Here is a 227,654-nt window from a genome sequence, read left to right on the forward strand (position 1 = left end):
GTGCCCCACATACAAGTGCAAACTACAGGTATCAAAAATGCAAAGCTCATTAAGAAGCTTTGCTTCTAAATAGAAGTGCCTCCAACCTGGCTGACGCCGTCCAAAGAAAGAAGCCTGCATCTGTCCTTTACAAGCAAGGTTGCCTGTGACCTCATGCATGTGTTAGGAGGTCTGTGATATTCAGATCTGACAGAGTTTTGATAAGGAAACAGTCTGTTTACCAAGAGGCACACCCTCTTGTGTGCTGGGTCTGAGGAGCACGTCTTTAGCACAGAAGCGCGTGTTTTTGTCTCAACACCAATGAGGACTCGTTTGTCCTGACAGATGACGCTTCGAGACAGGAAATGCCATCACTCTCAGAGAAGGCACCTTGAGAACAAACAGGCTCTTTGCTCCAGCTGTGAGCCACCCATGGACTTAAAAGGGCGAGACGGATAAAACTGAACAAAACTTTGGCTTCTCTGGATTAAAGTCCTGCAAATTTTCCAAGAAATATTTACCGGTATCCCATTTAATTAATTCCACATCAGTCACAGAGACAGTGTCTTGTTTTTGGCGGTAGGCAAAAACTAGAGAAGCTCTGGTAATAAAAAAATAAAATTAATTTTGTAGAGATTTAATCTTGCATTAATTGTTTGATAAAGTGGTTACTTTCTGTTGTGAAACTGTTTTAAATGGTAAGAAGGGACAGATTTTCTTAATTCACAAAGAAGAAAAATCTTTATTAATTTCTGGATTTCAACATTTTTTCAATTTTTGAAATCAGACTAACCGAGGTTCATGGAAGACGCATGTCATGGTGATCAGCGCTTGGTTTTGTGAGTTATTCACCCCAAAGTGGTGACGGATGTTTGCACGTTAACAGTGTTGCCGACTGTCATGAAGACACAAGGGTGACTCTGGCTGAGCCATGACTGCAGCGACCACCAGTTTGAATGGCATCACCCTGTGGATGCAGCAGATGTCCTGACACCCAGTCTCCCCTGAGTAAACTGCCAAGAGCCTGTTCCCAGTGACAGATCGCCCTCCCAGCCCACTGGTCCCATCAGGCCTATCGCAGTCTCATCAGTTCGGCAGCTGCATTCCCACGTCACACGCAGGCCGTGGCGTTTTTCTAGGCAGCAGACCCGCTGCGGCCGGCGCCACTCAGGGCTGCACCCGGAACCTGCTTCCTTCCACCTGAGTCAGACTCCGTCGTGGCTCTCCCCAGCACTCCGTGCTCCCTGTCAGCTGCTGCCTGTCAGGGTACTTGGCGGTGGGTGCAGCATACGTTACTGGCAATAGTCACAACACTGCACCCCATTCTTGGGCAATGGCGCTATCAAATTCCCCAAAGAATACCTGCACTTGTAAAGAACCTTGCTACCTAGGAAACTATCAAGGTATGTATTTTTATAGTTTAAGGGTATCTTCAAAAATTACTATAGTTGGGTCTTGCTATCCTTTTAAAAAATTCAGCCTGAATAATCTCTTGCTTTATTTAGTATGGACTGTGGATACATTCAGTGGAAGTACTGGAATAATTGGATTTAACCTCACCATCTTCCCTTTGTTCCCTTTTGTCTCCAGTGTCCTTTGCTCTTTCACTCCCCGTCCCCGCCTCCCTTTGCATCAGTATTTGTCCGGCGCTTTCTCCGTTGTTCCTTCTGCTCTGCTAGCTCTTCTGTCATCACCGTTATAGTATTACTCTAGTGATTAAGCATCCATGACTTGGTGGATTTTACCTTAAGTCAGAACTTGAAAACTTCCCATAGAATAGAACGCCTTACCGCAATTCAACTCTATTCGTCCCCCGCCTTTTACTGTTGTTATACATTGATTCTACCCCTCACGAAACCACCAGCATGACTTTCCTTTAAGTGGCAACTGTTTTCTCACATCTCTCCACCTCGCTGCTCGCGGTGCCGTCTGCAGCTTGGCGCACTATCCGGTGCCGTCTGCAGCCAGGGATGGGGGCGCCCTGCCAACCAACATAGGCATTAAATCTCATTTTGAAAAATTTCACACCGCTTGTCTTGTGCATTCCATTTCTGACCCATCTTTCTCTCTTCTCCCCTCTGCCCATACTAAATCAGGCGGCGTGACTGGGCTGGGCGTCTCGAGGGGAGTATTTTGATCCAGAGCTAATGAGAGAGCCCTCTTACACGGTGTGGTTTGTTACAGCGTAGCATTGATTAGAAGACAGTTCTGTACAGGAAGGAAGATCATTGAAAAGTGCCATGTCTTTTCCAAGCTTCAATCCAACGCGTATTAAGGCTGTTGGGAAGAATACTGCTACAAAGCAATATGTTTAAACACACAATCTCATTGTTCAATTCCTTCAGAGACACTCACAGACATTTTTATTGCCTGATTCTGGTATAACAAATATAATATGCCTTTAAGTGGACCAGCAGCCTGTACATAGTATCATGTACTGTGTTTGACTTCACAGCTGTGAAAAAGCGAGATTTTTGGACTTAGGAGAAGGATTACATCATGCCCACGAGGCGCTTGTGGCTCACCTGGTGGAACCCCATGGAAAGTCACAGTTATTAGGGGACACTGTGGAAGAAGACACAGGAAGGAGCGTAGTCCATGGGACATTGTGCCTCCCAGATGCCCTCAGAGGGACCTGGAAGCCCATTTCAAGTCCCCAGGAAGCCTGCACGCCCACCTCACAGACATCACAGGTTAAACCCGGAGGCTGGGGTGCACTGCCCAGGGAGCTGCCCCCGATCTTTGTTCCCTTTTCTTTCTCTCCCTCCCCTCACATCTCTGGGTTTCTGACAGTGTCACTTGACAGGACTCTCGAAGACCCCCAAGCTGATGACTTGAACTGTGGCCTGTGCAGGCTTTTGGAAAAGATGAATGTTAATTCCACGAAGGAGGAAGTCTGTGCTCTTTTCAAACTCATTATAAACGGATGGCTTTTGGAGGGGGACCAAGGAGAGAGCATGACTGAAAAAAATCAAAAAGACTTTCAATGTAATTGGCTGGGTTTTCACTATGTTTATTGATCAGCGGGAAAAGATTGCGTATGCCTTGGAGAAATGTACTAGCAATAAGCATTTTAAAATGTAGAAAAGGGAGGGAGGGGAATGAAAAAAGAGGAGGAGAATGAAAAGAAATCAAGTTAAAATGCATTTGACAGAATAGCTACATGCATAATATATATTCTTAAAAATACACACCGTAACACAGAAAATGCCAAATACACAGAAATGGGGACTTTAGGCAAGCACTTTAAAAAAGATCAGAAGAATTTCATTCGCAAGAGGCTTATTTCAGATTACAAAATGTCTAAAACTCAAAGCAGCAAGACTACTTAGAGATATTCTCCTAGACAATAAATAATGCAATTAAGAAGAATGGGGGGCTTTCCTCAGCTTTATGCAGAATGTGGAGTTAAACCGATCACAAAATATTTGTTTCATTCAGTTTTTTATTCTAAATATCAGCAGAAGTTTAACATAAAGCACCACCTAATGCAGTCCTTGCACGTCCCATAAAGGCTGCAGAAATAAGCTAGAACCCGGTGTGCCCTTGGGTTCAGAGGCCTGCAGCAGGTGAGGAGGAAGTGTTGGGCTCCCCAATGTTGGGCGCCCCGTGGCTATGGGCTGTTGGCACCACCAGGTGGCAGCATCGGGCAATCCTCAGGAAAAGGCTCAGGCTGCCTTTTAATTTCTCTGCGACAGACTTTCTGTTCAGCCATTTTCTCCATCCATAGAAAGCGTGAATGAGAAATTGCATGCCGTTTAAAGCAACCAGATCGCGTGTAAGAAGATCAGCAACTCACCTGGTGTAACTACTTTGCCAACCACAAGTTCCGTGGCGTGTTAAGCAGAGATATTAATCAAAGTGTCAGTAGTACCTGTATGTGCGAACGGGTATCTACAATATAGTGCATGTTGCTGGTGCTCTAAGAAGGAACTGCTTAAGACATTCTCACCTCCTTAAAGTCTACCGAGGAGCTTCCTTCCTCGTTGCAAGAGTGTTTCTTCTGCTACTTCACGGGGGAAAACGACGCCCTCTGACGATTTCTGTCCTGGTTTTACTGTAAACTTAGCCCTTGCCTTGTTTTATGTGGTTATTTTGGGGTATCTCCACACTCTGGCAGAATTAGCATTCCATTGAGGGCTAGAAGAAGCTCTTGCCTACTGTGTGTGCACGGTAAAAATCAGCAGCTCTGTGAGTGAATGAACATGTGATCATCCTAAGGAAATTACTTTAAAAGCAAGTGACCATTCTTAAGCCAGACTGAGGGTTTTGAAGAAGGCATGCTGGAGAATGCACATTATTAGATTTCTTGAGAGACAGATAGTATGAATCTTCAAATAACGACTAAGGATTTTGCCTTTCCCCTTTTCCACTTTTCCCCAACACCTACCTGTGGGGAGAGGAGAGCAAGAGAGAGCAGGAGTTTCCACCTTCGTCCTGACTATGAAAGGTGAATTCACTGAGACCTACCGGCGCCCTTAGCCTGTGCTTGACAACGAAATATTAGTCAAAGTCTGCTGACACATAGGTGATAGTTCGGGGAAAAGAAGGGCACCGAGGGACCCGGGGAATTCCGATGCTCACAAAGGCCCCGAAGATCAGGGACGCAGCGGCTTCCTGTTACAAACTGGCTGCAGTTCAGGGGTGTTTATCCTTCGGTTCGTGGAGTGAGATGGTTCTTTCCATCCCAGTTCTAAAAGAAAGTCTCCCCTTCTCTCTGAGAAGCGGTAGCTACGCACCGAGACTGTAAATCCTATTCACTCAGCAAATACTATTCAGCCCAACTCTCTGGGGCACTGAGCCAGGGTCTTCGAGGCGGGGCGGGGGTGGGTACAAAGATGTGTTCAAAACAGTCCCTGTTCTGAGCTGAAAATAAATCATCTAACTCAATTCCATGCCCCAGTCTTCATGCTCCCAAACACATTAGTACTCGAAGCTCGCGTGTAGCACAGTCCGGCAGAGGACGTTAAATCATCTTGGAAAATTTTTTGGCTAGTCCATTAAACATACAGAGAAACCAGACCTTACCAGCTGACTTCTGGAGACAGTGTGATTGAAGATTTTAGAAGAGCGGGCGCTCTGAGCCCCACACTAGGCTGAGATTATGTAACCATTTTCACTATTTTTGCTAGGCGGCTGCTGCTTGCCTGCTGGTCTGTTCTAACTCCCACAACATCTTAACCAAAAGTGATTTGTTAAGCAATTTGGGCCACAGGAAAAGTGAATTCTTGGGTATGTCTACACTCCTATCACTGTTACTGTCGAGATGCTGCAGGGTGGCCCCCGGCCCCCAATATTTCAGAGGGACAGGTAGGATTTATGTCTCCTTTCATTTCAAATCTATGAAACGGAAGCATTTCCCACTGTCAACTATTTTGTCCCTTACTCCCGTCACTGGCTAGCACATCACTGAAGGGACCGTGCAGGAGGTCAGGTATGTCCACTCCCACCTGGAAGCATTTCCTCCCTGGGCTGGTACCAGGCCTGGGGCAGAGGGAACAGACGGGGGAGGGTTCTGCACAGGCGGCTGAGGAGCCGCACGCCACACCGAGCTCACTCAGTGGACACCTCGTTCCTAATCTGCATTTGAGATTTAGTGGAAAATGTCTCGTTTCCTTATCTGAATGCTGAATCGAATCACCTCCCACACTTTCATCCTCATCAGGGAGTAACTCTCCGTGGACCACACACACATGCGCACAACTAAAAAACAAAACAAAACAAAAAAAACCCTCTCAGACTCCCAAGAGCTTGTACATGAAACCCTGAATGAGATTTTTCAGCTTGCATTCTCTATGCATATTTCCTAATGGGATAATGACAAATTGTTGGATAAGGCTCATTTGTGCTAACATTATAAGCCTTTTCTGTGTGTGTGTACCCATTATATACTAAAATAGAGATGAAAGACTGGTAAAAATAACCAAAAGAAAAGATTTGAAAAAATAACCAGCTAGTTACTGAGCAGGGAAAACAGCCACTTACCTGGTCCATGTGCTTCAACTGCTCTCAGACAATCAGGAGAACCAGTGTTTGTAGGAAGAACTGGTAACTTGCATTGGTAGGAAAATAGCTTTGAGATGCATAGCGAATATGATTTCTTAAAGTTGGTTATCCACTGAGGTTTAAGCTATTTTTTAATTTATAAACAAATGATGTAATTATGAGACCACTGAGTACACACGTGTTTGTAATCAAAGACATGGAAGTTTTGTAATGCCTTTGTGATGTTTTTGTAATCAAAACACAGGATACTATTTACCAAAAATAAAAACAAAGGCATACTTGTTGGTATAGAATTAAATGCAGAAGTAATCACTCACCATTGGTTGCCATCATTTACAAACTCCTTCAGAGAACATTATTTTGAAAGTATTGCATAATGAAGAAATTCTTTCCTTCCAAGACTGATATTCTATTTGGAATGTAAAAAATTGCCACTTTAAATTTGACCCACTTTCAAACACTGATCTTACAAAGACAATCACAATAGAAGGCTGTTTTGCTTTTTAGTGGAAGATAATCAATTATAAACACATGGATTTCCCTTTTGGCCATGAACAAGATGGGAAAACGGTAAATTGCTAAAATGATCATTTGGGCAGATGTCTGTGAAAATATTGGGTTAGCCAAAATTTTCTTTGTTTTTCCTCATAAGATGGCTCTTTAGCACTTAGTTGTCTTTAACTTTGTTCGAAACAATTTTGTGAGATTGTATTTTGACAGCTGTCATATCAGCATGCATTTAAAAAAACATCAAATTGGTGAGTTTTTGTGTAGCCATTTTAGTATTGAAGACAGAAGAAAAACATAACATTTTTGGCATATGTATTGTGCTTTATTATTTCAAGAAAGGTAAATACTCAACTGAAATGCAAACAAAGATTTGTGCAGTGTGTGGAGAAGGTGCTGTGACTGATCAAATGTGTCAGAAGTGGTTTGTGAAGTTCTGTGCTGGAGATTCCTCGCTGGACGATGCTCCACAGTCCGGTAGACCAGCTGAAATCGATAGCAATCAAATTGAGACTTTGAATGACTACGATCAATGCTCTACCATATGGGAGACAGCGGCCATACTCCAAATGTCCAAATCAATAACGTTATTGGTGAAAATGAAAAACGTGTCTTTTATTTTATGGAAAAAACTAGACGGACTTTGGCCAGCCCAATAGTTATACTAAGAAACGGATGTGTTCAGTTTAACATATTTGGTGATGTTGTGCTTTTATTTTCCCCGGAGGGTTTCTGGTTCCCTGGGGAACATGCAGCCCCAGGCCCTGCAGAAGTCACAGAAGCAAAGACAAGACTGGGATGCCCCCACCTCTGCCTACCTCCCTCCACTCGACTGAATCCCAATGATAGAAAGCCTGAGACACAGGCTAGTGAATAAATTGCTGTAGATTCTCGGGCAACTCACTTCACACCTGAGTCTTTAAAAAAAATTATAAATGACGCATGTGAAAACGACCTCTACAGGGCTTTTCACCGCAGTGACTGTGTGGGCGCGATGGCTGTGTAAGACGTGTAATGGCACAGCAATCCCCCACCTGTCCCTGGTTGCACACAGGCTGTCGTTGACAGAGCAGGTACTGTCTTCCTCCAATTTTAGTGTTACAGGGGAGGAAACGGACAAAAGGGAGTCACCCTCCTGGAGCCCCACACGGGCAGAAGCAAAACCTGAAGCAGAGAGACGTTGAAAGCCTGCCTTTTCTTTTCTCAACATTAATTTTATTTAACCTGATTTTTAATTGAGGTATAATCATCACGTGTAATGTACATAAAAGGATGTCCATAGCTTTAAGGGTAGTTCGTTAGCTTTTGCAAATGCTTGCAGTTCGGTGACCAGTGTTGGACACGGAGCCCTTGCCCCGGCTCAGGAAGCTTCCTCCGCAGTGGGGGAGGCGGTGGGGCCGGGTGGGGGAGGTGGTGTCAGTGCAAAGCCTGCCAGAGAGGAGTCTTCAGCAATGACCAGAGTGAGCGAGCAGAGGGTAGCATCTCGGGGCAGCCTGAGCCCTCCCCTGCCCTCCCGAAGTCTCCCAGGAGACTGGAGCCTACCTATACTCAGTCTAGGTGAACCTCCTCTGCTCACTGCCCAGGGAAATGCCTCGTCGATGCTGTTTCAAGCCACTAGATTTGGGGTCAATGCGAGGATACCAGGCTGTTTGTAGGATTTGCACCTTCCTAACAGCTTTACATGATGAATATATTCCTCACATACAAAACGCTCTGAAATTTAGAGAACTGAAGTAAATTGCTCTAATTTCTCTTCCCAGTACAGCAGTTTCACTTTTTTTTAATAGTGGAGATTTTAACTTAAAGAGTTGGAATATCACTTTTTGGGGGGCGACCTCACACACTCACAGAGGCCATCCGGATGGGTCGTGGTAAAATTTGAACAAGTGATTCAGCACCTAAAACCCAATATTTACCCATGGTCTTCTATTATCCCCTCAGGAAGCTGACATGCCATTGCTTTCCTTGACGTTGCTGTCCCCCACAGACGCCAAGAATGATGTGGAAACTTCTAAGCTCCAATCCCTCTGAGGGTGGGATTCCTTGTTTCCAGAGCCACACCTCCCACTTTATCAGCAGCACTCCGCAATCCTAACCTGCAGCTTTCCCCGAGGACCTCACATGGTTTATTCTCCTCCCTAGCGCTTCGCATCTCAAAACCACCTGATATTGTTTATTTTATTCGTATCTGTCTCCCTGCATTAGGATGTAAACCAGAAAAGGGAAAAGATTGTTCATGTTTTGCTGACTGCTAGAAGGATAACCAGCTGGAGTGGAGTCTCAATAAATAGTCAGTGAAAAATGAAGGAGTGCTGGAGAACTGAGCATTGGCTTCAGCGACCTCGGGGACATTTGTCACCCTGACAAGGCTAGTTTCCAGGGAGCGCTGAGTACCAGAGACCCGTTGCCAGGAGTTGAGGGTAGCCAGGTAAGGTGGTAATTGGAGGTGACCACACGTCTCTCTCAAAGGGATGCATTGTAAAGGAGACAGAGAAACAATCTGGGCGTGTAGGGGTGAGGAGTCACGAGCAGGTGATTGGTTCTTGTTGTTTGCTGGCTTTGGGATGGAAGCGCATGAACTACTAGAGAGGGAAGCACTGGGGATCGGGAGAGATTACAGAGGAGGCACATTTGCTGGAGTGAGTCCTGCCCTCGAGGGGGGTCAGGAGAGATGGCTCTGGAACACACCAAGCATGTTTGCCTAGAAACATCCATACGGCAAAGGGGGAACCAGAGATTGACGGACTTAGAAGAGTTATGCCCGATCACGGAGACAACTTTGGGTCTTGTTTCTCATTTCTCCCCCAGCTGGGAAGCAGTTTCTAACTCGGAGCGGAGAGAAAGTGCTGGCTCTTTGATAAGAGAAAGCTAAGCCGCAGTCACCCTCAGGGTAACCCGCAGTCGTTCCTCAAGAGCTCTGGGGCAGGAGGCAGTGAGCTGTGGCCTCAGGCTAAGTCTGGGCCCCCAGGGCTTCTGCAGACCCAGCCCGACTGGAACACAGCTACACCCCTGTATGTGTTTCTCTCAGCCGCTGCTCTTGCACCCAGTGCAGAGGCAGAAGTTGCCACGGAGACCTGATGGCCCAAAAAACTAAAATATTCACTATGCAGTCTTTTACAGAAAAAGTTGGCAACCCCTCCCTGCTCCAGAAGAATGAAGTGGATTTCCTGAGTGCTCACCCACACGGAGGTTGGCTGGTCAGCTGGGCATGAGCTTTTCTCCAGCCATGTTTAGTCATGAGGGTCTACAACTGGACCGAGCGATGGACTAAGCCAGGCCTGGCATCTTACCACGAGACTTTAAGGATGCTAGAGGCTCACGGGTGCTGAGAATTTGCTGAGGGAGGGAGGACCAGGTGCACCACGCAGTGTGAGCTGGTTTCTGGGAGGCCCGAGGACACACAGGTGTGGAGGGCTGTGGGGTCTGGACCCAGGCCAAGCTGCACGGCCCCAATGGAGTGCGTGGGCTGGGAGGTAGCACATGCAAGTTGGAAATGGAGTGAACACAACTGAGCTTAGTCACGGTTTGCAGTTCCTGGAAAAAGGGAGGGTGAGAGATCACGTGGCCGAAGGGGAGCAGGAGGTGACACCATGGGAGGGGAGAAGACACATGGTGACTCACCAGCTTGTTCAGGGTGTCACACGAACCCCTGAGGTCCCCACTTGGCTGAGCACACACCTCCTTTCATTGGCTACCCGTAAGCCTTAAGTTTACACTCATAGAATTCAGCAGGCACTCTAGTCATGGAACTTAAGAAGGTGCTGGTGATTCTTAGATATGAAGTAATGGAACTTAAGAGATCTTAATTGTGTGGACTTGGGTAAATATATTTAAATGTGATTTTTATGTCATTATCATTAGTTGCAGTGTCCTCTCCGATCCACTAGGTGTCCCACTCTCTGGCGTGATCATGCTGTTTGGCAAGGAAAATCATTTCAAACCCAGGAGGTGCCCTCCAGGAAAATCGTCTCATCTTGCTCAGCTTCATTCGCGGAGCGAGAGCACGCAGTCCCCACTGAAGAGGCTGCACTTCTCTCCAGGACCCGATTCCGGTCGTTCTCCGACCCAAAGCGCTAAGAGAGACGGTGGGCGTGGGAGCCGCCCTGAACTCTGTACTCGGAGGGAAAAAGCAAATGTGGCCCCTGACCTCTGAGGCTGGGCTCTGCATCTTCCTAGGGGCCTGCAGGGTTGGGGGCGGCAGCGGCTCAGGTCCTGTCAGGGGAGGGCAAGTCGTGCGGAAGAAGGCAGTGACTGCCCGTTGGGTTTTGCTCTGTTCTGGTTTTGCTTTGTGGATTATTCCTTGGTCTAATCCTTGGTGTTTGTGTGTTGGATGTTCTCTTTAAACCCCCCTGAAAAATATATATTTTCCAGTTGCATTACTCCTTGCTTTCTTCTGCTAACCCAGTAACAGCAGAATAGATGGGTCTCTTTCCTGTGTTTTATTCCCCGTCTTTTGCTGGTTTCATTTTGTTTGGTATTTACATTCTACAGGGGGTTCCACAGGTTAGAAATATGATGGTCACAGTAAATTTTATTTCATTTTAATATTACTTCACATATTAAGTTTTAAATGGATTTAATAATTCAATGGATTTCATTTTCTAAGTGCTCTTCTTTAAGCAAGATGGAGTTTAATGCAAAAGAGCCAAGAATGAACCAAAGGGCGAACTTCACTTTCGGGAGGAGAAACCCCATCCTGGGCTTACTCAAGCCAACAGGACGACAGTGACCCCTGAGTCCGCAGCATTTCCCACAAAATTGCCTCCCATGACCTTGAACCATCTGCCCCCTGAAAGCCTTGCAGGAAACTGTGATAGTTTAATTCAGATTTTGTCATCATGTCCAGCATTTCCGGCCAGCAGGTGACTAGTGGGAAATGCACAGCAGTGGGCTAAAGCAGTTTACAGTTGTGAATGGGAGCAACTGGGTCTGTTCTTGTGTTACTTATTAATTATGGCATCACTTATTCATACTATAACTGTAAACTGTCTGTTACCCACCCTTGCATTTCAAAATGATACGTCTCTATTTTGTCTAAGAGACAAAAATAAAAACTGAAAGTCAAGTGTACTTGATGTTTGAGTGAAAAAATCAGAAGCTGCTCTTTCTAAGTTTTAACATGAGGTAACCTGATCACACCCAAGTCAGAACAGGCCGACACATTTTAGCAACTTAAGTGAGTAAGTGCCTAATCTAAATTGGTGAAATTCCCAAATTACCACATAGGTCACTGAAGACCAGTACAGATCCTCAGGTCTCATTAAAATTAAGATCCTCATCGAAACTCTTCTACTGTTTTTAAATTGACATCATTTCTAGTTTGGCCAGAATAAATTACACCTGAAACAAACAAAAATGCTTAGAAAATATATATAATTTTTCATATTATGGGTCTCACCTTGATATTTTGAAGTTGAACTGAGAAATCATTTTTTCCTCTGAATTTCATTAGTCTCTTTTTGTTTCTGTTAGTTTACGAAGCACTACAGGAAACACGAAACAACCCAAATTAGGCAAGAAGGCTACAACTTGGGACTGTGATCCTTGGGTCAGTGAAACGACCTCTGAAACCTTTAATGCTCCGCCCTCTTCCCGCCCCCTCCCATTCACTCCCGTTCTGTGTAGTCAGGAAGAGAAGGCTCACTGAGTTTGGAGTGTTCTGCCAGCTCCCCGGACACAATGAACATCGAAGGAAACAGGGCCGCCTGTCGCATTTGAAAAGCCGGCACACACACACAGGGAAGAGGAGTCAACAAAGCAGGAAGGAAACGGAAGGACACCGCAGAAACGAATCCTAAGTACACAAAGTACACAGGTGTATTTATTACAGTTTGCAAGCACTTGGTTCTACATTTCAAAAACGCCACCATCGAGCTGTTGGCACATTTATGTACAAAACAGATTAATTGTAATGCCTGCTACAAAGCACTCTTTGTGAAAATACAAACTCTAATACCAGGGGGGAAAAAAAGGCAAAAGCATCAACATCATTACGTAAGTTTGAAAGACAGTTTTAAAAATCATCACAAACTGTTAAGACACAGAACTGAAACACTATCATATACAATTTAAAGAAGTCCATTAATACTTTTGCTGAATGTCTGTAATACTGCATATATCAGAAAATGTTGAACCAGTAAGGTAATCTAAAAAAAGAGAAGCGGAACCCCAAATTAATTAAATAATGCTACGGATGCATTTGCATGCCACAGAGAACCCCAGTAATACCCCTATGTACTACAAGAACTCGTAAAATGATGGGTGATGCGTGACCGGCCATTGTACAAAGATTGTTTCACTCAATAAAGTTCATTAGAAACGCACTTACCGAGAAAAGGTTTCACAATGGTCAAATCAGTGCACAGTTCTATCTAGTTTCTATACACTGATCAAAATGTCTTGCCAGGAGGCAGCATTTTCAAAGACACTTTACAGCATTCTTGTAGCATTAGAAATAATCAAGAGTCAAGGTTAAAACAAACACCAAATTTGGTCCAGTAATACTGATTGCAGTTTTTTTTTATTCTTTTGATATAGGTACTTCTTATAAATGAATATGAATGAACATTTGGTTAAAATGACTTACTGGAAATAAAAGCACAAATACGCCACTACACCTCGGAAGGTTACACTGTGTAGTGGCCTCTAACCATACTTTAAAAAACACTACAGGTAAACCAACATAGATTGGAAGGCTGCAAGCAACGCTATTAGAGTAATGGAAGCCTTTTCAAATATATCATACACATTTGAGGGATAGCTTACAGAGGTGCAATCCCATGAACCTTTTTAAAGTAGGTAAAACGACTTTGGAGGGGTGAGTGTGCTTATTTTTCATACACCGCCTTCATGAAGGTAATTTGTTCCACGTTAGCCTGTTAAAGTTCCAATCCAGCCACTGCTTAAGTCACAGAGAGATCCTTCTCCAACGGTCCACACTGGTTATTGCCATGAAAATGGTCTCTAGACTGCACTGTAAAAGGTACGCCTGGCGTCACAACCTTAAAACGGCGGCAGGCCATGCATTAGCATCACGGATTCTACATGCTCACAACATAAACTTGAAGAACCAGAGGGCAATTCCTCTTCGGTACATCAGGAAAAAATACAGTGTTAACAAAGATAAGAAGCACTTTTTTTTTTGACCTACTCTTACAAATTTAGAAATTGCACCTTAGATTAATGAAGACATTAACCAGGGCCTAGAGTGACGTGGCCCTGGTCCTCAGACAAGATCTCCGTGTTTCAAGAAGGGTCAGCAGAACATCATCTCTATAGTTCAGAGTGTACAGTGGTCCCTTTGAAGGTTACCTGTAGTTAAACTAGTTACCGAAATTAAAACTGAAAAGTATAAAAGGCTATTTTATTTCAAAACATAAGAAATAATGCAAAAGGTATCCTGTATAACACAAGGGAAGTGGGTAAGAATCAACTAAATCTCTGCATTGGATGGCGCCAGTATCCTCGATCTTAGGAATCATGAAATGAGTTTGAGAAAATTTAAAAAGAAAAAAGGCTGGATAGGAGCTTGTGGTGGAAGAGGTCTGATTACACCAGTTGCACAAATTCGGAAATGAAGTGCTCAACAACAAGAGGTGGGTTCGGGTGATTCCTAAGTCACCCTCCGTGTGGTTGATGAGAAGCACTCCGTTTTCGTTTCAGAAGGTCGGGTGGTTGGGCGGCCCTGGGTTGAACACCAATGCGTCGGGACGGGGCAGGCCGGGGAGGCGACGTTTATGTGTAGGCGTTGAGCCGCTCTTTGGAGCGGGTGGAGTGGATGTCATGCAGCTCTTGCTCCTCCTTGGACTTGATGTCCTCGTACTTCTGCATCCGGCAGGCGTCCTTCACGTAGGCCCAGTTGGCGGACAGAACCATAAGGTAGTGAACCTAGTCAGAGACAACGATAGTTTATACGGGAGGGTGTTTGGTGTCTTCACCGAGCCTCCTAGCAAAGCAGGAGTGTCCCCATTGCACACCTACCTGTACCAGGTATGTTCACTGATTAAACGGAACCGAAGGTCTGTGGTGATAGGGATGATACAAATGCAACCCACTCCTTGCTCACTCCTCCAACTATGAAATGCCATCTTGGCTTTCTTTTTTCACGATTTCTTATTCTTTCCCATTCTGAAGCTTCCAAGGCTAATTTTTAATCTTTACATGATGTTTCCTGTCCATTCTGCCCTCCTCTGCCCAAACCATAAGACTATACCTTTCAGGTCCCTGTGTCTATGTGTTCTAACCCATGGTCGGAAACAGTCTCACATGCGGCTTGAGTTGAGCCCAGTTGAATTAAGCAGAGAACACACTGCCTCCTGTGCCACGGAGTGGTCACAGAAACCCCCAAATCAACCCGTGGATTTCATTTTCCAGTGAATTTCCATCCAGTGAATGTCGCAGTTCCCCTTAGATGCAAACCACACGAGAGCGGGTATGGCGTCCTGTGGATTTTTCGCACTCACAGGTATTCACAACAGCGAGCAGAGTGCCAGGCTTAAAAAGGAAGCTTGGGGTTCATCTGGGGTCATGGAATCACTCAAGTCGTCACTCCTGAGTGACTCGGGCTGGCTGCAATGAGGGCCACTTGGGTGTTTTCTCGCTTACTCTTCCTCTAGGTCTGCAGGAGACGGTGAGCACTTTTCTCAGTGAGGAATTTCGGTGGATAAATAGGAAAGGGAAACCAAGTTGTTAATGTTTTACTTTCTCTAAGTTTTGATGGGAGGGCAGAATTTTTACCTCTAATTCAGTAATATAGAACACTGAACTGTTGATCAGTCAAGAGTACACTAAAAGGCAGGAGGTAGGTTTGTTCTAGAAAGTGCAGATGGACACGAAGAGTGCAAAGTCGATCCTGAGCGGTGGCTACAGAGGTGGATTAAGGCCATTAACAGACCGTAGCAAAAAGTACAACAACTTTGACACAACAGCGTGAGACAAGAGGCATACCAGCAAGAATGAGCTATTTTCGGAATGTTCCATTTCCTCAGAAATTTTGCATATTGGTTAACAAAGAGTATAAGCTACATTCGAGTGGCACCTGTGGGTTATACTCTTGTTCTCCACGGCCTTCTCTGAGTGAAGCAGAGCGGGTGTTACGCCTGTAACCAAGTTCACGTGGTACTGGTGCTGTGAGAATGTCAAGTGCAGCCGGGAGTGCTTAGTAACTAGTGGGCACTCGATGTATTTGCCACATGAACAAATGCTGTGTTTTCAGATGTTCAAAGATTTTCCTTTTAAAGCCTGGGGCAATGTGGCCCCTGAGACATTAAATATCGTATGGATGCCTTCAGACTTGAACTTCAGCGACCCTGTAGCTCAGACACTAGTGCTTCCCACTGGATCCTCAGATGTCTCATCTGGCCTGAGGGGACACAAGCTGCCAGGCCCCTTCCAGCCCTTCAGCAGGCAAACATGACCACGGGCACCAGGTGCAAGGCCAAGGTGATGAAAGCGGTCAGCAGATGGAACTTCCTAACATGGCTGACAGGTAATGCAGCGAAGCCCATGTTAATCTCAGTGCACATTCTAATAACCCTGCCTTGGGGGTGAGGACAGGTAGTATGTTGCGAGAACTGAGTGCATCTGTGTACACAAAGCATTTGACCGTGCCTTCAATGCTTCCAAGCAATGCTGGCTGGTAGCAGAGTCCCTCTGGGACCAGCATTAGTACCAGGAGCAGCAACGGTATTGTATCACTCCTGTCTCCTAGGAACCAAACTACTGCCAGGGCTAATACATTGCAAAAACGGATGCAAATTAGTATGCAGATGTTACACATTTCTGAAGGAATCTATGCTTTGCATATATTTAGATATCCAGAAGTAGGCTTTGTATTTAAAAAAATCTTCTAACCTCTTGCTGTTTGAAAGAGAATTTGTTTATACCGTAATGTCTAAAGCTATACGAAGTATAGATTCCTTCAGACATACATAGCATCTACATTTTTATAATCTTAAGATGTTTTGGTGTTAGAAACATTTCAGAGCAGGCATTGTTAAGGACATTTAAATATCATGATAGGTTTAGACAGGTGCTGCTCCCCGACGTGTGCCCTCAGGCAGGCACATTTATGCAGAGTTTGACCTGCACCTAGATCTTGCAAAGGCAGACGAAGCTTTATTATACACCTTTTTGCAAGATGCACTCTACCAACCTCTCACACACGGTGAACAGTGCCTGAGTGTGCACCTCCCCACAGGTTGTCCATCACCCAGGGATGACCACGAGCGAGAAGGTGCTTCCTCTCGTCTCACAGCCAGGCAGGGCAGTGGGCACCGTGCAGGCTGGAAACATCACTATCCAGGTCATGTATTAACTTCGAGTTGTGGTCAAGGTTATAAGGTCTTGGCTTACTGCTTTCCTGTGGTCCCTCCAATCAATCAGCCTACATGATCTTAATAAGCATCTCCTATTCTGAAATGAAATTCCTATCAGAAGTTTCTACACTAACTCTAAATTAATATAATACAACATTAAGAACATATCTGAAATCCCACTTTAGCACTGACTTACTGGGGTTTGTTAGCTATTTAAAAAATCATTTTTAATAAAACAGCATCAGATCTTAATACAAAAGCCAGCATGAAGTCACTAAAAATAACTGGTCTGAAATGGCTCATTAGCATGTTAGCATTATCCCGTCATTCCTATTTTTAGTCTTTGACAAGAGGTAAAATGCTCTTATTTTTAAAACTGTGCTCTCTAGACAATGGGCTGGCACGGCAGGAAAAGACTCTAATGAATCCAAATCAGTTCCTCATTTCTGCAGCTTGACCTGGCTGTAAGGGTGGTGAGGTTCCTAGGAGACATCTAGATTTCTAAGCTACTTGTATTCTAGGACACAAAATAAACACTGCAGGCCCTGACCGTGGAAGGGATGACTGCTGCTCGGAGCGTTTGCTGGCTGTGGGTAGTCGGCATCCCAGAGAACAGTCTGGAATCTGTGGAGAATTACAGAGGAGGAGAAGGATCCGGTGCATAGTAGGTCCTCCAAACTTGCTAAAAGCCAGACTCTAAGGGCTCATTAATATTTCCTAAGAAAATTAGGGATCAGAGACATGACATAAAACTACTGAGATTTAGTTTAAGGAAATGAATCCTTTTTTCATAAGTGATTCGGTGGCTTTTTATGTTCTTATTTAAGGAGGAGAAGATGCTAATGTAAGTTAAGGAACCGATGATGTTACTTAGAAGGTCGCATGGACAGGCTCACATGAGACTGAACTCAGGTGCTACAGAGATTATTTTTCTATCGACAATAATCTAATGTCTACATGCTAACGAATTTACTCATTTTTGTTACTGTTACCATTATCATTGAGAGTTGTAACCCTTAAAATGATCACCGAATATCGTCTCTGTTGTAATGATAATACTTCTTCAGGTTAAGCCTCAGCTTTCAGTCTTTATTTACCCAGTGTTCCCCACCCACCTTTTTTTGTTTTCCCCACTAGTAAAATAACTGATTCATTCATCTGGACATCTGACATGATGGCCTTTGCAAGCAAACGCCTCTGTAGTTCAAATCCAGAGCCCAAGCCCAGGGGCTTCGAGGTCTTACCATGGCAATGACTGCTGCCCCCGCTCCAGCCAGCGCCACGATGAACAAGTGGAAGGTCATGTTCAGCTGTGGAGGAAACCACAGAAGCAACACGTGTGTCAAGGTTTGAGACAGCAGAGAGCTCGGGCCTGCGGCTTCTTAAGAATAAGAGCTTGTGCATCTTTAATAGAAGTGAGCCTGTGATAAGCCACTTACTCCGCAAGCATTGCTACAATATCTTTCCTCCGGCAGACCATTTAAATCTTTGCAACAGCATCCTGTTAACATGATTTCATTAGAAAGATGAAGTCATGATTAATAACGATGGCTTTCAGTAATACAACAAATAAGGCTAAGGTACCACTTTTTCAATAAAGCTATAACTTTCAACTTTTGTTAAAATGATAGTTTCTAGAAAAAAGTTAAAAGATTATAATTTTTATTGGCACAGGCAGAGCATCTCATTCATGTTTATTTTCTAGTCCCCCTGCATAGCATCACTGCCAAAAAATTGCTTTTGAACGAAAAAGGGGGAAATTGAAATGTAGACTGATCTATTCTTCCAACAACAGACCGAAGCTAACAGTCTGACAAAATTCAAGGCTGTAAAAACACTCACCTCAGTGGACTCGCACATCCTCAGGAAGTTCTCGGAGACGGTGCAAATTTTCCTCTCCTCTCCAATTGTCACAATCCCTGAAATGTGTGGAAAATGCATGTTCTCAAGAGGCAGCCAGAGGAAATGGAACTTGAGCAGATAAAACCTAAGCAAGTTCCACTGTATGTCACATTGCAATAGAAAGAGTCTTCCTCAGCCTCGTTGCTAGGTAACAGTCACGCGCAGCACCCCAAGTGGTGAAGCCAGCCTCTCTGGCTCTCCAGTGATGTACAACATGTTCCGTCTGAGCTCGCTCCGGCGCCCAGCACCAGGGCCTCGGCTGCCTGCAGCCAGTCACGGGTTTGGTCCAGCCACAGAGGACATGGGCATGACAGTCGCTCTGACAGCGAAGTCCCAAACCGTTCTGATGCTGGACCTCAATTCATCCTGTGGGCACACAGCTGCTGCTAGTCTATAAAAGCCTAGTGCCCAGAGGAGAAGTTTTCCTCTGCTAGTATTGAAACCCGGGCCATTAGTAGGGGCAAATACAAAGCTGCAACGGCACTCAATTCACCCGCGGTCCAGTTGGTTTGTGGGCCAGCCACATCAGCGTCGCTGGGGGCGATTGTCAAAGACACGGATTTCTGGACTCCAACAGAGAACTGTGGAGTCAGAACCTGTGGCTGCTTGCCAGGACCTCTCTGCCTTTATCACAAGCACTTGGGGGACCCGGTGCCGCAGACCTCATTTTAGAGACGTGACCAAGTTCACCCCAAAGTGGATCTTGTGTTTTATCTTAAAGTGGAGCTCATACATTAGCGCTGCAGCCACGGGCACATCTCAGTTATGTGTTTAATGTCCTTGCAGCTGGCTAAACAGAAGCCATATATTTCTGGCTTTGCAAGAACTGGATGTGCCTGAAATATGAATAACCTCGCAGAAAATAATGCCGAATGTGTGCATACAGGGACTATTATTTGTCCATTTCCATGAAGGAAGTTGTAAGCCAGAGTTGGTGGCAGACAAAATGAACAGATATTCTGATACTGGTGTGTCTGAGCCACGCTGGACGAAGAGTTGTCTTGGGCCACACATTAAATACACAAACATTCAGGAACACTGATGAGCAAAATAAAAAAATAAAAAAGGTTTTAAGTAAATTTACGATCTTGCATCGGGCCGCATTCCTAGCCATCCTGGGCCTGTGGCCCGTGGGCCGCGGGTTGGACACCCCTGGAAAGTTACTCGGGGAAACCGCTGTGAGGCGCTGTTTCACAGCCAGAGATCCGCCTACCGAACTGACGCAGGTCCAGGCAGAGGTTGGCGCCCTCCACGAGCGTGGTGTTGCGGCAGATGGTCCACAGGTTGAAGTACATGTACACGGGCAGGGCGGTGAAGGCCGTCACCCCCAGCCAGGCCAGCATGAACAGGTACGTCAGCATGATGAACTGCGGCCGGGAAAAAGGCGAGAGAGAGAGAACACGTGTGTGGGCTGCTGGGAAAGAAGAGCTTTTTGTTTACGGCGGAGGAGGGATCTCGGCGCTGTTGTTGTAACACTGGTAGGGACTGCGGCGCTGAAGTTGGGACTGATGGTGTGTTCTGTGTGTTGCACGCATGTCCGTGTGTGCCCGCGAATCTGAATCGGCACCCGGAGGTTCGCAATATGTGCCCTCTCTGCGTCCTGTGATCTGGAGTTCGCAGCTCTGAGGGTATGGATTGTTTTGAAAGTTGCATGTTCTTCTGGGACATTCCCTGATAACTGTGTGATATCTACACGACCAGAGTCAGAACACAGAGTGACCGGCACATGTGAACATAAGTATAAACATGAAGTTGGATTTTTAACCCTTTGAGCACAGCGCGTGACCTAATGCAGCAATAAGACCGCAGGTGAAAATGCCCGAAACATCGCCCCCGCACACCAGAAGCTAACGTCCTGCAGACGTTTGGCTGCTCTCCGAGTGTCAGAGGCGCAGTTCTGCGACTTCTGAAGCCAAGCAGTGGAGTGTTCGGGCCCCACCGGGACCCCTCTGGTGGTCACATTTGCAGAAGGACAACGCGACGTAAAACACACTCAGTGAATCAGCTTCAAGCTCACACTGAGCTCTGTTAATTCCTCTGGTCCTGAGTGATTGCCAGACTTTGCTCCATGGTTACGGTAAAACCTCAAACAAGTGAAACGTATTTAATAACTCGGAATATATAGTAAAAGTAACACTTTCAGCAAGTGGTGACTGTGCCAACAGCATCATGGGGGAGCGAATGCACCTACGTTAAAGCAGTGCTGTGGTTACGGTAGAGGTGACCCAGACTGAGGTAGTAGGGAATTTCCATAACAAACAGGAAAAGAGCCGGGATAAAGCTAAGGAGACGTGAGGTCAACCTTGCCACCTACAAATTGCTAAATGTCACTGTACTTCAGAAATCCAGAACGTAATTAATACTTTCTACTGTTTCATCTCTTCCCAAAGCTGACTTCCTGCTGGCCCGCACTATGAAATGCCGGCAAGGTCCTTAAATGATGAGCTGGCAGGTGTACTCACACCTTCTACATCCCAGGTGAAACAAAGCCTGGCCTACAAACACTAGCAAATAGAACTTTTTGAGTATTAAGCTGTTTAAATTGGTGAAGGAACTGGAGTGAGTATCCTTCCATGGCTCCTTATTCTTCTCTTCTGACCTCACACATGGAAGGATGCATGGTAGGATGTCAGCCACAGAGAATGAGGAATGTTCCCTCCTATTTTCCTCATCAAAAGAATAAAAATGTTCCATGTGGAAATCTAGACAACATCTGGCCTTGGAACACATTGGGCTGCCTACGGTAAACATTTCACATTTTGCTCCACTCCACCAGAGACAAAGGAGAGTATTTCTTGAGTGCTCTTTATTCTTTCTCCTTTCTGGGGATGGAAGGAAGCAAGTCCACAGCTGAAGCTACTGTGCAGGGTGGCCTTGCCCACCCAGCCAGCCCAGGGGACAAGGGTCTACTAAGCTGCAAAGTATCAGTAATCATGCTACAAGTCTCAGTGCCTGCCCACTTCTGACATCACTGATCTGGATGACGCCATGCAAGTTGGTTTCCATTCTCGGCTGTTTGATTCTGATCTGCAGGGGGGCAGAGTCTGATGAACGGATTTATTGCATCGAGCGTGGACATGCTGCCGCTTACTTACTGTGTGCCTGACCTAAATGTCACATCTGTTTCGCAAGAAAGGGGCCTGACAGCACACTGACTGCCAGCCCAGGCTTCGAACTGGGTGGAGTCTGGGCTGCTCTTTCTGCTTCTGCATGTGCCCCTGGGAAAGGGGGACACTGATAACCCTGTCCCCCCAAGACCAGGGTGGGGCCAGGATGACGTCCTTCCTGAGCGACATTCAGGGCACACCCTGGCACACTGGAAGTGCAGGCAGAGCCTCAGCCTACCCAGCAGGCTGTGATCACTACCATTGCTGCCACCGAAGTAGATGGTTTGCCTGGAGGACAGGACTCCGCAGAGTAAGAAATTAGGTTTCGCTCCGCATTTGGAGAAAATAAAAAGAAGGAGAGAAGTCTTTGCATTGGGGAAAGGCATTCAGATGAGCCTCCCAATCAAGGAGAAAGTCACATTTTACAACAGAAAAATAACAACAACAAAAAAGAATTAATCCAAAACCTTTAACTTAATGTCCTCCAGATCTGTAATTTGATATTGCTAATCCTACAGACTTGGGTATTGCAACAAATATTGCCCCCCTCAAAAAGTGAGTCTTTCAAGAAATTATTCCAGAGATGACTATAAATATACAAATAAATACCCATAACAGGTTCTCATCAACTGACCCCAGCAGCACAAGAGACTTTGTAACAAGCTGGTGAAAAAAAAATGTTTGGTGGTTAAAATGTATTTTTTTTAACTTTTCTGCAAGGCTGAAATGAATGACATCATTCCTCATGAGAAACATCTTATTCAAGAGGTACAGGCTGTGCTTAAATGCATACTCTTACATAACATTGGAAAAGTGAGAAAATGTGTTGGTCAAGGATGAAAGCGGCGAAGTTGCATTAGAGGGGGGCTATTATCATACAAATGCAGAAGCACATTCAACCATATTACTCTTTGCTTTGAGACTCCTGTGCTTTTAATAGATATGCATGCACACAGTGCCTGCATTAGCTCTGGAGTGCGACCAGTTGACTCATCATTAACCATCAGACCGATAAGGGCTTAAAACCTAAATTAGTATAATAGTATCATTCTTATCTTACATATCTCTATTAAACAGATATTAGATGATACAATTCTCCCAAAATTTAAGGTAAAATACAGGCATGCGTGTAGGGAGAAGAGACACATGTATGGTATTGTCTATAAATTGCAGATGGATTTTTCTGTTATTGGAAACCCCAAAGCCCTTTGGAAAAAAATCGTAAGTCAGTCGACTGTTTTGTTGCATGGGATTTGAGAATTTGAAACTAGACATTCATATGGAATAATCTTAATTTGGGAAATAATGCTAAGAGTTAAGATCGCAATCACAAGAGGGAATGGTACTGTGTTTAAAAAATACTTCCGTTCCTGGCAGGTGAAGACAAACACCTGTGCGCCCCTGAAACAGACCCACACGTAACACTGAACGTTCACGCACAACATACCCAGGCGCTGACGCATCGGCCGCAGGCAGTGATCTTGAAGTCCCCGTAGAGGTCCCGGATGGCGCCGGTGGTGAAGAAGCCCTCCACCATGAGCAGGATGCCGTAGACGAAGAAGGCCGCCGCCAGGCCGTAGATGACGTACTTGAAGATGTCGATCCTGGGGAGAGAAGAGTGTGGTTTATTTTCATCCAGCTCAGTGGCTGGACTGCAGCGCCGGGTCCTCCGGAGTTCCTAGTTCCTTTGGGATGAGAGCTGCGGAGTATTTACATTCAGAATGCAGGTCGCACGGAGGCACGTTTTTGCTCCATAGGCCTAACGTCTCTACATACATTTTACCCTCCCACTTCCAGTATCTGCTGACAAAGGTTTGTCCTGTCTGTAAATTTTTCTTCCCTTCCCACTCCCCTTTCCCAAGCTGTCTTGGACAAGCGGTGAGTCCCATTGCTAAGGAGTTGACTTCAATCCATTGGATAAGCAGCATACTCAACACGAGATTTCTCTGATTATGACAAAATATGAAGTATAAAGATTTCTGTATGTATCACTGAGTTTTTAAAACACTAAAAGAGGAAGAAAGCTTTATGGTTAGTGATACGTTCATTTTTAAGGAAATCACAACTTGTAGTTTTTCTTATTGTGAAAAGTCAACTGTCATCGTGTTTTATGTCGCTCTTACTGTAAACCATCATACCATTTTCTGCTGATGATATCAGTAATAAAAATTATAGCTTTACAGAGAAGTGGTAATTTTGATGAATAAGCGTTTTAGGGAGAATCACTGTGAGAAATTATACAGCACTGGGCATGAGCCGAGGCGTAGCGTCATTCCATAGAGGGATGAGTAGGTGCCCTTTCTTTCCTCACAACTGAGTGCCCCTGTAGGTGAGAGACTCATGGATTGTCTACCGATTACAGATGGATTTTTCTGTTATTCTAAATGTCATATGGGAACCCCAAAATCCTCTTGAAAAAAAATTATAGAATTTGCCACTTGGATGTCTTCTTTGAGAAATGTCTACTTAAGTCCTTTGCCCATTGGTAGGTCAGGTTATTCATTGATTTGTTTATTTACTTTTGCTATTGAGCTATGGGAGTCCCTTGGATGTTTTGGGCATTAATCCCTTATTGGCTACATGGTGCGCGAACACTTTCTCCCACGCTGTGGGCTGCCTTCTCACTCTGTTTCTTTCCCTGCTGCATGGAAGCCTGTAAGTTTCATGTAGGTCTACGTGTCTGTTCTTGCTTTTGCTGCCTGTACGCTTGGTGCCATATCTAAGAAAGCACCACCAATACCAATATTATCAGTAGTCTTTCCAATATTATTGGAAGTCTTTCTCCTCCGTTTTCTTCTAGGAATTTTATAGTTTCTGGCCTTACATATGAATGGTGTAAGATGAGGGTCCAAATTAATTAATGACCAAGTGAATATCCATTTCCCCCCAAATCATTTCTAAAGATACTACCCTTTCCCCATGGTGTAGTCTTGATACCCTGTTGAAAATGATTTCACTGTATTGTACAAGCAAGGGCTCACTTCTGAGTTCTCTATTTTGCTCCATTTGTCTGTCTGTCTGTCTTTATGTCAGTACTGTAACGCTTTGATTACTGCGGCTTTTTAATGTGTTAAAACTAGAAAGTGTAAGGTCTCTAACATTGTTCCTCTTTCTCAAGATTATTTTGACTATTTGGGTTCCATATGAATTTTAGGATGGCTTTTACCACTTTCATTTAGAAAAAAATCACTGGAATTTTGATGAGGATTATGTTTAATCTGTAAACTGCTCTGGGTAGTATGTAAATTCTGACAATATAATCTCTTCCAACCCATGAACACGAGCTGCTGGTTTATTTATTTGTTGCTTCTTTAATTTATTTCAGCGATGTTTCATAGTTTTCAGCATACAAATCATTCACCTTCTCATTTAAGTTTATTCCTCAGTATTTTATTATTTTTATTTTTATTATAAATGGAATGGCATTTATGTAAATTCAGACTTGTTAAATTTGTTAAGCAAGTTCTCTATCTTGCTGTTTCAAGTGCCCCTGAGAGGAATGTACACTCTTCTGCAGTTGGATGGAATGTTCTAGCATGCCTGTCAGGCTCACTTGTAAAACAGTGTTGTCCAAGGCCCCCAGCCCCTAATTAATCTTCTGTCTGGATCTTCCAACAGAGCACCTACCATTTCTATTACAGAAAGTGGCTACTGTTTCTCCCTCCAAGTCTGACAGTTTGTGTTGCGAATTTGGTGCTCTGTTGTTGAGTGCATATATGATTGTTAAATAGTCCTAGTGAGTCAACCCATTTGTCATTATATAAAGTTCTTCATTGTCTCTTTTGACAGTTTTGACTTAAAGTACATTTTGTTTAATATCAGTATGGCCACCCTTGCTCTCTTTTGCTTATCATTTGCATGCAATCTTTTTTCATCCTTTTACTACATTTACCTTTAAATCTAAAGAGATTATCTTACAGACCACAGGTACAGAATCTTGTTTAGATAACCTTTCAGTCACTTTGCATCTTTTGATTGGGGAGTTTAATCCACTTACCTTTAAAGTTATTACTGACCACAAAGAACTTGCTATTACTGCTTAGTTCTCTATTTGTCTTGTAGCTTTTTTTGTCTCACTGTCTCTTGATGTCTTCCTTTCTATTTCACTGATTTTTTTTTTAACAGTGACATGCCTTTCTCAATTTCTTTTATATATCTTCTATAGATATTTTCTCTGTGGTTACCATGGGGCTTAGACAGAACATCTTATAGGTAATCAATTTTGAGAGGATAACTTCAATCATATACAAACACTCTAAAAGTTTACTCAACCACACCCTTTATGTTATCAGTGTTACAAATTAAATTTTATATTATGTATCCATTAACATATTTCTGCAGCTACAGTATTTTTATACGTTTGTCTTTTAACTTCTATGCCAGAATTAAAGGTAATTTATGTGACAGTATGACAGTATTTTGTATTTGTTTATATTTACCTTTACCAGTGAGCTTTATACTTTCCTGGGCTTTTGTGTTGCTATTTAAAGTGTTTTTATTCCAACTTGAAGGGTTCCCTTTAAGCATTTCTTGTATGGCAAGTCTAGTGGTGATAAACTTCCTCAGCCCTTTTTTTAAATCCTGGGAAGTTATTTCTCCTTCATATGCGACAGGCATATTTGGCAGATACAGTGTCCTTGGTTGGCAGTCCCTTTCTCCCGGTGACTTACAGCACCTCACTCCCTTCTGGCATATGCAAGGTTTTCCAAAGAAATCAACCGATAGCCTCATAGAGTTTCCCTTCTAGGTAAAGAGTTGCTTGCTCTCGTTTCTTTCAGAATTCTGTTTTTCACATTTGATAATTTGATTATATGTCTCAATGTGGGTTTCTTTAAATTTATCCTAATTAGAGTCCACTGAGGTTCTTAAATCTTGAGGCCTATATCTTTGTACAGATTTGGGAAGTCTTCCTTCATTGTTTCTTTAAATCGGCTTTCCGCCCCTGTCTTCTTCTGGTCTCCCACAATGAGTGTTTGGGGTCAACTGGAAGGTGCCCTGTAAGTCTCTATGGCTTTCTTTACTCCCTTTCACTCCCTTGGTTTCTCGGACTGAATGATTTCAAATGACATGTCTATGAGTTTGCCGATTCTTCATTCAGCTTCCTTCAACCTGCTTTTGAACCCCTCTAGAAAAATTTTTAGGTCAGTTATTTAACCCCCAAGTTTCTGTTTGGCTCTTTCTTATATTTTCAATCTCTTTGCTGATATTCTCATTTTGTTCATGCATTGTTTCCTTGAGTTCATAAGGCATCTTTATGATGGTTATTTTGAATTCTATGTCACATGACTCATGTAACTCCATTTCTTTGAGATTGTTTTCTAGAGATTAATTTTATTCCTTTTAGGGGAAATGTTTTTCTTAAGGAATCTTATAATTTAGTGTCATGGGTCCGTGCATTTAGGAAAACAGCAACCTCTCCCAGTCTTTAAAGAATTAGTTTTGAACAGAAGAAGAACCTCACCAGTAAGTCTGGCTAGACCTTCTTGGGGCCACTGAAACATTTTTTGGGGGGGTGTAATTTTGAAGATCCCATGAATACAATTTCTCAAGTAGACAGACTTGCTGGTTTCTTTCTCAGAAGCTCATAATCTTGCTCTTTCCGGTGACCACCTGTGGTACAGCCAGTTCTGTTTCTACACCAATAAGCTGCCCAGTCCCCCTTGTTCTGAGCAGCCACTCAGCATCCAAAGTTTGCCAGCTGCAGGAGAGTCGGGCTCGGGTTCAGAGGTCTGAGGATGCTCCACAGTGGGCTTCGAAGACTGAGGCCAGGAGCCAGGGGATGCAGGTGGCCTCTGGAAGCCAGGACGAGTGCAAACAGGGATTCTTCCCAGAGCTTCCAGATGGAGTGCAGTCCTGCCAATATCTTGATTTTAGCCCATTTCAATGAGCTCAGTACGACCCGATTCAGACTCGTAATGTCCAGAACTTTAAAAAAATAATAAATTTGTGGTTTTTTTAACTTACTAAATTTTTTGTAATGTGCTACAGTACCTACGAAAAGCTGATGCATTACTATTTTGAAGAGCATGGTATGGGCACAGTGTAGGTTGTTTCTTTAAGAAAAATTCCTAGAAAATTTTGAGGTATATTTTGTGGAAGTGGAGTTCAGGAAATTTGTGCCAAAATAAAGATGTGTTGATAATGAGTAAAGGGCCTATTCTTTGTTTGTTTTCCAATACCAGGTATCATCATTCCATTTTCCTGATAAATTTATAGTCAAAAATGGTATTATTTTTATTAATTTTCTTAGTTTAGTAGTATAGATGAAAATATATTTACAAGGTACTAATCATTTTGTATTTTAATGGGATATGTTTCATATCTTGCCAATTTTTCTACTAGAATACCCAGAATATATCTTTTTGTTGTTAATTTTGAATTCATTAGAATTAAGAGCACTTGTCATGTAACTGGTAAATATTTTGCTCAGTTTTTCATACATTTTAATGTTTTCACACATTTTAATGAGTAAAATTTAATTTATGTTGTGTCAAATCTATAAATCTTTGTTATTTCTTCTATTGTTTAAATAATACTTGTCCCATAATATGTGAAATCTTAACTACATTTTCTTCTAGCATTTATGAATTAATTTACTCTTACATTTTAACTTTCAATCCATCTGAAAGTTTTTTGGTAAAAAAATGAGTAAGATCATAATTTTATATGTGCCTATAGATTCCTGTATGTATGTCTATGCCGATACCATATAGTATCAATTGTTGTAGCTTCTCCATTCCCTCCGTTTCATTAACCTGATGGATCCCACATGTACTAACTACTGTTCTGTCGTTTGTATCTGCTTAGTCTGATGTGGATGGCGCTTTTGCTAACTTGTCTTTCCTCTGTCAGTACTTGAAGAAAAGTAATTTGTCTTGTTCTGCCCTGTATCCCTACAAGATAGAAATACATCAGCACAGTGAGTGGTCCACAGCATACCCAGTGATTTTTGCTAAATGAGTGAATTCACTGAATGAAACCCTAGACAGCAATTAGCCTGAAAAGCATGTATGCATATTTGGAAACAAGAGCAATGTAAAAGTATTATAAATTCAAAGAGTTTTAAATATATTTCTTCACTGGATCTTCACAATAATGAAATCAGCAAAATTAGAATTAATATTAAGATAGTTGTTCTTGAATAAAGAAGGCCAAGATTTAGTGAGTGACTTCTAGATTTTAAGCATCTCACAACTGGAAGTTCACTACCAGCCACACCTGAACACCTTCACTGAATCAGCCCATGAACTATGCAGAAAACTCTGACCCTTAGAAAGTTCTTTGTACTGAATCTAACAACTCTTTCCCTGTCAATCAGAATTCATTGGCTCAAATCTCTCTGAACCATAAAGAGCAAAGCAAGTTTCCTTCTACACGATAACCTTACACACGTTATTTGAATGAAATCCTCATATTTTTATTTGTAAATATTTTTCTAAAGTTGCTGTATTCTTAGGTGTTATAAAACAGACATCAAATCTTTGATTTCTAACTCAGTCTGAAACCTATCTAGATATGTACCTTGGCTTAAATATCTACTCTAGTTACATAGTAAATCAGTAGGCACATTATGTAAGCAGGGTGGCTTAATTGTTGCCCGGAGACAAACAGGCTTTTGGAACCATGACAGTGACTGTTAATGTTGAGATAGAGCTTTAGGGAAGACATCGCTGTCATGACAACCACTGTCATCACCATTATCATCACATCATGTTCATCAAGAATTAGCGCTTATGACACGTGAGCCATATGACAGTTGTTTTAAAATGCCAACTCATCTGATGCCCATGACCACCTTAGGAAGTGGGTGGCGTCAGTGCATCCCCTTTTCTGAGAAGGGCCTGAAAGAGACAGGTTCAGTAACTTGTCCAAGGGAAGGTAGGGAAGGTAGAAAGGAGCAGAGACCACCTAGAACAAGGCCAGGAGTTGCGCCTCATGTACTGTTGTCTCTCTGTCTCGGCTTCTTACACTTAATGTGTTGGTCTGGTGGTGGTGGTGGTTCTTCTTAAACACTCCTTTAAATGCTACTTGTCTGGCTGAAATATTGCCTAGGAAGGAGCTCACCATTTATTTTATCAGAAGTTAGGAATTAGTGCAGTTTTCTAACTGAAGTTCTAGCAACAACTGAAATTATTTTTGACTTTCCACGACTAATCAATAATCCCACATCAACATTAATTTGCCTGGGCCTCAAACTTCTTGTAAGTAGAAGATCTCAGCCATCTGGTTTGACTGTCAACCCCCTGGGTCAGAACAGATGGTGTGTGCACACCGCTGTGATTTCCACGAGCCTACGAATCCTGGCTTTATCTTGCCATGAATTCCTGCCTTCCTTTCCTTCTCACTCCCATCCGTTAGGCTACTGATATCAGTTTCCTATTCATTAACTTCCAAGGAATAAACATGAAGTACAGGGAGGCTAAGATAGATACACATATTATGTTAGTAGAGCACAATCAATACACCTATTTTGTCGAGGTTACTGTCTGCTTTTGCTTTGGGCATACAGGGACTGATTTTTATGTGTGCATTAAATATCAAAGAATTCATTACCTAGTAAACTCAGTTTTTGCTGCATTCACCTCAAGTCACAGTCAAAATTGTGAAAATGAAATATATCCACTCTAGAAATCTATAGTACCAGTTCCTCAGTCCTGATTATAATTAGTCAAAACCCCAATGCAATCTGTCTGATGTTTTCAAGGGGGCACTATATTGTCGATAAGGTTGTTCCTTTCTCAGTCCTCAGGAGAGTTATTCAAGAGGCCAAGTCACTTAGCCAAGTTAGTGGTTTGAATTGTTTGATATTTAATTTTTAACCAGTTTCCATATTTCATTGTCCTATATGGGAATCTTCTTTGCAAAGGCAAAATATTTACCTTGTTTCTTGCTCACCCAGTCAAGTGAAACCTATGAAGCACAATGGTAACACCTTGCGGGGGGCTCGCAGATGAGAGTCCAAATCTCAAATCAGAAAATTGGCCTTATCACACAGCCAAATGTGGCATAACAGGGAGCTGTTTCCAGGGCCAAGGGACCTAATCAGCCTCCCCTGAAGGAACTGAACTCTGAGTGTGGGAATATTCCATAATGGGCACAGTGGGTGAAATTACATGCTCATTGTCACAATCATTTGTAGCCAACAAATGACCATGAACTTGAAAGACTAAACTGATAGATTAAGGGAAGAAAAACTTCTGGGAAGCCAAGCAGGTGAGGAGAAACAGAATGGTTCTTAAATATGTATCAGTGGGTCACAAAACCTTTGAGAGACTCACCTTCCCCACTCTGTGGGGGTCTCCACATCGAAAAGGGAATCTGACAAAGTGATTTCATGGGCAACATCAGTACAGGAGCTACATTTCAGATCGCCTTCCACTGGTGAGAGCTAATGGTACTTAGAATTGCATGTCTAAAGAGATTGCATGAGAATGGAGGTTATTTGCAAATCTATTTACGAGAAGTCAATTTTGGAAGCTAGATAGATGATCAGTGAAGTGGGAAAGACACATTTCAGTGTGTGAGGCCCACAGGCTGGGACACACTGACCATGTTGAGATACGTGAGTGTGTTTACAGGGAGGGAGGCTGAGAAGAAACAGAAAGGCAGACGCTGAGGTGGAGGAGTAACTCCTCTGATCCCAAGGACCTCAGGTGGGAGACTGGAGTCTTGGACAATTGGTTTTATCTTTTGGTCCCCACATCCAGTCAACAGGCTTCTTTCCCTTTATAAGCCAACAGGGTGGGAGCACTTGGTTTGATTGAATCAAGGATAAGAACTATGGAGAAAAGAAATGGGCTCTCTCTCTGTTACAGAGGCTGGCCAACTAGTCTTTTCCTCACAGTCATTCTCTTACACATTCTTTTCCAACTTGCCTTAGCTGATTTCCAAGCAAGTGTTGTGCCTGCAATACTTCTGCTTTATATTCTTTGTTTTACTTCCTCTGTTTCTGATCTATTCCTCTGATATCCTTGTCTGGCAGCCCCACCCAGGGCAATCTCTACCCGGTCTAAACCTTTATGTGAACTTTGAATGTACCCATTGGCACTAATTGTACCCAGTAGTTTACAGTACATATCTTCCCTCTGTGTTTTCATGGCCTGTTTGTTGACAGAGAATCTTAATTCATTTGGTTGCTTCACAGAGTCTGGTGTAGGAATTTTAGTTATTTGAAATATGAAATGGGAGCTCATTTGAATCCTTGCTGTTATTCCTATCAGAATGGGATTCTGCCCATTCAAAACAGGCTTCACTGGTGTCACATTTCACTCCCAACCTACGAGAACAACTCAGTAAAAGCACTAACTTTGCATCATCTCCGACTTCTCTCTCGAGCTCCCCCATGGACAGCTACCTCGGGGCTTTGGTAGAAGCCTGTGATCGGGCACGGCTGAGATGTCAAAGAGACTGACAGTTGGTTTCTGATCCATGTGTGTGCCCAGCTCATGATGCTTGTCGGGCTTGTGTTTCTTTAAAATGTCTATTCCAAAATGAAAGTTAGCAATTTAGATGTAACCTAAATATAGAGAATCTGTAGATTTTAAGGACATCTGTGGTAGCTTAAAATAATGCACAGTGAAAATATATTTTGTCCAGTGTGGGCTGAAATAAAACTAAAAAGAAAATGTCAGTTTTATCACATTAAAATATATGTAATCATTTTCTTAAGGTTCTCTGAAACTAACTTGCAATTATCCAAATCATTTTTAATAGTTTAATTATATTTCCAATGATAAAGATCATTTATAAACTCCTAAAGATCCCTTCATGCTATACAGCCAATGTAATAGAAATAGATAAACTGCTTACTGTGAACTTACAGAATTCAATTTAATGGATAATGCTAATTCTGTAGAACAAATTTATAAAATAAAGTTACATCAGTATATTCCTTTATCTTTTTTAGGTCATGGTTTGAAAAATTTACTATTTCTTCATTTCCATTTCTCAGAGACATAGATGAGCTCTAAACTGATACTTAGTTCAGAGTTAGTGAATATGTTTTAAAAGAAATCTACTTCTTAACTGAGTAGGTAATCAACTTTTTGTCCTCTTAATCACTGTGTGTGTATGACAGAGGGTAGTGGGGGGGGGTTCTCAGTCTTACCCACTTACTTTGTTATATTTCTTTTTTTGAAGATTTTATTTATTTATTTTCAGAGAGAGGGGAAGGGAAGGAGAAGGGGAGGAAGAGAAACATTGATGTGTGGTTGCGTCTCATGTGCCCCCTACTGGGGACCTGGCCTGCAACCCAGGCATGTGCCCTGACTAGGAATCAAACCAGTGACCCTTTGGTTCTCAGGCCTGTGCTCAATCCACTGAGCTACACCAGCCAGGGCTGTTATAGTTCTTATTTTATGACCAATCAATATCAAATTTTAAGTACCAACATAAATATTTCAACTTTCCCTAAAATGTTTCCTCTCACTCTGTCCAGGGTCCATGACTCTCACCTATGTAGAAGGGAATTCTCATTCTGTGATTTGATAAAAATGTGCATCCCTTTTTCTCTTGCCATTTTCATAGAAATCAACCCCTTTAATGAATAAAATAACAAATATAACAGGAGCAATACTTTGCTCAAGATAATTTGTGTGCCTGTAGCTGATAGACTATTTTAAAAATTAGCAATATGTTATATTTTCTGAAATTGGAGTTGCAGAAAAGTTAAGTTCTTTCTACATAGAAAGTTGTCCATGTTGCCCTGGTGTTTCTTGGATTAGGGTCTGAGGTTAAAAATTACACCAGGTCAGTAGGAACTTCGCTGGTAAATAAGAAATATGACTAACTCCTTTCTGATGGAATTATAAGTCAAAAGCAAAGTCCCCCTCCCAGCTGTAACCACAAAGAGTTGTAACTCTAAAAGCTTCTTATTCCAGAAAAAGTATATACAAATTAAGAAGGTTCGAATTTATTTATAATGACAAAATGAAGCAAGGTGAAAAACATTATAATCACACAGTCCCAAGAAGCGTGAAATAAATGCTGACACAATGGAGAATTTTTATCTGCTGGGATTAGAAAATAAAACATAGTAAATAAGTATTTCCTTTTTGTGGGCAAGACATCACTGAATAAATGATCTGAATTGGGAATTCATTGGAAAATAAATTCTTCTGTAATTCTTTCTTTATGTATTGATTTTAGATAGAGAGTGGAAGGAGAAAGAGGAGAGATGGACAGACAGATAGAGAGACAGACATCAATTTGTTGTCCCACTTATGTGGGCATTCATTGGATGCTTCTTGTCTGTGCCCTGACCTGCGATCGGACCCACAGCCTTGGTGTGTTGGGATGACACTGACCAACTGAGCTGTGTGGCCAGGGTGAATCCTAAACTTTTTCCCCTATAATATTAGTCAATAAAGAACTGAAACTGGAACAGCAAACTCTTTTTTCTTCCAGACTATGCTTATGTTATCTTTTTAAAAAATATTAACCTCCTCATAATTTAGCAATCCCAGGAGTTTACATGTTGTGAGTAAAATGTACATTTTAAGCATAACTGGTGCTTATGAATAGGGGCTCCTTATTTCTATGACTTCCCCTTTCATAGAAGTCAGTGAGAGCCTTTCACAATGTTGACTTGCGTGGCCACATCATTTCTGTGATACAGGAAAGGACAGATGACAGGATACCCCTGGCAGAGCACCAGGGAGTTTGGGCGATTTTTCTGGAAAAAGCAGCAGAGTCAACATTTCTTTTAGGCTCTGTGCTCTGGCTTCTGTCCTATTTTGCTAGATAAGTCTCTGCTCAGATTGGAAGAGCAATGGAAAGGCAAGCATTCTACTTAATGGCAACTGAGTTTTGGAGAAAACATTGTGTTCAAACGCATGCACAGTTAAGTCCAGATTATGCTGGCCACTGATCTTCTGCTCCATGTCCTGTACTCATGGCAAAGGTCGATGTCTTTTTGATTCATAGGCAAAACCTAAGAGAATTTTGTTTTTCCTGTATCACATGGCCTCACTAAACTCTAGAGACCTGTTCACTCAACACACAGCAATACACCCACACACTCTCAAAACAAGAAGCAAGGCAGGGGTGGCCTACATGGTGAAGACGTCCAGTGTGTCTCCAGCGGTTCTTGCCATCTCAAAGTAGGTCTGCAGAATGTTGACCGTTCCGGAGAGCGCCTCATGACCACAGCCGCAGAACAGGGCCACGCCAGCGTACAGCAGGATGGTGGCGATCAGAGAGGCGTAGGGAATGCCTCCCAGGCATTTAATGCAGCACTCAAAGCACCCTGCATGGATCAACGGAAAAAAGGTAGAAATTAGTATTTCTTGTTCATCTAATTTTTCTCAAACTTCAGCATTATGGGCAAGTATATTTGCATTTGTGGGTGACATCAGGCCAACTCTGTAAATCAAGGCCAAGGTTGCTCTGCAGGGTATAAATGTCAAGTTCCTTGAGTAGAAACCCGTCCTCCAGACAAGAGAATGTGTACTTCTGCTGATGGCTTCGTCTTCTATCCCAACCCAGCAGAAGCCCTTCCTCCCCATCCAGACTTCAGAACCACTGATCTTCACATCCACGCGTGAGGGTCATTCTTTCTTGACTTCACCGATCTCAAGCTCCACGGGCTGGAGTTTTAATTTCAACAACACTTACTCCTTTGGACTCCCTGGAGCTGTATCTTTTAAATCGTTGGTCAAAATCTGTTCCTCAGGAAACCCATTGAGTGAGCTTTAACCAGTGATCTACAATTTAAAGTGAAAGAGAACAGACCAGGCAATGTCTGAGTGCGTTGCCTATGGAAAGGCAAATTATTTTAGGATCCTTTCAGTTCAGATTTTATGTGTGTCATTTTGTAGTGACTTGTCATGCAAAATCCATTTCTCGCTGTGCCACATGGTAAAGAAATGAGGAGGGTCTTGGCCCAGCCAGACAGAGAGACCAGGGCAGGTTGGGATCCCGATTCAGCACTGTGCGTGTCTTTGGCAAGTTTATTCTTTTGATTTCATCATTTGTAAAAAGATGACAGTGAGAATTTCCCTCAAGCGATTCTTGTGAGCTTAAATGAGTTAATACATAAAATAGTGCATGACAGAGGAACTGCTCAATAAACGTCTACCGTTATCAGAAGCAGCTTTAGCAGTTTTTAATATCAACTGTCATTGCGCTGTGATACGGTTTTCAAAATTCCCTTGACCGCAGTAATCACTTTGGAAGTTCAGTCACTTTAGCCTTAATTTTCAACAGATGGCTTCAGACTTATTTATTCTGAGCAACTGGAAAAGCACTGTTGTTAATACTCTAATTAAGCATCAGAATTTTCTAGGTGACTGCTAGCTTTCTTCTTGTAAGAGATTGACTAGAAATGCTTAAACCGGTATGTTTTGCATAAGAAATACTGATGAGACGCTATGTGCGAGCCCCAGGTGAGGGGTGGAATTTGGGTAAGAGGGCTGATGGCTAAGAGGAAGGTGACCTGTTTCACTTCGGTCCACCCCAGTCCCTACTCCTTCCCCGACTGGCCTCCCACTGTTTTCCTTTTGGAAATTCTTGATCAATCAATCTCCTTTCATGATGCTGAAGCCCCTCCAAAACTCTCCACCCAATTAACTTTTTTGTCTTCAGAAACAAATAACCAAGGACGTTAGGAAACAAACACATTGTTATTCATTGTGCTTGAGTCCCAGGAAGATCTGGGTGCGCTTTATCTGGAATGCACGTATGTTCCCAGCAACATACGGTACATGCAATGATCACGGAGCTCCTCTGTGAGGCAACTTCATATTCAGAGGGTGGGGGGCTGGCCTGCTATTTTAATACTGACCACCGAACTGGCCTTCTCAAGAGAATTACGGCTTGTCCCCTCTGCCCTGGAGGAGGTCAAGAAAGGGAGTCTGAACCCCTCCCTGCTTCCACGGCTCTTGCTTGTACAGACAAATCATGTCCTGAACACTCCTCCCCTGGCACGCACATGCACGCACACACAGTGGGGAAGTAGGAAAGGTTAGAACAGCTTGACACTTCCTATGGTAGTGCCGGAGGTTTCGCCAGCAGATGGAGGAGACCAGAGTGTGTGTGGTATCTGAATGTCACTGATCACAGTTTGGGGGGAAGATTACCAGGGTGGCAGGAAAATCTTTAGACTATTCTCTCTCTCCACGTTGTGAAAGTTACATCTCATTTAAAAATAAAGGAAGAAAGGAATAAAATTAGTGCCCACCCAAGGCAGAGTTACTCCTAATTTTGGTGCTCCAGGCAGCCCCACGATCCCAAGTCCTATTCCTTTGTGATTTGTCTCCCCTACTGTTCCTGAAGCATTTGATAGAGGTTCATGAGATTCCTACTGCAGGCCCAGAGGTGTCAAAACCAGAATAACATGTTTGGCGAAACCCTTCAGAATACAAGTTCAAAAATAAAGAAGAGGGTCCGAATGTCACATTCATAGATAGGAATCACCTTTGCTGGGCCCCGGACCTAAAGCTTAGAAAAGAGTAAAGATAAAGTCAGAAGGAGAAGGGCTCCTGAGCACATGAAGGGGGACACTCAGAGCTGGCCCCCAGAACGGCCCCCGTGGACGTCTGACTCACCCCATCACTAGTTCAGAGTCAGCTTCTGCTCCTGTCACAGTCTCTGCCCTGCAGGGCAGATGGACCAACACTGCTGGTCTCCAGGGAAGCAAGTTGACCCTGGTCACCCAGACGTCACATCCCTGGGTGGTGGTTCTGTTAGCATCATAGTCCTGACTCGTAACTTTTAAAAAAGATTTTATTTACTTATTTTAGAGAGATGGGGAAGGGAGGGAGAAAGAGAGGGAGTAAGATATCAATGTGTGGTTGCCTCTAGCACACCCCATCCTGGGAATATGGCCTGCAACCCAGGCGTGTGCCCTGACTGGGAATGCAACCAGCGATGCCTGACTCGTAACTTTAATTGAGTACCAACTGTTAAATTTAGAAAAACGTCAGGTAAATTGCAATATTGGGTAAGTCCAAATTGACAACCCTGAGTGAACCAGCATTTCCAAATGAGTTTAAGTATCTCCAAATGGAGATACTTCTTTTCCTTCCCATTTAAATGCTGCCATTTTAATTACTCAGAATTATATTACCCCATCTGACAAATGCACATTCCCCTGAGCCTCCATTCCCTCCCCATCAGGCCTGATCCTCTGCGAAAGCTTGCACCCAGAGTGAGCCCTGGAGCATCTCAGCTCGCACACTTTTCCCTTGTGCTGGGCTGGGCCCTCCTTGCCTTCCCCACCCCGGGCTTCTGCAGGGCTGGCATGCAGAGTGGCCTGTGGAAGACTCTCAGAGCTCCCATCTGGGAAGCAGCGCATAGGCTCAGCATTCTCTCCAGCTGCCAGAACCCCACGTCGTCGTCCTCGTTGGCAGGGGAGGGAGCTTCTTCCCACCCACAGTGAGAAACAGCCTTGGCAGAGCAGCAGCGTTGCCACAGCAACCATGTGCCGGGGCCCAGCATCCGCTCCCCACCCTCATCCTCTTAGGCTGCGGATTCTGCCGCTACCCGTCCCCATGATTTCACTGCACCTCCGGCGAGAAACCAGTCTTCTAGACAGATGAGTATTGCCCACAGCACGGCAAGTGGAGTGCTGGGGCTGGAGAAAATACCTTTCCTGAGGAAATATGACAACAGTAAAGAGCACTTTGTACCACAAACATTCTCAGTACCAAATACAATGGGAACAGGGCCCGTTGGTTCTCCAACGGAGCTGGCGGTTCAAATGTTGAACACAGAATTTACATGTGTATAGACACCGCCTAGGATTCACAAAGAAGCTCTGCTCAGGTCCAGTGCCCTTGGTATTTTCTCAAGTGAATTAACCCTGAGTTAAAGGGATTCTGAGGCTTTCCCGCCTCTCTGAAATGTTAGCGTTTGCCCACTATTTTCTGGGGTTATAGGTTGACAATACAAAAATGTCAAAGGAAATCAAAACTCTTGAGATAGTCTATTTTTTAAAAAAGATGACATATATGGTTAATTTACTTCCATTTAAACGTTGTGAAGTAAACACAAGCCTTTACCTTTGCTCACTCTACCAAGTGCACCGAAAGAAAAATAACAAGTAAAGAATCTAAACCGAAGAAAAGAGCACAGGAGACAGACAGCTGAGCAGACAGGCCAACACAATGGTGGATATTGGAGAGGAGGTGGATAAGAGATGGACATTTATTCACTGACAGTGTTTTCTAGGACCATTTCTCAACGAGTGGATTCTTCTGTGCCAGCCCTACAACATCACCGTGTTGTGACCAAGCACCCAGTGGGTCTGTCTGTGGGCAGTCTGTGGGTCTATCCCTGGGCCGCACCCCACTGCCTCGGGGTGGGACTTGGGTTGTTGATCTCCTGTGGGTCATGCCACTCATGGCCCCTTTATGTCACCGTGTACACCCTGGAGACAGTTTGTCTGCATCCACAATTTAACTCATGGAGACTCTGATTGGTAGTTTTTTGTAAATTAATTTTGTATCTACAAATTTTGCAAAATTCTTTTTTGAACTTTTGATTTATTTTGATTTTGTGAATTATTTTGAGTTAGTTATATGGATGATCATACAATCTGTAAACATTTTGAGCTTTATCTGTTTTCATTATTGGTACCTTCTTATCTTTCTATTGACTTTGTAAAATGCAATGAAAAGGGTGGGAGTAGTGATAAAGGCACCTTTTCTTGCTGCTAATATTTAAAAAAACACTTGTTTTACCATTAAATGTAATATTTGGTTAAAGAAAGTAAGATCTCTTTAACTTTGAATTCCATAACATGTTCTTTTCTAATCAAAATAACTTTATGTTTTTGTTTTTTATTTGCCATTTCAATGAATTTTTCTAATGTAAGCTAAACTTGACTTCTTGAGAAGAATCCAACTGAGTCATAGTCTATTTTTTAACACATCATGCTAACATTTCGTTCAATACTTTTGCATTTGTCCATTCATTCCACAAATAGTTATTGAGCCCTTACCAGATGCCAGTCAAAACCATAAAACCTCTGATCTCATTCCCTGGGGTGGGAGACAGATCACAAATGAGGGGCAGAAGAACTTCATGGGGGGCTGTGAAAAGTGCAGGGAAGAAAAACAAAACAAAACAAAACAGGGAAGAGGGGAGGGAATACTGGACTGACGGCTGCAGTTTCCAGTTTTTTCAGGGAAGAAATAACGGAGAGGACATCTCGCAGAGACATGAAGGAGGCAGAGGAGCCCCCAAGGGGGGGATCTAAGAGGCTGGCTGGGAAAAGAGGGTCCAGAGGAAAAGTGAATGCCACTAACGCCCTGGGCAGGCATGTGTCAGCGAGTTGAGGGAAAGCGAGAAGCCGGTGGTGGTGGTAGAAGAAACAGAAGTGAAGGAACACAGGGTGAGGTCGCAGACCTAATGGGCACAGCCACGTCAATGAATGCACCTGACGTGTAACTTTTGTGTTCTCATTTTGGGTCAAGTTTATACCAGTTTTGTAAAGCACTTCCCTCTTCCCGTGCCCTGGGGCTGTCTGCAAAAGGTTTAGCTGCACCGCAAATATTTGGTAGAACAGGACTAGCCAAGTAGTTCATAGAAAAAATTTTACTGATCTAATTTGTTAATGGGTATAGAACTCACCAAATTTTCAGTTTCCCTGATGTCTGTTTGTTAAGTTCAATAGTTACGGAAGTTTATAAATTTAAGATTTAAAATGTATGATGAAATTGTAGGTAACGGTATAATATTTTAAACTTTTTCACCATCTGCACCTACTATGTTTCCCTGATGATTTCAATTTGGAGATTTTCTTTGTATCCTCCTGATTTTGTGTCTGGGTACCAAAATCACCAGGAATTTTGCGGAAAGTAGAGATTCCAGGATCCCCTCCATTGCAAATGTCTGTTTCATCAAGAGCTTCGCGGACTCTGCTGTCCAGCTACAACAGCATATGGAAAGTGTGCTGTCTCATGTGCAGTTATATTAAAGGCCTACACGCTTTAAAATGAATGGATAAGCTAGATATACCTGGAACACAGGGATTAAAAAGGGGTTTACTCTAAGAAGATTGAGCAAGTTTTGGACAAAGTGTGCAGCTTATAACTAAATGGCATTAATCAGAGTTTTCAGACCAGTTCCAATGCAACAGAGACGGGGCCAAGACTTTCAATGTATTGACCTGTGGTCTTCACAACTGTAGAGGGAGGCTTAGTCACGTACAGGCCATTTCTCAGATGACCATTCAGCACTGATACTGAAAAGTATGTGAATGTTTTGGAAGAATAATGATATGTTCCTTCGTAAAATATTTTTCCTATGAAAATTGTAATAATGGTAATATTTACAATTCAGATAGTTTTTGGAAAAAAAATTGTCACTAATTACGGAATATTCTGTACTGGTCATCAGGGCTTGGCAAGAATGTTTTGATTAATCAAACTTATTTCCCTAAGGCTGAAAAGTTAATTGCTTCAATAGCGATTAGAACCGTACTCTTCTGACTGCGATAAGTGAGCCTGTGGGGTGAGAGAGCCGTGAGGGTGGGGTCTGATGTGTGAACAGAGCTGTCCTTGGAGGGAGAGAAAGTGGAGCACCAGACGTGCTCGGAGTCCAGACACCTGTGAGGTGTCTGCGGAACACGTGTTGCCTGTTCAGATGCTGTCTAGAGATCCAGGTAAAAAAACTCTCATCTTTCCCCACAATAAATGAACCAATTAATGTAGATGTTGGCATGGCCCATTTCCTCACAACTCTCAGATTTGCTCAAAATATTCTTGGTTTGTTTGTTGGGCTACCCACTGTTGCACAGGGAGCCAGGCCCCAAATAAACGGTATTCCCTTAAAGCAACAGTATACTATAGTTCCTCACATTTTCACGGCTTTCCTGGAATCAAATGGACGATTTTCACTCAGAATCCTTTGAGCAGTTGCAGCTGAATGGTGAGTGCCCCGGGGGTCACCGAATGCTGGACAGAGTGGGATGTGCTGCCAGGGCGTCCAACCCACCGCCCACGGGCTGCATGCAGCCCAGGATGGCTGTGAATGCGGCCCAACGCAAAACCATAAATTTACCTAACACATGATGAGATTTTTTTGTGATTGCGTGTTGCAATGTATTTAATGTGTGGCCCAAGACAACTCTTCTTCCAGGGTGTCCCACAGAGGCCCAAAGGGTGGACACCCCTGTCTTGTGTGCTGCCCCAGCTGGCATGGCTGGAACAGGGCTGCCAGGAAGTATCTCACTCTGGGTGGTCCCTCCCCGTGGCGACTTCAGCTGTCTCACTGCAGCGTGTGGTTGCTATCACAGTGGGACCTCAAAGACAGAGAAAGCAGACACTTGCAATCTTCTTCAAGGCTAAGTCCAGAAACAAATGGTGGAGCAACGTTTTTGCCACATTCTACTGTCAAAGTGCTCACAGATAGCCCAGATTTGGGGGGGTTGAGAAACTGACTTGACCCCTGGATGGGAGGGGTGGTAAAGAGTTTGCAGTCATTTTCATGTGTCACAAACTTATCCAGTTTAAACTTGAACTCTCTACCCTAGCATTGCTTTGTTTTTCTCCATGCCACCCATCAGCATCTGACATATTATTTATCTTACTTGTTGACTCTGTTTATTGACTCTTCTCACCAACATGTAAAGACTCCAAGGTCAAACATTTCTGGGTTTTGCTCATTTTTGGATGCCCAATTCCTAGAAAGATATCTGACAGATGATAGATGCTCAGTTAATATTTGCTGAATAAATGAATTAATGGGAAAACTTATCCTAACAACCAACTAGAATAGGTCAAGAAGATTTCATTACCTCAAACCTTCCTTGCAGACACATGTCAGAATCGTGGAAATTGCCTACTTTGGGAGCAAGACAAAGAAGCCTGGGAAGGCTAGGCAAAGAAACCTCTTTTTTTTGGTCCCATATCTCTCCCAAAAAGTCAGCTTATTTTTCTTTCTGAGCAAGTGAAACAGCGTTTATGCAGGTTTGCTAAGGAGATAGTTCAAAAGCATTTCTGTACTGTCTTCATTCTGTAGAAGAAAACACTGTGATCAGAATACCCATTATACCCTACCATCCATCTACATCTCCGGCAGTGCTTGGACTAGGCCTGGGTGTATTTGTCTCCAAGATTCTGCTTTGACAATTACATTCTGCTGAGGATTATCAGTACGACTCTACACCAAACACAATGCAGACACACGGCATTTGTACATGGAAAACAACAGAGGAAGGCTCCATGCTTTTCTCCAGGAAGGAGAACCTGGGCACTTGGGGACTATTAAATCCCCAAAGGAAAAAGCAGATGACACTGACAATGAGAGTAAAGATCATTGGCTCTTAAGCAAATTAATTTTTAAAAAGAGGATAACATTTTTCTTAAATTTATTTGTCACAGATTATTTACTGGCGTTCGACGTAGTTTTTCATGACTTTGAAAATCATTTATCTCTCCAAAATGATGTGGTGTGCAGGACACTTAAGCTTTGCTGTTTGCTTATGTCATTATGCGGAATGCTCTGTGGATTTTCAAAAACAAAATTAGTGTGTACATCCAATGTTAAGTTTATTCATAATTAAATGGCTACAGGAGGCTTTTAAGGGGAAGATCTGAATTCTTTATGAATACTTTGCACATAATTTAACTCACTAACAAATACTATCTTTATCTATAATTTATTGCATTGTTACTTGAGAGTAATAAAAGTATAAATATTTTTAAAACTCATCTTGAAAATAAGTACATTATTAAAATTAAGTTGTTAAAAAAATTAAAAAACATACTGGCCAGTGTTGAAAACATATGACAATAAAAAACATATGGATTGCAGTTCTCTGCACAACACCAGTGACAAAGGGCAGAGATGGGGCCGTCTGTGATCCCTCTCCAAACACGTGACCAAGTGCAGGTCACTCAGATAGAACTGGGGTGCGTTCAACATGACACTGAGGAATTTGAAGACATTCTTCAAAATAAAAACATTCGAAAAGCCAGCAATTAAAATACTGACACAGTAATTCCTAATTATGAATTAAATTTGTGAAAGAAAAATTAAAAAATAAAAAGTACAGATTCTATAAAAGGAGCATGAATTACTTGCAAAAAGTTTCTTTCATTTAGTTTATGAAAATTTGCTATGACATCTGCAGATACAATATCTTTACACATATTGGTAGGTTTTTAATGCAATCTCATGATCTGAGATTTACAAGTTTATTCTAAATTTAAAAATCTCTTTTAAGAAAAACAGACATTAAAATTTCTATTACATAGTTACTACAATATACACCAGTTTAGTATGAGGCAAAATTTAAAGCCATATTCTAAAACATCAAATTGATAAAACTATTTTCAAGTACATTTCTTATAGCTCAACATTATTTCAACGTACAGAATACAGAACGAAGCGTATCTTGATAATCACCCTATGCTGCTCTACCATGAGCACTAGTGGAACTTTCAAACGGGTATAAAACAGGTAATTGTCACAATTAGTCACAAATGGTCACCACTCGGTGGTTGTCCTAAAGCCCTGGTGGGTGCCTGTGGCTGGTCAGCGTGGACTTGGGAACCGGCGAAATGGCAGCATTTCCACGTAGAAGCGGCCCTGCTGCAAGCCTGGCCTCTTCTCAAGCCCTAAAGCTCTCTGTAGTTTCCTAAAGCTCTCCTAAAGAGACTTCCTAAAGCTCTCTGCAGTTTTAAATCGACAGAAGAGTGTTTCTCTTTTCTCCCCTCCCCTCTTACTTGCCTTCTCTCGTTAGAGGAGCTACCATCACAGGCTTTCTTCCTACATGCCAGAGAGGCAATAGTTCAAAGTCTAATAAATCTTTTCAAATGTCGATTCTGTTTCAGCCATGTATAAGCCCATCATTTTGTTCTAGTACAATCTGAATGAGCACCAGGACCACAAAATATAGATGCACTTTTTTTAATCAGAGATTTTCACTCCTATCCAATTTGTCCCACACCCTGAACACTTCATGTCCTTTGCTCCTTTTGATCATGTTCCACGTGACTCTGATGGTGGTGACTGAGAGACAGAGGTTTAGAGAGAGAGACGAGAAGATGACAGAGTGGCCTGTGGACGTGGCCCGGCAGAGCACACCTGTTCACTGCCTGAGTGTCTCTATGAGAGCTCAGCCCACATGTGAAAATGTGTTTTCCACACAAGTCTCCTTATTCCACATTACTAATCTTGGAACTTTACGAATGCACACAAAGCTCATTGTCATTTCTCGCCAGTCACCACCAGTGGCTGTGCTGGAGGAGCACGGATCAGGAGAATCCCTGTGGAAAAGGGAGAAGCAGATGTGGGAGGGGACATGTTAGGCTCTGTAATCCTCAGGACAGACACGACCCTTGGGACAGGGCTCCTGTGCTGTAGGGTGCACATGGTTTGATTGTGAGCGTCTGAGATCAAAGACTGGGATTTACGTATCTTCATGCACCAGCAGTTCACAGAAAGTTTGGCTTAGGAACACAGCAGGCAAGGATGCGTGCTAAGCACTTATTTCTACCTGCTGTTCTTTTTGTGATTTGAGTCACCTGTGCTGGGGAAGGGGAGGTCAAGGTTGCCCTCACAATGTCTGCCCTTCAATTTCAACATGCTGTCAACTCAGTGATACTCCAGAAGAGGATACTAGAGGGGCAGCAACAGAACCCCCAAATGGGGCTTACCCATGGGAAACCTTAGGCGTGTATTTCATGATGTAGAGAGAACCAGTCATTTTTGCCTTTGGCCATGACCGGACATTGGTGAGGCACAATGAAAAGACCTTATGGAGAGTAATGACACACTGTCACATTACTGCTGTCTTTCAATAACACTGGCAGTTACTTAAAGTTTTCTAGTGATTGAGTTTCTATGTTTTTTAAAAAGCAAAATCTTATTTTACAAAAGTCCACTGTGGGGCTGTGTGGGGTACACTTGCCTTTGTTATACTTGAAGCCACTGTGGGAACTCGTCAGCCTAATGCTTTTTCTCAAAGCACCAAGAAGTCCTAGGCGGGCTAATCCTTAGAGACTAAGCTTGCTAAATAAACACATTGTTGGGAATAGAAATGGGGAAAAGAGTGTTTTGCGCTGACAGTGGAAACTGTTGACAGTCCACGCAGCCTCAGCCCATGTGTACACGACCACACTGAGAGAGTGGAAAGGATCATTTTTCTTCCCCAAACATCTGACTATGTTCATGTTAAAGCCAAACTTGGAAGGAAGAGAAAATATTGGAGTGAAAGACTTTTAAATGGTTTTAATTAATGGAAGTGAAAAATGTGTTCGAACGATATAATATTTTTTACGATTTTCTTTTAGTTCTCCCATGTGACCCAATCCCATGGAATAATGTATAAAATTATATTATGCATAATGTCTAATATGTGAAATTTTCTCCCTACTGCTACAGTAGGGGTATTTTTAAAAGCCCCTACCATGGTTGGCAGGGACCATCCTGGGGCCAGAGGCTCGCAGTAACCACGGCAGTGTGCTCTGCTAATGAGATGCTACATGAGAAGCATCCTGGCTGCTCTCTGGCTGTACAAGGATGACGTAGCAACGATCATTTTCCTTTCTCTTAAGAAACTCCAAGCCCTGGTTCATGTAGCTCAGTGGATTGAGCACGGGCCTGCGAACCAAAGGATCACGGTTCGATTCCCAGTCAGGGCACATGCCTGGGGTGTAGGCCAGTTCCCAGCAGGGGACCCACGAGAGGCAACCATACATTGATATTCTCTCCCCCTCTCCTTCCCTTCCCCTCTAAAGAGAAATAAATAAAATCTTTAGAAAAATTTTTTAAAAAGAAACCCCAAGACCTGAGGTATTTCACAACCAGAACTGAGTGCGGAAGATCCAAGGGAAATACACTGCACAGCTGTCCTTGACCATCTCGTGGCCCAGGGACTTGGGCTCTGCCCATGTTTGATCACAGACCAATGTTTAATGAAAGTGAACTCATTGTCTCCAGGGATTGCCTCACTCTTATATCGGCATCACCAGGACTTCCACTGTAACCATGTATTTGACTTGTGAACTAGGAAGACATAGCTGACTAACCAGGGGCCTATCCGCTTGAAAACTTAACACTTACTGAAGTGCCACAAGCCAAGTCAAAAGAATACTCCTCGAGTAGTTTGACCAGCTGCATTTTTACCAAAGAGTCCAAGAATTTCAACTGGTAGACTTACTGTACTTTAATCATCTATTGCCTCAATTAAGAGAAAATATGAAATGTTTATCTAATAGACCAGTTGCTTTTGAAACTGAACAGTAAGAGGAAGCCAGCCTTGTCATTTATAAAGATGTAAGTTACTAAATGTGGCATCAATTACCAGAAAAATTATAAACTAACAAAAATCTATGAGTGCAGATAGTGATACCAATACATTTGGGACTCTAATATTGAAAAAACATATTAAAATATACCATGCATTATATGTGCCATTTGTTAATGAATAATAAATACACATGACGATAGACTCGAGTAAGTGTGAGGGTCACATGAGAAGAGAGAGAGACAGGCCTGGAGAGCCAATGCTTCACTCAGAGCCTACTGCGGCCCTTCCTTCTCCTTGGAGCAGAGCCCAGACCCTTATAATGGCTCCCCAGACCTGTCCGAGGGTCCTCTGCCTCTACTCCCTGAGTTCTCCTCCTACTTTGCTCCACCCCAGTCACGTCACTCCGCCACATCTCCTCCTTGCTTTGGAGCAGACAGCCAGCCCCCAGGGGCTCTCGGTGTCGGTAGCAGCCACGCCCTCTGCCTCAGAGACCTTCACGTCGGTGTCTGCTCGCTCACCCCTTCACATCCTTCCAGCTTCTGCTCAGCTTTTATCCTGACTGTGCAATTCACAGATGGTACCCTGCCTCTCCCACCTTCATGGATGGAGATGCCAGAGCCGCTTGGCCCTGCTCTGCTTCTTCTTGTTTCCGCATCACATGGGACCTAGTGTGATGCAGAATTTACCCACCGGTGTCATCTACTGCTTCTCTGTCCCCTCCAGGGGAGGGCAAACTCGCACACAGCTGATGCACAGTTCACATTTGTTGAATGAACATTAGCTTTTATACATCATAGGCTATGCTTATAATTGCCAACTAAAAACCTATAATTTAACAAGAAAAAATAATAAAAACAAGTGCTTAAAAGATGCGGAATTTATATCCAACATTCTATCTACATTCATGTGCATTTGGAATTAATACACTAATGCTTGGCAATAAAATCTATATTCAATAAACATCTCAGGGGAAAATGTAAATTAAAATTCAAAAAATCAAAATCAAACCCAGAGCCATAATGAAGTGATAACCTCAAATTAAACACCGCACCACATGTAACATAACCACAAAGAGGAGAACACACCGCCATTGACCAGATTCTGGTTTTCTACTCTATGACAAGAATTCTTACAAAATTCCTAGAAGGAATGCTATAGGTAAAACTATAGCATTCTTTAGAGACTTTAACGAATTTAGCAGTAGGGTCTGTACATACAGATTTCATTTCCCAATTACTTCAGCTGCCCATCTAATCAATATGGCAGGTATTTCAATGAATAGAAGTACGTATAAGGTTTAGATATCATTCAGCCTCATTTTAATGGAACATTCCTCCCAATAGTTTACCAAACAAAGAAACAAATCAAAATCAAAAGTCTACTTGCACTGTAGTCATAATTTTTTCTCCCTTTCCTCCTGATATCTACAGATTCTTGTATGGTAAATTAATTCTGTCTTTCTGAGCATCCAATGTCTCCACTGGATTTCCCGTCACTTTTTATTTTCAAAATAAAATTTCAGAAAGCTCTCCCCTCCTCCCACAGGCCCCAGCAGCTGCACTGTGGATGCTGCTCTTGTCCATCTCTGCCTCTTACAGACAGACTGCTTCCCTATCCGTTGCTCCTTGTCATCGCCATCTTGCTGTGCAAACCACCTCCAGGCTTCCCTCTTTGTCATTACACAGATATAATTTCCCATGTACCCCACACTCAATAACATACAAGACTCAATCCTCCCCACCCCAAAACTGACCACTGGTCACCCCTCCACCCCTCTGATGCTGGTTCTACTGGGCCCCAGGATCCAGCAGTTATCTGGCTTCTGGGCTTTCTCCCTGCCTGTCTCTCATCTCTCCTCTGCTCACTCCCTCTTCCTCTACTAAGACATGGACTCTGACCGTCATCCTGCCGGCCTGTGTGTTAGGCACTAACAGTGCCACTCATGCACCTTGCTGTACCCTCAATGGCTCATCTCAATCAGAACTCTTTGTTTGAATATATTTTATGCCCTTCCCCTGCTTTATAATACATTAATGATTCCTATCTTAGAAGGGCTTAAAGTGATCTTGATTTTTGAATAAAGACAAACCCTCAGCCTGGCTTTCAAAGCTCCTTATTCTCTGGCCTCTGCTTAGCTGGGTCTTTAGCTCTTGCTGCAGCTGACATTGCACTGTGAATGCTCCTTGGACACAGACTCTGTCCATGCACAGCACTGTCCCCATGTCAGGAACACACACACACACACACACATACACACACACACACACACACATGCTGCACCTTCATTTCTACCTGCTTAACCTGTACACCTCTTGTGGTCTCTCCACCCGTGATTACTTTATCAGACTTCCCCTGACTTTTCTCTCGAGGTCACTTCCCTCTAGAATATGGCTCCAGGCATGGGTTTGAGTCTTGAATGGCCTTCTGCACAAGGTGAGGTGCAGCAGGGTTTTTTTGCTCAGTGTTGTATGCTTACTGCCCAGCACGAGGCCTGGCACAAACCTGCCGTTCAGTAAGAACTGGTTGACTGAGCAGTTGAAGCACTCTGATGGGAGCCAATATTAGTTACTATGACTTGTTTCTATTCTCAAGAGAGCAGCCCAGGTCAGTCTGTTAAAACGTTAGATCCCATGACCCCTCTTGTGAAACCCTCCAGCGGACCTTCAGGAGGCCCAGAGCAATAGCCAGCGCCCTGAGGGAGGTCTAAGCCCTCATACTTTTAACACCCGTTTCCTCCCTGCTTCTTTGGTAATGCTCTCTCAGCTCCAGCCCCCGGAGACTTGCTGCTCTTCAAACATGGCAGGAATGCTCTTGTCTTGAGGCCTTTGCATTGGCTGTTCCTTATGCCTAGAATGTTCTTCCCTCAAGTATCTACACTACTTGTTCCTTCCCCTCCACATGTGCTATTTTTACTGTAGGGCCCATCGTCTCCTCCTACCTAAAACTCTGGTAGTCCCCACTCCTGTCATTTTCTATGGCAACTATCGTCTTTGAGTATGTCTCTAGCACACAATTTAAATCCCATATTCGTGTGCTGCTGGAATGTAAAATGCTCAAGGCCCGCTGGCCTGCCGTGCTCCCGGCTGCAGCTCCAGCACCCAGGACAGTTCCTGACACACAGGGGTAGGCGAAAGTAGGCTTACAGTTGTGAGTACCCAAAGCAGAGTTTATTCTTGTAGTGTCATTTATTCTCGTAGTATACATTTTCCACATGGACAACTGTGAAGCTGCATGTGCCCCCACCTGTACAGTGATGCTAATGCAGATTTGTTGGTCACATCAAAAAATCATTACCATCAATCTCTCTTTTCTTAGCAGTAAAGTAAGGCTAGAAGTCTTCACTAATAAATGTCATGTAAATGGTACTGTCACTGGGAGCTTGTCATTGTACTACAGTTAATACAATCAAATGCTTATCTGCCCTCCCTAACAATGAGTAACAGAAAATAAGAACCTTGAGAAGAGGAACTGAGACTGCTGTTATTCATGGCACGCGTCTGCATACGGACAACAATGAGGTGTTGCTGGGGGTGGGGGTATAAGTGGGCTAAATGGTAATGGAAAAAATGCAATAAAGATTAAATTTAAAAAGAAAGAAAGAAATAGAAGAGGGGGAGGTTCTTCCATGAGTTTGTGTGTATAATACACTTTTTTCCTTAAGTTTATCTATATAATCTGAAATAGCAAGGGATTTTGAAGGATTTATACTAGCTTCAGGAAATGACACATTTATATTATGGTGATAAGAAATCTTCCAGCCTGTATTTAAAAAACCTATACAAATAAAGAGAATCATTTATCATGACAACATTACCTTTACATAACGAACTCAAACATTCAGTGCCTTGCAGTGGCAGATACTAGGAGAGCTTATTGTAGTCCCTGTACGATATTCCTTAAATAACTGAAGGTAATCATTAACTTGTCCCTTATCTCAAAGAAGTATTGGGAAATGCTAGGATTTACACTCCTATAGGGGTTGGTGTTTTGAAGAGATTTTCCATTTCTTAAACCAATTGTTTGGCAAGAGTTTCTGCATCCTCGTCTGTACTTGATAGCCCGAGGAGGCTCAGCCGTGGAGGAGTGAAGTGACTTGCCTAGGGCAGGAGGACTGTGGCAGCAGAGCCAGAGCAATTAGCTGTCACAACCATGTAAGAGATGGGACAGGAAATGATGAGTGAAGCTGACACACCAACGTCCCTCTGGACGCTGACACCCAGTGGTGACATGGATTTTCACTGTATAACATCACCTCTCTATGGGAAAGGCTGAGAAATCAAGCCATTGAAACAGGTCAAAGTATTTTTAACAGTAAAGTCAGTCGTGTTAATCTGTTGGGGAGAAATAGCCATTTATGAGAGATCTGAAGAGCTATCACTTTCCTCCACAAAGGGGATGTTTCTCTCAAGTCATCCTGTGCTCTTTATCTCTTCACCTGATATCCAACAGGTTCATGTTAGCTGGGAGAGACCAGGAAAAGAATAGGATACAAAGACTCAGAGTAAAGGCGAAGCTTGTAGCTGCATAGTTTTTTAGCCTAATTGCATGTTTAAGAATAGTGGGTATATAGCATAGGCGCTAATTTGCTTTAAAAGGAAACCATCTATGTCTAACATGACATTTCAATTCCAATTTGAGAATTAGTTTACTTTAAAAGACAAAAATGCCATTTATTATAATAGTATTAATGGCATTCCCATTTAATCCTTCATCCCAACACTTAAAAATCCCTCTAGAGAATGTCAAGTTTGATGTTTTCACATACTCAAAAATTTCCAAACTGGACTTTCATCATCTTCCTGAAACTGAGTTCCATTATCCCAAGCTGGAAAAAGTAAACTGTATTTTGATTAAATTCCTCTCCATTGTTGCCTGTGGTCAATGCAAAGCCAGGTTGGCTTCTTTTCCTTTCCCTTTCCTTTTCTTTTCTTTCTTTTCTCTTCTTTTTTATTTCTCTCTTTCTCTCTCTCCCTCCTTTCTTCCTTCCTCCTTTCCATTTCTTTTCTTTGCCTTCCAATCTATTTTTCTTGAATTCAGCATCTCCTTGCCATTTCCAGTGCTGCTGTTGTAACTTATAACCTTTCAATTCTCATTGGGATTTGTGCTCAGAATCACATTCCTTTCCCTTGCTGTGGTGTGCTCACGCCTAATACACGTCTCAGTGGTCATCAACAAATATGCTTCCACACCTTCTAAGAACATTTCCTATGCAGAAATGTGCAGCGGGCCCCTGTGTTACCCATGATTGTCAATCTTTGCCAGTTTTCAAGGTTCCTCAACTTATGTTATTTCAAATGCAGTTAGTTCCTTGTTTAAAAAATGTGCCGTAATATTTACGCCGGGTAAACTCTTCCTTATTCTGTTCTTGTACGTGGAATCCGAACATCACGGCAGCCAAAATGCTTCTTTCTGCAGCTGAATTACACCTTGGAGAGTGATTTATTTGTAATAATATTCTTACCACATATGCCAATAAACCAATAAGCAATGATTGAAAACCTCCTTTGTAAATGTCATGAAAAATTTTTATCTTTTTTCAGAATGCTATCGATGATGTTTTTAAAATATGGGTTACTTAGTACCTCTTATAATAAATTGTTTTCAAAGTATGTTCTTCTGGAGTTTTCCTTTACTGCAGCATATTTTGTATTTCTAAAATCTAGAATTAATAGCAATGCTTATTTTTCTGGCAAAAATATCTTCCGGGCACTTAAGTGTGAAGAGTGAATTTGGGGAGCAAACAGGAGCACTGAAAACACAGGGGCTTAGATTCTTGGAATTTAAAAATCTTAGAGGTCATTTCTCTCACAGGTCAAAGAGAAAATTGACCAGAGTGACACTCAGAAATGTTCCAAAAGTCTGTGTTCCAAAATGTTCCAAAAGGCTTTTGTTCCAAAAGTCTGTTCCAATCCCTAATTATTGTAAGTGGTCCGTTTTCAGTCCACAAGGACAAACACACTGATCAAGTTGTGACTGCAATGAAGGCATGTATGATACCACTGTAAGATCTCTACAAGCAAAAATTATTAACTAGAAGTAGAATACAAATTAGAGTCTGTGTTATAGGCAATCATTAACTTGTGATAGGTAATCATTAACATCGCTGGAACTACACGTGAGTCTGAGAATGCACACAGGCCCAGGAGACAGACAGGGTTCTCAGAAAGTCCTTCACAGATGGGCCAGTCCAAAAACACAAAGGCAGTCATTCATCTTCCCGAACACATTCTGGTGGATTTCCCCCCAGTTCCCTGAGACTAGAATAATGTCTGGGAGAAAGGGCTCTGAGAAGAAGGAGTCTACAAATGTGAACACATTGACTAAGAGTCACAGCATTGGAGATCCCGTCTTCTTACTGTCTTCGACTGACCATCTCCCTACCAAGAGATTGTCCTCTGGTGTGCCTAATAGTAACCATGATACCAAGCTTGATTTTCAATATCTTTGGAAATAATTAAAGTAATGCAGTATAGAACATATTTTTTTCTATAAAGTTAGTTTTGTGTTATGGAAATAAAGTAAATCTTAAAAAGTATCCCCAAACTAAGTGTACTCAGCAAAGCAGGGCCCTTGGATTACCTTATCAAGTATGCTTTCTAGCATCCTTGTATAAAATCACTATTTAAAAGACAGTTATGGACTAATAGCAATAAGATAAAAACAAGCATAGATATGCAAGTTACATGTCTATGTGACTACAAGATAAATGTGCATGTTGTCTTTGTTAGAAGAGATTTCTGATATTTACTGGTTTTATAGTAAAAAATGGTATAGGTAGTACTTTCATAAAATACTTTTTCTCTAAAATAAATTTATTATCAAGTGCCTGGCAAAAAAATAGTTGCAAATATTAATTAATAAATGAAATGACACTATCTAGAAGGGACTGCAGGAAAAGTTTTACTACTATTGATATTTATGTGACAGTATGTTGGTTCTTTTTGCATTGCTGCATGAATACAAAATGAGAGAAAGCATAGTTTTAAGAAGAATATTTTAATACTTGGTCAAATAGGTGCCTGTTACAATCTCATTTATTGCAAATGCTAGCTTGATTTTAAAATTTTAAGCCTAGAAAAATAAAGCATGGGAGAAAAGTTTTGGTAGATATTTAACAGTATTCTCTGAGTACCTGGCTTCTCTATGTGCTGGTGCTCAGCTTTGCAGAAGGAAGATTTCACCTTATTTTCAACGTGTTTATAATCCAGCAAGACAGGATGACACGCCTGAATGACTTCCACTGCTGTGCCCTGTCCTGGGTGCCAGCACATCAGTTTACCCCATCAGGGGCCTTTTCACTTGGAGTTCCTCTGCCCAACACAATGCCCCAATTTCTAGCTGACCCAGTCCCTGACATCTTTATAGCCCTTGTTCAAAGGTGACCCTCTCAGTGAGAGTGTCCCTGTCACCTGCCTCCAATTAAAATCATATGCACCACAACCCTGGGAACCTCCTATTCCTCCTTCCATGCTTAATGCTTTTTAACTTTACAGTGACCTTCGTAAATTGCCTACTTCTTCCTTACTTGTCTTTCTCCAATCACCAGGATGTCAGCTGAGCAAATGGGGACTTGTGTCTCTTGCTCACTGCTGTGTATTTATTCCCTAGTGGTACTTGGTAGACACAAAGGAACAGTCTAGTCTAAGAGATGACAGACAGCCAAGAAGAGTTTTTACAAGGTGATGTTTTCACTGAGCCTCTGAGGACCTATCCTGGAAGGAAGCCTGGGTGATGTTTTCTAGGGAAGAAACTGGGATTGCAACCTCCTCTTTCTCCTCTGAGACACCTAAACCAACCCAGAAAGCCCTAGATGAGTATCTTTAACCACATCAACTTGATTTTCTTCAGCCAGCACTGGAGAAACATTCAGTTGCTTCCTGAGTGGTTTGAGTGTAGAATTCTGCTGCAAATGCCAAACATTAGTCTAATATTCTCTTACTCATTGAACACGTATGGACTGAGTAGCATTGTCCCAGTTAATTTTATGACATTGGGTAGCAGCACCAAGATCCCTGCCCCTGTGGGCCTTCCACCCTGGAGTGTGGCAAAGAGACAATGGACAGTGGCCCAGAAAACATCCTTTAAAGGATCATCCAGTGGGTTAAAACGTGACAAGAGCAATGACTCAAAGAAGCATGAACAGGATAAAGGTGAGATCCCCAGAGCCAGGTGGGGACGAAGATTTGCAAGATGTGGCCCTGAATAGGGTGGTCAGGGCAGGACAGCAGGGTCCATTGTCAAGGCGAGAATTGAACAGACACCAGATGAAGGCAGGAAAGTGAGCTGTGCATGTGTGTTTGGGGGAAGAGTAGCCAAGGCAGAGGGAACAGCTTCAGCAATACTGTAGGTCACCTGTTCAAAGAGCAGGCCCCCCACTACTTTTGTACCAAGAGCCGAAGGCAAGGAGGTCAGAGGTATAATGACAGCAGACTGCAAGTGGCCCTGAATTCATCAGGGGGACATTAGCATGGAATGGGGAGAAGGAAGTTGTTGAACAGATGATGACATGATTGACTGAACTTTTTATGAGGATTGCTCTTGTTGGGCTGTTGAAATGAAGGTGGATTGCAGTGTCCAGGGTGGCAAGGAGGCCAGGTGAGGTCACACCTGTGGGGAGATGACAGGATTTCAGCATGGAACGGATGGAAGGATGCAGAGAAAAAAGGAGGAAGGGGAGGATGACTCGTCATTGCTGAGACAGGAAGCCAATGTGTGGGCAGGTTTCAGGAAACAGTGACTGCCATTCAGGACGTGTTTGAACTTGTGTTGTGTGTGAGCCGTCCACGTGGAGGTGGCATGCAGGCCATCCCATGAAGGTGTCTAGAGCTCTGAAGAGAGAATCCATTTGCAGAGAGGGAACAGGATACATGGTGCTGGAGATACAAAAGTGAGAAATGAAGCATTGATATTTTAAGGGAAATTACAGGCTCATGATATTCCATAATCAAGTGAAAAACAGTAGAAGGTGTGTTTATTTAACCAGGATGTAAAGAAGGCATAAATACGCAAACAGAATCTATCTCTGGGGGGATGGGTGCTGACTGACACCCACATTCCAGGTGTCACCTCTGGGCTGCTGGGCACCCACCATATCAGGAACCTGCTGTCACGTCCCACCTCACCTCTTGGCCACCCAGCCTGGAAAGACAGCCAGTCTGTGTGCACAGCGCTTCATTGGCGGTCACCCACAGCTCTTCTGAAGGTGTCAATGTGTCTCGTTACCAGGACTACCATCTTGCTTTTGTCAGTGGCGCTAACATGAGAAAACCTTCCCAAACAAAATAAATGTGGGCACTGAGTGAGCAAGCAAAGGTCTCAGTGCTCCTGCATCCCACACAGTGTCTGCGAGGTGTCTGGGAGGAGACAGCGAACAGGGCAAGACAGGGCCAAAGGCAATGGGAGGAGAAATGGCTCGGGGATGGGACAGTCAGTAATCAGCGAATGTTTAAAGACTTTTCTCTACACTACACAAGTAAATAAACTCAATGCAAAGATGTTTTTTAAATGCAGTTCCCCATTTAAAATTGGGCAATGTGTTCGTATTGTAATTTAATATGTAGAGAATGATTAAGTCAAAGAAATTCCATGAATTTTCATTTCAGATGAATTCTGTAATCCTACCCTCCCTACACACCATCTGCTATTTGTTTTAGACGTAAAAGTTACAGGTGGACTGGATACAAGATTGATTTTTAAAACCTTAATTTTAAGAACTTGTGGCTTATTTTTGAAGCCTAGTAGCCTTTGCTTTAATTAAGGAAAGAACATTTAAGCACAAAACTGCCATAATTTGTGGAGGTGGCCATATCTTGTTCTAAGAAACTGAAGAGCAGTTGGTGTAAGTCTAAAGCAGGCTTCTCAGAAAACCACAGCTGTGGCCAACGAGGTGCTGAGTGGAAGCTCTTTTATTTCATTTGCATTTGACAGCACAATTTCTAATTATTCCCACCAAGTTCTTTGCCTGAATTTAAAAACTAGCATATCTGTTTTTCTATTTACCCCCTTCTTCTCCCCAAATTTCACATCATGTCACTTAGTGAATACATGTTCAATTTTAAATAATAATAAATTAGATGCATTTTGTCAAATATCGTTGGGAAGAGGTCTCCTTCAAAGATCTCAGGGAGAAGAATCTGTCACATTCTCTACAAACACACACATGCATACAAATATGTTTATTCCTAGAAACAAATGTCCTCTCTAAGCTTCCATGCCACCAAGGTCTGTAGTTCAATTCCAGCAATTCCCAGTTTGAGAACTAATAATAATCAAGACTCAAGTGTCAGTGGAGGGTGCTAACCGTACGCATTGGGGGACTTTGTTACATGTGAAGAGCAGAGATTGGTAGACGGCTGAGCTGTGTCAGACACCTAAGGAAATCTTTTTACTAACTAAAGTCATGTATGAGCCACCTTTTTATAAGTAAATAACCCTCTAACATTAAACATTTAATTTTTAAGGTAGTAAAAAGGACACTTAAAAAATGCTTAGATGAACCAGTAGAAGCCTAAGCCACTTGGCTTTTCCCAGTGGGTTAAGCCACCCTGACTTGAGGTTTTCCTATCAACATGTCAGTCAAGCTCTACACATGAAGGGAACTTTTAGAAATGATCAGATTATTCATATTTTTCTTCCATAAAGTTAAGGATTTTGTTACTGATCATTTTAGCCCTTAAATCTAAAAATAATCTAAAAGTCTTCCAGAAGACAGAAAACATGAAGCAAAAACATCTTAAAAATAGTAAATCATATTTGAGCAATAGCTTGCTAAGATACATATATAGAAAATATTGTCTCTAAAATGTAGTTTTTTTTTCAGTTAGAGTAAAATTCTGAGGATTTGGGAGGGATGGGTTAATAATTTTTTACCATATCAGACATGGATGGTCTGAAGCCCTAATCTAATCGAACACTAAAAAATTTGAAAACAGCTACTGAAACCTAATTCTGTTGCATAATATATTGAAATTTATGTAGAAATCCTACTAAAGTCACCAGTTGTATAATAAAAGTAATGTACATGGGGAGATGAGTCCCAAGACACTCTACACATTTTTGGGTACCTTACATTTACTGAAATTTGTAGAGAATCAGCATGACATGCAAATTATAGACAGAATTTAAATAGCTTTCCTTTTCTAGGTACAGCCATGAAAAGGAATTTCTTTGTGAAACCTAGTGGTGAAGACCAGCAAGGTTCACTGTGAACCTTTTCAGCAGAAAACAGTCTCTCATCATCTGTTTTCTTGCAATCTTTCCCCATGGATGCCTCTGTGTAAAAAGAACAACCAAATCTATATACATCAGTAGTTTTTCATATATTTTGAGCTCTGGCTACATTTTGGAGGTGAAGGAATTTTGATCCATGTACCTCTCTATGCAAATTAGAAAGATTTCCCTTGGCTTCCTTTTTATTTTACTCTAGTTGGCTTTACTGTGCTTGCTATTTGAAGAGTTTATTTCATGTTCATGTTCATTTCCAAAGCTGTCATGTGTAAAGGGCTCCTAAAGGTGCTGCTGTGGCAGGCAGCCCTTTCAGGCACACCAAGAAAACGGTGGAGGCATTCACTCCGGGGGCAGGACTCAGCGCCACCAGCAACCACGAACGTGAAGGAGGGAAGTTCGAGCAGGCAAAGACACTGGTTATAAGTTCATCTTACTCTGGTGTTCAGGAAGAGCCTGCTTAATAAATGGTCTTGAAATATCACTAGTTGCTTCTACTACCTCATCTCTCCCAGCTGGCAAACTGGACTCTACAACTGGAGGTCACCTGATCCTCCTCTGGGCATGGCTCTCAGGAGGCCACTTTTTGTCACTACGTTGCAGCTCTGAATAAAGCTTTCTGTTCTCTTATTTGATGAGAACAGATGCTTGTTTCCACAGCATCTCACAGGACAGACTTGTCTTTCCTGGAAACCTCTCCTCACCTGTCTTCATTAACACCATGTCTCCCCCAGTCTGTCTCATTCTCTCAACTTCATGTCCCCCCTCTGGGCCCCTTCCTGGTCCCCTGCTATAAATGCTGTTGCTTCTGCCATCTTCCCATGTTGCATCTTTTTCTCCAGGATGTCATCCATCATCACAATTTTGTAAATTATCTGCTCATACCTCTCGAATTTCTCTCTATAGTGTAAACAGTCTCTTAAGAACCAGAACAGTCTATTTGCTTCTCTAATATGTCCACAGGCACCTTAAACTAGACATAATGAAAAGTAAATTACTTTTACATGACCTTGTAAAATCCCACAGGGCTCAAAGCCACTCGTTTAGAAACACAAAACCACAAGTTTGAAAACTGAGAAATTCTCCCTTCGTCCTTCTCTGCCTCCTGACTCTACAGTTGCAGGCTCTGTCTGTTCTTTATCAATACCCTCTTAGCTCAGACCACTGAGGATCTTCACCCATTAAAACCCTCTGAGGAAAGTACTACTGTTACCCTGAAATTACCGACACAGAATCTCGTATAGAGAAGTAAAGACATGTCCTCAAAGTCAACAGTAAAGTCCTACACTGAACTGGAACTGGCTGCACGGAAGAACCCCTGATTTTAACCACTGTGCGCTACACACAGTAGGGTCGTAATAAACGCGTGCCGAATAAGTGAGAGGGTGATTAATGTTACTAAAATTCAACATTGCATTTCTATCAAAACACAACAAGATCCTTCTACCAATGTTTCAGGCAGTCATCGAGCCACCAAAGCTACACGCTTTTATTCCTTGTTTATGCCCATTTTGCTGCAATTAAGCAGCAGGTAACAGATTTCAAACTTTGTAATAAATATCTTGGGAAGTCATGATTTAAACATTGATAACATACTGATAACTTTTTAAAGGAAAACAACTCCTCTGAATACCATGTCCCCCTCCCTGCAGAAAATTAAAGATGAAATTTATGAAATCTAAATTAATTTAACATCTGTTGCCTACAAACATGATAAATGACATCATCAATATCTTACTGTCCAGTAAGAAGCTTTACGTCCTGAGAGAGAGCACGGGTTCCTGAGAGTAAGTGACTGTCAAGGTGCATAGAATCCCTTGGGTACCTGACGCTCACCTGCTGTCAGGTGAGCATCTCCTTAGAGTTGCTGGGCCCTTAGCTGAAGGAAGAGATGCCACTCAGTGTTATAAACTACAAAAGAAACGACCACCTATAGTTTCTATTAATGATATGTTATAATGTCATATATACTATCAATCTCCCGTATTTTTATTAACTCATTTTTATTCACTCACTCAAAAATGTTTACCATACACCAGGTATTGAAGCCATGGGAGCAAGTGCACTATGTTTACTGCCAATCTGCTATTCTTTTATTGATTGTGGAAAATATTTAAACTCTGATTGAAATAGGACATTCGTGAGACTATACTGTAACACAGGACTTCAATGCTCAAATCTAAGCATACATTTCTGGGCAGATAAAATGTTACGCATGCATATTATAAAAAGCTACCAGATTTAACAACAATAACAATAACAACAAAGGGTTGAGGGGAAGCAATGGCATCGGGGAAAACAAGGAGAACATTTCCACATCCCTGCAACTGGCCAGACGTAGAAATGATTCCCATTGTTTCCTTACAACCTCCAGGGTGAGGCCTCATGCAAATGCCAAGAATATCAAGATCAGAAAACAAAACGGACCGCTCCTTTAAAATCAGGAGGTGCCGTCTGAGACACGGAAAGTGGATGGATTAGTGATGGCCGAGGACTGTGCAGCAGGAGGGTGCGTGGGTGGTGGCTTCTCCTCTGGGGTGAAGAACAGGTTCCCGACCTGCCAGGCAGCTCGGTTGGTTAGGGCATTGTCCTGATGCACCAGGGACGCGGGTTCAATCCCCAGTCAGGGTGCATACAAGAAGCAACCAATGAATACATCGATCAGTGGAACAACAAATCAAAGTTTCTCTCTCCCTCTTCCTCTACAATATTTTTTAAAAAGAACAGATTCTGAAGTTAGGTTCTGTAGTGATGGTTTCAAATATGATTATTGCTCTGCCTATACAGATAAAAATATTACCTATAAACTTTAAATAGTTGAATGTTATGATATGTGAATTATCTCAATATGCCTGTTCAAAAATAGAGGCTGCCAGAGTTTTTTCATAAACGATTCATTGCCTTTTAATCCATTTTGTAATATTTTTGAAGTTTATTTCAGAGCTGACTCTACTTCCAAAAATGTATTTGTTTTGAAGTCATCTTTCCTTCTGGGTGATCACTGACAGACTCGTATGGAATCAGGGTCCTTCCTATGATTGGCATCTAGTATTTTTTAAGATGTGCTATATTTTTAAATAATCATATTATTTTGACTAATATTACTAAAATTTTGAGGTTTTTAAATAGAGCATATCTTTCTTAATGGCCAATGAAAATTAATTTCACTTTCCATTTAACGATGTGTCAAATTCTTAACATTTGCAATGCGGCCCCATTAAGTGTAGTTTGTCTAGGGAATAAAACCCAATGATGCAGAATAACCCAAGCCTATTTAACTATAAACTCTTTACATAACCGTGGGAAACAGAACATTCTACTTGTCTCAGTGATAAACTTGAAGCAATACTGTGAATTTCTTAAGGGAATAGATCTTCTGTTATCAGAAAACAAGAATTTTTTTTTTTGGTAAATTCTTCTGTGTACCCACAAAGAAAATAGGCTTTGGATTTGTTTCTCTTCTTCAGTAGAAAGTTTTCCGTTTTACAGACCCTGAGCTGCTGTTGGTGTTAATGGAATGTGACCGGTCCCTCCACGAAGTTCTGCAGAGTCATCAGAGCTCTTCCCCAACAAGCACGTCTCAGGTGGCATCGTGGCACGTGATGTGGGAAATGCGGTTTCCACTCATACTGCACTTGGTCCCTGTACTATTGTGGTAAAGTACGCAAGTACACAACTCACCATCTTAAATATTTTAAAGTACACAATTCTACGTATTTAGTACATTCACAATGAAGTGCAACCATCGCCCCTGTCTGGTTCCAGAACATTCTCACTGCCCCAGAGGAAACGGAGTCCCCTTTAGGTAGTCATTCCTCATTCCCCCTCCCCCCAGCACCAGGCAGTGACTCATCTGCTTTCTGTGGCCTCAGACTTGCCCATTCTGGTATTCCACATCCATGTCTGTCCTTTCCTGTCTGGCTCCTCTCACTGAGCAGGATTTTTTCAGGTTCAGCCGTGATGTCGCATGGCTACATAGTGTCCCACCGTACAACACACCACTTCAGTTGTCCACTCCTCACTCTAGGGCCAGTTGGGTCATTTCCACCTTTGGGGCACCATTTTGGCAGTCCATTTTGCTTGCTTGCATAGAAAATACAGATGCCACGTGATATGTGTCTCAAATACAAATTAAGAAAACAAAAAGATAATATCTGGAAATGTTTTCTCTCTAAATTTTTGCCATTAACGAGCTCATCCTTCACATACCAAAGATAAAAAGCATATCTCAATGAAGCATGAAACTCCTGGAGTTTCAATGATGTCAGCTACCAGGATTGATAGCCAAGAACCAACTAGATACATCCAGTAGCACATCATGCGTACATCTCAAACTTACTACATGTGAGTCATTTATCTCCTCTCCATGCTCAGCTTTTCTGGAGCCTCCTCCTTTTCTGTCATGTGCCAGCTGCATTCATCCAGTCACTCACACCCCATGCACATTCCACCCTCAACCCTGTGCCATCCCAGGTGCACGCTAGCTGGGAACCTTCCTTTCACTTTCTCCATTTCCACCACCATCCACAAGACCACCTGCCACCACCTGACAGGCACTGCCCCCCCTTGGCCATCTCAAATTCCCCACCAAAATGATTGCAGGGGCTTTCTTAAGAATTTAAGTAAATGACATCACTCCCATGCCTTAAATCCTTTGGAAGCTGTCACCCACAAATAAAATCCTGAACCTCAATACAACTGATCAGTCTTTCTTACCTGGATTCTGACCTGCTACACAAATTCATTGAATAGCCTCTTTCTGTTCTCATTGTGTCCCCAAAACAATGGACTATTGTCAGCACCCTTTCTGCGCTGTACTGCTCTGGAACCTTCCAAAATGCTGTTTTGATTCCTCCACTATTATCTAATAACTCTTCCCCTAAACAACTACCTAATCATCTTTAAAATCTCTAGCCAAATGTGATGTTCTCTGAACACTCTTCCAACGTCCCCCATCAAAACCAGGATATGCAATGCTTTTCCTTTTAAGTGAACTTAACTTTGTTCTTAGCGCTTAATGTCACTTGGTATTATAAACTTATTTGACCATTTGTTTAATCTCCCATTCCCACAGTAAACTGTGAGCTCATTGCAATTTTTATAGCAACCAGCAAACATTCCTCTTTTAAGTAAAATGATCATATTTCAGATAAGTGCATTGGTCTGTGTTCTCTGAAATAGTTCATTTCATTAAGATGCTTCAAAAACTGTCAGGAATTGGGGAATGAAGAAAATAGAAAGGTTGCCAAGGTAACAGATTCTGAAGAGCAGCAGGTCATATTTCGTAAGAAAAACAGTGCTCAGTAAAATAAGCCTCTATCTGGGGAAAATAAATCTGAAAGAACGTCAATCCAAATTACTGGGGTGATTTCAATGAAAACAATTTCAATTTACACTAATCAGTGGAGTTTTAGTCACTAGCTTCATTTTCCTTTTTTTTTCAATTCAGTTGTACTCGATTGTCTGTAACATATCGGTTTGATAGATTTAAATTTGTCTAATGTACTCACAGTCGACTCGGTCATCATCAGCCACCAGTGTGTCCCCTCACCCTTTATCTCCACGCTCCCACCTGAAATCATAACCTTTCCCCACAGTTAATGAACCAAACTAGTTGGCTTTCCACAATGCCTTTCAGGACACAAAAAGAATACACTGTAGGAGTGAAATTGCTATTCTCTCTTCTCTTTCTTTTTATGATAAGTGAGTATAACACAGTTTCTTAAAATAACACCCCCCAGAACCATTGGAATATGCATCCGGCGCATTCTGGTTCCCTCGAAGACACAGTATTCTTCCAGAGGAAGTCAGAGAATTTATAGGGAAGGCCAAGAGCTGCAGATGGAAACAGGCTTTGGGAAGCTAAGATTCAAAATCTGCCCCCTTTCTGGCAGAACAGAGCTACATATGTTGTGGTGAGGTGATGTTCCTGTAGGGGGGAGGGACAGTGAGGTGCCTTCTCTATACATGAAAACCGCTCGCAACCTGGCCAAAGAGAATGTGTCTGCGCAGCGTGCAGCACGCCTCTGCCAAGCTCAGGAACCCTGACTGGGCTGCCTCACTGTTAAAACCTCAAACAAGCTTTTGCACATCCATGGTCTACAAATCAAAGAACAGGCACATTGTAGAAGATGTATTAGCTCAGAAGAAATATTTGCACATTTTACTTTTTACAGGAGAATTTCCATCAAGTCAACCATATTTCTATTGTACCTTGCCAAATCAAATATGTGGCCGTGGTAATGGCGTTTAAGGAGTCTTGCAGTTTTCTTTCTGTTCAGCTCAGTGTGTGGACAGGGTAGACCGTTTGGCTTGGCTGGTTGTAGACTCCTCAGAACCGGGCTTGGCACCCATGAATTCTGACTTGTAATACTGACACTCTAGAACTTTCAGAGCCCTTAAGATTTCTATCACGGAGAGAAAGCAGGAGGTTCAGGAGGATATCACATTTTTCAAGGAGTTTAAAGGTTATAACATTTAGTTAATGGACAGTATCTTTACACTAAACCCTAAAACCGAAGTGAAAACACAACCAAATTATAACTTTCATAAAAACAACACATTTCTTGTTTACCTAGAAAGTGGAAGGATTTCTATTTTAATCATCATCTGATGTTGAATGATTATTTGATTGCAGCATGGTGGTGCTCAGGTTGACGAGCGTAATTCTAAGAAAAACCTTTTATCTGATTAAGCAAAGAAATGTTATGAAATGACCAAAGGTGGTTTTAAAAAAGACTTGTTTTGGACTGAGAGCACTGTGGAAAATAGCACAAAGCATTCTGGGAAGAAAGCCTCATCAGTTGCATGTCACTGACGAGCCACTGTGCCTTCCAGGGTTCCTCCTCTGTGGGCAGAAACAGTGCAGAAGCTGCCTTAGATGCCACGTACTGCAAATAAAGGAAAAAGAAGCGGCCTGTTGGGGACATGCAAGAGGCTATTACATTTCTTGACAGTTTAGGACTTCTGTGAACATAGAAAAGAGACAAACAAGTAAAAAATTTAGTTCTACACAATGATAAAACTCAAAGAAGATGAAGGCGATATAGTGAGGGCAAAGCCAAAACAAAATCTGTTGCCTATAAATGTAATTTTTGACCCAATAAAAATAATTTGTACTTTTAAAATTTTTTATTGTATAATATACGGCACTTTATATTGATTAGAAAAGTTGAGTCTAAATATCTGAGCATAATTTACCATTCCAAAAATAAATATCAGAGGTAGAAATAGCTTTTAGGTGTAATGCAAAAGAAAAAAGTAAGGTGCACCTTGAGAGGAAGATTTAGAAATGTCCATTATATTCCTATAATAGAATGCTAATTGAAAGGTCACTTACTAACTGGGAGTCCGTAGTATATTATTTTCAAACAATCTTGGGTTTAACTCTTAACTTTCAAATGAAAGTGTTCAAATGAGCAGGAATGTGCATTTGGATAAACTACATGAGCTTTCCAAGCCTCCTCTAGAAAATGTGGATAATTATCCTCACATCCTAGGGTTAAATAAGACAATGCCCATAAAGCCCAGCTGGGTCTGCAGTGGGGGGAGAATGACAAGACAGAGCAGTGAGCCAGCTGTATAGGAAGATAAAGATGAGTTCACGGTTACAAGTGAATGGACACCTGTCCGTAGTGCCTCCTGATGGCTCATTCCACAGTCAGTGACCCAAGCAGCACAGTGAGGTCTCTGCCACGTCCGAGGAGCCCAAGGCTGCATTTTGGTCAAATGTTAGCCCATTGGCTTGTGAGGGGGGCCAGGATAACACAGGATAAGTCTGCCACCTAACTAAGACATTTTACATTCCCACACCCGATTTTTAAATTCGTCATCACACAAAGGACCACCACACTTACAGTAAATGCTAAACTTGCCTGCTAACTGCTTTCATTTTGTTCTATTTAACACTTTTTTCTTCCAGTATAAAATGAACACCCATAGATTATTAAACATACATACTAAAAGTGAAGAAAACTCTTCCATAGTCTCATTAAATTGCAGTCTCATTAGATTACAGTCTCATCACATGGCTGAATTTTTTTCTACAACATTCTCCTGGAATATTTAAGAAGAAGAGCATGGTGAATGTCACAATTATCTGAGCACCTTTGCCTCTGACTCTGACTTTCAGGTGTTGAGGAAGAGACCCAGGCCATCCCGACAGCCCTGTGGGAGAGCCTTGCCCGCCGTTAGTCTCGTGGCTGCGCGTCATCTCATTGCTCTGCAGCCAGAGCCACATCCAAAATGCTACCATTAATATATCATTTAGGCGACTCAACACTTTCCTAAGAGGTTGCGTGTGCCTCAGAATGACCCTCACACCTGTTACATGGCCTCGAGTCCACACTGACTGGGCATTGCTGGCTGTCCAGCCTCCCGCTCACCCTTTCTTCTCTGCACTCTGTGCTCTCATCACATGGCATTCCTTTCAGTGAACTTCCTGAAGGATTCTGCACGTGCTGTCTTTGTGGTAGGACAACCTCCCCTTCCGAGTTCTGCAGGGAGCCTGTCTCTGAAGACCACGCTCTGGCATTCCCCCCCTCCCCGAGACCCAGCCCTTCCCACCTCCTCCGTGACCCCACTCCACATTTCCGCCCTGTTGCATCTCTACTGCCTCTCTCCTAGTTCCTCAGCCATAATAGCCACACCTGCTCAGGGATTACCTGCCCAGATTGCCTTCAGTCTCTATACACAGCTTCTCCCAAAGGTATCACACATAACCCAATTTCTCCCAGGGGACGTCAATCATGGACTGTCCCTTATGCAATGGGACTGAGAACTGCTTCCTGTGCTTTCTGACCACTGAGATGTTTGGCCACAAACATCAAAAATAATGTAAAAATATTTACTGAAAATATCTAGACTTTTACCTAGATACATATCTAGAAGTCAGCTCTCCCAAATATAAAACTTAAGTGTGTTTGCTTTGCGTGTGTGGGGTGGTGTCGTAAAACCTGTTTTGTCTGTTCTAACCTTTCTCACCTTGTCAGGGCTACCGCCTGCCCACTCCTGCTTCTTCGGCTCCCATTTGTTCCCGACTGTGCGACCGACACAGGTAATCTTTTACAAATTCCCAAACTAAATTGGATTTTGTCTTTCTCATTGCTTCTGGCCTTTCAGTGCCTTACACGTTTTCACTTTTAGTTTCCTGGATTTTCATAAACACTGTAGCTGATGTTTACCAGACAAAACAGAATGAAACTGTGGAAAATGCAAATGAAAGAACCAACTCAAATGAAAAGAAAATACAGATGATTACATGGCAACTGTACAGATAGACTATTGTTTATTCATTGATTGAAGATGTTACAGACGCTATTACACCCTGGCGACAGAGCTAGGGATCATGTGTACAGCAGCAGCAAACGAGTCGACAAGACCCTGCCCTCAGTTTTTCAAACGAAGGAAACGGTTTCGCCTTGCCATATAAGCCAGCCCACTGACTCAAAACGCCAGTGAAAATCTTACATTCCTTGCTTTAAAGTTTTAAGTCGATTTTGTTTGTTATCGTTAACCTGCATTGATTACTACGGAAGCCACCGGACTGGTTTCTGACTCTGGATTCTGCCCTGCGCCCCACCAGGAACAGCCTCTTCCGTTCTTCTTCTGTTCAGGACACATCTCTCGACCTTCCCAGGCCAGTCGCAGAGGAAGGAGAAGAACTGCTTCTCCACGGATGTGTCCCACACACCTTCTGGCATCCATAGACTTGAACCCCTTCTTGCAGGATCAGCACCCTCATTACCTGTTACTGCGAGTAGGACAGGGTTCCTGTACTTGTCCTCAGTAAGTGCCAGCTTTCAACTGGGAAGAGAAAGATGAATGCCAAGCAAAAGCTGTTTTGAAAGAGGCTCTGGGTGGAATAGAAACACCAGGAATGGCGGATGGGCTAGAGGCTAGAAAGAATGAAGAGCAATGTGAGAAAAGTGTGTTTACCAGCTGCTTGCAAGAATATGTCACTGGAGAAGCTTTCTGTCACAGCCTAGGCCACCAGTGTTTTATCCAGAAATGTCCCAGGGATTTTTGCAGAGGAAGGAACTTGAGTATGTCCCCATCCAAATCACCCTGTTTGGAGCGGCCAACCCGCTTTCCTCTCATTGTGCTGAGTTTCGGGCCTCAGACCCTTGTAAATGGCCTCTCTCCACTTCCTCCGGGGACCAGGGAAACAAGAAAAACATAAGTAAAGATAAAAGGAAGAGAAATCACACAGAGCAGATTCTAGTCTCGCTTGACATATTCTCCTGGGACTAGAATCTATCTTCCTTTTCTTATAGTCATCCATAGATTTCCATACTTTATCTTTTTACCTATTTGTTATATACTGAACAAGAAGACAGAGATACAAAGAGAAAGATATTCATTATAGGGGAAAACATCATTATCTAGCATTCAGAAGGCAAACAGAAGCAGGGGGAGTCCAACTGATGCAATGTGTTCACAGCCCGAAGCATCCTGGATTTCCCTGAACCCTCCTGGTCAACAGTTCATTCTGGCCTTAGCCAGAGGGGAGTAAATCAGCATATTAAAATCCCTTTGTGATTATTAAATTAACCATTACTCTTCCATTTGTGTATCTCAAAAAGTGCTCCATTTGTGTATCATTCAAAAAGTGCTCCTTCAGTGGCTTGCCGGTGGAGATTCCACACACCTCTCTGGACATTTGCCATTAGCTCATAGAACCAAAGTTTCCCCTGGCCTTAGCCAGAGGGGAGTAAATCAGCATATTAAAATCCCTTTGTGATTATTAAATTAACCATTACTCTTCCATTTGTGTATCTCAAAAAGTGCTTCCATTTGTGTATCATTCAAAAAGTGCTCCTTCAGTGGCTTGCTGGTGGAGATTCCACACACCTCTCTGGACATTTGCCATTAGCTCATAGAACCAAAGTTTCCCCAGCAGCCTTGCACATAGAAAAAGAGCCGATGGGTTTTCAGATCAATTTTCTATGCTCCAGGCTGACCAATCACTCCCATCATAAGGTCACGTCAAGGAATAAGATTAGCTTACACCTTTTGAGATTCAGTGGGACAAGTCTCCCCTCTCATATGCTCAAAGCCTTACACAGAATGAAAGGCTTGCACTGAAATTGTTACCAGACTTAATATCGAATCTTTACAGTAAATACAGAAAATAGGAGGGTTTGTTTGGCATAGACTTGTTGCAAACTGAAAAAGAAATAAAATCTTGGCATTCAAATTTAACAAAATGTTTTTATTCAATATGGAAATACACAACTCTCAAAGTAAATATTGATTTTGTATTTATCATGTTATCTTTTAAAATGACACTAATGCTAACTTATACTAATTTGATATAAAATGCCATGTGCAATCTATGGACTTGTGGGAAAAATTAATGGCATTGTATTTGGATTCCTTAAAGAACAATGGAAACCATAATTATATGTTGATGAACTGAATATGGAAGGAAACTGATTGGCTATCACTGTGCATTGTTGGACTAAACCTGTAAACCTCAGAGTCCTGCAGTTTCCATAGAAACGCAGAATCGCTAGAAATGCAATAGCCATCTCCAGACAAAGGGCCGCCTGGGCTCCAATTCCATCCACAAAAGTGTGGAGATCAAAGCCTTTCCATTTAAAAATAGAAAGGAAAACTTTCTATCTGCAAAATACCAACAGCAAAATGAGAGACCATTTCACAAAAATCTTTAAAAATAAATCTTTCACCATAAATCAACTGGGAGGGGGTAAATAAAATTCCCTTAATTATTTCTTTAATCCACATATGAAATTAATAAAATTCAGGTCTAACGAGTTTGTTGTTCAACACAGCTTGAAGTTCAACAGCAAAATTGGAAATCCCAGTTGTCTGATGTCCATGGAGGATGCGATCAGGGTTTGCAGACCAGACTTCTGTTCACATCACTGCTGCAGTTTAGATGGCCGCTTGGTGACATTGGGACGCCATTAGTGCTGATGAAGCCCGTGGGGAAGGGTTTGCATTTGAGTTCCGCTTGTTGCTCTTTTCTGCTGTTCCCAGAGTTCCTAAATGGCCAGCAGTTACCCACTGAGCTGATAACACAGTATCTAACAGAACTCACCCTGGTAACTACTTAAACGGGTTAGTAAGTTTATTCATATAAAATGTAAATGCTTCAAACACTATGTCGTTACATACCCCCCGTCCACTCTGTAGGACTAACACTGAAGTATTTGAAATACATGTTCACAAAATGGGGACATTAACACAGGTAGAAAATAAAACCCTTTTAATTAACTAAAAAACCTCTCAAACCAGTATTTTGTTTTGGCATAGAGTCCAACAACACAGAAATTCCAAAGAGAAACTGAGAACAATCAGGCACCAAACTTTTTAGATAAAAGCATCGCCATAAGTGGACACCACACAGGGGACCAAGTGTTATAAATAAGGACACATTTCCCATAACACCGGGACCACAGGACAAGGACGCAATGCAGATGTCAACACTGGGTTGTTAAACCACAATCAGTAGGCTAAAAAACAATGGTGTCTGATAAAGGGAATTTTATAAGAGGAAACAACTGACAAATCACTAAAAACAAAACATGTAAAATGGAGTTATTTTCTATCTCTGAATTTATAAAACTGATATATAAAAATGCATTCTCAAACACTTAATAGTAGGCTAAATTTGGTTTATTTATTCATCATTTTAGCGAAGAACTCCATAAAATAGTTTTTGTGTCTCAGTTTCCTGAAAGACCCCCAAATTGTAACCAAATCCTATTTCTCGTGGGTGGGAAAATAACACCAAGAAGTACAGTGAGCAGATCCACGTGGTGCTAACGTGTGGATTTTCCATCTAGTGTGTGAGTGTATAAAATCGGTGGAGGAGGCTTGCACCCACATCGGTTTTAGTGTTTGGCCGAAACCTTACACGTGTTTGTGGTTGGCTGGTCTAGAACTCTGGAAAGCCGTGTAAAGGTGATGTCACCAAAGTATCGGCAGTTGTGTGAAACAATATTAACTTCACAGAATTTCAAAAACTCGAAGCATCTCGACTCATGCAGGAATGCTCGGGGTATATTGTAGCCACTGAAGGGCGCAGATGGGACAAGACAGGGTTTCATGTGTTTCTAAGATCCCTATTTAAGAATAAGTATGAAACAGCGAACGCTCTGTAACGGCATTTCTCCAAAGTTGTGCCCCAAACAGGGAAGTGGGGACTTTTTTTGTCTAGCATACATTTTCAGGATTTTACTAAAAATCTTTAGATTTTTTTCATTTCCATGGTCTGTTAGTAATTGTTACTTCTCTCCCATCCACCATCAAATGTTTTGCGTTTCAAAATCATGTGCAGAAAATAGGACACAGCACAGGAAAACCAGCACTGTCCCTTCCCAAATGCCTTGCTCACACGCTTCTCTAAGGACCCATATGGGACTCTCTACTGAATTTCCAACCAATTAAAAAGGAGAAATCAAGAAAATGTCTAATGATATAAAAAAGAATACAAAATATTACATAAAGCTAGTCATATGTGAATTACATTCCCAAACACAACCCACTCTCTTCAGGAACACCAATGAAAAGTTTGTGCAAACAAAGCCACTTTTTAAAAATCACCTTGGATCAACATGCTGTGAAACCCAGAGTTATAAATCTGTCAGTCAGCCCTCAGGATGAAAGCAGAGAGTTATATTTTATTCTGTACAGACTGATGAGGGGCTGGACACCAAAGAGGAAAGCCTGAGAAAAAAGTACAACTGTCAAAAGACACTGGACAGTTGACACTATGTTCAAAGAACGCAGGTTAAGAAAGCCAAGGACACAAAACACCTGATGCCTCTATTAATTTGTGGTGTGGTAATTACCATGAAAATCACAAGAAGTTGAAATGCATATTTTTAAACAAAAAATAAATGAGACAGCATAGATGATAAAAGCCTTTTTCAAAAAGAGATCTATGGCATGGACCTAAACACCACTTTCTTAGATAAAATTTTCAATTCAATATTATACTCAGCATTATGCTAAGTGTCTGCCCTGAAAGTGTCCTGTTTTGAACTGACACAGCCCCTGTGTTAAATCAATTTATATGTAAATTTTATGGAGAATTAGGTTCACGTGCCTTTTTCATGTCACTCCCAGTAAGAGCAAATGTGTCTTGCCTCTTGGCTTCCAAACAAAGGCCCAGCCAACCTCTGTGTGAGGGGCCCTGTGGAAGAAGCGAGAGAAACTCAGACTCTGAAAGAGCAAACTGTGCTGATTCACGATGTCGAAACTTGAGCTGCTGCCCAAAATGTCAGGTGTGCCAGGGTCTCTGAGCGTCATTTAACTGATTCAGTCCCTAACGTATTCAGCACTGGGCTTGGACGCATGACAAGGGTTTGCCGCCACAAGAAGCTGCCCTGGGAAATCAATTGCAGGAAGAGGCAGAGCAAGAATCCCTACCAAAATAATATTTCGTTTTCTTATGTATTTAATTTCCTAACAAAATCTTCTTTTCCCTGCTGAGGGTTACCATGCAATTTCACATTTACATGTCATATATCCACCCCCCCCCTGATTTCTTAACCCTCTAATATCTTTTGGCTTACAGCTCATGCTCAATCTAAAGAAACATCAATGTGTGGTTGCTGCTCGACGTGACCCCCACTGGGGACCTGGTCCATAACGCAGGCATGAGCCTTGACTGGGAATCGAACCAGTGACCCTTTGGTTCACAGCTCATGCTCAATCCACTGAGCTACACCAGCCAGGGCTGAATCCTCTAATATCTTTTAATATAAACAAGGGAATAGGTATGAGGAGCAAGTGGAGGCCCCAGGAAAGAAGCGAAAGTAAAAATCTATGCACTGAAATGAGAGAGCTAATGGTGACAAAGGTCTGCAGACCAGGCTGCCAAAGGCCCGTTACCCAGCTCAAGTTCTAGAGGGCAAGTCTTCTAAAGAGAAAGAAATGAAGACCAATACATGTTTAATAACAACCTTTATAAATTCACGATTTAAATTTAGACTTTGCAAACTGCTATGGATGCATGGGTGGGGGAAGAGCACAGCACGGAGGAGAAGTAAATGCAAGGTAGAGAGGCAAGCTGTTGTTATGGAAACAGAGCCTTTAGAGATAAATAAGACTGGGTTTTAATCCCAGTTTTGGCAATTATTAGCTTACTTTAGGGGGACTAGATTCCATAATTGGCCCACTACACTAGCTGGAGATGATGAAGATCATAGGTTTAAATTAACTTACTTGTCTTTATGAATAAAAACACTGTCTTTCAGAGTCTTTGCAAATGGGTACCACCTAATACTGAATATATAATAAATATAATTACATACCTTAGACCATATCATATAGGCACTCAATAAATTGCATAAAGAATCTATGTTTTCATCAATTTACCCTAAACATGAAGTTATTTCTCTATATAACATGCAATTATGGGAGAGGGCACATACTCCTCTTTACTAAATTAGTACAAAAGATACAGTATACATTTTCTCTATGTGACTCTGCGCGTATGCTATATATGAGTTATAGGGGTAGCTTCATATTTTATAATTAGTAACAAAGGCAATGTTTATTTAGAAAATATCAGAACATTGCAAACCTTACATATAATTAATTTTCTAATGGCATATGACATTAACATAAATGAATATGTTAAATATTGTATAATCTGTTAAAAAAAAAAGAAAACCAACAGGCTCAAAATGGAGTCACTTGAGCAAACCAGGACTCACCACCTGACCTGACTGTAGTTCTAGCCTCGCCCAGGAACATCGCCTGTACCCAGTCACTCTGGGGTCACCCAGTCAGCGCTGCGAGGTCATCTACCTGGCAGACCCCTCCCACCCCCATAGAAAGTGACCTTGTCTGGAACAATCCGATCTTTGCTAGGAACTTCCTTGGCCTGTCCCCTTCTGCACAGAAAAGCCTTTTGTTTTCCAGAGCTTCTTTCCATCTGCCAGATGACACACTGCCCGATTCATGAGTCCTTGATAAAGGTCTTTAAATTTTACTCAGCTGAATTCTGCTTTATAACAAATCTTCATTTAAGCTTTCTATTTAATGTTATTAGAATTCAATATTATGTCAATATACTATCCGTAGATGATGAAGACCACAGGAGTTACTCAATTTTCTTAGAGAAAAACAGATCTCATTCTGATGTAGGGAAATGGTGAAGAATAACTAATGAAACATTTTTTAAGTTCTTGATATTATAACACAGCAATTATGTCTGCCTTATATACTTTACATATCAACTAGAACTATATCAAAAGGGACAGTTTGACACCATAAAGAATGTCTTTGATCCATTTGGTATTTACAGAGCAGCAAGCAGGTAAACTACTTCCTTTTCACATTTACTCATTTACCTTTCGTTTATTTCATGACATAAAGTAGCAGAGATCTGCAACACCTGCTGAACCTGCGCTCCTTCCCACCCCTGCTCCAGTCTGTGCCTCACACGCAGAGGCCAGAGCGTCACTAGAGGCAGAGCAGGCCAGGCCCCCGGAACTCTGTTGTCTTATGGGACCAGTTTCTGAGGGGAATGATTATCTGAAAGTAACGGAAGCATTTAATCTAGGCTGTAAATATGACATTGATCGTGAGTCTTAGGGGAGCATTTAAAATTTGTTTGATGTCTGTCATTGATGTTTATCCAGTAGTCCAGTTCTATCGTGCTTCTCCAATTACAGACTTAAAATGATGACAGAGTAGAAAGATATTGAACACTACAGAGATTTTCTTATAAAGAGTCTTCCATTTTTTCCCACTTAATATGACATCATTGGGTATAATTACCTAATAATTATTTCTCATTAATATATATTATTTACATATAAAATATAACATAACTATTATATGTAACAGAACATCATTATATAATTATATAAATATTTTAGTAGAATTATTACATAGCAATAAAATATAGATCACTACACAATTATGCATATAACATAAATATGATTATATTGATTATACAATTGGAATAGAATTCACAAATTGTGTAAAAGCCTGTTATTTATCAGCCAATAATTGAGGCAAAAACTGTCCTCACTAATATTTGTGAGCCTTAGGAATGGCTCACACACACACACACACACACACGCACACATTTGTGTGCGTGTGTGTGTGTGTATATATTTAAAATGTATGATTCACAAAATTTTACTGATACCCATGTGTTCTTCTTCAACAAGTACCAAAATTTCAATACTGAAGTCAAAAAAATGTTTTAAATTTCTGATGAAAAGAGAGAAATATACAACACGTTCAAATCTGAGGAAAACAATCAGGATTGATCTAGAGAGGTTCAAATTCATTCTACAAGTGGCCTCATATTTGCATAGCCTTAAAGGAGCCCTCAAAATACTAACATGGGTGGCAGTTTTACTGTGACATCACCCCCAGGAGGTGGTGCTTAAGAGGATTATTCCAAACACAGGATGGAATCAATGACTCACTTCTAACAAAAAACCAGTCTGGAGAGGGAAAACAGCCACATCACAGTGAAGGACCCCGAGGACAGCAAGCACCTGGACCCAGTGACCAATGTCAGTGTCACTGTTCTGGTGGCCTCCCTCTAAATCCACAACTCAGGCTGATCAAGAGGAAATTTCAGACAAACATAAAATGAGGAAAATTCTTCCAAATGCTTAGCCAGTAGTGATCAAAAATGTCAAGGTCAAGTAAAACAAACAAACAAACAAATGGAGGAACTGTCACACACTGGAGGAAGCTAAGGAGCTATGCCTAAAGGTAACTTGGCTTCCTGGACTGGATTCTAGAGCATTAAATGACCTTTGTAAATAGCATTCGACAGTCTAATAAAGTCTGTAGTTAATTAGACAGCATGGTATCAATGCTAGCATCTACGTTTTGGTAAATGTACCATGGTTAGGTGAGCATGAGGGGAAGATTGGTGAAGTTACATTGGAACTTTCTGTGCTATTTTTGCAATGCTTCGGTAAATTTAAAGTTACTAAAAAATTAAACCACTGAAGAAAAAATTAATGCTATGAGTAAAGAAAACGATCCGTGTGAACTCCAGTAAACCGTGCGAGAACAAAGCATTGCGTGGGCACGGCCATGATTGCTGTTGCCTCCCCTAAACAGCATTGCAGGAGGGGAGGCGGGCGAGGTCCGAAGGAAGGAGGTTGGCTCTGGGAGTCGGGTCCCTGAGGGTGAAACTTGGCCTCTGCATTTATCATGGTACAACTGTGAGCACCAAACATCTGCTGCCCTAAAGCTGCTTTGTTGGGTATTGATTTTTAACTGTTTATTGAGAAACAAAGGACTCAGAACCTTTGACCCTCCCTCCTTTCCTGCCCAAGAGACTCAGAAATCCGCCTCAGGAAGGAGATCTTAGGATGCTGTCAGAGCCAGATTTGAATAAAGTACAGTAAATAAGCGGACTCGGGTGGCTGCCTGGTGGCTGGACAGGCCTGTGTCCCATCATCTCCGGGTCACCCACCAAGGATTTTTCTTGCCACGTGTGTCTGATCTTCCTCAACTACCTGTGAGTTGCCCACTCTCACCTGTGCAATCGAGGAACAATTACCCCCCTCTCCTTTGTCTAAAATGTCTTATATACTGAATGGTTATTCACTGTTTTCATAATCTTCATGGATTTATCATGTCTAGGTGAGTTCTCCATGTGCATGTATTAAAATTTGATTTTCCCCTGCTAACCTGTCTGTGTTAATTTGGTCATTGGCCCAACCAGAGGAGATTAGAAGGTGGGAGGGAAAGTATTCATATTTGTTATCCCCCACAAACCTAAGTCGCCAACTTCTCCATGAATCCACCTCCTCATTTCTAAAATAAGAGAGAAAATGGCAGCAGCATGAGCAATCAAAGATGGCTAGTCGGGTCACCCCCTCTTCTTGTGTACGCCACCTCTCATGTGCAGAAGAGGGGCTCCCCCCTCCCCTTCAGTCGGGCTAGCTTCGTGACTCACCTTCACAAATACGGGGGGCTAGGAAGTTCTCAGATGTCTGGGTCTCCATCATGAGATCCTTGTGACAACCAATTGCCTAGGTCTCTGAGGGCACCTGGTCTTGGGAAGCTCCCTCCCAGAATCCAGCCACTATGCAGTGATGTCCCCAGTCCCACACAGAGGCCACACTTACCATGCATTGGCTCAGTTTCAGCTGAGCTCCAGAGTAACTGCAGCATCAACCGTCCAGCCCTTCTGGACACTGCAGCCCTGTTAAGTCCCCCCCCCCCCGACCACGATGTCCCCGTGCCTGGCAGCCGATGCCACATGGAGTGGAAGAAGGAATCATAAAACCCACCTAACTGTGAGAGGCAAAAACCAGTGTCGTCTCAGCCCACTGACTCTGTGGGTAGTTTGTTCTGCTTCATACTCCCTACAGCTGTTTGGGGGATAAAATGAGTTCTATGTGAATTTGAACTATTCTCATCATTATTATTCTCATGTCTACCAGAACTCCCTTAAAAGTGCACCCAAACTGATTATGTGCCTAATGTGCCTTCTCTTATTCAGAACTAAAAAATCATTTTTTAGCACTTGCATTCATTCTACTTATATATTGTCGACAAAATTTACAGAGACCATTAAGATGTCTCCACTAAAAGAACAAGCCAGAAACTAATTTACAGTATGAAAAATGCAGGCAGATAAATCAGCATTGTATATAAATTAGCATTGCTTCTTAAGACTCATAGGATTAATCCACTCATAATCTGGATTAGTCCAACAACTAGTTATTGAACACCTGTCACAAGCCAGTCACTGTGCAGGTGGGGGTGGACACAGTCAGGAGCCAGAAAGACGTGGTCCTCTCCTAGGGTGCTTGGCAGGCTCAGCTGAGCAAAGACAGAAAACTCCACTAGCATTTGGGGTAGACGGCAGTATAGGCTCTGATACAAAAAGAACAAGAGTTGGGGAAGTGCAGCGTTAGCCAATGGTTTTCAACCTGCGACCAAGGTATCTATCTCATGGTGCCCAGCAAGCCACAGCACACCACAGATATTCTTCATTGTCGTCAGGAAACACTGACATCTGCCAGACGTGCTGGACTACTATTGTGAAGATAACTATTTAACAGAGAAAAGTGCTAGGTGTTTCTTTTGGCCTCAAGGCAACATGTGTTGTCACTTTTTCCTCCCCCTGTTCCCGAGTCACTCGAATCCTTCCAAAACACATAGCCTTTATCTTGGTCCGGCCTGTATCACCAACCTCTCGTCTCTAATCCTCCCGCGCATCCTGCACGAACCTCCAGAATCGTTCCACCACCACTGTGCTTCCTCCCCCAGAAAATATAAGCCCAAACACAACAAATGAGACTTACACAAACCTTCCTGCTTGAGGTTCAATAAGCAAGTCACTTTATTACCTACATGGGGACAGAAAAGATCTGTGGCCATCTTTTGGAGTGTTTGCTGATCTTTCCTGCCACTCCGTGGACCTCTGCATGTTCCCAAACTGATGTCCACTACCAGTCTCCCATTGGCCTGTAATTTGATGGCTTCTTCCTTTTGTTTTCTATTGAAATAGTTCTCCCACTATTTTGAGTCTTTGCCCTTGAAAGAAAAGCATATTGTAATCCTTGCCTCGTTGAAGACCAACAATATATATTAAAAATAGCCACCCTCTCATAGATGTGGCATACCCAGTCATACAATACTGTGTCTTAAAGCTTTAGTGATATATTGAATATGGCACGGGCTAGGGAGAAATAGGGCAGAGAGATTTGCTCGCATCTTTGACTGCTCTCACCAGCCTCGGCCTCGGCTGTATGGTCTTACTGGCCTCTCAGGAGCCTGCAATAGCATTTGGCCACTTCTTCCTCTGGGACTTCTCTTCCTTCGGGGACATGTTCTTTCTGACAATTTAACCCTCTCTTTGCTATTTTCAGCTTCTTTCTACAATGTTTTCTTTAAATCTCTATTTGGGGTCCCTTGTAATTGTGCAAACACCTTTAGGTCAATAATCAATATCATGTTAATCGCTTACCAGCACAGAATTCCGATGCAGAGTTTTCCCCCAAATTCTGAACCGAGGCATGAAATTGCTTACTGGCCGTCATTCTTCCCAGGCAAACAGATTTAATCTATGCCAGACATAATTTTCTGTGAAAAATCTTTTCTTCTTGCCCTCACTTCTGAAGGAAGGATATTCACAAACTATATAAAGTTTTTACCCACTAGGATGTATGCTCCAGGAAACCTAAGGCTTTGGATCTGTGTGTGTGTGTGTTTTTATTGTTGTATCCCAAACAATTTAATTAGAGCTGGCACCGAGTAGGTGGTCATTACATGTTTGTTAAATGTTGAATGAAGGAATCAATCAATCCATCCAATAAAGAATGAAAAAATGGCAATAAGGATATGTTAGGTCACAAAACAGTCACAAGGACGTAAAGTACAGCAGAAGGAATATAGTCAAGGATGCTGTGATAACTGTGCTGCCGGTAGGTGCGAGACTTACCAAGGGGAGCCCTTTGTAAATTATGTAGATGTCTAACCACTGTGCTGTACACCTGAAACTAATATAAAGTTATATGGAATGTCAACTGCAATTGGAAATACAAGTAGGAATAGAAGGGCATACACCAGAAAGGGTAATGGTGGTCATCTTGACATGATAACTATACAAGAAATGGCAGTTTTTTTCTTTTATGCTTTTCTGTTATTTGTCAAATTCCACTGAATTTACAATGGAGTCTGAAAAAAGTGAGAGAATAAATAAATTACTAATGATATAAAAATGAATACATAAATACATGTCCTGAAGTTTTAACTTGCAAAATAGCAATCCCTGTCCATTGATTTATCCTCCCCTCCCCTTTTCCAGCCCCCACTCTCCTCCGGTTTCCTGGCAGCTCTCACTTTCCCAGTTCAGTCTCGCCCTCCTCCTCCCCTCCCCCCACTGTTCTTGCCCCTTTGTGGATATTCATTAACGGGTGTTAATCTAGTCAAAGCAACCACGAGAGGGGGAGGGGAGGTGTGCAAATAGGGAAGAAAAAATAGAGCAGAGGCTTTAGACTGGAAGGCAGAAGAGAAAGGGCGAAGACAGGCTGCAGAGAGGAAACAAAGGAGAGTGAAAACAAAGGTTGTCCACAGACTGTCACACAGGCACAAACAAACAAACAAAGGCAAGGGACCATGCATCTCCAATCCCGCAGTCAAGAAAAACAGGCAGGTTTTTTCTCAAAGAACTATCTCTAAACTGGTAAGGTATATGCAGTCCATGTCCATGAACAGAAACAACAGAAATATAGGATAGGAACATAGAGATCACTGATTCTTAAAAAAATGTAACATGTTTGAGTCCAATACTTAAAAAGCTTTAATCAAAGCATCATAAGGAAAATATGAGACAATACTGTTGTCCTCAAAACTAGAAACTTTAATTAAAAAGTCAGTTCTCAAACAAACTGAAGCTAGACTATACTATGGTTAATCATTGCATAGCAAAAAATAAAAATTTTAGAGAAGCATGTATCTAAAATGTTATAGGATAATTTCAGAAATTGATCTTGTTTTCCAGAGTTGATTTTTAAATACCAACCAACGATGGGTAAATATTTAACCCTGTCTGTCCTTCAATTCTTGATGAAAATATCAGACATTTAAATATAATAAAAATACTAATATGGCTATCTCAAAATTAAAAATAAACAAAAACTAACACAAAAAATAATAAGTTGGAGCCCATCACTCCAGGCGAGAAGCTGTGACAAGGGAAGAAAATGAGGAACACCAGGATAAAGCTCGTTCTACCAACATTGCTGGTTTGCTTTGCACTAATTGGACCCCTCATGGAAACAGGAAGTCCTCGTGTTTTCCCGCAATGTAGATGGGAGAGGGGTGGGGAGGCCCGGTGGTGCTGTGGGTGGTGCTGTGCGGAGCCTGCATTTGAAGGAGCCAGGGGGGGTTTAGGCCCAGTTCTACTGCTAATTAGCTCCTTAATCCCTTTTGGAGAAGTTAATTCCCTTTTGGAGAATCGAGATGAGCTGAAAGACATCTTCCTCTCAAAAATGTTACAATGAATGGTGGTTTTCAAGATTTATTTCAACAGCAATAGATTTTTGGAATGACCTTGGCCTATTTAAAATATTTTTTGAGAGTGGCTATTCATATTCTGTTCATTCACTAATCCACACCCCCATACTTGAATTTTCACACAGGTAGGCTAATACAAAAATTAAAATATGCTGCCTTCCTTTACTTCACCCAGCGACTGCCTGGACACCACAAATGAATTGCAATAACCATGACTCGGTCATACCCATTTTATCTTATCTTTCGTATTTTATTAGCCAGAGAAAAGCAGTTAATTTAAACAACTTGCTAGATAGTCTATTTCTTTTCTTCCTACCACAGATGTTTGTGTGAATCAAAAATAAAAGCAAAACAAAACAAACAAAAAAACAAATGGCCACAAACATGCAGTGTATTAGGAGTATAAAACACTTGTTTTCATTTTCTACCTGAAAATGTTATCTATTGTGACTAGTCATGTGCAAGCTACGGGAATGGAGCTGAAATACAGGAGAGGAGAAGGCTTCCAGGGAGCCGCACCGTCTGCTGCTAAAGCTTCGTCCTTGCTGCTAAAGCTTCGTCCTTCCGTCATCGTCCTGGTCCCTCGAGCTGGCTGTGGAGACACCGGCCGGCACAGGCAGTGCCTGGGCGCCAGCACGCCATTCTCGGCCATCTGCATATGTCGTCTGCCAGGCACTCACAGAAAGCTTTAAAGGGGGAGGCGCTAAATTGAAATCACCGTTTATAGCCATTATACTCATTCCAAGTAGTGTTAGCATTTTCTCTAAAAAAGAGTACTTAATATTTAAAGGCTCTTTCCACACCCTTTTATGAAAACCCACAGGAATAAAAATGTATTTGGTAATCATCTAAGTAAATTTGTGTGCCTATCATGTTTATCTTAATAAGACATACATTAATATAAAACAGCAAACTCGAGGCAGCGCTCAGATATTTCTGTCCATGGTGCTATTCTCTAGGCAGCTGCCTATCCCCTACCTAGTTAACATCTTCTGGGAAGCAGTTTCTCCATTTCTGAGCATGTTTAATCGACCGCTATGGTTGTCATGCCAACCAACACAGAGAGTTCGGAGCTTACAAGGGGCATTTCAATACAGTGACCCAATTACAATCTGTCAACAAATTCGCCAGCAAGATAAAGGGACTAACACACTAAGAAGACTTATTTCCTGACACTGAGCTGGAGGGGTGTTTACAGTAAGACTGTTACCAATTTTTAAAATAATCAGAATGCCGCATGTGTCACGAGTATGATACCATTAATACTTTGCCTCAGTTACTGCCTTTATGAGCATTTTTTATTCAGAAAGTCCTGAAGTCAGTGTATATTTAGCTTCCCACTGGGCATGTACTTACATGTGGCATAAACATCCCACGCCCTCCAAGTTGGAAACCACCGAAAAGCAAAACCATCCCAATTCTGTGTCATAAAATGAAAATTGATGAAGGCATGGGCTAAGCGGTACAGTCCTGTTAACTATTGCTCAAGGAGGTCTCCGGTTGAAAGGCAAGAACAACAAATGCCATGGGTTGGAGGATTTGCAACATGATTAAGTCAGCTATTAATTACAAAAAAAGACACATGGTTTGTTTTTGTAGAGTGAGACACAGCCAGCAGGGATGTCAGCACTGGGCTGGAAGACACGAGTCCATGAATCCTTTAGGTATATAGCACATAGAGTGTTCTGTCTTCACTTGACCATTTCTTTCTTGTATTTACGATCATTGGCTTTAGTTTTGTAAGCATGTGTGTGTGTGTGTGTGCATGTGCCTTGGAGAGAGAGAATAAATGAGTAAAACATGAAAGATCTTATTTTCTTCTTTATGTTTTCACTACAGATTCCATTTTAACATCATTGATCTATGTGGTGTCTCTGTCTGCCAGCTAATAGAATACTGATGCTCAGAGGAGCTTATTTTTTCATTAATTAATTAATTTATTTTTAGAGGGTGGGAAAGGGTGGGAGAAAGAGGAGACAAACATCAATGTGTGGTTGCCTCTCATGTGTCCCCCACCCCCACTGGGGACCTTGGCCGGCAACCCAGGCATGTGCCCCGACTGCGAATTGAACCAGCAACCCTTTGGTTTGCAGGCCAGCACTCAATCCACTGAGCTATAACGGTTGGGGCAGGAGTTTATTTTATAAATACCATCAGATGACAGCTGGGCTTATTTTATTTAAAAAATTAAGTAGATTTTATTAAAAAATAAAATATATGCATATGAAAAATATTCTCCTTCCAGGAGGATTACAAGAATTCCATAATATTCTCCCATTACCGTTGCCAATACTGGCTTTGAAGGCCATGTCTGAAATTCCCAGGCACACAGACAGGGGACTGCCGTGCACTCCTGAGACGCTGCCAACAGGGCAAGGAAGGTCGTGGGGGCAAAGCAACTCGCCATCTGTCACTCAGCCAACCAGTTGCTGGCAGCCACAGGGTGGGCGCCCACTTTGTAAAGCCCCTGGATGTGCTGTTATAAATGTTCTTATATGCCAAGGAAGACTAATTTATAAAAGACCAACTTTACATGTTGAAAATTGAACTCAGGAATTGATTGGATCATCTTATTCCACGTGAGGAAGAAGAGCAACAATGATCTCATAGCCAACAGAGAGTGCTCATATAATATTATATGAAAATGGGGCTCCTGGTGTAAAATGCACAGAACTACTCACCACGAAGTAGGAACATTCATGTTTACCCCCCTACACATCCCCACACACACGTACTTCCACAAGGCCAAATTAGTTTCCAGATAGTTTGTGGTTTTTACACTCTTTCTAAACATTGACATGTTGTCCCAGCTGACCTCCCTACTGTTTTCACACATTAACATGTTTATGAGAAGCCTATCTTTTAACCAGATTAATGCCTTGACACCATGGCCTGTCCAGGATTGCTGTGAGTCAGAACGGGCTGCAGTGGTCTTTGGAGTGTGCGTGAGCCCCGCTGCACACCGGAAAGTTCTTCCCTGCTCACTCACAGCTCCTAACCCCTCGCTGAGAGGCGCTTCCTGCTGTTTAAGGCAGGGCTCACTCCTCTTCCTCATGCTCCGCCGAGATGCTGCAGCCCTACCAATGTTCTAATATCGTGGGGTTTATTTATTTATTTTTTAAATATTTACTTATTTATTTTTAGAGAAAGGGGAAGGGAAGGAGAAAGAGGGAGAATAACATCAATGTGTGGTTGCCTCTCATGTGTCCCCCACACTGGGGACCTAGCCTGCAACCCAGGCATGTGCCCTGACTGGGAATCGAACCAGCGACCCTTTGCTTCACAGGCCCGTGCTCAATCCACTGAGCTACACCAGCCAGGGCCTAACATCGTGGGATTTAATAAAAAAATTGAAGATACTTCTTTATGACTTCTTTATGATAATATAAACTCTGATCCTATCAAATTTTTATCCATTTATCATTATTAATCTTTCATCTTGTAGTTCTTGCCAGTTTTTTTTTTTGCCTTATTCAATTTAGGCTATTTTGATTTTATTACGTCTTTACGAATTACTTTCTTCCTTGAGTTAGAGTGGCCTTGGGAAAATTACCAGAAATCTCTGCCTTAGTTTCCTTATCTGTAAAGTGAGAATCATAAAAGTACCTAATTAATAAATCTGTTGTCATGACTGGGTCAATTAATAAATGTGAAGCACTTGAAAGAGCCCTTAGCATATAGTGGTATCTTACTATTAGATTCACGTAATTTAGGACCCTAAGAGGAACTAAAATCAAACATTTATCTTGAACCTAGCCATTCCTCGAACTTTTGGAGTTTGAATATCTTCCTTCATAAAATACTGCACAACTGTACACAGTAACTTCAATGAGGGCTCATTTATCCACTCAGTAGCTGTAGCCAATTGTTACACCATTGTCCTGATTGTTTGTGGACAGTACTTCGAATTCAAAATGAATTGCCCTTGAATTTTTTTCCTGAAAGGAAAGTCTAGGAAAAAAAATAGGTTAAAGGAATTGGTAACTCAGTGCCCTGGACCCTGAAGGGCACAGATGACGATGAACTGGAGTCTAGGAAAGCCTCCCCGGGCGGGGGCAGGGAGGGTCACTGTCCGAATGGTAAGTGCAAAGAGCAGTAAGAAAGAGGATCGAGAAAGAAGCCAGGATGGACGAGCACGGTCACAACAGGGCACGCCGCGGGGAAGGGGGGCCGTTTCAGACTTGTGTGAGTGCAGTGTTGGAAACTGGGCGAGAGGGTTTGCTCTGCCCACATGGTAGGGCCTGATGGGCCAAAGGGAGAATACTGGATTTAGCCTCCTGGGGGGGCGGGGGGGGGGACAATGAAAGCCTCCAGGCATCGGAATTCATGAATTTATCTAGCTTGAGAAAAATATCTCTAATTAAANCATTGTCCTGATTGTTTGTGGACAGTACTTCGAATTCAAAATGAATTGCCCTTGAATTTTTTTCCTGAAAGGAAAGTCTAGGAAAAAAAATAGGTTAAAGGAATTGGTAACTCAGTGCCCTGGACCCTGAAGGGCACAGATGACGATGAACTGGAGTCTAGGAAAGCCTCCCTGGGCGGGGGCAGGGAGGGTCACTGTCCGAATGGTAAGTGCAAAGAACAGTAAGAAAGAGGATCGAGAAAGAAGCCAGGATGGATGAGCACGGTCACAACAGGGCACGCCGCGGGGAAGGGGGGCCGTTTCAGCCTGGTGTGAGTGCAGTGTTGGAAACTGGGCGAGAGGGTTTGCTCTGCCCACGTGGTAGGGCCTGATGGGCCAAAGGGAGAATACTGGATTTAGCCTCCTGGGTGGGGGGGGGGCGGGGGGTGGACAATGAAAGCCTCCAGGCATTGGAATTCATGAATTTATCTAGCTTGAGAAAAATATCTCTAATTAAAGTGAGTAGAGGTTGGATGAAGAGAACAGAGTAAAGACAATTGCAATAGCTGGAGGCAAGAATGGATTCAAAGTCAGACAAAGATGAGAAGCCGGAATCGGGAGACACTGCTGAGGGTGAAGGCATATGGCAGCCAATTAGACGTGGATGCAAACGTGGGAGGAATTAATAAGGACTCCCTCAGCTTTCCGGTTTGGACACGGCACATACAAACGGTGACCCAAGAGCTGGAAGTCAAGAACAAAGGCAGAGTCCTCGGTCAAGTGACAGACGCCACGTGGATGCGGCATCAGAGGTGCCCTGGGTTCTCTGTGGGCGGTGGCCTCTCGGGTGGCGCTCAGGTACCCCCGCTCACAGCTTTTCTGAAATCCCCTCCACTCGAGAAAGGGTGAATTCACTGACTTGCTTCTAGTAAGCAGAATGTGGCAGAAGGGATGAAATGTTTCCAGGGCTGCATTATAAAAGCCCCGTGGCTTTCATCTAAGATGTCTCGAGGTCCTTTGCTCAGGTGAGCCTGCTGCCAGGCCACCGGGCAGCACCGTGGAGAGGCCCCCGTGGTGAGAAACGGAGGCGCACCACCAGGGCAGCAGGTGAGTCAGCTCCAGCGCCACTCGGACCCACTCCCGAGGGCTGGCGTTCAGAGAGACTGTGGCCAGGACCGGTGACCTGGCTGCGGTCCTGTCCCTTTCTGACACATCACTCTGTGTCTCTAGTGGGCCTGTCACTGACGTTTTTGTACTTGTCTCTCTGGGTGTAGATGTTGTCTTCGTGGTAATCTGTCTCCACCTCCACATCCAATGCTCCCTAATCCAGTCAGTGACACGCAGAAGAGTGTCTGGCACATAGTCATTGTAAAACAGCTAATTACCTACGTATAATCACAGAAAATTTGCATACTTGAGATGGCTTTAAGCCTGGAGAAGAGGACTATATAATGAATGAAAATGGTAGTATGTTCTAAAGAACTGAAAAAAATTTCAGTCACCTGCAGTTCGCCACAATGTGCATTCGATTTATAAACATAATCTTTGTAATAACATATCAATCCCAACATGTAGACACTATTTTTCCTCTTTTATAGAGGATAAAATTGTGTCTCCTGACCCCAAACATGGCCAGTACAAGGGCAGAGTCTTGACCCAAATCCATGTCTGAGTGGTTCTGGCTATTCCCACTCCCTTTCCTAGCAGTTTGGGGCTTTTCCTTACGAATGTGTAGAAGCTGCATGATGAGCTATTTGCCCCAGAAACACGCCTCGCAGGTGTGTTTCCTCAAGGAAGACCACACGCAGCAGGGACACCTACCCTGGGGGTCTGGAAGAGCCAGGGAGCTGGGACTCCTTGGACAGTGCCGACTGGAAGGTAGGCCTCACGTGGTCCATGAGAGCTGCTGGCTTGTCTCTGAGCTAAGGAACCAGTAACGAGTTCCCAGAGGCACTTCCTTCCCCAGAGCACACTGAACTCACTCGGAAAGTTTTTCTGATTCAAAACAATCACTAAAGATTTCTACAAAATCCCGAACTGTATCTTGTGGGTGTTAAGCCTCTTTTTTCGTAGTAACAATGACCTCGGATTTTTAAGGGTCCCCTTCTCTAGAAAAATTAGCTAATTTGATATCATACTCCATAGCAATATGTGAAAAGAGGCCAGTTAATTTATTTCTTCTCCATAAGATATATATTTTTTAACAGGGGAATGCAAATGCCCCCAAACAAACCCCCAAACAAATAACTCTCCCACATGGTAATAACGGGGACCTCAAGAGTCACATGTTTTACTTTCACTATATTTGTCTGATTTGTGACTAAAGGATGGCTCTCGACCTCATTCACAGTGCTGACAACCGACTATTTCACTCCACTTAGAGCTGGTCTTCATTGGATTAGTCATGAGCTCTGACTTACAATCACTGCGTGGTGTTTGCGAGCCCAGCGCTGCTGTTAATACACACAGCAGTTCATGACAGGCCAGGGGGACACGCGCTCAGTGTTTGTGCCCTTCCCCACACAACGGATCTCCTATGCAGACTGAACACATGATTACTGTTTTGTTACACGTGGTAGCATTTTCAGAAACTTTCCGGAAGTTTCCCGTCTCCATGAATTTTCTGCCATCGTCCCGTGATGATACAATCTATATCTACCGAATGATCCAGATGGAAGACAGCACAGTTGGTTCTCTATATCCACAGGTCTGCATCTGCAGATTCAACGAACAGCCAATCAAATTCATTCGAGAAAAAACTGTTACATTGTTGCCGACACTTACCAGGGACTTGGTCCCACCACTGCATTAGTACTGAACATCTACAGACTTTTTTTCTGCCACAGTTCCATAAACAATATAGTGTAACAACTATTTCCTTAGAATTTACATTGCATTAGGTAGTATAAGTCATCTAGAGATCATTTCACCCGTGCGGGAGGATGTGCGTAGGATATATGCAAATACCATGCCGTTTCATGTAAGAGACTTGAACGTCCACAGATTTGGGGATCCTCGGGGGGATCTGGGAACCAATGTACCCTGGATGCTGAGGGGTGACATTGCACGCTCACAAAAACGTTCTGAAGTAATCAAGAGCTGATGCACACGACCACAGACATCAAACCTCCTTTTGATTTTCAAAAGCAAAGTTTCTGAGTCATTATCCAGAAAGTTCTGTTAAATGGCTGCCTTCTCTGAGTATGTTTTCTCCTCAGGCTTTGGGATTTTAAATTCAGAATCTTTATTTTGGTGTATAAACTGTAAGTCAGAGTTGGGAAGTTCACCCCGAGTTTACCCAGTGGCGACAATCAACCAGACCAGCAGTTCTTGTGTGATCCCAGGACTAACAACTATAGCATCGCCCGGGACAGTGCTTCAAACGCAGGTTCTGGGCCCTGCTCCCGACTTAGGGAATCAGAAACTCAAGGCAGGGGGAGGAGTGGCCGCAACCTAGGATATAACACACCCCAAAGTAGGTGATGCTCAGGTAAACGACAGTTTGAGAACCGCTCTGTCTGACTGCGATGCTGCTACACACCTGAGAAATCTGTAAAGAAGTATAAACTCCAAAGGCACAAAACAGTACATCCATCCCAAAGTACAGTTAATAATCATTCTTCTCTTATGTGATATTCATTTCTAAGAGTTTAAGGCAAAATCATCCCCTCACCACTCGTAAAGATTGCTTGCTGTTGTATCCTGTAATAATTTTTAAGGAAGCTCAGTTGTTTAATCTTCACTTGACATGAAGATCACCTGTACACTCAATGACTTACCAGAGTCCAGTTCCCCTATTTTAAGGGGGATACAAATGTGTTTATGGCATTTGTGGTTGCACCTAAATAGCGAATCAAAGACTCGGGTGTGGAACAGAGAAAACGTGAGGAACGCAGCCTGGGTTTAACAAGAAGCCACGTGGCGGGTTTACGTCATCTTTCTGGCAAATTCTCCAAGCACGGCCTTACCAAAAATACACAAACCACACAGAAGCACCCTGCAATTACTTTTGGGAGGGGCAGAGGAGGAGCTTATGAACTCTGTTATTGGCGGCAGCAGCTAAATTTGGTGTCTGCTTCTTCTCAAAGGCGTCATTTCAAGTAATCTCTTCCAACCCGAGTCAACTCTTTATCAGCGCCTATGTGGCCCCCAGGTGCAATGGAGGGATTATGTTTTCTTTGTGACCCACATTTTCTCCTTAGCAATTTCCTCGGGATTTCCTCGGGATACAATTTTACCAAGGAAAATATAAAATGCATTTTCTACACTACTCCAACAGAGGTATTCAATTTTTTTTTTTTTTGTCTGGCAAATCCTCAGCTGTATTTCACACAAAAGAAACTGAAAGAAATTGGAAATCCTTGCTAGAGGCAAGTTATAAGCACAGAGTTCAAAGATTTCAGGGGCCTGGTGCATCCTAACATCTACTTTTTTCTTCTTTCTTTTTCATTTTGGAAAATGGGAAATAACATTGTTCTTTCCCACCCATATCCCCCAAACAGCTTCGCTCAGCCCCTTCCTGTGCCAGGGGGCCTGGGCTCAGCCTGCTTGGCCCCCAGAGCCTTGCCCAGCTCTTCCTAGATGCCCACGGGCATCGGCCCTCTCCTCAAACACGCACCAGTTCTGTTCTGCCCAAACGTGAATCAGTTGCTTTCCTTTCTGACGCTGAAGCACTATCAGGTTTGGACAGTAGCATTCGATGACGGCCCCCCAAACGACAGACACAGCTGCCTGTCCTGCCCCCTCTCTGCCAGGAAGTTCCTTGACTCTAAGAGTCCACGGAAAACAGTGTTATCATCTCAACTTAGGGTAAAGCCAAACATCAGCATACCAAAGTAAAAACACGCAGGGCATAGAGACAATACCGCAGTCCCAAGTGCACAGGCCGGTGCCGTTGGGAGGGAGAGGCTGAGGTGCGGCGGACCCTCTGAAGACTCCGTTGAAAGTAACCCTAAAAACATGACACATTTTCACGCACAAAGGGCCCCGAGTCACAAAGCTAATTCAAAACCCTATGAAAGGATATGATCCAATTATATTTTCAGGTTCTTCACGTGTTCTAGTCTGTTAAGTGAGATGGATTTTAGATAATAAACTTTTTTAATTAAAAAACTTTCATTTCAAATAATAAGATCTTGAGAATACAGTTTTCTTTTACTACATGGATTTCTAAGTGGTCAGGCAGTCATTAAATAATTCCAACAGCTGTGTAACTTATGGTGGATGCCTGAATATTGTCACAGAGATTAAAGAGGAATCTTATTGGGATTTATACAGTGGAAACATAAATAGCTAAAATGTGTGTACAAAATATAACAGAAATGAAATTACACAGGTACCAAAATCTGGGTTAGAGAAATACATTGCATTGCTTAATCAATGTACGCTGACCACAAGTAAGTCCACTTTCCATGATGCGAATGTCATGTCAGTTGTACCGAATGACAATTGCCTAAATTAGAACGGGATCCTCCACCCTCTGGGCCCAAACTGGGCTGGAACAAAGCAGTCCCTCCTACACAAGGCCAGGTACCCCCGATCCTCTCCCAACCATCTCCACTTTTTCTCACAGCCACATTTAAAAATTCACAGGTAAACCGTGTATCTCTGTGAAATGAAGAACACATTGCTGTCCCCCTGTGCTGTCCTGCAGGAATGTCCGCTCTGAAACCTCAATCGCTGCTTCAGCATCTTTCTAAAGTAGAGGCCGGAAGACCCTTTCAACGAAGGCTGCTGCTTCTGGTACAAGAAACTTCAGAACGACCACAGAGATAGCGGCAATTCCAGTTAATGTCCGGTTTCCACCAAACACTGAAATGGAGTCGAATTCTTGGTCCCTCCAGAGCCACAAACAGCCTTGTAAACTTATCTCAGATGATTTTTCAAAAAAGCCCTCTCATGAAGACATGGCACTCTGAGCCTGTGGGAGATGAGACTCCACAGGGTCATGCCACGTGCATGGAAAATGAAGTCTGGAGTGATAGTTTATCCACGGAAAGACAAAGCAGATATTCCCCTCTCTGGCTGAGAGGGCCTGCTGCTTACTGAGACAGGCAGAGGCAGTCATAGACTCTGGTCCAGTTCTATCTTTAACAAGCCCCCACAGCACCAAACATGAGCCTCAAAAACAAAAAGTAAAATATGTTACCTTTCTGTGTGTATATATATATATATATATATATATATATATATATATATCAAACAACAAAGTCTTCAAACATTTTGCCAAATTTTGTTAAAATGGAAAATAACAACAAATTAATTAGTTCACAAAGATTTTGGAGAAAGAAGGCCTGATAAGTTTATATACTACAGGTAAATATAATATGCAAATCTTAAGATGTCATATCGTATGTCATCTCTCCATTTTCTACGTGGGAATAATGCACGCATTAAACATTTTCCTAAATGTAGCACACAGATGGCATAAATATATTAAAGTGCCATTTTTGTAGATGATAGTGCTATAGTATTAGAAATTTGACACAGTTCAACTCAATACATCTCTAATACACTAGAATCAGTCACACATCATGTAGTAGGCATTTAAAAGTTTGCTTTTAATTCCCAAAGGCTGAAATGAAATGAACACACGTCAGTGGATAAGAGGAGATACATCAGGGGCCCAGTACGGATGGAATGGAGCAGCTAGTGGGCCTGACGCTTCGTAGTAGCACATACTGGGTGAAAAATACATTCTGTATTTTCGTGTTTTAAAAACTATACAGTGCACAGCAGCACAGAGACGGGGGAGTCCGGCTGCCTGAAGGGACCTCAGCGCCCCTTGGAAATGATGATGTTGCTTTTGCATCATTGTGAGTTGGAAAGAAAACAAATTACCACTATAGTTGCCGTCAGAGAGTTTCCTGATAATACAACTGAGAATGTGGTGCAAATTCCCTTCCAATTTGTCAGAATTGAGGGGTAAGCAGTGTTAATATTCACGTAAAAACAGCAGCCACACCCGTTATGGAAGAACCATTGTGAACAAACACCGTTAGGGAAGAACCATTCTTGTCACATCTTAGTAGCTCCACTCGCTCTTGTGTGGGGAGGAGACCAGTGTCGGTAAGGTGTGTGCCCCGTCTCTAACCAGATGATTACACTTTCATCTGGTGTCGCAAGAAGTTTCCAAAGTAACCAACAAACAGGTGAATAAAACGACGTTTTCTCAAGATTAAAGTTTTGGCTCAGCCACATAATTGGCCTATGAAACATGACATTATTTTAGATGTTCAGGAAGAACTCACTCTTAATTTCACCGAATAATGGTATCACATAGTCACCCCAAGTATAAACTGATAATTCGTTCACAAAAAATGAGTACAGCCACCTGCAGGGTGGTGTGTGGTGACCCCCTCACCCACCGTGACCAGACCAGCACTGCGCCCTGTCCTCGGCCCCTGCCCTGCGCATGGTACAGGCGGTGGTTAAGGACTGTCTTCTGATGGCAACGGGGAAACTGGCAGCATAAGGAAGGGCAGAGGGAAATGCATTTCTCACTGACAGGCTGGTCTCTGAATTTGTGACCTTGGAGACTGGCTGACTAGATGTGGCCTCTGACGGGCCCTATCTCATGAAACGGCCCGTAATTTGAACTATCACTTCTCCCGCAGTTTTGTTGTCTTTAGACCGCGCTTCCTGGTGAACACAGTGAGGAAGCGTCAGCAAACTGGGAAGCCACCAGGCTACGCTTTCTTTATCAGGATCTTACAAACCGTTAAGAGCTATAATTTTCCAAGTTCCAGGAATGATCTGCTGAACTCGATAGGTTAATATATTTCATTCAATTGCTAGAATTGTAATGTGAAAAGCATGTGGGCACTTTAATAATAGAAACAAAAATTTGCTCATTTTCATGAAGGTTGCTATCAAACTACTGCATATACTTCAGGTCAAAATAAAAAAAATATTTTAAAGTCAAATCTGATGACATGAAATGAAGTCATGGAGGCTTTTTTTCAGGCTGGGCTGGCTGCTCTGTAAGATCCGTCTCTATTTGGAAAGCGGTTTTCCATCCATCCTCTAGCCTGTATGGGGAGCTCATCTTTTTCTTCTTCCTCTTCCTCCTCTTTTCTTCCTCTCCCCCAGTCTCCATCATCACCATCTCCTCCATCTCCATCATCATTGTCATCAGACAGAACTGTATTCAGGGCACTTGGCAGGTTAGGTTCAAGAACAAAAGATAAAATCCTTACCTGTAGGAACTTACACGTTGGGACATGGGGCATAACAAATACATTAACAACGAAACAATAAGAGGCGCTATGTATTAAATGCTAAACAAGCATTTAAAAAATTACTGTTACAACAGTTCAAAAGAGTGATAAACCCTTTAGCATTCTTTAATTTTCAATTCGGACTCTACCTCAAGGAAAGTTGCTTAGTTACTTTTCAATGGTCACAATGTGCTATGGGGAATGGAAAGGAGTCAGGAAGAAAAAGTCAGAATTTTCTAAACTCCTACTATGTAGCGCATATTAAGGCAGCATGTTCACCAGCTCATAATTTCAGCTAACACTCACGTTAAATCCACCAAACCCAAAGATAATGGCAGAGAAACTGAATTAAAAAGTGGATTTGGAGAAAACTAGGACTGGCTAATGCAGATTAAGTCACACAGGAAGTGAGTGGAGGTGGAGGAGAGCGCCACCTGACCCAGGTACCCGGGCACTCGCAGCTGACGGCCCCACAGGTGGCAGCCGACCACAGGGACTGCTGGCTGCTCCACGGGTTCAGGTTCATGGACAGAGTTTGAGTGTGTGGTTTCTGAATTCTAGATCTTATGACTTAACTATAACCTTCTATTTAGTTGGATAGTTGGATTTTAAGTTCAATTGTTCTATAAGTAGCATTCAAACTCATCTTTTACGGTGAAAGGATAAGAAATTTTAAAAAGTTGGTGATGAACCAGCTTGAAGTCTTTGAAATATAATGGGTCATTAAGTCAGTCTGGGCTTGGTGACATATGGACACTACTTCAGATGGTCAGAACTTCCCAATGCTGGAGGTTGATTTTAATAGACAAACCATATTCAATGCCTCATCTAGGAGTTCCATCGCTCAAACAACGCTTAGCCCTATATTTAAAAAAATCAAGTCCAAATTGCAAAATACTGAAAGGTGTTTTATCAAAAACAAGTGTAATTCTCTACTATTACTGAAAAGAAATTTAGTCTAGAGTCCCAAATTTGGAATGTAAATGTTGTTATTATTAGGGGGGAAATTATTTTATAATGAGACATTTTTTTCCTCAGATCTACAGACTATCTCATTTATTAAGTTAGAATCCTCTGTGTTGTCCAGATAATTGTGTGAGAGTTTCTTCTAGTTGCCCACAGATTTGCACTGCTAAAGAATCACTGACTAAATAGTGTATCCATAAAATTAAATAAGTTTTGAAATTTATTAGAAAACTATAATCAATATTAATTAATATTGACCTATTATATGGCAGCAGGTACTCAAGATGAAGTGCTTAGGATGGTGCCTGGATTTTTAAATATTAGCTATTATAAAGGGTTTGTCAAAAGTAGGTTTATAGTTGTGAGTATGAATAACACAGTTCATTCTTATATTCTTGTTTATTAATTATTGCATTACTTGCCATACAAACAACTCTAAGCCTCCTTTTGCTCCACCCTGTATTAACTAATTTTTCATGAAGCATAATTTATGTTAGGTGAGGCAGTTGGCTATGGTTCAGATGGGCAATCACTAAATTGAAGTGCAATCCTGGTATGATACAGAATATTAAAAATGAAAATTGATGTCCACTAATGGAAAAAAGGTGACATGGAGAAGTGTCCCAGAAATTGGAATGATATGGCTAAGTCTAGAGAAATGGGATTCGATCAAGTATTATTTCTTATTTGAATTATTTACTAGAACTTTTCCTCATCAAATAACAATAAAAATATACACAATTATACAGCTTTCTTCCAGATTTTATTTTATTAAGAAAGAATAAGCTCACTCATTCATTCAAAGAACCCTTCTAGAGGAGGAAAAAAATTGCATTAAAATAACAGAGAAATTGCTTGCCAAAATGTTGAAATTTCTATGGTTAACTAGTGGAAAATAATAATTAGCCAAAAATGTAATTGCTTCACTTTCACTTGAGAGTAAAGAAAAAGCAAGCGTGTTCCACAGCGGGGGCACTGGGGACAATGTGTTCTGGGTTCCTAGCATGATTCTCTGGGAAGGGTTCCACCACATCGCTCTCTTTCAGAGGCAGGTACACTAAAATATCACTATTTCTCGTGTTACAGAAATCTAAGTCCAAACCCATTCAGCCACTTACACTATGTGTCAAAATGTTTTTCTTTGTTTGGGAAATTATTCTGGCCATACACAGCAGTGATGTTCCAACACTGCTGATGTATCTGAATACACCTCACTGATCAGCCGCCCTTCCTTTCTCCCAATCTCAGATCTTCTCAGACGGTAACTTAGTTCCCCAGTGAGCTCGATAAACAGACTGCCGTAAGCTACTGGCTGTCATTTGTGGCCCAAGTTAAATTTCCCACTCATGATTTAAGAGAAACAAACCAGCTATCTTCTGTTTTTCTCCCTTTTTATCTTCACAGACAAAGAAGGAAGTTTCTTTCAGATTAAGACTATCTGAGACCGTGGTCACCACGGGAAGAGAGAACACATGGGAAAACATGGATTATTTTTATAATGTCAGCTAACCCACGGCTGCGCCACCTGCTACTAGGGACGCCGTCCAACAGGATCCTGAAAGGTAGCCAGGGAATCTGCCCGCAGTGTACGAAAAAGCAAACTGCCCAACATTTTGCACGGGGGGAGGTGTGTAAGTGCAGAGGAAAATGGAGGCCAGTATTGGCACACTAGACATGATTTCCAGCATCTTATGAATCCCATGCGTATCACTGCCTTTTGGATTAATTAAAAATAATTAATTTCTATGAAACATCTTGCAGTCAACACTCTAAGTGCATTCTGCATTAGTATCTCAGTGTAAAGCACTGAACTTCCCACTTAGTCTCCTTCAGTGTTTGAGACAACTTTCAACTCAAGGCGTCAATGATGCGGCTGTATCAAGTGCTCCCATTCTAAAAGCTGTATGCACTCGTTCTGATGTCATTGTTTAACAAAGAAAAAGCACATGTATCCTTTATCCTAAGGAGATGGTAGAACACGTGTATTAAGCGTTTTGGATTTCTGTGACAAATAGCACCAAAGTTATATAAAACATAATTAGCAGCAGACCCAATGAAAATATAGCAGCAGACCCAATGAAAATACAAGGTGATAACATTCTAAATCCTATCCAAGCCACAGAAGTCATAGTAACCAGAGTAATGCAAAAGTTCTGGGTATTTCTATTACATTTCATGAAAAATACACCTTATTTTCTTCACTGACAGGTGATTTAGAACTACACTGGATGACAACATGAAGTTAACATTTTTAGACTTCAGCATCAAATGCTAGTGTAAGCACAGCTGTGAAATCATGGGACTAATTTCTCCTAAACACTTTATAAAACCCGAATCTCTGATTTCCCCAGCTTTGTTATCCAGTTGCCAAAATGGCAGCTGACAATAGTTATTGAGGTAAAATTTGTCCACATGGGTCTAGACAAATAAGACAAGTTCCTTTTTTCCCAGGTCTGCAAGTACCTGATATCCAAGAAATAAAATGAGGCTAATTCTTCCATTTCAATGATTGTTCAAAGGTTTTTGATGTAGTTATTTTCCTGGTCTACGGATTTCAACAGCATACTATTAAAGTTTCTAATTCTGTTTATAAAGCAGGCACTTGGACTCATCGTAGTTCTTTGATTTCTTTGCAAGGCTTCTCAAAATAACGTATTTTACTATCAATAACTTACTTACTGGTAAGTAGCAGCTATATGGTAAACTAATTATTCAAGTTTGGGAATCACAGAATGTGTTCGAGAGTTGTGTCCAGCTGAGACTTAAGAGCATACTAAGTGTACATTTGGTTTAGCTGCCACTTCACAGGTTAAACTTGTGGAAAAGTTCTTAACATGAAGCCTGAAGGAATCTGGACATTAGAAGTCTTTTCCTGGAGGCCTTTTGATTGCATTGAATAAAGATTCATTCCAATGACCTTGAGTTCAGTAGCACAGTCACTAAAAACATATGTGGAGGGACAAGGAGACTGTCAGGGCTACCAAGGGTCATCTTCCCCATTTCTAAGGCAGGAGTCCCATTGACCCAGCTCATCATTCTGGAATCAAGATCGACAGGTCTTTGATTACAGGCACACTGAGGGATTGGCCGCCATTGGGCACATCTGGCTGAAAAGGCAGGGCCGGTCAGAGGGCCAGAGGGCGAGAGGGCCAGTCAGAGGGCTCAGCCACCAGTTACAGAGTCCAGCCACTCAGTGCAGAGGATGTGTGTGGTGGAGGCAGCGCCCCTGGGAGGGGGGTGGCAGGAGAGCCATGAGCGATGGCCAGTGAAGTGCGGGGTGTGGCAAAAAGTCAGACCCTGGTCTAGGTCTGACTGCACAGAACCTTGACTCCATTACTTGTTCCCTTGGAATTTTGGCCAAGTTCACGAATCTATTTGATTTTCAGCTTCCTCAATATCAGTACCACGTATGGCCATTGTGAAGAGTCAACGAGTGAATTTATGTAAAATTGTTAGGCCACAGTCTGGCACTGGAATCACTGGGCCATTTAGGTCGGCCAGTGTCACGTGGTGCCAGAGAGCCAAAGCCGCCTCCCTTCCCACTGGTGTGTGGGTGTCTCTTCTTCAGGGACGGTGCCTGGTGAAGGAAGGGTTGGGCACCAAAGTCCTCTTTGGAGGCAAAAGTAGCTGTCGTCAAAAAATTTTCAAAAAGACTTTCAGTCAGCCCACAAATATAGTATGTGTCTCTAAATGTATAATGCAAAATGTAAAACAAATACACAAAGTACATATATAAAGTAGATAAATGTAAAATGCATAATGTACAATGTGAAGAAGACATTCAAATACAATTGTACAGTGTTGTCAAATACGAGAGAGACAGACACCGAGACCGAATGTCCTTCCATCGGCCTATTCCTGCAGGTTGTGATCGGTCGAGGGTGGGCTAACGTGACACATAGTTCTTGGTGCTGGTCTGAAGCTCAGTGGTGACCGGGAAGTGGTGGCCATGATGAGTGATGGGAGAAGCAGGCACCCTGTTCGTGCCAAGTTTGCCCATCTGCTCCCTCTAGCGACCCGCCCTGGAAGTCACTGAGGACTGGTTCTCTTGGGGACCGGTGCAGGAGAAGAAGTCAGTGTGAGAAGGTGAAAGCAGAAACTCGTGTGCTGCTGCTGGCCCATCCCACTAGAAAACCCTGATGAGAAAGACCGTGTCCGTTCCCTTCCAAGCTGAGGAAACATTTGCATTTGTAACAGCGAGTTTTGAGGCTTGTTTCTTGTGATGTTCACACGCAAAAATCAAGTCAGTGCAGTTTCCGNCTGCCGTAAGCTACTGGCTGTCATTTGTGGCCCAAGTTAAATTTCCCACTCATGATTTAAGAGAAACAAACCAGCTATCTTCTGTTTTTCTCCCTTTTTATCTTCACAGACAAAGAAGGAAGGAAAAGCTGAGGAAACATTTGCATTTGTAACAGCGAGTTTTGAGGCTTGTTTCTTGTGATGTTCACACGCAAAAATCAAGTCAGTGCAGTTTCCGGCTGGATGAAGCAGCCGGGCATGTTTACATAGATTCCAAGTTGCCAACACTTCTTGCTCATTGCTGTTTTTTTTTAATCTCTTTATTGATTTACCACTGCTTCAATGATCAATTCATCAGCCTACCTGTGTGCCCTCCTGTAATTCAGGGACACTCTCATGGAGATTACCTCAACTGTCACCCACTTCCCTGGCCACCTGAATATGCCATCACTCAGCCTCTCATGAGCAGACACCCTGGAACTGTGTCCATCATCTCCCACAGGAGTGGGTCCAGCATGGCACACACAGGTGCGTGCCTTGCATGCGTATCTTTTAAATCTTCATAAGAATCTCTTCATACACTTTGCTCAACCCCTCAATGGTAACTGAAGCCCTTGTTGCCATGATTTGGTGACTGCATATCTCAATTTTTGACGACGGCAATGCTAGGTTTATCACAGCCATACGTAAGGGCAAAACTCAAAACAGCTGCGTTTCTTTCTCTTTCTTGTCCTCCACACCAGGACACTGTTGCTTTGGGTGAACACAACACACACTCACTGGCTTTCACTCAGAGGACACGTTTTACCAAAAACACATGTGTCTCGAAGACTGGACTCCCGCTCAGCACAAGGAGAACCTCACCTCGGGAGGGTGGCAGAGGTGACTGGAGGAACAGGCTCATGAGCCCAGGTCTGTGTCACACCACGGCATCGGCTGGCTAGGCAGAGTGGCCGCTGACGTCACCATACTTTTAAATTACCCTCTCCCTCAGCTGAACACCCAGAGTGACATTAGGGGGAGCGATGTGGCTGTTATCAGTTGCCTTTTACAGATTCAGGGGTGAAGGGAGACCTCATTATGAAGAAAAATGTATTTCTTATGAAAGAGCTCTTAAAGTCCTTCAGCATCAACTGTATTATTTTTAAGTGTGCTTATGAAACCAGTGGCTTCCTCTTCACATTCTAGTTGAATTTCAAAGGTGACACAGGCAAATACTGGCACGAATTTACACCCTTCTCCTTTGTAACAGGGAAGCATAGGTTTAAATTGTGAAAAGGAGAGGAAAGCACCTTTTGAATAGAAGAAAAATGCGTGGTGTCTGAATTATTATTTAGAAAATCCTATGCAACTTAAGAAAAACAGGCGACAGGCTCACGCACAGCACTGCTTCCCTTTAAGGCAGACGGGTCTTCATATCTGTCCACCCAAACTCTTAAGCAACCTCTGACCATCCCTCCCACTAGTCAAGGGGCTCCTTCAACTCAGACCCCATCAAATTGCACATCACCCAGCCCCCCACATGTAGAGAAAGCATTAATATTCAAACACAACTTTCTAACAACAAATTATACCGAAAAGGTGTCATAGGCATAGCTGGAGGAATAGAAACCAGGACTGAAAATAATTAAATGATCTTTTAGTGATTTAAAAGATGTCTTTTAATCTCAATTTTGAAATAAAAGCTCAATCAGAGATATTTTAGCTATATATCTTTATATACTTCAGGCCAGTATACAACTTTTCTGCCAATTTTTAAATGACTGTTTCCTCCTGCTGTTCCCAATGTAAGTGTGCACATCTTGGTGATGCAGGGACCCACTGCGACAGACCCTCCCCGACTCGTCACTGCTCCCCCACCCTGAAGAGGAAGGGTTTTGATGTTCCCTGAGAAAAGCATCGCAACTAATTACATCATTTCTCTTCATTCCTGCACCCACCAAGGCTCGGTGAGACACGGCCAACCTGTTACCACAATCCATGATTTAGCTCAAGATTCTATTCAGTGCAGTGAACATCAACCCCCTATTTAAAACTGTTAGTTTATCTTTCCTTAAAGAAGTTCTCTAGCCAAAAAGCAATCTCATCATGTGCTATAAAAATATATTAAAATATTTTATTCCTAAAGTAAAACAGTCAGTGGAGTTGCCTTTTAAGGATGGAAATTACCCTGAAAATTTGCCACTTCAAATCACTGATGAATACAACCTATTTGTTCATAGAAAAAGGTAGCCGACGTTTTTTTTTAAATTTAACGAGTAGATCATACAAAATCTCTAGATTATTTTGCTTCTACTACAGACTATCATTAACAAGTATGCTAATCACTAAAAATGAGACATTGGCTTATTTATTACCTTCCTCTACTGCTTATATAAAACCTTTACATGTTTATTGTCATAGGCTCTGATTACATGTGTGTGCATGTTTATGTGTGTGCAAGTGTGTGTGTGTCAAGAGACCTAGCAAAGCTGGCTGGTTCAGAATAATGAAAAACAAACCAACGAAACAAAACTATAGCATGCTTCCAAAGTACCTATTTTACTGTGTGACGTACAGCAGTTTCTAAAACAATGCATCATACACCCTCGAAATCAGATGTGACGGCTGACTCTTTCCAACACTGCCCTCGAACACTGCCCTCATGCTGTGCTGCCCCCGCCACAGTGGCCCTCTGAGGACAGGGAGCACTTTCTCCGTGACATTACGTAAGCCTGAGAGCCGATGGGGAGAGGGGGCTGCTGACGTTAGCGAGAGAGCAACAGCCCCTCGAAGCCAGCGCTGGGCGCACAGAAATTCTAGGGTGCCCGAATCCCTTGAAATTGCCAATATTTGGCCATCTTTAACCTACAAAATGACAATTTCACGTTAACTTAAATAGACAGATCTACCTACACAGGCTCAAAAATGCATCGGAAAATGCCCCTGGTCGTGCAATGCCCACGTCGGGGGGCATCCCCCAGAGGGGGGAAGCCTGAGACCAGTGCCCACTGACACCTGACAAACCTCTGGTTCCTCTATGTTTAAACTGCATTTGTGCCCAAAAGAAAAAAAAAAGACTGTGTTCAAAAGGTGCCCCAACCAAAACGTAATAAATAAACTCTTGGTCTTTGTTCTGTGAGGTGCCCTCTCCGAGGTGTTGGTGACGGTTACATCATCGCATTTCTAGCTACCACTGGCTCCAAATATTGCGTCGTGCTCCCACCAGGGATCCCTGGACTCGGCCGACAAGCGTGGACACATGCGATAAATAAAGGTTAACAAAGACTGGTCTAAGGACTAGTCCACCCCAATACTGCAGTGCTCTTATCATGGACACGAACGATTTGCAAATCGCCACCCCATTGCTTGCCAGACCCCCGTGCAAGTGAAGAACAGGCGAAGGGGGAGACAGAAAATGCTCTCCCAGGGCGCAACGTTGGTCAGCCCCACTGCCGAGTGCCCAGAGCAGACAGGGGAGCCACACAATAATCCCTGAGCCACCAATAAAACCCCCTTGTCGCACGGTACCTTTTTGTGTCTGCCCCTCTTCCATATTCTCCTCCATGGCTACCTTCCTTCAGGAGGCTCTGGTCCTCGGGATTAACCAAAAGCTCAGTGAGACGCTGGAGAGCCTGGTGATTCTCTGCCCCCCGGGAGGATCCCGCAGCCGTGGCTGGGGCAAGTCCTCGGAGCTTAGGAAGGCTCCCTCGCGCTTCTCGTTTGCGTGCAGACTGGCTGTCAAATGCAATTTCATTCAAATTACTCTTCCGTGAAGATTATCAATTTTTCTTCTCAAAGCTGCCCATTGTGTAGCACTGTAAGCAGGTATTCAAGCAAACAGCCCGAGAATTTTGGGGGGAAGTCTGGTCTGAATCCCAGCAGCAGAGACCCTGTGATTCATAAGCCTCGCTTTGCATTTAAAGTGAGGAGAAGAAATTGAGGTTTGTATGGAAAGCTGGGCTCTGACTTGGGAAGAGGCTGGGCTGTGAGCAGATGGAGGGGTGTCCTCCAACAGGAAGCAGACCACCACCCCAGAACCCCCCCTCGCCACTGGAGTGGGAAAGCCCAGACGCCGTCCCTTCCCTGAGCCGCAGGAGGGGTGCTCCCCCAGGCAGATACCTTGCAGAGTGCGTGTTCCTTTCTTCTCCTCAGAGGGTCTGGTTAATTTGATTTAAAAGTGCCAGAAAAAGCACGCATGATACCGTCTCAGGGTTTAATCTGGAAAATGTTATTAGTAAGAGTGGACTTGTAAACTCACACCTTTCGGATTTAAAAAGATACAGAAGTCCATGGTTTTCAAAAGAAGAAGTTGTAAACCGTTAAGCCTGAAAGATATGTTTTAAGCAATTATGTTTCTTCAGTGACACGAGACGCTTGACGGAAAGGGAAAAACAAACAGTGACATTAAATAAAAGAAGCGATTGATGTCTTTGTAATTTATTGTTCCAATTGTGGACCACCAAAACTGCTGATTTTAAAAGGGAATCTCTTGAAAGGGAACTGTTTCAAGGGTCGTTACTGGGGACTGAGAAGGAAGAGATTCTAGATAAGGAACAACGGGCTGAGCAATTTATAATGGGCGTCTGCAGTCTGATTTGGGATGCAGATGCCGGTGCTGCAGTCTGGCAACAAATTAGCATTTGTACTTCAGCCTCCGAGGGACAGGGCACAACCCCAGAGGCTTGGGCGCCACACAAAAGGTGCAGCAAGGAAATAAACAGCGTCTCTTTCAAGGGGGAAGAAGCCTTTCCTATAATCCGAAGGCAGAAGGACCCCTGCCTCTGGCTCCATCTCTGAGCAGTGTGCACACTTGCAAACACACAGCTGTAGTCCTCACCGTCAGTCAAAACTAATTCACAGCCTAATTATCTACAGTGCATGTTTCTTGCATTAGAGAATATATTCTGCATACATTTTAAAAAGCGGGTCAGCGGCATGTACACACCACCCTCTCAGTCATTACAAAAGCGACTATTTAGAAGAAAGAGACCCCGTGCACAACAGACTACTTTCTCATGATTTCAAATAGAAGAATGTTTAGCCTTCTCAGTCATGTAATCATTTGCAATTATTTTCTCTTGGCAAATGATCTGAGCCTATAGGTAACTGAAATCTAAAACCTATGTCTTCTGCACATGTTCGAATCCATGTTCCCGGGTCAGGGAGAGGGCTGCTTGCCCAGGGCACGGATGGAGAGAAGGAGCCACAGGGAAATCAAACAGCAAACACACAGCCTGCAGCCTCCACAGATCCCAGGTCAGATGGACCTGGCCTCCCCCTCCCCCTCGCCCCACAGCAGGGGCATCTCTCCTCGTGCCTGTGTTCCATTCATTTGACACCACAGAAGCCATCAGCGCAACAAGCCATGAAAGGAAGGGCAAATAATGCCACTCTAGATTCTGAGAGTGCTTTACAATCTACAAACCATGTTTGCATGCATTAACCCATCTATTCAAAAACATAGAGAAAATGTTATTTGGTCCCATTTTGTGTTAGAAAACTGAGACGTGGAGACACTCAAGGTGGGGGCTCGTCAAGGACCAGGTGAGTCCTGGAGCCACAACATGGGTGCCCATTTGAAGCTCTGACCACGGGGGCCACTCCTGCCTGCTGTCCCTCACCAGTGTTTCCCCCAGCGTGGCCAATGAGCCTCAGGCTGTGGCGGTCTTCTCCGAACACAGGAAGGGGAAGGGGAAAAGAAAATAAAGGGGAAAGGAAAAATTCTCCTGGGGCAAGATAAATGCGAAAGTAACGGTGACTCTGTTCCTTCTGGACACTCTGAAGCACAGGAACCAATTCCAATAATCATCACCTGTTGGTCTAAAATGGACTTTTCCCACCCAAAAAACTATTACCAACAGAAGACAAGAGCAACACACACTGAGTCTCTTAAATAGACAAGAACCACCTCAGAGCCTCGCATGATGGACTTGCACAGAGAAAAGTGCACAGGCAGCTTCTGAGGGCAACCGAACAGACATTAATTCCGTGATCGTGGGAAGGCACACGCAATGCAGAATGTACTGTGTTGACCACGTCCAAGTGCACTGTCCTGTGGCCATCACCTGCATCCTTCTCCAGAACTCTCCGTCCTCCCGAAGGGAGACTCCATCCCCGTGGAGCACGGGCACCCATCTCCTCTCCCCATTTGAGGGCAGTTGAGTTGCTGTGGCTGACTGTTGGCTTTAGAACTGGTTTTTGGAGTCTTGACCTCATTTCCACTAAAAATAGTTTGAACAATCTAACATCTGAAGACTAGTGAGAAGAGAAAAGTGGTCGTCATCACAGCAGACTGCTTTGTGAATTCTAAAATGTACTTTGTGGACCTTAATAAATGACCATGCTTTTCTTGTAGCTCTCCTTTAAGACACAAATTGAGATGACGAGATGCCTCATCTACTCTTTTTTCATTATATCACGTTGTAGTTTCCTCCTCTGTATTTTTAGTCATTTATTTAAAAAATATGATGAGTTCAACAAGTAGTTAAGAAATATGTTAATACTCTGGCTAGTGTGGCTCAGTGGACTGAGTGTGGGCCTGGGAACCAAAGGGTTGCCGGTTCAATTCCCAGTCAGGGCACATGCCAGGTCCCCAGTCAGTGGCAGGGTGGGGGGGTGGGGGGTGGGGTGTACAGTGGAAAAGGCAACTACACATTGGTGTTTCTCTTCCTCTCTTCCCCCCTCTCTAAAAATAAATAAATAAAATCTTTAGAAGGATAAAAATATGATAATAAATGTCCTTCTCAATTTCCTTTCCAAACAACTGTCTAAAACATTTAGAATCTCCGTCGCCGTTTTCCTGCATTAGCAGGAGACATATTGGTCACTACACCCAAACCCATTGTAAGTCCTTCTCATTTTTTTCCTAACTCATCTTAACTTGGGGTTGGCTCTTTCTTTAACACTCCATCTTATCTTTATAAACACTTTATTATATAAACCAAGAAAATATCTACCTATTCCTCTGACATATAATTAGGCATCTTTGTGATACAACATTGCAAATGCAGACAAGAAAACAAGAGTGACAGATTACATAGCCCTTCGATGATCCCGAATACCGCATCAAAGGGGAGGGAGAGAAAAGAAGTGGCCAAGGTTTGGGGCGCAGACACGGAGAAAGGCACTAATGGAAACACGATTCTATGAACCAAGTATATGGAACACAGGACAGACAGACCTGAGCACTGTTTGAAAACTGCCCCTTTTCTCAAAGGTTTTGGACACAGATCCGCGGCTATCTGAAGAATAAAATGCCTTACGTGGCTTCTTCCTACATTTTGACTAAGAAAAAGAACCCTTTTTGTTGCTGGTTTAAGCTCTAGGTCAGGAATTGACTTCCACGAAATCTTCCCACAGAAAATTAAAATCACTGCACGTGCCTGAACTGTTTGGATTATAAACGTAGCATGGTGTTCTCTGGAGCTGTATAATGGTGTGCTGCGGCCCATTTACAGAATGAGCGTGGCCTTTCCAACTCTTACTTGGAAAGCCACCCTTACCGGCACCCTTACTTTCTTTCATTTTTATTGTGCAAATTTTTATTTGGTATTTTTACATGTGTAGGCAAGAGGGATGCCACCTGCCATTGTGGTGTTTACAGCTCAAGTCAAAAATCGCAGTTCTGAGGCACGTGCGGCAACTAGGAAGGACGCAAGGGCGCAGGTGCTCCGCGAGTCGACAGCGAGGATGGCTAACCTGCTCTTGGGTTCTGACAGTTGGGGAAGTTTTCTTGCTTTTCTCCAAGGCGTAGGTTGATCTGACTTTCAAAGGCTGAGCAACTTTCTCCAGGAGGCATAGCTGGTGAATGAAGGAACTGGGATTTGAGTTTTGGTCTATTTCTACACTGCCCCTCCCCCTCCATACACCCACAAAAGGATAACTCATTCAGTACTTCACACAGCCACGGGGCGGTTCGTGTTAGCCTGCCTTTGTTTCTGAATAAAGTCTTAGAGCTACCTTAAAGATGATGGACATAGCTTCTGCCTCGGTTGAAGAATGAATTTTTTCCCTCCATTCATTTGTCCTAAAGTTTAACTATATAGAAATCTCAGTTAAGCCTAACTTTACATACCACATTGCCTGTTGGAAATGACAATATGATATAAATAAATAAATAAATAAATAAATAAATAAATAAATAAATAAAGAGAGAGAGAGAGATGAAGAAAGGGAGGGAGGAGACAACTGTCAGGCAAAGCTACAGCCTGCAAGAAGTTCTGAGGTTTGAAATACTGCATTTCAGTCTCACTTTCAATGTTCACTCAGGCACAGATGACAGAGAAAATCTCTTGAAAGAGCCAATTACACAACAGGGCACGCAGAGACATGATGAGGAGAAATAAGACCCACAGCTTCTCTGCTTTGGAATAAGCATGCTGATCTCCTGTGCTTATACATTCCATTGCACGTCCTTTTGTGGGCGAAGAAAATACATGGAAGTCTACTCTTACATTCCCAGAGATCATCTTAGGTAATTTGCAGATTCTTCTTATCTGATCAGAGGCAATTACTCACAGGTTGACAACTTATCTCCCCGCTTTGAAATGCCCCCGCCATCGCCGTGGCCCCTACGACTGACAAGCAGAGAGGGACAGGCACCTCCTGCTTGGTTCCAGTGTGGTGTAGGGTTTTACGCATTTGTCCTTTCTTGGGAGCTGGGTATCTGAAGATATTTTGGGGACGTGTCAGTCTGAGCAAGAGACCAACTGTGATACACTCTCCATGAACCAAGGCGAATACAGACACACTCAAGTCCTGCAGGAGCCCAAACAGCCAGAAATCATCCTCCCAAGAAAGCCTTATTGGCAATGACATCCGTGCCTCCAGCGGTAGCGACACACTCCAGTCTGCAGATGACGTGCAGAGCCTACCTGCTCATCGCCATGCTGCTGCCCGTGCACACTGCTGGGCTCGCCCGTGCACACTGCTGGGTTCGCCCGGGCCCTGGAGAGCCCCACTAGGCCTCCCCACCCTGCCGTGTGGCATGGGTGGTTGTTCACTATGGTTTTCCGCCACATGCCCAAGTCACCCACAAACACCCCACTGCAGCTGTCCTCGATAAAGAGCCAGGCTAGTTTTAGGATTCGCTACTGCAAAGATTAGGTCATGGGGGGCCGATTTATTTCCTCCCTCCATCCGACTGCCTGAATTTCAACATCATTTGTGTACAACTCCTATTTGCCAAGTGCTGCACACTTGTCACTTTTCATGTTGCATATGGAAGGCATTTCAATGCATGTTCCCTGGGCCCATCCCTGAGAATACAGACTGTAAGTCATGCTTGTTTCTCCCGTGCCACTGATGCACTGAGACCGAAGACAGACCCATCTACACCGAAGTGCCCAGTTTTCCCGGCACTGAGTCTAACTCTTTCATTCAGTAATCCTTCATGAATATTTGCGTGGCATTCGCTGCATGCTGGGCACATTTTCATCTCACTGGTTACCTGCAGTCCTGAAAACAAGTGGCATTCCTGGCCACAGGTGACAAGACTAAGATTTCGACAAGCAAATCATTTGCACAAGTCCCATGGCTATGGTGAAGCAGACCTGAACGTGAGCTCTCAAAGTGACTCAATAAGCAGAAAGCAAACAAATGTCCACTAATCAGTTCCTGCAAATAAGTGATATAAAAATATATTTAAAAGTTGCCCATGTTTAACAGCCTTAACATGTGTGGCTGAATGAGTAGGATGCCAGATAAATCTGTAAGTACTTTCTCTAAGCATCTCTTCTCCTGGATCCTGTGTAAGTACTCCCCACCATAGGGAACTGTTGATATAAGCTTCATTATAAATTTAAGATGAATTTAAATTTAAAAAGATCTTCCAATACAAGATGTCCAAGGGAACCTTGCCCAGGGATAATCTTTCATTCACTAGTTCATCAACTGCCTATTAAGTCCTACATCCTTCCAGATACCGATCTAGCCTCTGGCACAAGCTCAATGAAAGCAAGTAGAAAAATACATACAAAAAGACAGTGTCAGGTTCTGCTGTGGGCAATAACAAACAAAATCAAGGTAATGCACCAACAAGTGTTCGAGGGGCTCCTGTGGTTTGTGCCATCACTATGTGGGCCCTTGAACATTACCCATTCCCACGGCAGTAAACTTGTATGCACAAATCTCTAGTATGAGATGGTCATCGAGAGAGTTTTACTATTTATCAGACGGGAAAGAAAGCAATGAGAGGCTTGAGCACCAGCAGAGGACATAAGGGTTCCGTTTTCTGTCCAAATTGGATCTATTGATGTAGTATAACATAACATTTGTAAGTGGAATGCTTTCAAGTTGAGTTGAATTCAAAGTTATAGTTTTCGTTTTTTGTTTTTGAAGGGGCTCCTTGCATTTAACAAAAAAAAAACAGTTGCCATCAATGTGTATCTTGAGGCTTGGAACACCCTAAAATACTCCGAGATGCATGAATCTATTCTCTCTTTTGCCTACTTTCTCTGTCTTTCTCTCCTCCTCCTCCCTGCCCACCCCCCACCCGGAGTACAATCAGGACTGAGACACAGTGTGTGTGATTCCAAAACGGTCACACTCTCCATTGAAAACACTGCTATTTAAATATACCTGCCAGGGGGCCCCTCAGCGCTTCTGGGTTGTTAATATAGCAGTTTTAACATTATGTTGATTTTTGAAGACATTCAGTGAAGGAGGTACCTAATGACATATATTAAACCAAATAAACAAAACTGGGCGGCAGAAGTCGGTGGTGACCACCAGCCTTCTCTGGATGGTCCTGAGATGAGAGGATGCAAAAAATGCCCAACTGTGGAGTGACATCTAAAACACCTTCTGTCACCTCACATCTCACTGCGTCTGTTACTGATGAACTCGTGTTTAACCCCCACGTTCGCGCTTGTCCAACCAGGCAGAGCAGTGAAAGGGGGATGTCTTATGCCTTTGGGGAGAATGTGAGTTCTGATGGTGATTCACGTCTTTTTTTAAAAGATTTTATTTATTTATCTTTAGAGGGGAAAGGAAGGAGAGAGGAAGAGAAACATCAATATGTGGTTGCCTCTCATGCATCCCCTGCTGGGACCTGGCCCACAACCCAGGCATGTGCCCTGACTGGGAATTGAACCTCAATCCTCTGGTTCGCAGGCCCGTGCTCAATCCACTGAGCTACACCAGCCAGGGCATGATGGTGATTCACTTCTTTATCAACAAGCACTGTACCCAGAACACTGGTGGGGATGCTCTCTCTCCCTTTCCTCAAACACACAATGACTCTGTCCCTAATTGCCCTGCTGCCCCCCATGAGGTGACGGCACCAGGCTCTGTGCCAAATGTCTTAGACACGCCATCTCATTTTGTCTCTCTGATGCCTTCAGGAAGTGGCCTTTGGTAGTTAAAGCCATTTGGCAGATGAAGGAAATAGGCTCCAGATGAAAGCAAATGGAAAAGTTCTTTGAAAAGTATAAAATGCTATGGGAAAATTATGTAATTACAACCACTGTTACAATTTCATGAGCAGAAGATCGTGATGTGTGAAAACACTCTCCACCGGAGTTCCCTTTGAACATGAAGTTGACAGTAGCATGTTGGTGCACCGGGCACAATTCAGAGCACCACCCAAGCACAGTTGGGGCTTCCCAGGCACCAGTCGCAGTCCTTGGCCCTTCTGTCCATTCCGCCAACTCAGAAATGTTCACAGCCCATAGTTGCCCCTGCTTCACAGACATGGAAACAGAGCAGGAGAAAGAACAAGGAACCTGCCCACGGAAGAGTTAGCCGGACTGGGATCAGAGGCCAGGCAGCTTGGGTCTCAAGCCTGAGCTCCCAGTTATCACACCAAACTACGTCTGCAGAGTAGACTGTAAGGATGCAAACCGATTGGCTATGTATGTGGCACAGTTAGGCAGCAAATGGCAGGAATACTTTCCCTGGTGCAGCCACCTTCAGCCACTTGGGGACCTCAGTTGGGTCCCCATGATGTATGCAGGGAGTTCGTGTTTAGTGACCAGACTCAACGGCGGCTTTGCCAGCTCTATGCATCCTTATGAGGTATTTATGGCTCTGCTCCTCGTTCGTAAACTAAGACAAAGGGCACCCATTCATCAGGGATATTGCAAGATCATGTGTGTTCAGCACTAATCTTGGTGCTGGCTTATTTGGCCCTCAGGAAATATTGGACTCCTTTCTCTGACTGCAAATGTGACTTCAGTCCCGATAATTCACCATCCCATAAACTACTTAGGAAAAGATACGGGAAAGGGCCTCGGGTCATGAAATGGCAGCTTTTAAATGAACTACAGATTGTCTTGAGTCATAAGGTAAGCTGCTTTGTGAAAATAATTTTATCCTGAGAATCTGTAAATAGGATACTTTTCTCCTCCAAACAATGTGTACCTATTTTCTTGGGGGTCAGTGCATCCCTCTTACAGAGTGGGGGGCTGACCCAATGTAGTAAGAAACGCCTGGGTCAGTCCAGTACTTGCTTGGGCCACAGCTCTGCCTAAACCAACCTGTCACAGGACAGAGCTGTCTGGTGTTATTAGGCAGGGTTGGAAGCACAGTAGGAAGCCTTCCAGTCAACTGTAGCAAAATACCAGGCAGCATGGGAGGTTTTGAGATGATAAGCTGTGTCCCAGGCTTAGTAAAGGGTCTAATTTTGACATGTCATGTGTTTGAAGTTTGGAAGCTTCCACGATCTCACTTTAAAGCTTCGTGTTGCGAGTTCTTGCAGCAGAAGAACCCGGCAGGTGACAGCCTTGCCGTGCTGTTTTGAGACAGCGATGCTGTTCACAAACCTAGGAAGTACCTAGTTTTGTGAGGGAATTTTTCAGGGATGCTGTAACAGACAGCGGTAAGGCGAGTAAAACAGCAAAGTCGATCATATAGGATGGACGCCTAGTGAAAAAGTGTTTTAAATTACTATGTCATCTCAAGCAACCCAATTAAAAAATGGGTGAAGGACTTGAACAGACACTTCTCCAAGGAGGACATACAGAGGATCCAGAGACGCATGAAAAGATGCTCAATATCACTTGCTATCAGAGAGATGCAAATTAAAACCACAATGAGATACCACTTTACACTGGTCAGAATGGCTATCATAAACAAAGAAACAAACAACAAGTGCTGGAGAGGATGTGGGGAAAAGGGGACCCTAGTTCACTGTTGGTGGGATTGCAGACTGGTATAACCACTATGGAAAACAGTATGGAATTTTCTCAGAAAACTAAAAACGGATCTGCCTTTTAACCCAGCAATTCCACTGCTAGGAGTATATCCTAAGAACCCTGAAACACCAATCCAAAAGAACCTATGCACACCAATGTTCATAGCAGCACAATTTACAATAGCCAAGTGCTGAAAGCAACCTAGGTGTCCATCATTAAATGAATGGATAAAAAAACTATGGTACATTTACACAATGGAATTCTATGCAGCAGAAAGAAAGAAGGAGCTCCTACCCTTTGCAACATCATGGATGGAACTGGAAAGCATTATGCTGAGTGAAACAAGCCAGGCAGTGAAAGACAAATACCATACGATATCACCGTTAACAGGAATCTAAACAACAAAACAAACAAGCAAGCAAAATATGACCAAGGACACTGAAATACAGAACAGGCTGACAGGGACCAGAGGGAAGAGTGGAGAGAATCACAGGGGAAAAGGGGAAGGATTCACAGGAACAAATATAAAGGACACATGGACAATAACTAAGGTTGGGGGGTAGAAATAGGAGGGAGGTGGGGAGCACTGGGGGGGGTGGGCAGGGCTGGGAATATAAGACAGAAAACTGTACTTGAACAAAAATTAAATTAAAAAATATATAAAAAAATAAATTACTATGTCATCTGTAGAGTTCCTTGTGGATTGTTTTTTTAGCAATTTTCCATTTTTGCACGTAGAGACTTCAAGACCATATCTCAGAACAATTACCAAGATGTGCCCTTGATGCAGAAAATAAAATCAGAACAGAGCCGTCCGTCTTGGGGGTTACACAACGTGACTACAAAACTAAAGGCAGAAACCATAGACAAGGTAGATTGAGGTTGGGCTGGATTAGAATGGCCCCTGTTTCAAGCGAAATGTATCAATTTAAATACTTGCATACTAACTTACTAACTTGTATTTGCTATGACCTGAGCCCTGGCAGTCAGTACAATTCCAGGGTCAGGGCATGGTAGTTGGCTCCGCAGGAATTGGATGCCCGTTTTTTGGAGGCAAACCCATAGACCGAACACCACTAGTTTGGGGCAAGAAGTGGGAGGGAGGGAGGGGGGAAGGGTGGCGAGAGAGGAATGAACATATGAGAAACGAGAATGAGAACTGAGTGGCAGTAGCAGGGGGGTCAATAATATTCACAGTGAGTTGGTAAGTGTTTAGCTGCCTTTTATTTTTAATGAGCCTCGGAACTTTGGTGAGGTTGTGCTAAACACCACAGTCTGATCTTAGCCGACCTGTGGAGTTAAAGGTGGCCACGCTCACTATAACCTATTTGTCACACACAGCCCACACACATGCATATGCACACACACATATAAATGCACAGATGCTCTTTATAACTTATGGACACATTATAGCTATGTAGTGCATAATATATGTAATAGTAATGGCAATAAGAATAACAGTAATACCTAATGCTCATATAAGCCCTTTGGATGTTACAGGAACCAACCCCTCTAACAACACTGCACACGTCACCCCATCAGTCTTGACAAGAGCTGCGTGAGGCGACTGCCACCCTTGTCCTCATTTCCTGCGTATTGAAACTGAGGCACAAAGGACTTACGTAACTCCACACAGATCACACAACTCAGGAGTGTGACAGAGGGGAGTCAGAGCAGCCCACCGGTCTGCAGAGCCCCTCCCCTTCGCCCACTCAGAAGAAATCACAGGTGAAGCTGGGCTTTCATTCTGTCTGTGATTTGTGCTGGCCGCCATTCTGGGCTTGCTCACGGTCCTCTCTGAATTTGTTCGTCTTCACAGGCAGTTTCTGTTACTTATGATTTATTTCATCACTTATTTGTTGATGTATATTTCTTGACTTATTTCTAGCTGTAAACCCATATATGTCCTAGGCTAACTAGACTTAAAAAAACAGAACAAAACACTGGGCTGAACACCTTTATATTTAGTTTGGTAATTTTTCTTCATTTCCTGGATTGAAAAAGGAATCCGAATGGCAGAGGCCATTTGGTTCACTCATCCCCCTTATTTGTGTGTTCTTTAAGGGACTGACACAAGAGTTCCTTTTTATTGGAGCTAGTACAGCATCTATTTCTATGTGCCCTTTAATTGTTGACTGGTAATTAAGGCTAGAACTTTATCAAAACACACAGAGTGGTTGAGAGAAATGCCCTTTATTTAATTATTGTAACTCCCCATAGAGCTACACGCTGGACAAATTAACTTACTGGGTAGAGACAAAATGATATTTGAATCTAATAGATTGCACACTTCAACCTGAAGACACCAGGAAAGAACAAGTGTACGTTATTAGTCTAAACTGAAAACACCTTGAAATGGCCACTCTGTTTACTGTAACATGACCTCCTCTGCCACATTTTAAAAATAAAAGCACAGAGCACCAAGCCTACATTCCCAGAGTCTAAATTACCTCATGACTGACTGTAGGCAGCAATTTATTTTGAACAAGCCAGTGCTCTGGTGAATCAACCACAAATTCCTCAGGATGAAATTGAAAATACTCCACTGATGGGCCCTGGGCCAGCAACACGACATCCCTCTCGGCTTGCAAAGCAAGCCCAGGCACTGGTCAGACTGATGGCCAGGCCCTCCCCACCCCCTCTGCACCCCATAGAAGACCCCCTGACACTTGATTTCCGTTCATTTTATTTTCCTAATATTGCCCCCGAAAGGCATGAATGGAACTCTTGGTTTCTGGATTTGAGGCCCCGTTTCCCAGCTCACCTCTGGGTGGCTTCTCAGCCCTGCGCGCCCCTCACCCATGCCACACAGGGTTTGTCTGAGTCGGCGCCCTCCGTCCTCACTGCGGGCCTGTCTCTGGGTGTTTGTTTCTTAAAACTCTGGCTTTCTAATCTCTTTCTCGAAGAAGTCAGCAACTCGCTATGTAACAAGCAAGTAAACTAACAAAAAACTTTATCTTTTGGCCAGTTGACTGTAGAAATATTTTTAATCTTGACCTCTCACAGGTGTTTGAGATTTAAACCTTAACCTGAAATAAACATGAAGATAGTGTTTTTCCCATTTTAATAAGTTACCTGACTGTAAAAGGGAAGTTTGATATCATTTTCTCTTTATGAACATAAGGAGTATAAAACAAAATGGTGTAGCAAATAACGTAACAAATCCCTAAAAATCATCCTGGCCATCCCAAGGATTTTGAATCAGGACAACAGATTACTACATTATAATGAACACTATTAATACATTATTTCATTTAAAAATTATTAGCATAGTTCTCATCATGTAGCAGAAATTGTGCTAGGTACTGACATGCAGAAATTAATAAAGTGAATCACCTTCTGAGAACTTAGTTGCCTTCTGCTTTGGCAGGAAGAACCAACAACAGCTGGAACATTAGGAAGGAAACATGAACTTGGGTATCATTTCATTTCCTTGTAAGATTTGAACTTACATGACAGAAACTACATGATTTTATATCTTGATCCCTCTCTGTTTCCTAATTTCCAAAAACAAACAGGTTTTTGTATTTGTTTATATATGAATATTATACTTTCCTGGTGTATTATTCAAGGTTCTTTTGGTGCAAGGACTAGAAAGCCAACTCCAACAAGCTGAAACTGGAGGGGAGTTTTGGGTGGACAGCTACCGAGTGATGGGTCCTGACAGGAAGTGGTGGGGTCACAAGCACGCCTGCCCACAGCCACCAAGGTGAGAAGGAGGGTTTCCCGCCTCTCCCGTGTCTGCCACGCGGCACTGCTGTGCTGTTCTAGACTCTTCCCCCCGCAGCAGCCTCAGCTGACCAGGGCGCCTCCCCTCCTGTGCACACCTCAGAGCAACACCAGGGGGAAGGATCACTCCGAGCGATGGGAGAACTCATGGGGGAACCATTGTCCCCAAACACGGAAAAGTTCTGCTCCCAGAAGACAGGCGGGGGTGGGCAGGCAAGGACAAGTGTCTTCTCTAAATAGGCTTTCAACCACGAGGCAGAAATACCCTCAGCGGGAATTTCTGGTTCAAACTATGGGAATGGATAAAGACCCCGAGGGCGGAAATTAAAAAAGAAGAGACAAACTGAGTAGGAATGTGAGCCAGTGAAAAAGGCAGAAAATTGGCAGCAAAAATGATAGGAAGTGAAAAGACAGCAAGTCAAGCAGGCATGGTGACCCCTTCACAGCCTTTACTCCCAACCACCCGCCATAGAACTCTGTAGGAGCCGAAGAGTATTACAGACCACTGGGGACATGCATTAATGTTGGTAACAGGCTCAATTTTTTCAGTTAGTGTTAAAACACCTAGTGAAGGCGCTCTGCTAGGGACTGCAAAGGATTTTCACAAATCACTAAGAGAGAGATTCCAGCCTCCAGAACCTAATTCGGTAGGATATGTAACACATGTGCTGTGTGACGTCGCGCTGTCCTTAAGCACCATGAGGAGCAGCGGTCTCAAAAAAAAAACTGTCAGAGGCAGAGAGAACAGAGTAGGTCGGCTCCTCTGGGAGAAAAGCAAGGATGAGGCAACATTCGCGGTGGGCTTCACACTGTCTACCAACACGTGTGGTCGCCGTGTCGGTCTGAGTAACATACAGAACGCCAAGTCAACGGTCCGTCCTGCACTGGAGCGAACAAGCCAGAACAAGACCAGGCCAAGTGTCATCTCCCAGCAGGGAGGCAGAACACCCCCCGTGAGACACACCCTCAATGACAGGCTGGGACAGCGTGTTTTCCTTGTTGCTTCCACTCGGATTCAGTGGTGCGCCTGTGCTCTCCAGGTGTGGTGGCTGCACGTTGCTTTCTGAAGATGAGCAGAGGGAAAGCGACATGCAGACAGGTGATATCATGCCAGTTTGTTGGGTTCGTCTTGTTTTTAAGTGGCCTTACTGCATCCTCAATCCAGCCCACAAAGCAGTCTTCAATCTCGCCTCCTTATTTCTTCCTAGCCAACAAATACCTCTTTTGGAAAAAGGCAAGGTAGAAGACGCAAATAAACATTTTTAGCCAAGTCTAATTCAGCTTCACATTGTTCCCAGCAGAGAAATGAAGATATGCTATTTTCCCATTTAACAAATCAGGAAATTAGGGGACAGAGAATTTAAGCAGCGCTCCCTGAGAGCAGAATGAGTCATAGCAGAAACTGTGATTCACTGTGACCATCTGAACTTTTCTCCCTAACCAACAGCCTCTGATTATTTTTGGTCCTGAGTTGGCACCGCAAATCAGCAATACCCAGCCAGCACGTACGATGGACCAACAGTTGCCAGGAGAGAACAGAGAGAAAACATCCTTCCAAAGCCCTTCCTGGGCCAGGGAGATGTAGGCCACCGTTCCTCGAGTTAATGAAGAAATGGAGCTAGAAGTCTCTCACATCCTTCCAGAGAAATGCTGCTCTCTGAGATGATGTGCTTGGGAAAAAGCCAGTTCTGCTGGGCGTGCTGGGGCCATGCAGGGAGCCAGGTAAGTGAGGCCTGCCGCCCACAGCAACTGCCAATGGAAGCAGGCCCTCGGGGCTGCCCAAGTGGGTGTTTATACCCAACCGAGAGAGATGTTTTCATTCAGCAGGCCTTTTAATCTGAAAATGATGGCCTGGCTTTCATGAAGCAAAGTGAATTGGCTATAGAATGTCCCCACGCCTCCCTTCTGGCTTCCAGCCCAGGGGAGGGGAGGGGAGGGGAGGCAGAGCCGTCAGCAAAGGACAGACTCCACCATCCCTTAGAATTGTTCAGATGCTTTGTTTGAAAGTTTGTTTTATTCTTGACTTGTTCCTTTGCTTGTGTAGTTACGAAATCTTTAAAAAGTGAGAGATGGTGCCGAATGCTCAGTTCTCAACCCGAGGTATTAATGGAAACCAAGTATTCACAGAATAGATGCATATGCTGGGATTATGCATTTATTTCTCTCCCTTCTGATAATCTATGTTTTCCAACTTTCCTACAAGTATTGCTTTTGTTATAAGAATTTTTAAATTTCATTAACTTTCCAAAATTGTCTAGTTCCAACTCACTTTTTGAATTTATTTCCCCCTAGCGTACCATGCCTCCATAATGTGTTTATTCTGTAGGGTAAACTCGTGGTTGTAACAAGTAGGTTCCTGAATGTGAACCTGTGGAATGACGCAGACCAGACAGAGGTACATTCTCTGCTTGCGCTGCAGGGCCAGCTCGGCAGAAGCACCCCTCCTGTACGTCGCCCCTCCGGGACTCGGGTTGGCATTAGCTCTACCATCTTTGACACGTGGCGTCCATTGTTGCTTTGGGACTTCTCTCCTACCCAAAATCCAGAAAGAGAAAAGAATGTAGAGGTGCAGAACGTGGCAAGCTTTTATGGGTCAGGCCTGGAAGGGATGCTCCACGCCTGCTGGCATTCCATTGACTAGAGTTCCATCACATGTTCTACCTGCCTGGAGGGGAACTGGGAGGTGTGGTCCTGCTGGCCAGCTGATTCCCAGCAATAGCTCCAAGTTTTGAAAGGGAGCATGAATCTTTGGCAAATAGGTAATTGTTTCTGCCACATCATGCTCCCATCTCAGCAGTTTTATGACACTCCCTGACCTCGAAGCCCTTGTGCTTCACCCACAGTCTTCCCTCAACCTGGAGCACACCTCCCTACAGAAAACGTGCCTGCCTGTTCCTGTCCCTCAGTCCCAGTTCCCTCAGCTCCCCAGGGCCCATTCTTTCAGTCCTTCTTTCATTCACCTGATATCTTTCGAAGTACACTGCATCGTAGGGTATCTTAGGTGATGGGGAGTGAGGAGTAAACAGAAAAGACAAACTCTCTACCTTCTTGGCATAGAAGTCAAGAGACAAGCAAGAAAAGATTAGTAAATAGACCATGCTGTAGGATACACAGTGGTGAGTTCTAAGGAGACGAGAATAAAACAGGACACATATAGGAAAGTAAGATGACATTTCCCAGGGAAAGTGTTGAATTTCTGACAGGCTGGCCAGAGAGGCAGTGGTAAGAACATGGGTTTAAGTGAAGACTTGAAGGACAGGCAAAAGCTAGCCATGCCAATACCGGGGAGGGTCCCAGGCAGAGAGGAGAGACAGCGCAAAGGTCTTAAGGCCAGGATGTGGTTGAATGCTCCCGGTGACAGCGTGGACAGCAGCTGAGTGGGGCACGGGAGGTACCAGGGAGAGCGGGTTCTGGTGTCGGAGAGACAAGTGGGCAGCGCTTATCCTGCTGGCCTCTGCGGGTCGCTGGAGAATAGCGGCTTTTATTAAGAACGAGTTTAGAGCTATTAGAGGATTGTACACCGAGGAGCGATGTGATCTTATTTGCTTTACGTGGGATCACCAGCTGTGGTAAGAAGAATAAATTACTTCATGTAACAAAAGGGATTTTGCAGATGTGATTAAGTTAAGGATCTTGAGGTGGAGAGATTATCCTGGAATATCCAGGTGGGCCTAGTGCAACCACAGGGCTTTAGACGAGGCAGGCAGGGAGGTCAGAGGCAGAGAAGATGTAACAACAGAAGCAGAGGTGACAGAGAGAGAAAGGCAGACATAGACATGGAGACATAGAGGCGTAGACATAGAGGCATGTCACACTGCTGGCCTAGAAGATGAGGGACAGGGCCGCAAGCCCAGGAAGGCCGGGAACCTGGAGAAACTGCAACAAGCAGAGGGGCAGATTTCCACCCCACAGCCTCCAGAATGAGCCACCCTGCCGACACCTTGATTTCACGACAGCGAGACCCACTTGGGACTTCTGACCACTGTGGGAGAAGAGATTTGTGTTATTTTAAGCAACCAATTCCATGGTAGCTTGTTACATTGGCCATGGAAGATGAGCACACCCACTGAGAAGAGACCTCAGGGGTCCAGAGCAGAAGCACAGTGACCATGCAGGGACCACTGAGCAGGGTAAGCAGGAGCGAGAGGGGGTGACAGATTGAACTAACTGAGTGCCTAGGGAGTTACTAAGAAACGGTCAAGCTCTGGAGATATTTTGAAGGGGACAGTAATAGAATTTTCCAGGAGCTTGTTGTGAGGTGTGTGAGGAAGAAGAGATGAGAAGGCACAGGAGTTCATAACCTGGACTGAAAGGAAGTTGCTGTCCATTGAGAAGGGGCAGGAGCAGCTGGTTTAAGGAAGAAAGAATCAAGGGCCGTGCCTCTTCTCTGTCACAGACAGAACTTGGCTATCTCTCTAGCGTTTATGACTTGGTCACTTTTATCCATGCCTGTCTTTGTGGCCAGACAATAAACACTAGAGTCTCTACAATGCATTCTCAACTTGCTAGATAAAATATTATGCAAAAGCAAAAGGGTGGCTATTTAATCTATGACCAACACATGGAGATTTTGCAAATAAAATCTGCTCTTAAATAAGCGATTGTTTGTACTTTGAGACCAGACAACAGAGCCCTGTATTCTTTGATTTTATGAAGCACTTAGCATAGCATCTCACAAAAAAAAGAAAAAAAAGCCACTCAGNGCCTGTCTTTGTGGCCAGACAATAAACACTAGAGTCTCTACAATGCATTCTCAACTTGCTAGATAAAATATTATGCAAAAGCAAAAGGGTGGCTATTTAATCTATGACCAACACATGGAGATTTTGCAAATAAAATCTGCTCTTTAATAAGCGATTGTTTGTACTTTGAGACCAGACAACAGAGCCCTGTATTCTTTGATTTTACGAAGCACTTAGCATAGCATCTCGCAAAAGAATAAAAAAAAAGCCACTCAGTGGGTGTTGTTTGAACTGCACACACACACACACACACACACATACTTCCAATAAGGACTTATCATGGCTGAATCATCTTTGGTGCTTGTGTTTTCCAAGATAAGAGGTTGAGAGAAAAAAATAAAGCATGTTTTAATCTGTTTATGAAAATCTACCATTTAATTTGGAATTATTCCATTTTTTCCCACAGAGATGAGTGTTGTATTATCATCCAAGCTTCAGACAGTAAGAGTGTTTGAACTTTATCTGACTATAAACAAATTAAATGCGCCCTGAGATGCAGATAAACATTAATTTGTAGCCTAGCCCCAAGATGGCTATGATTTGTGAAGCCTGCGTCCCCTAGCACTTGAGGAAAACACCCACTTGGGGTCGACCCCTGTGTCCAGCTGCCTCCAGGGAGACCCACGTGGCACTCGCAGGTGTCTCGGATTCCGGTTTTCCAAAACTGGACTGCATCTGCTGCCCTCCCCGCACTGGACAACTGTCCCCATACCCCCACCCCTCAAAAAATCTGCACTTCTCACAGTGTCCTTATCTCTGGAAATGAAAACTCATATTCCCACTAGCTCAGGAGAAACGAAAATGGAAATAAAATCACACTTGCTCACATGAAATGCTGCTGCTTTAAATAAGAAAGTTGCAACTTGATTTTCTGTCTCCAGCACTAAATGCTAGTTCCCTGCAACAGAATCGGCATCTACTCTGAGGAAGCAGGACTGACTGTAAACAGATGTAACTGAACCTGGTTACTACATCCCAATTCACATTTACTTCATTGCTCGCTTCGGGCCATTAGGTAAACTGTACATGAGTAGAGGACATGGTGTTTCTAAGAGGGAAGTTGTGCATCTATGCATGATACTAGGTCTGTCTTCAGAAACGAATCAAAATAAGCAGCTATTGAGGGGCCATTTTCCACTATTCTTTTATCTGAATATTGCTAGTATATTTTACTTAAGGTTATTCAAGATAAAGTAAAAGTTAATAGTCTGGACTTTTAAATAAATGGTATTGGTACAAAAATAGCCATTTTGAGTTCAATCCACACCTAATATCACACACTAGAATACACTCCAAATGAATGAGAAGAAAACAACAACAAAAAAATCAAACACGTGTTAGAAAACATAGATAAACTCCTCTGTAGTCTAGATAAGGTAGTGACATTTTAACTAAGACTAACGTCGCAGATGCAATAACAATATTCTACAATGTTAAAATAAAAAAGGAAAATATGCATGAAAAATAAGCAAAGCAAAACAAATGACAAATGAAGAATATCATTTTGACTTTAACAAAAGTAAAAACATTTTGTTTTGAAAGACACTGTTAAGAAAAGTAAAGGCAAGTCACAGAGGGAGGGCAATGCTTGTATTATGTGACAGGAAATTGTGTCCAGAATACATAGGAAATCTTGCAACTCAGAATTAAAAAAACAAAGATGATGATTAACAACTAAATAATAGGCAAACGATTTGAATAGAAATGGCCACTTCACCAAAATGGTAGGTGCCTCTATACACTTTCACCATACAAATAGACCAGGCTTGACCACCAGTTTTCTGGAAATACACTTAACAGTTTGAAGCTGTTAACTACTGTGGATCCACACTCAGCTGGTTCATTTATTCCAACTCCATAGAGTGTCGTCATCGTGTCTCCATGCCAACAAAGGATACTCACCTTTATCTGAACGAGTCAGAGAGGACCCTGACCAATCATACTCTATCATCCAGTGCACATGGAACACTTTCTAGGATACAGCACACGTTAGGACACAAAATAAGTCTTATCATATTCAAGAAGACTGAAATCATATTAAGCATCTTCTCTGACTACAATGGTATGAAACTAGAAATCCGCTACAATTAAAAAAAAAAACCCTTAAAAACACAAAAAGACACAGAGGCTAAAAAACATGTGACTAAACAATGAATGGGTTAACAATGAGCTCAAGAAAGAAATCAAAAGCTACTTGGAAAGAAATGAAAATGAACACAAAAACCCAAAAGCTATGGGACACAGTGAAAGCAGGTCTGAGTAGGATGTTCACAGCATTACAGGTTTACCTCAAGAAGCAAGAAAAATCTCAAACAATCTCACCCTAAAGCTTAAAGAACTAGAAAAAGAACACCAAACAAAGCCCAGAGTGAGTAGGAGGAAGGAAATAATCAAGATCAGGGAAGAAATGAAGAACTTAGAGACTGAAAAAACAATACATAAGATCAATAAAACCAAGAGCTGGTTCTTTGAAAAGATAAACAAGATAGACAAACCCTTTACCAGATTAATTAAAAACAAAAAAGAGGACCCAGATAACCAAAATCAGAAATGAAAGAGAAGTAACAACTGACATCACAGAAATATGAAGGACTATAAGAGAATACTAGGACCAACCATATGCCGACAAATCAGACAACCTGGTTGAAGATGGAACAGACTGGTCACTGTCAGAGGGAACAGGGGGGAGGGGACTGGAGGAAAGAAAGTGGAAGGATGAGCCCAAACCGTGTGTTCATACACAGAGATGCAGTCTGCAGTGTGATGATGGCCAGAGGCAAAGGGCGTGGGGAGCTGGTGGAGGGGGCAAAAGGTGGGAAAATAGTGACGGAAAGAGACTTTACTTGGGGTGATGGGCACACCATAGAGTGTGCAAATGATGTTTTTACGGAGTGGTACACGTGAAACCTATACTGTTTTGTGAACCAGTGTCACCCCAATAAATCCAATTTCAAACAAAAAATTATAATTCCTAAAAGGAGAAGGCAATGTGAAATGTTTAAATGAGAGCCATGTCAGTGAAATTTCTACACGTGGAGAGTAGTGGTTTTGTTCAGGCTGGCTCACCCAGAAGGGATACACAGTGCCCTTCGGGCCGACGGGGAGGGGGCCGCCGTGAGACCCGGTGACAGATCTCAGAGCAGCTACAGCTGCAGCCCAGCCCTAGAGTAGCAAAGAGAGTTTTCTCCTGTGTGACAGTAAACCTAACCTGTGACAAAGTCTCCAGGCCACAGGCAAGTTTGTTGTTCGGAAGTTCAGGAATCATTTCTATCTGGAAAATACATACTGAGTGATTTAGGAAATGAGGAAGTATCTGACCAGTTTAAATGGATTTTCTCCATTATTTGTTATTTCTATAAATATGCATTGAATTCTTTCACATGTGGAAGGATGCAGAATAAAGTACTAATATAAAAACATATAATCTCCAAGTTTCCTAAGTGTCAAAGAAGCAGCATATCGGGCTCTTGGGAAAGAGGAAACCCCTGTCATTGACCACCTGGGAGCAAACCCAGAGAACAAGGGCACAGGAGGCTAATCTGTCGCAGGAGTGAGTGGGGGCGCAGGAGAGAACAGTGGAAGATGACAATGGCCAAAGCAACAGGAGTGGAGCGTTTATTTGGCTCAAATTACTCTTCTAACTACATATGTTGAAACATTTGATTGCCATAATAACTCTGTTATTAAGCCCATTTTACAGATAAATAAGCTGAGAAAGAAATAGCTGAAATAATTTGCCAAGGTAGTGGCAACTAGTTAGTGGCAGAATAAGAGTGATGTACATTTTAAAAGCTTGAGATTGGAATTGAATCATGCTTTTATATTTTATATTATCATCCTTTAAAAAATCCTACTCTTTAGAGCCAGGAGCTAATAATAATCTAAATATAATGTACTCTCTTGGAAAATCTAACCCTTCTCCCCTCCTAGGTTTTTAGGAAATTGTATTGATAAGAACATTGAAAAACAGTAAAGATTGGTGTTCTAGTTAAAGAACAAGGATGCTTGTCCAAAACCAACTTAAATTAATAGGGAATCTATAAAAAGCAAAGCAGAGCAGATAAACCTACTTGAAAATCTTATTTCCATGACAACAGAAACAGAGCATTAAAGGGCCAGCACACCTCGGCAGGGTGCCATTGCTGACACATTCAGTCACCTAACGTATTTTCAGGAGAAGGAGTGATCTTTCATGTACATGCTCAATTATAACTACATGTGAACATATAAAAACATGTTTTTAAAAACAGATAAAAAGCTGATGTTTTCAATAGTCATATACAGATTAGGAGGCTTTCTACTGATTTGGGAAAATGCAGAAATAAAATGCACAATATAAACTCACATTGCATACAAAATATGCAAAGTATTGCGTATTTTTTATACAAATATTTCCATATTTGCCATTCAATTCATCATTTTACAAAATACCTGTTAGTCTTATTGCTTTAAGATAACATGAAGAGTGCTTGCTTGTGAATACATATGTAGCCAAAATAATTTTTATTTAAAATTATTATTTTATAATACGAGATATACATAGTCATTCATACTCACTTCATCTAGATACTGGAATTTAGTCATTTTTGGCTTTGCATATATAAAATGATTAAGAAAATTCTAGAAAATAGCTTTGTTTCTCTAAGGTAACAGCAATATTTTATACAGAGATCTTTTGGGGATAATGTTTCTAAAGTTTCCTAAATTTAAAAGATCTTCCAAAAGCAAATTTGGCATTAAATTCTAAGGGTACATAAAATTATAAATTTAGGGTAAGAAAATTTAAATTCTAAGGGTACATAAAATTATAGGTATTACATTATAAATTTTAAAGGCACTGTGTGGTTGAGTTTGGTCTTCACAGAAACCCAATGTCAAGTGGAAAGGGCAGGTCCTGTTACCAACCCTGTTCTCACCAGCAAGGTCTTTGACGCTCACCAGCATCACGTGTTACGTGGTCATAAAAGGAACAAGCGTCTCTACAGGAGAAGATGGACGCAGCTGAGCCTATGGTGGTCATGATCCCACAGTATATGTAAACCAAACCATCATGCCGTGCGCTTTAGAATTCTGCTGTGATGTGCATCAACTATATTGCAGTAAAACCAGGGGGAAAAATAAACACAACTCTTAACACTTCTATGACCAGCTCTTTCCTGCTGCATGATGTTACATCCCACACTTAATTTAAAATATTAAGAATTGCCCTCATAGTTTAATTTAATTATACTTTATTAATCATGTGAAGTATCATTTTATGCAAAAAGAACTTTCTTAATTCTCAATGTTTGCTTACTTAATTATAATAAAATGTTAATTATTTTTAAATGATATAAAATTTGTCTTTGATTTGCAATCTATCAAAATTATTAGCTATGTGCTTATTCTTTACACCATCTGCAGATAGATGATACATATTATATATGTCTCTCAAACTGTAACTAGCAACTCTTTTGATCTCTAACTCTATAGAATAAACAAATCAATCTCTCTATACCCAGGAATATTAGAACAATTCTACATTCCAAAAATGACATGCAGAATCTCCTAGATGAAAACCATGCAACCAGATAGAGAGCATAAAAGTGACTTCACCGAAAAGCAGAGAATGAAAACATGACGGATGAATGTCCCTCCTCTCTCCTCATCTGTTCTTTCTCTGCCACAGGAAGTGCCCGGGTGACACCCACTCTGGGTCTCCTCTGGACAGGCCCCTCCCAGAGCCTAGGAGGGCGACTGGAAAGCCCACTGGATGGAACTTCTCATTTGTGACACAAATTCTGTCACCGGAATGCCAAGTGACAACTCATCCAACCCCGCCGGGTCTGTTTAAAGGCACGTGAGCCACAGACCCCACTCTCCTGAAGTGGGGACCCAGCTCAGCTGCCCTGACGGACAACCAGTGCATCCCATGGGACCCCGCACCCAGAGGAGCCCACCGCTTGGTTTAATGTTCTGCTGCAGCTATTGAGAAATCCCCTTTTTTCTGATTTAAACTTTTCATTTTGAGATGGTTGTAGATTCACGTATAGTTATAAGAAATAATACAGAGAGTTCTTGTGCATCCTTCAAGCAGTATCTCCCAATGGGAACATCTTGTAAAACTCCTATAGTACAAATTCCAGATGGGCCGAGCATATTCGGGAGAAAAGAGAATAAGCTAATGTTCATTTTTATTTTTGATGTTTTAACAGTTTATTTCAAAGGTCATCAGAAAAACAAAGTTAAAGACAATATGAGAAAAAATGTACAGAAGGTGCTTATTACATAAGTGTTATGTTTAATCAAAAGAAGGGAAAATGCTCCCTGCCACCTCAGTAACGAGTTTTTGTCCTGAAGTTTCCTACGGGTCCAAAAAGGGGAAAAATAGTGTTGATTAAAGCTGTCTCTTAACAATATAGTAGTAGTAATGTACAGTAGTAACCCCATATTTCTGTTCTTCCAATAAGTTTCAATCTTGAAACTGGGCCTTTAAAAAAATCTGACACTAGAAATTCAAGGGTAATTGGGGATCTTTCCTCAAAAGCACAGCAGTGCTTGTGACAAGGCGGGTGTGACTGCCAATGGGGCAGGCATAAGCTGCAGGGCCCTATATAGGTGCCCTATAAGCTGCAGTCCCCAAATATGAGTCCATACCTAGGCCATTCATTCCTAAGAGCTCTGACCACCCAGCAACATGATCATTTCACACCGAGGTCTGCAAATGATGTTGCAAGGGCTTGTTGGGGTGATTGCTCAGTGCACCATCTGTAAAGGGTGACCAGGTGTGCTCATGGCTGACAAGGGCTCTCACCGCTTGGTCGAATTTTGCACAGGTTCCTCAGAGTCCCCTTCCCACCAGGCTTCATCCTTGTGCCCTGCCCCCAACCTGCTGAGCCCAGGGTTTAGGAAGATTTTATTCGGGCAGTTTACCAGGAATCTCCTACCCTCACAGCTCTTTTTAAGTAGTTTTCTCTCCACTGGCCCTCACATTCTGCCCCTCGGCGGTTGATCCCAGAGGTCTCTGCTGTCTTCAAGACTGAACCCAGTCTCTTTCCTCCATTGCCACAGTCTCAGCCACTACTGTCACAGTCTTAAACAAGTGCCAAACTGATTTTTCTTCAGCATGAGAAATATGTAATTACATGACCCCAAATCTCTCCCACCTCCAGCACAGAGGTTGGACAGCCAGTCTTTCAAACCCCCCCACAAAGCTGAGGCATCTCAAACCCCCGTTCCCATCAGTCCACATCACGTTTATTCGAATGGCAACATTTTCTGTCTTCACCATCTAAAACCTAAAATGCTCAATGTCCACCAGTGTCCGTCTTATTTCGGTCTTGTCTTGATTTGCTCACTTTAGGTTTCAATCACAGCAATTTTCTCTACACAGTGTTGGTGTGCATTCTTACACGTAAACCTATTTCATGTTTGTTCTCCAGGACGTGCTTTAAAACCCAACACTATTGGAATTCAAGTAGACCTCGGTGATTATTGACCACAGCACTCTTCCGCGGTCCATCAGATCACAGAGGGGTGGCTGATCAGTCTTGCAGACAGTAGGAGGACCATATTACCCCACAGGGTGACTGAGGATTCATTGTAAATACAGGCAGAGGGTTTTTTTTTTTTAGCTCTTTCTCCTTTCCAGAGATATTGGCTACAGAAGGGGGTCTGAGTGCATGTCCTGTAACACTTGTGTCAAATAAACAGCCAATTTTGGGGCTATAGAAGTCAATGAAGAACTTTTTTTAGCTAATTTAAGCTGAAAATATGGGTGTATCTTTAAAATGTTCTTTTGTGTGGGTGGGTCTATGCAAATAAGATGTAAGGTTATATGTCAAGGGCTCCTCAGCAAAGAGTGTGCATTTCCAACACACACGCACATAAGTCCCTACTGCAGAGGAGCGTGGGCCCTGTTTACCCACAGGTAAGTAATGACCTTTCCAGAGTCCACCTCAGTGTTTGACCAGCGGACATGGACCTCAATTGTGAACAACGGTAAATCCTTGAGTAATGAGACATTGGTTAGTAACCTCTCACGCACACGAAATGCTCCACAGATGACGTGCAGAAGCGTCTGCACGTGCAGAGCCACTGTGCTCCGGAAGTCACAGTGGCCACCCCACTGAGTGTGGTGAACAGCCTTTAAATTCCTTCCGAACAAAATCACGAACCAAACACGTGGATTCCAGTTCAGATCACTCTCTCCCTCTTCCTCACTCAGTCTGGTGATAATTCCTTTACCCGAAATTTCTAAAATAATTTGGACCTTCGTATTCCCACGATTCCCACCTTTTGTAATCTTTATCTGGATCATTACGGTAACACCCTGATTAACTTCTATGTCGAAAGCTCCCCTTTGTCATCTTGTCAGCACAACCCTCATAGCGGAAGTTTTATCACATCGTTCCTGTGTGAAACGCTCTCAGTTTCTCTCTATCACTCAAATGACTGAATTCCTGAATCCAGCTCCCAGCTACCCATCTAATATGTGCTGCATCCTTTCTTGTAGTTAGTTAATAGTGGGGACAAATCAAATCATCCCCTGTCCCCAAAATATACCCCAGATGTGCTCAAGCTCTTCTTGTGGCATGGACTGCCCTTCCTTTTACTTTACTTTTCCAAACGTTCACCAACACCAAGTTCACAGTGCCGTTCCTGAAGGAAATATGTATGGAAGCACAGCCATGCACCGATGTCTGTGTGTGCCCCTCAAATCCATATGTTGAAGCCCAACCCTCCATGTGATGGTGGTAGGAGGTGAGGTCTTGGGACGTGATTCGTCATGAAGGTGAGATTCCTCAAGAGTGGGATTAGGGCACTTATAGAAAGACCCCAGGGGGCTAACTCACTCTCAGAAAGCAGTCTCTCAACAGGCACTGCATCTGTCGGAGCCTTGACCTTGGGCTTCCAGCCTCTAGGGCTGTGAGGAGTCCATGTGGGCGGTTTAGGCTGCACAGTGTGGTCATTTTGTCATAGCAGAGCCCAAAAGAACTAAACTCCCCTTTCAAGTCCTAAATTCCATAACTTTGTGTCTCTACCCTCGATTTTGCTTCTAAGTCACTTATTCCAATTTATCTTATATTTGACAATGAAAGAAACAGTTGTTACAATAATTCCTGAATTCTCGTGCCTCATGAGCTTCTTTGATAATCTGGTAAAAGCTTTATACCTCTCATCTCATCCTCCTGGAAGTAAGTATATGACAACTATCCCCATATTGTGTCCATTTTTGTAAAACCCATTCACGTTACAACCTGAGAGGCACTCTGGATTATTTCAGTGCCAACAAAATCATTTCTTTTTTATTCCCAAAGGAAAAGATTCACATAGCAAATAACTGGTTAGTATATTTACAACTTGAAATGCTCAGAAAATACAATTTTTCTTAGTGATTAAGGAAATGGGTGTGTAAGACCTCCCAATTCTGTTTAGCTGATTCTGCCATATTGCACTGCAATTCAAAAGTCCATATAATAGGATATTACACAAAGCATTGAGAAATTGAGGGCAGAATATTCAATTCAAAGAATCTCAGATATGTAACAATATTATTAAGCACTGTATTACTGATACACAGAGTGGAGCAAAAGTAGGTTTCTAGTTATTCATATGGAAAACACAATAATTAATAAATTATAATCCAAGAATAAACTTTGCATTTCATGTTCTTACAGCTGGACACCTACTTTTGCTCATCCTATATAAAGCTCCTATGTCCTTGTTCAATCTCATAGCTCCCTGGCCCTCAATATGACTTCAATGTACATATGAAGGAAGGAAGGTGAATTCAGTGCACTTATTTACAGAGCTTCATTTTGAGCTCCAACCCAGCAATACTTCTGGAACATTTTTGTTGCCAATGTGACTGTGTAAGTAAAGCCAGCAATTAATCAATTTCCCTTTTTGGCTTAAAAGCATACTAGAACATATAGAAAAAGACCCAATGCAGATAGTTGCTAAACCAAAAAGTAACTCAGTATAGAAGCGGGAGGCAGTTTGGCCTGAGAGAGAAACCAGACACTCTGTCTAGTACACATTCTAATGAACAAACTCATCCGCACGCCCCTGCCACACAGAGTTTCGCTGCAAAGCCACTCCCTGCGTGGCCCTCCCTTCTTTCAATCTACAAACAAGCATGTCTGTCAGGCAAACTCCTTTCCTTAAGAAGCTCAGGATTTTTCTGACCGAGAACAGTATTCTGCAAATGAAATATTAAAACTTGCATTCTCTCTAAAGATCACATCTTTATTTCTCTTTGGCCTACACGCCCCCCCCCCCACCCCCCGACCACAGCTCTTTGTCCATTGTCAACTGGCAAGCTCACTCATCTGGAACGGTCCTCAGAACAGCGAGGCTGTGTTACCTGGGGACCCAGGGCAGCCTGCTCCTGAAGCAGCGCTCCCTGGACGTTGCGCAGCAATGCATCATCTTTTACGACAACCCGTTTGGTGCTTGTCTGGCTTTCCCAGGTTCAGAGGCATCGGCCTCTAAGAAAAACCCTTTCTCCATGTGAATGCATTTCCAGTTCTGCCCCCAAAAGCCAGCAAATTAAAACTATTCGATGCCTTTGGGAATCGTCGGATGAATGAGCTCTAAATTGGAAGGGCTTAAACTTTCCTTCTCATTTTATACTTCAGTTCTAAAACTACCCAATTGTGTCACAGTCTCTAAAATCGAATACATTACACAAAGTTCTGGTTGGTAAGAGGCAAACGAGGCAATGGCCTGTACCTGCAGCCATCTACCTGAGGACACGGTCACGTGGGGTCAGGAGTCAGACACCGCGAGGGTCACATTCTGCTTTCCTTTGCGGTGACTGCGGTATTTTTGGAAAGTTATCATCCTTTTTCAGCTCCATTTCCCTCCCATATAAAATGAAAATATTAATAATTTACCTTCCACAGACAAATGTTCTGAAAGTTTCAGCAGATGATGGATACCATGTTCAGCACAGGTTTCTTGTACCCATCAATAAATACTGCTATTTATTAACTGAGAAACATAAAATGTAACAAATACTGTTATTGTTGTTGTTATTATTAGGCTACATGAATTCTGGAGCTTTATTTATCTGTGTATAAGTTTTAAAAGAATTCAAGTGAGAACTGATTTGATAAACACTGACAGTTCTATGGCCGGGGGTGTCCAGACTTTTGGTGTCTCTGCTCCGCACTGGGAGAAGCAGCGTTGCCTTGGTCCACGCATAAAATACAGTGCAATGTGTAATCACAAAAAAATCTCATCATGTTTTAAGTAAATTTATGATTTTTGTCTTGGGCCTCATTTACGGCCATCCTGGGCTGCACGCGGCCTGCAGGCTGTAGGTTGGACATCCCTGGTAGAGGATAAGTTGGTGAGTGCTCACGGACCTGGTAGGCAGTGTGGGGAGATGGCGCCCCAGTCCTCTCGGCCCCTTTCAGCCTGGTGGGACCTTGGGACTAATTCTGGCCGGCTGAGTGTGAACGGAGCATACGTGTGCCACTTTTGAGCCAAGGCCTGGATGACAGACCCAAGAAAGATGAAAGCCCTGCCTTTCTCGGTTAGTGCAAGTGTACAGGTGTCCTGTCTTTGCTTGCCCAGGCCTCCGTAACGGTGTGGGACAGAGTTCCCTTGAGGGCCACCTGGAGCCAGTGGCACCTGAGAAAAGTAAGTCACTGAGGTGTTAGGTCTCGGGGACCTGCATGCTCCTTTGCTACTGTGCCCAGCCGAGCATGCTCTGACCGATTGAGAAATGGTGTCGCTGGCAGAGAGGAAAACAAGTGATGTGGCAATAAGCTATTCCTCCATAACTGTCTTCATCTTCGGTATTTTCCAGTTTCAAAACTTCTATGCCATTTGATAAACAGATAAAATGTAACCACTTTTCCCACCCGCAGTCTGATAAGAAAGAGAAGACTCAAACATCTATAATAAAACATAGGAGGAACACAGTGATACAGAAGCGCAGATAACATGGTACGTGAACTCTGAGAAAACAAATGCAAGCCCTACAAGGAGATTTCTGGGGAGAGATGCCAGATGGCTTGAGTCCGGAAGCAGGGGAGGCACTGGACCAGGGGGACAAGCAGAAGGGGGACAAGCAAGGAGTGGCATCCCGAAGTCCCGAAGTGGGCAAAGCCATCAACGGAGAAGAGCGCCTGGTTGAGTCTGAGGGAGTGAAGGATGCAAGTAAATCCATAAAAAGTCAGCAGCTTCCCTCACGCACTTCTATGAAACAATGCGAGACAAATGTGAGAATGTTGATGACGACCCTGAAGAAAAGGTGGGCACTGTTCTGTGTGAGAGAGAATGACCTTGGAGGACGGGACTGCACAGAGCGGGCGCTCCTGTACTTGGTTAGAGATTGCAGGCTCCCGAAGGGGTGAGAAGGGACGGGGCAGCCCATGCAAGCTCACCACAGTGCCTTGCCTGGGGCATGCCAGGAAACCCAACTACAATGGCAAGGGGCTGATGGTGGAATTCAGGAGAGAGGATGAAGTGGCACACTTTAAGGAACGCAGATTCAAAACGTTCAGGAGAACAGAGACGTGGATCTGGGGACAATGGGAAGAGAGAGGTTCAGATGTCAGGTGTGGGCGTTTTGGGGCCGTCCTCAGAGTACAAGACCAGAGACAGGTGTGGGGTCGGGGGCACTCGGTGAAGCCCACGTGGGGTGGCAGGGCGGGAGGGGCCGCGGCCTGGGAGGGGCCTGCTGAGTAGCAGCTGCAGTCAGAGTCCCTCAGCTCACGGATCTGAGGTGGGTGCTCCTGGATACCCCGTATCCACCCGCACAACACCCCCCCCCCCCGGGTGCACAGGACAGGAAACCAAGATCTCTGACAATGCAGGCGCTATCTTTCTACCCGACACACTTTCAACGGGTTTTCTCCTGGAAGTGACCCCTGCCCTGACCCCTGCACACAGCCTGTGGCTGCAGTCCGTTTTCTCCCCTGTTCTCTCTGCTCCCCATTTCTTCAGTCTCTGGGCGCTGCGGTCCGAGGGGAAGACCCAGCGCTCTCGAGGAGCCACATGAGGGCATGCTGTTCGGACCTTGTCCTCTCTGGTGTCGGACGGGCTCACAGACAGACACGGCAGCTCTGGGGTAAGGAGGGAATCATGAGACCGACTTTCTGTTGGACAGTTTGCTGCACCAACAGGTGGCAAAAGATGAAAACAGCGATGGGCCATTCCTGTGCACACATTTGGGAGTTTCACTCATGTCCCGGGTTTTGTTAGGTTTTCGGTGTAATAGTGAGTTTAAATCATGTTCCACTCAGCAGTGAGCAATAATTCCCTCCATGGTCATTTCACGCTCAGTAACATCCATGTCATGCAACACACAGGTGTCGGCAGTATCCTACCCAACAAGACGGAGACAGTGGCCCTACACCATGGGATCTGGGGACAGAGCTGGGTCAGGGAGTGACCAGCTACCAGAGGGGCCGCTGGAGCAGGACTTTAGAATTAGAAGCAATTACAAGAAAGCAGGCTCTTGGGAGGGGGGGCTGAGCTCCCACTGTGCTTAGAGGGGAAGCTCTGGTCATCTCATCAGATGTTAAATAAAAGGATGAGACCAGGGGTGAAACCTACAGTCCCAGCACTTGGCATTATTCCGGGGACAGAAGGCCCACTCAGTCGGTTTAGAGGGAACGCGTAAGTAATGGAACCGTGTGAGAACCTGAAGGAGGAAGTAACGGAGGAAAGATAATGGGTAGAAGGCAACTTTCGGAAGGCCTATATTATTAACAAGCAGTAATGAGAGATGGGCGGACCCTGGGCAGGATGACACGCAGAGGTCAAGGTTAACAAGAGCGGATAAGGGTGGTTTCTCTCTACAAATACAGTGCTCTCCCAGGGTGCAGGCGCACCTTAGTTATGGTTTTAATTTGCAGTTATTACAGGCAACAAAGAAAAAGAGTGGAAGTCCTCAGAGTTCATAGCAATAAGAGGCATCTCTACACCCGGATTTGGAAACACACTTAGATTTGTTTGTCTCTTAATTTAAGAAACAGAGTATGGAAAATAATTTCAGAGCACTAATTATACAACATTGAAGTTTCTCTTGTATGCAACATTCTGCTGCCTTTAGATATAAAAAGGAGAGTGGTGTGATCTCAGAAAAACATGAGGAAAAAATCATGAAGCTTTAATGAAGACGTGGAAATGCTCATCCAAAAGAACACTTTTCATTCTCACAGCAAGGCATCCATCAGGAGAGACAGCCTGGTTTGAAACGACAGAGGCACCGTGCGGTTCTGGGTCAACATTTGGTAAGCACAGCGGCCAGAGAGTCACGGCGGTGTCACAACGGCAGGCCCACCCCGCCCCTCCCAGGACGCAAGTCCTGCAGACCTAGTGAGAGGGAACTATGCACGTAACTGAGGGCTACCATCAACTTGCTTATTTTCCCTGTTATTTATAATTTAAGAGAAATATTCAAACCACCGTGGTTCAAAGGGATTAGTGCACTTTAAATCTAATTTATTTTTTCTATCTCCATCCTTAATAACTAATGCATATTTATGGTGATTGCTTTAACTCAAACCTCAGGTATTATTGAAATGAGGCTTTTTTGGCACAATGTCAAAAAAAAGGATTATTTAACAAAAATATTCTGGAGCTTTGTTTATCAGAAAGTATTAACCAAAGAACGCTTTTCTTATTTTCCCTATTTTTAAAACCTGATTTTTAACTAAAAACTTGAGTTGTAGCTTATCACAATATTAAGGGAGTATTAAATAAAGTGCAGCATGAATCAGACAACTGGGAAATCAAACAAGTTCTATTTTGTTTGTTTTTCTTAGCTTTGAAAAACCACAGAAACAATGAGATTAAAAGCTAAGAATATCAGGAAATCTTCACTGCTCTTTACCAGGAATTAATAAGATTAGCAACGTTATTCTATGTTTTTATGTAAGGGGATCTATTCTAATGAATTTGAAAAAACAGTAGGAAAGGACAATACCCAACAAACATGTGCAGCAACTTGAGAACTCACATGACTCTGGGATTTTATTTCTCAGCAATACTTTTGTGTAAAGATATTATGATATCAACATCACTCCATTACCAAAAATAAAATCCTTAAGCTTTCATAGCAAGTGCAGACAATTGTCATAAGCCTGAACACTCTTCACTATTTCACGATCAAAGGGTCTTTAGGCGATAGATTTTACAACTGGTCCACATGAACTTGGACCCCAGATAGCTAACCTTGAAACTAATGGCAAGCAGCCAGTTGAATTAAACAAGCTACTCAGTTAGAAACCAAATGGGCACAGAGAAAGCATGTTTCTAGCTGGACCAGGTGAACTGAAACTCTCCTGAACAAAGTTCTGAAGACGTAATTTTAACGATAAACAAGCACGTATTTTGGAAATATGTTTGGGTCCGCACAAGTTAGCAGAAGATAAGTATCTCCAGGGTGAAGTCATGAAGATAATCAGTTTCTTAGGAAAAAATAAAAGGCAACCCAACAAAGGAAACAGAAAAGGAAAGAAAGAAGGATGTGAGGACGGATAGTGTGTCTCATCCAGAAATTACAGGGAGCCTCTTGAACTTCAGGATGAGAAAGTTCAGAGCCTAAATGTCACAGAAGTATTGTTATCAGAAACAAGGTCAGCTCAGACAGGCTGAAACCCTGGCACTTAAGAGACAGAGGCATGTCCTAATGACTGACCAGCAGGTGGACAAGACGGAGGAACTGGGATTGGATTTAACCTCACATCTGAAGCAACCAAGGACTGAACAAAAGTTACATACAAAATAATAGCTTTCAAGATGAAGCACATAGTGCAAGAAAAGACAGAGACCCCTGACGGTCGGCTGTGACCAAGGGGGTGGGGGGCTTGTGACTTGCCAGGCTTGCATCCTGAGACCCTGTCCAGGCAGTGATGAGGGAGAGAGACCGAGGAAGGCCCTGTCAAACACCCTGGTTGAACAGACTGACTCAGGGACAGTGGCCTCAGTGCAGATGGTCAAAGGGCACCGAGAAGCAGAGAGTTGTTCAGGGAGGTGTCTGGGGGTGCACCGAAGGTCGCATTTATCTGCTTTATCCCCATTTTAGCAGAAATTTAGGAATTGAGGAAGTTGGAATTTTAGAGAATTTACAAAGAGACATTGCGTAGTTTACCTGTAGTGAAACAGCTAATGGTCTGAGCACCGGGATTTGAACCCACGCTATCTGGTGCCAGAGTCTGTTCTCCAAAGTGTTGATCTATGGGAACAACATGTTGCCGATTCTTTTCTTTTACTGACCAACTGATCGACAAACTAAATTACAATGCCAGTATAATCGGCTTGGTTATTGCTATGATTCCAAAGAGTACACAACACTTTCATGTATATTATCTTTGCCCTTAAACATTTATTAGTATTTCCTTGAACCAGAGGACACCATCCAGACTTCACCTTAAAAATATGAGACCTACTTTTTCTTGAAGCGAGTCTTAACATTTTCTTTGTTTTTTTCAGTAAACAAAACCATTCCTCAAATATCAAAGAGCAGCACATCATAAAAGAGTTCCTGTGAAAAAAAGTTACCCTAATCCTTCTCTCGGGCTCCCTTCTAACATTGACCATTCAACTACTGGGTTTTCTTTTGTCTCTTTATTCACTCTGTCAATGGAATTTTATCTGGCACCCACTATGCTAAATACTGAGTACAGAGAGGAAAAAATTAAAGTATGTAAGATTTTTAGTTATGCAACTAAAACTTTCTTACGCTCGTACTTTCCATCCTCAACCCCACCACCCTCCCTGTGAATGGCTGTGCCGTAATCCCACCTAGAACCCCAAATGGCCCCTTCCCAGTGTGCAGGACTCCTGTCTTCAATACGTGATTTCTCTGCTCTTCTAACCTCCTCCTGGACTTTTTTTTTCCATGAAAACTTACTCTTTCTCTGCAGTCTTCTGTCTGTTGTGATCCAGCTCAGATGGGAACTGGTTTCTCCCAGCCTGGATCCCAGACAAGCACCTTGATGTTTCACAGCCCTCACCTATACAAGGCAGATTCAAAGAACGCTCATTCTAAAGAGTCACTGGAGAGAGGAAATAAATGCACTCAAGACACAGAACAGCCTGGCTGGTGTACCTCAGTGGATTGAGCGCGGGCCTGCAAACTGGGTTCGATTCCCAGTCAGGGCACATGCCTGGGTTGAAGGCCAGTTCCCAGCAGGGGGCTCATGAGAGGCAACCATACATTGATATTTCTCTCCCTCTCTCCTTCCCTTCCCCTCTGAAGATAAATAAATAAAATAAAAATTTAACAAAAAGACACAAAACAGTTGTGACAAATAAGAAATGTTCAATACATGTGGGTTATCATTATTAATCTTAATACGTTCATATCATGTCTTCAGAACCCACTTAATAAAATTTATCTTCTTCTCCCTAAACCTGCTGCCTCATTTATTTCTTAGTCTCTTTTTGTGATTTCCCTTGAGCACTTTACCTTTGCCTTGGACAAAGTTTTAACCAAAATATTGGGCTGTTTACCTTAGAAGACCAGCTCAATCATACTAACAAAAGTCATTGCCTTTCTCCCCATCTCTGAGTGTGCCTCAAAGCCCCTATTCTTATGTTGGTCCCTATTTTTGTCTCTCCTTTTTTCATTACCTCTGTTGGCAAGTAAAAACACCACTCCCTACACCATCCGCACCTTCAGTTTTCACTCATTTGACCTCTTCCACCCCAGGATTCCTGTCCTGATGCTTTTGCTGTATGGGATCACTACATGTTCAGTGTTACTATAACATTTATAGCTCTTATGTCTCTTTAACCTTAGACCATTAAATCTCAGGTAACCATTTTGTACATGAATATCTGTGATCTACTCACAATGTTCACTGCAGAAACGGATGCAAAGTGCTCTTCCTTTTTTCCCTGCAGACAGTCCCAAAGAGCGCATAGACTGTTTCGTTACTAAAGCTCAACGAACAAGTTTTTTTGTCACTGACACGTGCGTTCAGAGAAAATGTCTAGTGCATCCCACTGAGACTTACAATTATGGTTTATACAGCCTAATCTTTCCACGCTTCTTTGTTTTTGCCAAATTCCTTACTGTAAAACTAACAAGGTGAAATCCTTTTATCTTGCCACTGTCCTCTTGCCCTCAGAGATTTCACATATTCATTCATTTCCCTAGACCGGATTTTTCTCTTTCTCCCGCAATTGTTTTAATTAGGCCAATGAACATGTCAAGTCAACATTTAAAGTAGCTTTATCAAACACCTGCTCTCCTCTCAGGCATGCACATTCTTCAGGCGAGGGACCTGCGCCTTTGGGTTCCGTACACTTGCGCAGTGTCTCTGGTCCCCACTCTGCAGTGGGGTGTCCCCTGCCCATGCTCGTCTCCATGCCCTCCCCGCTACCTCCTGCCGACTCATTCCCTTGTCTGCTCCAGGCGCTGCCTAAAGTGGTTTCAGAGGTTCCTTTGATTTATTTCTTTCTCTCTGAGGCATCGGCCATCTTGATATTTCCCAGGAAGCATTAAATTATTCCTAAAAATCATGAATTGCTACACAATTGAAGTCTATAAAACTGAAGCAAAGAGTGAGACTAAAATATTTCTAAAATTAATATAATTAAACTCTATCCATTTGGCGTTCTTTGAGAAGAAGAAAAAGCATTCTAAATTTCTTTTAGCAGTGCATGCAATAGTAATTGATATTTTTGTCTTTAAAGTTGCTCTACTATTTGGAGTACATAGAGTAAAAGTGCTTCAATACTATTTTAGAAATACAAGGGTTAATAAGTAAACCGTGTCAAAATTTATGTAACAAAAGGCATAAAAAGTTAATGCATTTGAAGCAATAAATTAACATGTAGACAGATGGTATAGCCTTCCTGTGAAAGTAAGATTCTAAAATTTACACTTCTGTGAAACCAAAATGTGATCATCTGAGTTCTCTCTAGCAAGTCTTATTGGGATGGATTAAATTATAGCCGTCTGGGTTTAGAAATGATGCTAATTAACCCTCATAAAGGACTGAAAAGAAATGACATTGTTTACTGGCCAAATAGATTCCTGCTGATTTTATTTAAGGTATTTGGGAGAAGAAGGAGCATAAAAAGTAAATATATATACATATGTGATATATATCTTAATATATATATGATTGATTTTAGAGAGAGATTATTTTTTCACTTACTGATGCATTCATTGGTTGCTTCTTGTACGTGCCCTGACTGAGGATCGAACCCTCAATGTTGGTGTATCAGGACAGTGCTCTAACCTCCTCAGCTACCCAGCCAAAGCTTAAGCTGTATTTTGAGTTTAGTTTCTCTGGTTCTGTGCATGTGCGTGTCTCTGTTTTAACCATTTTGATCAAATATATGTATTCAATCAAAAGTAACACTCATATGAAAAGTAACAAGGTATATTTGTTACTTTTCATATGAGTAACAAGGGGAAAGGTGTATGCCTTCCTCACCTTAATGAGTTAACATCAGCAAGTCTTTTCTCAAAACACATACCCAGTACTCATACTTAAATGTCACATCAAGATATTCCTGTATTAAATTAATTACTTCACCATTTGTAATTTGTGTCTACTGAAAATTCATCTACAAGTTTGCAAAGATGATTGCCTGGTAAGGGAAAGTAAATGATCACCACGACTATTCTGTGTGAAATATTGTTGAAATTACAATTAAGAATTTAATCACATTTTCTACTGTAACAGGTGGCTATTTAGACTTTAAAATATATATAAACATTGCCTTACTTGCTTTTCAGTTATGTTATTATAATTCACAAAATAATGAGAAAACATATTCTAGTAAAAATACAACTGAAGTATGAAATAATTGTACTGAATCATAGATTTGAAAGATCAACCTAGTTTTTTTAGATGACTAGTATCTGTCAACAAACTAATTTAATTTTTTCAAAACAAGGCATACAATTTTTGTTAAAAATTTTATGGTTTCCTATTGTTTCCTATACAGTTCTAAAGTAAATTCTTAATTTTTAAAGGAGATAATAAAATGTGATATTATCTTCTAGTTTGATTTCCATGACAGACTCTAAATATAGAACTAGATCCAGCCCTGGCTGGTGTAGCTCAGTGGATTGAGCGTGGGCCTGTGAACCACACGATCACAAGTTCGATTCCCAGTCAGGGCACATGCCTGGGTTGCAGGCGAGTTCCCAGCAGGGGATTCACCAGAGGCAACCATACATTAATACTTCGCTCCTTCTCTCCTTCCCTTCCCCTCTAAAGATAAATAAATAAAATCTTTTTAAAAAAAAAGAACTAGATCCAACTATTTGTAATTCAAAAAGCTCAGTAAAAAATTATGTTAATAAAAGTTTAGCATGCCCCAAGTTATGTTTAATTACCTCACATTTGTCTCTACTGCACTCCAGTTTCCTATAGACTTATATTAAGACATCCATTTGCATTGTATTAACTTATATCATTAATTTAATAATTAATTATTGAGCACCTGTCATAGAGGGGAAAAGTAATGAAAGAGTCCCATAAACTCCAGAAAATTACAATCTATACATAGTAAAGTAGAGCAACATAAATGAGGCGAAGTACAAGATAAAGAGGAGCCCCGCCCTGCTCACAGAAGCGGGAATCCTAGCGGTGTGCCACGCCCCCCTCCCGCTGCTGCGTCATGAGCCTGTGCCATCAATCACGAGACTGTACCATCAATCCTGAGATTGCGCAATAAAGCCCCAGGAGTGGGGCCCCGTCTCTGGGGCCCCACCCATAACAAACACCCACGCTGAACTGGTTGGAGAAACAAAATGTTCCAGGGGGAAGACAGGAAACAAGAGGTCAGAGCCACTTTAAAAACAGAAGGCGAGGCTATGAAGCCCAAAAAAGGGAGATTTTTCAAGAAAACACCAGTGGTCCAGAGTGTTCTGAGCGCCCAGTGAGGGTGAGGACAGGTAGAGATCTTTGCACTGGGACAGGTGTCTGGGGACTGAAAACAGCTTCTGAGCTGTGGTGAAGGCACGAAGCGTGGTGCCTCAAGGACCAACTGGAAAGCCCTGACGGTGCTTTAAGGCAGGGTCCCCAGTCCGGGCCATGGACCAGTACCCGCTGCACAGAGGGGGCTGAGCAGCAGGCAAGCAGGCAAAGCTTCATCGGTGTCTACAGACGTCCCCCACCACTGGCATTACTGCCTGAGCTCCGCCTCCTATCAGATGAGCAGTGGCATTACATTCTCTTAGGAGCCAGGATCCTACTGTGAGCTGTGCCTTCGGGGATCTGGGTGGCGTGCTCCTGGTGAGAATCTAATGCCTGAGCATCGGAGGTGGAGCTGAGGCAGAGCCGAGAGCGCTGGGGAGCTGCTACAAGTACAGATTATCATCAGCAGAGAGGTCGGACCGCACAGAGACCTTGACGAATCAGTTGCTTACAGACTCACATCAACACCCTATCAGTGAGTGGCAAGTGACTGTTAAGCTGCACCTGGTGGTGGGCTTTATAGTGGCAAGCGAGCTGTTGTAGTTCACTTGTACAGCTGCACTGGGTGGTAGGCTTTAAGTCAGAATCTGGCACTTATTTTAGTCTGTGTGTGGTCCGCCCATTATTTTATTTACTGCCTCCATCCACATCTCTTTCCCGCCCTGAGCACTTTTCCTGGTCATAGTTTTGATAAGCCCACAGGCTAACCCTGGCATGGGGTGAGATGTATAATTACTTCATTACGTGTTACAATGTAATACTAGTAGAAATAAAGCACACAATAAATGCAATGCGCCTAAATCTTCCTAAAACCATCCCTGCGCCCTGGTCTGTGGAAGAATTGTCTTCCACAAAACCAGTCCCCAGTGCCAAAAAAGTTGGGTACAGCACCTTTAAGGCAAGAGAAATATCAATGCTAGGATTTTTTTTTTAAGTTGGAAATGAGAAAGTGGAAATTTTAAAAAGTCAAGAGAAAAGAAAGTGATAATGAAATTGAATGCAAGAAAGAAACCATACCTGATGGCAGAAATTTCCAGAAAAGGTAAATGCAATTAAAAATAAGGAATCCTGTTTTGAATACGTGGGAGATGGTAGAAGAGGAACACGCATGCAGTTCCCCTCAACTGGTATTCGTCTTTAACCTTAATCCTGGAGCATGGCCATCCACGGAGAAGGAAGGAGAGCCCGTCACCCAACACTTGGCATCCCCACCCTGTAGCCCTCCCTCCCTCTTCAGGAGAGCTCTGCCTTCCTTCTGGGCCTCACCCCAGCCTGGTGTTTGTGGGCATGCCACAACCCGAAGTCCAGGTGCCTGCCTCCAGTTCAGACCCAAAGGGGCCTGGTCTGGCCTGGCACATGGCCTGGGATGCAGCTGTACCCTGAGCTGTGCCCTTGACCCTCTGTGTGAAACGAGAGGAAGAGAGAGGGCACACACTCCCCCGAGGCTGTGCCCCAACAAGGTCCTGCCCCATCATCACGGCCACGGCTCCGACTTTCCACGCCCTGAGCTGCATCTTCTCCATTTCAAGGCTGTTTCTCCAGCCTTCCAGCCATTCCACAAGCTTTTCATTTCAACACAGGAAACTCCATTTGGCCTAGGCCACCCTTAAGTCCATAAGCAGTTTTGTCTCTTGCCACAACAATTACCCCTCCCCCACACACGGAATTTAACTGGCACAGGAGCTGAAGAACTGAGGGGGGAGAGAGAGCATTTGTCGCTGTGATTGTGGGATAACTAACGGTCAACTAGAGGCCAAGGAGGGTCATCAGCAGCACTGGAGACCGGGTCGAAATGGAAGGACATAAACTTGCAGTTTTAGCATGGCCACATGAGTGGCCTACACGTCAACTGCTTTCCACACCTTACAGTTTTTATAACAAGTCATGCAGTGTATTCCGAAGTCAGCCTACTGGTTACCGGTGAAGGCAGTGCGCATTGTCTCCCCAAAGACGCCACTGCATTTGCCAAATAAAAAGGCAGAATCATGCAGGCGCAGGGAAAGGATCTGTAACACAGTGAGTTCTCCCAGGCTCAGAAACCTGTGGGAAGGCAGATGACGACCCAGCATCATTTCGAGGTCCCTTGAAGCCTTTTGAGAGCGAATGGCTCAGTGGCAGGACTCGCACTTTGGTTGCAGGTTGCACTGTGCAGAGGAGCCCCTCCCGAGCTCTGCCTCCCCCCTGGCGGCCCGGACCAGGGGGCTTAGACCGATAGGCAAGCGGAAGGGAACCTGCGAGCCAGTACAGGGGAAGAAACGCGAGTCCAGCTGCAGGTGCTGGTTTCATTCCTAGTCACCTGCTTGACTAGAGAAGTGAGGTACCTATCTTGTATTTTTTTTTCCTCCATCTGTAAATTGAGATTTTTGTTTGAAAAATTTCATCCAGCTCAAACCTTCCAGAATCTGTGCCGTGATTTCTCTGTGTAATTTGATTCCCATATGGTGCATAGATCTAAAAATAGCAGGAATGTGGGAAGGCACCCAGGAGGAGGGTGCTGACAGTCCCATGAGCCCCGGGCAAACAGTTTCATGACACACTCCCCCGAGATGGCCAGAGTGGGGACTTTCTTAGCAGAATGAGCTACAGGAACGATAACATGACATGTGCAATGGCCAAAGTCATACTTAAAATTCAACAGATCAGACCGAAAGGAGTAGGGATGTTTTAAAAGCTAACATGGCGCTTCGCATTATACTAACATATGACAGGTCCTCGGTTTCTGGAGAGAAAATAAGCCACTCTGTTTCCTGTTTGTACTTCTGTTAGGGGGGGTGGGGGGAAGAGACACATCTCTCCCTGAAAGCTCTCTTCTGAACACCATGGTAACCACATCCTTGCGGTGAAGTCTGTCCTGTTGGATGTGCAATTTCAGACCTTTGCAAATGCCACCTGGAGTAAGGAGAGCAGAGAGGGGGTGGCCGGTCCACCAGGACAGCAGGACCCTGCTTAGTGTTAGTCCAAATGAGCCGCCAGGAATGCAGAGGCGGAATAGGATTCGGCCAGCGCAACCGCGACATGGCTTGGGACGATCAGCTCTCTACTTTTCCTTTTTTTCCTTCCTTTTTATTCTCAGCCTTAAGCTAGTCTGGGGTTTCCTCCTCAGTCTGGGGTTTCCTCCTCAGCCCTTCTCTGCACGAGGGTTGAAGCCATAGTCACAAAAGACAGGGGCCAGGAATGATCCAATTCCAGCTTAGGAGTTAGGAAGGTAAGAGCAGCTGGTGACACTTTCCCTACAGAGTTCTGCACAGACCAAGGGGGCTCAAGGTCGCTCAAGGTTGATTCCAGAGCCTCGAGACACACTGTTGTGGGGGGAGGGGGTCACCGAGGGCCCTTTGCCATCAGGGAATAAAAGGCAGAGGTGTCCAAGAGCACACCCAGTAGGAAGTGGCATTTGCTCAGAGGTAAGTGCAGCCGGCAGGCCCGCCCGTGGGTACCTGTGGGGCCCAGGCCGCTGTGGTCACCTCCAGGAGGTGCTGCGTCTGCTCTGGCTACAGCAGAAGAGGGGACAGCAAACCAGAGCCGTTGTAATGGGGAGACCGAAATAAGTGACTAGATGCAGCAGGACAGCTGTCTAGCGAGAGTCCATCCTCTTCTAACATGAGTGATATACCCTGGTAACAAGGGTTGACAAACCGTTGGCTTTTAAACAATGCAGGGTGGGAGGGGCCAACACACCTGCACAGTTGAAAATCAGTGTGTACGTTTGACTCCCCCAGAACTTAACTACTAGTATCACCCCATTGACTAGGAGCCTCATCAATAACATACTTTGTATGTTTTGTGTTATATGCTGTAGCATTTTGATAAAGCTAGAGAGGAAAAATATGAAGAAAATCATAGTGAAAATGCATTTACCATCTTTAATGAAAACATCTGCGTGTAGCGGACCTGCTCAGTTCAAACCCATGGCGTTCGAGGGTCTACCTTGTCCTCCTCTATGGGGGACAGCTGAGCCCCCCCGCACAGGAACATCAAAACACTGGCGAAGTGACTTTCTTTCCTCTGCTTCATGTGATGTATAAGAAACTGATGTCTTGATAAATATTTTTGCTTAAAAAAGAACAACAGAAAATGGTCGAAATACTAATGATAATGATCAATATTATTGAAACAGCCTTTTCAAAGCACTCACCATATCAAGCAATAATCAACATCTAATTTGTAGCCAAAAGCATTAAAAATACTTAGGGGAAAAGTTGACTGAACTAACTTACTTATATCTATGTTTTTAATAATAGTTGGTTATGAACTTATTTACCCATAGTTTATGATTATCATTTTAATCAATTAAAATTAGAAACCCATGCCTTGTTTCATCCATTTCTGGCTAATCCAAAGTGAAACTATATGTTTCTATTTTGCAAGACATACCATGCTTATTTAATACCTATCATTACTTTTTAGGGACATCATTTGTCTTCAATATTTTCCATAAGGTCTGCTATGTACTTACCAAAATATCTCAAGGGAACTGAAACATCTAGTAATTTAATTCACGAGTGAGCACTGAAATTATTTTATGCTATTGAATGGTTAAAAAAACTATCTGTAAAAACTAAGATTTGCCCTGGCTGATGTAGCTCAGTGGATTGAGCACGGGCCTGTGAACCAAAAGATTGCGGTTCAACTCCCAGTCAGGGCACATGCCTGGGTTGTAGGCCAGTTCCCAGCGGGGAACACACATGAGAGACAACCATACATTGATATTTCTCTTCCTCTCTCCTTCCCTTCCCCTCTAAAGATAAATAAATGAAATCTTTTTAAAAACCCCTAAGACAGTGGATTGAGTGAGGGCCTGCGAATCAGAGGATCGCGGTTCGATTCCCAGTCAGGGCACATGCCTGGGTTGCAGGCCAGTTCCCTGCAGGCCAACTCCCAGCAGGGGACGCACGAAAGGCAACCATACATTGATGTTTCTCTCCCTCTCTCCTTCCCTTCCCCCGTAAAGATAAATAAATCTTTTTAAAAAATTTTAAAAACCCTAAGATTTCAATACTAATATCTCAAATTTATATAATGCCTTATTTCATATTAAATAAAAAATGAAAGCTCATCTTTTTTCACATGACTTACCCTCAGAGTTTTGGCATTTAAAATTACTCTTCAACAAAGCTAGGAAGCTTGTTGTACGTGCCCTGTCTACCATTTTCATCTTTGAGAGTTTTAATTTCCCCTTTATTTCTTCCTCTCTTTACAATGGGGTGTTTTACTTTACTTAGGTTTTCCTCCTCCCCACATTTAAATATTAATAGACACACTATGCATCAGGTGCTGTGTCAGACTCTCTGTAAGAAACATGCTAGGAAATACAAGGACCAGGCTGAAAAGAACCACGGTCCTGGTAGAGAAGAAGGCTTGTCAGCAAGGTGTTATGATAAAGGGTAATGGCAGAGGGGTGAGAAGGCAAAGCAGTTACATGGAGGAAGATCAATCTTCTACTCAGAAAAGCCGAGGAACATATCACACAGGAAAAAACAAGAGTAGAGTCTTGGAAAAATCGGTAGGAATTCACCAGTAATTAAGGTGAAACCAGGGTTCTAAGCAGCAGGACAATTTAGGTAAATGCAAAGCCCGTGAAAGCCCATGACATGATCAAGGGCATGAGAAAGGCCTTCCCAAGTCATTCCAAACATACTAAGAATGTCCTTACAGCTGAACTGGGGACCAAAAATCATTTTCCCTTGATTTCTGCAATAATGTTTGCTGTTTTTATGCTTTCTCTACAACACCATAAATTTGGCTTTAAAGCAAAAAAGCAACAACAACAATAAAAAAACCTATCATCAAAATTATGTTTCAAAAGTACATCTGCCCAAGGAAAGAAAATTCACTAACTTTTGGTCAACTCACTCTTAAAACCAAATTCACAGACACTTTTCATGAATTGAAAAGCTACCCTAAACTTATAAATGGCAAGAAGGTATTGTTCAAAGTTTTCTTGTTGCTTTTACAGCCAATTTACATAATTCTGTCAATTACAGTTAAAATGTTTTACACATTGATTCATATTAGAAAATAGGTAAAACATTTTGATTTGTACTGTGAAAAGTTTCAAGTTCAAAATAAATTCTTGCTATCTAGCAAAATCAAAAATAAGGTCTTCCTTTCGTTTGAGCTTCAAATTCAACTTATTCCTATGCAGTGTGATATCGATGACAAAATGTAAATCCCATTGCCATTTCTGTCCCTGTGACTGAATTTTCCACACTCACTATTTACGTTACAAGAAATCCTGAATGGAGTTAATAGAATTGCAAATCCTTGTAGGACCTTCCCATGACTCAACTAACAAGCTTTGGCACAATTCATTGTCTTCTACTTCTTTCTGCATTTCCACACTAGTGATGACTCATATCATTTACACGTACACTCTGCACAGTTTTAACACCTGCATTCATGGCTCTTTCAGAGTCTGCTTTAGGAAAATGAGCACAGATACTCTTAAGATGTATCACACAGTGGAACAGAGCAAAGACGACAAAGGTCAGACTCTTGTTTTCAAATCCTGATGAATCTGATCCATCTAACGTACTTGAAGTAACGTTATGGTTAGAGAACTTTTTTTTGTATTTAGATGAAGTGCTTCCTTGACACATGCAAAAGATTCAGAAATATATGGTTCAATGCCTTTGTAAATTCAACGTCTTTGAGACAGATAGTAAATGAAAGAAACAGGCAAAATTAAGTGCTGGTGAGAATACTGAGCAACTGGCCCTCTCACACCCTGCGGGAGATGATTTTACTGAGAAAACGTTGACAAAACCTGAACGTACGTACCTGGAAAAACACCTCTGTGAGCAGACCTGGTGCAGCTGACGAGAAACTGGCCTGGGGCCTCCTTGAGTTTCACGACCACAGCGTTTACGCCAGTCTAGTGAACATCTGTCACCGCCATGGATTGTGACAGAAACAAGACCACTGGGAACTCATGTTAAACAAAGGCAGACCAGCAATCGTGACCAAATGTCCCCACTCCTGGCAAACAGCAGTGACTGTTACTTCGTCAGCCTCACCCTCTTCCTCCCTCCCTTTAGAGAGGACTTAGGGAGGTACTCAGTGACAGAATTGCTCCTGATTCCCAAAACCAAACAATTCAGAGTGAAGCCCCCCCCTGCCCTTAATGCTACCCCAAATCACCTAACACACAAGTTCGAGTCCAGCCCAAGTCCCTTCCACCACCCTGTGGGGTCCCCCCACCTGCCTCTGACGTGCACTGTCCATTCAGGCAATGCACCCGGCGCAGTCAGGCACGGGAGTGTGCCCAGAGGTCTTTGGGAGGCAGTGACTGATGCCAGTAGTGAATGCAGAAACACACAGAGGGAAAAATCGCACTAGTTTCAGGCCAGTGGTTACTCCTGGGAGAAGGTAAGGGACAAGGTAGGTGCTGAGAACTTGAAATATACCTTAAATATTACTTCCCTCTTCCCTCTGTTTAAGTAACATTAAGTGCTGAACCAAATGTAGGCTGGGAGTAGCAGAGTCAGAGACGAATCTGAAGCTTCGGCTCATAATTTCAAATCTCATTTAGATAATTACAGTGCTAAAAAAGGAAGAAAGTGAAAAGGCAGGGGGCCGTGAGTCATCATCGTATTCCCAGCTGTGATGCGGTGGCACCGTCAGGAGCAGAGCGGGACACTCGGGACTGGACGTGTCCGTGTGCTTTTGCCCCTAGTCACACTGTGTGCCGGTCATGTGTGTGCTGCCACTGCCACTGAACGACGCCAGCTGGGAGACAGGGTGCCGGTTTAAAGCCACCAAACCTGGAACTTGCCACCTTTTGGCCACAGACGGGAACTACAGCTTCTACTCAGGAAGAACAGAGTGAAGGCAATGGCCCCTTGTCCGTGCGAACCCCCCTAAATGAGAGACAGTTCCATGCATCGAGGGTCCGCACAGTTAATATCCTGAGATAAAAAGTCAGGCTATTCTATTACCTCAGTCAGATTTACTTTATTCCCTTAGAAAAACTCCGATCTAGAGGAAAATGTGCTGCGTATTGTTTCTTGCCCCTTCCCTATCAGTTCTCAGGTCTCAACCATTATTTATGTCCCCTTCTCTCTGCTGAGTGGCCTTCCCTCTTCTCACGTGTCCCAAACGCTCTCTCTCCTTCAGACTGTGACTCCCATGCTATTTCACAGAACATTCTTGAACAGCCAACCATCCTGGAAGTAATGGGTCGCCCTTGAGAAATCTCGTGGCACTTTATTTTTACCTCTCATTTATTTGCTCATTCTTACACTTATTTATTCAACAGGCATGTTGACTCATGAGTAAGGGACACTACAGAGCTAAGAATTTCCACAGTGACATGTCCCTGGTCCCCACAGCTGCGCCTGTTCCCCTCCCCTTCTGCCCGTGGCCTCACCCTCCTGGCACCACCTGAACTGCCCAGTCAGCGGCAGTGCGTGGGCACCATCTCCCACTATTCGAGGACTACCACTGGAGCCCTTTTGCTAAATTTTATTAAGAAGTCGTCTTGCATCTCAATCTTCCCTGGCTGGCATTTTTAGTGCAGGTTTCACTGGTGTTTCTGGTTGATTCCATCCACAGTTTCCAGGCCGAGGCTCAGGGGAGGCCTGGGCCCCTCACTTGCCAGCTGCCCTGTGGGTGCCAGGAATCCTGGGCCTGAGGACCAGGCCAGACCCCCACGCCCGCCAGTGCTCTGCGCCTTCACTGGGAAGACCGCCTACGCTTGTTCCACTCCTTGGTGGACAGATGGTGAGGCTGGGGTGGGGCACTGATCGTAGACTCAGGATTCTCAGGGTCTGATTCTCAGGGTCTCTGGTTCTCCACCAACTGCCTGGCCCATGAACCTGTGAGCTGTTGTCCAAGTTCTTACACTCCTGCAGGAGTTTACCACAGACAATTCTGAACGTTATTGCCCACACTGGGGGGACTTGAGATATGAACAAAATCATCATTTTGTGAGATGCCTCAGAAAACAACTCCAAATGTTTTTCAGCTGTGTTTCTTATTGTTATGAAGAGGTCTCTGAAACCTAGAATTGCTTCCTTAAGAACTCCTTAGAAAAATGAAGGAACCATGCAGAACTTAATATCCAAATTTGAATACCCCTTCTCTCTCTCCTGACCCAGCTCTGGGCCTCCTTCCTGGCCTCCCCCAGGCAGACACCTCCCCCCTTCCTCGGTTTGTCCCTCCAGCACCCTCCAGCACCTTCACGGCCCCCGTGTCCCCTTCCCTCACCACTCCTTCTTAAACACCCCCTCCCCCCATGCACCTTACTCCTTCCGAATGTCTCACACTACGGGAGAACGTGACCCTCCTGAGACAAGACAGCAGTTCACTGGGGAGTCTTGGGTAACATGCTTTCTACCAACAACCAGCTCATCTCCCCGTGGGACCTGGAAGTGCTGTAACTCGGTGAGAAATGGCAGTATGAATGCATTTATCAACAAAATGATACCAAATATAACGATCAAAACTTGACCCCAGATAACTCCAAACTCCACATTAGAGGGTAGTTTGGAGGCCTTACCTATCAAAACTGATTAGTCCAAAGTCCTAAAAATAGGGAATGAGCTCCTTAATCTCTGATTTCAGATGCCATTTAACCCCCACCTCCCAAGAGCACTGGGGTCTTAATGAGGGTGGAACTTCACCTTGTCTGTTGCTGATTTTAAAGCCGAGGTGACGCAGCTGGGACACAGAAGCGGAAGTGGCAGAACATCCCCACCTCTCGACCATAAGACATGCGTGAGTCCTTTGAAGATACTTTCACTCAGAAAGGACAAGTGATAGACCAAATTAAATGCTCTCAGATAAAGTGTTCAGATAAATCCAAGCATGGGAAACCACGTACATCTAACCTAGCAAAGATACTTCTGCATCTTGCACAGAAAAGGGCCTCAGAAGTCGGGGTTCAGGACAAGCCCCAGCCCATGTAGTTTCTCAGGTCACAAAGCTCTGGAGGTTCTGTGGCAGCCTGAGGTGCCGGGAGTCACAAGCACCTGAGAGTTGGCCATTGGAAGGTCTTCTCTTTGCCCAAACCTGACTCAGGCATTTTGGGGTCTTTCCCCACTAGCCTCGTAGGATGTTTGTGTACCTTCCGCACTGTTCCATTTCAGCAAGGGTCCTGCTGGGTCAGTGCGGCCAGAAGCCCCTCCCCCCCAAGGCTTCTACCTGCCAACCCCCCCTGCCCTTGGTTGTCAATCCCCCATCCCAGGCTGCTCTCAGAGCTGAGCCCCGTCTCTGCTGGCCTGTGGATCCCCACTGCAGTGGTCTCCACACTTATCGCTGTCCCCCCACCCTTGAAGAAAGCCTGCCTTGCTATGCTTTAACAAGTGTCATGAATACATTTTTCCTCTGACATCTGGTACATTACTTTTCCTCTAACACCTCTTCAGTGCACCGGAAAACAGGCCTCTGAAATCCCGGCCAGCTGGTGGGTTCCAGCTTGCTCTGAGGTTCAGAGACCCTTTCAGAGCCTCCAGGCTTTCCTAGCCCACCAAAGCTTCCCCTCCCCAATGCCTGTCCTCATTCCACCCCAGGGCTCAGACCTCCAGTCACTGTGTAAGTGCTGACTACCCTCACTGTGCCACTGACTGCAGGGGTCCCCGCTTCTGTCCCCTGCCTTGCAAAAGTGCCCCCCTCTTTCATTAACCATCTTCTTGGGTGGGATGTGAGGGAGAGCAGAATGAAGTGCAAGGAGAAATGCCGTAGTTAATATTTAAGAAACAATGCCCCGCCATTTATGGTTTCAGGCCACGGTCTGTATCTGTCACTGAAGAGCGGATGAAGTTGCACAAGGTTTCTGGGTCTTTTGTTTGCTCTTTGGGTCACCGGAAGTCCTTTCTTGTGGAGTGGCATCTTTCACCGGAACAGTGTATCAGGGAAGATGATCATATTCACTGAAATATTTAGTTCGAGACCATTAACTCAAGCCCTAAAAGCGCCTGTTTGCTTTATGACTGAGGACCAAACGTGGGAAACAGAAACTGCTGAGAATGTCATTGGGGGCATCCACACAGGCAGCAGGTTGTATGGCTGACGGAACCGCTGAGAGGCCAGAGGAGAGGGATTACTATGAGCAGGAGGCTGATGGGCACCTAACCTGGAGGAAGGGTATGGGGCCCCTGGAGAAACCTCCAAGTCCCCCCTGGATTTCGATGACACAAGCTGCCGCGGCCATGAGAGATGCCATGGAGGCCCAGAAAGAGGACAATGAACATCCTGGCTCCTCCTCACCTCCTCCAGTCAGTCCCCCTCCGGGGCCTTCCAGGGGTGGAGGCTGGTGGAGGTCAGCACCTCCTGCCTTAATGACATTGGGAGGGGCAGGGCTGGTTTTTGGAGCAAACAGGGCAGAGGCTGGCATACCTGGGGATTCCCAGTGTGACCGACACAGGGCAGTGCTGCCCTTGCACACTGAACAAAATGTCTAGCTGCCACTGGGTTCGTTTCATGAGTTTGCTTCTTGTCTAAACTAGAAAATTATAATAGGGTGGCACACTCGATCCATGTCCTTGCCTGTAGACCCTCCAGCCTGAAGGAGTCTAAAGGAACAGACCCTCAANCCCCACCCCCCCGCCGGAGGCTTCCACCCGCCAACCCCACCCTGCCCTTGGTTGTCAATCCCCCATCCCAGGCTGCTCTCAGAGCTGAGCCCTGTCTCTGCTGGCCTGTGGATCCCCACTGCAGTGGTCTCCACACTTATCGCTGTCCCCCCACCCTTGAAGAAAGCCCGCCTTGCTATGCTTTAACAAGTGTCATGAATACATTTTTCCTCTGACATCTGGTACATTACTTTTCCTCTAACACCTCTTCAGTGCACCGGAAAACAGGCCTCTGAAATCCAGCGCCCAGCTGGTAGGTTCCAGCTTGCTCTGAGGTTCAGAGACCCTTTCAGAGCCTCCAGGCTTTCCTAGCCCACCAAAGCTTCCCCTCCCCAACGCCTGTCCTCATTCCACCCCAGGGCTCAGACCTCCAGTCACTGTGTAAGTGCTGACCACCCTCACTGTGCCACTGACTGCAGGGGTCCCCGCTTCTGTCTCTGCCTTGCAAAAGTGCCCCCCTCTTTCATTAACCATCTTCTTGGGTGGGATGTGAGGGAGAGCAGAATGAAGTGCGAGGAGAAATGCCGTAATTAATATTTAAGAAACAATGCCCCGCCATTTATGGTTTCAGGCCACGGTCTGTATCTGTCACTGAAGAGCGGATGAAGTTGCACAAGATTTCCGGGTCTTTTGTTTGCTCTTTGGGTCACCGGAAGTCCTTTCTTGTGGAGTGGCATCTTTCACCGGAACAGTGTATCAGGGAAGATGCTCACATTCACTGAAAATATTTAGTTCGAGACCATTAACTCAAGCCCTAAAAGCACCTGTTTGCTTTATGACTGGGGACCAAACGTGGGAAACAGAAACTGCTGAGAATGTCATCGGGGGCATCCACACAGGCAGCAGGTTGTATGGCTGAGGGAACCGCTGAGAGGCCAGAGGAGAGGGATTACTATGAGCAGGAGGCTGATGGGCACCTAACCTGGAGGGAGGGTATGGGGCCCCTGGAGAAACCTCCAAGTCCCCCCTGGATTTCGATGACACAAGCTGCCGCGGCCATGAGAGATGCCATGGAGGCCCAGAAAGAGGACAATGAACGCCCTGGTTCCTCCTCACCTCCTCCAGTCAGTCCCCCTCCGGGGCCTTCCAGGGGTGGAGGCTGGTGGAGGTCAGCACCTCCTGCCTTAATGACATTGGGAGGGGCAGGGCTGGTTTTTGGAGCAAACAGGGCAGAGGCTGGCATACCTGGGGATTCCCAGTGTGACCAACACAGGGCAGTGCTGCCCTTGCACACTGAACAAAATGTCTAGCTGCCACTGGGTTCGTTTCATGAGTTTGCTTCTTGTCTAAACTAGAAAATTATAATAGGGTGGCACACTCGATCCATGTCCTTGCCTGTAGACCCTCCAGCCTGAAGGAGTCTAAAGGAACAGACCCTCAAAACACAGAAGCACTCTCCTATTGGAAAAATGTTGACTTCTGAGCTTACATAAAATTGTGAGAGAGCAATGCCCATTTGTCACCATTAAGAAGAGGATTTTAGTGGAGTTTCACTGAATAGGAGCACTTAGATTCTCTCCAAATTGGACTGACACAGCTGGTGTGGACTGCATTGCCTTGTTCCCTCACTTTTAAGAAGCATTTGGGAAGCAGAAAGAAGCATTTCAACAGGAACTTCTTTGGGTGATGAAAATTGCAGAAGGGTTTTGATGACAGCAAACAATTAAGACCCATTAAGTCCACTGTCTTATGATGCTTAACACCATCAAATTCAGAGTGATCAATGGCCACAGCTGGATGCCAGAAGCATTGGAATGCAAGCCACAGTGTCTGCTCTGCTCTGTGATAACCGCCTGGGAAGTGGTGGGCGAAGGATGGCAGCGCTGAATTTTGATTGGAGATCAGCAGTCGGCTTGGAAAAGAACCTGATATTTCCCGATTGTTAAACACAAGAGTCATGATAGCTACAGGAGGGAGAGAGAGTGAGCACATTCTTGAATATTTAGCAGTGAGCACTTAAGATATTTATAATTTGCTTCTGTCTTTTGATTTAGTCAAGATAATGCAAACCACAGGGTTTTATTTTTTATTCTATCAGACGAGTCTACAAAAACTAATCTTAGAAATAAACATGTCTTCGAACTCCAGTGCCCTTGCACTCTCTCGTCATCACTTTTATAGACGGTAACCATGGCGCTGTTCTGAGACAGGGCTCTGCTCCTCGCACAGCTTCTGGGCTTGTCTGTCTGCATATCACCCCGTAGGAGAGCAGAGAACTCAGCGCACCCAGAAACCCAGTCGCCCTTCCTTCATTTCATGTGCTTGGGATTCTAATGTGCTCAGGTTGAAGTCAATGGCTTGGGGGACCCTCTGACAGACCTGTCCCTTCTGGGAGCTGTAGGCACAGATGCTGCAATGGACTTGGATAGAAATCTACTCTAATGAGAACCAAATTAAATTGAGCATCTCAGCTACAGATGCTGGAAACACTTTTGAGTGGCTGAAGGAGATTGGCGCGAAGGGCACTCATGGTTTCATCGAAAGCAAACACTGCCTACCAGATTCTGCCGGCCTGTGAAATTCCCTTTAGCATCACAGTGGAGCCACCACCTGCAACAAGGACAAATGACTGGTGACCATTTCAGTGAAACAGCTGGTTTAATGCCTCCTTAAGCCTCACAAGCACAACCTGCTTCGCAGCCGGTGCTTCCAGAGCAGCCTCTGACCTCTGCTCTTCCTCACCTACACGACCACCCGCTATGGTCTGCACATGTGTGCCCCCTCGAAATCCGTATGCTGAAATCCTACCTTCCAATCAATGCTATCAGAAGGTGGGCCCTTTGGTGGGTGTTGGGTCCCAAGGGCAGAGGCTCGTGGCTTGGATTCGTGCCTATTAAAGAGACCTCAGAGAGCTGGCCCATCCCTTCCACTCTGGTGGCCACTGTGGGAGGTCAGCTGTCCCAGAACATGACTCTGGCAGGGAACTTCTAAAAACCACACGTGTCTTAAAAGTTACTTATGACAGCTAAGTGGGCCTCACTCCACTTCCTTAAACCCACAGTCTCACCTTAGTGATAGAGCAACAGCCACAGACCAAAAAGAAAAAAGAAAGAAAGAAAGAAAGAAAAAGAAAAGAGAACATTGTTGGGTCACATTAAGGTTAAATAGGAACGAACATTTTACCCAAACATCTCTAACTCCAAAATGACGTGTCTTTTAATTTTTTTTGATCATGAACAAAACTCACAAGCACCAGTGAAGTTTGCCTACGATTTCCCATCAGCTTCTACCCAACAGCACACAGCAGGGAACACAGGAGAGCTAGGCCGACATTTTCACCTTTGATGCAAAGCTACAGGGGAGGCCCGGACTGCCAACCGTGGACCACATGGCACACCCTCCTTTTCTCTCCAGTTCGGAGGACTCCGGTTCCGAGTGGGCACACTCCTTGGGGCTGCCGGGTGTAGTCACCAGCACTAGGGTGACTAGTCACGGTCCAGGGTGTAGTCACGGTCACACACGGTGAGCTGCTGGGCATCACTGGGCAGGAACACAGGTCCCTCTGAACCAGTACTGCTACTTAAGACCTGTCCCACGGCAGATGGGGCTCTCGGTCCAGAGTTTCCTCACATGTTCACATTAAGGGGTGCCATCTACGTAGAGGGCACACTCCCTCTGGTCCACAAGGGAAGAGCCTTCTTCTCACACATTCTTTTTGTCTCCTAACCTCTGGTGCTCTTTGGTGGTGACTTAGAGTCTCATTAAAAGCAAAATGGGCTTTAAAGGTAACAGAGCCAGGCCTAACCTCATGGTGTGCGCAGATGAGGAAGTACATGAGGAAGTACATGAGATGAGTAAGTACATGAAGTTCATTAACTCCACAGGGGAAATTCTTGCACCATTTGTACGTGCATCAAATCCCCATGAGGGACCCCATAAACAGTGCCCAGTTTTATTTGTCGATTATACCTCAATAAAGCAAAATTTTAAAAAGTGGGGAAATAATAAATGAAACAATTAAAAGGCTACAAGTAGATGTATGACCTCTATCAATAATAAACACTAGGAAAAAACTGTTCTATCACATGACACAAAATATATAAATGACTTAGAAGTGTCCCCCGCACACAGCACGCACTCAGTATGTGCTAACTATGAATGTCACTGATGTTCTCTACATAATCAGGGTTGTTTCCTAATTCAGTGACTTCCTGGGGTGAAACCGTTTTCACCGACGATGGATGCGCTGCTGGTTGTCGGAATCACGCTTTGAAGACCCCCCATAGGCCCCCCCCATTCTGTTTCTCTGTCCTAAATTGCAATCTTGACCTGGGAGCTTAGTTATGACCCTCTTCTTGCCCAACTGCGGTATTCATAGCTTATTAAAGAGAAAGCAATTTCTAAAATGGAAATTGGAATTATCATTTAACCGAAATATTTATATTTTAAGGCGACATTTGGCTTCCCCTGTACCAATGGATACGGAAAGTGCAATCTTTATTATTACTCACTCACAGCTTTTGTAACAAAGTATTCAGAATCAGGTTTTTTTTTATTTATCAAATTCAACTGTGGTATATCAGCAAAGAATCGTACCCAATCTTTTATCATCTGATCTGGAAAAGTCCTATCCTACATCTCATCATTCGGTCCCAAGTTCCCTCTAATTTACATTTCAACACCTGGCGTTGCGCCTTGAAAACCCGGGGTGCCCTTCTCCTCCATCTCCCTGAGTGCTCCCAACAGTAATGCGGTACTGGGTGAGGGGAATCGAACCTGCTGGTTCCTCAGCCCAAACAAGTCGGGAAGGGCTGCCCATGTGGGTCCCTGGGACAGGCCGCCCAACCACAGTCACCGCTGAAAGGCCCAGCAGGAAAGTCTCCCAAAAGGCTTCAGCTCCTAAGGCCAAGGATCAAGGTAGGAAAAGTCCAGAAAAAAGGTCTCCCTCATCAAAGATTTCTGTTTCTCCGAGCCCTGAAGCACATGATTCGACTAAAACGGAAGCAGGATGAATCAACCTAGCGGGTGCCTCTCAGGCTCTCACGATTTGCCCTTCCGTGTCCACCTTCCCTTAGGTGGCTCCGCAGGGCGGTTCACACCTGATGAAACACAGGAAGCTGCACCGCATCACACTACCGTTTCTGTCCTGCTGCTGGGACAAAATGGCTCTCCTAGTTTATCACAGAACGTCTGTAAGTATTTCAAAAGCTCCCCTTTCCCTCCTCTGGTTCTTTCGTCTGGCTGAATAATCAAGTCAACAGGAGAGAGATTGACAAGAGAAAATCAAATAGAATTTCAGGTGCACAGGAATGCCCCCCAGACACACACATGAGAGAATCAGAGACATTTTGAGCTAGGGATGAGGTGACGCACCAGGGGGCTTCCGAAAGTGGTTGTAGGGACAGCGCACGATCATGAAATAATAGTTCGCCCTGCCATACAAGTGGGTCAGCAAGGTTTTCTCAAATAATCTCTTGTTAGGGCAAGTCTCCTCATCCAAATTCATCTAGATAGTTATAGGTGTGGGGTCGTGTGGGGGACAGAGTTACTCTTGAGTCCACAGGGTCTCAACTGCCGTTAGCTCAAAATTATCCCCACACCATGGAGGCACATCTTGGGGTAGCTGGTCCTGAGCCCCGTAATACTGTACCGAAAATCATCACTATCCATAAATGTCCTGAGGAAGGGTGGTAAGGGCCAGGGGAGGACTCGGGTAACGTGGGGCAGAGCTAAATCGACAATTGCTGGTAATTCTGAGTGTCTCTCTGCTAGCTGAGCCTCACTGGTTGGTGTATGTGAAATTGGTCTGCAACATTGGTGACAAAAGTTGTCAAAGATAAAAGGATCCCTCTGCAAAAGTGCTGGGATGCAGAGCTGCGCATCATTAAAAAATGTCCACATCAAACACAAACTGTGTGTGAGCTAGGATATGCAGGCACAGACTTTGTTCAGACTCTGCTACCTGTGTACCGATAAGCATTACTGAACTAAAACCATGCTTTAAAAAGAACACTCACAATACACCGCCATGACTAATTTCCTTCTTTAAGAAAAAGAAAAGAAAAAAGTGCCCAAATACATCGTAAACTCATTTGGTTAATTAGGCAACATAAGAGGGACTTCAATCTGAGTTCCATGGGTTCTTGGACGTCCTCAAAACCTGTGAACTGCCTAAGGTTGAAATTGAAATTTTGTATATACGTGGAGAGAAAAATTTCATTATTTTATTCAGATTCTCCAAGGAAGCCCATGCCTATCCCACCAAAAAGTCAAGGACTGCTGCTCCCAATGACAATAGAATACAGAGAAGATAAAATATTCTGTAACCTGTTAAAGAACATAAAATAACTACAGCATTGACCTCCTCAGAAGAGTAGAATGCAGCCCTAATCTGGTGCTCGCAGTGAGCTTAACATCTTTTGGTAAGCCAATATTTTTTTAGAGATTTTATGAATTTATCTTTAGAGGAGAAGGGAAGGAGAGAAGGAGAGAAATATCAACGTATGGTTGCCTCTCGTGCATCCCCCACCAGGAACTGGCCTGCAACCCAGGCATGTGCCCTGACTGGGAATCGAACCATGATCCTTTTGTTCACAGGCCCACGCTCAATCCATTGAGCTACACTAGCCAGGGTGCCAATATTGCTTTAAGGAAGAATAGAGGGGGATGGATTTCACATCACAGAAAATTCTGACCATGACCTGCCATTGTGTTCGCTACACCAGGTAACTCACCTTCTGTTTTGGTTTTGGGGGTGAGATTTTGCATTTGCTCATTGGAATATGCTCTATTTCCAAAAACAGCCAGCAATAATGACAATGCAACTGGTTTATTCATTTTTGTGTGTATTCATCCACAAATTCTCTAAATTTGAGTGTTTTAGATATATAGCCCTAAATTTTGAATATGTTTTCAAAGTATTCAGTAAATGAAAAGCCGGAATCATTGGCTATGAAGCTTCTGGTCAATTGCAATTTCTTAGAATAAACTGGTACAGGAAGAACAGAGAAGAGCAAGGGAAGAAAAAAATTATGCATTGCTTTGTAAACTGAGTCCCGTGCAGTGAGCCGACTCTTACTTTCTGAATCTCTGAAGGTTTGGGAGGACTGGCATTTTACAAAGAAGTTTACAATATGCCTTTTAATGAACTCACTGATTAACATAATGCTGACGTGGGACAAGAAAGCTGGAATGGAATAAAATGCCACAGTTTTGAAAGTGTCCGTCTGAAAAATACATACAGTGGAGAAGGCATGGCCTAGAGACATGAACCCAAAGCCAGGAAACTTGTCCGGTTATTCTCTCTTCAGCTTGCTTGTCTGCACGTGGTACCTGGCATTGTGGCTGAGTGGGCTGTACTTCCCCACGTCCACAGGACGTTCCACGCACGGTAAAAATGAAAATGAAGAAAATCACCCAGAAGACTGTGGCTCACATGAGGAGTGTATTTGGGAATCATTTCAGAAAAAGATGTTTTCTGACCAACCGAGCAGGGGCCGCTGTGGGCCCGGCTGGCCGGTGGCGGGTGGTGCTGAGAACCGAAAACACACAGGAAAGGCCACCTGAGAATGGCAGGGTTTGTTTTTTCTTGTTTGACTGTCATATGCAAAAGAGGTGGAATATATATAAGCAAACCTAGCCTGGTTATTTTCAATATACTGTTTTTATAGGGCAGATTGACCGAAGAACTCCAATTTATAATAAGATTTCTTTTTTTTTAATTTAATTATTTTTCAAGTACAGTTTTCTGTCTATTACTCCCATTCCATCCCATCCCCGTGCTCCCCTCTCCCTCCCATTTCCACCTTTCTCAGTTGTTGTCCATGTATCCTTTATATATGTTCCTCTAAATCCCTCCCCTATTTCCCCTGAAATTCCCTCCCCTCTCCCCTCTGGTCACTGTCAGCCTGCTCTCTATTTCAGTGTCTTTGGTTATATTTTGCTTGCTTGTTTGTTTTGTTGTTTAGCTTCCTGTTAAAGGTGATATCATATGGTATTTGTCCTTCAACACCTGGCTTATTTCACTCAGCATGATGCTTTCCAGTTCCATCCATGATGTTGCAAAAGGTAGGAGCTCCTTCTTTCTTTCTGCTGCATAGAATTCCATTGTGTATATGTACCATAGTTTTTTGATCCATTCATTTACTGACAGGCACCTAGGTTGCTTCCAGATTTCTATTTAATAGCAAACTCTCCAAATTAAATAAATAATGAAGCTTAAAGGGAACACTCTCATTACCATTCATTGGCTATACCCTTGGTTAATGTGCATGGATGGGGCCGTCTGAAAATACATCTTATTGCCTGTTTCTACAACTGCCACTTCCCAGGACCATGCACTAACAGGTGTCCCACCCAGGAGGGAGTGGTGGATGAGCACCCTCGTCCTGCCCCCACCCCACCACGCTCAGGGCCAAGGCTCGTGGGGAATGAACTGACGCACACACACACTCTGAGTACTTTCGAAGCTGTGATTAAGTCGAGGAATAAACCCAATTTTAAGAGCAGCCGCCCTCCCAGAGACATCAGTGGAAGCAAAGGATGCTCAGCCTCGGAAGGGTCCTCCCAGAGGCTCCCATGCTGGCACCACTGATGTTTTCTACGTTTAGACACTTCCAAAGAAACAAACAAAAAACCCCCACATGTTTATATGGCTGAAGTCATCTATCTTGATCTGAATCATTGAAAAGCTAAGTCTCATAATAAAACCATACTAGGTCACGCTCTGAGAGCCCTGGAGAACCTGCGGCTCAGGGGCCCATTCCAAGAGGCTTGTCATTATTTTCAGAAAGGCGCGTTGTGGGGAAGACTGTGGGTTAGGCAAAGATGAATTCAGGTGTTAAAATGCAAATAAAATAATACTATGCTGCATTTGCAAAGCTGTTCACATGTATACCCCCACATGTTAATCAGATGTGGCGTGCACTCGACTTGGCCTTAGGGCCCGAAGAGGGAGCAGTCCTGTGCAGCCAGACCCTTCCCCTGCAAACCTGATGCTAACTCAGGCAGGTAGCAGGTAGCATTGGAATCTCTTGGTGTCGGGGGAACACACACATGTGGAGTGCAGAGGAATTTGAGAAGCACACGCCATGAATTTTTCCCCTTTCAGCTATCATGAGGCATTAATTCTTTAAAAAATGCGTTCGGAGCCTTGGGGATGCACAAACCAAAAAGTCAATGCACAGATGTAAATATAAACAAAACAGTTCTACTAACGTTCTGTACCTCCAGTGTAGCATGGAAGAGAAGCACCACAGTCATTCAATGATCAAACAGAACGTGACGGGTGCGCAGAGGGGTGGACGAGGGCTGATAGCCAGCACAGAGTGAGGCCTGTGCCGGAAACATCCAGTCCCAGCAGGAGGGGGACCGGCTGGCTTAGTGTGCAGTGGACATCAGTTCCATGGACACGTTCTCTGCAAAGGAAGGTTTGAGGCGAGGCCACAGCATCAGCAGCAAAAAGCACAACGTAGGCCTGACCTTAGAAACAAAGTCTTTGTAAACTGTCTTCTGTTATCTCTGAAAAAAGTTTCCCCATGCACTCGTCTTTTTATGGAGCATTTGGGATAGTACACAGTTTACTTTATGTATTTCACAAGCTAAATTTAGACCATAATACTCAACTATGAATTAAATTATAAAAGAATCCTTTTTTTTTTTTGCTTGGTGAAGGCTTTTTTGAGTCTCAAAGGCTGAACTTTGTTTAATCCCTTTGAATTCTTAAGAATAAAAGCTATTCAAATAATGTGAAAACTTCTACCAAGAATCCTGGCACTTTTCCCGCAGAAAAAGCAGGCATTCTGTTCCTCCCACACAGCAAACATGGGAGGCAACGCAACTCTCCCAAACATAGATTTTCCCCTTCTCAGCTAATGTTACATAACTTTGGTACAATATATTACTGAAAGACTGATGCTCTAATCAATAACTGTTGATATGTGGTACAATGTATGAGATTTAGACAGCACATAGAACAGAATTACATTAATTAATTTACCCATCTCTGGGATGTATTTAGCTCTTCTTAGCTTACAAAGTCAACTTCATGAGGCAGGGCATTATCAGTCACTTTACAAACAAGCAGTGACAGTAGCAATCACAGGGTCTTGGGATGAGATGATGCTGCAGTCACTGAGACCCAGTGACCACTCATTCACTGGGGACCTAGGTGGAGGTGGGCCTGGTTCTCAGCATCCGTTTCTCCTGTCTCTACACAGCTGTCCTATGAGAAATCACTGCTATTGTGCCCATTTTATGGGTGAGGGAATCGAGGCAGAGAAACTATTCGATAAATACTAACGTGACCATGGTTGGAAGCCAGAGGTCAGGGTCGGGTGAGGGTTCAGGTTGCTCTCATCCTTTCCCTGCTCACAGAGAGCAGTTAGGGAGGCCAGAGAAAAGGCAAGAGGCCTTGCTAAATTTTAATTGTAGATGAATAACAAATGATTCTGTTATAATTATGTTCGATGCAGCATCAAAGAGACACGGATATTAAACAATGATTTGTTGTTTATCTGAAATTCAAATTTCATTTTTATTAGCTAAATCTGGCCACTCTCAACTTAGGTCCCTAAACCCCTCCCTAAACCCCTTCCACCTCCCCACCCGAGTTCTCTGCCTGAGGTCTCAGGATCCAACCAGTGTACACTGTACAGACCTGTCTGTGTCACTGTGTGAACACACACACCTACACGGTAACTCTGAGGATTCTGTTTGAAAGTGTGTGAAAATGGTGACGATCGTTTCCAGGCCTTCCTGGGCACTCACCGGGTCACACAGTCTCAGTGCCGATCCTGTCCCCATGACCGAACCCCCCAAGAACCCTGTGAGGGTTCCAGAAAACTCAGAAAAAATTAAATGATGCATGCAGATTAGTAAAACACACAAAAATAAAAAACAAGGACTTAAACCCACTTACACTATTAATTACAATAACATTTAGGGTCTAAACTACAAATAGATGAATTGTCAGGTAAAATAATTGAATGGTATATAAAAGCAGTGCTCAATTGCATGCTCTTAATCAGATACACATTTTAAATACAAAGAAATAGGATTCAGAGTAAAACAGTGGGAAAGATATACCATGCAAATACTAATTGCAAGAAAACCAACCCCACTGAAATGGACAAAGAACAGAACACATCAAAAATTAATACATGCAAAAATGATCAATAAGCTCACAAAACGAGTCTCCACATTGCCAACCTTCAGAGAAATGCCAGTTAAAGCCACAGTGGGGCACCACTATGTACCTCCTCACAGGTCACAATCAAAGGTGACCCGTGGAGTAACAAGAGGCCTCCTGCACGGCTGGTGGCAATGTCAGGTGGTGCGATCTGGGGACAGTTCCTTACAGAGTTCAGCGTCCGCTTGCCCTGTGACCCAGCAACGGCACTCCTAGTCATTAGTGAAGAAAAACAAAAGCTCACGGCCACAAGAAGACTGACCCATAATCTTTTTCATAATAACCCCAGACTGGAAACAACCCGGATGTCTACCAACAGACGAGTGAGTGGGCAACGAACTGCAAGTCCGTGTAATGGGACACCAGGCCACAGGGAGGAGAATGGGCTGTGAACACGCACGACAGCACGTGTGAATCTCAGCGGCATGCTGGGGGAGAGAAGCCAGACACAAAGCTCCAGTCGTTTATACCGAATTCCACAGCAGGCGACACTGTGCAGGAAGGTACCAGCAGATCAGAGGCTGCCTGGCCTGGTCGGGGGAGGGGGAACGGGGGGCAGGTGATGCTGGTAAAGGGCACGGTGGCCTTTCTAAAGACTGGAGGTGATGACACAGGTGTCGCATTTGCCAAAAGCCATTGAACTCTACTCTCAAAATGGGTTCCTTTTACTATGGGTCAATTTTTCCTCCATGAAGTTGATCTTTTAAGTTTTAATTGTATAGCATTTACTCTGTTGTAAAGGAAACTTTCATCAGCAAACACTTGAGAGGAAGGGGGCTCGGTCCATGAATCTGGGAAACCATAGGTCCATGACATTGTGGCACTGGATTGAAGAAATAAATGATGTGCAACTTACGAGCTGAGTTGTTGATGCACGGTAAAATTTGGGCTGCAGTGCCCCCAAATCTGAGGGCGTGGTAGAAGTCACACAGGCCACGCCCATCTCAAAGAATAGTTTTGGAAAGACACTGTTCAAACACTCGGCTGCATCTATACTGTCCGAGGGCCTAGAGCAGTGCTTTGTTTGGGGTTCTAAAGTTTACAGGGGGGGCGGGGGGGTTATTTGCAATTAATTAGCACAGTAAAAAGAAGTAGAAAGAAGTCACATTTCTATAACTGCTTCCAGAAACTCACATCACAGCAAGACAATAAAGCTGTCACATTTAATGTATTTTCCTTCCACCCACAATTCTGAAGCGATCATGTACAGCTCCAGGCATATTTACAAACTATAACAAACTGACGCACACTGGCCATGTTGGCCATAAAGTGCGGTCCCCTTCTTACTAGATTTGTCACCTATAGTAGCTAATGCTCCGTGCATGCCCATAAAAGTAGGGATAATAAAATTAAATTATTGTTCAAATCCCCTTCTCCGGCTCAGAGGTCACAACCAAGCATAAAATTCCAAAGCAGATATCAAGAGCTGCTTGTGATTTAAAAAGGATTGATAATCACGATAATCTCTCGGTCCTATTTAATTCCGCATGTGTTTCTGGGCTCCTTGGCTGGTGATGGTATGATTACCAATGTACCCTCTGTGCTCCCCTACTTGTCTAGCAAATCACTAAACCCCCATAAAAATTGTATTTAATTATTTTTATTTTAGAGAGGGAGGGGAAGAAAGAGAGACCAAGAAGCATCGATTTGTTGTTCCATTCATTTATGCATTCATTGGTTGATTCTTGTACGTGTCCTGACCCACAACGTTGACCTATGGGAATCACACTCCAACCAACTGGGCTACCCAGCCAGGGCCTAGTGGAAGTTCTATAGAACACAGTGAGCAAATCCCAAGCTGATCCTGGACAGTGAGTGTGCTAGGCTTCCTAAAACACAACGGAAAAAGTACAACAGCATTACTGACTTAACAAAAGTAAGTCAGAAACACATTGATTCATTATGGTAACATTTTCAAGTTTTCAAATCAGTAGATCATAAAAAACTAGGTAATACATTGAATAGCAAATATTGGCCATAGATGTTTTTGGTAAAAAACAAATCTACCTCAAGTGAATGGATAACAGAGTTGAGATGTTTTTCAATCTCAGGTTTGCCCTCAATCATTACATGTTTAAAGGTTAAATGACTTTTGCAAGTTTAGAAAGTTTTCTAAATTGGCTTGTTAGAATTGTGTGGAGAAGTGCTGCTGCTTAAGAATGTCAGCCCTGTTGATGACGGCCACTGGACGGTAGCACTTGTGTGGAAGCCTAAGTCCTACCTGCCCCCGACCCCCCTGCCCATGGAGGGGCCAGAGGCCAGGAGGCATGGTGAGGACCCGGCGTTGTTCTGGCGAACCCAGCGAATGGCACGGGCTGCTGCTGGGCCAGCGGACCAGCAACACCACAACGACGGCCCAGGCCACCATCTCCATGCCTGCAATTCTAGAGTCTGAGACCCATGAATGATTCCCGAACCTGCAGTCTTCCTGAGGGAAAACACCCTCATCCAAATTATGAGCTCTTTGTCTCTTTGACATCAGCAGAGCTGTATTTACATTTGTTGCCAGACAAATTAAAACTAAAAAGCCAATGAAGGTCTCCCCCAATTAAAGAGAGGCCACTTTTTACTGATTTAAATGGCAATTAAATAATTCCCCAATTTTAAAGCATTTCAGTTAATAACAGAATACCCTCACCGTATGTGTCATTAGCTATAATGTAGGTCTACCAGACAGGGAAGGTCAGAATGCAGTGCAATTGGGAGTTAAAATTGATTCCGTAGTGAGTGCATACACTTCCTGACCCAGAACTAGAGTACAATGATTTTAACCAAACACAGTTAGAGGAAGAATCCAGTCTCATGTTTTGATCGTGCCTGCGTCTGCTCCAGTCTGCGCAGACAGAGAAACGGTTACAGCGCGGCAGGCCCCGTGCCCGGTGAGCCCAGCTGGAGCCGCTTCCCACTACCCGCACGGTTCTGGGGAAGCGCGCACGGGCTGCGGACGCCCGACGCCAGGTGAGGCCGGGATGCGGATGTGCGCCACGGCCACGCAAGAGCCATCCGCGATAGTGCACTCGCCTGTGCCTTATTTTACAACAGAAACGGACAACTTCTATTTCTTCACGTGACTGTGACCCGTTCCCTCGGTGACACGGAGAATGCCTGGTGGACCAGCACCCGGGACACAGGCGAAGAGTCCCAAAAGCACCCACCCGAAAGCAAATGCACGGGTCAGCCGCGGATCCACAAGGCCTCCGGGTTCAGGGGCAGCACCACAGCCATCCTCAGTGGCAAGTGCTTTGAACGATCTAACAGAAAGAAGTCGCCTCTAGGTTTGGGGGAAAGATAGTAATTCTGGGAGAAAAAAGAAAAGCATTCTTTTCTTTTTTTATTGGTTTATTAAAAATTTACTAAGGCAGAAGTAAAGGGTAATGCATTGAAGTTAAAAGAAAATGACATTTTCACTTAATAAAAATCTACCTAAGAGTAATTACACTCTAAAAAATCTCCATTGTTGATATTGATTCATTGATATTTTAAAACAGCCACGAAGCTGGCAAAATAATAATAAAAATGAGTAGAAAGGCCTATGCCGCTTTTTCTTTTGTATCTGCTCTGACTATACGGACACATTTGGAATTGCTGGGTAGGAGCTGAGAGGCCAGATTTGGTTTGGCTGATGCTCTACCTCACGGTGATGCTGGGAGGCGTCCCTTAGTGTCCCTGGGTTGTAAGAGTCTGACACACATGAAGAAATAACGGCTTGTACCAAGGGATTGCCAGGACCCTTTAAAAAGTCAGGAAAGGGAATCTTGATGTAAATCGTTCATTTTTTTAGAAAATAGAAATGCTCAAATAATAGCTTCTGGTTCGACTGCTTAGTCACAGCGATTTAATGATTTTGGCTTCTAAACGACGAACATCCTGTTAGTAACACTTTCTGATAGGAAAAGAATGCCAAAGGCTTATAATTGCTACTAATTAATACGTTATGGATTAATACTAATAATGTGACTTGCAAGGAAACTTCATCTCTTACAAACCTTTTGTGTGGCTTATTTTGACATCCATCCACTTTAGAGACTTCTTTTCATTTTAATAACAAAGAGCATAAAATAACATTCAGAATTATGTACAACTGTCTTTTTCTTTCTGAACGTGGGGTAATACAGTGCCAAAAACCAAGCGACAAGCTGTTTGTGGCCTCAGATATAAAGAGAATTCATTTCTGCGCTGGCATGGACTGTAATTAGAAATGGTTCTGTGCGCCATGATTAAAGCGGTAACTATGGTAACAGAAGCAGGGAAGCATAAGGGAGAGAGCCGGCCGGAGCCAATGATGCGCTGTTATTCATCTGTTTATTTTTAAAGTCGTTGGAAAAAAACACATCTATAAGACGCATATTAATTTTATTCCGATTCCTATCATTCACTGGCAATAGATTAAAACATTCTTCTCTAAACACACGCACATGCGCAGTGTCGGCCAGAACACACAATCCGTCGTCACCGGGAGAGAGCTTGGAGTCTCTGCACGTCTCCCCCCTTGTCTCCATGGGCAGCATGGAAACACAGCAATTTTAAGTAAGAGCAGAAATTTTAAGTAAGAAATTCAGTTCAGGGAGTCTCTGCCTGTTTGCCGCAGGTTTATAGCAAAACCGCTCATTTCTTAGCTGCACAGCCAACAAGTTCAGATTAGGAGGCAACCCCCACAGACGGACGGGGTGGGATGGGGTCAGGGGAGGGGCCAGCACACCCTTCCAAGGGCCATGTGTCACGGGCTCCCCTGCAGCCTGCGAGGCCTCGGAGCAGATGCCCAGACCCCCGCCCCTCCGGGGGGTGGGGGGGTGGGGGGCAGGCTTCAGTGTACAGGTTCTGGTCTGGAGACCCTGAAAGAATGTGAGGAATATTTAAAGCAGTTTCAAAAGGGAACATCAATCAAAACCGCTGAAAGGTACAAAAAGTAAGCTTTGAGGAGAGGTTTGGTTTTTCTCTTCAATCAGCTACCAAGGCTAGAAAAGCCTCGGAGGGAGCCAAGCACAGGAGCCTGGACAGCCTCTATCCCTTCATGGGAGGCGAAAGGAGGTAGAACAACACGCATTTCAGAAAAACAACTTCAGTTTGTGCAATCACCACTGTACAGACATGTCAACTTGCACATCTCACTAAGTAAGCCATAGAATCAAATTGAATTTAATAAAAAAAAAAAAACATAAAAACAGCCCGTTCTTGTTTAGCACAAGAACTCACTAAATATTTCCCCCAAATGCTTAAATTTCACATTCCTGTAATAGAGTTTCTGGGTTAAGAACTGCAATGCTTTTGCAAATCTCCTTTCAGTGTGAAATAAATTAGGAAGTTAAATTATTTCCAAGATGGAAAAACGAGTCTCAGCTGAGACAGGGCGCCAAAAGACTATTTGATGTTTCAGTAAAACTTCAAAGAACTGACAGCAATTAGTTGATGTAATCACAACTTCCCATTCGTTTACTCGTCATGCCAACCAATACCACGCAGCTGCCACCTGGGAAGAGCTGTCCTAGGTTCCGCACCACTGTGAACCGGGGAGATCAGTCTCTTGCCTCCCGCAGCCTCCATCCTCGGGAGGGACGCACACAGGGAATCGGGAAGTAAAGAGATTGCACAGTGTCTTAGACGGTGATGACAACTCTGGGGTCAGTCAGTGGGTGACCCCGAGAGGAGCTGCCAGAGGCCCCTTTGCGGGGCTGTCAGAGAAGGGCCTGCCTGTGGCTCCACACACTGGAGCCAGAGAGGTGATGAACCTGTGACAAGAAGAGGGAACAGCAGGTCCCCACGGGCGGTATCCGAGGGCCCTGCAGCTGGCTGCCCAGCAGAGTACGGTGGGCAGAGAAGACAGGAGGCTGCGGGGGAGGCCGGGGAGCAACGGTGGGGACCTGGCCGGCCACGCTAGGGGTGGGATGTTCTAAACTCATCGGTCCTCCCGACAGATTAAAATGCTTTGTTTTCCCCCTTTAGAATGATTTCCTAAAAGGCGCTTGTAAGAGAGACCAAATGTGCTTGCTCAGCCACTTCTGCTCAGCTTCCCGTGGGGAAGTCCAGATGGGCCATTCCTGCTGTGACTTCCAGGGCCAAGAACGCAGGTAAAATCCCAGCACAGCCGGGTTTGGAAGTCCTCCTGCACCGGACGCATCGGAGGGTGTCCCCTTCTCTGTGGCTTCCCCGCCTGGGGGGCCCCCCACCATCCACACTTGAAGCAGTAGGGTCCCATGAAGGAGGCCAAGAATTTTCTTTCTCATTTTCAAACACTGAGTGGCAGGCAATTTCTAAAAATCTGACTGGTTAGTCTTAAAAACCACTAACATCTCCATGATTCGAAGTGTATTTTCTAACAATGCTTTTTTAGTTCGTTTTTTTTTTCTTTTCCCTTTGGAGATTGACCATCAGAAACCCTTAGTGTGATTCCCACAGTAACCACTAGAGGGAGAACTTCTACTGAAGGAAGTCAGCACATATTTTCAGTTGTTTCATAAATCTGAAGAATTAAAAAATCGTGACGTCTCCGAGAGGGAATTATTATAAAAGCATCTCAGAAATCCTACGTGTATTTTAAGTAAGCCCTGATAGTAACTAGCATTTGTGCTATAAAACAGACTCTGCAAATGCTTTCACCTTCATTACTCCATGTTTCTCCAGATGAATGCCCAGTAGAGCAGGCACTGTGGCTACTGGGCTAAAGTTTAAAAATGCGAATGATTTAACAAAAGACACTGAAGGGTTTGATTATATAATCAATATTAGAACTGTATGCACTTTATATTTATTATCTCCCACAACATTTTTTCAAGGGAAATCAAGACCCTAATAGCCTGCTTTCTCATCAGATTCTGGATTTGATACCTGGAACAAAGCAGACACTTTGATATCGACTGGACATATGGATGAATTAACATAGGAATAAAAACAAGCGAAGGAATGAAATCCCCCTTTTTCTTGGCGATAGTACCTGGCAACGGGATCCCTATGGACTTTCCTATCTAGTTTCAGAGGATACCTGAGGATGTTACTCGCAGCTTACTCGCAGCTTCTCCTTTGGGGAAGGGCAGGACTTTGTAATCCTTCCTCCGTGTCCCTGGAGTCCTCACGCTGCGGACTTACTGTGTCCCCCTCAAATTCGTGTGTTGGAATCCTACCCCCCAATGGGGTGGTATCAAGAGGCGGGGCCTTTTGGGTCTGATTATTAGGTCACGGGGGTGGAGCCCTCTTGAATGGGATTAGTGCCCTTTTAAGAAGAGAAACTAGAGGGATGCTTTTTCTCTCTGCCATGTGAGGTTTGATAAGAAGACAACCATCTGCGAATACTGGAGAAGGGCCCTCACCACGCTGATGGTGTGGGCACCCTGACCTCAGACTCCCAGCCCCCCGCCACCGGGAGAAACACATGTCTGTGCTTTCAGCCGCCCAGCCTGTAGTGTCCTGTTGTGGCCGCCGAGATGACTAGTACACCTCCTCTGGCCCTACCCTCTCTACAGTTTACTTTAGAGCATTTAAACAAGGAAGTTCCGATGACTCCACTAAATCTCACATGTAGCATTCTTATAACTCAAATACAGAAGCAAACCACGTGGATCATTACAACCACAGAGGAGACCAGAAACAACTAGCTGGCACTGGGCATTGTAACTGTGACTCCACCTTCTGGGTGGCGGGGGCGTTGGAACATTTGCACCCAGCCATGCTCTGGGCCTGTGCTGCTTCTAGGAACGCACACACATGGACGCTGCCACTAGTACTGATAACCCTCGTCACTGCCACTCAGTCATTGCCAAGCACGGGCAACTGCTGAAATCGGGTGGACTCTCTTGACAACAGTGATAATTTCCTGGGGAAGACCACTCTTCCTATTCCACCAAGAGGGCTGCGTTTGCTGACATGGCCGGATGGGGACAGGCCACTCTTGCCCCACAGCCAAGCCCCTTCCCATGCAGCTTGGAGGTCCAGAAACAGCCCGAAATGGGCAGCTGACCCAAAGCTTCATGGAGTCCCAGCATATCACAAACCTTTTCAAAGGAAACAAACGGAAGTATTAAAAGGGCAAATCAACGGCTGATGTGCCTGCAAGTGACCGTGATGTTCTTCTTATACTTCTTTATAATTTCTAACTTGTTTACAATGAAAAATAAATTACTTTTTTGGGAAAAGGGACATTTTTAAAAAGGTAAACAATGTAAATGTCATATCTGATCTTACAATTATTTTATCTATGTTTGGCCTACATTTTGTGTTAAAAAAGGAAGTTAACTTTTTTAAAAGCTAAGATGCTCAATAGTCAAGTGGTATAAGGTGAGCCATGCCTGGCACTGCCTGTTTCTTTGCATCGAGATCTAACTTAGCAAAGACTCCTCGGACCCAGCCAAGAAACAAGAGCATCGCCTCTGGCCAACCCTTCCGGTCCTTCACTGGTTTGATTCTAAAAGCACGAAGGAGATAAAGCTGCACTGACGGGCTTTACAGTATCTGTTCATTCCACACATTCAGTACATTCCTTGAAGAGGTGGTATCTCAGACAGCCCATTGGAAAATCCCCTGATTATCTGCTTTAGGTATTTTGGATGAAAATCGAATGGGAAAGGCTCGTGTAGTTCTGTGAGTGCACATATCACAGTTTTTAAAATACTCCAGTGAAATGAGATAACGTTAGCCGTGATCAGAGCATGTACAAAGCACTGAACAACAAGCGATTTTGTTTTGAAAACAAACAAACAAAACTCCTCCTTCAAAAAAATCATGAAAGAACTCCGAGTTCACCATTTGGAAAAGCCATTCATTTTCTATTGAATATGGGGGGGGGTGCGGATTTCAGTGTACTTCGATAAAGTTAAAGTGTCTGCCCATTTTAAGAGATCTACTGTCAGTCCAAATACTGACACCTGATTATATCGTTAGAAACGACAGATAACATTATAGTGTCTACAGAAGGTGGTTTGACTTTGGTTTGACTTCGACACAGGGCCATGTATAGATCTTGTATCACAGAAATGTAACCCTGAAACCTGTATGAGCCTATATCTAATGCCATTCCAATACACTTAATTAAAATTTTTAAAACATAAATTAATTTATACTGAAAATAATTAAATTATCTGTAGCTACCAGAGAGGCCCGATGGGGCTTTGTAAATTTATGTTTATGTCTACTCAATTTTCAATTCATATCATTTTCATGATTTCATAAATTTTATACAGTTACAGGTGCCATTGGTTCCTATAGAAAATAATTTTAAGTCCCTAACAGTATCTCCTATATAAATAGGAGGTAATTTTAATATATGAATATAAGACTATAATACTTAAGGATTATTCCTGAATTTTCACAAAATGCAAATATCCCAGGTTCATACACAAGTCTCAGGAAAGGAATGGAAAGTTTCTAGTCATTGAAATACATCTGGGGGTGGGGGACAGCTTCCGAGGAGCCTTTATAGGGAACTTTGCACTCAGGAAGCCCAGGACCGTCCGCTGTGGCCAACAGGTGGGCAGTGCCTGCCTAGCTCTCTGTTGCCTGAGTGACTAAGTGGCGGGGGGAGGGGCAGGGGAGCCAAGGGGAGAGAGTCCTCACTGTCATTTTAAAAACACTGTTTTAATAAAAGTGGTTTTGGATAGCACACGACCATTGAAATGACTGGATTCCTTCCTGTCATCCTAAGTGAGTAACAGCAAGAACCCTATTATAACAGCAAAAATGACCAACCACAATTGAGAACTGCGTTCACTGGCAAAGCACCAAACACAATTAGCCATTTCGGAAAGCCCAGCTCTCAAAATGGAGGCATCTCCCAGGGGCTTGAACAATATTGAAGTGGAAAGCAAGGTTGTCTCGTAGGCCCTACTTCTCTCCTGTGAGTACGCACACAGGCTTTTGGACGACTGGAGGCCTCCATTGCGGTGCCTGCCACCCCCCTCAGGAAGCCCCTGGAACAGGGCTTTCCCCTCCACCACCTGGAAGGGACTGCCCTTCCTCGAAAGAGGTCCATCGACAGCAGAGAACCTTCGTCTCTCATCCTGTGGGCAGAACTCACCCTGGGGCAAAATGTCACCTTCTCACGGTAACTATCTATCCAACCAACCCTTCGTGAACAGTATGGCTGCCTGGATTCCCAGGGGGAGGAGTGAGGAGGAGGAGGAGGAGGAGGAGGAAGCACGTGCTGTGCCCCTTTGCTCTGTGGATGGGGTCGGGGGGCAGAACAGCCCAGGTGCAAACAGGTACGGGACGCCAATCGACCATTTCCCATCATCAACCAGGTCCCGAGCAGACAGACATTTGGGGGCCGCGCCCTCCTCCTACCACTGACGGAGCAAATGACACCTGGAAACTTCAGGAACCTCGACAAAAGGAGAAACTATCCGGAAGGTTCCCGCAACAGTAGGAGATGGGGTATGGAAGGCACCTCTGACATACACGGTCCATAAGTAGTAGCTGATGACAAATATAATGTAACAGTTTTTTTAAAAAAAATGCCTCGATCCACCCCAGAATGATGTAGCTTTGTCCATCAAGGCTACACCTTGACACCCCTGTGATGGCCGGTCTTGTCATCTCGGAGGCGCTCGCGGATGATGTGAACATTCGGACCAGTGGACTTTGGGTAACCAAACTGCCCTCCGACCCGTGGGTGGGCCTCATCCAACCAGAGGAAGGTCTGAATAGGACAAACCCCAGCCTCCCTGAGCGAGAAGGAGTTTTCCAGCCTCACCCTCTCCAGCTTTGCCCCTCCCGAGTCCCCAGCCTGTCTGCTCTGCCCAGGCGGACTCGCCAGCCTCCCAGATGGTCACCCGAGCCAGTTCCTCCCAATAAAGCCCCTTCGCTCACTTACACATGCGTGCACACCCCCTACTGGGTCTGTTTCTACAGAGAGCCCTGACTAACACGATCACATTTGAGGGCCCTGGTGAGTGAAACAAATCCCTCAGAGCCGAAGGACAGAAACATGCCTTTTAAGAGTTAAACATGTGTCCGTCTTCTTTAGACCTTTCCTTTAGGTTTGAAGTATCACCGAGTCAAGATATTGTGGTACAGCTTTCTGAAGACAAGCACTCTCCACAGACACTCAGGGAGTTGGTTCATTTCCACTTGGACACTAGATGCCAGAACAGGGCGGGTGGGTCCTGGGCTCCATGTGGGTTCCCACGGGTCCGGCCTGAGACAGCGGTCACAGACAGACAGATGCCCCGGCAGGACCTGCGTGGAGACACGCTGTTCAGTTAGTCTCCCAGTTACCCACCAGGGCCAGAAGCCCAGGCCACGGTGGCTCTGTCTTGTTGAAGGAAGGGTTTTTAAAAGAAAACTTAAACATTCTTCAACTGAAGCAACATTGAATTAACATATTTAAAAAGCATTATTCATAGCCCTGGCTGGTGTGGCTCAGTGGGTTGAGCATCAGGCTGCAAACCAAAAAAGGTTGCCAGTTCGATTCCCAGTCAGGAAACATGCCTGGGTTGTGGGCCAGGTCCCCAGTAGGGGGCATGTGATCTACCTAGGCAACTGATCTACCTAGGTTTCTTTCCCCTCTTTCTCCTCCCCTTCCTCCATCACTAAAAATGAATAAAATACATTTTTTTAAAGTATTATTCATTCACCTACTTTACAGAGGTGGTCGACAGACTCTCCATGCAAAGCCTTGCGCCAGGGCTTCATTCCCAAAGCCCTGCAGGAAGGTGGATCACAGCCATCCTGCCCGCCAGCAGGTCCAGGTCCGCGAGGTACGACACCCAGTTCAGCCTGAGAGTCCAAGGACGGACGGGCAGCCTGAGCCTTGATCAAAGACTGGGGCATGCATGCTGAATACCTACAGCCTCGAACTTGGTCAAGTAAGGAAGGATATCAGGAGGCAGGGACATTTTATTCTACAGCAAACTGGTGCCAACATGTTGCCGTTTCTGCAGCTGACAAACCTATAAACATCTGTGTGGGGACCTCTGCTTTACCATGACAATGTTCCACAGAGAAGTATTCCAAGAGGATAATAATTCATGCACTAGATCTGAAAACGGCTCACAAGTGGCATTTCGGGAACGTAGGTTATATCTGTTTTGAGATACATAGGGCAAAAGGTTGGAAAGAAAGAACATTCTAGCCACAATAAACACAGCCAAATGCCTGCAAAGTGGTAGATGGTGGGAATGTCCCTGATGCGTCCCCCGATTCCTATTTTTCTTCCTCATTATAGGCTTATTGTTTTCTTTATGATGATACCCTGCACAACTGGGCGGCCTACTGGACTCACGGCCGACTTAGGGTCTATGTTAATAGTATCACCATGGTGACTGTTCGAAGGCAGTTGATGCTGTTAACTCAATCGGTTTAAAATTGTCTCCTCTCACAGCTGTAATAAGCACTGGCAGTGAGGAAAGCTGGTGCTTTGCACTGTTAAACGCTTTGCCCTTTCTCCCACCTAGCAGTACCTCCACCGCTCCTAGGCCAACGGTCCACTCTACAGCTGCACGTGCGTCTAATGGGAGCCTCGTCACGGGTGCTATTTAAATTCAAATGACTTAGAAATGGAAACTGAATCGCTCGGCCGCACTTCCCACGTGTCGACTGCTCCGCAGCCGGACCCATCTAAGGCTCCGGGCTCAGCTGCCCGGCTAGATCCACGAGCAGGAGGCAAGCTGACGGCAGACAGACCTGGAGGGGACAAAGGGGCCTCCAGCAAAACAGCTTCATAACCAAGGCAAGAACTACACGTGTGAACCACGTCTGTGCCAAAGGAAACGGAGCGATGAGGAGGCTGGGAAGCTACCGGACCTGGCACTGCAAGACCCGTCAGAGTAAAATCGCGGGAATCACCATCTCAGAAGGGGCCGACTCCGCGCACTGTCGACTGGAGGAGCAAAGCGACAGGCTGTTTAAGGGGAGGGTCTCGCCGGGCAACAGCAGGACCTGACGTGGAAGGAGGCCACGCCGCGCCGCGCTGGAGAGACAGACAGAGAGACAAACAGGACAGTAGGCTGTGGATGCCAGGGTATAGTGGGAATACAGTCAATAGCAAAAACATAGTTTGGACTAGAGAGTTCAATTCGGTGGGGGAAAGAGTGGTTATAGCTTAAAAAAGCAGTAAGAAGACAAACATATCCTGCAGCACTACACGCAGAGCTAACTCCGAGACAGGTTACCACGACCCACATAATCACCCTAACGTGCCATCTAGACAAATTTGCCATTGTGTCCTTGAGCAAAGAGACTTCTCTGATTTTCAGCTTGCCACTCTACGCAGTATTATCATCAAATATGTGTGAGAGCAATTGTAAACTGTGAATCACTCTATAGGTGAATTTCTGAGCATTATTTCAGGCAACAGAAATCACACGGGCTGAGACAGGGAGGTGGTGGGGACTTGGCTGTACTTGGGGCAGTGTGTAGAGTGTCCCTGTGGGAGAGGAGCAGTGTGTAAGGACGGCAGAGGCCACAGCGGGTGCTGGGGACCAGGCTGCCAAGGAAAGGTGTGGCTGAAGAGGAACCTCACTTTTTCTTCTCCTTTCTGATGCCCATGGATGGTGGGCGGAACATCAAAGGCACTGTTATTTGTTATGCCTTTAATTGGCCGGTAAAAAGAATACATGCAAAACTATGATGGAAGAAGGTTCCCTAGCAACTTCTGAATGCACACGACTGCATTTCAGAAGTGCGTGTGCACAGGCTGTGTGGCGTACAGCAGGGTCCACTTCTCTGAGCTTGTCTGACAAGCCCAACCGTGTGGACCAGACTGACCCTGGGACCCAGTAAGACTGTTACCATGCCACCCAAGTCCACAGGGCAGCCAGCTGCTTGGTAAAGCTCGCTTCGGTAGGGAGGAGAGAACTCACTCTGGAAGTTCAAGGCCTTTCGCAGGGGACTGGGATCTGCTCCAACTGCCAGGTCAAAGCAGAGCTCAGGGCAGCGGGTCTGCAATTGTGTGTGAGGAAGAAACTCTGCGTGTCACAAAATAGAACAACATCACCAAAGGGAAGAGAAATCTTTACGGAGTTTCTGCAGCACAGTCTCAAGAAGAACAGTATTTTGAACAACATATTAAAGAGAACTGGAGTAAAAGCACAGAGTCCCTTTCTGGGTCAAGTCTTGGGGCAGCCTGATTTGCAGGGGGCAGCTCACCACATGAGCCAGCTGCAACTGACCCCCAGTGAATTCCGTGGGTCAGGGTGCTGTCCCCCAACAGCCCCAGGAAAACGGAAATCAACACCCAACAGTTCTCCCATGAAAAATGCTGGGGAATAAAATCAAAAAGTAAAACCTTTACACGGTGTTACAGGAATTTTCCAGATTCGTGAAATTCAAAGCAGCGGATTACATCTACTTATTAATTCTTTGCAAAGCCAGAGCCGTTCGCTTGCCCTCTGTCGACCTGCGCTCAGAAGAATGATGTGTAAAAACAGCCTAATTCTTGCTGTGCCTACCACGGCAACGCTAACGTAACCTGTGATCTTGTCATGGGGTTGACTGGGAATGCTCCAGCTTTGTGTAACAAGTTCCCTGGGCCAAATAAAATGCTTGAATGGCATCATTCAGCTTCCCAGCACTTTTCAAACGGTGGCCACTTAAAGGAACAAAAGCCGGCAGGTTTAGGGTGCAGTCCCAGGCGAGCTGGCTCAGCTGGGTGGCGTCGGGTTTCAGGTGGGTCAAGGGCAATTGTGTTGGAGAGGTTTTCTCAGAGCCACTGCCACTGAGAACTGTGGAGCAGCTTTGGGACTCCGCTTCCAAATTTATCACTAAGTGAGAGGCCAACATGCAGAAATGGTGGAAACTGTACCCCAAACAAAGATGTTGGTCTCCCCCCGCCAGGCTCCCACCCCGAACCCCGACCAGAAAGACAAGGTTCCACAGATCTCTGGAGGTCTCTGGAGAGCCCCTGCCTCTGGTCAAGCGGAGACTATATTAGCAGTCCATTAAGCCTGAATGAAGATTGTATCTTAAAACGAACTGTGGTGTTGTCTGCCTTGCTTGGTGCGAGCTGCCTTGCCAGGCACTCGGGTTTCCAGGAGGCGTGGTTCTCACTAAAGGAGCCCTTTGGTTTCACCCTACAAAGCCCCACTGATTTGCTTGCTACTTCCTTACTACAGTCTTCACTTTGGACAGAAGCGACTTTGATCCAAATCCCTCCCTGCTGCAAATGGCTTCCTATCAAGGCTGAATATCACAGGCCTGCAAAGGAGGTGAGTGGATGAACAGTGTCAGCAGAGAAAGACTGTGTCCGAAATTGCCAGGAATCCCAGTTTAGAGAAGTGCTTCTACTCAGCCTCCCGTCAGAAGAACCGGAAGGCTGCGGTGTGGGATGAGAATGGTGGGTAGAAGTAAAAGCAATCATCCTATAAAATCGGTTCAAGAAACACTAACTGGAAACAGAGACTCTTGGTGGCATGTTGAAAGGAATCATAAACAAAGATATAAAATGAACTGAAGTCACAATGTCTCGGTAGATGGGGCCCGGAAGTGACAGGGAGTCCATGTTCAAGTTCATGAACGGCGACGTCTGCACCTTCATACCAGCCCAGTTCAGGGCTCCCACACGGCGAGAAACACACTATACAGCCAGTGCCACACTCCCTCAGTTGAGACACTGAACGTGACTCTGCATGCCTCCTGTTTAATAACTTCTCATGCACCTAGAACAATCCTCAACACACAGTCACCTGCACACAATTCAGTGACTGCTGCCCCTACTCAGCTTCACTTAAAATTAGATGACAGTCAAGATGAACACGTGTCACACAAGTCAGGGACACTGGAGATGCACTAGTTCCTCACCACTGATCTACGAGTGTGCAGTGAGTATGACAACTAGCCTTTGCTGCCCTGCGTCACCGCAGAGTCAGGTATCGAAACCCATGGGACACATCCCTGCGTCCTCATCTCCTCCCCTGCACGCACACACATGCAAGATTAGAAAAGTGAAGGGAGCTGTTTCAGAGGCGACGCAGACACAGCCACTCATTCCTCCAGGAGGGTTAGAAGGCTTTGGAGCAGAAGAGGACCAAAAACACAAATCCTGAGAGTCTGATTCTCCGTACTCTCCAATCATAACATTAATTAGGAAACCACTGCCGGACATTGTTCTCAGCCATGGGCACATTTACTTCGATTAATCCCCATCATGACACCCTAAGGCAGAAGCTCGCATCTGCACCCATTCTACAGAGAAGAAAGTCGAGGTGCTAGGAGTTGGGGTAACCTGACTGCAGTCACAGTCACCAAGCAGCCTCTCTGCTGGGCACCACAGAGTCACCGCCAAATAGACTCCTTTGGTCGGAAAGGTCCTGGCTGATTTTCTTGGATAAGCTCCTATTAAGTCACACAGGTTGGCTCCAGCGTGTTCTAACCAAACTATTTTTTTTCCCAATGCAATTGCCCAACTTGGGTTAAGGTTTTCAATAATTCGAATATAAAAAGATAAGAATTTTAAAAGGACAATAGAATTCTTTTCTTAAATATATTTTATTGATTATGCCATTACAGTTGTTCTAATTCCCCCTCTTCATTCCCCTCCACCCTGCACTCCCCCTCCCCCACCATTCCCCCCCTTTAGTTTATGTCTACGTGTCTCAAGTTCTTTAGATTCTATATTTCCCCTACTATTCTTGCCCTCCCTGCCCCACCCCCCGCCGTAGAATTCTAGGCATAGAATTTAGCTGTTTTGTGATGTCAGGTATTGTGTTAGAATCTTCCAGGGTCTCAGGGTCATCGTTGGGAAGCTGCTGGACCATAATCCCTCCCCCTAGAAATAAGAGCAATGGGATCCACATGTGTCTCAGGACAAAGACTGAAAGTAGCATTTAAAAAGTCCTTAACACAACCGTGCTACCCAGAGCACTGCCTGTTAAACCGAGACCAGACCCTGAGCCTCTTCAGGGCTGGCGGACGCCATGCGAGATGAAATTAAAGGACTCTCAAGATTCTCTTGGTCCCACAGTCCCATGCTGCCATCCCTAATCCCAACAACCTTCTAGAGGGACACTACAACGTCGTCTGAATTTTGGGAAAATGATAGTTAATGGCAAGATGCGGCCACCTTCCCACAATTAGGGATAAAAGCACACAATGTCATTTGACACCATGCACTATTTAATGCACAGGAATGAAGATCTGACACGCAAACAGGCAGATGAGGTGAGTGTGACGAGCTCTGTGGTCGCCAGGGACCCGGGAGGATGGGGAAAGGGACAAACAGGTGGAGCACAGGGGACGTTTACCCTGTGAAACTGTTCTGTGTGATATTATAGAGGCAGGTACTCACCCACAGAATGTACAACACAGAGAGTGAACTCTGCTGTAAACCATCGGCTTTAGTTAATAACGATAATTTGCCAATAGTGATTCATCAATCGCAACAAATGTACTACACTAATACCAAATGTTAATAGCACCAGAAACTGTGTATTGAGATGAGGGGTTAAGGAGGGACTCTGTGTACTTTCTGCTCAAATTTTCTGTCAACCTAAAACTGCTCTAAAAAAAGCTATTAATTTTTTAAAATAAGAACACAGAACAGCACACGATGATTTTACTCTGAAGAAGAGTAATCATTACACATGAAATGAAAAATAAAGCTATTAGATTATTTTTATGTTCAAGGCCAATTCAGCAATAACTTTCAGGTATTATTATTATTCTTTAAAACACAAGGCCACTAAAATATTCCACTGGGTCTTTCTCCTCTTTTTTCTTCGACTTCAAAGCAAACTTTTCCTACCAAAGACATTTGGCAAATTCTCTGGAAAATAAATTAATTCACCCACGCACTTTGCCACCTTTCAATAAACAAGTTTGTTTTCACCGGAAATCTGCCTCTTTGGCTTTCGCAAAAACACACGGGACTTGTGCTTTACAGCAGGGAAGGAAGCCGGAGGTGGAAGGTCACATCCTCGCTGTATCGAGCAGAGGGCCATGCGGCCCGGCTGGCGGACGCTCTGCCGTGTTCAGAGACTAAGTATGGAGGACCTCAGTGGGAACGATCGGTACAAAGAAAACGGGGGAAATGTGGAAAAAGCGCTAGTGCACAGGGACCAACAGACTCCGTAACACAGTTCTCGGTCTGTACCTATGTGTGTGCTGATGAATGAATCCACTATCAAATGCTTACGAATTAGGGAGCTTTACGGGATGCAGTCCAAAGGGTTCAGACATGGTGCTTTCCCTCTTTGAAAGGAAAACCAAATTCATTCAAGCTTATTCCTCATTCAAATGGGACTTACAGGGTCCTATGCAGGGTTGTGGAGCTTAACATCACTACAGGTGGAGCAGAGAAAAAGGAGCAAGGAATCCAAGAAAGCCTTATCTTCAAAGCCCCAAGAAGCTTCCTTGTGCTGAGATACAAGGCCACGTTACAAGGCAGGAAGAGCAACTGTAAGAAAAACAAGACTTTACGTCCTTTGTTACCCCTTTAGTTCAAATGTGTAAGCTGTTGGAAGACCTAGTCTCTTGAATGCTAGGTCCACTGTGCTCACAAGTGTCATCGAATCCACACAGCCTGTCCTTGTCCAGCTGAGGAGCTCAGGCTGCAGGAAAAACAAGGAGGTGAGGCCGCACCTGCAGTCACATCCTGCCAGGGACCAGCAGGGAATGTCCTGGGGAATGCAGGGGAAGTTGCAAACACAGCATGGCCTCAGCTGGGAAAGTAAAGGGCGCAGACCACTGCCTGGAAAAGGTCCCCTGAGCGCAGTCATCTTTGGGCACTTCCAGCAGCCCCGCTGTGAAATACAGGGCCCATTTCGACTGTGTATTGTCCTCATACTTTAGCAACTCAGATCCAGAGTGCAGACTGTGTGGCCCACCCCGGCAACCCTAGGGGCTTTGGAAGGATAAGCTTTGTCTTGACCAGCTTTACCACTCGGGGTCACCTAGAGGAGCCTGAGGTTAGTGCTCATCAAAACCTGGGCACGCCTGTTCTCTGAGCCACGTTTGTTCACAAAGCTGGAGTCCGCCGACAGAATACAATAGGGGCTTGATATGCCTAATTCGTGTGTAACGTGTTTTTAAGAAATTCATCTCTTCCATATAGAACCGAGGACCCTTCCCTATAAAATGACACCCAAGCTCCTCACCCCAAATCTTTCCCCTCTCTGCCTCTGCACTTCTCTCCAGCTCTCCTTCAGTTCCCCTTTCAGAGGGAAAACAGAGCAGGGTTGGGCCCACGAGAGCACCAAACAGAAAAGAGAAGGAGGTGTCCAAGGCGAGGGCACAGGGAGGAGAGCAGCCTTGAAGTCTCAGATTAATTCATTTAAAAGTAAAACTTTGGGGGTGCTGGCTGGATAGCTCCGTGGGTTGGAGTGCTGTCCCAAACACCTAGGTTACAGTTTGATCCCCAGTCAGGCACATACATGAAGCAACCAAGGATGCATAAATAATTGAGACAACAAATCAATGTTCTCCCTCTCTCAAAATCAATTTAAAAAAAAAAGAAAAGAAAGGAAAGTTTGTGAACTAAAGTATTTAGTGTATTTTCCCAGAAAATGAAAGTAGACTAGTGAGGGTGTTGAAATCAGCAATAGGGAATGGGTACCACGGACGTCATTTCTAGCCTTTAGGTTTCAGAAGGAAACGGACACAGAGGAAAATGACGTCTTATGAGAGCTGCAGCTTCTGGGACTTGGGCAGTGGGGACAGTCATCTGCCCGGGCCTGCAGCTGAGTCCAATGCTCTCCACGTGCCCAGCATGTGACCTCAGAAGACAGCCACAGGCAGTGTAAGTTGACCTGGATCCTCCCAGGGTGAGGCTACTCATTCTGCCCCACCCTTCCTGTTACGATTCTCTACACACTCCATGTTCCTCCTCCACTCATTCAAAGGGCTCGGGCTTAGCGCTAACCTTTATAAAAGCCAAATGCCCTTAGACTTTCACCGGATGCAGCCACAGCCACACTGGGGATTTTGTTTTCAACGTCCTGGTGCTGGAAACACATTTAACAGCCAGGCAATAATACTCCAGTGCATCTTAATAAAAACCGTAACGTGCATAGCTATCCTGCTCAAAGGTGATTTTATCTGCATGAAAATGCTGAATCTTTGATGACTGTTAAATTCATGCCTGGGGTTATTCCTAGCCAGACTCACTGACAGTAACAACAACAAAAATCCTGAATCCTTTAGGCCAAATTTTAAAATTGATCTCAAGTACATTTTCGCTTGCAAACTGTGGTACCTTATCAATGACCTTTTAACTTTTTCTCTGAAATCTTTGTTTGGAAAACTGTTACTTTAGATATTTTTGGAGATGGGTCAGCAATGCAAACTGCTTAGGCAGGGAACAGCACATGAGGAAAGGGTCTCCCCAGAGCCTTCTGTGATTTAAGGTGGCGGAATCGGTATACGTTTATATGGTCTACACAACGTGGCAGTCGCACCCTCCACACAACTCCCCCACCTGCAACCCAAACCGCTTGGGTAGAACAGGTGCTTCCGCTACTGTCTTTGCTCCTGGGAAGACGAGGATAAATTTCTGCACAGCCTCCCTTTATTTATCAGAAGTTCCACTGGGACTCTGAGGTCAGACTGACAACCTTGCTCCCACTGTGATTTTATTTCCTCCGTAACATATTTTGTCCACAGGTAACAAAGTGGAGCAGACCACCACTCCTCCAAAGAGCCTGCCTCTGGAACTGTAGGCTGAAACAGTCCTGAGCTGCTCCAAGTCACTCTGCTGGACACTGGACACTAGACACTGAACACTGGACACAGCCCTGGCGGACTGGTCTGAGCGAGGACGGATGCTGAGCTTCTCCAGCAAAACCACAGCCCCCAAACCCCTGGCAATGCCCCTGTCCTCACAAGAGGTTGGCCCCACATTCCAGAGCCTTGCCTAAGGGTTCACATACAAGCAACAGGAAAACAGGGATTAAAGAGCAGAGCCAGGAGGCTTCTGGGGGGCTCCCTGGGGACCTCAGCTAGGGCTGACCTCCTGTGCCCCTGACTTGCCACACCCCCACCTCGGGCATGGCACCCTGCTTTTCTGGGCCTTGGGCTCCGCACTGTAGATATAGTAAATGGTTTGGACTAGAGTCCCCAGAGACAGTGTACAGCTAGCTTGAACAGCTCTGGGACCTGCAGGTGCAGTCCACAGCCTGAAATTCAGAGACCAGGCTCCTTGATCACACGGGAGAAAATGAAAATATAGGGCAGTTCCATCCTCTTTGTTTCCGGGCCCTTTTTGCATTGGCTGATACTCCACTTGGCTTATGCTTACTTTTTGTGGTCTGACAAGCTCTCTTCCGCTCTTCAAACACTTAGTCAGAGTTTCCTTCCTCGACAGAGAAAATTAGTCACTCCCTTCTCTAGGCGCTGATGGCAGATATGTTTGTCAATAGTTATCAAGAGCAGTTGGGTCCACAGTCACTACATATTATGAGCTTTGGGCCCACAGGGCAGTCCCCAGCATTGGGCATGGTGTCAGTGGGCACCCAGTCAGTGGAAGGAGTGGAGATCGCCTAACTGCCCCCTCTGACTACTAACACACTAACAAGGCTACATCAGTGAAGACACAGTGTGTGCCTAACAGTTAACCCTCCTCTCGAAAAGATCATAGAACAGGGAACCCGATGGTTACACAAGAGACTTCACTTTGCAGACACAGCAGTCTCCAAAGGCAGGTTGGAGATGAGATAATATTATGACCACTGGTCCTTTAGGTACTAAATGTCTACTCCAGGCCTCCCAACCCAAAGCAACGCACTTCAACAAAATTTACCCACCAAGGAGACACAGTTTGCTCTCACAAACACAGCGCGTGATCCAAGAAATGAGGTGGCCTGTCACTTCACCCCCAAATGAGCTTCACGGAACTTACAGACATGATTGCATGCGCCCATCCCACTGAAGCTGTAGCTCCTCTTTGGTGGTCAAATTCAAAATTTGCAGAAAGTTTAAAAAACGGCCATGGACAAAGTGAGGTCGTTAACAGGGTCAAGGGAGGAATTCACATCCCTTCCAACCCCACCGTACGTGCTAATGAGATCTTGGAAATGGAGGGATAAACACAATTGTCAGCTAATCCCAAACCACACTTCGAGCATTCGTTGCAATTAAAAGAATTATGAAGTGTTCTCCAGAACAGAGGCTCTGCATGAACGGGGGGTGATCCGATTCCACTCCTCTATCCGCCCAGGATGGAGGGGTGGATGAGCAGGGAAATGACACAGAACCTGCGTCAAAGGTTAAACCCTTTTAACCTTTGTCATTTGGGTGCTCCCCGTCTCTGCTGCGTAGGGGACGCGCGTACCGAACTCTTCAGAAAGGCCAGTGTGGGGGCTGTACGCTGCAGCTGCAGAAGCTGTATTCCTATGGTGGGCCAAACAGCATGACTTTTCAGAGCTCTTTAAGGGCCTCTGACCCACACTAAAGGCGGAAACCACTGCCAACCGTGGAGCTGAATTTATGTCAATCACTGCAAAGGCGGGGTCTCTATTTCATCGTGGTTCGTGGTGTAAAGTCCCAAACTATAGATGGAAGGCAGGGATGCACATTGAAAATCTGAAACCCTCATAGTGAAAAAAGAGAAAGAGAGAGAGAGAGACAGGGAGAGGGAGAGGGGGAGGGGGAGGGAGAAGGAGAGGGGGAGGGGGAGGGGGAGAGGGAGAGAGGGAGAGAGAGAGAAAGANTGGTCTGACAAGCTCTCTTCCGCTCTTCAAACACTTAGTCAGAGTTTCCTTCCTCGACAGAGAAAATTAGTCACTCCCTTCTCTAGGCGCTGATGGCAGATATGTTTGTCAATAGTTATCAAGAGCAGTTGGGTCCACAGTCACTACATATTATGAGCTTTGGGCCCACAGGGCAGTCCCCAGCATTGGGCATGGTGTCAGTGGGCACCCAGTCAGTGGAAGGAGTGGAGATCGCCTAACTGCCCCCTCTGACTACTAACACACTAACAAGGCTACATCAGTGAAGACACAGTGTGTGCCTAACAGTTAACCCTCCTCTCGAAAAGATCATAGAACAGGGAACCCGATGGTTACACAAGAGACTTCACTTTGCAGACACAGCAGTCTCCAAAGGCAGGTTGGAGATGAGATAGTATTATGACCACTGGTCCTTTAGGTACTAAATGTCTACTCCAGGCCTCCCAACCCAAAGCAACGCACTTCAACAAAGTTTACCCACCGAGGAGACACAGTTTACTCTCACAAACACAGCGCGTGATCCAAGAAATGAGGTGGCCTGTCACTTCACCCCCAAATGAGCTTCACGGAACTTACAGACATGATTGCATGCACCCATCCCACTGAAGCTGTAGCTCCTCTTTGGTGGTCAAATTCCAAATTTGCAGAAAGTTTAAAAAACAGCCATGGACAAAGTGAGGTCGTTAACAGGGTCAAGGTAGGAATTCACATCCCTTCCAACCCCACCATACGTGCTAATGAGATCTTGGAAATGGAGGGATAAACACAATTGTCAGCTAATCCCCAACCACACTTCGAGCATTCGTTGCAATTAAAAGAATTATGAAGCGTGCTCTAGAACAGAGGCTCTGTGTGAACGGGGGGTGATCCGATTCCACTCCTCTATCCGCTGGGGATGGAGGGGTGGATGAGCAGGGAAATGGCTGGGAGGCTTGGAAGATGACCTGTCGCTCAGGTCATCAGTGCTCTGGTCACTCAGCATCACCTTGCTGTCTACCACAGAAACAGCCTGCCCAGCAGACCTTCACTCTGTGTTGTCCCTTTCAGATCCACCCACACAGTGCTTCTTGGGCGACATTTGAAAAGTAATGAGACCAGCTCGACTGTCTGTTTAAAATGCCCCGCTGGCTCCCATGCTGCTTCCAGGGTAAAACCGAGACTCCTCCGCGTGGGCCCGAGGCCCTGCACCTCGTTCCCTCCAGACGTCTCTGCCAGCACTTGTCCTGTGTGTACGTGCACCGTCTGAGCCACGCCGAGCTCCCTGAGGGCCACCGCCCTCGCATCTCCATGCCCAGCCTTCGACCATTTGGAACGCACCAGTGCCCGTGGCTCCCTGCTCCTGGGCGCCACGCAGGGTTAGACGCAGGTTCTGAGGGGCAGCTTCGGGGCGGAGCCACTTGCGCTGGGTGAGTCTGCCCGACTGCGAGCTGAAGCACCAACACGCCCCCTTTCAGAGACCAACTAAAACCTGCTCTCCGAGATCTCTCACTAGTAAAAAAATTCACACTTTGAGTTCCATCTGTCAGAGCATCTCTCCGCAAGCCCACTTGCATGGATAATGAGGGTTATTTATTGATTGGATCCTGTCGAGTACCGATGCTGAGTTGTAGTTATCCACGTGCTTTTCTCCCCCGGTAGTTGATGAATATCTGATAGCATTAACCAAGTTTGTCTTCATCATTGACATCCTCCCTGTGCCCGGCAAAGTGCCGGGCAACACGGTAGGTGCACAGGGAGCACTCGATCCGTTTTCACTTAGTGAGAGAAGAAACAAATGGCCAGGACCACAAAAATCCAACCTTCCCTTCATGCATGCCTACTGGAAGCACCTAGACATCCCTCGTGAAGAGAAGTACACGACCTCTCCCTGACATCGGCAAATAGCAATAAATCAGCCCATTTCAAAGAGCAGCCCCACAGAAAAAGCCTTGTGATTTAAAACAGGTTTACACGGCAAAATCTTCACATGGGAAGTTTGCAGACCATCACCCCCTCTCTTTCCCATCTGGGCAGCCTGTGATGTCCTGGCATTCACACCAAAACAGCATTAGGGACGTGGGGTCCTTCCTAAGGGAGGATCTTTGACAATCAGAGGGCGGGGCTCTATGACCCTGACCTTCTCCACAGCCTTTCTCAATCCCTAAACAGGTCAATCCACTCCTGTCCCTTCCGGAGCACGTGATGTGACCTCCCTGTACCGGTCCCAGGCCTCTGCCCTTGCTGCTGTCTCAGCTTCAGAAGGCTTGAATCCAGGACCACGTAAAAATAAATCCTTACATGTTACCTTTTTTTCAACACAGGAAACAGAAGTTTAAGGAATTTTGGATGCGCTATCATTTTCCATTAACCTTTTGGATGCTTCTGTGCTGTAACCAGAATCCGCTTTAGGTGCCAGGGGGAGGGGCTGGGGCAGAGGTGGCCGCCGGCCCCCACACCCTGCTCCCTTCCCTCCGGAGCGCACAATCAGAGGAGAATTTCGGACTTCCGGGGACTTAAAGGGTGAACTCAGCACTGGGTGTGGCCAAGGGCACATGGATGTGAGCACACTTGCCGGTTCGGGGCCGGACACAAAAGTCTCCCATTGAACCTCCTTGTTCTCTTTCTCATCATTTACACGTGGGAAATTCTGAGGCCTGGGGGCCGGGAGGGGGACAGTGGCACCGCTAGGCAAAAGAGGTCAGTCCCCTCCCCATGAGCCTGGGCACCCCTCCCCGCACTCACCCTGTCCTGTCACTTGTGGGGGAAATCAATCTTATTGTGTGAACTCCTGAGAGGTAGCGATCACTTTTTGCAGCAATTAGTCTGTCTTGAAAAGGTGACTAATTCTCAGAAAAAGACCTTGGCATCCCATTTGGGTGCTCCCGGTCTCTGTTGCGTAGGGGACGCGCATACCGAACTCTTCAGAAAGGCCAGTGTGGGGGCTGTACGCGGCAGCTGAAGAAGCTGTATTCCTATGGTGGGCCAAACAGCATGACTTTTCAGAGCTCTTTAAGGGACTCTGACCCACACTAAAGGCGGAAACCACTGCCAACCGTGGAGCTGAATTTATGTCAATCACTGCAAAGGCGGGGTCTCTATTTCATCGTTGTTCGTGGTGTAAAGTCCCAAACTATAGATGGAAGGCAGGGATGCACATTGAAAATCTGAAACCCTCATAGTGAAAAAAGAGAAAGAGAGAGAGAGACAGGGAGAGGGAGAGGGGGAGGGAGAGGGAGAGGGAGAGGGGGAGGGGGAGGGGGAGAGGGAGAGAGGGAGAGAAAGAAAGAAAGAAAGAAAAGAAAGAAAGAAAGAAGAAAGAAAGAAAGAAAGAAAGAAAGAAAGAAAGAAAGAAAGAAAGAAAGAAAGAGAGAGAAAGGCCAATAAATATTTTACATTGGCTACCAATGAATTTGACCTTCAATCTCAGGCAAAGGTTAGCCTTCTCTATGTTAANAATGGAAGAAAAAGGAAAAGAGGGTTAGATGACCTGGGAGACGAGGGGACGAAGAGGGTTTGGAGCAGGAACGGGGAAACGTGTTTCCAGAGGAAATTCCCTTTAGTCTAGTAAAGACTGGCCAAAATAATTTTTATGAAATGCTTTTTAAAATAAAAAGAATAGAACTAAAAAATGGCCTGTCACTCAAAATTAACCAAACATAGCCCTGGCTGGTGTAGCTCAGTGGATTGAGCGCGGGCCTGCGAACCACACAATCGCGGTTCGATTCCCAGTCAGGGCACATGCCTGGGTTGCAGGCCAGTTCCCAGCAGGGGACTCACCAGAGGCAACCATACATTGCTATTTCTCTCCTTCTCTCCTTCCCTTCCCCTCTAAAGATAAATAATTAAAATCTTTAAAAAAAATTAACCAAACATAATATTTAATCACATCTGCTTCAGATTTTGTTGGTTATATTATCATATAATGTTATACTCTAAAGTTCACTATGTATAGTTCTATGAGTTCTGGAAAATCTGTACAGATTCAACTTGCTGAAGTTCCCTTGTTGATGTTTACGTCAAAATTCATGAGCTCTGTTAATCTTCAGTTATCCCCTTGTAAGCTCCGTCTGGTGTTGGTGTGAGGGTAATGCTAACTTCATAAGATGAGCTGGGAAGTGTTTCTTCTTATTCTTTTCTATGGAAGGTTTAGCAACAGAATTGCTGTGACACATTCCTTAATCGGCAGGTCAGATGCACCAGTAAAGCCATTTGTGCCTGAAGTTTCCACGGTTGAAAACTTTACAACTATTAATGCAATGTATTCTGTATATAAGGTTACTCAGGTTACCTACTCTTCTCTCAGTCTCTCTCTCTCTCTCTCTCTCTTTCACACACAGACACACCTGCGGTTGAACTTTTCTCACTGCCAGACTGAAATATTACTTGATGTGATTGAAACATCAATGTTTCCTTTTTCCATGACATTCTTGTTCTTTGATTTTTCTCATTCCCTATTGTCATTGTTTATTTTTAATGGCTTATACATTATTTATGTATTTTTAAAGTTTATACTTTTATAATCTGGGCTACATATCTCCATGGTTTTATTTTCTCATAAAGCCACTTCAAATTTTCATATGGTCAAATTTGTCAGGCTTTTCTTGCATTATTATTATTTTTTTCTATGTTTTAAAAACCTTTCCCATGGTCATAATGATAGTCTCCAATATTTTTCTTTATAATTTTAAGATCATTTTTCACAATTATACCCTTATTAGGTCCCTCTTATTAGATCCTTCTAGAATTTGGTTTCATGTGTGGAGTTTGAGGCATTAAAACAATTCATTTTAATTCAACTGAAAAGTCTTCATTTTCTATAAGCAAATTTGTTTTCCTAACACCACTGACTGAATAGTCTTTCATTCATTAGGAAAGTTCCTCTTCTATTTTACATCCAGGATACCTGTTTTTGGTCATTTTATTGGGTTCTATTCATCTCTGGTGTATTTAGGGCTCAAATCAGTTATAATTATTGTTGCTTAAGAAATATATCTAGATATCTGAAAGGCTTAATCCACCACCACTATCCCCCCCTTTTTTCAGAATGATGTCAGTGATTTCTAGAACACTCATCACGTTTCCATATAGTTTTAGAATCAGTTTGTCAATTCCATAAAAAACTTGTTGGAACGATTTGTGGGATCACATGGAGGAGAACCGGATTCTTTCTGACAAGATTTGACATTCACTAAGCAGGTACAGCTTATCATGTATTCACATTTATACTCTGCCCTTAAAATCTCCTGTATCTTGGCACATCCAGACTTCTACAATTGTCCCCTGGAATCCCAACTACACTCGTGTCTGCGTGGTCGATGTATGGGACTGCTCTTGGGTGTCTCAGTTGACTCTATGCCAAGCGTCCTTGCCAGTCTCGTATTATTTTTCATTGTTCGCAGGATCCCTCTAGTCTAGCACATAAACAAATATCTCATCTTGATTGATGACACAAATTCGTCTCTTTCTTTCCATGTCCAATTCTTTTTCTTTCCTAATTGTACTGGTTGGGCCACCTGAGACAGGACTGAATATCACTCACCCTGAGAGAAGGCAACTTTGTCCTGTTGCTCTAGTTAAAATTTGCCTGACGAACAGGTTATGCAGACAGGTTTCATAAGCTCCGGTCTTTAAGACCAGCTGTTTTGCTGTTAGTTCTGTTTTATTCCTAATAATATTTTCTATCTATAAAAGCAATAGCTAGTCCATTTATTCCTAAAAAAAATGCATGGCTATCCTGTGCATTGGTTTTGGAGGAAAAGCACTAATTTGAAGTTTGTCTTATACTCACAAATCTAGAATTTTCTGTATGATAGACTTATGAAGAAATCAACAAAAAGTTAAGACAATCTTCCATGATTAATCTGTGTGTGCACATGTGTGTATGGAGTACTGTCTTTTGGCTCTACCCTCCATGTTAAACCAATCTACATGCATCCCCTTACTTATTCACACTCACAAAAACAGGTGATACATGGTATTATTATCTTTCCTACAAATAACAAATAAAGTAAAATAACAAGGTGTTTATATCACCTTTTTCAAAGCAGTGAATCTAGGCATTGAAAACAGTTTTTTTAATCAAAAAATACATTGAAAGTATTTTGAGTTTGCCAGGGAAGCCTGATTTGTTCGGGTTGCTTAGAAATTAATATACTGGAGAACATAAGATTCTGGTCAAGTTGATATTATAAAGCAAAGCTATACAACCATATTTCCACCATTAACCTGTCTGGGAGAGCTTTATAATTCTCCACCTCCAAAACATTCTCTATGGAGAGAGAAAATACAATTATCTGTGACTTGAAATAAAAAGAGAAAAAAATCCTTTTCCATCTACATTTTATTTAGCAGTAGAATTTAATACAAAATACAGATTACCTCCCCAAATCTTCTTTTCCCTAGAAAAATAAAGTAACTGCAGCTCTCAAGGTGATGTTGTTGACCGCAGAATGCCCTAGAACTTTGTTGAAAACCAGACTTAAGTATTGGTTGTGTTGTGTTCATAGCAACTTCACTGGACCTCTCCTTGCTGTCGCTGGGTGTGTTTCGCTTGATAACCTAAGCGATGGCAAGGTAATCATTCTGCCAAATACTCATTCTTAAATTAAAAGATTAAGTCCACTGAAAGTCTAATTATAAAAACTTGAAGAAAAAAAAAAAGGACTGCCAATAATTTCTAGCTTAGTTCAGAAATGAACATTAGAAAAGAGTGCTCCATTAAATCCATGAAGCTGTCCTTCCGTGAAAGCGTGTATTCATTTTCCCTTGGAGGGCAAACTTCTGTAGCTATATATTCAAAGAGTGAAGAGAGCTCATTGAGATGCCTAAGAGACAGTGCTCAGGGCGTGTTGCTATGGCTCCGCGGCCGGCCTGCCAGCAGCCTGCCAGCACCCACTGCAGTCTCCGAGGAGGCAAGGACCCTTGCGATCCTGAGCTTTTCTCCTGAAGATGCTGTGGTCAACACCGAAATGTGACCTAGAAGCTGTCACAGTCCTAAGGATGCAGGAGAAGAGCTTTGGCAAGTGTTAGTAAGAACGGGAAAACAACAGCCACAGAGCAGCCAGATCCCTTCAACTCCAGGGACAGTGAAGTGCAGCAACTCCGGCCAGGAGCCCCACAGCCCAAGGTGCCAGCCAGTGGACCTGCAGGCTCCACACTCCCCTTGGTTGTCTGCCAGTGATCAAAGACGATGCTTTTTCACACTAAACAGCCAATAAATAAACAATGAGCCACAGCCTCGGGACAGAAGAAGAGGGCCAGGGACAAAGAAAACAGAAGGGCTCACTCAGCTTGAGGAGGAGCAAACAGCTACTTGGCTTGAAGTGCGAATATTTCAGTTTGTTGGTGTTTGTTCTGGAGGACTCCTTCCTCTCTTTGTTCAGAATGCCCACTTGGACTGGTTGGTATTCCAAAACACAAAAAGACAGTTTTTGTCCTCATTATCTCTCCTATTTCCTTCCTTTCAGCTACATCTGTCATGAACCCTATCGCTCCCCATCGTTAGCACTGCCACTGGGTAACCATGTGACGAAACTGTTTTCTCAGTCCTTACACCAAGCCTTCCTTCACCTTGCTGCAATAATGCAGACTCTTTGGGACCAAAGGCCGAGGGAGTCAAGCACATTTGCAAAGAGTGGTTGTAACCACCGGCCGTGACCGAGTAAACAAGAAGCAAACTGGCCGTGACTGAGTAGACCAGAAATGGTAGGCTGGAATGGAAGGAAAGCAAGTGGGACAGGTTCTAAGAGCTCTGTGAGGGTGATGAGAAGACTCAGAGTTGGAGACGGAGCAGAGGAACCCAAGGCCAAGATGCTGTGCCTAGCAGAACCCAGCTTCGCTCACCACCAGGCACCACTCCTGTTCGGTTCTACTGCTTGGATCCCCTTGGTGCATACAATGGAAATCATGCCTTCTGGGGTCCCGCCACCGTCTTGTTGGTGGTGTGAGCAGGACCAGTTTTAATTTACATATTCAGAGGAAAGGGGGAAGGGGATGAAGCAGTGCAAAAATTTACATATTCAGAAAATCCCACTGATTGACAAAATCCAGGGGCGAGTTGGTTACAAAAGCCAAGGGCCAGGGAGAGCAGCGCAGGTGGGAATAACAGGCCGAGAGGGTTGCCATGTGGGCTGAAAACGTTCGCAAGATCTTGGAAAACAAACTAGAGAACTTGGGCCGACAGAGTGTTCTGTAAACAACAGGCAGTGAGTGGGAAGTCAGTCCATTCCAGAGGCCCATCAGAAAACCCAATGGACAAGCAGAGTGAACATTCGAGGCACACTTCTGTAGAGGGCACCCAGCTCCCGTCCAGAGGTCACGGGGGTGGGAACCAAGGGGCATGGAGGGGAGACACTTCAGACGGGGCCCTGAGCATGTGCCCCCACCTCCATGGCGGCGCCCCCGCTCTCCTGGGGCCACACCCACACCACCTCCACCCCACTGCCCCATGAAGTCACATAGGATCCAGAATCTCTGCAAAGCTCCTCATGCAGAAAACCTCCCTGAGGCCCGTGGCCTCTGTGGATCCCTCCCCTTTGGACCCACAGTTTTGGCAACTGTTTTATTTATACTAAATCTCCGTGGTCAAATCTTGCAAAGTCTCAAACAGCTTTCTGGGCTTGTGTTTTATATCCAATGAACACCTTGTTGCAGCAGAGATTAGAAGAAGGGTAGGCACAGGACCGACCCTTAAGAAATACTTATTCAGTTAAATTGATATTACAATTGATTTTTACTTTAGGTTTTTTTTAAGGTTTTATTTATTTATTTATCTTTAGAGAGGAAGGGAAGGAGAGAAGGAGAAAAATATCAATGTACGGTTGCCTCTCGTGAGTTCCCTGCTGGGAACTGGCCTGCAACCCAGGCATGTGCCCTGACTGGGAATCGAACCGTGATCCTTTGGTTCGAAGGCCCGCGCTCAATCCACTGAACTACACCAGCCAGGGATTTACTTTAAGTTTTCATTTTCTTAAATGTTTTCAGCTTTAGTGAGGTGTGACTGATGAATACAATTGTATATATTTATAGGAGGTGGTACGATCCTATGATATGTGTGTATATTTTGAAATAATAAAATTAGCACATCCATTTCCTTACATAGTTACCTTTTTCCTTTTTATGGTGAGAATGCCTACAACCTACTGTCCTGGAAAATATGAAGCCTACAACACAGCGTGCTCATTTACCGTGAATGGGGTGGAGCCCTAGCCACAGCGATTCTGTCACAGCAACGGTTTTAATATGACATAATAAGTCACATGGGTTTTCACTGGTATTTCTAAAAAACTTTTACCTCTTGTGAGATGAGAGGACACTTTACATCTCAGTTTGTTTAAACCAGGATGCATTTATCATGTTATGTAAACGAAAGTCCATTAAGGTGATTGCTGTGAAATGAATGAACCTAATTAATAACACTAATTTTTTTCTAGTGGTCTCAACTTCATCTCTGCTAAGAAACCAATTACTTACAAAGTGTGCACTTACATTAATAGCTGCGCTGACTTTTTCCTTTCTAGGGACTTGCCACTGTGAATTTACCTTCTCATACACACAGTGACTAACAAACAAAATTGCACTCTTCTCTGTAAATCTCCCTTTAGAAGGAAAGAAGGTGAAAACAGTGTCAGTGGTGGATAATCTCGTGACAGTGTTCACGTAGGTAGAACGTCTGTGTCATGAATTCCTGTCCCTGTGTGCTACTTGGTAGAAAACCTGAGGCAGGAATGCCAAAACCCCCTCAGTGTTCCACGTGTACTCTCCGTGCTCGGTTGACCTCGTAAACACTCACCAGGCACTTCAGACGGTGCTGGGCACGTATTAAACACTACAGAGGTATTTGTGACACATATAAAAACACTTTGCACACTACTGGTACATATCCCAGGCTTTGGAGAACACAAAGCTGGTCAAACCCTGGGAGTTTTTTCACGCAGGAAATATTTAAGCTAAGCAAATGTAGGCTCAAATAGTGGCTTGCATTTCCATGGAGAAACAGAAAGGCATGCCAAGGAGTAAAAACAGCATGATGAAATAGTTGCAGGGAAGAAAAGGTGAGTAGATAAAATAAATTTGGGGGCTTTTTTGTTGGTTTTGTTGTGTTGTTGGGTCGGGTATAAAAAGCATGAGAGGGCAGCAGGAAATAAAGTCAGAGAAGACGTAAAGGATGGCCTAAGGTGTGCTGGGATGGGCGTGCTGCCCACCACGTGAAATGCTTCGGGAGGAGGCTGGAAAAGGAAGGACCACTGAAGTCCAGGCAAGGGGGGGAGGGTGGAGAACTGAGGGATGGTGCTGCCCTCAGGTGTGATGAACCATGGGGACACCATGGATGTCATCAGGAAAAACAAAGAGCGGGGAGAGGCTATGGAGAGTGGGGAGATAGGACCACTCTGTCCTGGGAAGGGTGAATTTGGCTTTGAACACACTGAGGTTGCAGGACCAGAGTGTGGCTACACAGATTTGGGCGTATGTGCGGCAAATGAGACCCAACCCCACGAGGCTGCACCTTATTAGCTCTTTTCACGGGGAGAGTGTCAGGAAACTGGAGAATAGCCCACCGACTCGGGTGACTGGCCAGAGAAAGGGACCTATCGTGGTGTGATGGTGAGATGCCCCCGTGCTCCCAGGACTAGCTCTCCCCGACGTCCTTCAGAACTCAGACTGGACCAGACATCAAGGCCACCTGGTGGTAGTGATACCGGGAAAGGGTGGCCACAGCTAGCTTGCTGCGGCCAGCAGCCTGGGATGCAGGTCGACACACAGGTCCCCTCTGGGGCTCAGACCCTATGAGTGCAGATCTCAGTACTGGGGCCATGGCACCGACACATCACATATTTTCTAAGTTATTCTAATTAGAATAATAAGCTTAAGAGCTTCTAGAACAAGTTTTATAGGATGGCAAGAGATGTTTCTTCGCTATTATATATATTTTTGTATGCCTTCCCCCTTGTAGAGTAAGTAGTGCCTATTTTGACAGGTCACCTCAACAAACTAAGGAAAAACTTGTTTCAACTCCATGTCATACCACCTTCAGGATGCCACGGGCATGATTCCGGTCACACTGGTTACATGGGTCACTCCTCAGCCCTCATACAGGTGTGGGTTTTTTTGCTATGTCATGAGGACTGCACATGGAGTACAGAGCTTCACGTGACCCCGACTTCCTCATCTCTTGTCAAACAGTTGAAAATAGAATGACCTCAAATCAATGAGGCTGACACTGTCAACACTGAATTCTTTTCAGGGCCTCTAAGTTTCTAGGTCGACCCTATTCTGTCCTTGAGGTTAAGCCCAGATCATTTACCCAATTTTCTTTGTTTTTCACTCGTCTAGAAGGAAGACCTATATTTTTGCAGACATAAACGGCAACTCTGACCCTTTCTTTCCAGTTAAAAATAGTAGAATGAGATTTACATTTAAAGCCTTGTTAAACTGAATCTTACATATTTAATTTAAAAACATATCTTTCAAAAAAAGTATAGTTAACCCTAACCTTATTTTTAGTTGACACTATACCAATTCAAATTATGTATCTTGTACGACGAACACATGCTTGGAAAACAAAGCCAGCTTCTAAACAGTTCACTCCAAAAGCATTTCGTGTATTGTGATGAAGGAATAGTGGAGAAAGGATTTACACTAACTGACCCGCATTACACTTTATGGTACAAACTCAGTTCCAAGTAAATAATCAGTCATTTCAAATAGCCTTAGAAACTTCAGATCTAAATTAAAACAAGAAAAATCAGCTGATCGTATTTGACATTATTTTAGAGCAGAGTTTTCCCAGCCTTCAATGAACACATTTCCACCCAGGCATGAATTTCCACACTCGAATGTTTCGCTGTGAAATTTCAGTGTGACTGTCTAGATTTCTTCGTGTTTCTAATTAAAGATTCAGTCTTTTATCATATATGTTTCAGAAAACTTACGTCAATTTTTCAGCTGTAAACCTGCTGATGTCTATTTTGTGCTTGCATGCTTGCATGACATTTCTTTTGGGAATAAGATTAATTGGTTGGCTCCCTTAGGTCCTTCTCCTTGAACATGCATGCTACACGTCACACATCAAGAGGAGGGGTCTAATGCATCTGCCCTGGAATCTGACTGTTCTTAGTGATTTTTGTGACCTTTGAACATTGTAGCAGAAGTAATATTCTGGGACTTAAGATGTTCTAGGTCAGAAGAATCTTTGCAACATCTCTGTGGATTGCCTACACACTTGTTCTAGGAACATTCCCTCTTGGAACCCACCCACCACTTTGTAGAAGTGCAAGACACTTAGAGATGGCTCCAATGGGACTCCCAGCCGATAGCCATTGTCAACTGCCAGCCAGACGTGGGAGCCATCTGGGATGACCAGCCTGATCAAGTCTTCACGTGGCTGAATCCTCCAGCAGACACTGAACTGCAAAGGCACAATGGGCCTCAAATAAGAACTGCACAGCCGCCAGCTGGGTGCACCACGAGACACAATAAAAACAGATGTTTTAATTCACTCGTTTTGGGGAGAGCTATTATACGGCAAAGATAACCAGGACGTTAGTTTATCTCCCTCTGCTCAGGTTGAGACCACCAGACTTTTATGCTTATTTTCTACTGAAAATAACACACTGGAGACCAAAAGACCCTTAAAAATTGCCCCTGGGAGTCTAGCATTGTTAAAATGCTCCTGGTGTGCTTAATGGAAATAACTCAGCCTTATCTCTTTTACGTGTTTTTTCCTCTAATTGTTACTGAGACAAGACCTGGGCTCCATACATTTATAGAATCTTGCCCCCCCCCCGCCCGCACCATCAAACAGAAGAGGAAACAGGTCCCTGAGCCCCGCAGGACCCACCCAAAGACATAAGGGATTACCATCTGCTCTCACTTCCAGCCTTAGCTCTGTGGCCCTTGTCTGGACCTGCCTCTAGAGGGTCATGTCTTTCGTGGGAAAAGTATGAGCTCAAGACGACACCACGTCTCATTGTTCTTTGCCTAAATTAGCAAATACTTTTACAGATCCTTAACCAACTCAATATTTGCGAAAATTGAAGGAAGCAAAATATTGCTGCCAGGTTTTCTTCTCTCGTCAAACTTCGTGGACCCCTAGGATGTTACAGATCTCACATTTCGTTGCCCTGACTGGAGGCATCGTGATCTACCTGATCCCCCTTTTCCTGCCAACAGTGCTCATCCCTCCTCTCCCTGATGCCCAGCCAGCACCCCCTACTCACACCTTCAGACGGATAATCCACTACATGGATGCAGCGCTCAGTAAAGGCTGGCAACCCGCAAATCCTATTTTTCCTTCTGTTCTTCTGCTCGCATTGAATTCTCATCATACATTTCCAAGCGACCAAACATCGCTGTTTAGATGTCTAGCCATCACCACTTAATTAATGTTTCAAAAATAAAACAATTTTCAGTCCAAAGCATCCAGAAACAACCTAGTTTTTCCTTTAAATATTCTATCAAGAGCCTCACTATTTCCCCAATATTCAACGTTTCCAAACTCCAAAGAGTGTCTCATATTCTTTCTCCTCTTTACTGCTCAATTGCCTCATTTTATAGTTTTTTAATAAGAAATATCTTCCATTGACCTTTTCCTCTCCCTTCCCACGATTACCACCATTTCACTGGGACTGGCCCGGCCATAAGGTGCATTATCCAGGACTTCTGTGTCTACGGGGTCCGTCCTCTCCAGCTTTCCCCCTGTTTTAAAAACACTGCTCAATTTATCTTCCCTAAACACTAATTTCACTACAATTCTGCACTGTTCAAAAACTGTCCACGACCCCCTATTTCCTACTGTGTACATTCTAATGCTGCTTTTGAAGGTCCTTCAGAATCAAGTCCCACCCTGTCAATCCAGCTTCCTGTCTCCTGCTCTCCAAATCCACGACCTTCTTGTTTTGAGAAGGGACCCATTATTCTACCTAGAACACCTGTTCCCTCCCCAAATCCTTCACCTCCCTCCAAACTAGGTTCAATAACACTCTCTCCTTGAAACTTTCCCTAGTGACATCTGTGAGACTAAATAGTGTTTAACATCATTTTAAAAACAAAACAAAGAACAGTAAGTGATGAAGACAGAAGAGAAAAATATCCCTATCACACAACAGCCTGACATTCCACAATCAGAAAGCTTGCAGGTGAAACTGAACCTTGCAGCTGAAATGTCAACTCCTAGCAAAGAAATAGCCCTGCATTTCTGAGTATGAAATACTTCATCATATCTTTTCTGGAGAGCCAAATTTTGGGCCACAGGGGAACCCATGATGCATACTTAGGATACGCTGAGGAAAGGAAAGAAAAGCGGGAAGTGTGAGATGCCAAAAGCACAATTTGCCTACTTTGCAAATAACTTTTTTCTTTGGAGAATTAGCCTTGTGCATTATAGATATGATAACTATCAATTATTCAGAATATTTGATGAATCAGTTACTCCCTCTTCCACAATGCTAGAGTGCAGACTTCTTTTTCTGAGCACTACCTTCCTGCCTGTAAATGAGACATTTCAGGGGTCTTGAGGCCAGAAGGAGGCGGAGGCAGCTTGCTGGCACTGCAGGGCACTCTCCCAGGCTGCTCTGCCCCTGAGTGTAGCGCTTTGGCCTCCGATGCTGAACCTCACCCCCGACCACCACTTTCTAAGTAAGGAAGTTCTGGGCTTTTCACAAGTAAGTTAAAAGAGGGGGGGAAAGATGCTTTTAAGTGACCACATGTTTTCTCTCTAGTTTCCAGACGTATTTTTCTCCCTCTTTCCTGTCATCTGCTCATCGGCTCTGCCTACTTCTGGACTGTGCGTCTGGGTCACTGTCCCTGGTTCCAGCTTCAGGCTCGCCCTCTCCTTCACTGCATCCCTGTCCTTGTCTCTACTTCCCTGGCTCCTGGCTTCTCACTCGCTTCCTTTACTCACCAGCTGCCACCAACTTGAGTGCTTAGTGACCTCAATTACAATAGAAAATATGTCATGCCTTCGTGGCAGAAGCAGACAGAGAGCACATCTAGGGTATCTGTCCGATTGCAGAGAGGAGAGAGAACGCGAGATCCAGAAACCAAGCCCAGGATTATCACAGAGGCTCAGGTGGTCACTCCACCTGCTCTCCACGGTAACGCCTTCCTAGAACTTGGGACCGTGCACAAGCTATCCAAGGGCACTGACATGAAATTCAGGACCAGCGGTTTTTACTACAGTTTGGAAATGCAAGCCAGAGAAACAATTAACGTCAGAATTATGAGTGCCTTACCTTTTGACAGAGAATCTTCTCAGGCTTAAGGTTAGTTACAAGGTAAAAAATGTCATTCTTTCTAGGCATTTTATGTTGGATCCAAATATCATCGGAACACATTTAATAGAGGGAATGAACAGATTACACCACATCAGTCATTTTGGCTTTTCATTTAGGAGAGCTTCTGACCTGCAAACTTCGACTCCATCCAGAGTTTACACACCCAAATAAAAGGGGAGGGGGGAAGGCGGGAGGGGGGGGGAGGGAGGGAGGGAGACCAAGCCTGAAATACATTCTGCCACAGTTGGGAAAGTGTATTATCATTTCTTTGTAACTTGAAAACATTCCTTTGGTTTCAGAATACTTTTTAAAGACAGTCCATTCCAGACAGTATTTGCAACACTCTTTTATTCAAAGACCCTAAAAATGGATCTAAGACTCCCTGTCAGGCAAGAAGAAACTATGAATGTCGTTGTGGCCACAATTAACATTCTTAGAGAAACGTGTCCTTAGCTTCTCTCCCTCTCTCCCAAGTTGGCCAGTGTCCACAAACCCCAGCGATCGGTAGTCAAAGCATCCCCTAACCCCTGAGCCTGTGGGAACTCGGAAGTTCCAACCTGGACACGCAGGTCCCCAAAGGCCTCTTTTCCGCTGCCAGAAATCCCTCCCCACAAAAGACCAGGGAGAGGCCGGGGGAGGGGCGCAGAACGGACTTTGACGAGAAGGAATGCGGGAACTGGCCGAGAGTCAACGCCACCCCGCACTGCCTGGGGACTGCTAATCAGCAACCGGAGCAGCAGCTTGGTCCCACACTCTGGACGCCCGAACCAGCGGGGCCACGGTCTTCGAGGATTCGAGACGCGACTCTCCCTCAGCCCTCCCAGCGCTTGATCCTCCAGGGTCTCTCCAGGGACGCCCTTCCTCCTCCTCGGAGGCCCCGCTCAGACTGACTATTTCACACCCGGCCCCCACCTCCATCCACCACGTTCCCCCAGCTGCTCTGAGCTACTGCCACCCAAGTCCCAAGCAGTGGACTCTGCCCCAAAAGTCCGGCGCAGCAGACTTGCGCGCAGCAGACTTGCACGCCCCGCGCTCCCGGGACCCGGGCCAGCTCCGGCTCTGCTGCAGGAAGAATCCACTGGGCCCTGGAGTGCAGCTTGAAACCTTGGTGTAAATGTGGCCCTTGGGACAGGCACTGGAGCCCGCCCCAGGTTCCCTGCCTGGCACCCTCCCCCATGCAGACCCGGAGGAACGAAAGTTGTCCAAGTTCACACGCAGCCCGAGAGACCCGCCGCCAGAGCTTCTCTCTGCCGCATCCCCTGCAACATGGAGCCGAGGGGCCTCGGGGTCCAGAACCGCTCTCACTGTTTCTCCCGAGCAGCCCTGAGGACCCGGAGGCACCTCCCTGGGCCCTCGCCACCGCCTGGTTCCCCGGACAAGTCCGGACACAGAAGGGAGAGGCGGGAGGAATGCACGCGCTCCGGCGGCCACATCCATGGACTTTCCTGCTGTGGGACCCCTTGGAGGCGAGTCCGGGGCATCCCTAGCGGGCCCACACACTCACCCATGGCCGGAGGTCCGACTGTCTTTCCTACCCGAGCGAAAAGGGGCCGGCACGGCGTAGCGAAGTTCTCCAAGCGGCTCTCGGCTCTCGGGCTGCTGGCACTGCCGCCAGGGACAGCCTCGCCCCTCCCAGCAGAGCGGTCCGGGGTTCCTGCACCCCTCCCTCTCCCACCTGCCTCCTCTGGCTGCGGGCCAGTGGGCCCCCCTCCTCCGTGGCTCTCCTTCCCCCACCTTGCCCCTTTCACTTTCAGGCTAGCCACGTGCAAAGGCCTGCACCTTAAACACTTCAACCACACTTTGCACACATAGTCTCAGCGCCCCGTGAACAGCCGGGCAGCCAGATAATAACCCTTCGCGTGGAGACCGGGGCGAGAGTACTCCCTCAAGGCGCTTGAGCTGGTCTGGCCAACCGATCTTCTATTCCCCCAAATCTCCTCGTATGCAGACCACTTCTTCCTTAACAACAACGTCAATAAAGACAAGAGAAAAAGAAAATTTCTTCATTTAATTTATACCGTACCTCTCTTCCTTCTTCCATGCCAAATATATTTTTCTGTAACCTGGCAAGTCCTAAAAGGTGCACGCACACACGTGCGCAGAGGCAGAAGTCACTTGGAAAACAGACGATGCTCCAAGAGTCGATCCCTGGCCTGCACTGCTGAAAGAGCCTTGGGCTTGTCAGTGGGGGGGAGGGGTCCTGGTCCCTGGCCGACTACAGAGACACTGGGCCTCAGTTTCCTCATTTGTCAAAGGGAGCATCTGGAAAAAGGGATCTCCAAGGTCCCTTCAAGCTAAATATAATGATATAATTCCGTGGGTTACTGGCCTAGTTCTTTTAGGATTCACGCCGGAGAGGTTATTTCGGTCCGTCAGTCCCCACAGTGCCAGGCTTCCTTCTCAGGCACAGCGCACCCTCAGAAGTGCACGGTGCTGGGCCAAGAGCAAGTGGGACCATTGAACAATGTGGACGCGGTTGCCCACCTCGAAGAACATGGCCATGCTGTGGAGAAGGCACGATGGGAAAATAATTAAGACTACACTGGGCGGAAACACATGAATAAATGTAGAGCGCATCATTCAAGTGTGGCAGAAACGTTTACATGGCCATTTCTCTCCTAATGGAAGAGGAGCCCCCCTCGAAGGGTGGTGGTAAATGCATTTCACTTCAATGGGAAGAGGAAGTTATTCTCGTGGGAGGGGAGAGGAAGTAGTCGGGAAAGTGAAAAGTGTTGAGCGCACCGTTCAGAAACACATCACCGCTCTGCAAACTGACCAGTGTGGACAGTCAGGGCCGCCACAGGCAGACCTTCCATGTGGGCTCCCCAAGGACCAGTGACGGAAGTTTGGGGGTTAACTGAGAAGCACAGTTAACTGAGAAGTTTGGGCCACCAGACACAACTCACCATGTGCTTCCTGAGGGTCTATTTCAGGATGTTTTAAGTCTAAAAATTACATGATTCTGAAATATGAAATAATGATAACATGAAGTAAGTGCAACTTACTGTCAGGCATTGTTCTAAGGGCTTCATATTAACCCATATAATTGTCCTCACAACTATATGAGGGAAACGCAGTTAATCCCACTTTACAAACGTGGACACTGAGCCACAAAGGACCACTTCACTTGCCCATACTGCGCAGGTAATAACTGGGCAGGTGAGAGTCACACCCCAGAAGTGCTCCAGGACCCAGGGCATGTACTGGTGCCACGCTGTTTCCTGGGACCTGTGGGTTGTCACGTACTTTAGGAAGGCGGTGCTGTTTTTCAACAGTGACTATAATTCACAAGTATTTTAGACATTCCCAGTGACTTACAAGAACAGTTTTGGAAAACACTAAACATAACTGATTACCTACTTTCATCTAATAATCAAAACCATGATGGCCCTGGCTGGTGTAGCTCAGTGGATTGAGCATGGGCTGCGAAGCAAAGGGTTACTGGTTCGATTCCCAGTCAGGGCACATGCCTGGGTTGTAGGCCAGGTTCCCAGTAGGGGGCACATGAGAGGCAACCACACATTGATGTTTCTCTCCCACTCTTTCTCCTTCCCGACCCCTCTCTCTAAAAATAAATAAATAAATAAATAAATATTTTAAAAAAACATGATGATGTCTCTCTTTTGGCTGGTTATGAGGGAGTCTATCACAATTTTGATGTCTAAGAAATCCATCTTATAGTGCCCATATAAACAGTCATCAATATCTTGGATCTTAGGTACCGAGAAGCCATTATCTCACTTACAATTGAATAAATTACATCATTTTACATGGGAACTTAATAAAAATGGCAATTAATTTATGGTGCCAATTAATTTATTTTATTCATAATGCCAGTTCTCTAGTATTCCACTTCTCATCCCTGTCACCTAATTGTCCATCAAGCCCTAAGATTCTGCTTCAAACTGTCCCCCCATAGATCCCTTATCACCAGAGACACTACCTGGGCCACCTCTGCACAAATCCTGTAGGGATATGACTAGCAATTCTTTTTTTAGAATATGGAGATTCTTATCAATCATTGGACCCCAAATTGAGGCTTTAGCTAAAGTCTGAGATGAGTGGAAAAGTTTCATTACACGTTCCGTTGCAAACTGAGAGGGTTTGATCTAGGTACAGAGTGACCGCAGGTCAGTGGCTGAGCTTTCCATGGCTTGGTCAGATGTCATTCCCCATCACCAATAGTCTGAGTCATTTAGGGGGGGGACACAGAATGAGAAGAGAATACCAGCAGTGGGGAGTCAGGCCACAAAAGCATTAATAACTGTGGGCAAGAGAAGCCCACGAAAAGGGGTGCACGAGAATACTTGTAGGCTAAAGGAAAAGCCAGAGAAAGTCCCGTGAGGACAATTTCAAGAAGAGTGGCATTTCCAGCTGTAGCTATCCAGGACAGAGCAGATACGAGGATCACTGATAAGTTTCCTGCGGATGGGGCAGCTCTGAGATCACTGGTGAACCATGAGTGTGGCATTGACCCCTTGGGGTTCCCCGGGTAAAATCTGAAACTGTCCTGCACAGGGCAAGGGGAGTGGGAAGACCTCAGAAAGTGGCCACCCACTCCTGACTGGGACGTGGCAAGTTTAATAACCCAGAAATTTATCTCTGAGGCTTGTCTTGGATGCCACAAGATGAATAGGTCTGGGGGTTCAGTCACATGTACCGTCTAGGTGGTCACAACATGTTGCTCACACCCCAGGCATGTGACTTCTCAAAGCTTTACCTGGGCCTTAAGCATGCCCTGCCCATTGCTCTGTGCATCCAGGTGAACACACCTTTGCAGCGCCTCCTTTCAGACCTCTCAGAAGTGAAACCACCCTCAGAGAGCACATGACCCTGTCAACTGTCCTGTAGTCAACGCCCACCTGCAGGTAATCTTCCTTCCTGAATTCAAATGGACTGAGCTGAACTGCACATGTACGATACAGGAGAGGGGAGATGGTTCTGATTAATGCATCCACTCCAGGCAGACCTGCAGGCTCTGAACCCACCTCTCCAGCCTTCCTGTTAATTCTCCATGACCTCCTCTAGACACACCAGGCTCTCCACTCTCCACAGCACACCCTCACCTCTTCTGTTCTCAAACCATGAGACCCAGCTCCACTGCACCTGAAAGGGGTGATGGGCCAGGAGACAGACCTAGTGACACCTGATGGTTCTGGCTAGTGACAACTTGTTTCCCACCCAACTGTCCCATCTTTCTGAACGCCGACCCTACTCAACACTAACAGCTGATTTTCTCTCCTGGGGGTGAATTTCACTGTCTTCTGTTGCTGTCCTCCTATGACACAATGACAAAATATGGGACACCTTGTGTGATGAGGTTCCATAGTGCATTGCACACAAGCACATGCCTGCCTCATGTGTGTAAGCATGACCAACACCATTTTTCAATGTCCCATAAAAATGCTTAAGAAATCACAGAGACCCTTTAGATAATAGAAGCAAAAGTGTGAAAGGCAGACTTGAGAATGATTTGTGTGAGAAGAACTATAGATCTTTGAATATCAAATAAGCTCACTTAACAACGTACCATTCTGTATGCCCCAAAGGATATGGGGGGAAGTTAAGAAACTTTACTTTCAATCTATTGTGAAATGTGATCCAATTACCAAAAGCAAATGAAATGCGATTTTTTCCCCCACAAGTAAATCCATTTTTGATGCTGTTCACTGTACTTTAAATGGTGTAAAATATAGATGATTTGATAATTCCAGAAAGAAATGTTTGGTGACTTTCAAAAATTCAAAACATACTTGTGGTAGGAGAAAGGAGTTGGGGACATCAGAAACACAATAACTAAAATGCAATTCAAACAAGATCTACATTTAAAGGAGAAGAGCCAGACATTCATGAGCTGCCCTGAACTTAATGTCCCTACCACAAACCAGACAACGAGGAGGGTCACCCCATGTGCGGCTGCGGTGCCAGCTTCGAAGGCCAGTTTAAGCCACATCACCTCAGTCCCACTTCGTACACTTCCTGTAATAAAGATAAGTGCTTTCACGTTTCTTTACTCATTTGCTTCTCTGGAGACGCCTGGTATCATGTTTCAGCTGCGACATTTGAGTTATGGTACTGTCTTCTGTGCTGATAGACCTACCTGTGGTTTGAAGTTATCTTGATTCCATTGAGTGTATTTAGTCCAGGCAATTGGGGGAAAGGAGTTACATTTATATGAGAACAGTCGAGTCTTAGGAGGAAAGAACAGTCAGATCAGCTATAAAGAACGATCACAAGCTGTACTGTAATGCCTACTATGTGCAGGGCCCTTTGCATAAACATACCACGTGCACGTCCTCCCAGCAACCCTGAATTTACTGTCTCATGACTAGTAACTCATAATCACACTGCTCCTTTCCATACTGAGGCCGATTCGGACACGTGATCGAAAAGCAGGAAGAGGCTCAGAGACGGACTCAGACGCCGAGGCCACACTACACCCAGGCCTGTGTGACAGGAACCCCTGGCCTCCCCCGAGCCCTGCAGCTGTGATCCAAGCACAGCGGTGAGAACGCAAGAGCGGAAGATGTCAGTGGCTCTGGGACCACCAGGCAGTCTAGAGGCCCTTGCTCCTGCAGGGTAGACGGGGCACGTCTGGACCAGAGTAGGCGGTGACAGCGTGGAAGCGATGACGGTGTTTCGGAGCAGAAGCCAGCTGTCAGAAACCAGTTTACAGCATACAACAACTTCTTGAGGGTGTCCCTGCCCTGCCCCCTCACCAGTTCATCCTCTACTGAAAAGGGCCGCCAAACTTATCACCCTAAAAACACAAATCTGGTTATATAATGTCCGGGATTAAAACCCTCCACTTAAACATAGACACCAAACTCAAAGCTTTAAATGGCACGGAAGGGACCTCGCGCTGTGGCTGCCCCCCCATGGGCTCCCGGGCCTCACCGCCATGGCTGTCACCCGCATCAGTGCTACACTCACCCGAACTTTACCACTCGGGGGCTGTACTCAGCCAAGCTTCTGCTCCTCTCAGCTTCCGAATGTTCTGTTCCTCCAGCGTAAAGCAACCCTTGCTCCCTCCCAGTCTCTCGCCCTGTGTGTTGCTGGGTAGGCACCTACCGTTTCTATTTTCCACCTCGGACTCAGCGGCTATCCCCAATCTGAGACTTGGGTAGACACGTCACCTGTGTGCCCTTCACACCTGTGTGCAGCACGTCACAGCGCTCATGAGATTGCACAGTGGTTCCACCTGTGGTTGTCTGCCGCTCCGCTACACAACAGGCTCGGGGAAGGCAGGATGTCCTGGGCACCCAGCACAGCGCTCGACTCATGGTAGGTAGGTGTGCAATATTTGAACTGAAGTTTCTCTCTCTCACACACACACACAATCTCCTGCTGTCAGCTGACGCAGTTACACTGGGGACACCAGCCAGCATTCCAGAGAGAAAAGAGCCACCCAGCCCACCGGTAATGGGAAAGAACCAGTCGACACTATTTCAGCCACCACACCTGGGGGTGGTGGTGAGTAGTTACACGTGAAAAGGTAACTGATCTACTGACATGACCCCTTTACCACAGCAGGGACATTCACTGGGACAAGAAAGCACAGACTGTATCACCAGCTTGAAGGCAAAAGAGAAGCTGGAAGGAGCTGGGGTCATTTGCTGACCCCACCATACCCAGGAGCACTCTGAGCTCGGCCACCCACAGAGCGCCCCTGCTGGTCAGTCAGGCATGGACCCGGCTGGGCAACCAGGTGCACGAGCAATCTAGATTCCGACAAAAGAATAAACTGGGGAGCTCAGAGGAAAAAAGCAATCATTCAAGAAAAACCACAGGACTGTCCTGCGATACACCGTGTCAGCAAATCTCCGCTGCCGAAATGATAGGCTGGTCCATCCCCCGACGCAGCACTAAAAGGCATCCCTGGAGCCACGCAGGCCCCTCCCCAGCCCCACCTGCCTGTTGCTTCGTTGATCCTTCAGTTGCAGCTTCGAGCTGCGGTAATGAATCATCTCATCAGAATCGGAGATGTCTTACTTGTCTGTTGGCTTCGGTCATGTTAAAAATTGCACTGGCTGAAGAATTTATTTAATAATTTATATACTGTCTATGCCATGTTTATTTCATGGCCAAGAGTATACTTTAAGACTATTTAAACTTTAGTATATATTATTTTTAGAATGGAACATTTTAAATTCTTGTACTTAACACACATTTAAGGATTTCTTGGTCAGTTGTGTAAAGTCCTTGACAGTTAGAAAAAGCCTCTCTACATTCTGCGTCATAAATAGACCTAACCTGTGAACACCAGGCAGGGCAGGCACCACCCCCAGACATCAGACTGCTTCTGGTCCAGCTGGGAGAAGGAGGCGGCCTGAGGCTGCTGAGGGCCCTGGAAAGCTGGTGGGGGTGGGGCGGGGCTCATGGCCAGGTCCCTGCACGAAGTTGTGAAGGAAGACAGAGGTTGGAGAACGTGACTTCTCCCCTCGAAGAATTACACCACCTTTGTCCTTTTTGCTACACATGTTATTGCTTCGTTGCAGTGTCGTTCATCTCATCTTGGAGAAAAATAAATGCCAACATCCTTTCAATAAACTCACTTCCCCAGCACTCACCAAGGCGAAGTGAGAAGGAACAATAAAAATAACTCAGTGAAATACGAAAGATCAAAACCCGTGGAATAAATACATTAAGGTGCTACCCATGTAAACCATCATCCCACTGAGCAAATATAAAGGACACGTTTATGGAAACAAGTGACACGCCCAAAAGCAGGTTCAAGGCCTCACCGGAACACTCATGTGACATAACGTGGTGACGGGGATGCTGCTGAAGGGAAGTCGCTCCTGATTCCCAGCAAAACACCAATAAATGCCACTCCAGCCCTCCTTGCTAGAATGTCCCCCAATTTTACTTCCCACTTCATCACGAAATAATTTCTAAATTGTCTTTGTACTATCACCAGTTTAAATCCGTTTTAAAAGACAAAGTCCTTCTCCATCACTGTTACCTGGGTCACTAATGTGCAGCGGTCACGGCATCTTGCCGTCCAGAGATGAAGGGCGCACTGGCCCTGAGAGGTCACGTTTGAGGATTCGCAAGCGTTAGACCCTCCCCTCTCGGCTCCACCATCCACGCAGGGAGAGAGAACCCCTGAGAACGGACGCGGGGTCTGGTCTTTCCAGGTGGGTAAGTCTCTCAAATACCATCACAAAGACTGTTCCACGACATGGAACGTGAAGGACGTTTTTGCCCAGTGTGGTTCCTAAAGGGGTGTTTTCCCTAAGAATCATAGTGCAGAAGCCAAAGGAAACCCTTCCCCATGTCATGTGATATGACCTCTGTGGTGCCAGAGTTGGAAAAAGGAAGGGATTAAAACGCGTGCCATTCGTGACCAAAACCTCCCCACAGCCCCTACTCTCTCCTGCCGCCGCTGCTGCTAACGTGTCCTCAGAGAACCCGTGCCCCCCCCCCCCCGTCCCCTCCCAAACTCGATGGTGCCGCTGACGCGCTGCCTTAAGGGCAAGCCTTCAAACGTAAAAGAGGTGCAGTCCTAAAGTGGCCATTACTTTTAAAATTGTTACAATGATGTGGCCAATGCATACAATGACTTCCTATAAGAAGGCAATGAACTATAATATCAGTAGCTTTTTAGCAAATGACCTAAGTAATTTTTATGGATCTCTTAGCTAAATGTAGCCATGGGGAAAAAATAAGAACACAGAAATCCATTCAGAAAATAATTAAACTACGAAAAGATAAAAACGATTGTAGAATACACTTTATTTCTGATGAAAGCAGGACTGCTATGACATTGGATCATCCCCATTTTGCCACCGTGCTGGTCATCATTCATTCCGAAACGAGTGGGTAGAAGGGAGTCTGACCAGTGGGAGCAAGTTCACGTTCCTTCCTCCCAAACTGCCTCCCACCATGTGCTCACTCACAACCGTGGGAAACTGTTGCTCCACTCCTGGGAATGGGCAGAGTCGCTCTCACCAGGAAGAGGACAGACCTGTACACGTGCCCCAGGGCACACGACCCACGTGTGCGACATCCCTCCCCCCGACGCACACGCTGAATCTCCTCGTGTGGCACCGTTCCATGAAAGCCAGTTTAAGGACCTGCCCCGAGACGCCTGGCCACATTCTTCAATCACCAAGGTTACCAACACAGAAAAACCGAGGTGTGCTCTAGACTAAAAAGAACAAAAGATGTAACAATCGGGAGCCAGGTGTGATCCAGGATTTTGTTTTGCTATAAAGGATATTATGGGGACAACTGGAAAAATTTGAGTACTGGCTAGAGATTAGATCATCCTAACAGTGTTAGGTTTTTTTTTATTTTGATTAATTGTACTTTGGTTAGTAAGAGAAAGTCTTTGTGGTTTGGAAACACACACTGAAGTATTTTAAGAGTACAGGGGCATCGTATCTGCCACATATTTTCACAAAATGAAGAAACTATATAAACGAATACACATAGCGAATTATACTGTGTGTGTTTAAGAAAGAAAGAGAAATAAAGCAAAACAAAGATGGAAAATGGTAGTATTGGGGGAATCTGGGAAAAGGTATGTGAAAATTCTTTTAAAGTATTCTTTTACACTTTCCTGCATGTCTGTAGTTATCTCAAAGTAAAAAGCTGGAAAACAATTAAAACACCCCTCTCTATCATTTTCCTCCATCACCACCAGTGACTACGATGTTCTTGGTACCTTCCGTGGAAAGTCCACAATTTCACAGCTGAGCCCTCTTTGATCCAGGAATATTAACAAGAAAAACACTCTTCATTCTCCGCCCAGTCCCGAAACTGGGCGGCATGGATTTCCCCCAGTCCTGTTGGTGCGCCCTCGGGGATAAACTCCAGTCGGTTCCAAATGCATGTGCAGTGGCCACTTAGCCAGAAAAGAGCCAGCGCGTTACTGATCCAAATGAGTTAAATGTATTTCGAAGGGAAAACTATGTCGGACAAATAACACTTTAGGCTATTAAACAGGATTAATACGGATTTAAAGTCCATAGAGTTTACATCATTAACTGCCCTGACATGGGCAATCTGATGTCAAAGCAAAAATAAACAGCAGCCACAACAAAATCCCTGTTTTCTGAACAAAGTTTCCTTCAGAGACCAGGCAACCGCAGAAAAAAGGAAGCTCTTCGTCCAGGGCTGCCAAAGAACTTCCCGACTGAAGGCAGGAAAGTGAACGCACGAAAGGTAACGACCAGGGCAAGTCTGCGTGTGAGGGATCACAGAGGAGCAGGCTGGGTACACATGGTGCGGGGAGGAGAGGAGGGGCGATGTATCCCAGAGATGCACGCTTCACACTTATGGGACCTTACTGACCAATGTCACCCCAAGACATTTAATAAGAATAAGATACAGTAACTACTGCCTTGTTTACACATTTCCTTTTGTGGAGGGGAGGGGGGAAATGGAGCTGATCTATTTAAGCTACGGTTCCAGGTAACTGACACTTGGTCCATCAAAATAAGTTTTAACAATTTTTTCTTAAAGCATCTCTGAGAGGCACTGTTTGATTTAGTGCTGGATTTAGGGCCCACCACGGTTATCTCTTGTTCTCTGTAGTGGCGTGGACGTCTTTGGTTTTTTATTCCTTACATCATGGTGTCCAATTTACTGATTCTTCTAGCCTCCCCCATCTTTGAGTGCTTTGAATGATCTAGAATTTGTATGCTCTGAACGCTGCTCTGTACTCTTTTGATTTATAATAAGATGATGCCAGTCTAGGGCTTATATTAATCACTTTAGATAACAGAGAATGTATAGTTATTTTCTTACTCTTGGCTAAAGTCTTAGCTCCAGATAAATTTTCCATTACTGTGATTCGCAGCGACCAAAGGAATGACAGAATGTTGGAGGGATGAAAAGCAGTTTTCTTTGTGCAGTACAGTACAAACTGGTGATGAGGATGATAGGAGATATTTCTGCGAGGGGATCTTCCAATGGCAATAAAGATTCCTATGAAGTACATGGTAGAAAAGCATCTAGTTAATTTTATTATGGTGTTTTGATTTGCAATAAAGAAAATAAGAATAAAGGGAGAAAATATGCATGGATTTCCTCCTACCTCTAAAGAAGTTCAGTAAGAAATAGTAAAATTATAAAGTCCCTGTATTTCCAAGTGTATCTGCTTCTGCAATTAACAAACGAAAGGCGCATCTAAGGACCCTGCAAGGCCCCGGAGTTGTGGAGGGCCCATGCTTTGCCACGCTCCTCTTGGGCCGTCTGGCCAGTTGTAGCCATTGAATGTACGTCAGTGGGACATACAGACATCAGGGAATGGGAATGACCAAGCCAACGCCTGCCAAGGAGGTTTCATGTAGAAAGCACAGCGAGGTGCACACAGGACCGTGTGGAGTTCAGCCTCAGGACTTAGCGCCCAGATGCTTGATACCTGTGTTTGCATGCACTACCAACACGAGTACCTCCCATGTGACTTACATGGGTTACCTCACTTATCCCGATTCCATGAGGAGAACAATGAAGCCATACTTTGCCTGCCCTCTTTGACCTGGAGGTGCTCCCCCATCTGTGCACACGGGCCTGGAGCCTGGCCTCCCAGCTGAGTGCACTGCTTCCTCACGTCCCTGCCGCTCCCCTCCCACCCTTTCTGCCTCAGTCTGACTCATCCATTCAGCCTGAAGCTTAACGTAGCTTCCCCCGCCCTGACCTCCGGGTTCCTCGTCCACCCCAATTGACACGCAGCTGGGGGCTGCTCTGGGGACTTGTTCTGACCCAGGCTGGTGCAGGGGCCTGTCCCTTCCTCACACCAGCAGGTGCAGGGCCAGCCGGGCCTGTGAGTGACACACGCTGTCCTCACCAGTCAGCTTCCACTTTGTATAAACTAGGAAACCAGGCTGTTTACTGGCAAAGGGGCGATCGGCAGCGTGGTTCCTTTTCACTCAACCTTCCTTCGGGAGAACTCGTGCAGTGTGTTTGCTCCCGGCTGTCCTTCAGAGAACTAAGATTGTGCTAGTTAAAAACTGACCATGCCTTCATTCATTCATTCATTCATTCAATACATATATATTGTGAGCCGCCTGGTTCTTACCAGGCTTCAGAGCCTAGGTGCTATAGATGTAGTCATGAACAACAGAGGCAAAGTCCCTGACTTTTCCTGGTGGGAATAGTGATGGATAGATGATAGATAGACAGATAATACGAGAGAGAGATGAATAGATTGTCAGGTGGTGGTGACCAGCCCAAAGAGGACTAAAGCAGGTTAGGATAATGACAGCGTCAGGGAAAGAAATGCCATTTCTGTGAGTAGGAAGTCAGGAAGGACTCTCCCATAAGGTAACGTGTAATCAGAGACCCATGGGAAGCAAAGCGGACACACACACACACACGCAGATCGGGGAGAAGTGTGTGTTAAAGCTGAGGGCGCGCCGTGTGTGAAGACCAGGGCTTAGAGCCTCAACTGTAAATGACCTTTCTTGTCGTGGACTTGCCACATACCCTCTCCTCATGGCCGAGCAGATTCTCCTGCTAGTAACTAAGAAAATGTGGGTGCCCACCGCACCCATGAGCACCAGGTGTCCCACTCTGGGACTATGGGACATGGCCCCACGGCGTGACAAAGTCCATCTGCAGCATAATGGCGGAGAGCTGCTTCCACAGACTTAAGATCAAAGGAGAAACTGAGGGTGAAGCATATTTCATTCCTGATAGAAAAGCAAATATAAAACCTTGAAAGAAAAACCCGAAGACTTCCTTCTGCCCTCCAGTGATTGCAGTTGAAGCCACACCCACCAGAGGGCGATGTAACCACAGAAATGGACCGTCCATGGTCAGAGCACGTTGGTCTCGTCTAAGTGAAATTGTGACTTGAATCTGGTTCTTGTTTCTCAAAGGGTTAGTTGAAACGCTGAGGCTCGGCAAACACTGCATGGTTCTATCACAGCCGGACCATGGTGACAGGTTCTCTTTGAACAGCAGGGTGACGAGCCATCCTCCTTTGCCTGGGACCGAGGGACGGAAGGTGACAGGCCCAGCCGGTCCCCCTACCTAAGTGACTCTGAACATTCGCATTTAACAAAGACTTCTGTTTTTTAGAATTCTGGGCAACGCAGAGTTCTGATTCAGAAGCTCTGGGAAGCTGAATTTTAAACAAGCTTCCTGGTAGTTTAACTATGAGTAGACCTTGGTTTCAGAAACTTTGAATTTAAGATTCTGTATTTAACCTGTCTGAAAAGGCGGCAGGGTTGGGGGCGGGGCATGTGACGTCATCTTAAGAATGTAGACACAGCGATTGTGCAGAACAATCTATTACGATGCATTTATTTTATCTGCCCCCCAAAGTGCTTTGACTTGGCAATAAACAAATATCTTCTATTAAACTGATTTATATATAAAGATACGAATTTTGTCCTCTCACTAGAAATAAAAAACAGCAATTTAGACTTTATACCATTATCTAAATTACAACCATAACAGTGATAATTTATTGATTGCATACTATAAGCTAGTAGGGTGTGAGCTGCATTTACATCCTTTCTAATTTAACCCTTAAAATACCTCTGAGAGGTAGAGACTGTTTCTTATGCTTTCCAGATTAGGGTGCTGTAGCCTAAAGGTGCCAAGTCTCTTGCACCAAACAACTAGGTAGTAGCAATCTGGAATTAAGTCTCTAACTAAAACAAACAAACAAACAAATAAACAAACACCAAAAACTTTTCTTTTCTCTGAACATTGACCTTTTAACACTTTTCAGTGTGTCTTTAGGCATTGGTAGAAAAATTAAAGAGGCCATATTTATTACCCCCAAAACAACTCTCTGAAATGTTTCCCTCAGGCATGGTGGATGCCTCGGGTGGGTCCTGCACCTCAGAGCAAAGGACCGAACCCAGACTCCCCAGCTTGTCTGTCTGTTTCCGTTGACGTAAGCCCAAGTGCCATCACCTGTGAGATTTCAGCCCTGAAGTGTGAGGGGGCTCCTCACTGAGCCTGCAGAGGAGGCATTGGGTCTGGGACCAGGATAGTCAGAGCCCAGCTGGATTTCAGTTGCTAGATGGATTCGTTTAGTTATGCATTGGGGAGATTTCAAAGGCGTTAAACAACATTGCTGTTCTCATTGGATTTTTGTTTTGACGAATATAGTTATTTTTCAGGTGTAGTCACCGACCTTGGACTTCCCCCACTTAATTCCCAAAGAAACGGGCCCCCTGAAAATAGCCGAAGGGCTCAGAAAAGAGAGGCTCTCGTTCTCACCTGCACCTCCCCAGGGCGCCTCTCTCCTGACCTCTGGGCTCTTCCAATAGGCTGTCTGTCCCAGCTGTCTGGTTTCCGTTGGTCCACAGGCTACGATTCTGGCCCAGGGGACTGCCTGGAGCTCTCCGCCTCACCTGAGGGCTGAGTCCACTCCCACGGGCTGCAGCACCACACCCGATCAGCCAGGGACCTGCTCTATTTCCTGGCCACCACTTGGCACCACAGCTGGCACATCTGCCACTTTAGTTGGACACCTTGTTGCCAATCTCTGCTGAGTCAGCAGGGGAGGTTCCAAGCCGGCCAACAGCGCACACTGCTCACCCCCTCGAACCTCAGCTGAGTGTTAGCTTTCCCACCCCTGACCCCTTCCTTCCTGCTCTGCGCTGTCCCCTCAGGAGCACGGCCTGCTGAGAATGATGTGCTGTGGCAATGAACCTGAATTTTCAAGAGGCTGTATTTAATTTTGCTTCTGTGAACATTTAAAGTATATTGAAGACAAATAAGTTTATCACGTGTCTTAGGATTCCTTGCATTGCTAAGCATACAAATCTGATTTTTTTGTGGATTCTATTAGCTTAAGCAGAAAGGTAATTTACTGCCTTACAGGGTTTAAGTCTATCAGTGGCACCAGCTTTAGGGATGGCTTGATCCAGGGGCTCCCATAATGTCATCAAGTCCTGGGTTTCTTTCGACTTCTGGGTAAATCTTCTTACTTTTATTCTTCACACAGGGATTTTTTTTCCTTTTATTGAGTCTAGATGGCCCCTTCTCAACCCCTGATTAACATCATTCTAATTTAGCAACTTAATTTAAAAAACAAAACAAAAAACCTCTATCTCAGTCTCCAAATAGCCATAATGAGTCTTCTTGTCTGGACGCTCTGACCCTGCTTCTCCGACCTCTGTGGCAGAAAGGGAAGTGGTTTCATCACCAGGGACGGAGTACAGCCCCGGGGGAGGAAGAGGTCAGGGCTCCCTGGCTGGATGGTGAAGCTCGTGACCATGCACAAGTTCATGGGGAAGGTCACATACCCAAAAGTAGGATGTCCTTTCTTCAAGTCCCCTTCCATTTCTGGTCACCCCTAACGATGGCTGGAATTCCTGTCTGGAGAAAATGCTGAGGCAGCGGCCAGTTATGCCAACTCATCTCATGCAGACAAAGAGGTCCAATGGGAAGGAGTGGGAGAGGAGAGCACGAAGAAAGGGAAACAATGGTGCTTTGCAAAACCCACGGTGCCGAGTAGTAACTCCACTGTGGTTGTGAGAGACACGGTCTTTACAACTTGTCAGGTGCTTGAAAAATATTCTTTTCTCCTCTGGGCGGGAGACCAAGGTCTGCAAACTCCACCTACAGTGGCCAGCCAAGCCCTGGAAGTAAGTGAAGGCAGTGGGGTGAGGAAGGCAGGGGAGTAGTGACCTCAGAGGACAGCCTGCCTCCTCTGAGGGTCCGAGACTCCTCAGCTCCACTTGGGGGCTGTCATCTGCGGTCAGGGCTTCTGACCTGTGTAAAAAAACTGGGATAACGAGGTTTTACAGTGAAACCTCCTGAGTTTTAAATCCTGGCTCACATTCACACAAGTGTGTGACCCTTTAGGCCAAACACAACACGCAGGTTGGCTCTGACCAGTTTGCAACCCCTGCTAACATTCTGCTGACTCTGCTCAGGGATCTTTGTCTTCCTAGGGTTGCCTGAACCCCCAAACATGCATGTTGCGAGTCTGTCAACTTCTCAGAGGCCTGTTTGACTATGGAGGGCACAGAGCAGGAGCGCTTTCTTCCGCAGACGTCACCCATGAACTTGGAACGCCAGAGGTCCCCACCGACCTCTGACCCTGCCACCCGCCCCCTCTCCTGGGCCGTTACACTCCACCCACCCATGGCTAATTCAGGGAGCACACTAGCAAGGACAGGGTGCATGCAGACAGGCAAATAGCCTCTGTGGATAAGGGGCGAATTCCCTGAATTGTGGGTGCAGAGCCTAATGGCAGAATTTAGAGGGAGGAGGTAATTTTGTAAAGTGGCCGGTGCTGAGAAAGGAACATCAAGGTCTGGAACGTCAGAGCACCCAACAGGCAAAACCCTAACCCTGTAGAAGCTGCAACTGTGGGTGTTCCACACCGCCCTCCAGCTGCTGCCTCCAGAGGAGGGGGGCGTCGGTCCCGTCAGAACCACACCTGTGTCCCCAGACTCTGATGACAGTGCAAAGGCAGGTGATGGGAGGACCCCTGCCAGCCAGGCACACAGGTGCTGTTGCTGCTTTGTAAATAAATGCACAGGGAGAAAGCAAGGTGGCCCCGGAAAGAAAGGCCAGCAGAGTTTCACCCGTCTGGCTCCGAATAGCGAGGCAGACTCGCAGGTGTCAGACTCGAGACATCAACTGACCGGTGGCTGGAGGGGACGGATCCTCATGGGCTAGCAGGCAGAATCGAATGGAGGGGCTCGGACGCCGGCCTGTCCTGTTGGGACTTGCGTTTCCTCCAGAACCAACCTAAGAGCCGCGGACCCCGGGCATTCACTAGGGATGCAACAGTGCCATCTAGTGGCAACTCCAAAGTGTCACTTAAAAATCACCAGAAAAATTTAACTTGTCCAGTTAACATAATCTAGGCACTCTTTCAAAAACGTCAGAAACCTCAAACTCCATACCTCATCCAAGCAAAGAATCACCGGGAATTATTAATATTGAGAAAGTAATACTTTTCTGAGTATATCTAGTTATAATATATTGCCCCTGCTGCCCCACCAAAAAATTCTCAGCTATGAGCCACTGCAAATTTGAATAAAGATTTTAAAATAGGCAGTAAATAGACCAAAATCCCATTTTAGTGCTTTGGCAGCTATCAGGTAATTCTAGCGTACGATTGTGTCAGTAAGTTATGTGAAGCTCTGCCTTAAATCTGATTTCAGCCCCTCACACGCTGGGACTGGTTTTTCTCCTCAGTGAACCCATATGTGATGTTTGTTAGGAAACCACCAATCAGGTTTACTGTGTGAACATTTGTCGCCTTGGCCAGTGCACTGTGTGCCCAGAGCCAGCTCCCCACACATCTCCCCCAAAAGGCTGGAAACCAGTGAACGCTGAAGGCTCTTGCCTTGACTTAAAAATAAGGCATTAGTTAGCACAAAGTTTAAAAAGCTAAATCTAATGATCTCCTTAAGTGTTAACTTGTCAAATATAAAGTTAAGTGTTCTTAACATTTATTTAGTAGAGCAGCTTATATATGTGGGACATAGTAGACATTCACTGATAGCTTATTCACTTACTTACTTTGGCAATGCCTTCCTTTTGATAAAAAGAAAAAATTAATATTACCTTCTCCAGAAGAGATACTGGATCATACTGGATCAGCTGGGNCTGAAGGCTCTTGCCTTGACTTAAAAATAAGGCATTAGTTAGCACAAAGTTTAAAAAGCTAAATCTAATGATCTCCTTAAGTGTTAACTTGTCAAATATAAAGTTAAGTGTTCTTAACATTTATTTAGTAGAGCAGCTTATATATGTGGGACATAGTAGACATTCACTGATTGCTTATTCACTTACTTACTTTGGCAATGCCTTCCTTTTGATAAAAAGAAAAAAATAATATTACCTTCTCCAGAAGAGATACTGGATCATACTGGATCAGCTGGGTTCTTATTTCTCTTCCATCCCTAAAAAAAAAAACCCAAACCAAAACCATTACACAGTGGTGAGGTCTGGATGGCATTGGGACAATGCAGTATAGAAAAAATAAAAAGCCAAAGTATAGGGCACACTGTTTATTAAGTAACCTGCTGTGCTCTTTGAAAAAATTCTAGGCCATAAGCCAGCCACTTTATCAGATGGCCATCCAGAAAACCATGCTGTAACATTGTGACAGGCACTGTTTTCATGTTCTATAAAATACACATTCAAAGGTTTTTTTGTTGTTGTTTTTGCAAGATGGCTTTGTTTGGAAATACGAGTAACAGAAGACATCCTCTGGGGTTTCATTCTAGGACTGCTCTCAAAAACATCATCAAAGGAACACCGGTTATGCATCGAACAAGATTTCAGGAATCTATGTAGGAATCTAGGTTTCTACTTACTATCGTTTGTTATTTCAGCATTTTCAAAGCAAGTGAAAGATTATTGAGTGCCTTTCCACCTTTCAGTAACTGAAGTTACTGAAATGTTAGAACTACAGGTTAAAGGCAAGCGTGGGCAGTCGTCCCTGGAACCAGAAGGCCTTGCCTCAGGGGCCCGAAGTCTCTGGAGGCGGCATTGGCACAGTGCGCCTTGTGGGGCTCCCACTCATGGCAACAGTGTCCTGTGTCATCTTCACGGAGAACGGTCTGGGGCAACTTTTCCAGAAACCACAGTCTGAACTTTGTTTCATTTTGCCTGGCCTTAGTCTGTTGCATTGTGTCAGGGTATTGCATATACTTCTTCAGTGCTATTTGTATGGCTTTGATAAATGGCATTTAAATACATGAATAGTTATATATCTACATATAAAATACACCCCCCCAAAACTTACCAATTGAATACCCATAGTGGGGAGTCTTAGATAAGTGGAGTTATAGTATCTCCAATGAAAGTTGTCTGTATCTTATAGCAAAATATACTTCTACTCAGGATTTCATAAGCTGATAATCAATTATTAAAGAGGAACATGGTAAAATCAAGGGTAGAGGTCATCTGGCTGTCCAAGGAAACAAGAATAGTTTTGCCTTGGTTTCCATTAACTCCCAATATTCAATGCAAATCCCAGTATGCTTAAACAATATCTTCTTTTTTTTAAAGAAATGCATTCACATAATTTTTCTTCAACCTAATGGGCCAACTGTATACTGTCGGGATGCTTTGATATTATCTGGGCATAGCTAGCTATTCACCAAGGTCGAGCAGTAACTGTTGAGATAAAATATACACGCAGTGAAGCGAGGCTCTGAGGTGGCCCGGTGGTGATGGGTCCTGGATGCAGCAGTGGCAGCCATCTGTCCTGTCTGTCCCCCACAGTTGAGAGGAGGGGGCAGCATGATTTCACGGCCATGCTGGAGAGACTAACAGAAAGAGAGACAAACAGGCGACCACACAAGACAGGCAGAGTTAGGAACACCGCAGTCAGGGACGCACTCCGGTGTCACTCTGCAGACACACCCAAGCACTTCCTGGTGGTGTGCCTATGCACTTCAGAGACAACCAGCTCTCCGGAGAAAACCAAGTGTGCAAATATGTGTGCACACGAGTTTATCATACATTTTGCGGATATAAAGGGTGTGTTGCATGCGATTCACACACGATACTATAATATGCATTATTTTTTATTTTACTTTCCAGGTAGCTAATTGATTGTTAAATTATTTCACTAATTTTGGCCAAATGCTCGTATCTGTAGCCAACTTATGGTTGCAACTGACAAAGGAATATAGTTCTGACTTTACTGTTGATTGATGATTTCATCTACGTTAGTGGGTAAGTCAAAAGCAAAACAATGAAGGCTTGTTCATCATTATTAACCTGAGCAACTTTTTCGTGGCACTGGGTACTAGGTTGTGAATATTAGAAGAATAGTTTCTCAGTTCTCCTGCCAGTCACAGTGTGATAGCTATAGACACACCCTCTTCACAGTTGGATTGCATTACTCACGTTTCCTCCATCACTTTCTTAAGTTTATACCAAGAGGACTTAAGTCCTGTTAACAATAATATGTCTTCAGCTTAGATATTTTATGTAATACGTTTTTGATCTGTAATTCAAACCCAGCTTGCCTCTTGTTTTTGTAAATAGAAGTTCGGGGGACACAGCCACCCATTTTTTTCTGCGCCGTCTGACTGCTGTCCAGTGACCACAGCAGGACTTAGCAGCCAAGACAGAGACTATGTGGCTTTTAAAGCTGAAAATACGCCCTGACTCTTCACAGAAACAGTCCTCTGAGCTGTGAAGTACACCAGCCCTTCCCGCAGAGCTTCCGGCGGCCATGCGGAAGACGTTCTGCATCCTTCCAGGCGATGCTGGGGTCCCTTCACTACTCGTGACTGTCACAGTGTAGCCTCGTCAGATGAGCAGCTCCTTTACTGGACGATGCGTCTAGACAGTTAACAAAACTGTGAGTCGTGCCCCAGTTTGTAGCATCTTCAGGTTTCCAGGCTGTAAATACACCCAACTGCAGACTCTTTCAAGCCACCAACGTGATAATCGCTTTCTGACAAGTTGGGGAAAAATATACAATATTACGCAGTATTTCCATCATACCGGCATAGACATCAATGGACATACTAACCGCAAGACCACAGATAAAATTAAAATACTAAGAAACAATTAGGAAGTGATGCATTTTGAACATTTACTACTTTGTTTTTTATTAAATTTCTCTTATTATAAGCTTATGTCATTTCACAAGAGCTGTTTAGCGATGGGTTGCGAAATTCCTGAAAAGTCTGTCATTTCCTCCAACCCAGAACAATCTGGCTGCGGCAGCCTGCTGCACGATTGCACTCTGCCCTTACTACGTGTAAGAGAAATGGGGCTGAGAAAAGATACTAAGGGACGAGGGTGAGCGGCAGGGCGCACAGGAAGGGCTCACCGGTCCGAACGTGGGAGGGGGTGCCCATGAGGGGCTGGAGTTCCCCATCTGCAGAGAGAAATGTACCACAGAGATGTGGAACGGGACGAGCGTCTGTCACCTGGGGGCAGAGGGCCCTCGATGCCACTTGAGGAGGTGAACCCTCTGAATTCATACACCAATGTTACGGGAATGTACAAAAAAGATTTTACCCCCAATAAGTCCACATTTCAGGGGGGGGGTGGGCGACCACGATTTTGGGATCTGAATATCAACATGGTTAGTTAGCCTCGCTCAAATTTTTGATCAGCACTTTTGAGGATTAAGTACGATGAGTTGAGGCTGAAACCACAGGCTGCTGGATCTCAGGTGAGAGTCGGCACTGGCTGAAAAAGGGGCCCTCAGGGTGCCCTGTGAGTCAGCGTGGGAGCCACACTCACCCCCCTCCCGAAACTACCAGAGGAAGAGAATTCATCAACTGAAAAAGAGCGCTCAGTGATCCCCCCAGAACTCAGTAAAGAGGAACAGAGATTGAAAGCTGGCAATGAAAGTGGCGAAGACACGAGTGTCATACTGAATAACCCTCCTGTAAGTTCTCTTAGTTTTGGAAGAAAAAAATGGAATACATACTCAAATGAATATTGATTAAGAATGCTCAAAAACGGAAGATTGGGAGAGAGATTTGCCAGAGGTGTATCTAACAGATTCACTCACTGAGTATTTAAAGAACTATAAATCAACAGGGAAAAGGGAAGCAAAAAGAATCAAAGGAAATGAAGGCAATTTAAAAGCACAAATTCAGGACATACATATTTAAAGGATAAGAAGAGGGCATTTGAATCTTTGATTGGAAAACTACACAAACAGGACACCAGTGAGGGTGTGGAGCAGGCCAACACTTCTCTAGTGCTGGCGAGAGTGTGGCACGTGTCCACTTGAGGGTGCACACTCACCATCGCGACCCAGCAGCGCACGCCCCTGTGTGGTCGAAAACTCAGTCACAGACGAGTGCACGTATGAGAAGGGTCACTGTACTTCACACGAGGAAGAAGTTCACACAAACACAATACTCACCAGGAGTTCACCACAAGTGAATGTGGTTATAAATGTTTGCATGGTGAGATTTATATCAATCAAAGTAAATATGCCAAACATACCAATATATATAAAATGTTGAAAATAATGACAGAAAGTAAAGCAAATTTAGAATATGGGTTTGCCTGCTAGATCACTTATATCAGAGTGAAATGAGAGGCTATGACAGGAGGAAAAAAGGATTATTTTTCTGTGTTTTTTAAAATACATAAATATGGCAGAATGTTAAAATGTATTAAACATAGCTGTTTATTGTAGCATTCTTTGTGTTTTTCTGTACAAATGCTTTATAATGTAAAATATTTGAAAGAATTCAACACTAATTCTAGCAATAAAAAGTTCAAGTTTTATGCAGTTACTGGGTTAATTTTTAAGCCCCTTTGTACCTCATGAAGTCCAAAGCGTAATGTTAGAAAAGGAATATATTTCATAATAACCAGATAGTAACAAGTTTTTCAATGTGTTATATATATATACTTTATTAGCCAATATGGTGGAAATAGATTATATTTTTTAAAACTAGTTAAAGTTTTTAAAGTATTTTTGCATAGAGTGAGTTTTTAAGTATTCAGTTCTCTATGTATTTACTGCACATCAGGGGTTTTTTTGGCATGCTTGTTCTCTCTCCACTTTTACGTGAAAAATAATGTGTGAAGGCTTTCCATTTAGGTGAATCAAAAGCCCTCCCAGCTAAATTTTCCTAAAATTTAAGTTCAAGAAATTCTTCCTGGTTGGGTTTTTTTTTATTATTATTTTTATTTAGAGTGTCTGCTGAAAAGGCGCTCACCACATTTAATAGCATTGGACACCTTTTCACAGGCCTTGCCCCCAAAGCACACACCCAGCCTTGGAGATGAATCGACTAGAGTCATTTCTGCTAATGTCTCCGCTTTTAAATGGCATCACGCAGAACTCTATGCACTCTGAGTCAGGATCTAATCACTGCCCTGAAACTCTTAGCCTGAGTGATGACAGTTTCGTTTCTTTGTACGATGAGAGGGCCACGTGAAGTCCTCACTGAATAAAAGAATGAAAATCAGAGCTCTTTTGCTCAGAAATCAGGTTACATTGTTTCTCTGGGTTCTAAATCTAACTACGACTGTGGTCGTTTAAACCTCCCTTTCAAAACGAATGAGCCCACTCACAGCAATGGGCGAAGAGAACCGAATGGGGAGACTCACATTGTGATGCCAATTCTGCTGCTGATAGGACTGCCTGGCTTGGCACATTTACAACTTTCCAGGCCTTGATGTCTTCATCTTGACACTGTAAATGTACAAGCAGATAGTTTCTGATGTTCCATTTGGTTGTATGATTCTTACCCGGAAGCTGCATCAATTATGAACCAATAGACGAAAAGGACATCTCAACCCAACCGATGGACCGAGCTAGACATTTGGTCTTTGACACTTTTCCTCTTCAATGTATTTTATACTATATTTTATATTTTATTCTTTGTGTTTATATTTTATTTTATATTTAGCACTGTTCCTAACAAATGTCAGTCATTAAAGGAAATGACAGTCTGTTTTCCCAGAAACGTTTCTTGTGATCTGCCCTCTTCGTCGTCCTTATTTTCGTCCTCGGATTTCAGGCCACCAGCACCTTTCCCAGAAACTACTGCATTTTCCCCGACTGCATTTTCCCCGTAACAGACCAAGCTTTTTACTTCTTCGCAGCCTCAGGGACCTCCCACATTTCTACGCTCTCTCTCCTCATGAAAAGGCCCTAGTGGTGGAGGCTGGAGTGTAACCTGAAGATGAGGTCCAACACACTCCTCAGTCTGGCCTCCTGCTCTGGCCTCAGGGATCTCCACGGACTGCTGTCTCTCCTCCTACCTGCAGAAAGCCAGTGAGCCAAAATCCGTTACATCAGTCGTGTACATCAGTCGTGTACCCCCCGACCCCCATCACTTGGTGCTTTCAGCCCTGCTACCCCCTCCACACAGCACACCCAGTCTCCTCTTCCAGGAGGTGGAATCTACTGATTTAGTAAGATCCTGCTCAAGCATCACTTATTGAAAGCTTTTCTGAAAATACTGGAAGAAAAAACGCCCTCCCTTCCTCGTGTGGAATCATCTCACAGAACTCTTATACAGCTCTGCTGTAGAACTTAACACGCTGAGTTAGACGTAGTTTTTGCCTCTTATACTTTCTCTAGTATATTATGGGCTAGGTTATTCTTTTTCCCACCCACTCACCCATCCATCCATCCATCTACCAAGTATTTACTGAAGGTCTGCTATGGATCAAGCACTTTGTTGGATGTAGGAAACAGTTTGGGGAGCTGGTGCTAGCTTTTAACAAGTTTATTATCTACGCGGAAAGGCAATTTTTGAGAAAATATTAATTGGCAAAATAAAATAATTGTCGTGGTTGGAAACAGTCTGCAGGGAATACTTTAGAAGAAAACTCTATGGCTTAGGAGGGTAGGAATTATGTCCAGGAATTTCCCTGGTTGGGGCAGACCATTCATTAACTATTCAGAGTCTGATATATAATTAAAACTCATTAAACATAATTGAATACAATTTATGCCAATTATATGAAGGCTTATTTCCTTCCGTGTGTTTGATAAAGGCCACAGGCAGTGGAGGTGTTTCAGAGACACGAAGAGGAAAATATGAGACAGCACTAAGCGTTTCCATTCAACCCTATTCCGCAAGAAAAATGTCAGTTTTGCACACTTCAAAGGCGTACATTAAGTACGTACAGCCCCATGATGGAGACAAATAGAGGCATCCCAAGGCATCTGCCCACAGCTACCTGAGGCCAACACGACCACAATGAAGCGCAGGTGACGGTTCCAGGCCAGGGCGGCCTGGCTTCGAAGGAGG

The 227,654-nt window shown here is 44.2% G+C and overlaps 1 protein-coding gene across 2 annotated transcripts; it reads right to left on the reverse strand.

Annotated features, from left to right (window-relative positions):
- Window positions 1-12,282: 12,282 nt before the first annotated feature.
- Window positions 12,283-203,711, reverse strand: GPM6A (glycoprotein M6A). 2 transcript variants are annotated; one of them, XM_037055110.1, is made up of 7 exons: window positions 203,513-203,711; window positions 34,871-35,063; window positions 23,265-23,421; window positions 19,924-20,077; window positions 18,651-18,727; window positions 18,053-18,118; window positions 12,283-14,379 (listed from the first exon to the last, which is right to left on the reverse strand). In XM_037055110.1, the coding sequence occupies exons 1-7, from the start codon at window positions 203,514-203,516 to the stop codon at window positions 14,227-14,229; spliced, it is 804 nt and encodes a 267-aa protein (XP_036911005.1). In that variant the 5' UTR covers window positions 203,517-203,711; the 3' UTR covers window positions 12,283-14,226. The 2 variants fall into 2 exon arrangements, with proteins under 2 accessions (XP_036911005.1, XP_036911004.1); XM_037055109.1 differs by lacking the exon at window positions 203,513-203,711 and adding an exon at window positions 102,513-102,994.
- Window positions 203,712-227,654: the final 23,943 nt, after the last annotated feature.

This window comes from Sturnira hondurensis, unplaced genomic scaffold, assembly GCF_014824575.4.
Source record: "Sturnira hondurensis isolate 20B ecotype Veracruz unplaced genomic scaffold, ASM1482457v3 Scaffold0008640, whole genome shotgun sequence".
In the NCBI taxonomy this organism is placed as follows: Eukaryota; Metazoa; Chordata; class Mammalia; order Chiroptera; family Phyllostomidae; genus Sturnira; species Sturnira hondurensis.

Bases quoted from the DNA above. Each gene is read 5' to 3' on its own strand.
- GPM6A (XM_037055109.1), bottom strand. From the start codon at position 102,549: ATGGAGGAGAATATGGAAGAGGGGCAGACACAAAAAG. The intron at 35,064-102,512 runs GTACCGTGCGAC...TGATCCATGCAG, and splicing joins AGAGGGGCAGACACAAAAAG to GGTGCTTTGAGTGCTGCATT. The intron at 18,119-18,650 runs GTGAGTGTTTTT...TTTCCTCCACAG, and splicing joins GGATGTGCGAGTCCACTGAG to CTGAACATGACCTTCCACTT.